Below are 288,358 nucleotides of genomic sequence, written 5' to 3'. Positions count from 1 at the left end.
CTCGTAGTAGGGCCCTATGCATCCAAGGGCCAGATGTACTAATATGCTGGTCGCAAAAAGTGGTTGCAAATTGCTCTGTAAATTTTTGCGACTAGTATCTGATTTTGCAAACCAATACATGTACTATTAGGTTCATTCATAAAAAGGTTTGCAGGAGATTGAAGAATGCTTTTTTTAATGAATATTATTTAGACAGGTCACTATTTGTAATAACCTGTGACTGCCTGCAAGGGACAGCAGAACACCATGCCTGTGTTTGCATTTCTGAACAGCAAACGTTTTTCAAGATGCCCATGTTCCTTAAAGGAACAAGTGTAGCTTTAAAAGAAAAAAGGGCCAAATATATGAAGGTCAGGTTTTGCAACTCGTAAATTGCGAGATTCAGTGACTCGTGATTTGCAAGTCGCAAAACCTTATGTACAACAGTGTCTCAGACACTGTTAGCGATTCCCAACTGGGTTGCAAGGGAACTGCCTCATTAATATCCATAAGCAAAGTCTCAATTTGCCACCCATTTGGGAATGGACGCACTCAGAGGGATGGTGGCCTGCTGGGATCAGCAGACCACCATGTCTGGGACTGCTTTTTAAATAAAGCAGTTTTTTTAAAAATGCAGCCTGTTTTCCTTAAAGGAAAGTGGGATGCATTAAAAAAAAAAGTTTTCTTTTCATTTTTTCAGAGCAGGCAATAGTCCATGGGACCACTGCCTGCTCTGAAAAAATGTTGGAGCCCACATTCACAATTGGGAAAGGGCCCCTTGGGGACTCTTTCCCATTTGCGAATGGGTTACCACCAGTTTGAAATTGGTGGTAACTGCAATTGTTTTGCAACTGCATTCACCGTCACAAAACAATCATACATACCACAGCGACTCGCTAATAAACACCCTTGGCACGTTCCTTCTTAATAGCTACTCGCAAACCCATTTTGCCATTCGGTAAATGGGTTACCAAATTGCAGAATTGGGTTTGTACATTAGAAAATGCGTTTTCTGCGAATCAGGCCATTTGCGACCAAGAAAAAGCTACATACATCTGGTCCTAAATTCCTTCAATTTGTAAAACATCAGGGTGAGCAGGCAGTGGCTGCCATCATGATTCACAATTTCTCAAAGGGTAAGGGATTACGAAGGCACCCTGGCAGGGCTGTAATGCTGCGCTTTTTTAGTGTCGGTCAAGAAAAGATTTGCAGCATGGAGGACAGCTTTCAGTGGAGCTAGGCGGATTGACAATGAGGGCTGTGTGGCACATCAACCTAAATTGTGTATATGTTCGTCTCCTGGCTATCCTATGTATGCCCTACAGTGATCTGAAACCTACGTTGGTCATGTCTGCGCTTAATAAAACAATTCTAAATAAAATAAATATATTTTCTGTTGTTAACTACCCAACTTTAATTTCATTTTGTAGTTTGCATATGGGCGCTGTTTGTGTTTCTGAACCGAAAAGTACTATTTTCACCGTCAATAAACTAGAAATCCCACTTGGCATTCTAGCCCAGTACAGTGCCTTCTAGGTTGTTCCTTATAGTTCAGCCTGGCTCAGTCCACTTGGTTGCCGTACAAGTTAGATGTCCATGCAGTGTGTCTTTAAGGGACATGTTCTTTTATACATATTAGAGACGCAAGGCTTCTAGCCAAGAATCATAAATAATTAATCCCAATTAATGGCATATGGACAAATCCATCTTCTTCTGCTCTGTAATTACTGGAAGCGAGCTCATCAATTTTTAATCAAAGCGTCTGCTCAGTGGGTGAAGTGTTTCTCTCTAAATATAAATTCTCCGTACCTGGTGGTATTTATATCACTCTTTGTACTGCACTTGCGTCCGGTGCCAGAGATAGATCACGATCTTGACCCATCTCCATTTGTGTGGTTTTTCCATCCCTCGCAGCTGACCAACGTTGGCCAGTCCCCTCACCGCCAAGAGCTGCCTGGGCCTGTAGGTGTGTGAGGCCCAGGGAAGGTAGAAAGAACGGAGGTAGCAGGATGTCACTGCCCATCGGAGGTTTTTAGTACTTTTGCAATACCTCTATTTTAGGTTCAGATATTGAAACCTAAAAGCCTCATAGTGTGTAAATCCTGACCCACTCTGATTAGTACCCAGTCCAGATTATGATAGGCAGCTGCACTACAGCTAATGACACCTGAATCCATGTTTCCTGTTTGGCTATTTGCATTGTTGAAAGTACATTGGAATGATTCTGAATGAACGCTCAATGGCCTCTAGCCCAACACTGAATCTTAATCTCTGACATTTGGCAAGAGAATGCCACCAACATAGCCGACACAAGATTAACTCCCATGCACTTTCCCACTGACTGGCACCATACCATACTGAGGCCCCCTCAGAACTTTGCCCCTTGTTACAATTGCAAGCATTGGTGCTAGACAACAGACAACTGCTTGAGTTGAGCCGTTTGTCCTGAAGGCCCTCACCATAGTTCTTAGTGGTCTCATTATGAGTACCCTGGGTGTGTGTGTGTGGGAGGGGGGGAGAAGGTGCGGGGGTTTAATTCAGCACCACCAAAGTCAATAAAACCAGGAAGCCTGTTAAATCCAGTGGTGCTGCCTTAACAGGCCTTCTAGACTGAATCATGAGAATCCTCTGAGTAGTGCAAACTTTAAAGGGTGATCAGTTCTTTCAGGTCTGATACCATCACTAATTTCTTATTCGCCCCACAGTTTCCCCCTGGATAAAAAAGCAGATACATTTTTCGGAGGCAACATGAAAGGCCCACAGTAGCTCCCTGAAACTTCTAATTCCCGATGAGGCCATTAAGATGGTTACCAGGCCTATTGAGATGTAATGTCCTCTTGTAATGATGGCCTTAATGTTTTAGACTAATGTGGTTACATTTCTAAACCTACTTGTGAGCTGGGTTAGTGATGCTGTATTCTTTGACCTGTTTATGAGTAGATATAGAATGTATATATTTCAGACGTGTTCAGGAATTGGGTTCTTTGACCTGATATTTGAGCTGCTCGTACGTTGAGTTAATGATATTATATTGTTTGATGTCATTGTGAGTTGAGCTAGTGATGTTATATGGTTTTTGACCTGCTTGTGAATGGATTTACTAATATTACATATTATTTGACCCACTCATGAGTTGTGCTAGTGATGCTATGTTTTCTTTCATCCAGGTGAGTTGGATTAGTGATATTTTACAGTTTTTTACAGTTTTTTTTACAGTTTATTTTACATTCTTTGACCTGCATACAAGATGGGTTGCTGATGTTATTTTCTTTGACCTTCCCATGAGTTGGATTAGAGATGTTGTAATTTGACCTCCTCATGGGTAGTTTTATGGACGTTATATTTTTTACCTCTTCATATGACTTACATAAGTGATGTTACATTTTTCACCTCCTCGTGAGTTTGGGTAGTGGTGTTACAGTCTAACTTTCTAATGATTTAGGTTAATGATGTTATATTTTTGACTTCTGCATGAGCTGGCTTATTTTTATAGTATCTTTGACCACCTCTTGGGCATGGCTAAGGAAGCTATATTTCCCTTTGCTAAACCTGAATTAGTGGTATTACATTTTGATGCCCTCATGATTTGAATTACTAATGTTATATTGTTGATCTCAAATTTGCGTAAGTGATGTTATTTCCTTTAACTGTCTCATAAACTGGGTTATAGAAGTTTTTTTCTTTGACCTCCTCATGTGGTGGGTTAGTGGTGTAACAATGTGATTTCCTCTTGAAGTGGGTTAAAGATGTGATATTTGTTGACATTGCTCTGAGTTGAGCTAGTGATATTATAACACACTTGACCTCTTTGTGAGCTGGGTTAGTGACATCATATTCTTTGATCTGCGAGTGAGATGAGTTTGTGGTGTTATACCTTTAACCTCCTTGTGAATTGCGTCAGTGCTATATTTTTGATATCCTCCTGATTTGGGTCAGTGATGTGTTTTTTTTATGTTCTCATGAGTTGAGTTAGTGATATTGTATTCCTTGATGCCTTTGTGATTTGTGTTATTGATGTTAAATATTCTTAAAACTGTTAGTGAGTTGGATTAGTGACATTCTAGATTCTATGACCTGCTTGTGAATTGGGTTAGTGACATCATAATTATAGATCTAGCCCTAACTTGGGATAGTGATGTTATACTCATTGACCTCTTCCTGAGTTAGGGATGTTATATTCATTTAACTGTTCCTGATTTGGGTTACAGGTGTCATATTATTTTTACTGTTCCTGATTTGGGTTTGTGATGTTATACTCATCGAACTGTTCCTGAGTTGGGTTGGTGATGTTATAGTCATTGAACTGTTCCTGAGTTGAGTTAGGGATGTTATCTTCATTGAACTGTTTCTGGTTTGGGTTAGGGATGTTATATTCTTTGAGCTGTTCCTGGGTTGGGTTGGTGATGTTATACTCATTGAACTGTTCCTGAGTTGGGTTAGGAATGTTAGATTATTTGAACTGTTCCTGGGTGGGTTTGGTGAAGTTATATTCATTTATCTATTCATTGAACTGTTCCTGCATTGGGTTGGTGCTGAAATATTGATTGAACTGTGCCTGATTAGGGTTAGATTTGGGTTGGTGATGTTATATTCTTCTAAGTGTTCCTGAGTTGGGTTGGTAATGTTATATTCATTGAACTGTTCCTGAGTTGGGTTGGTGATGTTATACTCATAGGACTGTTCCTGATTTGGATTGGTGGTGTCATATGCATTGAACTGTTCCTGATTTGGGTTAGGGGTATTATATTCTTTGAGCTGTTCCTGAGTTGGGTTGGTGATGTTATATTCATTGAACTGTTCCTGCATTGGGTCTGTGATATTATATTCATTGGACTGTTCCTGATTTGGGTTACGCATATTATGTTCATTAAACTGTTCCTGTGTTGAGATGGTGATATTATATACATTGAAGTGTTCCTGGTTTTGTTTGGTTATGTTATACTAATTGAATTGCCCCAGAGTTGAGTTTGTGATGTTATATTGTTTGAATTGTTCCTGCATTGGGTTGGATATGATATATTAATTGAACTGTTCGTGTTGGGTTGGTGATATTATATTCATTGAACTGTTCCTGATTTGGATTGGTGATGTAATATCATTTGAAATGTTCCTGAGTTGGGTTGGCGATCTTGTATTCATTGAACTGTTCCTGTGTTGGGTTGGTGATGTTAAATTCTTTGAATTGTTAATGAGTTGGGTTGGTGATGTTATATTCATTGAACTGTTCTTGAGTTGGGTTGGTGATGTTATATTCTTTAAAGTGTTCCTGTGTTGGGTTGGTGATGTTATATTCATTTAAGTATTAATTGAAGTGTTCCTGCATTGGGTTGGTGATGGAATATTCATTGAACTTTTCCTGATTAGGGTTAGATATGTCAAATTCTTTGAACTGTTCCTGAGTTGGGTTAGTGATGTTATAATCACTGAACTGTTCCTGATTTGAGTTGGTGATACTATATTCTTTGAACCGTTCCTGAGTTGGGATAATAATGTTATACTCATTGAATGTTCCTGCATTGGATTGGTGATGTTATATTCTTTGACCTGTTCCCGATTTGGGTTAGTTAATTATGTAGTCTTTTACCTGCTTTTGAACTCGGTTACTGATAGCATGATTATAAATCTGCCTCTGCGTTGGGCCTGTGTCCTCATTCATTTTCACATCCTTGTGAGCTGGGTTAGCAATATCATATTGCTGGGATTCCAAATGAGTTGTAATTGTGATGCTTTCTCCCAGCCCAGTTATCCTCTTAGAAGCTGCTAAGGCTGTCGCCTGACAATCTTCTCCAGCCCTGGTGGTTTGTGAGAATATCTCATTCTCCAACAGGACTGCTCAACTATGTGCAGGCCAGTTTTAGTTAAGCAATACGATTTATACACAAGAATCCTATCAAATGTTGACTTTCAAAATCGATGGCCCTTTACCAGAAAAGGAAAACTTGTGAATCCTTTTCCCCGCCCTCTCTACAGTCACTTTGCTTCCTTCTGTCTCCCTTTCTGCTTCATTAATGAAGAACTAATAGAAGTACTTGGCATGCAGGTGTCCTGCGTCCGAGTTCTGTTTGCTTAACTGACACACACATTTATCTTGGGAAAATCAATGTCACCTTGAATTTCAGATTCTGAACTGACTTACCGGCTTTCCTGTTTGCGTGTGATTATTTTAGCTAATTTATAGACAGTCATTACATGACTTCGCGTCTTTCTCCGGCACCTTCGCACTTTCTTTTCCTTTATCCTCAATATCCTTGGGTCGTTTTCTTTCCTCTTTTCTCCCTCGTGCTTAGCTTTCTCTGTATTTTTTTCCTACCTCAGTTCCAGCAGCCCTTGCCCCTCTGCGCACACCGCGAGCTGCACTCGGCCGCCTCCCGTTTTTCTGCATCACGTTTGCCCTTTCAGTAATGTTCCCTCGGGAGCCCTTCAAGAAGGGCCGGTCCCACACACGGGAACCAGCGAGTCAGGCCTGAGTGGGACCATGGGGACTGCAAACGTGTGCCAAGGGGGTAACCGTCGTTGTCGGAGCGGGAAGTGACTGAAAGCCAAGATTTCCACAGCCCTCAGTCCCCCGGCAGTGCTGCTGTCAGTAGCTCCTTTTTTTCTGAGCATTCGAGGAAGGAAGAGCAGGATGGTGAGGGTAGCCCACGAAGCAGAGGAAATAGAAGGCGTTAGCAGGACATCAAGAAGTAAGTCTTTATTTGTTATGCTGGGTTTAGGACATTTGAGTAAGGGTATTAAGACATGTTCATTAAGTTGCATCTCATACCCACGTGTTGCGCCTTGGTCTGCAGCAGCGTAGCTCGCGCGTGACCTCGTGTCAGCTTCATAAGATCAGGACTCGTGACTGAGAAGAGCATCATGGGATTGCTCTTTTTTTTGTCTGCTGACGGTGCGCGTGCCGCAACTCTTACAACTGTGTGGCCTCTCCAAGGCTCAGTGGTGTGCTGACTGACCTATGTGCAGTGGTGGCAGGCAGCTTTAGGAGGGAGGGGCGCGGGTGGGAAACACACACACACTCATTCTTTCACACACGGACGCACATCCATTTACAACACTCATAACATTCAAACATGCACGCACACGCACCAAACATTCATTTTAAAAGATCTCACACACACACACTCATTCTTTCACACACACGCGCATCCATTAACAACACATAACATTCAAACATGCACGCAAGCACCAAACATTCATTTTAAAAGATCACACACACACTCATTCTTTCACACACACAGGCACGCACACACATCCATTAACAACACTCATAACATTCAAACATGCACGCACGCACCAAACATTCATTTTAAAAGATCACACACACACGCTTACCTTCAGCCTCGGAGGTCCCAGGAGGGTTGGGACTGCTGCCTTAAGGTCAGCCAATGAGGGAAGGCAACAGTTCCAGCCTCCTCACACATTGGGATGGGGTCAGTGAGACTCACTCTTGTTCAGCCTGACAGTCACTCTTCATGAGGGGCAAAAGGTGGGGGGCGTGGCCCCTCCACCCTAAAGGACGGGCTGCGCCTGCCTATGTGAATGGGTACTGCAATTATGCAATCCTGCGACTGTGATGGTTTCCGCCTAAATATGGATTTGCTGCACTTGACACATAATCTATCACCTGCTCAACAACTCGCAGATTTCCAAATAAATAATTGTTGTTTCTACCCCAGGGACTTTGTAAAGATTAACTTTAATTTGCTGGTTGTTGTATCCAAGTGCTAAACTGGCAATAATGAGGTGAAATTGTTGTTGAATCTGACTTAATGTGTGAAAAAAGTAGCAAACGTAAGTCTGAGTTGCACAATTTGGCTTTTCTTGCTGCATAATTTAGTAACCCTGCCAATTTATTTGGTCTTCCATTATCTACCATTTCTGTGGCCCCTGCATACATGAAAATTAAATCCTCCGCTTTGTTACAGTAAGAGTTATTGGTCTACCTTGCAGGAAGGACCACTCATTGCGACCCTGGACAGGACTACACTGGAAGCGAAAATGAGCCCAGGCAAAAATGTTTAAACTAGATCCACGATGCATGAGGTTGTAACTTGAAAAGGGCCATGGGGTCGTGTTTTGGTCATGGTAGCCCATCCTTCTCTGAAAGCAGCCACATAGCCTGGACCCTCTGAGAAAATGCCAGAGAGGCAGAATGGCCAGTTCAGCCCTTCCTCTGAAAAAGACTGAAATCACCCTTTACTGCAAAATTGGGCAGAGTTGAGAAAAATATCAATTTTAATCCTTTGTTTCTCATCCAGTGAAGCTCAACCTGTATTTCAGTGTAGAAGTTATTCTGAAAAGATTCAGGAGTGGGAGTGCCACCTACATTCTTGATCACCAGGTTTGGCGATATGATGTTTCCAGCAGTGCTGAGAGCTCTTTTAAAAACGTCCTTGCCCCACCAATCAATCCATGAGCATAGGCCCATTGTACAGTCCGTGTCGTGTTTTTTTTATAATAAAATAAAGACACGTGCACAAGCTGTGAGTAGAGGTTATAGAGTTGAGGTATAACCATGGGTCCCAAGTAAAATATTTTGAGGGTCCCGAGGTTCCTGCCACAAACCTCATGACCACTGAAACATAAGGTTGCTTGCTGTCAGTGTTTGTGACCCTCAGAGGTGAAGACGCGGGTGTTTGGGGGCTCAAATATCCAATGGTCTAAATAGGGTCTTTAAAGAGAGTCCTATAGAGAAAGGGGTACCCATCTATGGGGTGCCCCACCCTCAGTGCATGGAATGCATTGGAAAGTGTCACATTCCTAGTGGAAATTTACATTTTCCCTGGGGCTGGGGGGTGGGGTTGGGGTTGGGGGCAACTTTTGGGCTTGAGATTTCAAGTAAAAGGTGTGCTGGATGTGTCATTTAATCACAAATGTGTTTCAACCTTTCTGTGAAGCTTCAGGTGTGGCTAATACACTGAGGTGAGTTGATGGGCACAGTCCATGGATCTCAATTAAGCACAGCCAGGGGCAGCATGTTCTATGTCTGGTTTGCCCTTTGGTGTTCCTGGCACTGTCCTGGTTACCGCTAGTGACAGGATTATTAAAGGGTGGAACGGGAACAACAAGTATTGGCAAAGGTAATAGGTCTGAATGATTGCCAGCTTTTTGGCTTTGTCAATGGTTGTTTGTCATAGTATTTGCAAAACGTTATTGTTGGGGAAGCTGCTGAGCCCACTTCACAATAAAAAAAATATTGACTAAAGGAAAAACATTTTTTTTTGTTTTAAAAACACATATTGCAACAATATTCCCTAGGACTGAATGGATCTACTTTATATTTGAATGTGCTTCTTTGGGAATGGGCAGAAGGCTGTCACTCATAGTGCAGTTAACGAATAGCCAAAGAGGGCTGACCCTTTGCCCCATGTTGTATGATGTAGTGACTGGAATAAAAACACAAATGACACAATAAAAAAACAATGGGTGGAGATGGCTGCCTAAATACCCCTATAAGTAAGTACGTTATACATAAACTTTATTAAAACTTAAAGGTTTTGGCTAATGCCAGACCTAAAATGTGAACAGGACTCATTGGTCTTGCTTGCCTCCTGTAATTTTCACTTCTTGCTTTCCACTAACCTTTAGCGGGAAACACAAGGCTGATGAGGGGGCAAGGATGGGGTAGGGGTGCATACTATGATGTCATTAGTGGTCAAAGGGTATACAATGTTACTTTTGATATTCCTAGATTTTAGTGCAGCAACATATATGGCAAAATACATAATGTGCCATAGAAAGGGTGCATTCTGTGAAATTCTACACATCACCCACCTTTGATTACACAAATGTATTTTCTGACAATGAGATGCTTGAGCCAGAAGATGAGCTCCCTGCACTCCTTTCCTCACCCCACAGTCTGGTGTGTGAATCAACCTGGTAGGAAGTGATGGAAAGAAATCATCATTTGTCATACCAAGGCTGTTTTGTGAGGGTCGTCATAGGATTGATGCACAGTGGTCTCTGGCATGGGTTGGTCTAAACTATTGCAAGAGATTTACTGACAAGCACATTTCTTTGATATAAACCTTGAGTGCTGGTACAGGCTCGTGTCTTTACGTGGGGCCAGAATGAAGTCAGCCACATTTCAGTACCTCTTCCAGTAGCTCTTTAGGGCAGTGACAGTTATTGAAGTTTCAAGCATATGCCTGTGAAAGACCGTGAGCCAGGGGTAGTGTCAGTAGAATTTCAAGCTAATGCCAGGGTAGGGTGGCAGAGCATGGCTAGGGTGGCTCACATGCAAGACTGAGGTATTTAAAAGGACTATACAAGTGTTTTACATTGACTTGTACAATTGTGGATCACGAAGTGCTCTGCTTTGCTTCAGGTTCGTCAACCCCCCCTTTCAGAGTGTATGGTTCAAAAGTGTGTTAGTAGTAGTTTGCCAGTTAATGTTGTTGCTGGATAAGGTGCATGTGTTTTGGAGATGTTCTCTAATATGCTAATATGCTATTGTACTCTCAGCAACACTCAGGCCCTTCCTTGACCTTAATGGTCCAGGTAAGTTGGATGGTGGAAGAACACATGGTTTTAGGGAAGGCCTGGTACTCCTATAATGTGACCGGGAAGCAGCTCGTACATACACAATGGACAAAGAACAGTAGAACAGAACAAGTCACAAAGTAACACTACCTTTGTACAAGTGATCCTCAGACAACACTTCCAATATACAGAGTTACTGTAAATACAATCATTTCATCTAGTACATCATTTCTACATGTATTTAAATGAGTGGGAAGGTGCCCACAAAGCTGTGATATACACTCTGTTACCGGGGATTAGCAGGCCCTCCCCACTAGTAATGGCCCAACTATAGGCAGAGGGGGAATTCATGCTAGGCTTTCGTTAGACCATCTTCGGAGCTGGAACCAGTAAGTTATGTGGGTAAAATTATGTTAAGCTCATCGTACTTATAATGTACCAGATGCTAAGTGCGCTTTGAAACGATGGCAGGGATGATACAATGTTAGTGATATTTCAGATGTGCCTGACTTGTCAGTTTTAAAATGTGAAAGATGGGACCTAATATGGAACACAATCAGTGTATACAGTTTTCCAACCAAAGGACCTACCTGCATTTCTTGTTAGAAGTGGTGGCTTACATGTAAAGTGATTTTTTTTATAAGCAGTATATACTTTGTTTTGATCTCACCCTCTGACAGCAAAGACATGCACGTATAGCTTAAAGAAGACGACTTTGACCACAGATGATCCTTTTGCAGAAGAATCCAATGCCCAACCTCACAGCACTTACCCTACACAGTCCTGCATATGGTCCAGAGCATAAGACCTAAAAATATGACAGGATGAAACAGGCTTTGGTTTGTGATGGAAATCTCAGAATAATGTGGATGGGCACTCCAGACAACCAACTGTGCTAAACGCCCAATAACAGCTTGCTTGAAACGAAATATTTGTATTTATTTTCTACAACACAACTGCACGCACGTGACATAACAAAGATGCTCTGTACATTGTATAAGGTGCAAGCATCAATAGCATCTGTGTACCCAAACAGACAACATCCTGTGGAGGTTGATGGAGAGTGTGGTTCTAGGACAGCAATAGAGTTATGAGGCCAGAGTATGTTACTAATATAGGGTCTGGGTCACAGCAAAGTCAGTGAGTTGAAGTTTAGGCAAATAACCTCAGAAAAATGTGTCTTCCAGAGTTTTCTGAAGGCGAGGAGAGTGGGCTGTACTCCTAGATAGCCCGGGAGAGAGGTCCATAGGTTAGTGGCAATCCTTGAGATCAGTGCTTAATTTGTAAGTAAAAACATGCTGGTGCCCAAAGCCCTCCTCTTAAATCGCAGCTGCTGCAATTATATGTGCGAACACGGAAAACTGAGGCAGCGTAGTCCTGAAGACATCTCGGGCCTCTTTAATCCATTACAGCCATTCCCTGCCCCTTCAGCTCACTCTTGCAGCTTCTGCTTTCTCCATTTGTCACGATTTTCCGATTTTCTCTTCCTCTGTCATTTCCACATGTCTTTTGCCTGTAGTAAATGTTTAAGACAGAAAAATAAGTACCGGCCATCAAAAATAGGTGCCACCGGCTCAAATTAAGCACTGCTTGAGAAAGACTGTTTCATGGCTTGAAATGTTCTGGACTTCTGTGTTTTGAGTAGAAGAGAGTCTTTGCTTCTCAGCATGAGTAAACCTCCAGAATGGGTTAGTAGGGTTGACATTCCAAGTGGATAGCTTTGTGGGCTCAGCAGCAGATTTTGAATGTAATCCTCACTTCAAAGAGGAGCCAGTACAGACAGGACAAGGACACGTTTGGATGTGGAGTGCAGTATGGCAAGCAGTGGGCCTACGGACATTTGGGAGATGCAAGTATGAGCAGAGGTTTTCAATTTTAAGAGTGGTAGGAGGTTTCTGATTCTATTCTTGACATCTCGGAAGAAATTCACTGACTTGGTGAGTCTTAACGTGGGGTGATAGCAGTAAGGAGCTGTCCAAGGTAAAGCTTAGTGAGTTTACTGCTGGAGATGGAGTTGTGAGGAAGTCATCAAGTTTATGTTCATTCAGTAGGATTGAGTCAAATCTGTTGTGATACTTAGGGCCTGATCCAGATCTCGGCGGACAGGTTACTCTATCGCAATGGTGATGTCTATCCAGCCACCGAAATCTAAATCCCATTGTTTTCTATGGTACTTAGACTCAGTGGCGGGATCGCCGTACCGTTGCGACGGAGTAAGCCCTCTGCCAAGATCTAAATCAGGCCCTTAGTAATGATGAGTAAGAACTCTGTTTTCTGGGATTAGGCATAAGGAGATTGTTTGACATCCAGCACTGAATTGTCTCGAAGCAGGAGCGCAGATAGATGATATCATCTATGCATGGAGTCCTCGTTCTCTCAATGAAAAGCACATTTTAACATATCTTAACATTTCATTCTGGGAGTGTAGAAAGTTCTTGTAATGATACCACACATGCTGTAGAAAATAGGATAAGTGTAAAAGCAGACATAGCAGGCTTCGATTGTTCCTTAAAACCCAGAATGAACCACAAACTGCTTTTTAGGTAGTAGTCATTGCATTATCTTATAGCTTGGTGCTCAAATTTGACTTTACGCTGAGTGACCTCAGATCTTGGGTTTGTTGGCTTGTAGGACAAGTGAATTTAAGTACATTGTGGGGTTGTGTAGAGGCTCATGAGATAAATATTGCTTTTAAATGGACTCGGCTACCAGTAACAGTAGGCCTCTCAATTAGTGAGCCAGTAATACACCGGCCAGACAATGGGGGTCATTCTGGGGCCAGGGTCGGCGGGAGCACCGCCAACAGGCTGGCGGTGCCCCGCAGGGCATTCTGACCGCGGCGGTTTGGCCGCGGTCAGAAGAGGAAAACCGGCGGTCTCCCGCCGGTTTTCCGCTGCCCAATTGAATCCTCCATGGCGGCGCAGCCCGCTGCGCCGCCATGAGGATTCTGACACCCCATACCGCCATCCTGTTCCTGGCGGTTCTCCCGCCAGGAACAGGATGGCGGTATGGGGTGTCGTGGGGCCCCTGGGGGCCCCTGCAGTGCCCATGCCAATGGCATGGGCACTGCAGGGGCCCCCGTAAGAGGGCCCCAAAAAGAATTTCAGTGTCTGCTTTGCAGACACTGAAATTCGCGACGGGTGCGACTGCACCCGTCACACCTTCCCACTCCGCCGGCTCCATTCGGAGCCGGCTTCATCGTGGGAAGGGTGTTTTCCACTGGGCTGGCGGACGGCCTTTTGGCGGTCGCCCGCCAGCCCAGTGGAAAACCCAGAATAACCGCAGCGGTCTTGTGACCGCGGTGCGGTATTCTGGAGGGGGGAACTCTGGCGGGCGGCCTCCGCCGCCCGCCAGGGTTAGAATCACCCCCAATGTCTTTTCTTTCAGCAGTAAACAGACTTTCATATATTTAGAAATAAAACACCTCTTACCTGTGGCATCACTGTAAGACTTTGATGCAGTGTGGCAGGTGAGTGTGTGACTAGCCTAGGTAACTAGCTTGTCGATCCTTCCCCTTGCCCTTCTGTTTCAGTTTTGGGTCTGCCTTGAGATTTCGTATCTGCGCGACCTTTTGCAATCAATTCTTTAAAATATGCACAGAATAGGCTTTGGCTCCCACCAAAGGAGTATTTCTCTCTGACCTCATGCATTTGATTGTTTAGTAGATCATTGCCCATTTCTATAGATTGCTTGCGTTGCAATGCATGAGGGACTATTTCCCACCTCAGAAGCACTCGTAATTGTCAGACATTACATTCCTTATTTCATATATGGAAAATACACAGAAAGTAATCATTTTGTATATTGCTTTTTCTCTACAGCAGACGTTTTACCTATCGGACTTGCTTGTTAAACCTATTTTTAGTTTGATCTGCAGATGGTGGAAGACATTCCTGCTAAAATTCACAGTGTGGTTTTAGAGAGAGGGAGCAGGCACAGTGGCATTGGCTGGACTGAGTGTGGCAGTAGACATGTTTGTGTATTTTTCTGGATGTGAAACATTACGAATGCTGAATTAACAAATATACATCTGATACGCATGTTAGAATAGTGATGTTCTCTGTAGGCTGCATTTCAATACACTCCATTCGACCAACAGCACCTCATTGATCTCTTGATTACAATACAGTGCCTTGGAAATGCCTATAAGACCTATGCTGCCATAGTCAATGAAAACACCTGGGCCTAGAGGATGCTGTTCTCTGTCAGTGCAAGACACAAATTATGGAAAACTATTGCCTTCTAAAAAATGTAGTAGGACTTCAAATTCTGGAGGATTATTAAAACTTGGTTGTTTTGTCCTATCTCTTGCTTGCTGCATTAGACCAGCCACCAGTGGGCGCACATCCCGAGGTGCCATTCTAAAAGTTTCTGTAATGCACCAGAGAGGTTCCATGCCTTCGAACCTACTAAATACTCGTTTCTGAGACTCTAAGCGACAACTTCTCGCAGGAAACATTCAAGCACATTTTATCCCTCTTGCTTAACTTTGATCACTTCCTATTCAGAAATCATGGGGACATAACTTATCACTTGCACACACAAGCTCTGGCTTGCCTTTCAAGTGGATGAGATAACTAGTGCTACTAGCCAATATAAGTATCAGCTGTGCCACATACAAATGCCAATAATCACATGGGTAAGGTTCAGGTTGGTGCGTCACCTACAGGGAAATAGCATAGCCAACATATTCTAAAAACAATATATAGTTTTCAAACTGTAATCAAAGATAAAGACTGTGTTTGCACATAATTTTACAAATTATGTATTTACTGAACAAAAAAAAACAATATAGTAAAAGATATAGCACTTTCAGAATATCCTCGTAGAAAATAATAAAGTATAAACAGACGAGAAAAAAGAATTAAACTGATTTTGAAATTGTAATCTACATAAGACAGATAACCGTTCCAAGATGGCTGCCAGGTTTATTTTCATTTAGAAGGGGAGCCTTCGTGATTTTTGTATTCCATCTATGTCAATGCAGGCTTTTAAGTGTAGTGTATCTGCTGTATGTGGAGACCCTCACATTGAGGTGGGTCTCTAGTAGAGTTCAGCTTTGTGTAACGATTAGGTCACTGAGTATGGAAATACCGAATATGTGTGCACTGACCAAGGAATAGGGTAGGGTCGACCTACAGCAAAGCCCCAGGAGCAATTAAACGAGTAGTGAAGCTGCGAATAGGAGCGAGACTAACAGAAGAGTCCTAGGGAGCAATGGTGAGAGGGACGACTGTTTTTTTCTAGAGCTGTGAAAATATTGTCTTCTCCAAATGTATAATACATAATGGATGCTGAGCTATACATACTAGATAGACAAAGTGCAAACATAGATTTTTGAAGCCATGAAAGCAAGTTTACAGCTACACAAAAAAGGGGGTAAAATATCACACCCTCTCAATACTTGGTGTCAAAAAAGCACATCATTTCCAAATAACAGCAACTGTACAATTTCCTTAATCTGGGCCCTTTAAGCATCAATATACAGAAAGTGCTAGTCTATTGGCCAGGCTGCTGGGCACGTCAGCTTTTTAATAATTGCCATTATTGCTTGCAGGCTGAATTTAAATGTTAATATTGTTCTCTCTGTGGCGCTACAATATGGCTATGTGGGAGCAGACCTTCAAATGTTCTTCATCTTTCCAATGATTGAAATTGTTCTTCTGTCTGTAAAGAATTTCCTAAACAGCAGATCATAGTTTAAAAAATTGGTATTTTTTTGTTAGCAATGTTTGGCTGTACTGGGCTAAATGCTTTATCAACTCTTCCTACTCCAGTAATGGTTAGAGAGTTATTCCTTTTACGGGCATGAGTAAATCTGCTTCCATGGTTGGAATAGGCAGGGAAAATCTCTAAATTTGAAGGAGGCTTTTCCCTTACGAGAACAAAAAACACTAGCAAGCTTATTAGGTCTGCAAATTTCATAGGATTATGTCAGTCTGTTTCAGGTCTCTATGAGACTCGTGGCCTGATTTAGAGTTTGGCAGAAAGGGTACTTTGTTGCAAAAGAGTACCCTGAGCACCAGACCCTCTGTCAGACTAGTGGAACCTGACAGGGTAGAGATCATCTGCGGAAGAACATTCCACTGCCCACCGTTTCTAGGGTGGACAGTCTGCTGTCTTTTTTTCCCTGTCCATCACCATCAAGAAAAATGTGACTGTGAAGGACAGAAAAAAATATAATGGCCCACCATCTCAGCTTTGGAAGTTTGTTTCTGAAAAACAAAAAACATGAGAACGTTCGGTGGATGGACATCAAAAACGAAAGAGGCCACCTACCAAAGTTTTGTACATTGAAAGGAACTGCTGTGATGCAGTTGATTTCAGTGTATAAAGTTGAGTGCTGGGGCAGAAGTCATCTCTAAATTTTCTGGATGATAGTCTGTCAGGGAGGCGGAGGTAATATCCTTCTATACCCTGATGGACTATACTCCTTCTGCCAAATTTTAAATCAGGCCCTAAGTTCCTAGGGCTTTATTTACTAGAAAGTAGCATATCAGCATTGATGTGCTAGTTTTCTAGCACCAGACCCAGACCCAATGGTAGATCTGTGTTTATGATACAGCGCTCCATGGTGTACAAGTCCACAGATGCGCTAGAAATTCTAATGTATCTGTTGGCGCAAAAGTGGCGCAGTGCTGGAGTAGTGTCGGTAATCTGATGCTATTCCAGCAATGCAGGGAGGGTCAAATGTTATAAAAGCCCAGTGTCACTTTAATGCCTGCTCTGAGCAGGCATTAAAAAAGTACGCTGTCAAGGCACAGAATGGCACAGTTAAATGTAGTAAATTTCACTGTGCCAGTTCTGCGTTGCTTTTAACATTGGAACGCCCACCCTGCATACATTATACCTGGCGCAGGCAGGTCCCATTGTGATTGTTTGTAAATGTGGTGCAGTGTAGGGGACTGCTTACGCAGCTGCAGCGTTACAAAAAAGTGAAGCTACGCTTGTAAATAAGCCCCCTAGTCTTTGTGCATCTCTGTTTCTAATCTCTGTTTCTAATCTCTGTCAGTCAGTCTGTCTTTCTGAGCTCTGTGAACCTCTGTTTCTGATTCATCTAAGCATGATCAGACCTTTGTTTGTTTCTGTGAGACTTTTTTCTGGTGTCTCCAACTCTTTTTTAATTGATCTTTAAATCTCTGTTCAGGATCAATGTGAGTGTCTGGTCTCCCTGAATATCTATAACTGCTCTTTCTGGGTCTATTCTCCCTGCTCTGCTTATAATTGCCTGTAATTGTTTATAATTGCTGTTAGTCTCTTTCAAATCTCTTCGAGTCTGTTTCTTTTGTTTTTGAGAATTGTTTTTAAGAGTCTTTTCCAGATTTTCTTGAGATTTTGGTCCATATTTATGAAAAAGTGGTGCATCAGAGCTGATGCACCACTTTTCCAATGCCACCCTACAGGCACCTAATGACACCATGATTACGCCATATTTATAATATGGCACACACGCTAATGTAGCAAAGTGCAAGGAGACCCATAGGTTTTCATGGGTGCGTCATTTTAGGCCAGCTATGAGCAGGTGTTACAAATGACACAAAAAATGGAACAATGAAATCTGTTAAATTTAACTGCACCATTTTTGCAGGCCTCCTAACACTGGAACGCCCCTCTTGCATACATTATGCCTGGCGCAGGCATAATGTGGCACAAGGGGTTACAAAGTGGCGCAGTGCATGCATTGAGCCACTTTGTAAATATGGTGCAGGTAAATGGCCACCTTAGCGCCGCTTTAGCGTCAACAAAATGACTTGGGGCCTCTTGAAATCTCTTGTTCTTATCTCATTCAGTTTCTTTTCTTTCTGTCATTATTTGTTCTCATCTTTGTAGCTCTCTGCTTCTGTGCTTTGTGAGTATTTAATCTCTCAGCAACTGTTTCTGATTTAAGTTAGTCTGTTCCATTTCCTGTGGCTCTCTGTTTCTGTCTTTGTTGTTTTTGTTGTTGTTTTGATTAGTTTCCTATACCTCAAGTCTCTCTTTTGCTCTCCTTTGATCGTTATGCACCTCTTTCTTATCAATCAGAGTCTCTGAATATGTCCTTCCTCTCTCTCTCTCTCAGTTAGATTTTCTGTTCTCTACATGTATATGTTTTGGGCATCTGTGAGTCTCTACTCTGTGTGATTGTGTTTGTGGTCTCTTTGAACTTCTGCTACTGATGTATGTGAGTCTTTCTGGTTGAAAAGAACGAGGTGCAGGATTCAGAGGTGCATATAAGTCTCAGTATGTCACTGCTGCTGACCTCTGTGAGTCTTTGCTTCTGTTCTATTTAGTTCTTGATATCCTAAAATCTTTCCCCTCCGAGAGTCTCAGATCCTCTTAACTACTATTCTTTGTTTCTGATCACCGTCTATGCTGCTGTTGTCTGTGAATGTGATTAGAATCAAATCAAATCAAATCATTAACATTTATAAAGCGCGCTACTCACCCGTGCAGGTCTCAAGGCGCTAGGGGTAAGGGGTTACTGCTGCTCGAAGAGCCAGGTCTTTAGTAGTCTCCGGAATGCGGAGTGGTCCTGGGTGGCCCTGAGAATGGTGGGGACGGTGTTCCAAGTCTTGGCCGCCAGGTAGGAGAAGGACCTCCCACCCGCCGTGGAGCGGCGGATGCGAGGGACGGCGGCGAGAGCGAGGCTGGTGGAGCGGAGAAGACGGGTGGGAGCGTAGAAGCTGAGGCGACGGTTGAGGTATTCTGGTCCCTTGTTGTGGAGGGCTTTGTGTGCGTGGGTGAGGAGACGGAAGGTGATCCTTTGGCTGACGGGAAGCCAGTGCAGGTGTCTCAGGTGTGCGGAGATGTGGCTGTTGCGGGGTATGTTGAGGATGAGGCGGGCGGAGGCGTTTTGAATTCGTTGCAGACGTTTCTGGAGTTTAGCGGTGGTTCCTGCGTATAGGGTGTTGCCGTAGTCCAGGTGGCTCGTGACGAGGGCGTGGGTCACGGTCTTTCTGGTGTCGGCGGGGATCCAACAGAAGATCTTTCAGAGCATGCGGAGGGTGAGGAAGCAGGAGGATGATACAGCGTTGACTTGTTTGGTCATGGTGAGAAGTGAGTCCAAGATGAAGCCGAGGTTGCGTGCGTGGTCTGAGGGGGTCGGTGCGGTGCCAAGGGCCGTGGGCCACCAGGAGTCATCCCAGGCGGTCAGGGTGTTACCGAGGATGAGGACTTCCGTTTTGTCTGAGTTCAGTTTCAGACGGCTGAGTTTCATCCAATCTGTGACGTCTTTCATTCCATCTTGCAGGTTGGTCTTGGCGCTGGTGGGGTCCTCGGTGAGGGAAAGTATCAGTTGAGTGTCGTCGGAGGTGATGATGATGCTGTGTTTGCGTACGATGTCGGCTCATGTAGACATTGAAGAGTGTCGGGCTGAGCGAGGAGCCTTGTGGGACGCCGCAAATGATCTCGGTGGGGTCTGAGCGAAAAGCTGGGAGGTAGACTCTTTGGGAGCGATTGGAGAGGAAGGAGGCGATCCAGTCCAGGCCCTGGCCCTGGATCCCGGTGGAGCGGAGGCGGGTTATTAGGGTGCGGTGACAGACGGTGTCAAAGGCAGCCGAGAGGTCGAGGAGGATGAGGGCGACTATTTCTCCGTTGTCCATCAGGGTTCTGATGTCGTCTGTGACTGAGATGAGGGCGGTTTCTGTGCTGTGGTTGGTTCGGAATCCGGACTGAGAGGGATCGAGAAGGTTGTTGTCTTCAAGGAAGTTGGTAAGCTGCTTGGTGACGGTCTTCTCTATGACTTTGGCAGGGAAGGGGAGGAGCGAGATGGGGCGGAAGTTCTTCAGGTCGCTTGGGTCAGCCGTAGGTTTCTTCAGTAGGGCGTTGACTTCAGCGTGTTTCCAGCTCTCGGGGAAGGTAGCAGCCGAAAACGAGGTGTTGATGATGGTCTGGAGGTGCGGGGCGATGATGTCGTCGGCTTTATTGAAGATGAAGTGTGGGCAGGGGTCCGAGTGGGCACCGGATTAGATGAGTGTACAATCACTGCGAATTTTGCTTTTGATCTCTGTGTCTTCGTTTGTTGTGGTCTCCGTGTATGACTTATACTAGTACGCTCTTAGTCAGTGTTTTCTTTCTGTGAATACCTCTTTCCAGTACCTGCGTCCGCACTTCTATAATTTTGCGGGGTCTGTGCTCTCTTTGACTCCATTTCTGACCTCTTGTGGCACATCTCTATGAGTTTTTCTTCATTTTTGATAATAAATAAATGCTCTATCACGAATATTGTACCTAACTGCACTGTATTTCATTATGGTGTCTTTTTATTTCTCGGTTTTATATTTCTTATTGTATAGTTATTAAAATCCATTAAAATGTGTTAAAATAAAACCTGAATTGACAATAAAACAGCACAGCAAAAGCAGATAACCTGAAGTATGCACTTTTCTAATTTTTGCATGTTCGTTCATTGCAAAGTCCACTGAGTTTGCATTATTCTTCCTATTGAAGAACTGTACAAACCTTTTTCCAGAGTCTTTCGGTACTGGTGAGTCACAAACAGCTGCCTGAAGCAGCTGTCAACCCCTTGAAGTTCAAATCTTGCTGTATAAATTCGCTCTCTGGATCTGTACGATGTCTTGCTGTTATTCCATCAGCCACATTTTGCCATCTCTTTATTTCACTTTTCTGGTCTGTGCCCTTAGCCTAGACAATTGATATCACCAATGTGTAACCTTGAGATTAACTTTTAGCTCAGATTATGCCAACAAGGCAACTTTTCCACGGTTGGGTGCGCCATGCATTTTACATCAAAAAACTAAAACTAGGTATTAATGTTATTATTAACGTCTGTTTCTTTCCTTTCCCTGTATAAAACGTAAAAGGAAAACTATATGTTATTGTCATAGTCTTTTTCTTTACATTTCCTGTCTAAAACATAAAATGAAAACTAATTATTATTGTTTCCATGTACTTTTCACTCTCCATCTCTCTCATCTTCAGAAGCCAGTGAGCCGCAGCGTCAAGTGATGACGAATAATGTCGCCCACGGTCCCACCAGATGGAACAATGGCCTGCTGGAAGTCACTAATTCCAGATCACGAGCGGGGTCCAGGGAACGACCACGACACAGGCAAAGTTTTTATTTTCTGAGTGCTCAGACCCTTAAGCCACACATTAACTGGCTCTCCAACATATATTTCACAGATTATTGCGCAGAGTAAATGTTGCCATGACCGTGGGAAGTGAAATGGTATTGTGTCCTACATAAAGTGAGCGACTTTACGTCATCCCTGATGATTAGACACCTGCTTCGAATTGTCTTTCAATAGCATCGGCTGTGGTCACAAGCAGGCATTGGCGATATTTTAATTACACCAGTGCAATCAGAGTAATTTCGTTATTTTTGATTATTCTTGTGACACAAGATTATCATAATTTACGTTTAATTCTGTGTAATTTGGGGCAAAAATGCCTAATGCGGGAGCACAGAAACTGAGGGCTGCTGTTCATATTCTGTGGCATTTAGAGCAATTTTCTTAGCCTAAAATACATCCTCGGGTCTATTTTGGATGCTAGGATGCATTTGTGCTACAAAAATAATGCTAGATGCTTGGTTAAGGTGCTTGCATAATTCCATGTAAATTTGCTGTAATTTTACATAATTATGCTGCAGCAAATTACTCGAGTTATGCACATCTCTAATCACAACCAATGTTTAGCCCTGTCTCAGACACATCAGGCTATCCCCTGGTTTTGCAACAGGGTCGGATTGCCAAGGCTGGCAGTCGGCCATTGACTGAAGCCCAAAGACTGATGCCAGCTGTGGCCGTTTTTTCCCACCTTCTAACCCTATGTGGGCGTATCTAGGCCTGTTAGTTCTGCTCTGAGGGACAGACTGGGTGACCAAAAGCAGCTCTGGCAACAAATGCTCAAACAAGCCTTGCTCCCTTCATCTTTTCGCAGTCTACCTTTCAATCCATCTATTCTCTAGCTCGTTCTCACCTCCCTATCTTTTCTCTCTCTACCTTCCCCCACTACTTGCGCTCTCTATTCAGAGGGTACTGCTGCAGTGAACCTTGAGGAGCTCGGGAACGTGACAAAGGCACCAGGAGCGGTCCATGGTTTTCAAAACTGGCCTCCAAGAGCTCCAGCCCACCAGGGAAATGCCCGGTGGAATAAAAGGCTTGTCTGGCCCTGGATGCTGTGGTGTAACCTCAAAGGCTGCAGAGGCCCCAAACACACACTGCTGGGCTCACCTATGGGTGTGCAAAGGGGGTTTGTTTTTGTCACACTCAGGGCAAAGTTGTATTTCAATTTGGGTAAAAGAAACATTTCCTGGATGTGTTGAGCATTGTCTCTACTTAATTATGGAGGCCCTTTCTCAGAGGCATAATGAATCTTGAGGGGCCCCTCTGCAAAATAAATGGAGGATGCCCCTGCGGACTCAGTCAGAAGCTATCAGGCAGGGTACTGTGCTGAGGGGGCCCCCTAAAGCTCGGGGGCTGTAGGGTATAATGTTACGCCTCTGTGCTCCCTGTTCTACTTCTTCTGCTTCTTACAGGAGACATAGGGCCTCATTTACGAGGAAATGTCGGAGCGCTGCGCCAAATTTGGCATTGCCGAGCTCTGACATTTCCAAAACACAGGGATGCGCCGTATTTACAACAATATAGAGCATCCCTGTGTTTCCTCCTGCGAGGGCACTAAATTAGCTGCCTAGCGCCAACGCAGCCACCCTTGCGCCATGGTGCAAGGATGGCTGCGTTGCGGGTAGATTGTTTTTGTGCAGTAAGGGACACCTCCTGCACAAATACAATCTTTAATGGTCATTTGTGCAGCACACATAAAAAGAGCAAAAAACGAGTAGAAATAAACGTATTTCTCTTAGTTGTGCCATGCTAACGTCACCCTTGGCGTGGCATTAGTTTTGGCCCTACCTCAGGTTTGCGATATGTTGTGCATCTGGGGCAGGTTCAAAAGCAATAGGTGTTGCGGTGGAAAGCCCACAGCAACACCCATTGCATGCCCGTCTGCCGCAGAAAACTGCGTCGGAGGAGCCTATATTTAGAGGATGGCATTAAGCCACGAAAAGTGGCTCATCGCCACCTGATAAATATGGCAGTGAGCAAAGCGCATCCGGTGGTGCTAGGGACTCGTAAATGAGCCCCATAGGTTTGCTGTGGAAAGTTGTCCTGAAAGGGGAAGCTCTGTAACTGACCACAAAGTGGTCCTGGAACTTCCTGTGTGCAATGCAGCGACTGGCAATGAAGATTTCACATAGTACAGCGCTAGTTGTTTATAAAACTCAGCGTGCAGGTGCTGCTGACCTACAGGAGCCCCTTCTGCATTTACAGAAGGGCTGCTGCCAGGTCAGAGCTAGTCAGGTATGAAGTGCACTGGGATTGCAGACCTCACTAGTAAGTTAAAACAGAACAATAGAAGTCATGGGGGGTGGCACAGGGGCCCAGCAACCATCATATAGCTTAACTTTCACGTATGCTAAGTCGTACACACTTTCCTCTCTTCCCCCTTTTCATCATATAATAAAACGGATGAGAAATCAGAGAACTCCCTGAGTTCAATGGTTCACCATTCGCCTTTGGGCATGAAAGCATGTATTCAAGGCCTGCAGTGTACTCCAGTTTCATACAGTGCTAATGCACACTGCAAACCGAAATGCCCTTTAGCGCCTAAATAATAAGCATTATGATTATCCAACACAAAGGAGCTAACTCAAACATCTTTGAAAGGATGAAATGCTGAATAGACCCGCCAAAGTAAAAAATCGTGGCATGCTGTTTCCATACAAACCTATGCCACAGACATTTAAATTACTGAGTTGCTTTACCAATTAGTGGAATGACTTTCGCTACCTGTGCCAAGTCACTTCCTCGTTTTCTACTGGGTTAGTCTTACAGTCTGAAGTGGCATTTGTCTGCATTGATGCAGTGTGGGTTAGTGCTGCCTGCACCCTGCCCCTTGCTTCAGATCATGTAATGGGGCTGAAGAAGATCCAGAAGGGAATATTGCCAAGGCCACTCGTGGTCACTTTCAGGGGCCCCAAGTGACTCCCGTCTTGGGAAGCATCCTGCTGTAGACAGACGTGTAGGAGGGCAGCTGACTGAGGACAGCATCTGATTGCTCGGATTTCGACCCAAGGGAGAAGAGAGAGGGCGATGCCCTGCGGCACAGCTGCACTTGCGGCTGAGCAGACGATATTCTCCTCCCATTAGGCCAAGCTTCGTACAGGGCCTCAAACCGGAAATGACTACAGTAGCATGACGTGAGGCAAGGTAAACCTGGAGGCCATGTAGGGTCCTCGAGTAAACAGCAACATGGAAGTGGAGGGGTGCCTATCTTCTTGATATGTAAGCACGTCATGAGTGTTCACTGAAATCCAGAACGAGATTGAGTTTATACTTGTGAGCTATAAAGGTATTCCAGGATATTCTGATATGTTGCTTCCCGGCGAGTAACTAGTTTTATTTTCTCAACTCCCAAAATTAGCCCTCTGAAACTAAAAAGTGTAGTGCTTCGCTAAGATTTTGATCCTAAAATGGTCACAACCCGCTTATGAGGGCCACTGATGTTTCAGGTGCCCAGGTCTGTTTCTGGTCCCAGTCAGACCCTGTGTTGGATTAACGTTTTATGCAGCAGTGAATCAGTATCTGACATCAAATGTATGTATGGATGGATGTGGTATTTCTATGGCATGAACGTAGCCAAAAGGCAGCGGAGCACGGTACTTTGTCATAAACAAACATAAAATCAAAGCATGACAGGAGAGGTACCTGCTTTGTGACTGTTAATGCGCTGCAATGCAGTGTTCTTTAAAAAGGTGTGCTTCAACATTTTCCCCCAGTTGATCAGTATTGGGTCGGTCCTGATGGCTGTGGGACGTTGTTCCAGATGACGGGGGTATAGATGGAAAAAGCCTACTGCCATGCTTTGTTTTTCTTTCTTAAACTTCTTTGTCTCCAGTCTGATGGTGTGCTGCCGGTGTGCTTTGAGGCACCAGGGATGGTAAACTTGTCTGCAAGGTAAGTGAGACTGCTGGTCACGAAGACACATCAGAGCACTTTCCACAAGATGGGGAATTTACTCAAGCACTCATAGACACATTATGGGAAACACTGAACAATAGAAAGGCACTCAGATAATACTGCAACACTGCAGTCTATACAAATAAATGTAAATGTCTGCACAGGGTGGGGTGGGTGAGGAGCTGATTCCAAATTGAAATTTGAAAACCAGGAGCCTCTGGCATTTCTGAGGGTAGGGGCAGATAAGGCCCATGCCCCAGTTGTATCGTTCCAGTGGCCTTGTGCCCCCCCCCCCCACCACAGCTGTTGATTGCCTACCTGTAACAGGCTGTGACTCAGAAAGAAACAGACACTCCCCCCACCACACACACGTTAATATGTGCACAGGGCTGGCTTTAGGGCAGTGCGACTGGTGTGGCCACACAGGGTGCTGTCCTGGAGGGGGGGCACAGACCAAACAGCGGGTGTGGTGGGAGGCGCTGTTTTTAGCAATAACTTACGATTTGAGTACAGCTTTTAGGCAGCAACAAAAACGTCAAGTTGACTCTTTGAATTAATGTTCCTGCTTGACAGAGAGGTTGAGTTTTGTCCAATTGCAGTTTTGACTCACCATAAAGTAGCACAGAGGGTTAATATGCTTGCTGTATTTTTGTGGATAGCTGAGTGGATTAGTAAAGCCAGCCTTTACCGGCACTTTAAAATCAATAAAATGGATGTGAGACAGGTGCTATGGAGAGATGAAGGGCACTTCTGCTGGCTGGTAGCGAGGGGAACTGCGGAGGAGGTCATGGGGGGATAGGGGCACCAAAAAAGATTGTCACAAGGGCGCCACCAGTGATGAAGCCAGCCCTGAAGCATCTTTCACTACATAGGAGCTATTTATTGTTTGAAGCAATACTCACCCTCATGATTATCTGCTGTAGGTAGCCCCATCGGTTTTATCTGTGGCCCCTTGTGTGCACACTCTAAAAATCACTTCTTGAAACACCACTGCCACTAGTAAGGTACTAGTGGAACTGAAAGCTCATGGATGGAAGCACTAGCAACAGGTCACACAGGTTTGTTGAACATGTTTAGAGGCTTCAGAAAGAAATGATGGGTTATAGGGCTGGAAAAGAAGTAACTCCTACAGAAAGGATGGATGTTTTACTCCTGGACATATGAAGCAGAAGCCATTCTCCTGATTGCCCTTTAGTCTCATTGCATAGGAAATAATGTATGGATTGGGACTCCCCATGGCACCCCCATCCACCAGATACCGTAATGGATTTTTTAAAATCATATCTAACTGTGGTCCTTAACATTTTGATAACTGTGGACCCCAATGAATCACATCTAGAGGCCAGGGATTCCCAAGACATTTATGTGATTTGTACCTCAACAATAATTTAAATAAAATACTCAAATAAGTACACATTATATGAACATAGCACATCTACTTTCCTCTGCAACTGCCTCTTTTAATATGACACCGCTATCAGATCCAGGTCATATTCACAAATACATGCATAATCATTTGAAATCAAAGTTCTCAGCAGAAGTGGTGGGACAGCTGTAGCAAGTGAATGGAGATTGGCCATGGACAGAGGGCAGCAATTGAGCTTGGTATGGACCAAGCTAGAGATGATGCAGGGTCCTCGGTGCTTAATTTGGGCAGGTGGTCTCCAGTGGGGACCAGCACTGATTTTTCTGCCTCAGACATTTAGCAATATCAAAGCAGAAAGAAGGAAGATGAAGACGTAAAAATCGTCACAAAAGTTAAAAGCAGGAACCTGAAAGAGTGAAATAAAGGGGTTGGGAGTGTCTGGTAGTGGATTACTGAGACTCGAACTTGGTATTCAGTATGGTATTCAGTGCGCTGACATTTAATTGCACTGGCCACTGACTTCTGACCAGGGCTTTTGTCACTGAACGCCCATTCATTTAGAAAGTACGTATTGAGGGTCCTTGTATCAAAACAAAAGTTGACAAAGACAGGGATTGCATAAAAGCTAGAAGACTAAGGGGCTCATTCCTACTTTGGCGGGCGGCGGTCGCTGCCCGCCAATCGGGAACCGCCACTTGGCCGCTCCGCAGTCAAAAGACCGCGGAGACCATTCTGGCTTTCCCGCTGGGCCGGCGGGCGCCCACCAAAGGAGCGCCCGCTGGCCCAGTGGGAAAGGCCCTGCAACGAGGAAGCCGGCTCCGAATGGAGCCGGCGGAGTTGCAGGGGTGCGACTGGTGCAGTGGCACCCGTCGCGATTTTCACTGTCTGCTAAGCAGACAGTGAAAATCTTTGTGGGGCCCTGTTAGAGGGCCCCTGCACTGCCCATGCCACTGGCATGGGCAGTGCAGGGGCCCCCAGGGGCCCCACGGGAAGGGGGTCGGAATCCCCAATGGCGGCGCTGCAAGCAGCGCCGCCATGGAGGATTCCCTGGGCCAGGGGAAAACCGGTGGGAAACCGCCGGTTCCCCTTTTCTGACCGCGGCTTTATCGCCGCGGTCAGAATGGCCCTGGAAGCACCGCCAGCCTGTTGGCGGTGCTTCTGTGGTCCCCGGCCCTGGCGGTATGAAACCGCCAGGGTCGGAATGACCCCCTAAATCCTCATTGTGCCAATGTACATACTGGCTACTGGGAAATAGTACTCTGCTTATTGAATATTTCAGCTCTGCTGAAAAGTGCAGGCTTTTCCCCTTTCCAATCCAAGAAGTGCAGGTTTTTAGAGCCTGGAGGTGCCAGCCCATGTGAAGAAGTGGGCAGTTTACAGAGTTTAGATGCTTAGATCACTGAGCAGTTAGAACACTGGGGGGCATATTTATGCTCTGCTTGTGCCGTTTTGGCTTAATTTATTTTGACACTAAAATGGCGCAAACCTAACGCCATATTTATACTTTGATGCTAGACCCATCTAGCATCAAAATATTGGGCTTAGCACCATTTCTAGGAGACGCCAAACCACCTTGCTTCAATGAGAGGCAAGGTAGGCCTTCCCATCCTAGAAATGGCTCTAACTCCCTACCGCCTTATCTATACTCCAGTGCAGAGATCACGCGCAAGGAGAAGGCAGGCCCAGATAATGACGCTAAGCCTGCTTAGCGCCATTATCTAACGCCTGAGTCAGCCCAGGCGTTAGTGTGGCTGTGGACCCATTTCCATGGTCAAACACCATGGAATTGGCCCACAGATGCCCAGCCGAGCCCCAGGAACACCCCCACCCACACCAGAGGGACATCACTGGATGGGGGACCCCATCCCAGTTAAGAAGAGGTTAGTATTTGTTATAATTATTAGGTGTGCCATTGGGGGCCCCTGGTTTGGGGCCCCCTGTCTGATACTGGGTCTAATGGCTTTACCCAGGGGACACTGGTCCCCTGTGCTGGCCACTGGGGTGATGGGCATGACTCCTGTCTACAATTAGACATGAGTTATGTTTGTGGCTGCTTGTGCGTCAGAAAATTACGCTAGGCTGGTTAGCGGCATATATTTTGCCGCTAACCAGCCTAGCGTCATTTCTGACCCACTATAATTTTTCTAAGCATATCATTTCAGATTTTAAGGCACTTATTAAATTCATTCACGTTGTAATACAGTAGACTTCAAATAACTATTACATATCCTTGATTAAACTATTATCCTCATAGGAGGAGCCATCTTTATAAAATTACTTAGCTCAAAATGCTTATAATTATTGATAGAAAATAATGGTTAGAGGCCTAAGTAGGTACCATAGACCCCAGGGGTCCATGGTCCACATAGTAAGAAGCACCTGTATAAATCACTCAGTGACACAGAGTTAATAAAATGTATAGGAAACATACAAAGCATTCTTCATCTTTGATAAGCCAATAAAGACATGACTGAATTAAGAAGAATAAATACATTGAATTTTAACTCTCCCCACACTTTAATCTCTAACTGAATTTTTATTGCTTGTAAGAGAGCTAGTTAACCCTCAATGGCCCATCATATGTCATATGCAAGTCTGTTTCCAAATCCCTTACAAGCTCTTTAAGTAGACTTTCAATGGCTGTTGAATCAAAGACTACAATGTTATGCCTGAGCACCAGCTTCACATCTAGTTAAACCTACCTTTCCCAGTGAACAGGAGGACAATGTTCGTGTGAATGCCTGGTAACCTGTGCCTGGTGCGGGCTTTCAGGCATACTTCTAGGAATGTTTGTGAATACAAAAGGAATTGGAAAAGTAGGCTGAGGAAGAAGCATCCATGTACACCTGCACTTTTTCATATTTTCATGGCCCTGTGTTTTAATCATCTCCCATGTCTCAGTCATTAATGCCTCAGGGCCATGATCATTTTGGGTCTGACAGGAAGCTGCCGGGGCCTGGCCCTGTGGCCAACCACTGTTGTACGAGGCCAAAGGCCATGAACAGTGCGGGTTGGGTTGTTATAGGGGTTGGCTGCAGGGCCTGACTGTAGGCCAGGCTCTGCAGCCAACCCCGGCTGTTCGCGGTGGTGGTTGAATATATGTATAGTAATGAAAATTACTTTAGGTAAAAAAATGTAGAAATTCACTGAAGAAAAACAAAAGATTATTTGCAGATAGAGAAAGAAGGTAAATTGAAATGCTTTAATTATATGCAGGACCACTGGAATTATGTGGCAGAGAGGACCAAATTATGCAGCAGGGTTGACCAATTTATGTGGCAAGAAAAGTCCAGTTATGCATTTACACTGCCAATAGCTCTAACTCAAGAAAATGCAAGACCTATTACATTGCAAATACATGTTTTTTGCTTGTGTGTACATGGCACCAGTGTTTCCATGTTTATGGTTTCGTTGCCCATAAAACCTTGAATAACTTGAACAAGACTTTGAACCAGACACTATATGAAATAGTTATTCAATGTAAAGGTAATAGGGCTGATTTGATGTATTTTTGCTAACTTAAATTTATGTAAAATCTAGCCTCATAGTCATGCTCTCTGTATATTCTTACATACATTTTGTGAGACCACGTTGTGAAAGTCCACATGAATCAAGGCAAATGTTCTGGTCACATCTGCTTAGAGGCTGAGATGTGTTAGGGGTAGTATCATTCACAGGAAGTTTATTGTTGCCATCTTTCCATGACCACCAACTATACCTGTGACCAGAATGATAGTTTGGTACTGAAGAACATGAACACGTTCCTAGCTTTACTGACTGGGCTTGGAGACATTATCAACACCTCATGAGAAGGTCAGTGTGTTGTCCTGGGTTTGGAGCAAAATTAGATTGGCTTCTTTTGGGCAGCTCTCAGCCACATAATAGCAAATGTAATTGAGGCATTCAACACTTTTTTGGTCTCTCCTGAGACAGCATATTTGCTAGTGCATGTTGTCTTGCTTAAAAAAATATTGTTTACTACAATGGGCTGGAGGTCACTTACTGCTTACCATTCGTTGGTTTCATTGTCACTCTCATTTGCTGCCTCATAATTGGCCAGCACGTGCCAGCTTCACTTCCTCTTGTTTTGTGTGGAGAATGGACCACATACTGATTGGCTTCAGCTTGATTAGTGCCCTAACCCTGCTCGTGTTGTGATTGAGGTACTATTTTAATATTTTCTACTCCTGTCTTTTTTGCCCTTGTTGCTATTTCACTCCCCCTGTTGTCAGTTTTGCTTTTGCATCCTCCAGCCTCCCAATATCCATGTAGCTTCTTCTCCACCACCCCCTCCCACTCTCTGAGTTGCCTCTTTCCTCCCACCCCCAACCCTCACCTTGTCTGTGTTACCCACTACAAGAAAGAAATGTTATGACGTGCCAAGTGCTGGCCGTGTCATAATGCTTTTTGCACCCCCCACCATGCACAGTTTTCTGCTAAATAATTTTACAGCAAATGTTACATTGGTATTATTAATAATGCTATCAATAATGTCATGAGTGATGTATTATGTGGAGTAATTAGCAGTGCATGGTGAGGGTGCGTGTTATAGTTACCTTAGGGCATGATTCATAGCTACTTGAGATAAATCTAACTATAAAGGATGAATTTCTATGGTTTGGTAGGTTTCAAATGTGAGCCTAACAATAACGCCCCTATAACCTTTGTTTTTTAAAGTGAATTTCTATGTTTTCTTAATTTGATTTCCTAACTATAACTTTCCTGTAACCTTTGTTATTTTCAGTGAATTTCTATGTTTTTTTAATGTAAAGTATTTTCATTACTATACATTAATCCAACCACCACCGCAAATGTCCATGGTTGGCTGTATAGCCTGGCCTGTGGCCAACCCCTATAACAACCCAACCCTGCACTGTGCACGGCCTTTTGCCTTGTGCAGCAAGGAATGGCCACAAGGCCTGGTCTGTGCCCTGCGGCAAACCCTGTAACCACCCAACCCTGCCTGGCCCCCCTCCCCAGGCCAGTCTCAGCCCCAGAGACCTCATCCCCCAGGGCCCAGCCTAAATATTTTTTTTTGGGGTGGGGGGAGCCTCATGGCCCCCCAGACTAATCTCGGCCCCGGGCATCCCATCCACTGGGGTCCTGCCCTAGCATTTAATTTGTTTTGGGGAAGTGGGTCTGTGCGACCCCCCTCCCCAGGCTGATCTTTGGCCCATTCCCTGGGGCTTGGCAATGTGACCTGGGTGCTCCTCACGACTCCCGTAGACTGATCTCAGCCCTGGGGATCCCATGCCCCTGGGTCCAGTCTAAGCATTTAATTTTTTTGGGGGGAAGGCGGCCCCCCCTCCCAAGGCCGATCATGAACCCATTCCCTGGGGCGCCACCATGTGATCTGGGTGGTCCCCAGCGCACCCAGTGACAATGTTGCAGACTGGGGTCCCAGCCGGCTCCCCACCTCCTGTGGGAGCCAGCATTGCCGATACAGAGAGGGAGCTGCTTTAGCAATGTTTCCTCTGTTTCCCTGCCTACATCTCTGCAGAAAGGGAGACAGAGAAAACCTCCACTCGCTGTCAAACATCTCTCACTTCATCCGAACGGAGTGTTTGCTGTGACTTGGTGGAAGCTGTCAAAGCTCCCACCAAGTCACAGCAAACAGCTGTGTCCCAGGAGTGGGCACCCCGGGACATAGAAGGAGCCGGCTCTGGGGGGTGGTGGTCTCTTGGTTTTCTAAAAACATTTTGGCAGATCTGCGCATCCGCTGCTACTTCCACCAACATTTTTTTAAAAAAAATGCTTTTTTGCCTTAACATGGCTGCCAACACTTGCTTGCTGAAGTGTTGGCAGCCAATCAGGTCTCAGCACAAGATCGGGAGGGTTCACAGAGCCTTTGCTTCCCTATATATACAAATTTGGATTTTCTTTAATTTCTCAAAAACTACTGAACACAGTCACACAAAATACCAAAAAGGTAGCTTTCTGGACCAAGAACTACCTTCTGCCAAATTTGGTGTAATTCCATCTAGTGGTTCATGTCCCTATCCCTATTCAAAATCCCTATGGAAAAATAAATGGGGAAATAGCATTTTGGGACCTCCCCTTTTTCTCGTCCCCCCCCCCACGACAGATTACCCAAAAACTTTTCAGACAGCAGCTGACGTGACTATCAAATTTTGTTGGACAATTTAGAGAAGATTCATCAAGCAGAAGATATAGGCAAGTAAAAAACTAGGTCCTAACTATAACTACCTACTGGCGACAGCCTTTAAGATATATATATATATATATATATATATATATATATATATATATATATATATATAAATATATAGATATAGATAGATAGATAGATAGATAGATAGATAGATAGATAGATAGATAGTGGCGAGAGCCAGTAGGCAGTTATAGTTAGGACAATTTTTTTCCACAGAGTGTTTTTTGTTCTGACAATAACTGTGGCGCCGCTTGACAAAAAAGCATTTTTTTTAAAAGGTCGGGAAAATCCACAGATCCAGATCTGAGGACTTTACCGACATTAAAAATAAAAAAAGTGGTCTCCCGTCCTTTTTTAAATTAGCCCTGGGTAGGCCAGGTCCTGTGGGCACTGGGGGCTTTAGAAAGGAGGGGGCTGCATGGAGCCTCCTCCTAGGGCTTCTATACCCCCCGGAGACCACCACCTCCCCGGGGAGATCTCAATGTAAAATATGAGGCAGCCCCCCGCACCCAGGGAACGCCACCTCTCGGGGACAAAAATAATCATTTAATGTGGGGGAGGCCCTATGGCCTCCTCCAAAGCCCCAGGGATGGCCACCTGCCTGGGGCACATGTTCAATTGTATGTGGGGGTTACACTGCACCTGCACAGCCCCGTGGACTACCACCTTCCCAGGGCAAACTTGCAATTGTGTGCCAGGGACTGTACAGCCCCCCGCAGCCCCAGGGACCACCACCTCCCCTGGACCACAATAAAAGAAAAAAGGGGGTCCATTGTGGACCCCCGAGCCCTGGGGACCACCACCTCCCCGGGGCTATTTTACAAGGGAGGGGGGACCCCCCTCGAGGAGACATGCTGCTATTGAAAGCGGCTCCCTGCCTGTGGGAGCAATGCCGGCTCCCGCCGGACACAGGGAGCTGTCAGGGACTGTGGGGGCGTTGAGGCTCCCCCCACAGTCCTGTCACTCTCTCTCTCTCTTCCATCCAATAATAGGAGGGAAGAGAGAGAGAGTGAGTTTAGTATTGCAATGGTCATGCCATGCAATGACTTCAAAGCGTCACTCTAGAATGACATAATTACATTTTGAGGCACAGCAGAACAGGGTAACATCTGGCCGAATGATGAAGCTCTTGGACTGTCAGTAGGCTGAAGGTTCAAATCATTTTATCTCATGGCAGTGTGTCTGTTTATTTTCCAGTGTTTTGACTATCAAACATTCCTTGTGATGTAACATTGGAGTATTTTTCCAATCAGAATCTTTGGGTTCAATGTCATAGCTAAGTCTGGACACCACATTTTGTCACTTTTGGCCTAGTGGTTAAGGTCTCAAACCTGTACACTGAAGGTTGAAGGTTGAAGATTCAACTGCATGTGTGTCTGTGGTCATTTCCCTGGGTCTCTGTGGCCAAAATCGGCTGGGGGAGGGTGCCACGCAGACCTGTGGCAAACTTCTGCTGCGCATGGTACAATTTATAGTTACCTTAGGGCATGAGTTATAGTTACTTGAAATAACTCTAACTATAACTGCTGAATTTCTAATGTTTGTACGAGTAAATTGAGAACCTAACTATACGTCCCTGTAACTGTTGGTTGGTCGCCAGTAGGTAGTGATATTTGGGACCTAGGTTCCATAGGAAGTACATTTTTTGACTTGTCTATATCTTTGCGACTGTTTTACGAATCATCATGACATTTTCCTCAAAAAAGTGTTGTATTGGGTCTTGTTGTGCATGGAACGTTTCAGGGTGATCAGTCAAGTAGGGACCAAGAAAATGGGGGGAACAAAAAAAGTGCATGTCCCATGTTAATTCTCATAGGGACTTTGAACAAGACTACAGCCCAAACCGCTAGATGGAATTACACCAAATTTGGCAGGCAGGTGGTAGCTCTTGGTCCAGGAAGCACACTTTGTGTTATTTGATGTAAATCCAAAGATTTTAAAGTAAAAAGAAATTTGTATATCCAGGCGGAGCCTAAGCACAGATCTCATGGTGAGAACTGATTGGCTGTCAGCACTTCAGCCGGGACGTGCTGGCAGCCATCTTGGGACCAATATACATAATAGTACCCCATTGAAATGCATTGTAGTGAAATGGCAGGTTTTGAGGGTCACAAAAGGAGAGCTTATAAAGGGTGATAACAGTTTTTTAGTTACAATATAAATCAATTGTTGATGGTACCATACTAATGTTAGGAATCGTGGTGATTTTACTCTGCTGGGATTTCATGAACCATGTTTGAGAGAAAACTGTTTTCTCATGATTTCCCCATAGAGGTTATAGAAGGTGCTCCAGAAGCTAAAATGAGAGCATGATTTCTATAAATTCACATTATCTTTATCAGCCATATCGGAAGGAAGTCAGCCATTCTCAGTACAATGTGAATGTGCAACAAGCACAGCCTGTCACTTGATTCTCGTGTTCTACTGCAGCCTCCCAGAGTGTTCTAAAGAACGCTAACAGTCTTACTTATGACAAAAGTGTGGAACACCTGAATCCATATTGATTGAATCAAACTGGTTAAACTTAAAACCTTTAATTTAGAAAAGAACAACATTAGGGGCTTCATTTTGTCTTATAAATTATGGTTAGTTCTGTAGAAAAAAAGATTAGGACATGTTTTAAGTGAGTTCTCAAATATCTTCCTCTTCTAGGTAATTAAAATATTCTGACATGTAGACTGAAACATGCACTTTCAAAACCAGCAGCAGACTGCCAGTTAACTCCCTGGTGATCACCAGCTTTGCTACAATGTTCTAATGAGCAACTATATTGCCAACATTCTGAATCTATGCCAAAAGTGTGACACGTCTGAACGCCATCTTGATGGAATCGAAGTCAAAGGCTGCAGGCATTATTTACTGAGGATACTGCAGTAAATGAGAAATAGGGAGCTTCAAAACAAATGAGTCTCCCGAGACATCCACCAGAGACACAAAGAGCCCAAATGTAGCACGAATACCACCCAAATGTAATGCAAGTATAGCCCAATGACAGAAGTGTGCAATACACTTAGAGACATATTTACAAGTCCCTAGCACCTCCTTGCGCCACCCTAGCATCATTTTTCTTTACACTAAGGTGGTGTCAAAGAGTCCTTTTCCCTGTGCCAGATTTACAAAGTGGCGCAATGCAAGCATTTCAGCACTTTGTAACCCCTTTCTCCACATTATGCCTGCAACAGGCATAATGTATGCAAGGGAGCCGTTCCCCCATTAGGAGGCCCAGAAAAATGGCGCAGTGAAATTACAAGATTTCACGGTGCCATTTTCTCATCATTTTTAATGCCTGCTTAACGCAGGCATTCAAGTGAGACTCCCATTCTTTCCAATAGGCCTCCCCATGCACCATTTGTACACTAGTCTAGCAAAGCTCGGGGAGGCCTATTGAAAAGAGTCTAGCGTCAGTTTAATTCCTGCCCTGGGCAGGTGTTAAATAATGACGCTAGAATGGGGCAGTGAAATCTTGTAGATTTCACTGCGCCATTTTTTTGGGCCTTCCTTCGGGGGAACGCCTCCCTTGCATACATTATACCTGCTGCAGGTATAATGTGGAGCAAGGGTTTACAAATTGGTGCAATGGTGACATTGAGCCACTTTGTAAATACAGCACACGGTGGGGAACTGTTTTGTGCCGCCGTAGCATAAAATAATGACGCTACGGCACCAGAAGGGGCTTGTAAATGAGCCCCTTAATTTCTTTGCAGTTTTATATAGCGCACACTTCACCCAAAGGTATTGGAGTGCTTAAGTGATTTGTCCAGAGTCACAAAATTTCGAGCTGACGCTGAAACACGAACCTGATTTCCCAGTTGCAAGTTCTGCCGCTCTGGGCATAACGCCACATCCTCTCCCCTAAGTGAAACATATACTCAAGTGATCAACTGGATAAATAATCAGAAAGATAGCAAATAATTTGAAAGTTCTTTATCATTATTTGAGAAGTCAGACAATGGCAGTGATAAGTGCGACAGGTGCTGGTGCACTCTACGCACTGCAACATTGCTGCCGGCTCAATTATGAGCCGGTTTCCATGTTGTGGGCTGTTTCCTGCTAGGCCAGTGGGCGGAAAATGTGTTTTCATTTGCTGACCCAGTGGGAAACTCTTAAGATGGTCCGTGGGAAGGGAACCGCACTGGTGGTAGCCCGACCACAGGAGTTTGGCGGGCAGCCTTTTCAGTGGGGGCACGGGCATTACAGTGGACCAGACAATGCAGAAAAGTGGGGATAAGGGCCTGCACATGGAAAATGGAGGACAGTGGGCAAGGAGGCAGAAAGCTGACCATGGAGGGAAGGCTGCATGGGCACTTGAAGCCCAACATACCATGGAAGGCAACAGTGGGACTATAACAGCATGCACACTGACAACAGAGTTAAGGTGGGAGGTGTCAGGGGCAGCAAGCTGACCATACAGGGCAAGTGAGAGGGGCTGTGACAGCACAGAAGACCATGCATGGCAAGCGGGGGCGGGGTGGTTAGTGGCAGCACACCACCCATTGTGGGCAAGAGGATGGGGGCAGGTGCATGCACAAGGGACCATGGAGTACAGAAGGAAGGAGCAGGGTCTGGACACAGACAGGAGAGGGCAAGGGAAGAGATTTCACAACAGGCCACGCAGGGCAGGCAGAAGGGGCAGCTGCAGCACAACAGAACATGAATGGCAGAAGGGAGTGACAGCAAAATGGACCATGGAGGACAGGAGGGGCGGGCTAGGGGCATGGCACTTGGACAGGCAGGGTGGAGGTGGCAAGACAGGCAGCAGCCATTTGACCATGCTAGGCAGGTGGGAGGAGCATTTGCAGCTCACAAGAACACTCAGAGTAGGTAGGAGGGGCAGTGGCAGGCCCATGGAACATGGTGGGCAAAAAGGAGAGAGCAGGGGCATGCACACAGACATTGGAGGGCAGGAGGAAGGAGGGTAGGGGCAGCAAGCTAAGCAGAAAGGCTAAATGAGAGGGCAATGATGGGGCATAGAATTGGGCAACGGAGGGCAGGTGGAGTGGACAGTGATATCAAGTTAAATGGAAGGCAGTGACAGCACATCAGGCCATACAGAGCTGAAGGGAGGGGGCTGGTGCCCGGACTCAGACAACAGAAGGTAGGGAGGAGGTGGATGAGGCAGCAGGCGGGAAGGGCAGTGGCAGAACAATTGCCATAAAGGGTTGTAATGAGGGAGCATGAGCATGGACATGGACAATGGATGGCAAGGAGGAGGGGGGAGGAGCAGTAAGCTCGGGTGGGGACAGCACAATGCCAGGACAGGCCCTACATCCAACCCCCTGCACCATTCATTGCAGTGAGCATCTTACTTAACGTTAAAAACCCTACAAACTTACTGAAAAAAACAAAGTTCACAGGGATCTTATAGTTAGGAAATAAAATTAAAATAATCTTACAAATTCACTAAAAAACTAAAGGTTACAGGGACATTATAGTAAGGTTCAGATTTGACATGCAGAAAGCTATAGAAATATAGCTATTATAGTTAGCTCACCATACAGTACTAATTTCCCTAGATATTACATCACTCTTGGCATCTTCTATGATATCATTAATAATATTATTTTAACATTTGCAAGAAAATTATTGATTAGAAAACTGTGCATGGCAAGAGGTCGAGTTATAGTTACCTATAACCACCCAACCCTGCACCAGGCATCTCCTTTGCCTGAGCGTGGCAGAGGTTTGCTGCAGGGCCTAGCCTGCGACCAGTCCCTGTAGCCAAACCCCCTATAACCACCCAACCCCATGCTGTGCACAGCCTTTGGCCTTGCACAACTGGGGTTGGCCGCAGGCCCTGAAGCCAACCCCCTATATTCAACCAACCCTGTGTCATACGCAGCCTTTGGCCATATGTGGCAGGGGTTGGCTGAAGGGATTGGCTTGCAGCCAGCCCTGTGGCCAACCCCATATAGCCACCCAACCCCATGTCATGCATGCCCTTTGCCCATGTGTACTGGGGTTTGGCCTCAGGGCCTGGCCTGTGGCCAGCTCCTGTGGCAAACTCCCTATAACCAACCAACCCCATGCATGGCCTTTGCCCATGCACAGATGGGGTTGGCTGCAAGGCTTGACCTGTGGCCAGGCCTGGAGGCCAACCCCCTATAACATCCAACCCCGTGTCACGGACAGCCTTCAGCTTTCAGCCTGTGGCCAGTCCCTGTAGCCAAATCCCATATAACCATTCAGCTCTGTGCTGCATACAGTCAAAAGGCTGTTTGCAGCCAAGGTTGGCTGCAGGATGTCGCCTGCAGCCTGTCTCTGTGGCCAACCCCCCATAACCACTCAACCCTGCGCCATGCATGGCCTTTGGCCATGTGCAGTGGGGGTTGGTCGCAAGGCCTAGCCTGCGGCCTGTCCCTGCTGCCAACCCCCAATAACCACTCAACCCTGTGTTGTGCATGTGGGGGTTGGCCACAGGGCCTAGCCTGCAGCCAGTCTCTGCAGTAAACCCCCTATAACTCGGGTTGGCCATAAGGTTGGCCAGTCCCTGCGGCCAGCCTCCTATATCAACCCAACCCCATGCCGCATATGGCTGAAGACCGTGTGTGGCTGGGGTTGGCGGAAGGGCCTGGCCTGTGGCCAGTCCCTGCGTCCAACCCCCTATAACTGGGGTTGGCCACAGGGTTGGCTGTGGTTACCTGCAGGAACTTGCCTGTGGCCAGGCCCTGCTGCCAAGCCCCTATAACCACCCAACCCTGCGCCGCACACAGCCTTCGCCATGCGCGGTGGATGTTGGCCACAGGGCCTGGCTTGCACACAGTCCCTGTGGCCACCCCCCTATAATCATCTAAACCCACGTTGCGCATGTGTGAGAGGTTGCTTGAGCCTCTGAGCACATCTATGGGCGATTTCATTAGTGTCTGAATGAGTCTGTGAATGTGTTTTTAAAAAAAAATGTTCACTGATATTCATGAGTTTGTCGCTACGTTACACCGGAGGCGCACTGACATTGTCAACAAATTTGCAAATATCACACGTGGGAAAATAATGTTTTTGAGATATTATGCACATCAATGGTTCCTCAAAGGCCCCTAAATTCCATCCATAGGGACAGAGTACCTCTACTGTGACCCCTAATAGCACTTTTGATTTGTATTTTCAGCCCCGGGGACCATGTCCTGTTATCTAAAATAATGGCTGCATCTTTCTGCTTAGGTTGGGGCTAGCCATTCACAGCATTCCTCTTGACACACGCATTCATGAATTTGTCGTGATAATCGTGAATTCGTCATGAAAGATCCACGACCCTAGATATACAAATTTATTTTCTCTTCAATATCTCAAAAACTACTAAACGAATTTACATCAAATAACAAAAAGCTAAATCTGCTGAACAAAATCTAGCTTTCTGCCAAATTTGGTGTAATTCCGTCCAGCGGTTCAGGCTATAGTCGTGTTCAAAACTCCTATGTAAATTACCATGGTAAACACACTTTTTTGACCCCCCCCCTTTTTTCTCAGCATCCGCTTGATGGATCACCCCATAACTTTCTAAGTGCAATAAGAAACTCCAGTACACTTCTTTAAAATAATTTCCAAAAGATTCATCAAAGGACACCAAAGATGTTGGGAAGTCATAAAATGCCTATGCTTTTCCTATGGAAACATGGTCCTAACTATAACTAACTGCTGTCTACCGCTAGTAGGCAATATGTATATATATATATATATATATATCTGCACCTAAAAAAAAATATATATATATATATATATATATATATACATGTACATGTATACACACATATATATCATGGATATGTGTGTGTGTGTGTGTGTGTACACACAGGTAGTGTGCTTGGTAATGTTTCAGTGAGAATGTAATTAAACTCTCATATCCTGAAAGTGCCTTCTGCAGTCTCCATTCTTAAAAACGGGTGATGTACATCTTCTTCGAATCTGGATGCACAAGATAAGGTACGCCACACATCCAGTAATGGCACTTTCATGGCTTTGCCAATAACCTGGTTCAACCCAGAAGGGGGCTGACGAGGGTAATTTGAACACATTCATTCCACCTTGAACTGGCTCCAGGAACAATAAAGCTTACAGCATTGAGAAATTCCATTTTAAACCTTAAGTTACTGTCCTGAGAGATGGAATTGTTTCTGGCTCTTGAACATATTGGTGCAGCAAAATCAAATATTTTGTATTCTATTTGTAGAACCTCATAACTGCCTCCATTTATCGATTATTATAAACAAGGCTCCCAGTTTTCCGTTTTTACTACATTTTACAGATAATTACAGGCAGAATACAATGTGTTTACTGTCTGTATTTATTTGTTAAAGCAGAAAAATACTGAAAATTGTGCTTTTTGTGAAAGACTGTCCATGCTGCTTTTCGTGAATTCCAGGCAAAAGCTCAGCAGATAGATAGGACGTTACAAAACGGGGTCAGAATTCCTTAGATACAGGCCTATGTTAATGTATATGAGTATAGTAGTATTAGTATATAGTAGTATAAAACTATCATGCACCTGGGTGTAGTGTTTTGTTGAATGTGGCTGCTTAATTTGCTGAAGCGCGACAGGCTTCCACGTATGAGTGCATGTCTAAGAGTTGAATAAATGGGGAAATATTCAATTTTTACGACTCCATTTATTCTCAAAACACTAAATAAGTATGGATAAATACCAATAAGATGGCCCAAAAAGTCTTTATGTATAAATACAGTCTGAAATGTTAAAAACATAAGTACCATAAAATCTGGAATCCTAATTATACACTTAATTTTTGCACTTAAACACAAAATAGGGGCATCTTCATTCTTTAGGCTTTCCTGTGAGCCAGTACTACTACCTAGAGAGTTTATACTTCTTACCATTTAAGATCATGATAATAATATTGTTCACAATTGTTTATCTATTAAAATGTCTGTCACAGCGTATGTGATATTTGCAACAGTTGTAAGCGGAAGCTGTCCAAGTTAACGGTGTCTCTGATCATTTAACCAAGATTTTTTAGGTCGAGTATTCTAGATAGTGAAGGTTCTGTTGTTTAGAGGCATGTTTTGCTTACCATGAACATAAAGGGGCTTGGAGCAACCCACTCCTTACCATTGGTTGGCCTTTCTTGTCACTTTCATTTGCCTGCTTCTTAATCATGTCCCAGCCTCTCAACCTTGTGTTTGTACCTCCCATGTAGCTTGCATCCTTACCATGTGTGTGTTTGCCTGGTGTCTATGCTCGATGTTAAGGAACTACTTTTTTGTTTTTGTGTAAAGCACTCTCAGAGAGTTTGATTATTTTCGAGTAGTCTCCCTCATTAGCTTCTCTCCCACCTTGTGCTGCTACCTGTCCCCAGGTGCGTATCCCCGGCCCCTCCCTGTTGCACTTGCCACTGAGCTTCTCTGTGGTGCACCCCCCTGCTCTCTGTGGGTTGCTTCCCTGGCCCTCTTCCCTTCTATGTTGCTTTTGCTTCTCCCATCCTCCCCTTAATGGCAAAGCCAGAAGGTCGCAAAGGCGACACCTGTTGTCTTTGCCAATACTTGTTGGATATATGCTATCACCTGTAGCCCAGTGCTTTAAATGGGAAGGGACTCATGGGCACTGAGTACCTGTACTTGTTTACTGTGAAAGGGAGAGTATCTGCACTTCTTAACGCAGGTTCAATGCTTTTAATCGGAGAGTGCCTGCACCTCTCAGTGTTGGTTCAAACCTTTAAACCATAGAGTACTGACGCTTCTCCATGGCACACAGGTACTCTGGAGTGGTGAGTACGTACACGTCCATCATTCAGTTTCACACATTGGTAAGATCCAACCTTTGCTGGGCCTGCTAATGTCCAAAAGCTTCTCTTGTGATGTGTGACCACGTACGCCAGCGTGTACATCTGTATGTTAGCAGGAGAGGGGTTCATAACAACCCTAGTGATGCCCATTGTTACCTTTAGCCCAGGTTGTTGGCATTTTCCCAGTTTCATTTGCTGTCTCTGGTTAGATATGGATGTTTCAGTCTATCAGTGGTCGGCCCCAATCGTGTAGTCTTTGTACTGTAATTGCAAATAATATTTATAAAGCGCTTACTACCCCTGATAGGGCGTTCAAGCTCTTTGCGACAAGTAGCACGCTTTTTCGGAGCCCACGGTTAGAGTTAAGAAGCTAGTGGACTGGTAAAGAGTGTTTTTTACTACTTGTGGTTTAGTTGGGGTGTTAAGTGAGTGCCTATGGAGAAATCTCATGCACTTACTGTAATTGTTTTGAAAGGGATGGATTAATTTAAATGGATTAGTAAAGGGAAGGTGGGAATTGTTATTAAGAGTGGTGGGCAGGAACACCTGCTATTTAGATGCATTGGGTAGAGTTTGGAAAGTAGTCTATAGCAGTCGGAGAGGGCTTGGGTGAGTCGGAGTGGAGTTATGGGCGGTGGTTAAACTGGAATGTATGATCTGTTTTACTCCTCATCACTTCTCCCAACAGTAATTATAAACATATAGAGGCATACCCACACATCTTAATATACAGCAATGTGTATACACACCCACATCAACACTTTATAATTAGGCAATTGTATGATGGAGAGGCTTGAATTGTTATTGTTCGAGAATGTAAGAGACCTGGAGTTGGAAGCCTTTTCACCACACTCTCCAGGTCATTGGGAGGGGGCATTTTACACACTCTGCGGCATGCCTTTGTGAAGGGGGCTCGAGGAATCAAGGAGTCACACAACAAAGGGGCTGCAGAGTACACAGGGGCTTCTGGCACCACATGCCCCAGCAAGAAAGAGGGCAGCTATTATGCCCTGTTATGTTGGTTGATGGTGTAAGCGAAATGCATGACGGGACCGAACATGATCCTCTAAAAATCCTGGCACAATTACGATCTCACTGATATCCTGACTTTGCCAAAACTTTGAGGGGAGCCGGACTCGCTGTGTCCCGGTTCAACAGCCGACACGATAGAAGATAAAGTACATCTCTTTGGAACAATTTGGCGCCAGCAGAGGGCAGAGTCGACACAGATATCAGCAGAATCCCTGTAAGGCGATCTTATATGAAAGTACCAGGAGCATGCCATGTATATGCCGTTCACAGGGGTCACAGCTATCCTGAACACAGTTGTACCAAGACTTTGTAGGGCGCCAAGTAAAATAGTTGACTTTTATTGTATTATGTTATCCTCTTTCTGTTCAACACGGCCCAGATGTTCTTTTGGTAAAGGTTGATGCTCGAATGATGAAAATTAATGTAAACAGCAGCGACGAATCAACTTACACACAGATAAGTTTTTTTTGCACAGAAATTTGACCTTCATGCAGCGCCACAAGAGGGTGTAACTCGAGTAGAAATCCTAGGCTCGCTTTTGCCTCATAGCACGAGGCTAAGGATCAGACTTATGACCCTGTCACTCAACCCAGCGGAGCACCCAAAGTTGCTGCGCTGCTGTGCGTGAAATGAAGAAATCAGAAAAGCTCCATATTTACAGACATATGCACTCTCATCTGCCTAGCGCTGGCGCACAACCAGGATGCTGAGAGCCACACACAATCAATCAATCAATGAATTTGTAAAGCGCACTACTCACCTGACAGGGTCTCAAGGTGCTGAGTGAGGGGGGTGGGGGTGCTCTGCTACTGCTTGAGCAGCCAAGTCTTGGAAAGTCTCCTGAAGGTAAGAAGGTCCACACCTTTGCACCATACGGCAGAGGTGTCTGCATGAGTGTAGTCTAGGTTTTGTACTGGAAGGGTATCCTTACAGTACAAAATACTTGCATAGACAAACTTTAAAACTTTTTCTACTTTGTATGTGTGCTGTATAGTGTAGCACACAGGCAAAGTCATAAATTAAAGAAGAAATAAAAGTATTTCTGCTTTTAACGCCTTCTTCAAAGTGGTGTAATTTTTGGTGCAAAACCCTGTCTACTATTGTTCATACAGCCACGTAACTCCCCTCTGATGCAGAGTAATGTAAAGCAGTGTTGCCCTGCTTTGCGTTACTTTAAAAAAAAAAAAAAAACAGATGATGGACAGAATACTGAACAATGCCAAACATTCACACCCAGTCACAGATCTGGGCCTAAATCCCTCGTTTTTTTGGGGAACGATTTCAGAGTATCACCCCTGATCAACCAGACTAGCTTCATTCTGGTGGCATAGCAAGCATGGGGCCCACGTCTGGGCATATCTTTCCCACTTAGGATGACAAATGCAAAACCAACAGATGATGAACGAAATGCTAAACAATGTTAAACATTCACCCCCAGTCATAGATCTGGGCCTAAATCCATTGTTTTTTTGCTCGCCATACCAATCCAGTTTGGACCCAGCCATATGCAAATCAGCCTTGAACCTGCTCCCCATGGGAACAGTCCAGCCTGAACTGTCAGCCCAGATCCTCCCTGGACGGGAAACAAGCATCCTGGGACTGGTTTCAGGGCATCACCCTTCATCAGCCAGGCTAGCTTGATTCCCGTGACATAGCGAGCACGGGACCCATGTCTGGGCATACCCTTACCACTTAGAACGACAAATGCAAAAAGACAGATGATGGACAGAGTGCTAAACAGTCTCAAACATTCACCCTAGTCACAGTTCTGTCCCTTAATCGACTGTTTTTCTACTTGCCACCCCATTCCAGTTTGGACCCAGCCGTAGGCAAATCAGTCTTGACCCTGCTCCCCAAGGGAACAGTCCAGCCCAAACTGCCAGGCCAGGTCGTCCCTCGACTAGAAATAATCATCTTGGGACCGGTTTTGGGGTATCATCCCTCATCAGCCAGGCTAGCTTGAATTTGGTGGCATAGTGAGTATGGGACCCACATCTGGGCAAACCCTTCCCACTTAGGGCAACAAATGCAAAAGGAACAGATGATGGATGGAATGCTGAACAATATCAAACATTCACCCCCAATCACAGATCTAGGCCTTAATCCATCTTTTTTTTGCTCCTCACACCATTCTAGTTTAGACCCAGGCATATGCGAAACAATCTTGACCGTGCTTCCCATGGGAATAGTCCACCAGAAAGTACCAGGGCAGGTCCTCCATGGACCAGAAACAAATATCCTGGGATCACACCTCATCAGCCATGCTAGCTTGAATCCGGTGTCATAGCGAACACAGGAGCCAAGTCTGGACATACCCTTCCCACTTAGGGCGACAAATGCAAAAAGAACAGAAGATGGGCATAATGCTGAACGATGTCAAACATTGACCTGGGCTGGCAGTTGGAGCTGGACTGTTCCCATGGGCAGCAGGGTCAGGACTGACTTTTATATGGCTGGGTCCAAACTGGGGTGGCATGGTGGGCAAAAAAACAATGGATTGGGATGTGGCCAGAGCGATTGCCAGAGGCAGACATTAATTAAAGCATCACTTCCATCACCTTTTTTATTTTTGCATTTGCATTACTTTTAGGCAATTTTCTAGCACAAAACAAGTATTGCACTGACAAGTAAATCCAACAAAAATGTCTTTCACAGGTTTGCATCACTTTTGTAATGCAAATTGAGCCCAAAAAGTTATTAAATCTGACTCTGAGGGGCATATTTATGAACCCCTTGTGCCACTGTTGTGACACTTTTTGTTACACACCGGATACCCAGTCCTTGCAACCATATCTATGAGGCCACACAAAGCCACTTGGTGTGGCTCTGAATGGCCTCATGGATATGGAGTAATGCAAGGCAGCGCAAATCACTGCGTTGCCTTACTCTGCGTAAGGGAGGCATTCTATGGGCATTGTGGTGGGATTTCCCATGTAACATCCATGGATTTTGACGCATCCCCAGATTTACCAACCCTGGTAAACCTGAGGATGCACCAAAACCTTATGCCTCCCCAGGTGCAGCGCAACAAGGAGAAATATGATTACTTCTCCTTGTTTTTCCCTCTTTCTATGTCTGCTGCATAGTGCAGCAGACATAGAAAGAGGAAAAAACCTCCCAAGATACTTTTTGTGCAGGAAGGTGTCCCTTCATGCACAAAAACAAACCTGCATGCGATGCAGACACCCTTGCACCATGGTGCAAGGGTGCCTGCATTGGCGCTAGGCTGGCAATTGTGCTCCAGTGCAGGTGGAAAGGACAGGAATAAGCTGTATTTCTTGAAGACCGTGCATTGCTGCCCTTTCCAAGTGATGCAGTGCAGTGCAGTGCAGTAAGGTGACTTGCTGCACTGTGCCACTTTTTCATAAATCTAGTCCTTTGTGTCAAGCAGAACAGCCAGAATTAGCGCAAGCGCTATTGGTGATGGCTTCCGCTGCTATGCTGGCTAAAACTAGTACTACACAAATTTCTGTCCTTCACGTACTGCAGCACTCTTTGTATGAAGGACAGCAAATGCTGGTCCATCATTCTCCCATTGTCCTCTTCCCTCTCTACCGCCCCTTCGACTTTCCTTTGTATCTCTTTCGCCCCCATGCACATTTCTCATTCATTCTACTCTCTTGTTTCCACCTGCTTTTCATTTCTTCAATACTCCTCGCCCTACTGCACTTCCCAGCTAACCCCTGGTCTTCCCAGATGAACATATTATGTGATACCCCCTGAGTACTCCTTACCGAGGCCTGAAATTATAAATAGCCACAGTCCACATAGTTGCCAAACTACGCCCAAGTCATAACAGTCATTTTGCTGTAATCCTGGCACTTTAGCGACTAGCACTTTGGATTCTGGTACTGGTAGTTTTACTTCTTCTATTTTAACTATCCACTAACAAATCTTTGTTCAGAGGATGCTTCTGGCTAAAAAATGACTGAAAATGCTGGGCAGAACAACAAGTCAGGAGTCAATTGGCATCTTTAATGTTTCCACCATAAACACAGATAGGCCCTCATTGGCCCTGGCGGTCGGTGTTAAAGTGGGGGTAACACTGCCAACAGGCCAGCGGTAAAAAAAAATGGAATTACGACCACGGCGGAAACCGCCAACATAGACAGCCACTTTAACACTCCGAACGCCAGGGCGGTAGCAACAAACACCGCGGCAGTCACCGCCAACAGACAGACGGAAGACAATGTACCTCCCACCCTATTATTAGAGGCCAATCTGCCAGCGTTTCTGGGGCGGTACCAATGACATCAAAAGCATGGCGGAAACAGTACACTGAAGGGGAACCACTCACCTTCCGACACTCCACGAAGAACCAGGATGCCATGGAGCCCGAACTGCAGGTCCTCCCCATGTTGGTGTATACTAATACACCAAGAAATAGAAAGAAGGTGGCAGCGACGACGACGGTGAGTTCTGCACCTAGCACCCAGGGGAGGTGGGGAGGTAAAAGAGAGTTACACCCCCACCCTCACCCACAACACCATACACACCAACACATCGAACAACATGACAGATACAAACCGTCACCCCCTGGAAGAACGCAAGGACAAAAGGAAATGAGTTTAATCAGTGATATTTTGGAACATTCAGATATAGCAATCAAATAAAAATAAATCAGTATATACAAATATTTACATTATGTACAGAAGGCCGTACACTGTCTCTTGTAAATGTCCGTGGTCCCAAAAATCATGGGCGAAGCCCACACATGACACCTGCCTCAAAACGGGGAGAACATTGCAGGGGCATCAGGTCGAAAAAACACAGGCACCTCAGGGAGAAGGGGAGGGGGGCACTTCAGCCCGAAGATGGCACTACGCCACTGCTCCTCGATGGGGCTCCATGCCCACTGCTTGGTCCTGGGGAGTGCAAACCCACAGTCTCTCTAGTGGGTGGTTTGCCCACTGCTTGGTCCTGGGGAGTGGAAAGCCACAGTCTCTCTAGTGGGTGGTTTGCCCACTGCCTGGTCCTGGGGAGTACAAAGCCACAGTCTCTCTAGTGGTTGGTGAGCCCACTGCTTGGTCCTGGGGAGTGCAAAGCCGCAGTCTCTCAAGTGGATGTTTTCTTCAACTGGTTCTGGAGGGGGCTTTGTGCCCAGTGCGCTTGATCCTGCCAAGGAGGGGGTGAGTGGATGCCTTTGTCCACTGGTTCTGGAGGGGGCTTTGTACCCAGTGTGCTTCATCCTGCCAAGGAGGGGGTGAGTGGATGCCTTCTTCCACTGGTTCTGGAGGGGGCATTGTGCCCAGTGTGCTTCATCCTGCCAAGGATTGGGGGAGTGGATGCCTTCTTCCACTGGTTCTGGAGGGGGCTTTGTGCCCAGTGTGCTTCATCCTGCCAAGGAGGGGGTGAGTGGATGCCTTCTTCCACTGGTTCTGGAGGGGGCATTGTGCCCAATGTGCTTCATCCTGCCAAGGACTGGGGGAATGGATGCATCTCTCTGCTGGTTCTGGAGGGGGCTTTCTGCCCAGTGTGCTTCATCCTGCCAAGGACTGGGGAGTGGATGCATCTCTCCGCTGGTTCTGGAGGGGGCATTGTGCCCAGTGATGCTGCACCTGGGGTATGGCAGTTCACATTCCCTCACCTGGGTGTCTGAGCTAAGAGATGTGCAGGGAACAGGTAGCATGATACTCCATGGAGGCAGAGCCACACTCCATCCTGCGGCAACTTAACCTGCAAATTGCTGGTAGTGCCAGTGCTGGTGCCTCATGTGGTGTGTGCAGGGTCCAGGATGTCACCTGCAGCCTTGGACGGCTGCCCACTGGGGATGCTGCTGATGTCCGATGTAGTGGCACCGGCTGGGCACGTGGCGGTGCAGATGGCGGTGCAGGTGGTGGTGGCTGTGGCGGTGGCTGCGGCGGAGATGCTGCTGGTGCTGCCCGTGGTGCAGGTGTCTGTAGTAGTGGAGGGAGACACCAGACCATCTCTGGCAGCCTCGGACGGCTGATCACTGTGGAGGATGCTGGTGACTGACGTTGTGGCAGGGGCGGTGCAGGGGGTGGTACAGATGGCGGGGCAGGTGACGTGCTGGTGGCAGTGCAGGTGGCGGTCGGTGTGGTGGTGCTGACCGTGGTACAGGTTGCTGGCCTGTCTGGTGAAATGGTGGTCACCAGCCCCTCACCAGGAGGCTTCGTGCCCTGAGGTGACTTGCCCTTGCTTTTGTGTCCCTTCCCCACCTTGGTAGTCACTCCTGGGACCTTGGCACTGTCCTCTTTGTTTTTGAATGAGGCCTTTCTGGGTGGGTGGTGCGACTTTTCCCTGCTGCATGCCAGCCCCTTCTTAACCTAGGCAGGTGGCGGAATCAGGTGGTCCTTACCATTTGTAGGTGGCACACTGGCAGCCCTGACGGGTGCCCCCTTTGATCCTCCCGGACTTGCAGGGACCACAGCGGATACCGATTTGGTGGCTGAGGTGCTGGCCTGGGATCTAGACATCCTGGCCCTAGGGGAAGGATGGGGGGGGGGAGGTGTAGGGAAGAGGTCAACGTTAGTTAGGAAAAGTTTTTTTGACACACTGGGACAGGAAGATGGAGGGGGTGTGGGAGTGAAGGAAGAGGTAGTGGTTGTAGGAGGTGTATGTCTGCTGAGTTTGGGTGAAGGTGCATGGGCTGTTGAGTGGGTGTGTGCCTGCGTTTGTGTACTTTGGGAGGAGGGCTCACAGACACACTGGGAGAGGACACAGGGGACGTGTGAATGGTTGTGGGGTGGTGATTGCTCGTGAGGGGTGTGTTGTGATGGGCGTGCTGGTGATGGAGGCGGTGGCTGATGATGTAGTGCATGCAGGTGTGAGTGGAGACGTTACTTGGAAGGAGGTGGAGGAAGAGGAGGAGGGGGACACAGTGGAGGCAGTGGATGTTGGTATGTGTGTATGGGGATGGTGCTTGTGTGAGTGCCTGTGTGATATGTGGTGCTTATGTTTTCCTGAGCCACTTTTGTGTGTTGATGTGTGTGCATGCTGGTCTGAAGGTGTTCTTGGGATTGGCTGAGGTAGAGGGGATTGGGTTGAGGTAGTGGAAGTTGGAGGGGGGAGGCTGGAGACAGGGACATTGGCTGCTATCAGTGCTGAGGCCAGAGCCTGAAATGCTCTCTGTTGGGCAGCCACGCCAGAATGAATGCCCTCCAGGTATGCATTTGTTTGTTGCAAATGCCTCTTCTCGACACCCTGGATGGCATTCAGAATGGTTGACTGCTCAACAGTGAGGAATCTCAGGAGGTCAATAGCCTCCTCACTGAGGGCAGCAGGGCTGACTGGGGCAGGGCCTGAGGTGCCTGGGGCGAAGGAGATGCCCATCCTCCTGGGTGAGCGGGCACAGGAAACACACTGAGGGGCTGCTGGAATGGCGGTGCTGGTGGGGGGGTGGCGGCTGTACCTGTTGTTGGGGTGGGCACAGAGGTGTCTGCCACTGCCAGGGAACTTCCATCAGAGGAGGAGTCGCTGTTACTGGTCTCCCCTCCTGTCCCCGTCGTGGAGCTCCCCTCGCCCTCCGTCCCACTGGTGGCTTCACCCTCCGTGGATTCACCCTCATGGGCCATGTGGGATGCAGCTCCCTCCATCGCCGGTACCTCTGCACCTCCGCCAGATGATGCTAATGCACACTAGGACAGGGTGACAAAACAAGAAGGGGGGATAGACAGAGGACACACATGGTCAATGCCAGCAACACCACTACCACTGGCGTACACAACACAGACTGAGCTGCCCTAAGCACTAGGCCATGCCCAACCACTCACTAAGTTAGTCACCAGCCCATGGGGTACAATGCCTAACGCCAGCACCTGCACACCTGACACCCACAGGAGCCTGCACACAAGTAGTTGGCCACTTGTACCATTGGGGTATGGTGCTTCGGAGCCTGCAAACAAGGGACCTACCCTGGCATGATCGCCCTGGCCTAGGGGCACCCACAGCCCACATCCCCCAGTCATCTAGTTCCTAAACCGCGCAAAGTCAGCTTTCTGAAACTGAACTCACCCCCTTGTGGCTGTGTGATGCCCACAAGCACCCATCCAACTCCGGATAGGCCACTGCCAGGATGAGGAACATCAGGGGGGTCATGGTGTGACGGGCACCCCTTCCACATTGGGAGGCCAGCCCCCGCTGGGCCTCCGCCGTCTTCTTGGTCCAGCGGCGCAGGTCCTCCCATCTCTCGCGGCAGTGGGTGCTCCGCCTGTGATAGACCCCCAGGGTCCACACCTCCTTGGCGATGGCACGCCAAATCCCCTTCTTCTGGTGGGCGCTGACCTAGAGGGTTAAGACAGCAGGAAATGTCATTACTCACCCTTCCGGACCATCATACTCATTGCCCACCAGTTTCCACCCATGCCCTGACGCACATACAGTGACCACCTCTCATGCAGCAGTCAGGCCAGGACGCCTTAGCACCCCCCAACATGTGGCTTACATCCACACCACTCCAAACAGGCATTGCCCATGCATCATGCTCACAGTGTACTCACCTGTTTGTCTGGAGGACCGTAGAGTAGCGTGTACTGGGGGAGGACCCCATCCACCAGTTTCTCCAACTCCTCCGCAGTGAAGGCAGGGGCCCTTTCCCCAGACACATGAGCCATTGTCTCTTCCAGACTCAGGTCACAGCAGCACTTGCAGTGTAGGTCCTCTCCTGTTGATGGTCAGGTATCAAGTGAGTGAATGGGTAGAAAATGGCGGTGACGACCGTAGCGGTGCGTACCGTCACCGCTGGCGTACATCGCCATGGGCTCCTGGAACCCATAGAGCCCAATGATAACCAATGCGGAGTTGTGCGGCGATCTTCGACCGCCTACCGCAACGCTGCACAGCGCCAGTGCAGTTACCTCATTTCCCCTTGTCCCTCCTCACAGGTCAGGCAGCCGCCATTTCAGGGGGGCACATGGCATGGCACCTAACTGCGTCACAGCACATATTGGCACATATACTGACTCTCGATTTCACACACTGCTTCTGTAACATTAATTCAAACACAGTTGTGCTATCTATGTGGTAAATGACCTTCTGCTCACCGTTCTCCTCCATAGGCTACAACCGCTGAGGCAGATGATGAGATGGCGGCATCCTCCGGTGTACAGACCCCTGGTGGACCTGTCGACAATGGAGGACAGACACATTATAATCACATACATACTTGATCGTGCCACAATCCAAGAACTGTGTGCCCAATTGGAGCCAGACCTGATGTCAGCTATCTGCCAACCCACAGGTATCCCCCCTCTAGTGCAGGTCCTGTCAGTGCTCCATTTTCTGCCAAGTGGCTCCTTTCAAACTACAGTGGCCATGGCATCAGGAATGTCTCAGCCAATGTTCTCAAACGTGTTGAGCAGGGTGTTGTCTGCCCTGCTGAAACATATGCGCAGCTACATCGTGTTCCACCAGGTGGAGGATTTGGCCACAGTGAAAGCTGACTTCTATGCCCTGGGACATATCCCCAACATCATTGGTGCCATTGATGGTACACCTGTGGCATTTGTCCCCCCGCAGAAATGAACAGGTGTACAGGAATGGAAAATGAATGTGCAAATGGTGTGTTTGGCGGACCAGTACATCTCCCATGTGAATGGCAAGTATCCTGGCTCCGTGCATGACACCTATATCTTGCTACATAGGAGCATCCCTAATGTGATGGGCCAACTCCAGATGCACTGGGTGTGGCTAATGGGTGAGCCCAAGGTCCCCACACAGTATGAGTAGGTGTCTGGGTATGGGGTTGTCTTTAAGCGTTAGGGTTAGTGTGTGTCTTACAATTGTCCCTCGATATTTGCAGGTGACTCTGGTTACCCTAACCTGTCATGGCTACTGACCCCAGTGAGGAATGCCAGGACAAGGGCAGAGGAATGTTACAATGAGGCACATGAGTGAACTAGAAAGATTATTAAGAGGACATTCGGCCTCCTGAAAGCCAGTTTCCGGTGCCTCCATCTGACAGGTGGCTACCTATACCACTCACCCAAGAAGGTGTGTCAGATCATCGTGGCATGCTGTATGTTGCACAACCTGGCATTGAGACGCCAGGTGCCTTTTCTGCTGGAGGATGAGCCTGGTGATAGTCTTATGGCAGTGGTGGAGCCTGTGGACATTGAGGAAGAGGAGGCAGAGGGAGAAGATGTTGACAACAGAACAAACATTATCCTGCAGTACTTCCAGTGACACACAGGTAAGAGGCTGTAACTCCTCTTCACATTTCAGTATACTTTAGGACATTGTTCATGGGAGCCCTTACCCTCTGTCTATGGACACTGACTGTTCCCTTTGGGTTTCCTTTTTTCAGATCTGTGTACCCCATTCTGGCTTCTGCAATGTGTACTGCTGCCCAACAGCTCTCATACATTGGTATGAGTAAATGAACATATACCTTGCAATACTTTGCTAATGTTGTAGTAATACATTTGTGAATCGTCGGACTGACTCCAGATTGGTATTTGTTTCAAGGGTGTTTATTTAGGTGCTAATAAGTATAGGTGTATGTGCAAGGGACTGGGATGATGGTGGAGGAAGGTCCATGGTAGAGTCCAGTCTCTTTGTATCACAGGTGCATTGCCCAAGGGGGCATAGGAAGGGGAGCAATGGCAGTTCAAGGTGGACAGGGTAACAGAGTGGGACAGAAGGGTGACAATCAGGAGGGTCCTTTTTCCTGGCGGGGGTCTTGGCAATGTTCTCTGTCATCTGCCTGGATTGCAGGGACCGTTTGTGGTGTGGTTCTTCTTCTGCTGGGGGTGAGGTGCTGGTGGCCTGTTGGTCCTGTGGCGAGGCCTCCTGTCCACTAGCGCTGGCGGAGGTGGATGGCTGCCCATCGGTTTGGCTAGTGTCAGGGGCCCTTTGTTGTGCCACTGCCTCCTTCATGGTCTTGCCCATATCAGCCAGCACCCCTGCTATGGTGACCAGGATGGTGTAGATTTTTGTGAGGTCATCCCTGATCCCATGTACTGTCCCTCCTGCAGCCGCTGGCTCTCCTGAAACTTGGCCAGTACCGTGCCCTTTGTCTCCTGGGAATGGTGGTATGCTCCCATGATGTTTGAAAGTGCCTCGTGGAGGGTCGGTTCCTTGGGCCTGTCCTCCCCCTGTCATACAGCAGTCCTCCCAGATTCCCTGTTGTCCTGTGCTTCTGTCCTCTGAACCGTGTGCCCACTGCCACTGACCCCAGGTCCCTGATCGTCCTGGGTTAGTGGGGTTGCCTGGGGTCCCTGTAGTGGTGGACAGACTGCTCATTGACGTGTCCTGGGGACAGTGGTATGGGCCCGCTGGGTGGGTGTTGTCGTGGTGTTTCCTGAGGGGGTAGGCTCTGTGGTAGTTTGGGACTGTGGCAGGGTAACCGACTGTCTAGAAGTCCCAGATGGGCCAGGCTGGTCATCGTGATCCAGGGGTGCAGAGCTGCTTTCATCACTGTGGGCCTCTTCTGGGGAGGGGCTGAATCTAGCTGGCACCTCCTGTCCGGTGACGTTGGGTAGGGGTCATGTTGGGATGCAAATGCATTGTTATTGTATCTGTGTGTGCCATCTTGTGCAATGGGTGTGCTTTCCCTGTCACCTTGGCCTTGTGTGATTGCTGATTGTGTGGTCTGGGTGAGTCTCTCTACTGGGCATGCTGTGGTGATGGGTGTCCATGCAGGGCTGTGATGGGTGTCCATGCATTGTTGTTGCATGCAGGGCTTGGTATTGGGATGTGTGGGTTGTGAGGGTGGGTGGATATGAGGTGGTGGAGTGATGGGGGTAAGGTAGGGGTTTGGAGTTTGTGATAGCATGCAGGTAGGGTGGGGTATATAGTAGTAAATATATGACTTACCAGAGTCCAGTCCTCCTGCTACTCCTGCCAGGCCCTTAGGGTGCATGCTCACTAAGACTTGCTCCTCCCATGTTGTTAGTTGTGGCGAAGGAGGTGGGGGTCCAATGCCAGTGCTCTGTACTGCTATCTGGTGTCTTGATACCACTGAACGCACCTTCCCCCGTAGGTCGTTCCATCTCTTCCTGATGTCATCCCTGGTTCTTGAATGCTGTCCCACGGCGTTCACCCTGTCCACGACTCTCCGCCATAGCTCCATCTTCCTTGGAATGGACGTCTGCTGCACCTGTGATCCGAATAGCTGTGTCTCTACCCGGATGATTTCCTCCACCATGACCCTTAGCTCCTCCTCAGAAAACCTGGCGTGTCTTTGAGGTGCCATGATGTGGGGTGAGTGATATGTGTGAGGTAATGTGTAGGGTGATGAGTTGGAATGTATAATGTGATGTGCGTGGATGGTGTATGAGTGATGGTGTTCTGTGCCTCTGAGTGATTGTGTGCTCTTTGCTTGTCTCTCTGTGCTTGGTCTCTTTTTTTGGGTTGTAAGGGGTTGTGGGTAGTGTGGGTGTGTGTTTTATAGTAATGTGGATGTGTGGGTGTGGTGTGTGTATGTGTGTCAGGTGTGTGTATTTTGAATTGTCCAATGTGGTGTAGTTTTGTAAGTGTGTGTGTATTTTGAGTGCGGCGGTGTGTACCGCCAATGGTTTACCGCGGTTGAAAGACCGCCACATTGATTTGTGGGTCATGATACTGTGGGTGTATTCCTGTTGGCGTGACGGTGTGGATTTTGCTATTGCCAGTTTATCACTGACCTTTGGTGTGGCAGACTTGTGTGGGTGTCTGTATAGTGGCGGTATTCTCTGTGTGGGTCATAATACCCGTGGCAGATTACCGCTGCGGTCACAGTATGTTGGCGGCCGTCAGCACGTCGGTAGGCGGCATTTACCACCAGGGTTATAATGAGGGCCATAGTATTGTCAGTTCAAACTCTTTAGTAGTTAGATATTTACACACACAGTAAGAGAGCCTGCTTTTGTGTTTCCAACATTGCATTCAATTAAAGGGTAGCAGGGAACAAGTGGAAATTACAGCAGTCACTCCCATTTTTAATATAAGCTAATTTAAGATAACATGGAAATCTGACATATTTTAATATATCTTCTCTAATTACATAGTCCATAACTGTGAGGACTGGTGAATTAACTCACATATAAAACTCTTAGATCCTGATTACAAATTGGGTGTAAAATTTCAATCCATGCGCAAACAAGAGTTTACCCACAGCGTGGAATTCTGAGTTCTGTGCTAATGATCACACTTCTGTTTTTTTCTCGTCAGACTGCTTTCTAGGTCAAATCACCAACATTTTTTCATGGAAAACCCCCCAAAAAAGGCAAAACGTGGAATCCGATTTGTTAATTGCCAACACCCCATGTTACGCCTCATTTTCAAATTGAAAGCTCCGAATATGGGGTATTTACCACTTCTGGTAAATACTTTACCTTGGGGTATGGAACTTACAAGTTGTGATAAATGTCTTAACCCTAACCCACTCATTGATAATCCAGGCCCTAGTCACCTTAGTTGATCTCTAGGCCGTCCCAGGGATGGATTGCCACTTCATAGTCTTTCAATACTTTTCTCGAATCTCCAATATTACCCTGTCATTGGTGGATTCTGGGTATAAGCAGCCGTTCCTTCTCTGTACATGTCGAACTTTGCTCCCTTGCATTTCTGGCATGGAGCAGGCAGTCTCTGTAGTGAGACCTTTGTTCTCGTTCCAGCGACCAGAGCATCACTTACATCACCTTCATTTCAAGCTTCCCTTTATTCAATCTGCCACGGGTGGAATCCTACATCCGCGATTACTACCTACACCTATGTTTCCCAAACTGGAGTTGGGGGATGTTACATCATTTGCACCCCTTCCCCCGGTCTTGCCTATGGTTGAGGGGTTGTTAGAAGTGGGGTTTCTGGTTGGCTATGGTATGCACCTAAGCCAGGCAGAACCCACCACTCTCGTCAGGACAAGACAAGTACACTACCTAAAATAGCCTGTGAAAACCCTTTGGTAGCTTGGCACAGAGCAGGCAGACTTAACGTAGAGGGAAATTTGTAAAGTATTTGGGCAACACACATATAGAAATCACACTGGATACACCACAAAAAGGCTCCACATAAATGTAAAAACATAGATAATATGAATAGGTTTAAAATAAGACTAACATTTAAAAAATCCAATCAATAGAAGTCGCAATATTCCAGCCTTCATACAGTTAAGCAACGTGTTTAACAACAATCAGTGGAGCTTGTTTTATGAGGTATACCGTAGTTCTCTCGAACAATTATGAAATCTAATAGTGCTCCAAGAGTATGCATCACACTGAAATCCTGGGAGGATGTGCTTGCTTCCTTTATATCAGTTATGATAACATAAACAGCTGCGTTCTTCCTCGTAGAGCAATGGGCTGTTAGCGGGTTCTTTCAGGATCACAAAGTACGGTGAGGGGCAGCGCCGGATCGAGTGCGGGGACCACCTGGGTCCAGTTGAGCAGGAGAAGAATCTTAGGCAGGTTACCCCTGTACCCGCAGTACCTTGGGATTTACTTTGTAGCGCTGGGTAGAGGACCACACTTCTTCAAGGCACGGTGGGGGTTACGGGGCAATCTGCTGTTGACCCCGAAGAGATTATGCAGGAGGGGCCCAACGTGTAAAGGCTGTCATGTTATTCAGGTGGACAAAGCCGGAGTCTCCTTCAGTGCAAGAGGTGAGTGCACAGCTCCTCCGAATGCTTGCAGCTGCAGTTGGACTGCTTGTGGTCACCATCTGTTTCTCCCTGAGAGCTCCTCACGAGGATTAGATACCTGCCTCCAGCACAGGGGTAGGAAGGCCAGCTCTCAGGGTGATAGCAGTGCAAGAAGGGGGTGGGCTGCAGTGAGTGTCATGCTGCAGCACCAGCTGATGATGGGGAATGCTTCAGTACCGCAGAGGTTGCTGCTGGGTGAAAGGTGCGGGCAGCTCAGTTCAGGGAATTCATCGATTAAGAGACCCAGTACTTATACTGACAAGTGCCTTTGATGGGAGTGACTACAAAAGAGTCGTTGTGTCGCTGACTACAAAAGAGTTCTTATGATGCCCCACCTTTCAGGTCAGCCTTGGCTCCAGACTGCCAGTGGGAGATTATCAGCCCCTTTGTGTGAACTCAAGTCACTATCCTTTGAAATGTAAGTATGAGCCCTTCCCAACATCTTCCCCAGGATGACCCATCAGTATGCAGATGAATGCAGATGTAGCTGAGAAACCTGTGTTGTGGGTGTCTGAACGGAATGCACAAGTGTAGCTGTCACCTAGCTCAAGCCACATGTGTACTGGAGATAGGTTGTAGGCACCCAGGGCAGAGAGTGCAGAGAAATGCCCACTTTCTAAAAGTGGTATTTCTAAAATAGTAATAATAAATCTGACTTTACCAGTAAACTAAACATGATGCAGCTACTCCTCTCAGATCACGCTTTCTGTTTCTGCTGCCAAGCTACCCAGTGTTACATATCTATCTACATAGCTGTTCAGCTGGTTAAAAGTTAGTGGTGTGTTGCAGAGTGGCATAGATGAGAATGCCTTAGAAGAAAATGGAGCAGAGTGGCATAGAGTGAAGTGGTGTAGAGAGATGTAGAGCAGAGTGGCACACAATAGAGTAGGATAGAGTAGAGTGGATGGTGTGGAGTGGCATAAAGTGGTTAAGAGTAGAATGGAGCGGTGTAAAGTAGAGTGAAGTGGCATTGAGTAGAGAGGCCTAAAAGAGTGTAGTGAAGAGGTGTTGAGCATAGGTGGGTAGAGTGGAGTTCAGTGGTGTAGAGGGGAGTGGCTTAGAGTGGCTTACTGAGGAGTGGTGTGCTGTGTACTGGAGTGACATGGCGTGGATTGGTATAGAGTGGAAGGGTTTATAGTGGAGTAGCATAAAATAATACAGTTGTGGGTATAAGTCACTTAAGCAAGCAACTGAACCTAAAATCATTGCAAATATATGAGAAATTAAGGGGATGAATGGCTGAAAGGCAATGAAAATAGGATAGTGTGGAATTTATACATAATAACAGCTTAATCAAACCCACGTACAATATAATTTTATTTTAGTTGTACGAGTAGGCCAAAATATACAAGCGAAGATAAGCAATATCCATTTGAATTTTTTTTTAAATTGAGAAATCAGCACAAGAACTGGAAGCAAAGGGAGTGGCCTGAAATGAATACCTCAATCGCAGTTAGATCAGCGGACAGACACTAGTTAAGCTGAGTCAATCTGTGCATGGTCCGTGCTCCACAAAAAGAAAATGAAGTGACACGTGGCACACGCTGACGAATTACGAGACGACAAAGAATAGTAGCAATGAAGCCAATAAATGGTAAGCAAATGGGTGGGATCCAAGCCTTTTATTGTATACAATACCCTTCCCAAGTGAGGGCGCATGCTGCGCATGCACTGTTGCAGGTTAGAAGTATAAAAAAGAGGATAGGGCAGTAGGCGACTGCCCCTCTCAGAGACATTTTTAGGCATGGCAAAGTGGGCAATTGCTCAGGGCCCCCAGACTTCAAAGGGCTCCAAGGGAAAATTAAACTTTATCTCTTTCTAGCTCACCTCTCTCTTTTTCTTTACCTGAACCTGTTGCCTACTCTCTGCCTATCTCTATCTCTGTCCTACTTTTCCCATTATCAGCTTAAGAATTTTGGGGTCCGCAGAAATAACTATTTCAACTGTCTTTGGATGACCCCAGTTTCTGAACGTCTGTTTGGCATTGTACAGGCTACAGTTATCATAACATTGGGTAATACAAGTGAAAGTTGTTACGGACAGGGGCCCCCAATATATGTCTTGCCCAGGGCCTCAAAAGCCCTTAAGACGATGCTAGCCCAGCTACCGCATGGCACACCAAATGCTATGGCCAGGGAAGAGCTGATTGCTCATAGCTCGCAGCTGCCCTTACATCCTATTCACGGGGGACAAGTGGGTGAGCTCGCCCACTTCTCTGTGGCCACATGGGAAACAGAGCACAAGTGCACATGTTAGTTCTCCCTCTAAGCTGCCTCTTTCCTCCATGCCTTGCAACCTCGTGTATGCCACCAACACTTTTTTGTATTCGGAACTAGGGAACACTGAGTTAACAAGTGAAAACAAATGGGTTGATGTTTTCCATTTCAAATGCTAACACAAAAAACTAATATTTTCACACACAAAATTATGCAGTCACCATTTCAATTTTATATCACATCATCTACTTGGTCACACTAACACACTTGTACATGCTCATCCTCATGCTTGTTCAGTCTCTTTTTAATATGTTTTTTGTACCTTCCACAGGTGTTGGCGGTGGTGGGAGTGAAGGTTAAGGGGCATATATATACTTTTTTTGCGCCGGATTTGCGTAATTGTTTTTTACGCAAATCCGGCGCAAACTTAACTCCATATTTATATTTTGATGCTAGACATGTCTAGCGCCAAAATATTGGAGTTAAAGTCATTTTTTGCCTGCGGAAAACTACCTTGCGTAAATGAGATGCAAGGTAGGCATTCCCGGAAAAAAAATCACTCTAATGCCCTAGTGCCTTATTTATCCTCCCGTGCAAAAATCACGCGCTGGGGGGGGGGGAGGAGGGGTCCAAAAATGATGCAAAGCTTGCTTTGCACCATTTTTTAACACCTGGGACAGGGCAGGCGTTAGGGGACCTGTGGGTCTATTTCCATGGTGGAACACCATGGAATAAGCCCACAGGTGCCCTCCCCAGGCCCAGGGACACCCCCACCCACACTAGAGGGACAGCGGAGGATGGGGGACCCCATCCCAGGTAACTATAGGTAAGTACAGGTAAGTATTATATATTTTTTTTTTAAGTGCCATTGGGGGCCCTGAAATGGGCACCCCTACATGGCCCTGGGTGCAATGGCCATACCCAGGGGACCCTTGTCCCCTGTGCTGGCCGCTGGGGTGATGGGCATGACTCCTGTCTTTTTCAAGACAGAAGACATGTGGTATGGACGGTTTTGCATTAGAAAATGACTCTAGGCAAGTAAGAGTCATTTTTCTTTTACTCTAACCTGTCTAATGTCATTTTTTGGTGTAAAACCCCCTTCTTCCATACAGCCAGCCCCACCCGACTAACATCATTTTTTATTTTTACACTAGCCTACTCTTTGCACCGTCTTGCACCATTCCATAAATATGGTGCCCGGCTGGTGAACAGAAATGGTGCAAGCCGGTGCTAACATTTTTGGTGCAAAACCGTGTAGTGCAGTTTTGCACCAAAAAGTATAAATCAGGGCCTTAGTGAATAGTACAGGGCGGTAGTGCTTAATCTGAGTGTTTGCTTTTTGGGGCCACTGGCGCTATTTTATGGGGAGATGGAGAGAGAAAAATAAATGAAGCAGAAAGACGGAGGAAGAGAGAGTCATAAAAGAGGAAGGAAGGAACCAGCAGGAGTGAGATAAATAGGCAAGGAGTGCATTGGATCAAGGAGGCATGGGGTAAATTCAAGAACACGCAGCCTTTCGTTGCACTGTCCGTGGGCTGCTGAGCAGAGCCTCAGGCACAGGCACACAATATTTTACAAATTAAGCACTGCAGGGTAAGATCTAAGTTTAAGCTAATGTAGTTTTTTTTGCTGCAGTAACTATTACACTTCTATCAACATTAATTACATTTTGCGTTTTTTTTTATAGATAACTTAAATGGCTATTCCTTCCCCCTTGATAACAAGACCATAGGGCTACCTGGTGTTACAAAAAGGAATCAGGGAATTGTAAATGTATTAAAAAAACACAATGCGCCCTAAGGGTTTACTTGATGGTGAAATGATAATATTTTGACGGAGAACCTCTCTATGCCACAGTTAATGTTAAGAACTTTCTTTTTAAAAGCTATTTCAAAATGGCCTGATGTGTCAGTTCTCAAGAGTACAATACAAAAAGTGGTGAAAAGGTGCTTAGGAAAAAAGAATAAAAAACGTAATCATATAGAGGAGTAGAAGTTGCATGAAAACATATTCTTTCAAATGTTACTAACAAATTAATTAAGCTTTGCGATTTTACCATAAAGCGAATTGGTTGTGTGTTCCGCAGGACAGAATATATTGTTGTAAGCCACCAGCGCCGCCAATTTGTTATCATCCAGACTAGATGGTTTCAGACCAAGAAGGCATCTCTGCTGGTGCCAGAGGCAAAGGTCAGCAGCTGTAACCGGCAGTAATAGTTCTGGTCACTGGGATGTTTCATTTAATTGCTCACCCTATGGAAATTTGCCTGCATGGTTTGTGCCAGATCAGTTCTGGTACAGATTGTTTTAGCATTCATTCTGAGATTGTGTAACGGTGATATTGGGGATAATTGCTATTTCCTAATCTGAGGTCTGAAAAGTGGAATACAGTGGTAATAGTGCACCTTCTAAGTATAGCACTCTATGGTGTCTCAGGTTTCCAGTGTGGTAGTAGCACATACAAGTTTGCACAGTCCTTGGAATGAGGGGCTTAGTTGACTCTAGTGGTCTTTGAACTTTTTTACCTCCTTCTGAGGCCGTATTAAGCACAAGATGCACTTTCCCAGTTTGCACGATGGTGCACCTCTCAAAAGGTACGCCATGCGCAAACAGGGAAGGTACATGCTATTATGCTGTGAACACATTCTTGTCACAAGGGCAGCTCATTCAAGTGAAATATGGAGATCCTGTTTATTAGCTGCTCCGTGTTTCACAGAGCAGGCGGCAACCGGCCTGCACTTTTAAATGGAGCAGGAGTCCTCCTTGCAGGCAGGTGCAGAGAGTGGCTGTATCCACTTGCAGGGGGATGTCTGGGGGTCCATGCGTTCCCTTTTCACACTCAGGAGGGCTGCCAACAGGGGTCTCACTTGCAGTGAGCCACCTTTTTGGATGCCCTTTAAGTGCACCTCATGACAGCTTCTTTGCCCTTGCACCAATGTCTTTAATAGGGGTGGGTGTAGAGGCGAAGATATTCCCTCATTTGCGTGGGCCCATGCCCCAGGCAGAAGAGGGAATACCCTCTTGAGATAGAGTTAGTGCTGCATATGATCCAGTGCTATCAGTATTAAAGAAAGGGGCGCACAAGCGTCTGCAGCACCTTCTGTAATACCAAGGTGCCCTGTGGGTGCACAAACTAGGAGTACACACTTGTGCTCCCATGGCACTTTCTGTTATAGGTACTCTGATGCGGGCTCTGAAATTATCTGAATAACTTTGTGAAAGGAGTCATACGGAAGGATGGCATACCAAGAACATTCCTCCCTACTCCGAGTGCAAAGGCTTTTAGATTGACTTACTTCAGTGATATTAGCACTCCGTGTACCATCTCCCCTGTAAGCTTGTTGTTCCCTCCATACCTTACCCAATACACCTCTCTGTCTGTCTCAATCTTTCTTTCTCTGTCTCCTCAGCAGTTCCTACCCTTTGGTTCTATCGGCTGGTCTGCTACTCTCTTTATTTTGATCAGCTTCCTTTGTCTTCTCACCAACATGTTAGTCTTAGAAAATTCTTACATTTTGAAGGTAGCCAGTCCTTCCTCTGTGCTCTCTGTCCCTTTTTCGAGTTTTTCTTTGTTGTTAAGTTTTTCCTTTACAAATACGTCCAACTAAGACGTTCAGAAACAGAGAAGAACAGGGAATTCCTTTGGTGCTCTGATGCAGGCCAGGTAGCCTGAAGTTAACAGTAAATAGCCTTAGCACTAAACCTATCAGCCCAGGAACTTAGAGTCATCCTTCCTCATACTTTATATTGAGTTCATTCCAGACTGTGAGTCACGCACTAATTCCTCCTCACTTATCTGCACTTCCCCTCGTTTGTGTTTGAGATCGAGGCGGTATCCTATGTGGTGTAAACGGAGCCAAAGCGCCCTATAGATGGAAAAGTCTTTAGGTAGCTGAATCAGACCACTAGAGCACACATCCATCAGGACATCTTACCATCCATTAACCAGGGACGTGCAGACATGGACTCCAGTGAAATAATTCTAGTGACCTACATGGTATAGTGGTTTAAAGCGAGGCTCAACTAATTTTAACAGCTCCCAGTTTTTGTGAACTTACACTTGTATTGGTTAAGAGATGATTTTCTCACGATTTCAAAGTCTGGATAATTGGAAAAATGGAGAAACAGTGCACGTTTCCTGGTTTTAAAATTGACAGTTTAACTCCTAATTCACAACTCATCCGCTAGCCAATAAAGTTACAGACACAGCCGTAGTGTGTGCAGGCTGGGTGCATCTTTCTCTGTGTTTTGTTCTTGTAGAGAGGTATTAAGAGAATTTCCATCAGGATCAAGCACAGGCCCGGTTCTAGCAGGCGGGCAGGGTGGGCCAGGCCCACCCAAGCATGACCCCTAGCCCTCCTAGTGAAGGCATCAAAGTCAATAAAAAAATGCACATACATGCTACATAAAAAGTTCCTCCATGTTGGTGGCGGAACATTATTTTTCTACCTCCTATTACTCTTTATCACTGGCGGAAAGAAGCTAATCTTAAAAGAACGACACCTTTCCTGAACCCTGCAGCAGCTGCCATATTAGACTGCGCTGCGAAACAGAGATTGACATTTAAGTTCTAAGCGGGTAAGAGAATGTTGCGGGAGTGCCTGGCCATTTGTTCACGTTTCTGCAAAGGCCCAACCATGATATACTTCGTGTAAAATAGTTGGTTTCATTATTAACATGGCCCTTCTGTTTTCCTTTCTTTAATTTTCAGGTGGGTCATTGGGGAAGTGTGTTCTCCTTATATTTACTGTATTAAGTATGAAAGGGAAGCTACATGACCTTAGATCATTTCTTAGTGGGGCATAAAAATTCATTTTTTAGCCTAATAACAGACCTTGCGATTGATACAAAATTAAGGAGATAATGAGAATGGAAGTAGATGGTTGCTGATAAGTGGTGGGGGCCCAAAGTGAGTTGTGGGATTAGGCACATGGGAGAGCAATGCTAGGAAAGTTGATAATTAGGGCTGGAAGGAGGTGAATTGCAGAGTCCCTGGTCAGGTGGAACTAGTAATGGAGAGAATTCCTCTCCAAAGACCAGCACAGAGGACACCAGAGCAGTGATTCTCACCTGGTACTGCCAACTCAGAAATCTTCTCTTGACATTACAAGGGGTAAATCACTTTTTAGTTTTACATTTACTAAAAGTCTTTGAAAATAGAGCATCTTACCGGAGACAGGCCAAAAGAAAGCTCGGTTTACTTTGGGCTCAATGGTTCCAGAGGAGCTTGCGCTCCGCCAGACATGTCTGGCTCAAGCCTTCAGTGGCCTACCCACCTCCACTGAGCTCCTGCTCGATGGAGCCCTCGCCCTTCAGAAGCAGACGTCTAGTAGCCTCAGACAAACCTCTTCGCTGGAATTGCCCAAAGAGATAAGTGGCCAATCCACTCCACTACCACATACAGAAGTTAAGAGCCAGCCTTTATCTCATCTAGTCAAAAATTCCCGAGTTTCAAAGCAGTCCAGCAAAAGGGCTGGCATTAGTGTGTATCTGCTCTCTCCAGGCATTCACGTAGGAGCTGCCACAGTCCATGTCTAAGGTGGTCAATCAGAAACTTAGGGTAAAGAGGAGGAATGTGCATAAGTATTGTTTTAAATAGATGGAAAGGGGAAAACTTTAGCAAAAAGGATAAGCATGTTGACATCTGTACCTGCATATCTGCCCCTCTCCTTCACTGGACTGTACTGCCTCAACTAACGATCTTAACCTGGAATCAGTGCTCTGCACTGATTCCATTTGTTTCTTTTTGTCCTCTTTGAAAATATATGTGAGGGTTAGGTAATTAATTCTGTCCCAGCCAAACGGATTGGCATGGCACACAGAGGAGGCAACGGAGTAGTCAGGTATTTAAACTACCCTTTAACCTTAAATGCAATGAATACACACATAATGTATCCTTTGTATTATGGTGCAAACATGTTTTGACGTAGATATGATGTGATCTAGGGTTTGTAGACACCTCCAGAAGCCACAAATTGGGCATGCAGCAGCTCCAGTGGTTAATCTGTAAATAAAAACGTGCCGGTGCTGAGAGCTCTCCTGTGAAACATGGGACTGCTGCAATTAAATGTGCGACTACAGACTACTGAGGCATCCTAATCCTAAAACCACTTCGGACCTCTTTAATCCATTTACAGCCACTCCCTGCCCCTTCAGCTCACTCTTGCAGTTTTCTGCTTTCTCTCTGTTACGCTTTCAGTCTTTTTCTTCCTACGTATTTCCCATTACTGTCTTTTGCTCGCAGGAAATGCCTGATGCACAAAAATAAGTGCCACCCACCCAAAAATAAGTGCTGGTGCCCCTCACCAGCAACCAACGGCTCAAATTAAGCACTGAGCGGCCCACCCGAATGTACCCACCCATTCAAATTAAATTTCCTAGAGCCGGGCCTCATGAAGCATCTGGTTTATCTAAAATGGAGGTTTCGACTATCTGTGGGAGAGACACAGACTGCTGGGAGCTGTGCCTAGAAAACAAAGGGTACATTCACAATCTGCAGGCCTCGGACAAAATATAACCTTAAAATAACACTAGTTCACGCGCCAATACCTACCTTTAGCTGTTTATTGGGGATCTATGTTGGAAAATGGGTTATTGGTAAGGGCAGGTAAGTACCTACACTTAGCAATAGGCCACTGACCTCCACTTAGATCCAGTTAGGTCTCAATAAATTACACCCAGCTCAACCCTTGTGAGACAATTGTGTAAATCATTAAAAAAACACAAAACAGTAAATAAGTAAAACACAAAATACAATAAAAATCCAACACCAATTTATAAAAATAGATTATATTTGCATCTTTAAAATTTGATAAGGGGAACAGAAGACATGATTTTTTAAAGAATTAATGCTTTTTAGCACTTAGAAACGAATAGCGCCAATATGGTCATCTGGTCGCACCTCGACCGTGGCAAAGGCAAAGTTTGAGGCCAACCACGATGGAGCCCTCCTCGGCTGAAGCTCGGGGGAGGCCTCGGTCAAAAGTTTACCTTGGGACTTAGTCGTTTTTCTGGAGATTTTCTTTAGCGAGACCAAGTTGCCAGTCCAATCCGACCTCCTGGAACTCTTTGGATGCATATGCGTCCCGGGAGCCCTCAGTGGAGATTTTTACCTTCAGACGTAGTCATTTTTTCGAGATGAAAATCCTTCGACCGAGGCAAACCTGAATCTTGATCCGATGTCCCTGGAGCCCACTTCGGATTCACTGCCTGGGAGGTCCCGGTCAACTTTCTACATTCGGTCCTAGTCACGGACGAACCTGCAAGTAAAGCCGGGTTGCGGTTTAGGCAAGCCGGCTAAAGTTGCCGCGGCGGGTCTGTCCCTTCATGGAGCTTTTTTCCAAAGTTCTCCAAATTTCTAGATCTTCTTCTCACCCCAAGGTTCCTGGGGCTCTGAGATGCTCCTTGAGGGGTGCAGACTACAACTCCCAGAATGCACCTGGTGCAAACTCCAAAACGACTACTGGACAGTGGTCAGCTGGTCAGTTTCTTCAGGAGTTGGTGCAGGGCACTCTGGTTAGCAATTTCTCACCTGTAGCAAACAGGGAGTTCCTCCTTGAACCAATTGAAGCCAAGCAAAGTCCTTCTCGTGGTGAAGCCCAAGTGTGCAGCTGGTGCAGTCCTCTCGAGTGCAGTGTCTAGATGCAGGTCAGGGGACCAGCAGGGCAGTCCTTCTTCTTCTGTAGTTCTTCCTTGTTGGAATCTGGTAGGGATCTGAGGTGTGGGTGCAGCTCTGCCATATGTATCCTTGCTCCTGGGTGAAAAACAGGGGGTCCTGGTTCTCCAGTCAGGTGCAGGGTCCTTCCCCCTGTGATGACCACTTCCTGGGAAGTGTGGCAAAAATCAATCCCAGGGAGCAACATTCCTCAAAAATCCATTGTGGCTGAAACTGATTTTTGGAGGTTACATCTAGCTGAGCCCACCCACTGGTGTGTCTAAAAATTTCAAACACACCCTTCTCCTGCCCTCTCCTAGTCTAATCAGGGGGGCACCTAATTGTCTGGGTGTGCAGGATGTGAGGGAGGTGCTGGGTTGCTCCAAATGTCCTTCCCTGCCTTTGCAGACCAGTTTGGCAGCCCTCCCCTTCCTACTTCTCCATCGGCTGAGGGAAGATCTCCTCCACAGGCACATTCCTTTGTGTTGTTCAGCCCAGGCTACTTCACACCTCATCAAGGCAGCCTGGCCAGGCTACCAGAGGCTGGCCAATCAGAGCAGAGCACTACAGGGCTGAAGTTGGCAACAGCAGCAGAAAGTGAAAAAATTGGGTAAAATGTTAGGGGGCATCTGCAATCAGCCCTGTTTTCTCACAATCTATTTCTGCATTCACCCACAAAGCAGCTTTATATTTTTTGCTATCTTGTACACCTTATTCAGTTAATTAACATGCACCCCTCTCCCAATCCCCTGTTGAAACTATTCTTCAGTTTTTAATCATATATGTCAGTTCTTTTATGAAATAATAATCACAGTCATGGTTTTGTCGTTTAGGATAAATGGTGCATACCTAAAAGTCAGCAAGGACAATGTGTTAAAAAAATAGTAAACAACCCAGTGTGAAAGAGAGAAAAATACCTCTATCATGTTGAGGATCTCTTGCTCCAGCCTCTGAAATAACTCTATGTTCATCCTTTCGAAACTGGGGTCGATATGAGCAGTCTGGCATTTCTCAATTTTCTAGTTGCAAGATGCCTCAAGAAAACGTTTTGATTGTTTTGTGTTTGTTTTCTATTTCAGTGACACAACATATTTTTGTCATTATGCTTCATTAGCATTAAATATCTAATTGTCAACAATTCTTGGCTGCCACTATTTATTCAAAGAATAATGAAGAGGTGAAATAAAATGTATATCTGCCATTGGATCATAGTTAAAAAATTAGTAATATTATTTCGTACTCATCGTGTCCATTTTGCACTTCATGGAAAAAGTGTTTCTGTGATGCCAGGTACATATTTATTACTTCATCTAATCGCTTGTTCTTTAATCTTGGGTTTAGCCTGGGGAGAGAAGAGCCGGACTATAGTAATCCTACCACTGTGAGCTGATCGTAGACATGCCTCAATCGTAAAACGTATTTATACTTGTTCCTCGTGAGCGGACAGTCTCCTCCTAATACATCTCCTTTTTAGGTTGAGCATGGCAGCCCGCAAGTGCTGCTTTTCTGACGTGTTAGTATGTATCTGGGCTTTTAACCACGTCCATCACTATCACTCCTTTATGCTCCTCTTTCAAAAATCCTTTGTTTTGGTTGGTACCTGCTTTACGTTTGTCCCTCCTTAGGGCGGTTTTGTGACCCCTCCTTGGTCACCGATCCTGTAAAATGGCTAATTGCACATTTGACGATAACTTTGACTGCGAGAGAACTTCCTTTTAGTTTTGTCTCTATCCTTTGCGCTCACTGCTGCGCTTTGAATCGGCTGGCTTACGTCAACTGTTTTACTTTTTATTTTCAGTTTGTGTGGCAAGAAAGTTCCAGTTAGATATTTACAAAGCTAATAGCTCTAACTCGAGATAACGCGAGACCAATTGCACTGCAAATGCTTGTTTTACACCTGGAACTGTCCCCTGCTGCACAAAGGCACATTGTTCTTAAATACCCCGGAACCTCCCCTGAATCTTTGAGGCTCATTTTTCTTCCATATCATGCATACCTGCAATGCTTGCACTCCTTGCATCCTGCAGATTATCACTACCCCTCTAAGGGTCATCCTTCCTGGATACTCCCTGCTCTCCCTCTACATCTCTAAGGGTCATTGTTTTTGCATACCCCCGTGCATCCTCCTGCATCTACATACTGCCAGGACTTCTCCTGCCTTTCTGCTTGACAATGTTACTCACACCCCAATCCCTCTGTTTTTAAGGTTCATTTTACCTTCACACACACACTCAGGACTCTCCCTCCTTCTTGAAGACTCATTGTACACACTGCATCCACATAAGGGTTTCAGCTGCTCTGCTGATTCACATTAAACCTGAAAGTTCACAACTCGTCCCACTACAACCACACAACACATAATTCACAGCCTTCCTGGACATTCAGGTCCAAAGCTGCGATGCTTAGGAACAGTATGCCACAAAATGGATGAAAAATGCGTACCTATTATTTTCTTAGTCTGTTTGGAGTTGTATACTCCAGGGCTTTTCAGGGCCTCTCTTAGGCGCAGAGCACTTCTGATGCTAAAGCTTATATTTGGATACGGCCCAAGGGCTCTTGTCCGCCTTTTCTCATTGTACCTCCTTATCAAGCTGTCTTTTATCTGCTTCTTGTGGCCTGTTGTACATGTGCACCCATCAAGGTTCTCATCTGCCCCTCAAATGCTCATTGCACACATAAAGTCCTGCTTCCCTCCTCCTCCTCCTCCTTAGGGCTCTTCTCTTTTCTTTCAAGCTTTTCTTTACCTCTTGAATCCTATTTGTACTCCCATGGTGGGGTTGATCCTTATTTGCATGTAGAGTTAGGCGTGGAGTGTGTGTGGCTACATGAAAGTGCCTTATTTGCCTGCAGAGTGTGTGTGGAATCCCTCCAATTGTCAATATCTTCATTAACCTTTTGTTTTCTTTTGCTAGTGTGAGAGGCCTACAGTTTCAAGTTTACATCAAAGGCATGCAGATTGAGCTCTGTGTTGATAGCCCTGACGAACGAGTTACTTACCTTCGGTAACGACTTTTCTGGTGGATACATTAGCTACCTGTGGATTCCTCACCTCATGAATACTCCCATGGCGCCAGCATTCGACGGAAATCTTCTTACTAGTCTCTGCACGTCGACGAGGACGTCACTGTCTCGCACGCGACGCCGTCTGACGTCATACAGGCAATAAGAGGTCCTCGACGACGTGCAGACGTCAGTACCAATCATTTTTTACGTGCATGAGAACAACCAGGCAATGCAATGAAAGAGCAAGGCAACATCCATTATATTGTAAAATACACCACATTGTATGAATAACTGTAAATCTTTTTATGTACATATATATATATATATATATATAAAACTCTCTCTTTTAAAATATATACACACACCAAGTATATACATAAAGATATATACACATATACACATATATATATACAAATATATTATATATATACATCTATTGCACCCTCAAGGACCAAGAGGAGCGCACTCAAGGATTACTTGGCAAGACCATAAAGGCAACGGGGAGGCGGGTGGGACCGTGAGGAATCCACAGGTAGCTAATGTATCCACCAGAAAAGTCGTTACCGAAGGTAAGTAACTCGTTCTTCTGATGGATACAACTACCTGTGGATTCCTCACCTCATGAATAGAGTCCCAAAGCAGTACCACGCCCGGCGGTGGGTGCCTAAATGGTCAAACCAAGAAATCCTGCAGCACTGACCGTGCAAAATGGCCGTCCCTTCTAACCTCAGAATCTAAACAGTAATGTTTTGCAAAAGTGTGAAGGGACGACCAAGTTGCGGCCTTGCAGATGTCGACCACAGGAACACCTCTGGCTAAGGCCGAAGTGGCCGACTTAGCTCTGGTGGAATGAGCTCTAATGCCCTCAGGAGGATCCTTCTTTGCCAAAGAGTAACATATTTTAATGCAAAGAACAACCCACCTGGATAGTGTTCTCTTGTGGACTGCCTTTCCTCTCCTCTTGCCCACGTATCCAATAAACAGCTGATCCTCCAGCCTGAAATCCCTTGTTCTATCGATAAAGAAGCTCAACGCTCTCTTTGGGTCCAGACGGTGCAGTCTTTCTTCCTCTTTGGAAGGATGAGGCGGAGGATAGAACGTGGACAAAGTAATTGCCTGAGCCAAATGGAAGGGTGAAACAACCTTCGGGAGGAAAGCAGCCTTGGTCCTCAACACCACCTTATCCCCATAAAAAGTTGTATAAGGGGGTTTTACTGATAAGGCCTGCAACTCACTCACTCTCCTTGCTGATGTTATAGCTATCAGGAAGACTGTTTTTAAAACCAAATACCTCAAGGGGCAAGAATGCATAGGTTCAAAAGGGGACCCCATAAGGAAAGTCAGGACTAAGGACAAATCCCATTGCGGCATAACGAATGGCTTTGGAGGATATTGATTTAGAAGACCTTTCAAGAATCTGATAACAATAGGGGATTTAAATAAAGATGGTTGGTCTGGAAGACATATGAAGGCTGACAAGGCCGATAAATAACCTTTAATGGTAGCCACTGCACAACCTTTTTGCGCCAGAGATAGAGCAAAAGACAAAATGTCCGATAGATGAGCATGTAAGGGATCAATCTGCCTCTCTCCACACCACGCAACAAATTTAGACCACCTATTAGCGTAGATAGATTTAGTGGAGTGTCGCCTGGCCGCTAATATAACATCCACTACCTCAGGCGGGAGAGAGAAGGAACTCAGGTTGCCCCGTTCAATCTCCAGGCATGTAGGTGCAGACTCTGGAGGTTGGGGTGTAGAACCTGCCCCTGCGACTGTGAGAGGAGGTCTGCCCTGAAAGGGAGACGGAGCGGCGGGCACGTTGAGAGTTGGAGAAGGTCGGAGTACCACACCCTCCTTGGCCAATCCGGAGCTATTAAGATTACTAGAGCCCGGTCTTGGCGAATCTTCCTCAATACTCGAGGAATCAAGGGTATGGGAGGAAACGCGTAAAGCAACTGGCCGCACCAGGTCATTTGAAACGCGTCCCCCAACGCTTCCTGCATCGGATACTGAAGGCTGCAGAACAACGGACAATGCGCGTTCTCTCGAGTGGCGAACAGATCTACCCGAGGAAAGATTAAACGGACTTGATCTGGATGGAGACGCCACTCGTGGTCTGCCGAGAAGTGGCGACTGAGACTGTCCGCACGCACGTTCAAAACTCCGGCCAGATGGTTTGCTATCAAGCAAATCCGATGGTCCTTTGCCCAGGACCATAGTCGAAGAGCTTCTCTGCAGAGAAGGTACGACCCCACTCCTCCCTGCTTGTTTATGTACCACATCGTGGTAGTATTGTCCGTTAGGACCTGTACCGACTGACCACGAAGGGAAGGGAGGAAGGCCTTGAGAGCCAGACGTACAGCCCGTAACTCTAACAGATTGATGTGAAAAATCTGTTCCTCTGGAGACCAAAGACCTTTGATCTCCAGATCCCCCAGATGAGCTCCCCACCCTAGAGTGGAAGCATCCGTTATGACTGTTGTCACTGGTGGCGACTGCTGGAACGGCTTTCCTTGTGAAAGATTGTTGCTTGCAATCCACCACTTCAAATCCACAGCAGCATCTCTGGAGATCTTGACAGTACCCTCTAGATCCCCTCTGTGTTGAGACCACTGCCTTCGGAGGCACCACTGAAGAGCCCTCATGTGCCAGCGAGCATGCGTGACCAACAGAATGCAGGAGGCAAAAAGACCGAGCAGACGAAGGACCTTGAGGACTGGAACTACCGCTCCATTTCGAAACATTGGAACCAAATCCTGAATATCTTGAATCCGCTGAGGCGGAGGAAAGGCCCGACCCAATGTTGTATCCAGTACTGCCCCTATGAACAGGAGGCGCTGAGAGGGCTCTAGGTGAGATTTGGGCTCGTTCACCGAAAAGCCCAGGTCGAACAACAACTGGGTTGTTGACTGCAGATGACGCAACACAAGCTCCGGGGACTTGGCTTTGATTAACCAATCGTCCAAGTAAGGGAATACTGCTATCCCCTTCCTTCTGAGCTCTGCCGCAACCACCGACATCACCTTCGTGAAGACTCGAGGTGCTGAAGTAAGACCAAACGGAAGGACCGCAAACTGGTAGTGTTGCGATCCCACCACAAACCGGAGATACTTCCTGTGTGACTTGAGTATCGGGATATGAAAGTAAGCATCCTGCAAGTCGACAGACACCATCCAGTCTTCCATGTTCAACGCCAAAAGCACCTGTGCTAGGGTCAGCATCTTGAACTTTTCCTGCTTGAGGAACCAATTCAAGATCCTCAGGTCCAGAATTGGTCTCAAACGACCATCCTTCTTGGGAATCAGGAAATACCTTGAGTAAACTCCTTGACCCCTTTCCTGCTCCGGGACCAACTCCACCGCGCCCTTTAAAAGGAGGACTTCTACCTCCTGTTCTAGCAACAGGAGGTGTTCTTGTGAACAATACGAAGGACGGGGCGGGATGAGGGGCGGAAACTCTCGAAAGGGAAGGGTGTAGCCTTTTCCCACAACACTGAGAACCCAAGTGTCCGACGTAACAGTCTCCCATTTGGTGAGAAAATGCTGTAATCTTCCCCCTACAGGAGAGGAGTGAGTGGGAAATGGTGGAAGCCTAAGGCTGCTTCCCCTGCTGCACCCCGCCAGAGGATGAGGAAGAGGCAGAGTGCTGCTGAGAAGCTCCCCTGGTGCGGACCCTACCCCTCCCCCTAAAAGATCTATAGGGATGGGAAGAGGCAGGTTGCTGATATCTTCCCCGAAAGGAAGAGGAGGAAGAGCCACGCCCAAATCCACGAAACCTCCTGAAGAATCTGGAAGAGGCCGTGGAAGAAGGAGCTTGGAGTCCCAGCGACTTAGCCGTGGCCCTGCTCTCCTTAAACGGGAGATCCAACAATGTGGACTGTACATCTGCCGAAAAGCCCGAGTTACGGAGCCAGGCCTGTCTCCTTTCCACCACAGTTGTGCCCATTGCTCTGGCTACCGAGTCGGTGGTATCCAGTCCCGTCTGGATAATTTGGGTCGCAGCAGCCTGAGCATCAGAGACAAGATCCAAAAGACCCTGGGGAAGCTCTGTAAACGAAGAGGAGATGTCATCCATCAGAGCATGAATATACCTCCCCAGGATACAGGTTGCATTGGTGGCTTTTAAAGCCAGACTGCAGGACGAAAAAATCTTCTTCGACTGCGCCTCCAGCTTTTTTGAATCTCTGTCCCCCGGCACCGTCGGAAAAGAACCAGGCGCTGACTTGGACGAACAGGAGGCCTGCACAACCAAGCTCTCCGGCGTAGGGTGCCTAGATAGGAAACCAGGATCAGTTGGAGCCGTCCGATACCTCCTGGCCACGGCTCTGTGAACTGCTGGGGAAGATGCCGGCTTCTTCCACACCTCTAAAACCGGATCCAGCAGAGCGTCATTAAAAGGTAATAGAGGCTCCGCCGCGGCTGAGGCCGGATGCAACACCTCTGTCAAAAGGTTTTGTTTCGCCTCCACCACCGGCAAAGGCAGGTCCAAAAAACTAGCTGCCTTCCGTACCACTGTATGAAAGGAAGCAGCTTCCTCGGTATATTCCCCCGGGGACGAAAGGTCCCACTCAGGGGAAGTGTCCAGCCCACTGGCCGACTCCAGTCCACGCAGCCCATCACCCGAGTCCTCTAGCTCTCCTTCCTCTAGGGCTCGTTGGTACTCCTGCTCCTCTAGTACCCGGAGAGCACGCCTCCTTGAATGCAGTCGTTGCTCAATCCGCGGAGTCGACAATACCTCCGCCGAAGTCGGAGATCGGCGCCGATCTTCCGAAGCCACCGACGCCGCATCCGGCGCCACAGGTAACTTCGGCGCCGACTGAAGAGCAGATGAAACGGATGGACCCACCGGAGTCACAGGCCGAAATCTCGACGTCGACGGGATGGAAATCCCTGGGGCCAATCCCTCCGAAGCCATCGGAGCGGCCACCGGCGCCGACACTGGCGCCGAGCCCACGTTCCCAAACGGGAGAAAGGGCATAAAGGGTGCCGGCCGAAGAGGCGCAGGATCACCCAAAGAAAAGGCCAAAGGCCCAGCCGGAGCACCCCCTGGAGCCATCTGTTGGAAGATGGCATACATCGCATTCAAGAATGCGGAACTATCGGCTCCAGGGGTGGGAAAAGCCGGATACTGGGGTGCCTGACTCGGAGGCGACCCCGACGCCGGCCTCGGCGTCTGCGCCGGAGAAAACACTTGAGGCTCCAATACCTCAATCACCGACGCCTGTCCAGGCGAAGTTGGAGACGCCGGAGAGAGCAACGGCGTCGAAGGATGCGGCGTCACCGTGGGGCTGACCTCCCATGTCCTCCGGCGCCGATCCGGAGACCTGGAACGAGCCTCCCTTGAATGACGCCGAGATTCTCTACGGCGCCGGGAGTCTCGATGACGCCGATGTCTTGGAGAAGACTTTTTCTTGTGATGCTTCTCCTTTGACTTGGCCATAAACAGCTTCGCCTCGCGTTCTTTAAGGGCCTTCGGATTCATGTGCTGACACGAATCACAAGTCGAGACGTCGTGGTCGGAGCTCAAACACCAAAGGCAATCGGAATGAGGATCCGTCACCGACATCTTGCCTCCACACTCACGACAAGGCTTAAATCCAGACTTTCTCTGCGACATTATTTCCACAGAGAAAGAGTACGCAGCAAGATATACACTGTAACCGCAAGAGTAACAGTTGCTCCCTCGAAGATAACCGTTTCGAATGCACGGAAAAAAGGGAACTGACGTCTGCACGTCGTCGAGGACCTCTTATTGCCTGTATGACGTCAGACGGCGTCGCGTGCGAGACAGTGACGTCCTCGTCGACGTGCAGAGACTAGTAAGAAGATTTCCGTTGAATGCTGGCGCCATGGGAGTATTCATGAGGTGAGGAATCCACAGGTAGTTGTATCCATCAGAAAATCTCCTTACAAGATCTCACGACCACCCTCACCAAAGAGCTGGTTGGACTTCGAACTAGCTTTGTAAAAAAACAAAAGGGTGGTTTGGCGTTCCAATTTAGATTTTTCTATGATTAGGTCCACTGTATTTTGTCTCCATAAACTGAAACAAAAACTTCCCTATTTTGAAGAAGTTTGTCACAAAATACTTGTGGCCTTTCTCATTAGTGCCAAATTGGATTATGCTGACTGGATCCAGGTTATGAGCCTCCAAATTGAAGCTGGCATGTCTCACGTTTAAATGTCAAAAGGGCCCGTTGTCTCTAGTGAAGTTAGGAGGCAGAGGTGGTCATTACAACCCTGGCGGACGGTGTTAAAGCGGCGGTAAAACCGCCAACAGGCCGGCGGTAAAAAAATTGCAATTACGACCGTGGCGGAAACCGCCAACAAAGACAGCCACTTTAACACTCCGACCGCCACGGCGGTACAAACAAACAGCACGGCGGTCACCGCCAACAGACAGGCGGGAGACAATGTACCGCCCACACTATTATGACAGGCCAATCCGCCACCTTTTCGGGGGCGGATTCACCGCGGATAAAAACACGCCGGAAACAGGAATTTCGAAGGGAAAACGCTCACCTCTACACACCCCACGAGGAACGAGGACACCATGGACCCGGAACTCCAAATTCTCCCTGCGATAGTCTTCCTGCTCCTCTACCAGAAGCACGAACGCCGGTGGTGAAGACCATGGTGAGTACTGCACCTACGACACAGGGGAGGCAAAAAACAGGGACACACACACGCAACACCCCCACCCTCACCCTCTCCAACACACACAAATGCATATCAATACATCACAGTTACACCCCCCAAATCCCCTGGAAGAATGGAAAGATAATAGAAAATTAGTGTAACCATTGTAATATATTAAAAACAAGTAGGCAGAAATATATATATACACTATGTACAAAATAAATACCAAGCATAGTAGTCCAGGTAGTGCACTAAGATAGTCCGTGGAACACTGGGACCACACGGTATGGGCGAGGCCCACACAAGATCCCCGACCAAGACGGAGAGAACACTGCAGGGGCATCAGATACCAAGAAAACAGGCACCTCAGAGGGAGGGAAAGGGGGGCACCTCAGCCGCTTGAGTGCACAACGCCAAATCCACGAGGGGGCCACATGCCCACTGTTCCATCCTGGGGAGTGCAAAGCCACAGTCTGACAAGTCTCTACAGTGGGTGGTCTGCCCACTGTTCAATCCTGGGGAGTGCAAAGCCACAGTCTCTCAAGTCTCTACAGTGGGTGGTCTGCCCACTGTTCAATCCTGGGGAGTGCAAAGCCACAGTCTCTCAAGTCTCTACAGTGGGTGGTCTGCCCACTGTTCAATCCTGGGGAGTGCAAAGCCACAGTCTATCAAGTCTCTACAGTGGGTGGTCTGCCCACTGTTCAATTCTGGGGAGTGCAAAACCACAGTCTCTCAAGTCTCTACAGTGGGTGGTCTGCCCACTGTTCAATCCTGGGGAGTGCAAAGCCACAGTCTCACAAGTGGATGACAGTCTCCACTGGTTCTGGGCGGGGGGGCATGGTGCCCAGAGTGCTTCATCCTGTTAAGGACAGAGGTAGTGGATGACAGTCTCCATTGGTTCTGGAGGGGGCATGGTGCCCGGAGTGCTTCATCCTGTTAAGGACAGAGGTAGTGGATGACAGTCTCCACTGGTACTGGAGGGGGCATGGTGCCCAGAGTGCATCATTCACCCCGTGACGGACTCCGTTGCGGCAGTGCCCCTGCTGCTCATGGGCTAGCGGTGCTTGAGATGGTAGTGCCCTGTTCAGTGGTGCTTGAGATGGCGGTGCCCTGTTCAGCGGTGCTTGAGATGGCGGTGCCCTGTTGAGCGGTGCTTGAGATGGCGGTGCCCTGTTCAGCAGTGCTTCAGATGGCGGTGCCCTGTTCAGCAGTGCTTCAGATGGCGGTCCCCATTGCAGGGTCTCAGCTGCTGGCGGTCCTTCATGGCCCAGCGGGGCTGGCTGTCCTTCATGGCCCAACGGGCCTTTTGCTGGCGGTCCTTCATGGCCCAGCGGGCCTTTTGCTGGCGGTCCTTCATGGCCCAGCGGGCCTTTTGCTGGCGGTCCTTCATGGCCCAGCTGGGCTTGTGCTGGCGGTGGCCTCCTGGGCAGCTGGGTTGGTGCTGGCGGTGGCCTCCTGGGCAGCTGGGCTGGTGCTGTTGGTGGCCTCCTGAGCAGCTGGGCTTGTGCTGGCGGTGGCCTCCTGGGCAGCTGGGCTGGTGCTGGCGGTGGCCTCCTGGGCAGCTGGGCTGGTGCTGGCGGTGGTCTCCTGGGCAGCTGGGCTGGTGCTGGCGGTGGCCTCCTGGGCAGCGGGGATGATGGCGGTCTTCTCCGCCATGCAGCTCTTCCCAGACTTGCCGGGTTTCTTGTGGCCCTTCCCCACCTTGGAAGGTGTCACAGCTGACTCCACACTCTCAACGGGACCCATGGGAGTGGCTTTGGTGGCTGGAGTCTTCCCCCTCTCCCGCCGGGCACTGGCCAACTTCTGATGCTTCACAGGTGGGGGACTGTCTGTGCTGTGGCTCCGTGCCACACTGGCTGCCCTGGTGGCCGGTGCACTTCACATTCCGGTGACTACAGGCACCACTGGTCCCGGAGATGTTGTGGCTGAGGTGCTAGTTCGGGACCTATGAGACGGTCGGGGTGGGGGAGGTGTGGGAAAGAGGTCAAGGTTGGACAGGAAAAGTTTTTTGGACACACTGGGACGGGTAGCTGGAGGGAGTTTGGGAGTGGAGGAAGAGGTGGTGGTTGTAGGAGGTGTACGTTTGGTGACTTTGGGTGAAGGTGCATGCGCTGGAGGCTGTTGTGAGGTGGATGACTGTTGGGTGGGTGTGTGCCTGCGTTTGTGTATCTTGGGAGGGGGCGTCACAGACACACTGGGAGAGGACACAGGGGACGTGTGAATGGTAGTGGGGGTGGTGACTGCACGTGAGCGGGGTGTGGTGGTGGGTGTGCTGGAGAGGGACGTAGTGGCTGTAGAGGTAGTGCATGCAGGTGTGAGTGTAGATGAGACTGGGAGGGAGGAGGGAGACGAGGAGGAGGGGGACACAGTGGAGGCAGTGGATGTTGTTGTGTCTGCATGTGTGTGATGCTTGCGTGAGTGCCTGTGGGATGTGTGGTGCTTATGTTTGCCTGAGCTTCCCTTGGGTGTTGACGTGTGTGCATGTTGGTCTGTAGGTGTGCTTGGGATAGGCTGAGGTACAGGAGATTGGGTCGGGGTTGAGGAAGTTGGAGGGGGGAGGGGGGAGGCTAGAAACGGGGACAATGGCTGCCATCAGTGCTGAGGCCAGAGTCTGAAAAGCTCGGTGAAGGGCCGCCTGACCAGAATGAATGCCCTCCAGGAATGCATTGGTTTGTTGCAACTGCCTCTCTACACCCTGTATGGCATACAAAATGGTAGACTGCCCAACAGTGAGGGACCTGAGGAGGTCAATGGCCTCCTCACTGAGGGCAGCAGGGGTGACTGTGGCAGGGCCTGAGGTGCCTGGGGCGAAGGTGATGCCCACCCTCCTGGGTGAGCGGGCACGGGGCAAAGGCTGAGGGGCTGCTGGGAGGGCGGTACTGGTAGGGGGGTGGTGGCTGTACCTGTAGATGCGGGGGGCACAGATGTTGCCGCCACCACAAGGGAGCTCCCATCAGAGGATGAGTCCGTCTCGCTGGTGTCAGCTCCTGTCCCCACCGTGGAGCTCCCCTCGCCCTCCGTCCCACTGGTGAAGTCTGACTCCGTAGTGTCGCCCTCCAGGGCCATGTGGGATGCAGCTCCCTCATGCTCTGGTGCCACTGCTCCTCCGCCTGATGATGCTAATGCACACAAGAACAGGGAGACCACAAAAACGGGGGGGGCAAGACAGAAGAAAGACATGTTGAGTGCATGCATTACCACTACCGTTGGCGGACACGACAGACACAGAAGCCCCCTGCACTACGCCGCGCTCTTGGGCTCCACTGTTCAATTTCTGGGAAATGGCCTACAAGGCTATGGACGACATCTGCACACATAGATGACACAGGGGCATGACCAGCTGTACTTGGCTCTACAGAGGTGGGCTGGGGTGCCACATGGCCTGACATACGGAGGGACCTTGCCTACGAAACTCGCCCTGGCCGAGGGAAACCCACAGCCCTCCTCCCCCACCCAGACCCCACCACTGCACGCAAAGTCAGCAGAATGAGAGTGTACTCACCCCCTTGTGGCTGCTGTGATGCCCTCAAGCGCCCATTCAACTCCGGGTAGGCCACCGCCAGGATCCTGAACATCAGGGGGGTCATGGTGTGACGGGCACCCCTCCCACGTTGGGAGGCCATCCCCAACTGAGCCTCCGCCGTCTTCTTGCTCCAGCGGCGAATGTCCTCCCATCTTTTCCAGCAGTGGGTGCTCTGCCTGTGGTAGACCCCCAGGGTCTGGACGTCCTTGGCGATGGCACGCCAAATATCTTTCTTCTGGTGGGCGCTGACCTACATGAAATGTACAGGGGAAAAAGAGAAGTTATTACCAACTGCACCATCGAAGTGATTGGCCCCCATCCCTACCCTTGCCATGTGGCACATGCATTCACCGTCTTTCATGCACGCAGCACTCTCCCCCCTTCCTTCTTACATCCAGCCCTCTCCACACAGGCATAGCCCATACAACATGCTCCCTGTGTACTTACCTGTTTGTCTGGAGGACCGTAGAGTAGCATTTACTGTGGGAGGACCCCATCCACGAGTTTCTCCAACTCCTCCGATGTGAAGGCAGGAGCCCTTTCCCCAGACACTCGAGCCATTGTCTCTTCCAGACCGAGGTCACAGCAGCACTTGCAGTGTAGGTCCTCTCCTGTCGAAGATCAGGTATTGAGTGATTGAACAGATAGAAAATAGCGGTCACGTCCGCGGCGGTGCGTACCGTCACCGCCGGCGTACATCGCCATTGGCTCCTGGGACCCATAGGGTCCAATGTTAACCAATGCAGCATTGCTCCGCGGTCTTCAACCGCCTACCGCGACGGTGTACAACGCCAGCGCAGTTACCTCACATCCCATTGTCCCACTTTACAGGTCAGGCAGCTGCCATTTCAGGGGCCCACATGGCTTCATTTCCAACTGCTTCACTCATACCTAGGCCTAGACTCAACAGACATACAGGCCACCTTTTGTGTATGATAGGTGTTCTGTGTAAACTTTGGGTACGTACCTCTGAGTTGTTTGACTCTGTGCTCGATGTTGTCCTTCATAGGCACCGTCCGCTGGGACACGTGAGGAGATGGCGGCATCCTCCGGTGTACCGACCGTTGGTGGACCTGTCGACAATGGAGGAGCGACATTTGATTATCACATACAGGCTTGACCGTGCCACAATCCAGGAACTGTGTACCCAGCTGGAGCCAGACCTGATGTCAGCAATCCGCCATCCCACAGGAATCCCTCCTCAAGTGCAGGTGCTGTCAGTCCTCCATTTCCTTGCAAGTGGTTCCTTTCAGACAACAGTGGCCATGGCATCAGGGATGTCCCAGCCTATGTTTTCCAACGTATTGTCCAGAGTGTTGTCTGCCCTTCTGAAACACATGCGGAGCTACATCGCTTTCCCTCAGGTGGAGGATTTGCCTACAGTGAAAGGGGATTTCTATGCCCTGGGACACATCCCCAACATCATAGGTGCCATTGATAGGACACATGTGGCTTTGGTACCCCCCACAGGAGTGAACAGGTGTACAGAAACCGGAAGAGTTATCATTCGATGAATGTACAGATGGTATGTTTGGCAGACCAGTACATCTCCCATGTGAATGCCAAGTTCCCTGGCTCAGTGCATGACGCCTCCATCCTGCGGAATAGCAGCATCCCTTCTGTGATGGGTCAACTCCAGAGGCACCGTGTGTGGCTATTAGGTGAGCACCTGGATGCAAGTCAGTGGGAATGGTTGTGTGGGTCTGGGGATATCCCTCCAGGTTAGTGCGTGTCTAACAGTTGTCCCTCGCCATTTGCAGGTGACTCTGGTTACCCCAACCTATCATGGCTACTGACCCCAGTGAGGAATCCCAGGACAAGGGCAGAGGAACGCTACAATGAGGCCCATGGGCGAACTAGGAGGGTGATCTAGCGGACCTTCGGCCTCCTGAAGGCCAGGTTCAGGTGCCTCCATATGACAGGTGGATCCCTATTCTACTCACCAAAGAAGGTGTGCCAGATCATCGTGGCCTGCTGTATGCTTCATAACTTGGCTTTGCGACGACAGGTGCCTTTTCTGCAGGAGGATGGTCCAGATGGCGGTGTTGTTGCAGCTATGGAGCCTGTGGACAGTGAAGACGAGGAAGCAGGGGAAGAAGACATACACAACAGGGACTCAGTGATTCAGCAATATTTCCAGTGAGACACAGGTAAGAATACAAACCTGCCTACTACATGTACTTTAACACTACTACCTCTCTACTGTGTTTTGTTTTCACCCAGTGTATGGTCACTGAGTTGTCACTTTCCCTTACGATTTCACAGATCTGGGTCCCACTGTGTGACATCTGCTTAGATTCCTCATGGACTAGAGCTGTGTGACATAGGTATGTTGACATTAAACTTGAAAGAGCATTTTATCACTGTAATTGCTAAAACACTATTTCAAAATCACAGACAGACTCCAGATTGTTTTGTGCTTTAAGTGTGTTTATTTAAGTGCTCAGTATTGGAGGGGGTAGTGAAATGGTGAGGGGTGATGGCGGAGGAATGTCCATGCCAGAGTCCAGTCTATTAGTCTCACAGGTGCATTGCCCATATGGGCATAGGAAGTGGAGCTGGGGCATTTTCAGTATGGACAGGGTGACAAAGTGGGACGTTAGGATGACAATCAGGGTGATCTCATTTCTTGGCGGGGTCTTGGCATCGTGCTCTGTCTTTGTCCTGGATCTCAGGGACCATTTGCGGGGTGGTTCTCCCTCTGCAGGGGGTGGGGTGCTGGTGTGGTGGTCCTGTGGTGGGGCGTCCTGTCCACTAGCGCCGGCAGAGGTGGTGGGCAGTTCATCGTCCATGCTAGTGTCAGGGGCCCCTTGTAGTGCCACAGTGTCCCTCCTGGTGTTCACAAGTTCCTTCAGCACCCCTACGATGGTGCTCAGGGTGGAGCTGATGGTTCTGAGTTCCTCCCTGAAGCCCAGATACTGTTCCTCCTGCAGGCGCTGGGTCTCCTGAAACTTGGCCAGTACCGTTGCCATTGTCTCCTGGGAGTGGTGGTAGACTCCCATGATGGAGGAGAGGGCCTCGTGGAGAGTGGGTTCCCTTGGCCTGTCCGCCCCCTGTCGCACAGCAGCCCTCCCAGTTCCCCTGTGTTCCTGGGCCCCCGTCCCCTGGACCGTGTGCCCACTACCACTGCCCCCAGGTCCCTGTTGTTGTTGGGGTGGTGGGTTATCCTGGGTTCCCTGTAGTGGTGGACACACTGCTGATTGACATGTCCTGGGGACGGAGTATGGGCCCGCTGGGTGGGTGCTGTGCTGGTGTTTTCAGAGGGTGGAAGGTCTGTAGCAGCCTGTGACTGGGTGATGGGAACCGACTGTCCCGAGGTCCCCGATGGGCCGGGCTGGTCATCTAGATCCAGTTGGACAGAGGTGCTGTCATCAATGTGGGCCTCTTCTGTTAGTGGTGTGGACATGGGTGGACCCTCCTGTCCGGTGACGTTAGGTAGGGGTCCTGCAGGGGTATAAAAGGATGGTTATTACATCTGTGTGTGTCATGGTGTGCAATGGGTGGGTGAGCGTGTACCCCAGTGCTTGCATTCCTGTGTGAGACCTTGTGTGAGGATGGTTTAGGGGGTTGTATGGGTATGTGCAGTGGGCATGGTTTAGTGATGGGTGTCCATGCTTTGTTGTTGCATGGAGGGCTTGGTGTTGAGATGGGTGGTTTGTGATGTTGGGACATATGTGAGGAGTTGGGGTGCTGGGGGTGAGGGTGAGGGTGGGGGTATGTGATAGCATGCAGGTAGGGTGGGGGTTGTAATAGTTAAGATTTGACTTACCAGAGTCCATTCCTCCACCTACTCCTGCGAGGCCCTCAGGATGCAGAATCTCCAAGACCTGCTCCTCCCATGTTGATAGTTGTGGGGGAGGAGGTGGGGGTCCGCCGCCAGTCCGCTGAACCGCCAGGTGGTGTCTTGTGACCACGGAACGCACCTTCCCCCGTAGGTCGTTCCACCGCTTCCTGATGTCCTCCCGATTTCTTGGGTGCTGTCCCACTGCGTTGACCCCGCCCACTATTCTTCGCCATAGCTCCATCTTCCTTGCAATGGAGGTGTGCTGCACCTGTGCTCCGAATAGCTGTGGCTCTACCCGGACGATTTCCTCCACCATGACCCTGAGCTCCTCCTCCGAGAACCTGGGGTGTCTTTGCCGTGCCATGGGGTGGTGTAGGTGATGTGTGGGGTGGAGTGTGTGGTGATAAGTGTGCTGATATGTAGTGGTGTGTTGTGTGAGGTGCGTGGAAGTTCTGTGGGTGATGGTGTTGTGTGCCTGTGGATGCTGTTGTTCTTGCTGGTGCTCTCTCTCTGGCCTTCTTTTGGAATTTTTTGTCATGGGGGTTTGTGGGTGTGTGTTTTATATTGTATTGGGTGTGTGGGAGTGGTGTGTGTATGTGTATCAGGTGTATGTATTTTGAATTGTCCAATGTGGTAGTGTTTTGTAAATGTGTGTGTATTTTGAGCGCGGCGGTGTGTACCGCCAATGGAATACCGCGGTTGAAAGACCGCTGCGTGGATTCGTGTGTCGTGATAGTGTGGGCATATTTGTGTTGGCGTGACGGTGGAGGTTTTGTTTTCGCCAGTTTATCACTGACCTTTGGTGTGGCGGACTTGTGTGGGTGTCTGAATTTTGGCGGATTCCGAAATGTGGGTCATAATAGCTGTGGCGGAATTCCGTGGCCGCGGCGGTGTGTTGGCGGTCTTCTGCACGGCGGTAAACGGCTTTTACCGCCAATGTTGTAATGACCGCCAGAATTCCTTGTTACTACCTATAACATTCTTTGTGGTCCATCAACTGAATGCTTCTAATATTCCTCAAATGCAGCTGCGTAGTAAAGAAGTTCTGAGGTTCTCTGTTCTGGGACCGCAAATAAAAGTTCTTTACGAGCTGAAATTAAATACAAAACTAACTTATTAGGCTTAGAAGAACCATAAAAACCTTCCTATTCAATCGGTGGCCTATGACTTGTATAGATTACATTGTTCACTAAGGTACCTTACATTCCCTAGGAATCGGTTTTAGGGTTTGGCGCTCCTAGAGACTTTATCATTTTTTAGAGTGTTCTTGATAAAAGAAAGAAATAAGATGCTGTTCCTAAACCAGGGCTCTACCCTGCATTGCATTTGCCCTCGGAGCTGCTTCTTTTGAGGGCTGCGTCCTGCTTCACCATCATCTGCTTGCATATCAAAGATGCAAAAGTGATGACAGAGGAGGAGGAGCTTGGGAACCGTCACACAGAAAAACTTTCCACCTGCCCAGAGCTGGTCACTGCAGCAGAGCATCTGACGCCAGCTGGGGAGGACCACGACTTCCACTTCATGCACAGTAGGTCTTTACGTCTTCATTTACTTTGGAAAGCAGATACCACGTACATGCAGGTCTTGGGTATCCTAGGTCTTAGCACTGACCCATTCCCTCTGACCTTCTCTGTCCAGATACCTCTGATGCCAATGGCTTCCCTTCAGACATCTGGGAGGTCCAGGTGCCAATGGATGTCACTGAGCACACTTTATGCTTAGAAGGTTAAAGAGTACTGTCCGGGGGGTGGGGGGTGGTAATAATTCATGTTAATCATTCAGCTTCTGCTCTTCTTCTGTAGCTTCACCTCTCCTCGATAGTTCCTACCTCACCAACTCTAGATTTTTCTTAATTATTGTCTCTTTTTTCACTTTTATGGTGTGACTTTGTGGTGCCTGTTACCTACAAGTGAAAGGCTTCAAAATAATCTATGTTCCCTGCTTCCACACATCTCTTTCTCCTAACACGTATTCTTTATTGCCTCAATCACTGAGACTCACTCTATATTGGTCTCTCAAACCAGTCACCAGTTCAGAATGCCTTCATCTAGAAATCAGGGTTCTCTGTGGTCCTACCGACACTACCTATGTCTTGTCTTATCTTGGCCAGCATCACTGCCCCTCGGTCTCTCGTGCTTTTCAGTGTAGTGTTTTCTTTATTTTTTTAAGAGGGCCTTCTCTTTTGCGCACCTTTACTTTTCATTCTTTTACTTTTCCTTACTTGTACGTCGCCATGGCGACGGCCTGGAATCGTTGTTCTGCTATTTTCTCCGGCTCTGATGCTCCTTGTGTTTTGTGTGCACTTTCCTGTTTGCACTCTTTTATTTCCAGTTCACCTCCACTTCACCTGAATTGTGGAACTCCGTGCCTTTAGCTATCTGTCTGCCACCTTAAATGGCTCTTCACAATGCAGATTGAAGATACATTAGTCATAATAGCATCTTCACCTTAAATCATCTGTGAAGTCCTCGCGCATATGTGTGCCGCCGTTTTTTGTTTGTAGATATAGCTACTGGCTCAAAGCGATACGTAAACAAAATACTTGACGGAATCCACATGCTGTTCTGAGTGGACGCGCTCTGTGGGCTCCACATTTCTTCTGCACATCTTACCCAACATTTGTGGTATCGGCTGCCAGCATAATGCAGGCACTTCCCTGACCCCGCCGCTTCATGGGCTCTGCCTGCTTTACGTGACTGCCTGCTGCCTGAATGTCTGTCTGCTTGGCCGTCTCTGTGATCCGTTGTGTTTCACATCCAGCCTCCTCACTGTGTCTTTGCTTGTTGCGCTGCCGGAGTTACCTTCTGGGAGCTAGAGTCTGGTCGTGTTGTTTTTCTGCATCTTTGTGTGTTTGTGTGGGACTGTTCCACTTCCTGAGTGCCATGCTGTCTACACTCATGTTTGTGTCTCCAAGAAGGGTGTGTTTGTGTAGACAGGATGTGGTGGTTATGGAGTTCCTTTCAGAGCCAGGCACTGGAATACTACTAAGGCACTGTGAGTGGCAGAACATTGCCCTACCCGGTCCCAGTGCGATGTCCATCCCTGCGCCTGTTGTGGTTTGCTCTGTTTTCTCCGGCAGCCGCTATGGAACCATCAACAGGGCTTGTGATGGACGACGGTAATCCCCAGGAAGAGTTGGTATTTATTTTTCATTCTGTCTTCGGTGGTCTGTGGCTCAGTGTTGTGTTTTTTGTGAAGGGATGTGCCTGTGTGATGATCTCAGTGTTATTAATGTGCACCAGATCCTGCATAGTTCTCCATCCGTGTGCATGTTTCTTGCACTGTGTACTCTGTGTGTATCTGGCACAAGCCGTGGTGGGTTTTTGCCTCTGTCTTTATTTTTTGTATATACTTCTGTTTGAGTCCAGTATTTGGAGGAATATATTTCTTTCATGGTACAACATATTTATTTGACTGTTCCTCTGGGTTTGTTTTAATGCCTGAGTATATACCTAGAGAGGTGCTGTGCATAATAATCTGTGGGGGGAGAGGGGTGAGGGGGGATCTCTAGGTACATCTGTTTGTACCATTACTGTATTTGATGTTTTTTCACCTGCTCTCGATGCATGCCTGCTATAATGTTAGCTTTTATGCTTGAGTGTCCGTGAACCTGTGCGTGAGATGTGTGTGTTCATGTCTTATATTAGTTCATGTTTTTATTTTGTATGTACATCTATTCATATTTGCGTTGGTATATGTCGGTGCAATATTAATACGATATCTGCATACGTGTGTCCTCTGATTGCGTGTCTCTAATAGTGAATCTGTTTACCAGTGTTTGCTTGCTTGTTTACGATCTTGATTATGTGGGTCTGGCTGGCATGTTCAAGGAGGGAGTGCATCTTCCTGCGTACGTAATTAATTGTCTTAATGGCTGTGTGTCGGTGGGTGTCTTGTTATCAGTGGATGCTTACCCGCAGAGGCGTTTTAAATCATGTGCTTAATGGCCGACTGCCCAGGCCCTCCTCCACCCATGGGACCTGAGGCAGAGTAAACGTTCTTTCTGTTAGAGCCCTGTCTTTTCTGTTACTTTCTCTAAGTCCCTACCTCTGACCCTGTCTCTCTCTACCCAGTGGCATCTTAAAGATTTCCAGTGTCCCAGACAAGGCATAGTCCAACAAAGTTTAACTTATGTAATGTTTTATTGTTGAAATCGTGTGGGTCTAAGTTAGAAGGAACGTGGTGATAACATTTAAAAAAAAATCCTGAGCAGGGTCCCCCAAAGTATGTCTTGCCTGGGGACCCCAAAATCTTTTAGATGACACTGCCTACACGCTCAGTGGCTGCATGCCTCTATTTAAACATGCATCCCGGGATGCACGTGTGTTCAGTGTTAGATTCTCTGTGGAGGTGTCACTCCGAGTATATCTGTGTGCGCAAATTCATTCATTACTTCTATACCAGTGCGTCATTAAGTCTCACTCCGAGAGTTTTGAATTAAATTTGCACTTACCTGTGTGCAGGAACCTCTGTGCAGACCTGTGATTGTTTTGATGCGTGTCTGTATGCTCCTGTATATTTACACACATTTATTCATACAAGTTCCTTCTGTGTATGCATCTCCCTCTACCCAGGTCTGCGTGTGCACTTACTTATGCCTGTCTGTGCTACTGTGCACCATACTCTATAGGAAAGTATCTCGATGTGTATATTTGGCTGTGCATGTTAATTTGTGTGCACCTCTGTGTGATGATAAGTAGGTGTCTATGACTAATGTTGATGTGTCTAGGTACGTGACTGTTTCTTTAAGTCTGTGGGTTTATGCTTGTATGTTTGTGTTTCCTTGTGTCATACTCTAGGGTTTTTTAGGATGGGTACATATTTTAGTGGCTGCAATCGTATGTGCCTGTAAGTGATAATCTGCATGTGTATGTTTTCTGTGTGTGTGCAGATCTATTCGAGTTTTTACTATGAGTGTTTTAACTTGTGTATCTTTTCGCTATATTCTACCAGAGTCTTGACTTCAGTGTATTTGTGGTTGTGCATACATGCTTCAGTGCACGATAGTCTTGGGCTGTGTTTACCTTGTGTACCTGTATCTGTTGGGGCAGTTATGCCTTCTCGCTTACCTTCATTTGTTTCTGTTCTGCTGTTCTTCCGTCAGTAAATGTGACATTCTGCGGGTCCACTGGGGGTACTCGGGAGCTGGATCGGAATGCACCTCCAAACATAGTATATGCAGGAGCGTCGCCTCCCTCCCACTCCCCCCCCCCACCCGCCAGCAGCAGCTACAAAACTTTTACAGTAAAGACATAATAAACCATGTTTATTATGTTTTTATTGTAAAAGGGGTGGGGCCATGGGGCGTGACAGGGACCTGGGGGGAGTGCACTCCCCCGCAGTGCGCATGTATGTTTGGCCGGCCGTCTCGGGCCGGTCAAACATACATGCGCACTAGGCTCGCTCCAACCTGGCACTGTGTTGCTGGGTTGGAGCGAGCAGGCAGACTTTCACTCTGCCTTGGAGCGCCCTGGATGGGCTCTCCGTCCAATCCTAACACTGCTTTCATGCTGCCTGCAGCATGAAAGCAGCATTAGGATTTGTCTCAGGGCAGGCTGGGAGTGTGTGTCTGCAGTGGAGGACCAGAGTGGATTGGAGAGGCGCTGCGCGGCGAGGCACGGTGAGAAATGTACGTTTTTTCATTATTATATATATATTTTTTTGTTGTCATTTCCTCACCCACCCTGCCACATGCTGCGCCGCCTGCCCCTTTTCCCTCCTGCGTGCTGCGACTGAGTATATGGCCACTACCACAACATTACTGACTGCTTTTGCAGCTGATTACAAAGTGCTAGTCGTAAGCCTTTGTACCTTGCAGAGGAGAAATACTTGTTCATTAACACACTAGGGCTCCTTCACTTCTCCCTGCATGCATGTGGTGTTTTGCGTGGCTTAATTATTTTGTGCACTGGTATTATGGTTATATTTTGTAAGCTTGTGTGCCCATATGCTCTGTTGGTGTGTCCTGTGAAGACATAAGTACTGGAGCAACAAATAAAGGCTTCACACCATGTTGCCTTTCTGGAATGGGTGTTGAGTCACCAAAATGCCAAGGGTAGTAAAAGTAGCATAACATCGACTTAAACCCCCAATGACATCACAAGAAGTGACATCATAAGACTAGTGACCCTGATGATTTCACATTAAGAGCTGGAAGGGAATAAAAAGTCCTTGTGTTTTCAATCACATAAGTACTAGAGTTCTACCAACATGTTATGCAAGGCATGTAGCCATTATGTGCCTCAGGCACAGCCACGAAAAGTCATGGACAATTTGAAAATTACTTTCAGTCGATTGTAATATTGGGTGAAGTAAAGATGAGCATAAATGTGATTTGAAGACAGTGCTTTAACTGAAGAAGCAAAAGAAACCCAATCAAACCCCCACAAAAAAAGAAAAAAATGAATAATAAGAATAATAAGAATATTACACTACATGATAAGTTAATGGAATTAATATTTTCAACTATTTCTTGGAGCTGGCTATGTCAAGTTCTACATTTTCAGAGCACGTTCAAGCAACCTTGTGGTTTGGAACCTGTAAAGCAAGGTGAAAGCCCTTTTCTGCCAACTGTGGACAGGCATGCCCAGAGAGGTCCTGCTGCTCCAGGGTGGTTGTTACTCTCCACCAAAAGTCTCACCTTTACAGTAATGAGCCTGGAAGTTGGACAGATGCAAGCTAATTTTCTGTGCCCTAACACAGGCATGAGCTACCAGTTTAGGTACCATTTGAGGAATCAGGGCAGCATGCAAAGATGATGAGGCTATGCCATCCTTCTGGACTTTGCTGACATTTCCTAGCACTGCCACGTCTTGGTGATGTGGCGAAGAGAGGGAACAATCATGATTCTTGCCCTCTTCTTGTCACGTTTTCTAGAGCTAAGAGACTAATCTAGTGCTCTATCTTTAGCTCCTGTTTACAGGTCTATAGATTTTGCTGAAAGGCTGTGTTTGTATGTGGTATCTGTGTGTGGTAAACCTAGACAAACCGCAGCAAAGCAATACACAGGGTGGAAGAAAAACAAAGTCGATGAGTGATAGGAGAGGTAGCGGGGCTGTGGGCTATTAATACATTCTGATGTGGTGTTCTTTAAAAAGGTGAGCATTCAACTCTTTCCTAAACTGGAGCAGTGGTGGGGTGGTCCTGATTGATCTAGGGATGCTGCTCCAGATCCTGGGTGCATTGATGGAAAATGCCTGCTGTCTTGTTTTTTTCTTCTTTTTTAAAATTCTTAGTCTGAGGCTGAATGTATTTTTGCTGTGGGTGTGCTGAGAGCCACAAGAGATGGTGAGCCTGTCTGCAAGATGACCGGGGGTGCTAGTCATGATGGTTAAGTGTGGGAAATGATGGGATCATTTGTGACACTTACTCAAGTAGATATAAGCCTCGGCATACTAATCTACTCTGATATTTCTGTTGTAGGATCCTCTAAAGCATGTTTGACATCTTAGCATCCTGCAGAGAATTTTTCCATTTCTAACATTCCCACTGGAACTCGGCGACTTGGTCTGTTCTGAATTTCCTAAAAAATACCTTTAATAATTTACAAAATATTCATAATGCACATCTCCACCAAACTGTGTCAAGTTCACTGGTTGCCCTGGCTTCCTATAAAAAACCCTAATTCAAATCCACCTGTTTTTTTTTAATGGAGACGGTTGCATGTCCAAAGCAAAATGGCTGCTGGGCTGTAACTGCTACTGCTCACCTGCTTAACGACAAACTGCAGATGCATGCAGGAAATATTCGCATTTTTTGTGCAAGGGAACCATCTCTTGACATTGCAGAGGACATTTTGGTGTCTTATGTGCCTATGTATGGCATCTGGGTTGTGAGTTTTGTGGATTTGTCTCAGACGCTACCAGTTTCCTCACAAAGGCAGTCCAATGTGCAGAGTTTGAAATGCCCACTGTGACTTCCTCATTTCCAGGCCCTCCTCCTGAAAAGGGATTTTCCCTTTATTTCATGAAAGACCTTTATACACAATACATTACAGCAGTTTGATGAACATCAGTGTACGGTTACCAGAGACACCAAGTTCCTACTATTACCTATTATTGACTTTAAAATTCATAACTGATTGGTAAAAAGCGCTTGGTGCTCAAGTAATATTATGGTGTATAGAGATTCTACTTCATCTCACATTATATGAGAAAACTTTAAGACATAAGCCTGGTTTAATTGATCACTCATCTATTTTTGAATACGCATCTCTCTCACAACGGATTAAAGAGGACTTCTGTTCCCTTTTGTAGTCGTATGTACTGTGGAAATTGTAGAACTTGGTATTAATTCCCTGCTTCCTTTATCTTTCTTTTGATACCCACTGTTTCACATAAATATGGAAGCAAAACCTTCATCTGCAAACTCAAACAAAGGTAAACAAACAGCTTCTCCACCTCTTACTAGTCTAATGTGGTAGATGCACACGAACTCTCTATATCGAAAAATTTGAAAGAAATTCAAGCTACACACACTAATACTGACTCTATTTGTTTGGATATCTAAGATATTCAAAGAGATATTGCTTCATTCTCAATGAAGGTATGAGACAATAATATTAAAATATGTGACAATACCAGGGCTATTGCTGCCTTTACTCTGTTATTCCAACAAATCTCGCCAATACATAGAACTCTAGTGGACCTAGAAAACAGAACCCAACAATACAATTTACGTATATTCAATGTTATATAAATGATTTATGCTGTTTGTGATTTTTCCCAGTCAGCTTTTAAAATAAAATGTACAAATTAATGAATTCCTCTATTTGGAACAATAAACCTGCACATATTATTTTTTAAAAGTTGCAAACACCTAACAAATGGGGTGCATTGGTTTACCTGATTTAAAAAAAATATCATATGTCTTTCCTTATTGCACAAAGCTCTCTATGGTTTCAACCTACGCTTTCTACAAATGAGCCCCGTTACCTTTTAGTATGCTCTATTGACACCCTTTCCTGTACCTGTTTTTTTAACCATGTTTAAGTCAAAATTTAGTAGCGTCTCCTGTTCTTAATGCTACTAAAATTACCCCATTGTCTCTCAATGATAAAATCACTATTAATATTACATCTTTTAAAAAGGTTTCCTATTGGTGTGATCCTCAATTAAAACTTAATATATATATATATATGTTTGGACCTCATGGATAGAGGCTGGTATTTTCTACATCAGTGATAAGTGTCAAGGAGATATGATTTAATATCTAAATTCCACTTCCCCAGATTTGATTCCAATGAATAGAAAATGATTGGTAACTCCATTCTTAATCACTATGTTAATACAATACCATCAGCTAAAATATCTGATATGGAACTTTACATAAACATTTTACAACCCTGAAGTCCTATAGCTTCAAAAATATATCAAAACCTTAGGGCCTGATTTAGGACTCGGTGGACGGGTTACTCCATCACAGCGGTGATGAATATCCCGTCCTCTAAAATCTAAATCCCATTATATCCTATGGCATTTAGATTTTAACAGACAGGCAATCTGTCACCATTGTGACAGAGTCACTTGTCCGCTGAGTTCTAAATCAAACCCTTAGTCTTACATCTGCCCCCTTTACTATTGTAGCAAACATATGGAATACAGAAGTGGATAATCAGTCATCTACAGACCAATGGAAATCTATTTGGATGTGTAATTTGGCCAGTTTTCTTTCAGCATCTCTCATACATACTAACCTATTTTTTATGTAACTGTTTCTGGACTCCCGTGAAATTGTTTAAGGCAAAATTGACTGATGCATCTAATTGTTGGCACTTTAAACCTCTACTAAGTTCTCTCAAACACCTACTATATTATTATGCTATAGTCTATTTATGCATGATAATATTCTAATAAGCTTATGTAAGTTACCCTTTGGTTATCTCTTTGCTATTTTTCTCACATGTATTTCCTTACAGATCCGGTATTATTTTCTGTATTGTATTTATGTTTCAATACTTAAAATATTTTAAACAGTAAATCTGCCTGTTTTAGGCGAATCTTAGATTGAGAAGGAAACTTTCAAAATGTAGGCCTTGGATAAATCTGCGCTATTCCTATAAATGTTCTCAAGTTTCAATATTACAAATGGAGAGGCCCTGCGTAAGATGTCTGACCCATCAGTCCCCAAATACACATCCCAGAGGCCACCTGTGCCATCCCATCGTGTCCTTTGCTAATGATTATTAACAGGAGAGACGCCAACTGGAGAGTCTTAACTGACTCTCCTAAAATTCATATTGCTTTGGCTATCTGATTTCTTCTCCCTTCCTCGTTTTTGGACGTCCTAAGAATGACATGCCCACCAACTGATTGGCCGGATCCCTGGGCTTGCCCCTGGGTCACCTTTTAGTTTTCATTGACTCCCCTGAGTGCTCCTCTGAAATACAAGAGACCTAGCCTTCCAGCACTAGTTTCTTATATTTGGTTTGAGGTCCAGAGATGCTCTTGAGTAGCTTCGAAAAGAGCCTGGTTAGGTACAGGACTTTGGAATTTTCTGCATTACCCCAAGGCTGAGACAAAATTTAGGGCCTCGTTTACAAGAATCTGAAACATCGCCATCGATGCATCAGATTTTTTGCCCTTCCCGCAAGTCCTCTAACGACGCCATGGATGCGCTGTATTTACAATACAGAGCTCCATGGTGCACATTTTCATAGATGCGCCAGAAATTCTGATGCATCTGTTGGTGCTAAATTCATGCATTGCTTGAGTAGCATCGTTAAACTGATGCAACTCCAGCAATGTAAGGATTCTCCTATGGGAAAAAGCCCTGCATCAATTTTATGCCTGCTCTGAGCAGGCAGTAAAGTTTTAATGCAGTAAAGTCTAAAATATAAATTTCACTGCGTCAGTTCTGAATGGCTTTTCCCATGGGAGCGCCTACCCTGCAAACATTATACTGACACAGATATAATCTGACGCAGGGCTTTACAAACTGACGCAGTGGGCCCGAGCCCTCAGTTTATAAATTTAGAGCAGTGTAGTGCACTGCTAGCGCCACCACTGTGTAAAACTAAAATGACGCAGCAGTGGCGCAAAGGCCTTGTAAATAAGGCACTTAGGGGGTATTACGACCCCAGCGGTCGATGGAATAGTAGCAATAGTACCACCAACATGCTGGCGGTACATACCGCCATATTATGACATTGGCAATTTGGCAAAAGCCAAACCTCCAATGTCCCACACCGACCGCCACGGGGGAAACGACTGCCAGGCTGGAGATTTCAGTCTCCAGCCCAGCGGCCATCACCAGGCCACCCACAGCATTATGATCCCGCCCACCGCCATGGTTTCCGTGGCTTCTGTACCGCCACGAAAACCATGGCGGTAGGCACTATCAGTACCAGGGAATTCCTTCCCTGGCACTGATAGGGGCCTCCTCCACCCCCTCCCCCTCCCTAGAGTTCTCCCCCACCATCCCCCTCACGAACCCCCTGAATTACACACACTTACATGCACTTACATGCACACTCATACACACATGCATACCCACATTCACTCATGCATGCATGCATTCATACACACACAGCAACACTCACTAACATACATTCTAGCACACACGCAATTACACGACACAACATTCACATACACCCACACCCATTCATGCACACACGCATAACACACTCCTCACACCCGCATGCACGCATACAAACGCAGTCACACACCCCCTCCACACACACACAACACCCCCCACTCCCTTCCCCTGTCGGAGCACCCGACTTACCTGCTTGCAGGGGGTCCTCCGGCAGGAGACGAAGCACAGCGCTGCTGCCAGCAGCAGTGTCCGCCAGCGGAACACCGCCATGCTGTATCATGGCCGCCCGCCGCCATGACTGTAGCCAGAATTCCGCCAGCCTTCTGGCAGAATTCCGGCTATGGTCATAATATGGCGAACAGTAGGTAGCTACGGTGATGGTCTTTTGGAGGCCGTCGCCGTGGCGGCATTTGCAGCCTAGGTCATAATGAGGACCTTAGTGTACTGGGAAAGCCCTACTCCTGCGCCCTGCTAGGAAGATTGTAGCTACAATTCCCTGGATCACTGCTTAACCCTGAAGGACGAGAGCAAAGCCTAGCGCTCTGGATCTGTTTGGAACAGGGTACACAAATTACCAGGCACACATTCAACCAGTAAATCATATAATTCTACTCTACAGTCCATCCATTTAGTTCATAGCAATATTTCCACTTTTATTAGTCCATATGCCCAAATGGCAATCACTGCATCCACAGATGTTTCATACAGAGTCAGATGAAGTGTAACATAGTTCGGTAAATACATTTCAAGTAGACTTCACATATAGGATCTCCAGTATAACTTTACAAGTCCAGTGTCACCTTTGAATATTTTTCAAATCCAGCCAGCCAACACGTGTTTCGTCAGGGATATTGTCTCTATGACTTCATCAGGGCTGTAATAATGTATGACACTCAAGTTAGTCAAATTAATTCAATACAATTGTTAACACTACTGTGATTGACCATGCAGTGTCAAATGGGTGATCATCATAGAAACTAGATCGAACTACTTTGTATTAGTATGACAAGACTACTCCACATATTGTGCATAAAGTGACCCTGTGCCGAAATTTAAAAGAGATTAAATATAATCATGCAAGTCCTATTAGTCCCAAACTAAGTGCTAGCCAAATTAACAAGCGCTGTGTCTCATGTATGGGCTCACACCCCTGTGTCTAACACCAGAAGTGTCAGTATCACTAACCTTATTGATGTATTTGTCCCTTCAAATGTAATTTCACTACTTGAAGTTGGTATACTGATTTCAATGCAACGTATCCACAGGCAAAATAATGTATTCTAGTTTTCTTGTCCAGATGCGAAAACAACATCATGAAGTACAGCCATTAAAAATGCCATTGTTAACTTTGTGTTGCATAATGCAGTACCTATCCCCATTCATTCTGTATTATAGAAATTCAAATCAAATTATATACAGCGTCACTAAATTCATACAATCAGACTGACAGTGTGTTCACTCAATTGAATTATATTGTGGTTCTCCCACTAAGGATTTTATCATCTTAAAACGTGACTTGTGCATTAAAACAGCGCGCTACTTCCTTTAGCAAATTCAGAGTCGTTCAGCAGACAACTCATCCCCAAATCTACACAGTAACGGTTTGCCAACACTCCGCTAGTCACAGCTCTTAACTACCTGTACAAGAACACCCACAATGATTCAGCAGCCTGAGATTCGATTATGTGTAACTCAGGATTACTTCTTACCTTCGAAATCTGTTCTCTGCTACTTTTAGAGATTCAAAGTTGGTTGATGCGAGTACGCTCATCACTCGAGCATGACCCGCATCGGAGATTAAATAATCGCAACCTCGCGTCGGACACGAGTACGCAAACTCGTGTGTATACGTCCTATCTCTCTTTCCATTCCAGTGCCTGGAAACAGAGAGAGGACTTTGAACCCCTACCTTCTCTCTCCACATTACCAATGCAGAACTAACAGACTTATAGAACTTGATTATAACATTATATTCAACAGCCTCTCTCTCCCTGATTATCCCAATAGTAGTACTATTACAAAGCAGTGTCAAAACAATACAGTGTACAGTTGTACCCTATTCTTACCATTCCTAGACTACACTATAGCGACTTAAAATCATTCTCATTTAAAGACAATGACAAAATAATCGTAAATTAGGCAATTGCCTGTTCCCAATTACATCAAATATGATAACCCTAGATCTATTTAGTGTACACTAGACCAAGTTATAATATAAAAAACATAAAATTCAAAAACTCCATATAGAAATGGTCCCAATTACCATGATCAGTCCTATAACTCAAAACTTCTCTTTCAAGTTCCTAGAAAATATTCCAGCTCATGATCTGTATTGAGACTCAATTCCACCGCCTGTAATCTCATGATCCAGAGCGATTCTCTGCGTCGAAGTCGAAGTTCCCTATTACCACTCCTGGGGTCCACTGATATGTGTTCCAAACCAAAAAATTGGAATGTAACCTGAGTACTCTGATTTTTGCATACCAGAACGTGTTGTACTAAAGGGCATCTCTCATCACCCTGTTTCACCGCCCTTAAGTGTTCTCCAATTCTTGTTTTCAATGAACGTATGATACTCCCATACATACATCCGCATTTGCATTTTATAATGTAAATAACATACTTAGTATCACAGGTCATGTATGAGCTAAGTCAATGAACCTTTCCGTCATTATCTGTGAACTCTGTCAAGCCATGACATGCCCATTTACAGACCACACAACGGCCACATTTTTAAAAGCCTAATTGTTTTCGCGAAAGCCAATTCTCTTTATCTGGAAATTTAGGATAGGTCCGACAAAGTAAATTCTTCAAGGATCTCCCTCTTCTGTATGTAAGTGCCGGACGTGATGATATAAACTTGTTTAGTACATCATCCTGTTGCAAGATACTCCAATGCCGTTGCATGACTCTCTGCAAAATGGATGCACTCTCATTAAAGTCTGTAATCAGTCTTATCTTGTTGGTGTCTTTATCCAAAGGTTTCCAACGAGGTAATAAAGTCTCTATTCAATTGACTTTATCAATCCTTTATCGTGCAGTCTTGATCATGGTACGGCTATAACCATTTCATGTGCACATTCTTCAAAGTCTTCAGCTCTTCTACAATAGCGTCTTGCCCTTACTAATTCACCAAAGGGTATTGCACATATCTGATATTTACGATGTGCACTGGAAGCATGTAGAATTGCATTGCATGAAGTTGGTTTTCTATATAGTCTACTATGGATGTGACCTTCATGTACAAATAATTCAACATCTAAAGATTCATTATTCTGTTTACTGAACTGATATGTGAATTTGATATATACATCATTACTATTCAGATATTGACAAAATTCTATCAATTGTACTGAATTTCCTGTCCAGATCATAAAACAATTGTCAATGTACCTCCCCCAATACAAGATTTTGGGGGTCATTTTGACCTCGGCGGTCTGACCGCCGTGCGAAGACCACCAGTGGTGGCGGTTTGCCGCTCGGCCTATTATGACCGTTGGCAGCTCTCCGTCCTTTTACGGACGGAGAGCCGCCAACAGCCATACTGGTGGGAGGAGGGGAAGTGGAGGTTGCTCCACCTCCACCGCCACGGCAACAGAACACCGCCTAGCGAATCAAGTCCTGTGATTCGCCATGGCGGTGTTCTGTTGGCGGTGTGGTGTCGGCGGAGCTGCCCCCATGGCTCCCGTCCCCTCCGGGAGGATTGTCGGACCAGGTGAGTCGATCGTCCGTGAGGGGAGGGGGGTGGGCGTCTGTTGTGTGTTGTGTGGGTGCATGGGGGTGTGCGTGTGTATGTAGAGGGGGTGTGTGAGTGCGTGTATGCTTGTGGGGGTGTTGTGTGTATGGGAATGAGTGCATGTATGTCTGTGGGTATGTCTGTATGGATGTGTGCGTGTATGTTTGAATGTGGGTGTGTGTGTCTGACTGTGTGTGTGGATGTAGGCATGCATGTCGGCGTGTGTGCGTGTAAGTGTGTAGGTGGTGCCTGCATGCGTCTCGTGTGGGTATGGGTGATGTGATGTTGGGGGTCGGGGTGGGGAGGGGGGCCCTGCCACATTTGGGGGTGGCAGGGTGGTGGGGGGGATAGGGGAGGGAGTCGAGATGGGGGTGGGGGGTGGGGGAGACCCCTATCAGTGCCAGGGAAGGAATTCCCTGGCACTGATAGTGCTTACCGCCATGGATTTCATGGCGGTTCAAACCGCTGGAAATCCACGGCGGTAAGCCGGGTCAAAATACCGCCGGCGGTCTAGTGACGGCCGCCGGGCTGGAGACCCATGTCTCCAGCCCAGCTGTCATCTCCGCCCTGGCAGGCAGAACGGAGAACCGGCGGATGGTCATAATTCCACAAAGTAAGACCGCCAGCCTGTTGGCGGTCTTACCGCCGGTTCTCCGCCTTCCGCCAGGGTCATAATGACCCCCATAGTCTTGCCACTCTCTGGCCCCGGTCCCCAAACCCAACTCTCCTCGAACCATCCCATGAAGAGATTGGCATAAGAAGGGGAGAATTTGGCTCCCATCACCACTCCTTGTTTTTGTCTATACCACTTGTTATTGAAAAGAAATACATTATGTTTTAAGATTAGATCCACCAACATCAATATAATTTCTGTATGTTTAAGAAGGCTAGCTGATCTCCTGCTAAGCAAATGTCTCAAAGCGTTGAGACCTCTCTTGTTTTGAATACTTGTATACAAGGCTACCACATCTATAGTGACTAACATCATGTCTGCTTCCCATTGTATGTCTCCTAAGATACCTAAAATGTGTTTAGTGTCTCTAATATATGGTGGTAAATTCACAACAAATGGTTGTAGAAACACATCAACAAACTCTGAGATCCTCTCTGTTGGTCCACCTATTCCTGAAATAATAGGTCTCCTTTTGGAACAGGGCTTGAGCCCCCGGGAGTTCAGTAGCTTGAAGTCAGCGATCCACCTCTAAGCTCAAGACATCTGAGTCACCTGCTTGGACCATTGAAAGATTGCGGATGGTGGTAAGCTAATTCTGGCTTTGTGGGAGCATTTATACCCATTTCTAGTCCAAGTCGGACCCTGGCCTTTTAAGGTGAGTATATGTTGTGGGGGTGGCTGGTCAACGTCATCCCGGAACCACATGCCCACTACATTGCGGTCTGCAGTATAAGGTGGCGTTAGGACCCTGACCGTAAATCCCAGGATGCCCGGTTCCCAGTGGGTAACAATGTGACAACTGGGCACCCCAGATTCCCTTGACTTTTTTGTTCAGGTTCACAAATACCTCTGCTCAAACCCACTGAGTTGTTGAGAAGCTGTACGCACAACTAGAAGAGATTAGGACAAAGGGTGGAATATACTAACACACTTTATGCATCTGTGCCACTCTTAATCATTGAGAAAAATTATGTATTGCGAATTTACGAGACCTGACGCTTTCCAGAGAGTGCTGAGAACTTACGATCTCTCACTCATTGACAGCGTTCTTCGATTTGTTGCACTTAGGATTCCGCTTTGAACACAGACAGTATGTATCGGCATGCAGTCTCATACACAGCTGTGCGTACTGCTTGCAATAAAACATTAATGACTCATCTTGAACATGTAAAGCCAGGATGCTATCCTGCAAAGTCTCCCGTTCCCTTCCCCTATGCCCACCTGTACTGCTTCCCCGCGTTTGCCAGTATAGTGTCCTAATATTCTGCAAAAAGGTTATCTGAAATGTTTTATGTCATGGATAGGTGCATGATATCTTTGTGCATGACATAAAACATGGATAGGTGCATGATATCTTTGTGAATGACATAAAACATTTCAGGTACCCTTTTTGCTGAATTTTTGGACGCTATACTGGCAAACGCGAAAGCTAACTACGTGAAGGCTAACTACGCGAAGGCCAATCTCAGGGAATTTTGCAAAACTACAGCTATGCAACATAAAACTTACACTCACGCACCCCGGGCTCTGAGAAAATGCCTCACAGAAACGTTCTAACAGTTTATCTATGTAAGTATGTTTACGGGTAACTATTTCTATGCCCGTGTGACATCATGTCTCAGTGGCCCACTTCTGCCTGTGAGCAAACCTGCTTTGGGCTACAAGTATCTTTGTCTATGCCTACGCATGTTTGTATATGTATTGGCCAATAAAACAAGCATTTGCAATGCAATGGGTCTCACATTTCTCCAAGTTAGAGCTATTAGCAGTTGTAAACTCCCAACCGGACTTTTCTTGCCTCAGTAAGTGGAAAAAAAGAGCGCGATCGCGCTGCTAAACAAGTGAGATCACGCTGGGAAAAAAGAGAAAAAGTAGTCCACAAACCAGATGGAAAACAGCGAGCCTCGTATGTTTTCAGTACTTGGTCGCTGCGCTCGAGGAGGGCTAACCACCGGAAAAGGCATGACATATGCATGCCTTCCACTAATAAAAGCAAGCAGATTTTAAAAGGCAAGCCCACAAACCAATTAAAGACACGGACGTGACATGGGCGGGGCTCCGGGCCCTTTTCTAACTACTACAGCGTCTCTCAAGCAATACGCATGCACAAGCGCATGATACGCAGGTACGACCCTAAAAAAGTGCTTCAACAACAGCTTTAAAGTGCTGAAACAAGGTGCCTACCCAACACACTGCGGGAGAAAGCACATTTGATCGAAAAAAGAACCGATAACAGCAAAAATTGAAAGACAACTCTATGGGGATCCCTCTCTGAACACAGACAGCATGTAGCATCATGCAGTCCCATGCATAGCTGTGCGTGATGCGCTGTGGCTTTATCTTTCTGTGCATCTGTTTATAACATTCCTGCCATTCTTCTACACAGTATTCTGCGTTGTTAACTGTTTGATGATTTGTAACTGGGAGAGCTGTCTGCCGGATCCTGTAATTACATGCAGAGAAAGTTAGATCCTAAGGAAAGGCAGACTTTTTGCAGACCAGTGGTGCCAGGAGTAGTCTTTGAGTGGGTCCGTGAAATGAATAATTAAACATTATGTCTTATTAAAAATAATTACATGAATTTTAAGGAAATCTTACATCACTTTTAATCATTATCAATGTACAATGTGTATATATATATAAATATATATATATATATATATATATATATATATATATATATATATATATATATATATATATATATATATTTGTTTATGTGGGAATTCTGTTTTTAATTAAATTTAAACTTCAGAAAAATTACTGTAAATGAATTTTAATATTTTTCTGTTAAATAAAGTTTTAATCCATAATTAATCCAATAGTGTGGTATCACGTTATCTGTTTACGTTTGAAGTAAATATAGAAAATCAATTCACATGAATATTTAATATTTTTTCCGAATTAAATATTTCTATATTCTTTACTGTGCGGAGATCTCTGCCCTGACTGCGGAGTCTCCCTTTGGTAAAATCTAGGTAAAATTTAATAAAATGTATTTAACTCAAAAATAAATAGTAAAATGTTTTATGATAAATATTAATGTAGACAACAGATATACATGACTTTTTCTGCAGCTGCACAATCCTACGAACTTTCAAACGCTGAGGAGGCAACCTCTGGCTTGTCTACATTAATCCATTATAAGGAGGAAAGTACCATTTTCTTTCACTGGGAGACAAGGCAAGCAAAAGAAGTGAATTAAGAAAGATATGTCTTGCGGTTTACTAAAAAGATGGCTTTTCCTGATCTTTGTAGTGTGTTTTAGCATGCATTACAGGGTTGCACCCTGATATTTTTTCTAGGCAACACTTTTCTCTTTAAATATGTCAATAAAGTGAAGCTGCTTCATGTATCCCCGTAACAGGCCCGAATATTGAACATGCTGTCGCACATAGATGATGTCACCACTTTCCAGTTTCCTGAAACTTGTCTTCAGCTTTGTGACAGGATTCCAGGGTGTTGGAGAACTGGAAGCATTCCCTGTTTTTTCAGGACGGTATCAGCAATCCCGCAGGCCTACAAGGGGCGATGAAACGGAAACACAGCCAGAATTTATGACACAGAGGGCTCCTTCAAGAATGGAGGGAGGGAATCAGGCATGGGGAGGCAGCTTAATGTGCTTGACTCGCCCAGAAAAGCCACGCTGGGATTGTAATATTCAAGAATAATTATTTCCTGGAAAGCAGCCTCATCGACCAGGGCCGCTGAGGTGTCTGGGAGTGATTCCACCTCCTCCCTGAGGTGTTGCTCAAGGGAGGAACCAACCCACTCTCTGGAGCAGCAAAACTCCTGTGGCTCATCGGCTGTCACACTTGTCTATGGGGAGCAGAAACCTGAACTGTGAAACTCTAGTCTCCTAGCCTGGTGGCTTTGTTTTTTGGAAAGCTCAGAAACAGTTTCTTGATGGTTGGTTGCGTTGCATCAAGACTACCATTCCAGCGTGACCACAGTGTGTCAAAGTAAATGCAGATTTCCGGTGTCCCTGACATTATTGACCTACTGCACACCACACTGTTCGCTGGTTTTGATTAAAGAGTGAGGCGAGAGGTCTATAGGTTTAAACCAGGTGACGAGGGCAGAATATAGGGTGGACAGTTTGTGTTCCACAGCTTTGAGATGCATAGTAGCAAGTCAGGCCCAAGAAAAGTGGTCAAAGAAGTTGGTTATTTCAGTCCCTTCCAGATTGATTTTCAGATTTTGCCTCATTCTGAACAGCACTTCCAAGGTCTTCCTGGGATATTATTTCCTCCCTGGAGTTCAGTGTCATCAAACATTACCCAGTGGTTGCAGAACAGGCCTTCTTTGTTGTCGCACCATTAATCTGATCAACTTCGACTCCATCCCTCAAATGATCACCTCTGAAGACCAGATCAGTCCAAGTCTTGAAATACTACCGAGCGCCTTGACCTTGCTATGATGGATTCATGACTGCAGCTCACAAAATATAAAATGTTTTTTGACTGCCAGTAAAAAATGTGTTAGCTGGACTGAGGCTCTATACCTGCAGTTGCAAATAGGAGATAAGTTGAGTGTCCTACACTAACCCAACTTTTCACTTTTTGATACCGTGTGCCAGAAGGCATGCTATTGAGAACTATCCATGAGATGTTTCCCCTCAAATGCAGGGAAACAAAAATAGATGGTATGTAAAGGCCTGTGCTGCTATCCATTCTGATAACTTGTGATACTGAAGCCTACAGATCTGGCATTACCTTGCTTACAACTATGCATCATCTGCATTTGAGTGGAACCATGTTGGACCGGGATGTTTTGTCTGCTCATTCACAAAAAAGGTATTTCAAACTGCTTCCAGCAGCACCATCTATCTTTATGGGCCTTGCCCATGTCCTCCCCTTGTCATGGCCCTCGCTTGAATCCCATGATCCGGGAGGCAAATCAAGTTGTTTCTCTTAAATTTAAACATGTCGGATACTTTCATGACTTCACCAGAACGTATTCCCACCTCCCCTCCTAGGTGCCTATATTCACTTTATTGCCCCTCCACACAGGGACTAGAGAGCCAACATTGAACTATTACTTTGTTTTTACTTCCTCAGTGTCCTTGCTGGGATGTGGCTTCCACATCTGGAGGCAGTATCTAGATGATGCCTCACCTGTAATTCCACACTGCATGTCTTGGCTTTATGGAACCTTGGGTCATCACCTATGATCGCCGTAGTAGCCTATCTTTTTGGAGATGATTAGTGACTCCCATTACATTATGCACATCCAGCTGTCATTTCCTGGTTCTTGGTCCACTCCTGTGCATACAAGATTTTGCACAAGGATTGGAATGATGAATTTTGTGATAATTATCACACTCTCGCAGTTTTTCCTTGATAATTTCCAACAGATCAAACCTTCTGCAATTTATCAAGGGAAAAGCCAAGTAAAAAGAAAAAAACATCCAGAGTTTGTCATGTTAAATATCGATTCTGAATGTCATGCATCTTTTGAAGTTGAAAGCTCTGAGAGGGAGGTAATGTGTGGTAAACTCCTCACCCTGGGGTAATGGTATTTACCACATGTGGTAAACACCCCACTGTATTTTCGCCAAACTTGTGATGATGACTTCAGTTTGCGGTCTAGATGCATGGCTTTTATGTTGTATTAGGTTATGTCCATGTTTAATTTTAAGCAAGTGCCCAAAGTCCTCTTCTCGTTTGGTAAACTGTCTACAGTGTTGTTCGTCAGATGAATTATGATGATTAACACATACATTAAGCTCCTCTTCCAGTCCTATACCTCACTTTGAAGAAACTGAACAGGTTTGGGCCCATTTTTATGGTTTGGTTTGCATCACGTTAGCGTCATTTTCTTTTATGCTAAAACTTAACTCCATGTTTATAACTCCATATAAACATATTTATATGTTTATAGACCTATCTACCATCAAAATAGTGGAGTTGGCGTCATGTTGTGAATGCAGCAAACCACCTTGCGCTAATTAGATGCACGGTAGGCGTTCCCGTCCACAATATGATGATAACCCCCCTACCGCCTTATTTATACTCCGGCGCAGAAACAACATGCACGGAGTCGGCGGACCCAAATAATGGTGCTAAGCCTGCTTAGAGCCATTATTTAACGCCTGGGTCAGACCAGGCGTTAGGATACCTGTGGACCCATTTCCATGGCCCATCACCATGGAATTGGCGCACAGATGCCCACCCCAAGCCTCAGCAACACCCCCACCCACACCAGAGGGACACCACAGGATGGGGTCCCCCATCCTGGGTAAATATATGTAAGTATTTTATTTTTTTATTTTTTATGTGCCATTGGGGGCGCCCTACATGGGACCTCCTGCCTGGCACTGGGTCTTATGGCCTTGCCCAGGGGACACTGGTCCCCTGTGCCAGCCATTGGGGTGGTGGGTGTGACTCCTGTCTTTATTAAGACAGGAGTCATTTTTGGGTGCTAGTGCGACAGAAAATGATGCTATGCTGGTTAGCGGCATATTTATTGCCGCTAACTAGCCTAGCGTCATTTCTGACCCCCTAGTGCCTTTTACCCTACAGCCCCCACTCGGCTAGCGTCTTTTCTTTAGACACTAGCCTATCCTTAGTGCTGGTGTGTCCCATTTCATAGATATGCTGCATGGCTGCTGCTATGGAAAGCACTAAGGATTTTTCCGCAAAACTGCGTTAGCGCAGTTTTGTGGCAAAAAACATAAATATGCACCTTGGTCTTTAGTTCACCCTTTGGAGAACTTACTGGTGACCAGGGTCTAATCTAAGGCTTTGGAGGGAGTGACCCTGCACCTCCAGATAGTTGACTACTGTTTAACTCTGTTTACTTTTTGTGAAGTGCAGCACAGTATTTGAAAGCACCAAGGAGCTTCTTGAGGAAGGAGTACCAGTGTGTGGGTTCGAAGAAAGGGCTTTGAGGTTTCTTCTGAGTACTAAGTAATTTGCCTCGGTAAAGGTGTCAATGCAAAGTACATTTCTCCCATGGGAGCTTTGAAACCTTAACGTGTAACACTACCTTAATGAGGACCTGTGTATAATGGCTTTGAGAAGTCTAGATTAGCAAACATTCTTGGATCCATTTCTGTGTACACCGGCTTCACAAAATCATTATGACATGTTCCGCCTAATCTTACTTTGGAAAATACCTATTGACTTGAATTTTATGGATCATTAGATTTCAGATTTTCGATTGATTCTGCGACCTCATTAAGTTAAGCATATGTGTCAGCACTTGCACACTTGCGAGCACACCACTATCCATGTTCCTTTCGCAAATAAATGCAAAATTAGCGTTTTCCTTCCTCATGAATGTTTTCGTACCAATAATAGATCTAAACATCAATGCTTAGACATTGAAGAGCCAGTAGAACAATGGATAGATATATAAAAAGTTAATAGCTGAACCCATGGACACATGGAGGCCTGATACATAGTAGATATGTGGAGAAGTTAAATAATAAACATACAGGTGCATAAACCCTCAGTTCATTTGTTTACATTTTTTGTAACATAATATAAAGACAAGTTCCAGCTTCTTCATAGCATTGATGAATCATGTAACAGCAGATCAGTACATATGGCCTAGCTGCCAGGAGGACAGTAAGTACCACTTATGGTGGAGTCTGTGATGGACCACAGCCTTTGGTCTTCTTGTGTGGTCCATTGCCGGATGCTGCAGCTGCGGGGTGGGAGTGGTCGCAGTGTCGCTCAAATGGTCATCAAAGGAACTTCTTGAAGTGAAGTTAATGAAACTACGCTAGGATATTAATTCCATAATATATTATGCACAAAACTGCCACAAATCCCTGGTGTGAATGGCTTTGGCTGATGAAGGCTTAACGGAGTGGAGCAAGGATCAACAAAATGGCAAGTGGGTGTCAACATCTGCTGAGTGTTAATGGACACGAAATAACCATTGCTGGGGGTAGCAACAGATGCCCCTGTTTTTGCCTGTGAGGCCCACTTTGAGGTACTATTAGCAATAGAAAGAAACCGGTGCTTTTTGAGAGCAATGACTTTTTGCTGTAAGCTCCCCCTACCTTATTTTCTCCTGTGCTTTGGGCCAACAAATAAAAGCCTTGAGAGAAATAAGGGAGGAACAAGGGGTACGAACTCCTGCATCAGACTCCTAAACATGCAGGGGTCAAGACCGATCCCCTTTGCTTTGTTGGTCTCCTCTCCACCAAGATAGAAGCATTTGAAGTTAAGTAGGTGAGAATGAGCTATATCACCAAATGAGATGATACCACTGCATATGAAGATATGTTGCACAGTTTTTTGTTTTATATAGTGCAATCCTAGCCAATGGCATTAGAGTGCTTTACATGAGCATTCGTTTTTATTACCCATTTTTTAGCAGAGAAAAATTAAGTGATTTTATCCAGAAACACAGGCTGTTGAGCCGAAGCTGGGACTTGACCCTTGTTCCCTAGTTTCAAAGTCAGCAACTCTTACTGATAGGTCACCTGCAGTTGGTGCGACACCAGGCATGCAAGTGTAGGCATTTGAGCCTATACCTGAGCAAAAATCTATTCTTGCATATTCAAAGCTGAGCCTGTGCATATGAGGCAAATATGCCTATCAAAATATATGTGCACATTTAGACATACCTGAACAGATGAGGCTGCACTGGGTATGCAAGTCCATTCCTGATACTACACCTGAGAATAAGAGGCTTCAGTGGGCATGTGGGACTATATTTGTTTAATCAGGGCACACATACACTTACAGGGCTTTATTTCAAATTTGATGGATGGGATACTCTGTCACAAACGTCGGCAATGTCCTGTAAACTATATTACATTGAATTATAGCCTGTGGCACTTGTAATGCAGCGATTTGATGGAGTATTCTATCCGCCAAACTCTAAATAAGTCCCATAGTTATATTAGGCTGCAATTTGATGTATAGTGGCTGTAGTAATCTTACACTTGTCCTACGAGTCAAAGGTCTCCAGCTCGGGTAGTACCAGTGAGGTTAAAAGTCACATGATCTTGCTCATTTTAATTTCATGATGGGTGAACATTGTGTGAGATCACTGCTACTGCTTCTGTTAGCTTGGTGACTTGAGGTCAGTGTATGGAGCTTCATTTGGCTATTCCATGCCACTTTTGAAATACTATGTCATGGTATGTAAGTTACGTTATATTATACATATTACAGTGCCATGCTCTATTATTTGCCTTTATACAGGCCACGCTCTGCCATCATCATGACCTGATAGCACCATGAGCTGTACGGGTGACTGTCCGTACTGTTTCATTGTAGCAGCGCACCAGAATCTGAACATTCCTGTAATATTTTTAGAGTGCCCTTGTCTACTGAAGTACGGTGTGATGCACAAAGGATCTACGCGTAGCTGGGACACAGCTGTAATCATTTAGCTGTGGCAGTATGGTGATGACGTGTAATGTGGCTGGATAGCTTTCCAGTTTGCTTCTGCGGCTCGTAGGTCACTAATATGCGCGTTTATAGCATGGGATTGGCATGGTAATCTCCAAGCTATGAGAGAATTGCCACTTGCATGCACGGATGGTTTATTTTTGTTGCTCTGCCTAACATTTATCTTGGGTGTTAAGTCTTGAAGGTAAGTGCACCTGTAAACTCTGAACTATAAATAAAATAGTTTTTGCTGCAATTAGCATCTTCTGTGGCGGATGAAAACCTCGCAGCTAAACGCAGCACGTCGCTCATCACGCAGACTGCGCATCAGCCACAGCCATTATTCACGAGGCCCCGCCACCAGCAAGCTCTGGAGTAGCATAAAGGGTTTCCATCTTAATTACCGATTATCCTGAACACAATCCCGCTTTAAAAGAGTTTGTCTTGGTAGATAAAAGAGAATATGCATAATTGATCTATCAGTAATTGGAACCGTGGGACTGAATCTCCACTGAAATGGCTTTCGTGCGCATCTGTTGAACATGAATGCTGTTCATTTCCTAAAATTTAAAATGGCTGCAAATTATGTCTGCAAACAATAAAAAGATGCTTATCTTGTGAGGGTGCTTTTAGCATGTGTTTTAGATGTGTGCAATGCAGAGCATGCCACGTGTTGCTTTTATGTTGAAATATACAATTTTTTTTTGCTTTGTGAGTCCGAAGCACATCTCTCGTTAGTGTGTTTTTCTAAGGTATTGTAAAATATGTTGAACATGTTGATAGATAATTCAAGGGTAGAACATTTCCCACATATCCCACTATGGTGTGTTCTTACATGTGTTGGCCAAGTGTCACTTATGGGGGGGCTTTGTTGCATTTTTTTTTAGATGTATGACATTTTAAACAGAATGCAAGCATGCTCGTGTGAATGTGGTATTTGTATCGTGTGAACCTAGACAAAGGAGCTCTGACCCGGGGCAAAGGCAAGGGTATAGTCAGCAGGTAATTTGAGAGGTAACTGGTTTGTGGACTGTTACTGGATCATGGTTTAGTGTTCGATAAAGAGGTGCATCTTCAACTTTATCCTGAATTGGAGGAGTGTTGGGGTGGTCCTGATGGATACTGGGATATTGTTCCAGATCCTGGATGCATAGATATAAAAGGGCTATTGCATTGCTTTTTTCTTTTTTTAGACTTCTTTGCCTCCAGGCTGGTGGTGTCCTGGATGTGAGTGTGCCAAGCGCCACATAGAAACGGGTGCTGATGGTGAAGGCTTTGCAAATGGTGGAAATGGTTTAGATGATGGAGTGGGCTGGCAGGGGAGTCAGTGTATTTCCACAAGGACAGTGGCGATCGTTTTTCTTCAGACCCTAGGTGAGACATGCTTATTAGTGCTGATTAGTGTAGGATTCCCTCAAGTGGAGCCGGTGTGAACTATGGGGGGCCATCCAGATTCCATTTCATTTCCACCATCCAGATATTAGACAACAAGGTCTTGAACAGCAGTCCCATCCTGAAGTTTCTTTTTGGAGCAATGATTTCATTTTTTCAGTAAAGGCAGCTCGTCCTGGAATGCCTTTGGCTTCTTGGCTTTGTGTTCCTTTTGGGTGAAGTTTGTGCCCAGACTTGTCATTTGACTTGTCATTGGTGCAAGTTGGTGTTTAAAGGCATTAAGTCTCATTTCATTGAGCCAGGTTTGCACTATTTCTTGCTTGTTGTTGTTGACAAACACAAAGGATTCTGTCTTGGTTGGGTTGAGCTTCAGGTAGGGTGTTGGAAATGGAGGTCTGGATGAGATGAAGACAGTTTTTGAGCCATTGGATGTCTGGAGTGGAGGAGACTTTCAAGTAAAGTTGTGTACTAAAAGCATATTGATGAATGTCAATGCTTTTATCAATGAGTAGAGCGTCAAGGGCTCCATGTAGACACTAAAGATGACAGAGGACATGCATTATTGGCTGTATCAAAGGTGCTCCAGATGTCCTTATGTTATGCATTTTCTACATTTTGCAAGATGTATCACTCTTTGAGCAGGTGTCCTATGAGGGAGTACTTTGTGCATGTGTTGTGAGTGTTTTTTTGCATGTGCTGTGACTTACATCACAAGTACAACACTTTATTCTTGCATGGGTTGTGAGCTAATACACATTTGCATCTGGCATGTGTTGCATAATATGTGACAGGTAGAATAAGTGTATGTGTTGGCAGGTGTATTTCATCAATGTACTTTAGGATTCACTGGAGGAATCCCATATGTCCCAGGAGTGTGTGTTTCATGAAAGTGTGAGGAGATGTATGGTATTACACATCCACATACTGCTGCCTGTGTTGCACACATGTTATGCATATCATGGGTAGAACAATAGTTACTTATAAGTGGGCCCTGTCTTGTGATACTTTACATGCCAAACATGTGTCTCTCATGCATATGCATCTTGTATGTGTTTAGAATTTTCTTGTGGATATAACGTAAGTTAGATGTACTCATTGCATATTATTGTCCCCGAACTGGGGTGTGTCCATGTAAATTGTGCCAACACCAGGACACATAGCTATATCTCTCAGTTTTCACTCGTTAACAAGGCAAGCCAGTTCTGACTTTTAGACCCATTTATTAGCAACAGTTTAATTAAGTATTATTTTTCTTAAGGATCCATTCTTGTGAATGCTGGATGGCAATCTTTTCTACTCTTAGAGTGTATCTGGAAAAGAAGTAACAATTGTATTTAAGAAGCAGCTTTTATTATTGCCATATCAAGTGTACTAAGTTTGATCTCATAACCTACAAGCCAGGCTCCTAATTCCAGCACATCGTGTCACAGGAACATAAAGATCTGACTCTCTGGACAGTTTGAGCCATTTTCTAACTTATGCTTTTATGCCTGAAACGGGATTGGTGGGGCCATTGAGATCCCAGGGCACATTCTGCTGTTCTGAGCGCTTTTTTTAGAGTTCCTCACAAGATTCTGTGCCTTTGAAGATGCTGAACTTTGCCAAATGGGCACCATCATTGTTACTCCCACTCAGCAAAGTATTCTGTTTTCTAGAAAAAAAAATCCTGTCACGCAGGGATGTTTCTGCCGGCGCTGGGGGGCCTTTGTGCGTTTTCCTTATGTGTGGTATGGCACTCTCAGTGATGGTCGCGTAGGATGGGGCGAGAGGCGCAGTGACCTAGCGCCCAGTGATAGACAGGCACCCGACAGAGGTATAGTCCAGCGGAGCCAGCCAAGGCCCTGCTAGAGTAGACCCAGGACTTCCCTCAGCTCTATATATAGCCGGGAATCCACAGGTTTGGATGTGCAGCAGCACCGCCTATTCAAGGCTCCCACACCACCACATTCTAAATGACCCCTCCATATGTTTTCAACCGACTTGGACGTTTGTATGTAGGTAAGTGTCAAAATACAGTGGGGTTTATACAATGCTCTCTGCAACCATGATCTGTTTACACAAACATTCAGTAGGGAACAGAGCTTATTAAAAGTAATGCATTTGTACTGGCAGACCGTGGGGCGACAGTCACTAACTCTACCTCGCTTGACCCCCTACTCGGGTACAAACCCCTCTTTCACCCAGTTAATTTATGGGCTCACAGGATAATTCATTTTCAAGTTTAACACTAATGACATGACTTGTATCTCAGCTGGACTAGGCGTCCCACCTGGGTGTATTTGTTGTATGTATAGCTGAATATACTTTGTTTTATGAAGAATAGGTGTAAGTCAGAGTTTGACAAAGCGTTCCCATTACTTGTTGATGCCACACACTTGAATATAACACAGAATCTGAACCCAAAGGTTCGTACTCCTGCAGTCAGATAAATTGTATTACCTGAACCTAGTCAAGGGCACGATAACCCAGGCCAGTATGTGCACTGCTTACATTTGTGGTGGTAGTAATCCCAAACCATTGTTTCTTCTTCAGGGTTGCCAATGATTGGCCAGAGGTTGCCAAAATGAGAAACAGAAGAAGCGGCACGTTGGAGACCTCCAGATCACTGTATTCCAGTATCTCACGCAGCACCGAGCTCTCGTTGGATGAAAGTGTAAGTCACAATGGTTGTAAAACTCCATTAAAGGTGACTGGTGCCCCCACTCAATGGGATGCAGGCATTCTTCAGGGATGGTTTACTTTTAATCTTATTTCAGGTCAGACGTAAGTAATCGATATAACAAATTACATTTCTCTTGGTACTTAATGGAAGTTATTACTTAACATAAAAAATTCAAGTGCAATTAGCACTTAATGGCAAGCATAACTCCAGATATCATATCAAATCTCAAAGCAATACACTCCCTATCCTTCAGCCTCAAGGCCCCTAGAATTGAAAACTACTTTAGAGGGAGCCTGTCACATCCAGTCTTTGGGGGGGCATGCAATGCCTTTGGCAGGATCCGCACACAGCCTATGAAAAGATGCACATTCTGAATGTGGCATGAGTCCCAAGTATCCTGGAGCGGAGTCAGACCCACCTTGTGGGGAGAGTAACAAACCATCTCAAGGACTATACTCAAGTCTGTGAGGGGACCACCCTCAGACTGACATCAGCTCTCTGGAAGGAGCCCCAACTAGGCTCTAAAATCGATAGACAATACTTATTCACTCATATTACACATCATCACCTGCATCCAGTGCTTAGTTAAAAAAACTACATCAAGGGGCTATCAGATCTATTTTGGGGATCCCAGTGTATGCACATTTACAGGGCTACAACTGCGGCAGTTGAGGCTTTTTACCACTCATGGCTAGGTCTCTGACTTATCTTAGTTCTGAAAACTTTGTAACAAGTACATTGTTTCAGCCCTTGACTCTCTGGGTAGTGAGGCGAGCAGTCCAAAGCTTCCAAGGGAGGTAGTTTGAGAGGAGAGACTCAGAACTCAACATTCGCACAGTAAGACTCAACAATGTCTGTAAGAATTTGAGCTGATAGTTGACTGTGTGGTGTGAGTCCTTGTCAAGCAGCAACAACAATACTTGTCAGAGAAGGCACAAGCCAATCCTAAATTGACTTGTGCTAAAACTCAACCTGTGCTATGTGGCACATACCAGTGAGGTTCAATTTAAAGGCAATCTGTAATGTATTTGTGCAACACTTCAAACAGTGATAACGTGATAAAGTAAAATTACCACACAGAAAGGATCCTACACCAAGTTAGACAAGCTGTACTTTCTTTAATAATTAAAACAAGACCAAAATGACAAAAATCCAATTAGTAGAACAGGAGATATGCACTCTTAAAGGTTTTAGTAAAAATTGAGTCAAAAAGCACAAAGTGCCAACTGTGGATATCTGGTTGTGCTGGATCAGGACAAAGTCACAAGTTCAGGCCAAACGCGATGGAGCGCAGGTGGGCTACAGGGACTCAGCTAGCAAAGCACCTTAAATCCTGGTTTGCGGAGTGCTTTGAGGATCCACATCAAAGATGTGTTGCACAGCCAACGTGATGCGTTGGTTCCAAAATGTGGTGAAGCTGTGATGCGAGGGCCTATGTCATCGTCAAGGATCCCGTTGACAGATCGCACAGCCAAAGCGATATGTCAGTTCTAAGATGTGGCAAGGCTGCGATGTAAGGGCCTGTGCCATTGTCTAGGGTCCCATCAACAGGGCGTAAAATGCGAAGTCCGGTCGAGGATGTAGAGTGCAGTCGGGTCGATGCGTTGGTTACGAAAAGTTGCAAGGCTGGGATGTGGAGTCCGGTATGTAATTATCAAGGCTGCTATTGATGAGGGATACAAGAAACAGCGGTGAGGGTGTGTCGTGCAGTTGGGGGGATGCAGTGGTTCCAAAGAGCTGTGTTACGATGCAGGTCTTTGTTATGGGTTCAATCCAAGCAGAAGCTGTGATGCCTGGGTTCTCCTTGGGTTTGTGCTGCACAGCAGAGGTAAAGTGATGGTTCAGCTTGATCCACAGAGGTTGTTAAGCACCGCATACCTACTTCCAGAAGTCTAGGACTGAGGTGGCACCTCTTTGCAGGGTAGAGCCACAGATAACAGAGTTCAGGAGCAGATGCAAGGTTATTGGAAGCCTGTTGTGTCCCTGAGGCTTCAGATCAGTAGGCCAGCAAATAAGAACTTGGAGTCACTTTAGTTTCTGGGTTCAAGAGATGTAGGCACAGTATTTCTTACCTAGGCAAGAGGGCAGCAGGTCGGCACAGTAGGGCAGTATTTCCTTCAAAGTAGCAGTCCAGCACAGTAGCAGTCCTTGCAGCAGCACAACAGTCCTTTTTACTGGCAGAGTATCCACAGGTCCAAAAGTGTACTGAAGTGGTGGTGTCTGCCTTCCTAGCCCTGTCTCCAGACTAACTAGAGGGTGTATGCAGCCCTTTGTGTGGCTACTGGATATAGCCTATTCAAGTGTTAGTGGGGCTGGTCCCGGATTCTCCCTCCCATCCTGCCAGGGATGACCCATCCAGTCATACCTAAGCTCCCCATTGTGTGCTGCTGTTTAGGACCAATGGGCAAAATGCAACTGTCACTCAAACCCAGTCACGTGACCCTGAGACAGGCTGCAGGCACCAAATGGCTAAGGCAAGAAAATGCCATCTTTCTAAAAGTCGTATTTCAGAATTGTAATTTAAAATCCGACTTCACCATGAGTTAGGTAGGATTTTACATTATGTTTCAAGAGGCACCAAACGTGAAAGGGTCACCTGTTACCACTTGGAAATTGCACTTATAAAATGTAATAATAAGGTAATGAGGTATTTCCATTGTTATCCTATAGGAGAGGTAGGCCTTGCAGTAGTGACAAAAAATTATTCACCACCAGGACATGTACAACTTAAAAGTACATGTCAAACTTTTTAAGTACACTCCATCCTGCCCTTGGGTTATCCAGGGCCTACTTTAGTGGTGACTTATGTGTTATCCAGCTAGTTCCATCTTGCAGGTTACTGCTCTGGTCTTCCCCTCTGCACAGACCTCATACTGCAGTGGCAAGGCAGACCAGCTGCTCTCCACTGGCAAGTGGTTGGAGACTTTCAGATGATGTCTTCTGACCTCTGAGGGATGGGCTGTCATCAGTACCAACATGGATCTCAAAATTCACTGCCACTCTGTGGAGTGTCTTCTTTTGGGACAGTGGGAAATCCTGGAACCATTTGAGAAAGTTTGCAACTCTCTTATAATCCTCTTCTCAACAGTGAGTGTTGATTCCACTGCCAATGTTCGGGAATCAGTTTGATGCAGTTTAGTTTGTGTATCTCTCCTATTCAGGATAGAGACAGTCTTTGCCTTTAGGTGGTGGTGCAGCAGCAGGGACACAGAGGAGTGCCTCAACAGAGAGAATAAAAACAAGAGCACAGTGAGAAGGGCAGTCCTCACACTAGTCTTTTGGAGTAGCACCCCTAGGAAAATCCAAATGCAGCCCCTGACAGAATATTTCACCCTGCACTACAATAGAGAACTCTGTATTCACCTCCCTGCAGTATCCATCTATTCTAATGTGAGTGCTCAGGAAGGAACAATCAGGCAGGCCAATGCTGAGGCACATCTACATTTCTACTGGGAGCTCTCTCTCCCTCCATACTTCCAGTATCTAGTGCTTCACAAAAACTTCAGAAATGCCATTAATACACTTTGCATGTCCCGCAGGCAGTTAACCAGCCTCCATTTTCTGCAATTGTGGCTCGCCCTTATGTGCTTCAGGTCTACTCCTTCCTTATTTTCTGGCCCATTTTTATTATTCCAATAGTGAATAATAATCTATAATATACTTTTGGTATAATTAAGAAAATCCTTCCCTTTGGGTTCAGCACCAGCCAGTTACACTGTGTGATGGCTGCTGCATGCGCATGAAGGTGCCTGCACCAGCAGTTAGAGATATGTTCAAGGCTGATGAAATCCTTGCCCTGGGATCCCTTAGTGCCTCCCCATCTGTGACTGCTGAAGCATCACAGCTAAAGGTAACCATGGGTGCTTTAGGCGGAAGCCCTGCAGTGCCCAGCTTCACATCAATTAGCCAGTCCCAAACTTGTAACAGAACTGGGAAAATTAGGATGAAAGAGAAGAAACTAAAGCCAGGTACATGTGACTACGAAGGTTCGAGGGTTCAGTCTCATGCTCAAGGACCCGTTGAAGAGGGAAAGAACCACATGGAGCCCTAATGGGATCTGTACAGGCAGTAAGGTAAGTAAACAATCTGCTCTCATGTATCGTGTTCATGCATGTGGGTGACAGTGTGTGTGTGTGGGGGGGGAGAGAGCATGTGTCTGTGCCAATGAAAGTTTGAGTGATGGAGTGGGTGCAATGAGTGACAGTGAGTAGGGGTGAGTCAGAGTGAGTTAGAATGAGTAAGACTGAGTACAAGTGAGAATGAATGAGAGAGTAAAAGTTAGTGCAAGTGGGTGAGAATGAATAAGAATGAGTGCAGGTGACTGAAAGTATGAATGAATGAGCATGAGCAAGAGTGAGTGCAAGCAAGAATGAGAATGAATGATTGAGAGCAATGAGCAAAAGCAACGAGTGAGAGTGATTGAGACTAAATTCGTGACTGAGAGAGCGAGTGCACATGGAATTGAGCCTGAATGAGTGAGTAAGAGTGAATATGAGTAAGTAGGAGAGAGACTGAGTGAAAGTGAGTGCAAGTGAGTAACACAGTGACTGAAAATGAATGAGTAAGAATGAGTGTGCAGGGATATAAGTGAGAATGAATGTGGGTGAGAATAAGCAAGAGTGAATGACAGTAACTGAGTGAAAATGAGTGAGACAGAGTGAGTGAGAATAAGTGAGACTGAATGAGTCAGAGTCAGGGAAAATAAAGTTAGACTGAGTGAGAATGGATGAGTGACAGTGCTTTCAAGTAAGTGAGAGTAAAAGTGAGTGAATGTATAAATGAGAGTAAATTAATGTGAATAAATGAAGTTGATTTAGAATAAGTGAGTGAGATTAAGAATGACTGAACGTGAGTGTCAATGCAAGTGAGGTTAGTGAGTAAAAGTGAGGGTGAATGAGTGATAGAAGAGTAATAGTGAGAGGGGTAATGTAAGTGAGCAAGAGTGGGTGAGTATGAGGGGAAGGATGTAAGTGAGAATGAGTGAGTGAGAATGCGGTGTTGTACTTGTGAGTCTGCAATTGTCCCTGGCATACTGAAAGTAATTTTTAACTTACAGAGACATCCATTGCAAAATGCAGGTGCTGGCATAGTGAAGGTTATTCTTGGAATAACAGCACATATGAAAATATACTGGCACTGACATGCTGGAGAAAATACTTGGTATTGGCTCATTAGAGATAAGCTTGATTCTGGAATACTACAGGAGGTACAATTAGGTGCTGGCCTATTAGCAGTAATACTTGGCATGCTCAGCAAAATGCTGGCACTGAGACACTGAATTACTGGCATAACAGGCACCTGTGGCAAAATACTGCCACTGGAATACTTGAAGTAATTATTGTCATATTGAACACAGAAAAATGCTGGCACTGACATTGTATGTACTTTTTGGAGTAAGGTGAACCCATGGCATAAGGGGGGCACCCAGCTCCAAATGCTGTCCTTGGCATAATAGAGCTAACGCTTGACATATTGGTATGCCCATTGTATGTTTGATAAAAATGAGGTCAACTCTTTGAGTTTGTCAGGTTTCATGAGTTTGGCACAATATAAAACAATCTGAATACTTAATTTGCTGCTCTTTCAAAGCTGATAGCTTTTTTAAACTCTCTTTATTGGCATTTATCAGCATGGTACACACAGTGCATAAATAGTGAGTAAATAACACTCGACCAGCAAGCCAGACAAACTGTCACCAACTGGAAACATTCCCTTAACTCCTCCCCCAATTTCCCTTCCCACCACTCCCCTGACAGACGGCATCAAAACAAGTATTCATGTATTGTACCCAGCTGTCCTACAACTCCACCTTCTACCACTGCTGACTCAGAAATTTGGTGTTCAGACAATTTACTCAGGGAGCTGTCATCCATGGTGACCCGGGCGGACAGCCTGGCCACCATGCCCAAACCGTCTTCACCCAGGGGTCCTCAAATGGACTCCCACTGAAGGGGTATCCCCCCTCAGTCACTGTCCACTGCTGTCCTCCAGGGGGGCCAGACCCTCTCAAACTTGTGGGGAAATCCCCTAGATCTATATGCCTGCTCCTCTTCCTGCATACACCAACTAAGATTCGATTCCCATTCTCGCAGCATTGGTAAGACTGGGCTTTCCCAGCACCTGGCTATGACCCTCATCGCCACAGCCAGGGCTACATTACAAAAGAGCAGAGCATAATTCTCCAAAGTCTTCTCCCCAAAATACCCAACACAAGCAGTTGTGGCATAAGATGTATGCATGTCTTCACCACCTTGGTTAGTCTCGACCCTCTTGCTCCCAGTACCTTTGTACTGTGGGCATTCCCATAGTGTATGGCGCAGCGTACCTCTTGGGCCACACCCTATCTGTAGAGGCCATAGTTGCATCGCCCCACTCTGTGCAGGCGGTCCCTCATGAAGTACTCTCTGTGGAATAGCTTTAGCTGGACCAGGCAAAAACCTGCCTTAATCGCCACTTTGCATTGGTAGCAGCAGGCCCCTCCCTAGGCCTCGTCCTACATTACTCCCACGTCTCTTTCCCAGGGATCCCAAAAGGGACTGGGGAGTTCAAGTCAGTGAGGCTATGAGCCAAGAGAGTGGTATACACCAAGGAGATGGTAGGCACGGACCGAAGGACCCTGTATTCTAGGGAGGATTCTTCTGGCAGGTCATCCGACAGTGAACCATAATTTTTAACAATATGCTGCATCTGCAAGTATCTGAGATACTGACCTCCCGACTTCTCATATTCAGCCTCTAGTTCTGGAAATATAATCAACCTGTCATCCCTCCCCACATCTCCCAATTCTGAGATACCCAACACGTCCCACTTCTTGTAACCTTCACTTTTCCTGAGCCCTTTCAGTGTCTCAGCCTCCCACAGTAGAGTCACCAGCCCTTGTAGTACATGAGCTTCTCAGCCTCCGTCATATGTTAAGCCCCAGTGCTATCAGCGGCGGGAGCCTCTGCGACACCTCCCCGACACAGGTATCGCAGGTACCCCACTCGTTCCATCATCCTCCTACCTTGCAGAAGAGGGGGGTCATTCTGAATGGAGAAGACCCAGTCATTCACCACTACCAGGTGGGCCACCCAGAAATACAGCCTGAGAGTCAGAAAGGCAATGCCCCCATCACAGGCCTTCTAGTTAAAGTTGTTAGGGCTGTGGGGGGATCCCCCTCAAAGGTGATAACTTTTGACCAAATTTAAGTGAAAGATTGTCTTAAAATGCACCATTTGACTCAATGTCTTTTGAATATTTGTCAGGGGGAGAACTGATGCTGTTGTCACAAAATGTAAGAGTAGCTGAATACCAGTGCCTTCTACTGTTGACACCACCTCATCCCTTTTCCTCCACCCTACAGTTTCTGTCTCTTTATCTCACTCTTGCAGGTTGTTTTTCTTCTTTCTTCATTACTTTCACCTGTATTCAGTTTTCTTATTTCCTTTTCTTAGTCTCTTATCTGACATTCCCTTCTTCTCTGGGTCAAAGTCTGATGATGAAAAATAAGTCAGTGCCCACCACTTGCAACTTGCACAAATAAAGACTGCCTGGATCTTCGAAAAGTTTTTCGTAGGATCATAGAGTCTTCTTCTTACCAACACACTGATTCGGTTCTGACTCAGGTCTGTTGGAATTCAAGTTCATGACTACCTGGTAGTCTCTTCAGAAACTTTTGAAATAAGTTGACTTGCTCAGCTTGCTACCCACTGGAAAGAAGTCTACTAAATTAAATCCGGCCTCACAATTTTCTGCTATTGAGAGAGCAGCAAAGCCTCAAACTGTTTCCAAATCTTATCTGATTGAATATTCTTTGCAGAATGAGCAGAATCTCTTTCATGCAAGTGATGTGGAAAAGGGGGGTGAACAGAGAAGGACCAATCTCTCTGCGGGGGTGGGGGGGAAGAGGTGAGGGTAATTAATGTAAAATTAAAAAAATTCAAAAAACGTACCTCCACCACCGCGCAACGCTCCTCTGTTCCTCGTCGACTGCAGGCACAGGCTCCCAGCCTGCCCTGTGGCCAATCCTGATGCTTCTCAATGCAGCGTCAGGATTGGCTGGGAGTGCCCAGCCAGGGCACTCCCAGGCAGACTGGGAGCCTGTGCAGGCTCTCTCCAGCCCAGCAAAGGTTTTGCTAGGCTGGAGAGAGCCTACAGCGCATATGTGTTTGGCCGGCACGAGACGGCCGGTCAACCACACATGCGCTCTGAGGGGGAGTGCTGGGAGAGTGCTGAGCGCTCCCCCAGCACTCCCCCTCAGAGCATGTCACCCCCTTGGCCCCGCCCTTTTATAAGGAAACGATAACAAACTCTGTTTGTTATCGTTTCCTTGTTAAGGGGTTTGGAGCTGTCGCTGCTGCGGGAGGTGGAAGAAGCCACCCCTGAGCAAAAGGAGCTGGTTATGTGATTTGACTCAGTGCCTTGAAATGTAGCTAGTGACCTTACCTTTCAGACAAAATGGCACTGGAGCATAAAGGGAGGAATGAACAATATAAAAGCCATTGACGTTGTATGTGACACATTGAGCAACCAATAGAGTCTGCATTCTGCACAACACCCAGATACATCAAGCTGACATAGTTGAGTCTATGTCCAGCAAGGGCAGTCCCAAATTTAGCCCTGCACAAAGAGAGTGAATTGAGCTGGGGCCTCCAAAATACTTTAAGTAGGGATAAACCAAACCAATGACTCTTCACAGATTCATGGACCCAGGCAAAGTTTAGTGTTTACAATAATGTGTAACTTCTTCAAACCCTTTACAGTCTGCGGAAATCACTTAGGGGGTCATTCCTAGATTGGCGGCCGGCGGTCGCCGCCCGCCAAGCGGGAACCGCCAGAAGACCGTACCGCGGTCAAAAGACCGCGGCGGTCATTCTGAGTTTCCCGATGGGCTGGCGGGTGACTGCCAGAAAGCCGCCCGCCCAGCGGGAAACCCCCTTTCACGAGGATGCCGGCTCCGAATGGAGCCGGCGGAGTGGAAGGGGGCGACGGGTGCAGTGGCACCCGTCGCGATTTTCAGTGTCTGCATAGCAGACACTGAAAATCTTAATGGGGCCCTGTTAGGGGGCCCCACGACACCCGTTCCCGCCATCCTGTTCCTGGCGGTGAAAACCGCCAGGAACAGGATGGCGGTAAGGGGGTCGGAATCCCCATGGCGGCGCTGCAAGCAGCGCCGGTGTGGAGGATTCCCTGGGGCAGCAGGAAACCGGCGGGACACCGCCGGTTTCCCGTTTCTGACCGCGGCTTTACCGCCGCGGTCAGAATGCCCCCGGAAGCACCGCCAGCCTGTTGGCGGTGCTTCCTCCGTCACCTACCCTGGCGATCATAGACCGCCAGGGTAGGAATGACCGCCTTAGTCTGGCTTTCAGGATAACACGTCCTGAATGTTCTTGCTACCTAGGACAGGCATCGTTTTATTTATCCAAATGAAGGTTGAGTCACAATAAGTGGCTACCCACGCAAACATAGACTGCCAACATTCAGTGCCAAAATTTACCTCCTAATTTCCATCTAGACAGAGAAAGGTATTTTTGCGGCACCATACATTTAAATGTTGGTCACACAAGATGGATGAGATTAGCTGTAGCCTTCACATAGACCTTAAGTAGGCTTGAGGACACTGGCGACTTTCAGCACCCCTACACGTTAGAGGTGTGTGGTACTATTGACAGCCTCTGCACCTGGTCAGCAATAAAGGAAATGAACGAGGCAAGAAGCCAGAAGTCTGATGACAGCTTAGCTAGTTTGCATAGCCATGTGCACTACAAACCTGGAGGACTAGAGGGCTGGCACTGCTGACATCGGAGGCTAATCACGAGTCATCATTCACTGACATGAGCACAGGCTTTGCATTTCTGTAAGGTCACCATCTTGCCTGGAACTCATCCAGGGCCGTAATTGAGTCAACGTTGTTGCTTTGTTGGACTGGACAATAGATACAGGTATCTTGGTAGTCACCAGCAAGAGTAAAATCCCGGTGATCTGAAGATGGCTTCCTGCTCAAATTAAGTGGGGACTACATTAGATGAATCATGAAAACTGTTTGAATGTTCCACTTTGACATGGATATCATTTGTTGCTGTATCCTTACCGGGGGGAGCTTTAGTGAATCTAAATTTCAACACAAACAAAGAGGACAGTTCCACGTATTTGGCAATGGCCTCAGTGACCCTTTGGGAGGGGGGCAGTTGCGGGCTTGGGGGAGAGTAGATAGGAGGGTTGGTGGAGGGCAGAGAGCGTCTAGGTGGCTCTTGGCATGAGGCCCGCCCCCTCTTCAAACAATGACATGTCTTTAGAAGTTGGCTTATGTGCTGTACGCATTGTGCTTGCTGTTCATGTATGCAAGGAGTATTTTGTACATGATGTTGTCTTCCTGTTTTAAAATTCCACATGGCAGTGAAAGCTCCTGCATCCCAATAAGGCACCTTTGTTAATGTTGGTGAGGTACACTGATTGTATACATCCAACACCAGGGCTGGGAACCTGAAACCTTACTTTCTTATGTTCCTTTTCTAAACACTGCTCTGGACGCCAACCTCTTGCTGGTTATTCATCTCATTCCAGCTTCTGAGCTGCTCCGACCCTCCTATAGTTTAGGAAGTAATTGAAAACACGTCTCTTCAAAGAATACTGCACTCAACACTAGAATCTACCTGTCTAAAGTTTTCCAGATAAGTTCACAAAATGTAAATACTTATACATACATAAGTACCTCTGAGGCAGGTGGAGGGTCATGTTTACCCAACATTCGGGCACCCGGGACTCAGTAGCGAGGCAAGGATACCATGGTCCCTGGAGCAAGCAAGGAACATGGCACCTTCCACTGCTGTTTGGGGATAAATACAGCAAATATGAGGGTTCAATGGTTCCCTCAAGGCTCTGGGCCCAGGTAGCAAGGCATCTGCTGCACCAGTGGTAGCTACGCCCCTGCAGGACTGAAGAAGAAAATGAGTACACAAATATGGAAATATACACAGGATCAGGCACTAAAAGGTGGATGCGTCACTTATTTTCCTGATTTGTAGACTTTGTTGGCGAAATAATAAGCCAGTTGATAGGACAACAGTTGTGAAGGCCTAACCGATGGGAGAAGGGCCCATGAAACCAAAATATTTAATACCGCTAAAAGCTATCAGGTCGCAGGCGACCAGACAGTGCAACTGTCTGGTTTGTGAATACATCTTGGAGAGTTTCAGAAAGTTGATCTGGGAATGCATTCTGCCAGTCGCTTGTCATTGGCTTTGTGGTTTGTAACACGTTTTCCTGCTTCCGATTTGGTGGCTGAGTGGTCTCAAGGTTCACTTCTTCCCTCCCATGCAAAGCCCTATTTACAAAATCCTTTGGAGAGCACCCTTTCTGTAAACAGGCTTATAAATCTTGTTTCTTAACTTGTCACATTTGCTGTGCATTCAAAGACAGAGCACAAATGTCAAGCTGTGTCTTCCAGAGAGCCTGTATTCACTTTGCTTTGGGCGAACTTCAAGCGAGAGCTTTAAGAGAAAAGAGGAATGCATTTTTAGGGTCGAGAACGCAATCGCTCTGGCCTGTTGTAATCTGTCTGTGGGCTTTTAACCACGCCCACTACTGCTAGTCATTCTTTGTTGTGCTTGTCTTAAATGCTTCATTTTTATTGGTGCATTTTGTGAAATGTCCCTCCTTTGTGTGCTGAGTTTCCTCCTAGGCGATTTCACTAAGTGAACATTTTTGTTGGCCATCACACTACGTCAGTGGTTCCCAAACATTTTCAACCTGTGGCTCCCTTGACCTATTGGTCATTGGCTGTGACTCCCCATTATGTTAGGTTTTTTTGGGCTGGGTGGGGGGGATATAAGCCCAGCCCAGGGAGTACTTCCATTTTTCTCCCTGAAAATAATCGTACCTATGGCAGGCAGGCAGGATGAACAAGAGTGTCTGGAGACTGGCGAGTGAGCAGAAGGCTTAAAAAGGCAAGGCAATATGAGATAAACAGGAACAGAGGCAAAAGGAAAAAAATCTTGGCACTAAGGAGACAACGACTCAGTGTGCACGCACTGAAAGCCTGGTCGCAAGGAATAATATTATCACCACCCTCCTCCCACTCACGGAACAGCCTTGCTACACCCGCAGTGGATGGAGGAGACACAGTGGACTTCTTCTGGGAGACAGAAAGTAGGGTGTCCTTACTTGTGAAAGCAAAGCATTGAGAGCTCTGGAGGATGGACTTACGGGTAGGCAAACCACGTCTATCTATGATTTACTGATTCAACAGTATATTCCTTTGCGTTTTCATTTTCATGAATTACCCGCAATAGGGAGGTATAGCACTGTGAACAAAAGATACCACAGCTCTACAGAGAGTTGATGATTTTGTGTGTTATCGTCTAATATTTAAGTGCAAAATAAGCATTTATTTGCTGCTTTATATGATAATGTGGAAGGCATTTTAACCAAACATACTAAGATTTAATTACTTACATTTGTTTTTATGTATGAGTATTTTTATTAACTTGCTGGTTTTTTTACTTTAATGCTTTGGTACCTACCAGCATTCTGTGTCAAAAAGAGGTAGTGTTTGCTAGCTGAAAAAATTACCACCAAGATTAATGACAATGTCACCTGTAATTATGACATGCAACCTTTGCCCTGCTATGTCATCAGTGGAAATGAAAGCATATGTTGCTGAGTAAAATTACTCGGCCTGAAATCCTGGCCCACGCTGCAGGACACAGTGGGTGTAACATGCTTTTTCTGGCACGAGTTAAAGGTGCACAGACCTTTCATGAACTTGCGTAGTCATTGCTCAAACGCCTGCCCAGGATCACACCAAACCCAGGAGCTTGACTGTGAATTAATGTTAATCTCTGCCCTCACATGCAGCTTTCCCACCGTGCAATACTCCAGACCTGCAATACTGGTCACAGTAAAAGCAGGGGTGTACCTTGGTCAGTAAGACTGGAGGGATGTTAGCTTCAGAATGCCCAACAATCATGCTCCCATATAATCTCAAAGCTATGCAAACCTGGCAGGGGCACAAAGTCAACTACAGAGCCAGGAATGTAACCTGTGGGTCCCTTCAGTTGTTGTGAAACAGTGTCAGCACCTTGCTCGCAGTGATGAACTACAGTACATCCAAGCTACTCCATACCGGCAGCCACACAAAAAGGCCACTTTTTAAACTGGAAGAAATGTGCAGAAAGAAAAGCACATGCTGCAGAGAGCGGGCGGCATGTGGAGATGGGATATTAACTGTATGGGGGTGACTGGCTTCCAAGGTAACCTTCAGTGCAGCGCTGTCACAGCTACCATTGCGTCCTGATGCCCGCAGCCACCTTGAATCAGAGAGTGCCTTTCCATGTCAATCGAAAAAAGTGGAAAGACAAACAAACGATCAAGACAGCAAATCTTTGTTGTAGTTCCCCTCTCTGGGCAGGGTGTTAAGTTGTTAAATGGATGCTCGCCTCCTTGTCCTCTTCCAAAATGTTTTTATATATCAGCACAATGGACTAATCGTCTATTTTCATTGGTTTGGGGATTTGTAATGCTCATCTCTCTTAATTCATATACACCTAGCATGGTTCCCAAACTGTGCATGGCGCCCCTGGCTAGTTTTGATGGCGCACCAGGAAGCTGCAGCACACAGATTGGGAACCACTGCACCACGTCATGCTTTCTCCTGTTACAGCGTGTGATGGCCCTCCCTCCGGTTTCGGTTTTCAACAGCTAATCCCACATGACATGGCTGTGTTTTAGTGATGAATTTTGCATTTTGCCTGGTTTGCTTTGTTCCTGAAAAACTCAAGGTGAAATTCTGCATTTGGCAACACAACTTCAACATTACCACATTACTTAGAATTCTAAATTCCGTAACTCTGAATAGCTTAGAATTAGGGCCTATGATGCTTGTTTGAGTCTGCGAATCTTTAGTAAGGAACTTAAGGGGCTATTCACACTTGAGTAAATCTACACATTTAACAATGCTCTTACACTTTGTAGTGAATGTACTGCTTTTGGTTTAATCACCACTTACAAATATAGATTTCCATGTCCCAACCCCATGAGTTTAGGAAGTGCAGCCTTATTTATGAGTGTAAAGTGACTACTTGTAACTTTTCACCCAAAGATGGAGATCTCTGCAATCGCAGCAGAGATCGCCATATGCTAAAATATGCTAAAAAGTTTTAAAAAAAAGGAGCAGATGAGAGGTGTCAACTGGGGGCTTTTTAAATATGAACTTATGGTTACTGTGGTGTCATTGTTACTAACAAGAAATCAACATAGCATGGGCAAGAATTGCAACGTCAGACCACACCCTACAGAATGCATGTCCAATGCAAGCAGAATTAGAGGGTACTTTTCCTCAAACCAGTCACCCAAGCCCTCGTAAGCAGCAAGCTGGACTACGGTAATGCCCTCTACGCAGGAACCATGGGCAAACTCCAGAAGAGGCTGCAACGCATCCAGAACGCCTCTGCACGCGTCATACTGGACATCCCCCGCCACTGCCACATCACATACCACCTGAAAAACCTGCATTGGCTCCCAGTCAACAAGAGAATCACCAGAATACCTCAACGGACGACTCTCCATCTACACCCCGACCCGGCATCTCTGCTCCGACCTCACCCTCGCAACCGTCCCACGCGTCTGCAGAACTACAACTGGCGGTAGATCATTCTGTCAACTTGCTGCCAAAACGTGGAACACTCTTCCCACCCACCTGCCACAGACCAAAGACCTCCTTACCTTCAGGAAACTTCTCAAGACCTGGCTGTTAGAGCAGTAGCAGCACCTCCCCTACCCACCCACCTTCTGGAGTATGGCCAGGGAATTAATAAGTATGGCATCTCTATTGTAAGCAAGTTTGTGTGTGCTTTCTTGAGAGCCTGAGGCACATGCATTTCAGTCCAGGACTTCATTCTCTTGTGCTGTACGCAGTAGCATAGCAATGGTGCCTAGGACCCTGATACTTGCAGGTAAAGGCCCCCCTCATCCACTGGCTGAACAGTAAAATACGTAACGTAGACACATGGGGTCCATAGCACACTGGTGCCTCGGTGCCATTGTATCTGCTGCACCATTGGTAACTATGGGCCTCATTACGACTTTGGTGGATGGAAAAGCCCGTCCGCCGAAGTTCTGACGGGTAGGTTGCCACCATTGTGGTAGCCTCTCCGCCTGGGCCATTACGAGTTTCCGCCAGCTTGCCCAGTGGGAAACGGCCTACAGCATTGTCTCCAGCTCGTAGTAGAGCTGGTGGCAATGCTGTAGTGAGTATGGTGCACCAGCACCCGTGGCAATGTTCATTGTCTGCATAGCAGACAGTGAACGTTGCGTCTGGGCTGGCCAGGGGGCCCCTACACTGCCCATGCCAAGAGCATAGGCAGTGCAGGAGCCCCCCGGGGTCCCCTTCAACCCCTCTCCATCAGCTGTTTCATGGCGGTACTACCGCCATGAAACCGCTGGCAGAGAAGGGGGTCGTAATCCCCAGGGTAGCGCTGCTTGCAGCGCTGCCCTGGCTGATTAAGACCACCAGCACTGCCAGGCCGATATTATGTCATATTCTAGCGGTGCTGAAGGTCCGAATGGGGCGATCGTAATATGGCGTTCAGACCGCCACGTTGGCGGTGGTCCGACCGCCACTGCGATCCTGGCAGTCATTAGACCACCAGGGTCATAATGAGGCCCTATGTCTCTGGCTTTCCGTTCTATACCTGTGACGAATAATGTACATTGTTCAACAAGTGCCTAGAAGTGATGCAGCTCTCAGCATACACTTTATAGGTGCAGGTTATTTGTTTAAACACATACATACCCCACACACTAAGGATAAATATGGTTGCACAGAGAACCTTCATTAACAGTGACAAGTAAATCTGTGCAACTCAGAAGGCAGCAAAAATGTGAATAAGAGAGTCTGGCATCCTTAAAAAATGAACTTGTGAAGGGTGGTGTTAAATCACTTGTTCTTTTATTTCATGTCTATACTTATAATACATTTGCCACAAAACATTTTTTAAATATATGTTGTTGAAGAATGGACCAGCCTATTCTCAATGTACACTGAGCATCTACTGCATGCACCTTGTAGTGTGGCTGGCAATGGTGGAAAAACTGTTACGGTACAGGAGGCCATCACCACAAGGGGAATCAGTAATGGGGCCATTTACAGTTGTTGGCACTTTTCTAAAATGCATCTCCTGGCTTCTCTTTCCCTCTATTTCTTCCCACAAATATTCTTATTTTCTGAAAACCGTAGTTTGGATTTCCTTCAATTGTGATTGCCTAACACCGGGCAGGGGTTCTCTGGGCACCTACTAGATTTGTACCACTCTGATGCCATTGGTGAGAGAAAGAGCAAGTGAGCACTCGGTCCAATAGGGGACTCCTCAACCCCATCAGTCTACTGTGGACATGACCCTGGGGAAAATTCTGAACATATTATCTGGGGGAGGGCACCAGAGCACTGTACACATTACCCAGGGAGGACCCCAAAGTATTCTGCACAGTGCCAAGCAGAGGACCCCAGAGCACTGTACACATTACCCAGGGGAGACCAGGACCCCAAAGTACTGGGCACATTACCTGGTGGAAGACCCTAGGCCCCGAGTTGTAGTGTTTCACATTCATATATTTCATGTGATGTCAAACATGAAATGGCCTACACTATCACAAGGTGGCATCCAAAGAAAATCAGAGGTCAACTACGGAAAATTTCACGCCATACATGCAAGGATCAGGATTCTCTTTATAAGTTGTCCTCAAAGTTGACCAAATCTGGTCTCTCAAGCTGGGAATAAAACCGAGAGACCAGCTATGTTTAGGAAGCTTTAAACTCAAGAACTTTTTATTGACAGTTTCTTTATGATGAGTAGTACCTTTTGTGTTTCTCAACTATATATTCATATATTTTTGTAGGATTCAGTCAAATTTATTCAAGAAAACTTCAAGAAGAGGGAATGTGTCTTTTTCATCAAGGACCCCAGATCAACGTAAGTCTTTCTGTGTCCTGTGTGCCTTTTCTGCATTCTGTTGCCAGTAGCACTCTTCTGCTGCCCAAATGGAATTATATATTTTATGAATACCACACGTGACTTCCCTCCTCCCCCTACCCTGCACCAAAACCTGCTGACGTCCAGCCAGTGCTTAAAACGTAACCAAACAAGCATCGAATATGAGCTGTTCTCCACCAATGTTTGTGTTCCTATTTTCGAATCTTGGATGAATGAAGTAGTTAGTAATGTCAACATCTCATCTATGGTTGTCTCGGCAAACTCCAAGTTAGGTTTCATCCTACATTGGTTCCTTTGCCTGGACCCTCTTATACATGCCCTAATCCTGCTGTGCTACAGATCGCTGTCCTAAAAAAATTAATACTGAACAATATTTTCCACCCCGTGGGGTGGGGAGTACTTATCTCTAGCACTGATGTTTTGATGCTGTGCTGGCTGGGCTTCCCAAGTGCCCCCTACTCTTCAACAGAGTTTGGCTTCATGTGGGGTTGAGCATTGCTACATTAGCCGCCTGGTATGATCTTGCTAGCAGAATGCTAAGCTTACTTTTATATTGTCTTCTGCATATTTATCTTAAAGTGTTCGTGTAATAAATCCTCTGCAAAAACAGATGTACTTTATTCTGTTACTGTGAGACGGGTTTCCTCTTATTACTGCTCCTCAGCATCAACGCGCTCTTTCTGTCATTAAGGCCCTCATTATGAACTGGGCAGGAAAACCCGCCGAGTTCAGCGCTGGCAGTCAACAAAAGACCCCCCGCCGGCCACATAAATATCATTTAGCTTGGCCGGCGGGCGAAACAGTGTTTCCGCCAGCTGGCCCAGCTGAATGCAGGTTCTAAAGATTGATGCCAGCTCCAAATGGCAGCACCCGTCGTGCATTTCACTGCCCATAAATCGGCCAGGGAAAGGCTGGTGGAACCTGACCTATTACCCTGTCGAATATGTAACTCCGCCACCGCCAGGCTGCCTAGTGGTGGAAGCCTGGTGGTGGCAGAGTTACAAAAGTGGCGGTTCTGCCACGTATATTATATGGCGGTCTGGACCGCCATGCCGGTGACGGTAATTACCGCCACCGCCGGCATGGCGGCCCAGACCACCATGTCCATAATGAGGGCCTATGTCTGTGATCAATACATGGTGTATTTTCAAATTTATGCAGATAACAAACAGATTCATATGGGTCTGGTGGACAATCCCAAAAAGATGATTAACATTTCTTAGTGTCTCTGTCACACCCACAACTGGATGATAAAAACTGTCTCTGATCAAATGAATCCAAACCAGTAATTTCAATGTTGGGTAAGGAGTGACACCTTCCCCCTGGTTTCCTCTCATGCATTTATTTTTTTTAACCTACCAACGTAGGACTTCCTTTGGCAGCCTTATGGGAAATGCAAAACCTATGAATCATTTTGACTTTTAGTCACCTTCACTTCCAAACCAACCCTTTTGTCAAGTGTGTCTCTTGGGATGAGAATGTCACTTGCATGTTCTGCCATCATGTTACCCTGCCCTGAGTGCTCAACTGCATGTATTTTGTATCCTGGTTTTTGATTTTGGCCTGCACCCTCACACTAATTTAGTATGTGCATAGAGGTCTAGTCTTAGACCTGTCCTTTGATGTGAATGAGGTCCTAGACTTGTCCTGGAATTAAAAACGTGTAGCAAGCATGCCCTTATTTCACTGTCACTGGACTGCCATCCCTGGTTTGGGTTCCTTTTATACTGCAGTGGTGGCAGCATACTGTTTTTTTGTGAATCCATAGTTGTGACCAGGCCTTTTCTGTCTGTCTCACTGCAGTGGAGGCCTGCTGGCCCACTAATATAAAGTTCTGGTTTTATGCACTTACCTAGCTCCTAGTACAAGCATCTCATGTGTATATTATGTGTCCTATATATATGGTGTGCATGTTACATGAATTGTGTGTATGACTGAACCAGAGTGATGAAGGCCTGTGGATCCTTTTTGGATGTTCACAGCCTGGCCTTGTGCACAAAATAGAGGTGAGGTCAAAGTGTATTGTTTACATTAGTGAAGCTGAAGGTTGGAGACCAAGACTCTGGAGCAGGAGAGAGGAGATAAAGCTCCTTTAGCATTGTTTAGTAAGGGTGGGTGAAGAATTCCGCTCCAGCGGCAGAGTTCGTGGAGGTTTTCCCCACTCTGCGCTCTGCGACGAGTGCAGAGTTTCTAAAAACTCTGCAAAGTAACGTGGAGTGGAGTTTTTTTCTCTCACTCTCGCTCACCAACGTTAAGTTGTCGAACGCAAGAGAGAGAAATCACTAAGTTGGCGAGTGTGAGTGAGATTTCTGAACTTGAGCGGTCGTGGTGGGCCTCGATTGCTCGCAATGAGAAAGCTGCCACTCGCATTTAGGAAGCTGCCGCTTGAGTAGAAAATCTACTTGAGCGACAGAAAAAGTTAGCACCCTATTGTGCTCCGCATGATGCCGTTCGTGCTGATTCTACAGCACAGGAGGATCTCCTGCACTGAAAATCAGTGCTAACAGGGCAACTTACCCAAACTTCACTGCTTGCGGAACTCCACGTAGAGCGACAGAGTCTTTTCGGGCACTTCGCAGAGTTCCGCGTAGCAGAATTCAGTGAACTCCGCTCAGGCCTATTTAGCTGATGGAGGGTGATCTAGACAGTGGGGTGTGGCGAGAGGAGACAAGGCTCCTTTATGAATTCACTACGGCACTTTGCTGAGAGAAGTTGTTTCCTGTAGCACTGCCATTTATTAGATGGTGGGGGTGAAGGGTCAGACTGCAGTCCCTGTGTTCAAAGTGAAAGGGACCCCTTCGGTGAGGTCAGTCTTTTGCCTTTCCCTTGGTCACTCCTCAGTGGGGGTAGATAGCCATGAGCATCAAGCTCACAGCTGTTTGTGCATCTCTTGTGGGGGCTCCATGGTGGAATCTACTATGCTGTGGGAAGATCACTCTTTTCTTTTAGGTAGTCCAGAGCATCTTCTGCCCTCGCAATAAATTGCACAAATACACCACCTTGCCTTGAAGCAATAAATATTAAAGGCTGGTGAGTTAATACCATTTTCATTATTAATAAAGATGTTTTAACAATAAACTAAATGCTATCATTCCTGTAAGATCACTTTCAAAGATACATGATTGGTTCATTGACAAAATATCAGAAATAAAAATATTGTGTGATCAGAATATCATGTCAAAAACATTTAGGATTAAAATATCAAGAAGGTAAGTGCAAATAGGTAAGTGTAGATTTACTATTCTTAACTTCACTTTTACGTACTGTGAATATATATATATTCAAGGTACATATATGTGGAAAGGAACTTATCTTCACAATATTTTGGTCCTCGATATTCTTGACCCAAAATTTTGTCCCACAACATTTTTGTTTCCAGTATTCTCTCTAAACACCCCACGATCAATAATTTTCATCATAAATTCCAGCTGCATACTGCATCTCTGACTGTGCCACTTTAAGAAGATGTTTGCATTCTTGTTAGTGCAGACCTGATCATGCATTTCATAAACAGAGACATGATTGTGCATGCCTTCATTCATTCATCATTTTTCCATTCTCTACCCTCTGCTGCAACTGCCCCCACTATACATCCCTACCTCTCCAGTGCTCTGGTGGCCACCGCTTTATACGTCCAACATATCTTGTATTTTCGTTTTATCTCCCCACCCAGCTTCGCTCCAAAGCCTCTGGTTGTACAAACTTGCCTCATGCATAACCTATGCAGTCTCAAAGAATAAGCCAACTTCTTTTTTCTCTTTCTCAACCTTATACACCTTGCTTACAGAAACCTTTACATGTATATTTTCGAAGACCTATTGTTCTAATATATTCAAATATACATATAGGGCTTGATTATGAGAGTAGCGGTCTTACGACCGCCACAATAACGGTGGGTGCCAGGACGTCCGCGGATGGGGCAATCCAACCGCCACATAACAACCCAAGAAGTCCGTCCGCCAGGTAACTGCCAGCTCTGCCAGGATCTTGGATTCCGGTGGTCTGGTGGTGGTGGAGATCCTAATCCGTCAGGGCAGCGCTGCAAGCAGCACTGCCCTGTGGATTATGACCTCATTGTTCGCCAGCCTTTTCATGGCGGTAGCACCGCCATGAAAAGGCTGGTGGAGAACAGGTGCAGGGGCCAGAAGGTGTCCCCCTTACCTAGCACCCTCGCAATGTTCACTGTCTGCCTTGCAGACAGTGAACATTGCAAAGGTTTTGGTGCACCCTACTGGCTACAGCATTGCAGCTGGCTCGATTACGAGCGGAGACAATGCTGTAGCCTGTTTCCTGCTAGGCCAGTGGGTGGAAACCTAGGTTTCCGCCAGCCGACCTAGCAGGAAACCCTTAATAACTCCAGCGGGGAGGTCGCTGCGTAGACGGTGGGCAACCTGTCAGGAGATTGGCAGATAGAGTTTTCTATCCAGCAAACTCAAAATGACCCCCCTGGTGTGACTTTTCAGTGGATTGCTTTCTTCTCTTTCTCATATCCCTACTTCTTATATGATGTCTTTAATGTCTTACTCTTTCTTGATCCTGCCTCTGGAGCATTGCTTCTCTACTGTAATTTGATTGGATGATTTGTGTCCTTCCACTGCTTACATTGAGGGAAATACTTTTTTCCTGTCTCTTAGCACTATATGGGAATGCATGTTTTCTTTCTCTTTCCTCCCCGTCTGGATGCTGCTTCCCCCTTCACAACCTGTGCTCTCCATGTTGCTTTCCCACCCCACACCACTCCTCCCAATTCTTCTCTGTTTTTTTAAATAACTCATCCCTCCGTTGCTCCCACACCTCTCAATGTATGCCCACACTGGTGTTGCTTCCCCAGCCCCCCCGTGTTTCCTCACCTCCTTTTTTATGTATTTAATTTTACAAAAAATGTTTTGGAGGGCTCAGCAGCTGCAATCTGCTGCCAGCTGCTCCTTTCTAAGGCTCTCAATGTATGTTTTTGAACACATTTATTAATTTAATGTTTTTAAATGTACTGCTTCAAGGGCGTCTATGTTCTGGGAGCAGGATATTTAAAAAAAACACGAAATGACCACTTCATCTTCATTGATGAATGCACATGTATACATCATTTCGCCAGGACAGCCGTAGCATTATAACATGTTAACTGCATGTTTGATGATGCATACGCTTATACTTTTTTGGGGGTTATTTAATTCAGTGGGCGCACTGATATAAATTAGCAGTAGAGGTTAAGGTTCTTCTTTCCCCTTTGTGGAGGTGCCACCAATTGTGCGCAGATGAGCGCTCTACTCATGCACCGTAATACACGGCAGCCCATCTACTACAGAGGTACTACTTTTAGTATTAGTCTCCTGACGTTGGGCCTCTGCTGCCCCAAAGGCCTCAGAGGACCACCCACCGGGACACTAATGACACCTTAATCCAGTGGTCTTCAAAGTTTTTAATGCTGGCCACTGCTCCCAGTGGAAAAAAAATCATAAGGGCCCCCTCCAAATTTTTCACAATTATTCTATTAAATTGACAATGTTTAAATATGTCTAGACTTATTTAAACATTGCAATCAAGGTTTGTTACTGTTTCAAAATACAATCAAATACATGATGCCAAACATACTATTCTGGCCAGGCAGCCCTTACTAACGTGTAACAGTAGCCATAGGGTTATTATTGGGGGTGGGAGTTTTTGAAGAGTATTTGGAGTCGCTTCCCTTTTGACACATACTCCCAACTTGGATTTAAATGCCAAATGCCCCCCCGTTTGAAGAACCCTGTCCTAATCTTTTCTATATAATGTGAATTTGTTGTTTTGGGTCTCTTCTTTTGCATATTTGCAATCCTATTATCATTCATCTCCTTCTGCCTGGGGGTCTTGGTCTAGAAATGGACATCGAAATTCCAGATGATGATTAACCAATGGCCAATTGGTACCAAAAACTGCTACGATGCCTGACCTGAAATACAAGAACATTCAAAGTGGAACTGACCAGGTGTAAATGCAATAGCATGAGCAGTGATAATGCTCAATACATAGAGGAGTGCCATATGTTTATACAAACGTCCCTTTTCTCTCCCACAGTGTTTTCTGGAATCAGATTGAATGTTTCAGTGTGCCGGGAAATTGCCTACTTCTTCGTAGCAATACGAAACCTATAAGAAATGATCTACCACTGTGCACTGATTTGTTGTTTAGATTCAAGTGTCCTCTGTTATGACCACCCATGTTGATTGACCAAAATACCATTTGATAGCAGAAGTACATCTTGACCCCTTTAACCTCTATTAACATCACAGTGTTGATCTCTTGTCCCTCCTGAAACCTGCAGCTGGCTCACATCTGCCGCTTAGGGACCCGGAGAAGGACAGTGAATGAAAATGACAGAAATATAATATAGCTTTTTAGGTGTCAATCACTAGGTGGCACCGCTGGGCCGCTGAGCCTCAGCTGTGCCCAGCACTCTTAGACCCAACACAAGGCTATTTACTACAAATAATGTGTTTGTGTACAGCATTGACTATCATTATTTCTCCGATTACTGGTGAATTATTCTGTTTGCTTAATCATATTCCTCATGACCTGTCTTGCAAACAATGTGTATCTCTCCATGTTATCTTGTAGGGAAAGTCTATGCAAGTGTGGTTACACCAAAAACCAGCACATTGAGGGCACCCAGACCAATGGCACCGATAAATGGAACTATAAGAAGCACACCAAAGAGCTGCCCACTGATGCCTTTGGGGATCTCCAGTTTGAGAGCTTCGAGCGGAGGGGGAAGGTAAAGCGATGACAGTGATGCACCATAACAAGCGTCATTTTTGTGCTAAGGATAGACAATAATATTTGTGACATGGACATACTTAGAAGCTCAAATCTGGAAAGCTGCTGTCGGTTGTATGACAGAATCACAAATGCCTTAACAAAGCTGCCTCAACGACGCGTCTTTACCATGCATGCCTGTACAATGAATTTCGTTGTAAAAGCATGTTTGGTAAAGGAACATGTGTGGTAAATTGTCCCCCTCCCTGCCCCCTTACACGTGATACCATACTATGCAATCCACCCCGCTCCAGCCCTTAAAACTGCCCACCCTGTCCTAACAACTAGCCGATCCCCCACTCTGAACCCTAAAACCTACCCCACCTTGTCCTAAAAACTAAACCGACTCCACGCCCCTGCCCTGAACCCTAAAACCTACACCACCCTGTCCTAAAAACTACCCTGACCCCTGCGATGAACCCTAAAACCTACCCTGCCCTGTCCTAAAAACTACACTGACCCCTGCCCTGAACCATAAAACCTACCTCACCCTGTCCTAAAAACTACCCCAACCCCCACCCTGAACCCTAAAACCTACCCCGCACTGTCCTAAAAACTACCCTGACCCCCACCCCCACCCTGAGCTCTAAAAGTAACCCTGCCCTGTCCTAAAAACGACCCTATTCCCCCTGCCCTGTACCCTAAAACCTACCCACCCTGTCCTAAAAACTACCCCGAGCCCCCACCCTGCCCTGAACCCTAAAACCTATCCAGCCTTGTTCTAAAAACTACCCGACACCCCACCCCAGCCCTGAACCCTAAAACTAACCCTGCCCTGTCCTAAAAACTACCCGACCCCCGCCACTGCCTTGACCCCTAAAACCTACTGCACCCTGTCCTAAAATCTGCCCTGACCCCCCCCGGCCCTGAACCCTAAAACCTACCCCACCCTGTCCTAAAAACTACCCTGATCCCCCGCCCTGAACCCTAAAACCTACCCCACCCTGTCTTAAAAACTACCCTGACCCCCCGCCTCTGCCCTGAACCCTAATACCTACCCTGCTCTGTCCTAAAAACTATCCTGAACCCCGGACTGCACACTAAACCCTAAAACCTACCCCACCCTGTCCTAAAAACTACCCTGACCCAGCCCTGCCCTAAAAACTACCTCAACCTCCCCACCAAACCCGGCCTCAGCCCCACTTACCTCTTTGCCCTCTGCTCCGTCCTGTCCGCCCGGACAGCTAGACCACTCTCTTTGCCTTCACCACGCATATGCTTAGTAAAGGCATGCGTGCTAAACACATTTGCGTGGTAATGGCAGCGTGGTAAATGCATTGCGTTGCATTGACCGTGTTGTAAGTGATGTTTCCCCTGCTGACTCTTAAAGAGACTGCGTTACCTTGAGAAATCTCTGCAGTCGTGGTATGGCTAAGCCTCTGCATGTCCCCAGCTTACTTCTCTGTCCTGGTGACATAAGGACTACACAACAAACTTACCTCTTGTGAAGTATGCTGGTGCTCTCCCTTGTGCCAAAGGCAGAGTGGCATGATGCATGGTGTCAGAATCTCAGAGTGCGCAGAAAATGCCCCACAACATCCACTATAGTGATCTGTTACCCCCACCTTCAACTGCCTCTTCTTCTCATCTGATAATTTGCCGTTTATTCGCCCTGTTCTAGAATGTGCCTCCTTCAATTGTTAAAATAGTTGAATGTTTGCAACAGAAATCTGTGTGTAAGGTGCATTTTGTACGAGCCAACTCACCTTTTCTTTCGTGAATACCAGAGGCATTGAGATAGATAATAGTAACATCCATGATTACCTCACTTGAGTGGCCCATTGGTAGAAAGCTGTTCAAATGTTATCACTACAATTGGGCCAATTTTTTTTTTTTTTTAAAGATAAATGTTAAGAGTTATTATGATTCACTTCCCAGTGTTTTTGCTCACCCAGTGTGCTCCGCAAATTGGGAGGAAGGACGTAATGCAAAGTACGAGCAGTCAGAACATCATGTTTGTTCAGGTTCCTCATTGTGCACAACCTGGATGTAGTGATGGAGCCATTTCTACTCCTTAGTGCAGTCTACGTGGCTGTGCTTCACAGCTGAAAAAGTCTTGGTTGTCTAGTAGGCCACTTAAATTTCGATGATGCGAATAGAGAGAGCGAAATCAGAGTCAGCCTTAGATGTATGACCATTAAGAAAGGAAAAGGAAGAACATGTGCAGAATTAGAAATGGGTAGCGAATGCAGGGCTGAATATGGAAGATCCGTAGAGTAGAATGGCATGAAGGGCAAAAGGATATTTCCATCATAGGCAGAGCAGAAAATTAGCATCTTCATTTTTTGAAGAACTTTAGGAGGTCTTGTTTGAATCTGTGCTGTTGTTGGAGGAAATTCTGAAACGTAGATTGTTTAACATGGAGGGATCTTCCGACACATTTTCTTTATCTGATTAGTGTTTAGATCAGAGGTCTTCAAACTGGGGGGCGGGCCCCCCTTGGGGGGCCCCAAGTGATCCCAGGGGGGGCGCCAAACTCTGGCCAAAAGAAATATTACACAGATAACATGCCTTTGTTTTAAGCAGAAGCATGTGTAGGAGGCTGGACTGGCTTGTAGTGAGTACCAAGGGGTACTTGCACCTTGCACCAGGCCCAGTTATCCCTTATTAGTGTATAGGGTGTCTAGCAGCTTAGGCTGATAGATAATGGTAGCTTAGCAGAGCAGCTTAGGCTGAACTAGGAGACGTGTGAAGCTACTACAGTACCACTTAGTGTCATATGCACAATATCATAAGAAAACACAATACACAGTTATACTAAAAATAAAGGTACTTTATTTTTATGACAATATGCCAAAGTATCTTAGAGTGTACCCTCAGTGAGAGGATAGGAAATATACACAAGATATATATACACAATAGCAAAAATATGCAGTATAGTCTTAGAAAACAGTGCAAACAATGTATAGTTACAATAGGATGCAATGGGGAAACATAGGGATAGGGGCAACACAAACCATATACTCCAAAAGTGGAATGCGAACCACGAATGGACCCCAAACCTATGTGACCTTGTAGAGGGTCGCTGGGACTATTAGAAAATAGTGAGAGTTAGAAAAATAACCCTCCCCAAGACCCTGAAAAGTGAGTGCAAAGTGCACTAAAGTTCCCCTAAGGACAAAGAAGTCGTGTTAGAGGAATAATGCAGGAAAGACACAAACCAACAATGCAACAACTGTGGATTTCCAATCTAGGGTACCTGTGGAACAAGGGGACCAAGTCCAAAAGTCACAAGCAAGTCGGAGATGGGCAAATGCCCAGGAAATGCCAGCTGCGGGTGCAAAGAAGCTTCTACTGGACAGAAGAAGCTGAGGTTTCTGCAGGAACGAAAAGGGCTAGAGACTTCCCCTTTGGTGGACGGATCCCTCTCGCCGTGGAGAGTCGTGCAGAAGTGTTTTCCCGCCGAAAGAACGCCAACAAGCCTTGCTAGCTGCAAATCATGCGGTTAGCGTTTTTGGATGCTGCTGAGGCCCAGGAGGGACCAGGAGGTCGCAAATTGGACCAGCAGAGAGAGGGGACGTCGAGCAAGACAAGGAGCCCTCTCTGAAGCAGGTAGCACCCGGAGAAGTGCCAGAAACAGGCACTACGAGGATGCGTGAAACAGTGCTCACCCGAAGTCGCACAAAGGAGTCCCACGTCGCCGGAGACCAACTTAGAAAGTCGTGCAATGCAGGTTAGAGTGCCGTGGACCCAGGCTTGGCTGTGCACAAAGGATTTCCGCCGGAAGTGCACAGGGGCCGGAGTAGCTGTAAAAGTCGCGGTTCCCAGCAATGCAGCCCAGCGAGGTGAGGCAAGGACTTACCTCCACCAAACTTGGACTGAAGAGTCACTGGACTGTGGGGGTCACTTGGACAGAGTCGCTGGATTCGAGGGACCTCGCTCGTCGTGCTGAGAGGAGACCCAAGGGACCGGTAATGCAGCTTTTTGGTGCCTGCGGTTGCAGGGGGAAGATTCCGTCGACCCACGGGAGATTTCTTCGGAGCTTCTGGTGCAGAGAGGAGGCAGACTACCCCCACAGCATGCACAAGCAGGAAAACAGTCGAGAAGACGGCAGGATCAGCATTACAGAGTTGCAGTAGTCGTCTTTGCTACTATGTTGCAGGTTTGCAGGCTTCCAGCGCGGTCAGCAGTCGATTCCTTGGCAGAAGGTGAAGAGAGAGATGCAGAGGAACTCGGATGAGCTCTTGCATTCGTTATCTAAAGTTTCCCCAGAGACAGAGACCCTAAATAGCCAGAAAAGAGGGTTTGGCTACCTAGGAGAGAGGATAGGCTACTAACACCTGAAGGAGCCTATCAGAAGGAGTCTCTGACGTCACCTGGTGGCACTGGCCACTCAGAGCAGTCCAGTGTGCCAGCAGCACCTCTGTTTCCAAGATGGCAGAGGTCTGGAGCACACTGGAGGAGCTCTGGACACCTCCCAGGGGAGGTGCAGGTCAGGGGAGTGGTCACTCCCCTTTCCTTTGTCCAGTTTCGCGCCAGAGCAGGGCTAAGGGGTCCCCTGAACCGGTGTAGACTGGCTTATGCAGAATTGGGCACATCTGTGCCCAACAAAGCATTTCCAGAGGCTGGGGGAGGCTACTCCTCCCCTGCCTTCACACCATTTTCCAAAGGGAGAGGGTGTCACACCCTCTCTCAGAGGAAGTTCTTTGTTCTGCCATCCTGGGCCAGGCCTGGCTGGACCCCAGGAGGGCAGATGCCTGTCTGAGGGGTTGGCAGCAGCAGCAGCTGCAGTGAAACCCCAGGAAGGGCAGTTTGGCAGTACCAGGGTCTGTGCTACAGACCACTGGGATCATGGGATTGTGCCAACTATGCCAGGATGGTATAGAGGGGGCAATTCCATGATCATAGACATGTTACATGGCCATATTCGGAGTTACCATTGTGATGCTACATATAGGTAGTGACCTATATGTAGTGCACGCGTGTAATGGTGTCCCCGCACTCACAAAGTTCAGGGAATTGGCTCTGAACAATGTGGGGGCACCTTGGCTAGTGCCAGGGTGCCCTCACACTAAGTAACTTTGCACCTAACCTTTACCAGGTAAAGGTTAGACATATAGGTGACTTATAAGTTACTTAAGTGCAGTGTAAAATGGCTGTGAAATAACGTGGACGTTATTTCACTCAGGCTGCAGTGGCAGGCCTGTGTAAGAATTGTCAGAGCTCCTTATGGGTGGCAAGAGAAATGCTGCAGCCCATAGGGATCTCCTGGAACCCCAATACCCTGGGTACCTCAGTACCATATACTAGGGAATTATAAGGGTGTTCCAGTAAGCCAATGTAAATTGGTAAAAATGGTCACTAGCCTGTTAGTGACAATTTGGAAAGAAATGAGAGAGCATAACCACTGAGGTTCTGATTAGCAGAGCCTCAGTGAGACAGTTAGTCACTACACAGGTAACACATTCAGGCACACTTATGAGCACTGGGGCCCTGGGTTACCAGGGTCCCAGTGACACATACAACTAAAACAACATATATACAGTGAAAAATGGGGGTAACATGCCAGGCAAGATGGTACTTTCCTACACAACCCCCCCCCAAACGAAGGACAATAAGACTAGCCATGACCTGATGAGTCTTCATTGTCTAAGTGGAAATATCTGGAGAGTCCATCTGCATTGGAGTGGCTACTCCCAGGTCTATGTTCCACTGTATAGTCCATTCCCTGTAGGGATATGGACCACCTCAACAATTTAGGATTTTCACCTTTCATTTGTTTTAGCCAAAGTAGAGGTTTGTGGTCTGTCTGAACAATGAAGTGAGTGCCAAACAGGTATGGCCTCAACTTCTTCAGTGCCCAGACCACAGCAAAGGCCTCCCTCTCAATGGCAGACCAACGCTTTTCTCTAGGGGTCAACCTCCTACTAATAAAAGCAACAGGTTGATCCTGGCCCTCAGAATTAAGTTGTGATAGGACTGCCCCTACTCCTAATTCAGATGCATCAGTTTGGACATAGAATTTTTTAGAGTAACAAGGGCTTTTCAGGACAGGTGCAGAGCACATGGCCTGCTTCAGCTCCTCAAAAGCTTTCTGACAGTTTGCTGTCCATAATACCTTTTTAGGCATTTTCTTGGATGTGAGGTCATTAAGAGGGGCTGCAATGGAGCCATAGTTCTTAATGAACCTCCTGTAATACCCAGTGAGGCCTAGGAAGGCTCTCACCTGAGTCTGAGTGGTAGGGGGAACCCAATCAATAATTGTTTGGATTTTCCCCTGAAGTGGTGCAATCTGTTCCCCACCAACAAGGTGTCCCAGATAAACCACCTTACCCTGCCCTATCTGGCACTTTGAAGCCTTGATAGTGAGGCCTGCCTTTTGCAGGGCCTCCAAAACTTTCCATAGGTGGAACAGGTGATCATCCCAGCTGGAGCTAAGGACAGCTATATCGTCCAAATATGCTGCACTGAAAGCTTCCAGCCCTTGCAGGACTGTGTTCACCAACCTCTGAAAAGTGGCAGGTGCATTTTTCAAACCAAAAGGCATTACAGTAAACTGGTAATGTCCTCCAATGGTAGAAAAAGCAGTCTTAGGTTTAGCATCTTCTGACAATTTGATCTGCCAATACCCTGCAGTCAAATCAAAAGTGCTTAGATACTTGGCAGATGCCAGTGTATCTATGAGCTCATCTGCCCTGGGTATAGGGTGAGCATCAGTTTTGGTTACCAAGTTGAGACCTCTATAGTCTACACAAAACCGCATTTCCTTCTTTCCATCTTTGGAATGGGGTCTTGGTACCAGTACCACAGGAGAAGCCCATGGACTGTCAGAGTGCTCAACCACTCCTAGTTCTAACATTTTCTGGACCTCTTGCTTTATGCAGTCCCTGACATGGTCAGGCTGCCTATAGATCTTACTTTTGACAGGCAAGCTGTCTCCAGTATCTATAGTGTGCTCACACCAAGAAGTGGTACCTGGCACAGTAGAGAAGAGTTCAGAGAATTGATCTAGGAGATTTATGCAATTGTCTTTCTGCTCAGCAGTAAGACAATCAGCCAAAACTACACCTTCCACCAGAGCATCTTGTTCTGTGGAAGAGAAGAGATCAGGTAGAGGATCACTGTCTTCTTCCTGTCCCTCATCAGTTGCCATGAGCAGGGTGAGATCAGCCCTGTCATAGTAGGGTTTCAGGCGGTTGACATGGAGCACCCTAAGGGGACTCCTGGCAGTGCCTAAGTCAACTAAATAGGTGACTTCTCCCTTCTTTTCAACAATTGTGTGGGGTCCACTCCATTTATCTTGGAGTGCTCTTGGGGCCACAGGCTCCAAGACCCACACTTTCTGCCCTGGTTGGTACTGAACCAAAACAGCCTTCTGATCATGCCATTGCTTCTGGAGCTCTTGGCTGGCCTGAAGGTTTTTACTGGCCTTTTTCATGTACTCAGCCATCCTTGATCTGAGGCCAAGTACATAATCCACAATATCCTGTTTAGGAGCTTTTAAAGGTTGTTCCCAACCCTCCTTTACAAGTGTGAGTGGACCCCTAACAGGGTGTCCAAAAAGAAGTTCAAAGGGGCTGAAGCCCACTCCTTTCTGGGGTACCTCCCTGTAGGCAAAAAGGAGGCATGGTAGAAGGATATCCCATCTCCTGCGGAGTTTTTCAGGGAGACCCATAATCATGCCTTTGAGAGTTTTATTAAATCTCTCCACCAGTCCATTTGTTTGTGGATGATAGGGTGTTGTGAACTTGTACGTTACACCACACTCCTTCCACATGGCCTTTAAGTATGCAGACATGAAATTGCTTCCCCTGTCGGATACTACTTCCTTTGGGAAGCCCTCCCTGGAAAATATTCCCAGGAGGGCTTTTGCCACTGCAGGTGCTGTAGTGGTCCTTAAAGGAATAGCTTCAGGATATCTTGTGGCATGGTCCACTACCACCAAGATAAATCTATTGCCTGAAGCAGTAGGAGGGTCAAGGGGGCCAAATATGTCAACCCCTACCCTTTCAAAGGGAACCCCAACCACAGGCAGTGGAATAAGGGGTGCCTTTGGGGTGCCACCTGTCTTGCCACTGGCTTGACAGGTTTCACAGGACTTACAAAATTCCTTTGTGTCCTCAGACATCCTAGGCCAATGAAACAATGGAACCAGTCTGTCCCAAGTTTTCATTTGACCCAGGTGCCCAGCTAGGGGAATGTCATGTGCCAGGGTTAGGAGGAACTTTCTGTACTCCTGAGGAATCACTAATCTCCTGGCAGCTCCAGGTTTAGGATCCCTATGCTCAGTGTACAAGAGGTTGTCCTCCCAGTAAACTCTGTGAGAGTCACTGACATCCCCATTAGCCTGTTTGACAGCTTGCTGTCTGCGACCCTCTAATGTGGGACAGGTTTGCTGTGCCACACTCAGCTCCTCTCTGGCAGGCCCCCCTTCAGCCAAAAGCTCAGCAGTGTCTGCTTCCAGCTCCTCTGGTGTAGGTTCTGCACAGGGAGGGAATTCTTCTTCCTCAGAAGTCGAATCCACTGTAGAGGGAGGGATAGTAGGAAGTGGTTTGCTTCTACTAGCCCTAGCTTTAGGGAGCACTTGGTCCATTGTTCCAGGATCCAAGCTTCCCTGTCCTTTTTGCTTTTTGGCCTGAGCCCTTGTCAAAGCAAAAATATGCCCTGGGATGCCCAGCATTGCTGCATGGGCCTCCAACTCCACATCTGACCAAGCTGATGTCTCCAAATCATTCCCTAATAGACAGTCTACAGGTAAATCTGAAGCTACCACAACTTTCTTTGGACCAGTAACCCCCCCCCCCAGTTGAGATTTACAACAGCCATGGGGTGGCTAAGTGTGTTGTTGTGAGCATCGGTTACTTGGTACTGGTGACCAAGTAGGTGTTGTTCAGGGTGGACCAGTTTCTCTATGACCATAGTCACACTGGCACCAGTGTCCCTGTAGGCCTGAACCTCAACACCATTTATTAGGGGTAGCTGCTTGTACTTATCCATATTAAGGGGACAAGCAACTAAGGTGGCTAAATCAATAGCCCCCTCAGAGACTAACACAGCCTCTGTGGCCTCCCTAACAAGGCCAACCCCAACTAAGTTACCAATAGTGAGCCCAGCTACTCCCTTGGATTGGCTATTAGTAGGTTTGCTCCCACCACCACTGCTGTTAGTAGGGACACTAGGTGTAGCAGTAGGGGTTGTAGTGGTAGGAGGCTTGGTGCCTTTCTTTGGACAACTGGGATCTGTTGTCCAATGGCCTTTTATTTTACATAAATAGCACCATGGTTTCTTTTCCTTGTTCTGATTAAAAGAGGATTTGGGCCCACCACCCCCACCAGAGTGTTTTTGTGGGCCTGATGAAGACTCATTTTTAGATTTGCCCCCACCCTTGTCAGAAGACTTACCATCCTTCTTTTTGTTGCCATCTTTGTCACCCCCTGTATGAACTTTTCTGTTCACCCTTGTTCTGACCCATTTGTCTGCCTTCTTTCCCAATTCTTGGGGAGAGGTCAGATCAGAGTCCACCAAGTACTGGTGCAACAAATCAGACACACAATTATTAAGAATATGCTCTCTCAGGATCAAGTTATACAGGCTGTCATAATCAGTAACTTTACTGCCATGTAACCACCCCTCCAAGGCCTTCACTGAATGGTCAATGAAATCAACCCAGTCTTGTGAAGACTCCTTTTTGGTCTCTCTGAACTTTATCCTGTATTGTTCAGTGGTTAAGCCATAACCATCCAGGAGTGCATTCTTAAGAACTTGGAAATTATTAGCATAATTTTCTTTCACAGTAAGGAGCCTATCCCTACCTTTTCCACTAAATGATAGCCATAGGATAGCAGCCCACTGCCTTTGAGGGACACCCTGTACAACACAGGCCCTCTCAAGTGCAGCAAACCACTTGTTAATGTCATCCCCCTCCTTGTAAGGGGGAACTATCTTGTGCAGATTCCTGGAATCATGCTCTTTTACAGGATGACTATGGGGAATACTGCTGCTGCCACCATGGGTTTCTAAACCCAGTTTCTGTCTCTCCTTCTCTACTTCTAAAGTCTGTCTATCCAAATCCAGCTGTTTCTTCTTGAGCTTCAGTCTGGTTTGTTCCACTCTCAATCTATTGAGCTCCCTTTCTAACAAGCTGTCATCAGGGTGGGTGGGAGGGACATGCCTTGAAACAGAAGTATGGTGAGAATGGACAGAAGGAGACCTGTCCCTTACAGAAGCCACCCTAACAGCTTGGCTAACAGAAACATCACTACCAGTATGGTGAGAATAAATGCTTTTGCTATGATGTGAGACAACACTATTTATATGGTGTGGCTCATCATCATTACCAACTATGCTAGACTGTCTAGTAATGGGCAGGCTAGGAAGTTTCTTTCCTGAATCTTTTCCTGGGGGAGTCCCTGGATCAGATTGAGAACCATTAGCTACTTTTTCAACAGATGGGGCACTTATGGCCTTATCCTGTACTCTAAGCATGTTAATTAACAGTTCTAAGGAAGGATTCTTCCCTACACTCAAACCTCTCTCTATGCAGAGACTCCTTGCTCCTTTCCAGCTAAGGTGATCATATGCAAGTTTGGACAGATCAACATTTTGGCCTGTGCCAGACATTTTTAGAGAGAGTTAAAGTGATAGTAAAAGATAAAAAGTTTGTCAGAGCTTTTAGAAAGACAGAGAAAAAAAACTTTTAAAACTTTTTAGAACTTTTTAGAAAGTTAGAAGTACTTTTCAGCACTTAGAAAAGAGTGAAAAGAGGAAATACAAAACTTTTTGGCTATGTGTATATACACTGACCTTGTTTTGTATATTTTTCTCTTATGAAAAGTACAATGACAAGAGTGGTAAGTAGTCTCAAAGCACTTATCCCACCGCTGCCACCAATGTAGGAGGCTGGACTGGCTTGTAGTGAGTACCAAGGGGTACTTGCACCTTGCACCAGGCCCAGTTATCCCTTATTAGTGTATAGGGTGTCTAGCAGCTTAGGCTGATAGATAATGGTAGCTTAGCAGAGCAGCTTAGGCTGAACTAGGAGACGTGTGAAGCTACTACAGTACCACTTAGTGTCATATGCACAATATCATAAGAAAACACAATACACAGTTATACTAAAAATAAAGGTACTTTATTTTTATGACAATATGCCAAAGTATCTTAGAGTGTACTCTCAGTGAGAGGATAGGAAATATACACAAGATATATATACACAATAGCAAAAATATGCAGTATAGTCTTAGAAAACAGTGCAAACAATGTATAGTTACAATAGGATGCAATGGGGAAACATAGGGATAGGGGCAACACAAACCATATACTCCAAAAGTGGAATGCGAACCACGAATGGACCCCAAACCTATGTGACCTTGTAGAGGGTCGCTGGGACTATTAGAAAATAGTGAGAGTTAGAAAAATAACCCTCCCCAAGACCCTGAAAAGTGAGTGCAAAGTGCACTAAAGTTCCCCTAAGGACAAAGAAGTCGTGTTAGAGGAATAATGCAGGAAAGACACAAACCAACAATGCAACAACTGTGGATTTCCAATCTAGGGTACCTGTGGAACAAGGGGACCAAGTCCAAAAGTCACAAGCAAGTCGGAGATGGGCAAATGCCCAGGAAATGCCAGCTGCGGGTGCAAAGAAGCTTCTACTGGACAGAAGAAGCTGAGGTTTCTGCAGGAACGAAAAGGGCTAGAGACTTCCCCTTTGGTGGACGGATCCCTCTCGCCGTGGAGAGTCGTGCAGAAGTGTTTTCCCGCCGAAAGAACGCCAACAAGCCTTGCTAGCTGCAAATCGTGCGGTTAGCGTTTTTGGATGCTGCTGAGGCCCAGGAGGGACCAGGAGGTCGCAAATTGGACCAGCAGAGAGAGGGGACGTCGAGCAAGACAAGGAGCCCTCTCTGAAGCAGGTAGCACCCGGAGAAGTGCCAGAAACAGGCACTACGAGGATGCGTGAAACGGTGCTCACCCGAAGTCGCACAAAGGAGTCCCACGTCGTCGGAGACCAACTTAGAAAGTCGTGCAATGCAGGTTAGAGTGCCGTGGACCCAGGCTTGGCTGTGCACAAAGGATTTCCGCCGGAAGTGCACAGGGGCCGGAGTAGCTGTAAAAGTCGCGGTTCCCAGCAATGCAGCCCAGCGAGGTGAGGCAAGGACTTACCTCCACCAAACTTGGACTGAAGAGTCACTGGACTGTGGGGGTCACTTGGACAGAGTCGCTGGATTCGAGGGACCTCGCTCGTCGTGCTGAGAGGAGACCCAAGGGACCGGTAATGCAGCTTTTTGGTGCCTGCGGTTGCAGGGGGAAGATTCCGTCGACCCACGGGAGATTTCTTCGGAGCTTCTGGTGCAGAGAGGAGGCAGACTACCCCCACAGCATGCACAAGCAGGAAAACAGTCGAGAAGGCGGCAGGATCAGCGTTACAGAGTTGCAGTAGTCGTCTTTGCTACTATGTTGCAGGTTTGCAGGCTTCCAGCGCGGTCAGCAGTCGATTCCTTGGCAGAAGGTGAAGAGAGAGATGCAGAGGAACTCGGATGAGCTCTTGCATTCGTTATCTAAGGTTTCCCCAGAGACAGAGACCCTAAATAGCCAGAAAAGAGGGTTTGGCTACCTAGGAGAGAGGATAGGCTACTAACACCTGAAGGAGCCTATCAGAAGGAGTCTCTGACGTCACCTGGTGGCACTGGCCACTCAGAGCAGTCCAGTGTGCCAGCAGCACCTCTGTTTCCAAGATGGCAGAGGTCTGGAGCACACTGGAGGAGCTCTGGACACCCCCCAGGGGAGGTGCAGGTCAGGGGAGTGGTCACTCCCCTTTCCTTTGTCCAGTTTCGCGCCAGAGCAGGGCTAAGGGGTCCCCTGAACCGGTGTAGACTGGCTTATGCAGAATTGGGCACATCTGTGCCCAACAAAGCATTTCCAGAGGCTGGGGGAGGCTACTCCTCCCCTGCCTTCACACCATTTTCCAAAGGGAGAGGGTGTCACACCCTCTCTCAGAGGAAGTTCTTTGTTCTGCCATCCTGGGCCAGGCATGGCTGGACCCCAGGAGGGCAGATGCCTGTCTGAGGGGTTGGCAGCAGCAGCAGCTGCAGTGAAACCCCAGGAAGGGCAGTTTGGCAGTACCAGGGTCTGTGCTACAGACCACTGGGATCATGGGATTGTGCCAACTATGCCAGGATGGTATAGAGGGGGCAATTCCATGATCATAGACATGTTACATGGCCATATTCGGAGTTACCATTGTGAAGCTACATATAGGTAGTGACCTATATGTAGTACACGCGTGTAATGGTGTCCCCGCACTCACAAAGTTCAGAGAATTGGCTCTGAACAATGTGGGGGCACCTTGGCTAGTGCCAGGGTGCCCTCACACTAAGTAACTTTGCACCTAACCTTTACCAGGTAAAGGTTAGACATATAGGTGACTTATAAGTTACTTAAGTGCAGTGTAAAATGGCTGTGAAATAACATGGACGTTATTTCACTCAGGCTGCAGTGGCAGGCCTGTGTAAGAATTGTCAGAGCTCCCTATGGGTGGCAAGAGAAATGCTGCAGCCCATAGGGATCTCCTGGAACCCCAATACCCTGGGTACCTCAGTACCATATACTAGGGAATTGTAAGGGTGTTCCAGTAAGCCAATGTAAATTGGTAAAAATGGTCACTAGCCTGTTAGTGACAATTTGGAAAGAAATGAGAGAGCATAACCACTGAGGTTCTGATTAGCAGAGCCTCAGTGAGACAGTTAGTCACTACACAGGTAACACATTCAGGCACACTTATGAGCACTGGGGCCCTGGGTTACCAGGGTCCCAGTGACACATACAACTAAAACAACATATATACAGTGAAAAATGGGGGTAACATGCCAGGCAAGATGGTACTTTCCTACAGCATGTTATTGCAGTTTTAGAAAGGTATCAGTACTTAACTGCAATGTTTAAATAGGTTTAGACCTATTTAAACATTGCCATCTTTCTAAAATAATTGTGAAAAATTCTGAGGGGGGGCCCAAGGATTTTTATTTTTCAACTGGGGGGGCGCTGCATTAAAAAGTTTGAAGACCACTGGTTTAGATTCAAGGTGAACAATATCAGGTGTTGGGTTGTATGAGAACTATCCTGGAGAGCAAGGAGGGTGGTGCATTCTACATTATTATTTACAGTGTTTTGAACTATCTCTTTTATTAGGAGCCTGTGGAAAGTGTACAGGATGACACTGATGTGGGCAAGGCAGCTCAGACTAAGAATTAGCCAAGTGTCATGATCTTGAATTCTCCCGGACTGAGAAAGAGTTTCCTTAGTGAGTCCAGTGCAAGAAACATTGCAGTAGTTAAACCAGGAGGAACCTATGGTGAGAATTAGGACAACCTTTGGAGAGACTGAAAGGAGAGACTCCTCTGGAGCTGGTAAAATACAAACAAAAGGTTTCTGTTGAGTAATGTACCCAGGATTTAGTTAATCTGCGCCAACATAGGAGATCCATTTGAAGCTGACCGGGGGAGTGAGAGGTTAGGGAGGGGTCCAGTGAGGGGAATCTATGTCTTGTAGCTGCTAAGGCAGGGTTAGCTGTGATAATACTTCCATGGAGAACTTTCAAGTGTGAGACACGTGCTCCACAGATTCTTTTTAATGCAAGTGATCGCTAACACCGCAGGCCTGTGGAATGTCCGGCAATATGGCCTTGTAGATTTGAAGAGGTGTGCCTTTGTGGTACTCCACAGATGTTAGTGGAAGCTACAGAGTGGAAACAACCACGGTTGTATGAAAGGTGCAATTGTCAAGGATATGGACTTTATCCACCTCCCAAATTTCGTTGAAAGTTTACAGGCACTTGGATTGTACATTGTGTCGGATTTGATTGTACATTGTGTCGAATTGTATTAGTAGCTGCAAAGAGTTAAGTATTATTAGCTTGATCACAGAGTTGATCATAGACCGAAAAGAGCTCTTCTCTAATAGTCATCAATTTATTTTCTGTTCTAAAACATGGATGAAATCCATACTAAAGGATGCTAAGCAGGTTATTGATCAGGTAGAAACCAAAGTTTGCAGTGCCTTTGGGATGCATGTGAAACGTGTAGTTGAGAATCAGGATTTAGGTTCGTGTTTTCCAAGAATGGTGTGCTATTGCATATTTTAAATTTTTGGGAAGTTCTCCAGCAGATGAGACATTGTTGAGGTCCATTATAGTGGGGTAGGGCACAATGAGAAAGCTGAAATAACCTTTGTAGCACTTTCAACTAGAAGGGGGTGTTTTTCGAAAGATAATCTTAGTGGTATGTGCTTGAATTAAGGTAAACACATGTCAGAGCATGTGTTGAGCCTTTTTTTTTCTAGGGCCGTGATGAAGGATGGGACTTCTGGCACAATGTTTGCCTTGATGGAGCCCTTTTTGCTTGAGAAGAATGACACACGATTGTTGCAAGGTTTTGTGAAGGGAGTTTATGGATGAATCTGGAGAGCTGAGATATGTGGGCCTGGTTGCCCAGCTCAGAGGGGCAAATCATGACGTGGATCTAGGAAGCAGCACGATAGCTGGTGAAACAGAGAAGCTCTTTGTATCTCGGCTGACATGCTGTTCCTGTTAAACGCATAGTAAAATGCAAAATTATTGTTTCCCTGAGTGCCACCCTGCATTCTGAAATTACTTTGTACACATCACTATGATTTTTTATATATCACTTTCTCCCTTGGTCAGTAAGAGGGCAAATGAACACACTCAGTACAGGGCAATGGTCACTTACTTAATTGACAGTGTACCTCTACTATTCCCAGATGTTGAAAAAATTGTGTGCCAGGTACCATTTATTTCATTGTGTATAAGATCTGATTTATTGAGAGGTTATTGTCTGTTTGGATTTATTAATACATAGTCGCAAATTCTCTCTTTATTTCTTTTCTTAGTTTCTTTGACTAGTTATTAGTAATCTATAATCTCTCCCTCCTAAAGTGACTACCACAATCCATGTCATTACAAACACTTTTCCCCCGACCTGGGCATTTGTATCACCACTTAGTGCATTCAGCATATCGTAATCTTGGTTTGAGTCCATTTACCTGATTACACTAACACGCCTCGTAGCAATTTGCAGGTGAAAGGTCCTGGGCTGGAAACAGTGTCTGTAATGGCATGAAATGAGGTGGTAACACTGCATCCTGCGGAGTGAAGGCGGTTATTGTTTCTTTTTCATAAAGTTGTATCACTAAATGTTTTTTGTAACTAGTAGTCCATAATCTTGTCCCAAGGTTGAAGTTGTAATAGTGGTACTACTGTGAGGTTGTAGCCCCCGAGTGCTGAGTGTCACCACTGAAATTAGTAATTCAATTGATATGATACAGGCCTGCCAACTTCATCAAAAACCTCACAGTGTGAGGACGGGGCTGGGCCTTGGAGGAGGCGTGGCCCCGTGCCTAGAAGCACCTAAAAGGCATTTTGCCCTAACACCGGCCCCAAACCACCTCATCAAAAAAAGAAAATCTTCCTGAGACTGCTGCAGATGTCCTGGGGTGTTTTCACACCCATTAATGGACATCTGCAGTTAAAAGCCTCAGAAAACCAGCTGAAAACCTCTGTTTCCTGTGGTTTTCAGCTCGTTTTCCCTGCCACTGTAAGATATTGGCTCCTCACCGGGAGATCGTGTGAGGGGAGCCAAAGTCGTGTGTCACAAGGTAGCACAGTGTGAGTTGGCAGGTCTGATGATAGTTTATTTTGTTAATTTGTGTTTTCCCTGCCTTTTGCTTGCAGAATGAATCAAGCACACACTTCTAGACTAATTTCCATCCATCAATTTACCCACGTGTAGTTATTTTTTTGTAAAGTAACTTTATTCGTTTTTCTGCTTTAAAACAAACAACAATCCCATGAAGCTTTAGGAAGAGGAGAGCCAGGTATTATTAGAGCATATAAACAACCAAACCACTTGTACCAGTCCGCTATTCCACTAGACCATAATATTCCCACCATTTCCCCCAGATTTTGGTATGCTTTCGAGGACAACCTCTCACCTCGTGGACAAACTCTTCCAGTTTTGCACACCGGTGCATGGCTGCCGGCACTCGGATTTTGCAGGAGGTTCGGGAGAGCTCTTTCTGCATGCAATGTCCCTTTTGGCGATCAAGGTGCCTAGGCCCACCAACATGCGGTCACCTCAGGGTCCCCCCAGTCATCTAACAGCCCCAGGACAGGAACACATTTTGAGGGCGTGAGTTGCACTGCTAGGACGCAAGAGAGTGTTGTGAAGATGGCCGACCAATATTGCACAATTCTGGGGCCGGACCATACCAGATGGAAAAACTCACACCTGGGTTCACGGGATCTTAAGCAAACAGAGGAGGGGTGTTTCTGTGCTTTCCACAGTCTCAGTGGAGACATGTATACAGTGTGGAGATATTTTAGTTGCATGACCCTGAGTCGGGATGATATGGCCAGCGTAGGTAGACTGTGCCATTGTGGCATCCCTCCAATAATCTTTGTCAAGGGTGCCTACCCAACCCTCCCATTTCTCCTTCAGAGGCAGGGTGAGGTGAGGCTCATTAAGGATTAGGAACTTATAGACTCAGGATACCCCCCCCCCTTCCCAGTGGACCCATAAGGAGTTTTGCTTCCACCGGGTTTAACTCTGGTACATCTTGTAGGTCGCCATCATGGGACAGCAGGGCATGGTGTAATAGCAGATATCAGAAGAACTGGGATTTATGAATCTGGAATTCGGTCTTTAAATCTGCATAACTCTTCATAGCAGATCCATGCCCAACATCCTCCAATGTAGAGATGCCTTCGGGGTCCCAGCCTTCAAAACCTTCCAACCCTGCCACCTGAGCAAGGGCGTGCCCTCTCCACAGAAGGGTCTCTTGTGTGAGCCTACGCTCCCACCCTGTCCAGTGATGGGCCCTCTCTAGGCGAGAAGCACTGAGTTGCACATATCCACGAATGCATTGGGAATGGCCTCTCAGTATATTATTCCTACAATGCAGTCATAACCAATATATGTGGTTTCCAGCCAGAAAGCAGGGTCTGATCAGTTCCCAGTTAGCCAGCCATTTAGAAGGAGCAGTTATGAGGTGCAGTGGTGCCTGCCCAGATCCACTACCCCAGGCCTCCCATCTCACGTGGACTGCACACATTTATGGAATGTAATACAAGTGTTTTCTTTTTGCCTACAAGAATGCTCGCAATTTAACTTCTGTTGTGAGGAACCAGGATTGCAATATCAGTATTTGAAGATATGAAACATGTACAGGAAGCGTGGAAGGATCAGCATATTGAAAAAGCTGCTCTTCCCATGATATTAGGAGGGAGTTTCTTCCAGTGTGTCCAGTCTTTGAACAACTGGGTCTTCTGAGGTTTCAAGTTAAGGTTCCATGTGAGATTTGGAATAAGAGATACATGGATACCCAAGTATTGGAAGATGAGTTTGCAGATTGGAAGTTTATCCTGGCAGTCAATTGTTCCCAAATCTCCAGATAGGGGCACTAAAGGGATTTAGCCCTGTTTATCTGGTATCCTGCCCATATGAGTGTATGATTTGACATAGTCGAGGCCCTGATTCTGCAGACTGTGAGAGAAATAAGAGAATGTCTACATAGAGACCAATACGGTGTTCCCTGTCATCTCCCCAGTGGAACCTCTGAACCTGAGTGTTGCAGCGAACCTAGGCTACCAGTGGCTCTATCACCAAGGCGAACAGCAGGAGAGAGAGAGTGGTGCCACATTGAATTGGGAAAAGCCTGGACAGTGCTTCGTTGACCCTGACCTGTGCTCTCGGGTATGTGTACTGTACTCGAACATAAGTAATAGGGACCAAATCCAAAGTGTTCAAGCAAGCCCATGAAGAAGTCCAAATTGAGAGAATGAAATGCTTTCTCAAAGTCAATAAGCATACATGCAGTGGGGCTCCATAGCTGGTGGTGATGAGTCAGAGCCACCTGCACCCTCTGTATACAATTTCTCATGCTGCGGTGTGTGATGAATCCGCACTTGTCAAGGTATATAACCTTTCTCAAGACTGTGAGGAGCCCATTTGCTAATCTTTTAGCATACAATTTCAGTTTGGCATCTCTCAGAGGGTTTCCCTTCTTTGTGAAGCAGAACAAACATAGCGAGGTCAAAGTATGGCACAAACCTCCGTTCCGGATGGTGTCCTCGAAAATGGAGAGCAGTGGGCCCACCATATATTTCAAAAGTTTTTGAGAGAGTGTTACTCAGATTTGGGTCCTCCAGGGCCTCCCCTAATTCCTCAAGCTTACTTGGTGATCTAAATATCATCTATCAGAAGGAGAGATGGTCGCTAGAACGAGGTCGGCTATGAGGAGTCGGGTGAATTCCCTCACAGGCCTAGGATGCTATGTGTATAAAGACTGGAAATAATCCACAAACACCAAGGCAATGGTTGTGGCTTCTGTGGCAACCGCGCTGTCAGGTTCAATCAGCCTAGGGACCACCCAGGACACTGAGTCATGGATAGCCACCCAGTACAGCAATTTTCTAGGTTTATCTCCCCATTTCTAGACATATTTGGTAGAGGCCATCCAACATTTTGTAGTTTTGTCCATGCACAACTGCTGGAGCCTTGCCTTATAAATACCTAGTTGCCAGCCCTTGGAACACTCAATGTACAGGTTCTCTCTCCTCTCAAGAAGGAGGACCTGGGCCTCCATTTTGGCACTTGCTTGCATCCTCTCATGCACTGAAGTCCTGAATAATGCCCTCTCCACTCCTCTCATATAGGCCTTAACTGCTGTCCACAGTACGCCCGTAGAAATACACTGAACCCCAATTTGATTCAAAGCAGTAGTGCATTTCTCGTGCGAGGAATCAGTAGCAACCCCTGTCTACCAAGTGCCATTCGTTAAGTCTCCAAATCAGGCATGTTCCAGCCCTCGAAGATTCCAGGCAGAGCAGCACCAGAGAGTGATCTGAGATGCCCCATGGGAGGATGGGAGCCCCTATTGTAAGAAGTATATTAGTAGCAGGGAGGAAAAACAAGTCTATGCTAGACCAAAATTTATGAGTTGTGGAAGTGTGTGTATACTCAATAGTGGAAGGGTTCCACACACCTATGCATCTCAGAGCCCCAGACTCAAGACACACCCCACCAATCTGGTCCCCCTGCCATTCAATGCTCTTCTGGGCCTCGAGAGGTCTGAGGAACCATCACTAGTTTAAAGTCTCCCCCTATCAGTGTAGTTCTAGGCTGAAGCTCTAGGAGACAGGACTTAAGGGGTTCCAAGGTAGAACCAGGGGCCACTGGGGGTACGTGTACAGTAACAAGGTCATATGCTTGGCCTCCCAAGACCCCTTCGACTGCCACATATCAACCCTCAGGGTCCTTGACCAACCGGGAATTTAAGAAGGGGAAGGGATTGTGGAGGATAATTGCTACTCTCCAGAACCCTGAGTGTGACCAACATGGGTTACTTTGTCTTAGCCACCTGGGGCCAGGCACGGGCATTTAGATCCCAAGAAGTGTGTTTCTTGTCGAAGTAAAACCGTAGGGCTGTGGCATCTAGTGAACCCAAGCACCGCCCCTCTCCTAATACGGTTGTTCATCCCATTGATGTTCCATGTCAGTGCCTTAAACTCATACATGATACGGTATGTCATGTATGGATGCCAGCTTGAGGGAATAGCCCCGGATCTGGATATTTGATCCATTTCGATTCAGGGCAACCACTGGCTGAATTGATGGACTGTGGAATGTAAAAATACTTGCATGGCGATAACAAATGCCGCCAATTGGACCAAACATCAAAGACCCTCATTTCTCCCTAATTGCCCCCCACCCTGTACTTCCACCCCAGAAGCATCTGTTACCCCAGAAGAAGAAGAAAACAAGGGGAAGGAAAGATCACAAATAGGGTCCACCTGCCCACAAATGGTCTCAACATTGAAAGATGGCACCGGGTTGCAGCCCGCTTCTGCCCGGCACCCAACAGTAATCTATTACATAAGGATTTGGTAATGCTAGCTAAATTGGTCGGGCACAAATTATAGAAATAATGAAAAATCAAAAAAGAGGGGGTTCTTACAGGCAAGCTGGTCCCCTCGGGGGCAGTGGCTTTGACTGCGGTCTGGGAGTAGCAGCGGGGGAAGAGAAAAGAAAGAAGCACAGCATCCATAAGGCATTGTTTACACTTCCGTGGTGGGGTACCAGCCTCAGCAACTGAGCCCAAGGAGTCTGAGGCCGTCCTCATTAGGTCCCGCCATCTGGATTATCCTTGACTGGGATCAGGTTCGCAGCGAGCCAGGCTTCCAACTAATTACTACTCCCTGCAGCCTGGCTGGAGATCCCCCAAGTGGCTGCCATTCAGTGAGCCATTCCCAAGCAGCCTCTGGAGTGTTAAAAAAGAAAGGTTTTGAGTTGTGCAGCACCTTTAATTTTGCCGAGAAGCAACAGCATATATTGAAGCCTTTTTGCTTTAAATCGTAAAAGGGGTTGTGTTGTGACTGCACACCTTTATTTTGGTCCCGAAAGATCATTATTTTGACAAAGTCATAGTTTAGTGTATCCCAGTTGTGGGAGGCACAGAGTATGCCATCCGGTGGATGCGCTGCTGGTGATCTATCAGTACAAACTATTATAATGCAAAGTGGAATTGAAAAAGGGTGGCACCCAAGTGATAAGCCACTGTTCTGAAATTGTCTCGGGGTTGCTACCTTCCACTGCTTCTGGAAAGGCTATAAATTATAAATTGCAGCACCAAAAGTGATTCTCTGTATCCTCCAGACAGTCCTCCAGGGTCCGGGAATGCAGTCAGCAGGCATGTCACCTTGGCCTCAAGCCCTTGTACAGTGTCCTCCAGGTTCGAGATGTGCCCCAGAGACCCGGTCTACCACATTGCATCGGTCTTAACGGAGCAAAGCAGTGTCCACCCCCACCCCCACCTCACCAATCTTGTTCTCCAGTGACTCTCTGGATGCCTGAATGGCATGCAGGATTACATTGTCATCCACAGAGGTGGGATGCCGCTGAGAGGGGCCTCCACCCCTACGTTTTTCGGTGCTTCATGTGGTGGTGCCCTGACTTTGACTGTGTTGGTTTGGGCGTGTGAGGTGAGGGGGTTCGTCATCATCTCAGATCATGCAGGGGGGCCCAAATCTTGCAGAATCGGTCAGTCTTCCTTTTGTCAAGAGAAGGCAAATGCTGGGCCAGGTGGTGAAACAGACCCCAAAACAGGCAACTCCAGTGAGGGGGCCCCTCTGTCCCAGCCGTCCAACCAGAAAGAAGGGGTAAGGAGGGTTCCAGCAAGGCCCTGCAACCAATGAGGTGAGGGTTCAGGCCCGCTCTGGCCCCCCCACCGCTGCATTCCAGTGCAGCCCCCGATAATACAGAGGAGGGGACACCACTCATCAGTCCCTCCTCACCTCTTGGAAACCAGTCATCACAGTGGTGACCCACGTCAAGCCACCTGTCAGATTGCCCTCTCGCTGAGCTCAGCACTTCCCATGAGCCGCACCACCACTCCCAGCTGCTCAAAGGTCTGTGTCTTCCCGAGTGTGAGGAACGTCGGGCCCAATGTCGGCTGCACATGGCCTCAGTACAGCTAAATCCAGGATACCACTGAGCTGCAGGACCTCCACTGGGATAATCGGTGCTCTGAAGGAAGCTGCAGGGAGCCCTAGATGCCACCCGAGGTGGTGCCATTTTGCAAGCAACTTGCGCTCTCAGCCGCTGGGCCACCCTAAGTAGTGGAGCCTCCTCGTTAGTCCATCAGCTGTGCACCTCGAGGTGCCTCATACTTCCCACACCGCACACTGATGCCAATGGGGTAGTTAGGTCAGGGCCAGCAACAGGATGCAGGTTGATTTAGGCACCAGGCTCGAGAGCCTAAGCATGGATGTCCCCCTTCTTGGTCTCCCAGGCCACACCCCCACCCAGGTATCGTTATTAATCTGTGTCAGACAACTATGGAGGTGCTTGGCTCATACATGATACTTGGCTTTTAATCAGCAGATGGTTAGACACTATTAGGATTTAAGCATTTAACTCCTGAAGGGTTTTGGAACCATTAAAAACCGTTGATTACATTGTAGCAGGGTTAGGATTACAATGTAGGATTAAGGGGAACAATTAAAGTCTTTGCTAGAAAAACAGACGTTTGAGGTGAGCAGATTGAGTGTCCCTGGTGTTGTGTGGTGCTCTATACAGGAGCTGCTCTCCACCTAAACCTGGGAACTAACATGAGTTCCTTGATGCCTTTTCTGCATAATTTAAGCGGCATTCTATGCCTGAAAGGGTATTGCTTTGGTTTACACTGGGTGTCCCTTGTTTCTGGACAAAGTGAAACCTCTCTGAAGATCTGTAATTATAGCGAAACCTGTGTCAGGGGTTGCTTTTATTCATTCTAGGTTGGCTTGGATGGTATTTTACCAATCCAAAGCTGTAGGACTCTGCCTAGACTGGTAAAAGGCGTTTGCCATTTTGAGGCTCAGCAAGAATGGCACTAACTAGTCTTATATTTAAAGACTTTGCCTTAAGAATGGCAAAAGTCTTTGTCACTTTTTAGGTCGGTGTGGATGGCACTGTGCTAATCCTATGCTTAAAAATTGCTAGAAAAACAGACTTTTGAGGTGAGCAGATTCTGAGTGCCACTGGTGTCACTGGTATAAATATTAATTAACAATAAAGAAATAATTAGCAACTAATTAAATTTATTAAAATGTAATTAACTTCCCACCTATTTCACCCACACATCTAACAACCCACTACTACATTATAATTTACTAATTAAATACAAAAACCTTAATTACACTTTTATAATTGGACTGCAAACAATATGTTAAAAAAGTAGAAACAGTTCTACTAACAATACTAGCAGTTAAAATTAATAAAGTAACTAATAGTACACTAATAAAAAAGCATTATTTATTACAACTGTATTAAACTAAACAATATCAAGTACAGCAATAGTCTTTAAAAAGACATTGTATACTAAAAAGCTATATTCTTTAAGTGTATATTCTGTTCCATGATATTTTGGTAGTCGCAATATTTTTGTCACAATATTCATGTCACACAATATATTGAATCTGTTTATGTTGGTCACTGGTGAAGAAACCTGTATCAAATGCTGCTTTATCATTTAATTTGCCTATTTGAACCTTAAGGTGCCCCAAAGTCAGTGAGACAGGTATAACATCTCAGAACTTGATTCACTTCAGAGCTCCCATTCAACCAACACATCTCAGCAGTCGTCTACTAACCTCCAGCTCCTAATGCTGAGGAGGAACCTACCACTGATAGTCCAGCCTCACACATTTTTTGTTTTTTTCTCACTTCAGTGACCCGACAAAGCCCTATTTTGGACTGAGTAATTCCGCACATTCAGTATTAGAAAGAGTCCGTTGATGAGGCGATTCATCACATGTGGGTACGGGCTTAAATCCTGTTTTATACCCTAACAAAATAGGGGAATTACTCTACTTCTGCATACCCACGGAGGTCCTTAAACACTGCGTTTTCAGAATAATACTGGATTGCCAATTATTTTTCAGTTATTTACCATTACAACCCCTATATTCTGTTCCTCATTCATCAAAATGTTACTGTACTTTGGCTGACTGGGTTAGATTGAGTGATGGCTAAAGATGGCAGAGTGAACTTCAGGATCTGTTAAAAGCTGTGGTAGGAGGATTATCCGTAAGTGATTGGAACAGAACCTGGACATTAGTGTGAGAGGTGACAATGCAGATTATAAACAGTAGGCGCATCCATTCATGGACCGTCGTTGCCAGTGGCAAAAGGTAATAGAGAACATGTACTGAAGGTAACACAGGCACAGGTGTGTCAGTATCTGGACACTGCTAGTGACATTATGTGTCAGTGGAGGGACTGTCTATTTAATGCAGATGTATCAGTGCCATGTTAGATTAACCATCTCATGTTCCATTTTTTGTATTCCTTCTGCAGTACATTCGCTTGTCACGTGACACCACTCCTGACGTTCTGTATGAGCTGATGACCCATTATTGGCAGCTGAAGACTCCCAACCTCATAATTTCAGTGACTGGCGGAGCAAGGAACTTTTCCCTGAAACCACGCATGCGCAAAATATTTAGCCGACTAATTTACATTGCACAATCAAAAGGTGTTAGGGAGTTTATTCTTTTCTTTGTGTGTTTGTCTATCTATGTGTGTACAGACGTTGCAGTTTGTTAACGTGTGTGTGAACACGTTTGCAGCTTGTTAGCGTGTGTGTATATGTGTGTGCACACGTGTGGACCCTTCAAGCTTGTTAACATGTTTGTGTGTGTTGTGTGCATGCGTGTGTGCATGTGTGTGTGTACAGTGATGTACAGTGTTGCCTGCTTGTTAATGTTGACCTAAGGTAAAATAACTTAATTATGTTTTTAAGGGTAGCGATGGTTCATTGGTAAGGACATGTATGTGATCTGGTGACTGGAAGTTAGGAATAGTAACCCCACCCAAATCAGGTACCCCTAGCAATCCCCTTCCTTGTGTAGCAGAGACAAAGCTATTCTCTCCACAGGTCTAATTCACTCCTTTGTTCACATTACTCATGCAATACCCAGTGAGGGCTGGTCAGAAAGAAAACTATACTGTAGTGAACGATTACCATTTTCTGATCTTTGTCCTTGAAAAATTATTTTTGGGAACCCTTTATTACAGCCATCCCACAAATATATATCCATGAAAACACGTGTCGTCGGTTGAGGTATATCACAACTGTCTATCCTCCCTGACACCTCCTTTCCCATCCGCAGGAGCCTGGATCTTCACTGGGGGCACACACCATGGACTCATGAAATACATTGGCGAAGTGGTGAGAGACAACACCATCAGCCGGAGATCCGAAGAGAAGATAGTTGCCATTGGTATTGCAGCCTGGGGCATGATTGCCAACAGGGACAGCCTGATCCGCAGCCCAAATACAGAGGTACGTCCCATTGCTACCACGGAGGACCCTTCTTCTCCAGCAGTCAGCTTTCCTACTGGTTTCAATATCGGCACCACGGATCATGAAAATCATCACACCCAATGTAAACCAAATTGCACAAAATGTTTTTAAAGTTTGACCTGACTGCAAATTATAAGCTTTCTACTGTTGGCTCTCCCCTTGTTACCTTTCAAATCAGTGTCCTTTTCCTCGTGTTTCCTAGGGCACCTACGTAGCTCACTATGTTATGGATGACCAGAAGAGAGACCCGCTATATTGTCTGGACAATAATCACACACATCAAATTCTGGTGGATAACGGAACCAATGGCTATGCTACTGTGGAAGCAGATGTGCGAGCGCAGCTGGAAAAATATATATCAGAGCTTATTGTTCCAGGTTGGTATGGATGCAGGTTTCTGCCGCTTTCCTTCGGTGCAATTTGAATAACTATCTTGAGAGTCAATATGGAGAAAATACCTAACATTACAAAATCTAATACATTCTAAATACTATTTCTGGCAAAATATTTCTCTTGTGCTATTTTAAAGAGACATATATTTTGATGTTTTGGGCCTGTTTTCGTTGAATAATAATGGGACTGATTTATATATTGGTGGTAAGCATACTCCATCGCAAGGGTTACAGAGTATCCTTACTGACAATATAATGGTCACACTACCGAATTTAGATGTGGGCAGACCATACTTTGTCAACGTCGGCCGTCAGAGAAATGGTTATATGTCCTCCTGCCCAATTTAGATGGGCAGATATATAGTTGTTTTTACTGCCTTTCACTGCCAGGAAAACCCTGGCAGTAAAGAGCAGTAAAAAACTAAAAATGCTTCCTTCGCCATGGGAGATGACTGCCACAGCTAGGGGAATATTTTTTTCAATGTTTAAAAACAAAACCCCACTTTGGGCTTTTGTTTTTTAAAATGAAAATAGTTTCGGAACTGTACTGAGCGGCTTTGTAATGTTTGATAGAGCTGTATAGCAAAGTTCCAATACATTGGCAGGAAGTAACTTGACAGTGATTTCTATCAATGGGTGAAATGTCCTGCAGGCTGATGGACACTTCAAAATTTCGAAAACGGCTAGTCCATCAGAGCGAAGGAGTAATTTACTCCATCTCACTGACAGAGTACAATCAGTAAGCCAAATAATAAATGAGGTACAGTTACTAGAGTGCAACCACCTCTGCCCAGATCCAATGCACTGTTTCACCACTGGAAAAATTACAGGAAAGATTCTCACTCTGTTAATGACATCACACAATACACCTCTGTACCGCTGAAGGACTCTCTAACTACAGTCTTGTAAATTATATCAGCATGCACAATGCCTCAATTCTCATGAGAACATTGATTGATTCGGATTCTTTGAAAGCAAGCAGAGAAATGCTAACTATGTATACGTTTATGTGATATTTGGTTCTTTTGAGATAAGAGATGGTGGTACATGTTGTATAAAATATAGACCTATAATGCATGTCTGTCTAAATACATGTGCTTGGAACATAAATTTAAATGATACCATGTGAGAGCTTATTTTAAAATTATAATTAGGGCTCCAGGTTTCATGGTGTTTATTTTTTTAACATTTCTATCTGTAGTTATCCATATTTGTTTTTGGACATATTATTGGTATTTAGAATATTGAGAATGAATGGAGTCGTAAAATAGTATATTTCCACACTTTTTACCTCTTAGACTTGCACCCGTATGTGGATGCCTGTTGCAGTTTAGCAAATTACAAGTCACATATAACAAAACACTAGTACCACAGGTGCATATTAGCCTTCCACTACAAATATATGTTAATATGTGCCTGTATTTAACTCCAAAGCTGTTTATATGCTTAGCATTGGCCTGGAATTCATGACAGACAGCATGGAGAGTTTCTAACAAAAAGCACAGTTTTCAGTATTTTTCCGCTTATAAAAATAAATGCAGACATGAGACATATTGACTTCTGTCTGTGTTTACATGTAAAAATCAGTAAAAATGGAAAACTGGGAGCCTTAATTATAACTGAAGCTTTCAATAGCTTGGTAGATGGTGGTCATTTGTCTTAGGATAGCCCTCTTGTGCATGGTCTTTTTCTTGTACAGGAAGCTCCTTTGATATCTCCTGGTGCATTTGCTTAGAAAGTTATGTTGATGGATATCGATCTGACATTAGTTATTCATCTCTGTGATTTGTTGTATCACATATACAAAGTGTTCTTGTGGTAGGTATGTTTTCTAGTATTGTGGTATTAGATGCTCTTGTGTAAGTTGTTCTAACGGAAAGGAAATAATGTTAGTAAAATTTGCTTGACCACTGATAATTGATGTGCACCTATATTGATAGATCTTTTGGAAAACAATAATCCTCTGGTGTAGAATGTTCTTCTGTTAGAAGTGGCTTTGCCAGTATGAATGTGTGAGGATTTGGGTAGACTATATGATATGACTGTGGGCCTGTATCTTGAAGTACATTGACAAGTACTATCTTGGGTCCAGTCAGGCTCATTTACCTAACATTTAAGCTCAACCTTTGGTAGCTTCAGCTGTGAGCAGTAAGGCTTGGCAAAGGAACTATGTGTAAAGCATTTAACAGCACCGAGCAACAAAATAAGAAAGTCACAACACATGAAAGAATTTGAATGAATTTGTAAAAATAAATTATATTTTTATGAATAATTAGAGTCCTTGATATTATCACTTTTAAAAGCATTAGTCAACAAAAACTTTGGAAACTTTTGAAAAGTCTGAAACAGTTAGTTCAACTACTCTGGCCCAGACTAGGCAACCAATTCTGGTAGGACAGAGTGGACACTTTGAAAAATTATCTGGCCACAAGCGCGTTTTTAAGGTAAGATCCAAAATGTGCAGGATGACTGCCATAGACATCAATGGAGTGGTCCTGACGCTGAGAGATACAGGCAAAAGATGCTCAAAGTATGCTCCAGTTGTGTTGCAGTTGTGAGCACGTCTTTGTGATTGCTCCTCAGTCTACAAGTGAAGAGAGGCAAATTTTTCCGCAGCGATCGGGGTCCTTAAAAGTCCTCTACGTTGCAGTAGTAGACCAGCTAATGCTGGGCTACTGGTCAGTCTGCACCGTGGTTAGGGTGAAATCTTTAGGCTGGGGCTAGTGTCGCTTGGGGTCTCTTGAGTACAACGAATACGGACATGGATAGCACTTCTGGGTCAGGCAAACAAAGGTGCAACATTTGGCTACCTGAGATTTGTTCTCTTGGGTGCTTGGCGACTGGTAGCAGCAAAACGTCTGCTGTAGCTACCAACTTGTAGGTTTGTGCTTCTTCAGCTCTTGTGTCCCTGGAGCTAGTTACAGGAGGTCATCTGACTGATCCTTGGAGTCACTGCTGTAGGTTTGTGCTGAAAACCAACTTTTCCCCGAGCCAGAAGCTGCAGGCAAAGTTCTACTTTTACTAGCCCAAAGTGCAGCAGGTGCTGTCCCTTTGACGGTGCAGCCTCTCTTTGTGTGAGTTCAAGGGAAGCAGGGCAGTCCTTCTTTGGTCCTGTCTCTGATTTCTGTGTGATCTGAGGGTCAGGGTGTCATATTTATCCCAGGAAAGTGCCCTAAACGGACCCCATCTTCACTAGCCAATGAGCTACTGGGTCCCTTTCTACATAGTGATAAAGTTCCTGTGATGTGTGGAGTCTGGCTATCCCAGAGTGCCACATTCTTGCCCCTTTCAAGATGGCATGACCCTTCCTTGGTAGTCAGGAGCTTGGTAGCCCACCCTAGAGGTGTGACTACCACAGCGCTACATACACGTGGTAAAACCGGTTTGGGGCGAGATTTCCCTCCTTGGCCCTATTTCCACTTTGTCTGCAGGAACAACAGGCATCCTGCTCTGGGGTGTTGCGCTACTTCCCTCACAAAGGCGGCTCCCATTTTGAAGCTCACCTTTTGGGCTAACATCCTGAGTGGCCATCCCGGGTGAGGACACCTCACTCTGCAGCAACTGCCTTTGTTCCTGTGAGTTGTTCACACGTCTCCCGAGGTAGTCAGAAAGCTGTCTGTGTGCCAGGGCCTTTGTGAGACTTCTGGGCTAACTGGAATACAGAGTGGCAACTTTCTAAATGTTGCTAAACTTTAATTGTGAAATTAAATTTGGCCTGGGCATCAGGCCAGGTTTATTGCCACTATTAATTTGATACCTTACATGACCAAGTTAGGTAGTCCCAGTCAGGAGTTAGGTGGATTGAGATGCCAACCGATAACCCTGTGTTAGCCAGTGGGGCTACTAACCTATCCACAGCAAAACAACAACTTGGAAGTGTTGCTGTTAAGATATATTAAAAAATATAGACCTTACTTAAAGATCCCTGCCATATGACTCTTTAGGCCTTCTTTACGGGATATATATCTATATTGTTAAGGGATAAGGTGGCTTTGTCTTTGGTGTGAACAGAAAAGTCCAACTGGCAGTATAAACACTGTTCTTCTAGTTTGCAGTGGCAGGCTGAGAGCTATTTTGTACACACAGGGTGGCAAAACCGCGCTGCAGTCCCTAGTGGACAATCTGCCTTACATGCCCTGGGTACCATGTAATAGGGACTTATAAGTCAGTCCTTGCCAATTGGGTGTATCCAAATCGACATGCAATTGGCATAGGGTCAGAACACTGGCACTGAGGTCTGGTTAGCAGTGCACTCACAGTAAAAAACCAGCAGCATCAGTCTAAAAATGTGGGGGGGGGAACATGCAAAAATAGGCATTTCCTTGCAGAATGCTTTTCGAATACAAAATTTAGAATATTCTTTGATGCATTCCTCTTACTGAAGATGTTCTGGTATCTGATAATTCTGTCACATTAAATATTTCTTTGTTTTATAACGTGCCTTTTTATGTGATATTCTTGTGGTACAGAGTGTTCCTCTGGTATAAGATGTTACTGTGTTATAGGATGTTAACGTAGTACATATGCTATGGATGCTGCATTGTGCTTACTATATGGATTCAAGTGGGTCTACTAGGCATAGGTGGATTAGTCTGGATGAATTCCAAATCACCCAAATTGTTCGGTTATTTGAAGCTCTTGGAAACCACTGAATATTTTTTAAGTATGGCTGGAGATTAAAGTGGTGGGTGTCCAATTTGATTCATTTTTCTACCATGCAGAAAAGAATATGCCACATTATGGCAGTGCTGCACTTTTAAAGTCTTGCACAGGGCAGCAAACCCTCACATGTTCTCCAACTTATTGTTTGGACACTATGGGGGAGCCCTGGCCCTCAAAGGTGGGAGACAGCCATTACAATGCAGTCATAACCATGCGTGGCTGTGTCCACGAAAACGTTTACTAAGCTTATGCCTTTACCACGTATGCCTTTACAACGAATTTCGTTCAAAATGCATGAATGTTAAAGGCCTATGCGTGGTAAAAGTTTCAAAGTTTTAAAGTTAAGTACAGGTATTATATGTTTTACACACACACACACACATATATATATAATAAAAAAAAAAAAAAAAAAATATATATATATATATATATATATATATATATATATATGTATATATATATTTATATATATATATATATAGATATATATATATTAGAGAAAGGTCGTTTTGAGGGTGGGTAAGGGTAAATGGGTTCTTTGGCAGTAAGGGTTTTTAGGGTTTAGGGTGGGTATGGGTTTTTGAGTGATAAGAGCATTTTAAGTTTTCAGGGTGGGTATGGATTTTTTAGTGGTAAGGGCATTTTTAGGGTTTAGGGTGGATATGTGAATCGGGGTGGCAAAGATATTTTTAGGCTTTAGGGTGGGTATGGGTTTTTGGGTGCTAAGGGATTTTTAGGTTTGGGATTGGTATGGTCTTTTGCATGGTAAGGGAATTTTAGGGTTTAGGGTGGGAATTGGTTTTTGTGTGGTAAGGGCATTTTTAGAGTTAAGGTTGGGTATAGGTTTTTGGGTGTCAAAGGTATTTTTAGCGTTTAGGGTGGGTATGGGTTTTTGGGTGGTTTTGAGGGTGGGTAAGGGTATATGGGTTCTTTGGCAGTAAGGGTTTTTAGGGTTTAGGGTGGGTATGGGTTTTTGAGTGATAAGAGCATTTTAAATTTTCAGGGTGGGTATGGATTTTTTAGTGGTAAGGGCATTTTTAGGGTTTAGGGTGGATATGTGAATCGGGGTGGCAAAGATATTTTTAGGCTTTAGGGTGGGTATGGGTTTTTGGGTGCTAAGGGATTTTTAGGTTTGGGGTTGGTATGGTCTTTTGCATGGTAAGGGAATTTTAGGGTTTAGGGTGGGAATTGGTTTTTGTGTGGTAAGGGCATTTTTTGAGTTAAGGTTGGGTATAGGTTTTTGGGTGTCAAAGGTATGTTTAGCGTTTAGGGTGGGTATGGGTTTTTGGGTGGTAAGGGCATTTTTAAGTTTTAGGGTTGCCATGGTCCCGTCGGAGCCCCGGGGACCCTCTCCTCCTTGGGGCTTTACACAAATATTATGCGGGGGCTGTGTGTCCCCCTGCAGTCCTGGGGACCACCACATCCCTGAGGCTTTAAACACATAACATGCGGGGGCTGCACGCCCCCCGCAGCCATGGGGACCACCACCCTGGGGCTGTACACAAATAGTATATGGTGGGCCGCGTGGCCGCCCGAAGCCCCGGTGACCACCACCACCCGTGGTTATGCACGTTGAAGGGGGACCCTCCCTTGTGGCGCCACAGATGGCCCTGGGGACCGTCAACCCCAGGGCAAGCTACTGCTCACCCCCGGGACATAGCTGTTTGCTGTGCTTGGCTGAAGTTTTGACAGCTGCAGCCAAGTCACAGCAAACACTCTGCTCGCAGTGAGGGACAGCTGTCAAACAGTTATCCCTCACTGAGAGCAGAGGTTTCCTCTGTCTCCCTGCCCACAGAGATGCAGGAAGGGAGACAGAGAAAACTGCTTTCAGAGAGAGAGAGCTGCTTTAACAGCTCCCTCTGTGTGACAGCAATTCTGGCTCCTGCAGGTGGCAGGAAGCCAGCAGAGACAGTGGGAGCCTTCAGGCTCCCCCATGGTCAACAACATTGTTACTGGGTGCCCTGGGGCGGCAACCAGGTCACATGGCCAGACCCCGTCCGTGGGATGGGGTCCCCGGGGCCAAAATCGGCTCTGGGGAGGGGGGCCATGGGGTACTCCCCCCCCCAAAAATTAATTACATCGCTCAAGGGAGGGGGGCTATGTGGTCCCCACACTCCCCCAAAAATATTTACGCCACGTCGCGGCTGATGGTGTCCCCGGGGCCAATATAAGCCTAGGCAGGGTGTCCACAGGGTCCCCCTACCCCCAAAAAATAAAAAATTAGGCCAGGACTTGGGGGATGGGGTCCCAGAGGACGATATCGGCCTGGGGAGGGGGGGGGCATGCAGGGATGGGTGGTTATACTGATTGGTTGCACGGACTGGTTGCAGGCCAGACCCTGCGGCCAACCCCCCGCTGAGCATGGCTGAAGGCCGTGTGCAGCACAGGTCAGGGTGTTTATGGGCACTGCACCGTGTGCAGCAGTGGTTGGATTAACCTATAGTAATTAAAATTACTATATGTTAAAAAAACATAGAAATTCAATGTAAAAAACAACGATTACAAGGACGTTATAGTTAGGAAATATAATTAAAAAAACATAGAAATGCACTTAAAAAAACCAAAGGTTTCCGGGACGTTATAGTTAGGCTCAGATTTCAAACGCACAAAACCATAGAAATTCACCAGCTATAGCCACATACTGCAAATTACCCCACAAATTATGGCACTCATGACATCTTTGATAACATCATTGATAATATCCATGTAATATATGCAGTAAAGTTTTTGGCAAAAATATTGTGCATGGTGGGGGGCGTGAGTTATAGCTACCTTAGGGCACGAGTTACAGTTACTTGAGATAACTTTAACTATAACTCGCCCCCCCACCATTCACAGTTTTTTCTTCAATAATTTGACTGCTAATGTTTCACTTATATTTTTAATGACATAGAAGTTGTCATGACTGCTGTAATATTTGGAGTAATTAGCAGTGCATTGTAAGGGTGCAAGTTAAAGCTACCTTAGGGTGCAAGTTATAGTAAAATAACTCTCATTATAACTGCTTTTATGGTTTCATACAAGTAAATTCAGAACCTAACTATAACGTCCCTGTAACCTATGGATTTTTCAGTGAATTTTTGATGTTTTGTTAATTCTATTTCCTAACTATAATGTCCCTGTAACCTTTGTTTTTTTCAGTGAATTTCTAATTTTTTTTTTTAATGTAAAGCAATTTTCAATACTATACGTTAATCTAACCTTCGGTTGTGTGCAGCGCGGTTGACCACAGGTCCTGCAGCCAACCCCTATAACAACCCAACCCCTTGCTGTGCATGGCCTTCGGCTGTGCGCAGCTGGGGTTGACCCTGCAGCCAACCCCTATATCACCCAACCCTGCGCTGTGCTTGGCCTTTGGCCGTGTGCAGCGGGGGTTAGCCACAGGACCTGGCATGCAGCCAGTCCCTGCATCCAACCCTAATAACAACCCAACCCTGCATTGCTCCTCCTCCCCTGGCCGATCTTGGCCCCAGGGACCCCAGCCTAAATATATTTTTTTGTTTGGAGAGGGGGACCGCGCAGCCCCTCAGGCAAATATTGGCTCCAGGAATCCCATCCCCAGGGCCTAGACTAAATATTTAATTTTTGTGGGGGGGGGGGAGTGGGACCATGTGGTCCCATTCCCCAGGCTGACCTTGGCCCTGGGGACCCCATCGCCCGGAGCCCACCCTAAACATTTAATATTTTTTAGGGAGTGTGGGCCGTTTCCCCCCCAGCACTCATTTTTCACAATGCCCTGGGGAGGTGGTGCCCGGGGCTGCAGGGGTACAGGAGAGGCTCCAGCATTAAATATTAAATTCCGCCAGGACCTCGCACACCTGGGGGCTTGATAGAAAACAAGGGCAGGAGTCCTCGCTTGTTTTTTAACACTTTTTGCCCAGATTTGTGACCTCGTTGCTAATTTGCTGCAAACATTTCTACAAAAAAGAAATGCTTTTTTGCCCCGGGGTTGGGGGGGGGGGAGGTCCCTCTAGGACCCCACCACCAGAGATAAGGGGTCAGGATGTCCGTACCTTGACCCCTTTTCTTTATTTTTAAAAATAACATGGCTGCTACCACTTCCTTGTTGAAGTCTTAGCATCACAAATCCTTTGCGCCCCTATGTATACCATTTTGGATTTTCTTTCATTTCTCTAAAACTACTGAACGGATTTACACCAAATAACAAAAAGGGTGCTTTCTAGACCAAAAGCTACCTTTCTGCCAAATTTGGTGTAATTCCGTCCAGTGGTTCGGACGCTATTGCTATGGGAATTAACATTGGAAATGCTCCTTTTTTTAGCACTCTTTTTTCTCAGCCCCCACTTGATGGATCACCCCGAAACTTTCCAGACAGCAGCTGACGTAACTGTCAAGTTTTTTGGTAAAATTTTGTGATGATTTATCAACCGGCGCCAAAGATATAGGCATGTAAAAAACTGCTTTTTCCATAGAAAATATGTCCTAACTATAACTACCTAGTGGCAATCACCACTAGGTAATCTATCTATATATCTATCTGTCTGTCTATATATCTATCCATCTATTCTATATATATATATATATATATATATATATATATATATACACACTCATATATGTGGGGATTATACTTACTAATTACATTTTTGCCACACTTATGCCTTTACCAACTATGCCTTTACAATGAAAGATTAGTGGTCATGCTGTGTGGTGTATCCATTTGGATCAATGTTGTGTTCTGACTCTCACCACTCGCACCTGTGACCCCATACAAAGAAATATGCAGGCCAGAGGTAGAAGGGCAGAAAGGGGAATGGGATAAGTAGGAAAACAGAGACAAAGTAATACACCGCTATTCTGCATCACTTCTGTTGGTTAAGGAGATCTGTGGGATGTAGTGAATCATTAAAAGACTTAGGGCCTGATTTAGATCTTGGCAGATGGAATACTCAGTCACAAACATGGCAGATGTCCGCGGTATTACAATCCCCATAGAACATAATCAGATCGTAATACAGCAGGCGGGATATCCATTAGGATGGTGACGGAGTATTCTCCTCTGCCAAGCTCTAAATCAGGCCCAAAGAGATACCTTAAGTAACTTGTCATTAGGTTCTTATTTTACCTGCAGTTGTTGAGTACCTCAGCTATATAAGCACATTAACATTTTTCTCGATGTTTTTAATAATGACCTCAAACTTTGTCACTATACCATCTCTTGTGGAAACTGAGTTTCAGTTTCTACTGGACTTCCATAATACTGCAAAACAACAAACACTTCTAACACCCTGGTGTTCGCCACTCCCAGCAGTTTGTATGTGTGTACTACAACTTTAATAACTTATGCATGACAGTCATATATGCGTATGCAGTGTCGTCCAATTTAAGAATCCTTCCTGTTTTGTCAGATAATTCTTAATATAATGTGACAACCCCAGTAATATAGAGTTCAGATAAATTTCCAAGACAATAGTTCAGTGTTAGATTTCATCAGCAACACCACCTTCAGAATACTTTGCTGTATTCCCAATGCCCATCATAACAATCCTTAGGCAGCCAAAGGTTTTCACAAGGAAAATCCAATATCCCTGTAGCAAGGTCCTGGCTACAGCAACACTGTATCATGGTAGCCTAGCAAAGGACACTGTGCACCACAAGGAATTTATACCCAGTAATCCATGATGGTCGTTGTCTCGCCAGAATACACAAGAGTCAGTGGCGAGCTGGGAATCATATTTCACTTACAACATGCTTGCGAGCAGCATGTTCTCTGTGTACACACAGCCTCAGTCTACACAGCACTGGCATTCTGTGATGACCACCAGCCTTTCCATTGCTGAATTACACTTAGTACGATCAGCTTTGGGGTAACACTTATCTGAGCTCAGCCACACCAAGCAGTAATCAGTATGTTCAACCTCACTTTCTGATAGATATCTACGTATAAAGTAGCATTTTTCAACACCCCAAATCGGCTTAATAGCATACAGCTTAATCCAAATTAAATATGTCTGCATGCCAGGCAAGATTGACCCAAAATTTGCAGAAACTGGAAAAATGTAAAGGTATTTCATAAATTAGGGCATGCTGGCAGAATATTGCAGTGAGCAATCTAGAACTTAGTGGCATAGCAATCTAGTACTAAGTGGGCATACAGAGAGAGATTACAGCAACATTATAATGTATAACTACGCTATTCAACAGCCAAGGTGTTGGGGGCGTGGCCATCAAGATCAACCGAAAGCACTAATGGGAGGCTTCCGGCCCGTGAAAGGGATCCTTCAACATCCTGCCACTCTGAGGCAGCAGTGAGACCTGAAGTGAGCACCGCTGCACGATGATACAGATAAGGCACTTCTGGATCACTCTCTGGCCGCCATAAGTATCCTGGTGGCCAGTGTCTGACTGGCGTCCCCGCATGGTGCCTGCTGCACTTTGCGGCCTACACTTCCAGTGAGCAGGGGACACTGCCCAAGAGCCGAGTGATGCGGTCACTAAGGCCAGGAAAGCTGGCGGCGAGGGCGGAGATTGGGAGAACCACCCCTGGCACTTGAGGGCTGCTGTCGGTGGTAGGGGCGACAGCATGGAGCGGACGTGACCATGTCACTACAGGTGGCACGCCAGTCCTAGATCTACCCATGCCAGATAAGAGTTTCTGCAGCTGGAGGCCCGTGGAACAAGGCGTGGATGGTGACGGCATCAGGCAAACAGAGCGTCATAGTCTGCAGTTTTTGGCACTGGGTAGAGAAGCTGTTAATTGACCTGGTGGGGGTAATTGCCCCTGCGAGAGTCCACTGCCACATCTGCCCCACCTCCCCCCGGATCGGTGGCATCAACAGTGTACTTAGGGTTTTCCTGAGACTGAAAAGGTGTACCCGCAGAGATAGCTCTACTACTGTCCCCAGAGCTTGGTAGTTTGAGGTGGAGACAGGGACTAGGAGGTGGGCTTGAAGTTAGTGAAAGGGGGCCCCCCATGAGACCTGAGGCTTGCAGGAGCTGTGGAACAAGAAGGCTCCCTGCCTCTAGTGATAGTGCAGATTTAGGCTGGCGTGTGTGCGGGGGGTATGGACACTGTTGGCAGTTCTCACAGGCACGCCTGAGGTTGTCTGATAGAATATAGATGACAAAAATATTGTGTGAACGGAATATCGTGTCAAAAATATCGAGGACCTAAATATCGAGAAGGTAAGTGCAAATAGGTAAGTATATATTATATATTTCCTATTGTTAACTCCACATCTATGTACCTTGAAGATATACATCACCAAGGTACATATATGTGGAGTTAAGTATAGTAACACTTTACTTATCCATAGAAACTTACCTTCACAGTATTTTTGTCCTCGATATTCTTGACATAATATTTTGTTCACTTGATATTTTTAACTCAAGATTTTGTCTAAACACCATGTTTGAGCACAGCTGGGTGGAGAGGAGAATGCTCAGAGAGACCCACTGACTTTTGGGCCTTATCAATCGTTGTGTGTTGCGCTGGTGATCACTCTGTGGCTTGAAAAAGAGCAAGGAAAGAGTGCTTGGCTGCACCCATCCGAAAAAAAAGACTCAATATGGCCCCCTCAAGGTTGTGCCTTGAAAAGGCTCTCAGGATCGGGATCTATTGCCTCAGCAACATCTCAGATGTAACTGGATCCGAAACAATACTTGATCTGCGATGATTTCTTCACAACATCTGCAGCATTTGATCGCGGCTCTCCTAAGGATCACCAAACAATAATGGAATCACACATGTTGATGATGGAAACTGATGAACAGGTAGGCGGTAAGCATCGGTGACCCGACATGCCCTTCCCTGCTTCAGACCAATGTTGCTGTTTACAATGTTGCCGTGCTGCAACATGCACATTCTTCCATGTCCGTTTTGAGCACAGCGCTAGTCAGTCCTTGTCTCCCTGACCAAAACACCCGATAACATTCTTGTAAAAAGTCCTATGCAGGCCACCCGACGTGAGGTCAGCTTAACCCTGGTTCTGTCCTTTTGTGTCTACAGGGTGGCTGCTGGCTCCATGTGAGATCTAAGGCCCGAGGCTAGATGTACGAAATTTTGGGTTTACTACTCGCAAACCCGGATGCAGAATGGTGTCCCTGACAATTTGCGACCCCCTTGCGATTCGCAGCACTCACAGGGATGGTGGCCTGTTGGAGACAGCAGACCACCATGTCTGTGACTGCTTTTTAAATAAAGCAGTTTTTTTTTCTGTATTGCAGACCGTTTTACTTAAAGGAAAACGAGTTGCAATACAAACGAAAAAATGAAACGCTTTTGTTTCATTTTTTCAGGGCCATTCACAAAGGGGAAGGGGTCCCATAGGGACCCCTTCCCTTTTGCGAATGGGTTACCACCAGTGTGACACTGGTGGTAACTGCAAATTGCTTTGCGACCGCGTTCGCGGTCACAAAGCAATTGTACATCGCGATGCGAATAGCAAATAGGAAGGGGAACACCCCTTCCTATTTGCAAGTCGCATTCCCATTTTGCGAGTCGGTAACCAGGTTACCGACTCGCAAAATGGTAATGAGCATCACGATGTGCTTTTTGCATGGCGCAAACAGCGAAATTCGCTGTTTGCACCATGCAAAAAGCTTGCTACATCTGGCCCCCGATTCAGAATTGGCACTCTCGGTCCCTCACAAGACCCTGTTGAACCCAATGATTGCTGGAGTTGGGATGCATTAGCTGCTGGCTGTCTTTATTGATTTTTTTCTTTGTTTCTTTGTTTGTGGCACAATGACACCCCCTCTCTGCCATGAACTGATACCATGCTGCTCTGCACCAAGCATTCTCCACTTCGACGGTCATGAGCACAGTGCTCGTTGGTCACTTGTTCCGAACCGAGCCCCTGCAGCACGGTACTTGTGGGCTTTGTTGAGCCTGCCCTGCACTGACCCTCTCTTGTACATTCTGTGAAACCTGGGTCCTTCTGTTTCTGACCCTGGATGGTTGTTAGCTCCCTACGAACTGAGCCTTTGTTTCTGGAATGGCAGAACCTGTCCTTCACCATTGGGCTCCGTTCCCCTTGTTGTTGGGTCTCAGCTGAATCACAGCACCAATTTCTCTCCTGGAGGAACATGAAGAACAACCCCTTATACATGGCTATAGATGTTTTTCTTTCGACCTGGGCATGCTTGCCTCCCCGCCTTGTTCATTTTGGAATATACTTGGTTGGCGAATTTTGTGGCTGATATGCTGTAGTTTGCTTTCTCTCATTTGCCTTTATTTTATCAGGGATCCAGATGACTCTGCTCCTCAAGCACCTTGCTTTTCCATACACTTTTAGTCCGATGAACGTCATTTGATTTTGTGCTCACCCAGGATTCAAACTTTCAGGTCACCTGGCCATCATTTTGCCACCATTTTATGGTTGTGGTCACATCATTTTAGCCCTCCCATTTCCTGTTCCTCAATATACGCTAACCCTATGCCACCCAAGATGGCTACCAACTCAGTTCTCTGAACCCTCTCCCATCCACATTCATAGGTAGTGACATAGGACTATTAGCTACAACATGTGAATCATAATTGAAATTGGTCCATCAGTTACAACATGTGAATCGATATCTAAAATTGGTCTTCTCATCCTTCCGATGAAGCAGCCCTCACCGCTTTTACCAAAAGGGCAGCAATCTTGGAAAGGAACCCCCTCCATTAAGAGCACACACCTTCTTTTCTTTATTTTCACTCACTTGCTCCTCCCTACTTAGTGTACTCAACATGGAACCGTATCATAGCAATAGGCTGTACTCTCAACTGTCCCACACAAGATATAACTTTTTAAAAATTAACTATCCTCCAAATTTAATGAAATATACCATAAAAAATCACAAACAAAATCTCAAACCCAACAAAGAAACACTTATAATAGACTCCTACTTCTGCTTCAACAAGGGATCTCTACTTAATTGTCTTATCTTCTTCACCAGTCGACGTGCTCAGTGGAGAAAAGTGCTAACTTCCTTATCCAATCATCTAATCAAGATTTGGAACTTTTTGACAAGCTCTTCTCCTTTATCAAGAATAAGATGGACATTGATACGCCCCCCCTTATCACAACTCCCCACTGACTCCCTTCCAATAGATAACCACACTCCATCAACTCCCTCCACCACCTCATCCCACTACTCTCCTTTGGCTGTCACCCACTCACCACATACATGTACCAATTATACCAATACAGACCAAAATTCACCTTCCTCACTCAAGAGTGTTGACCCTGCCCTAGGACAGCTTCAGTCCATCAACTCTCCTTCCCAACCTACAAGTGAACTGTATATCAACACTACTCTGTTGTAATAACATCTGCACCACTCCTAATCAGTTATCCACTATTAAGATACCGATAGACAATACTACAAGCTACCAACAACCCATCTCCTTAGATTTGATGACTTCCCAATGTAACAATGCTCTCACCAGTCATGAGCCCAATAGGTGTCTCTACATATTTAGTCTCCATGATCACCTTCCATCTAACCTCCATGCTCTATATCAAAGTACGAACTCAGACCAAAATCCCATCACCATTCCCCTGGACTCACACAATTCTCCTATCCACTGCCCCAAAATGAGAACACCTCCCCTATTTCCCCCCATATCCTTTACAAATCCCCTCCCAATCAACTCAATAGTACCCTCAGTCTCAATAGTACCTCCCATCTCTATTCTATGCTTGATGCTATAAATTCAGATCTACTACTGGTAGGGGCTGACATCCTTAATCTATTGCATATCACCTCTAATCTAGAACATAATTGGTCAATTGAAATGACTCACCACAGGAACTGTAACACCCACATCCCTAAACGCCCTCCTGCTGCTATCCCTGCCAAGACTTGGGCTCCTCTACCCAGATAGAGATGCAAACCGATTCTAGACCATTCCTTCCGAGCCAATAGGTTGGTTAGAAATCTATCGAACAACAATATCATCTCCCTGCTCACCTCCTACAACCCCGCTCCGATTGACCATGTTATGTCCACAGAAAAAATTCTGACAATTATCACCCACCCACTCAGGCAACCCCATCCTAGATCCAGATCCATTAATAAAACAAACCTCAAACAAGTCCCCATCTTAAAGTCATCTACTCATGTTACCAAAACATACCTGTAATGCTCACTACTCAACTGTCGGTCAGCAATGAAACACGCTGCTGACATAGCTAACCTTATACTCAACCTTGACTTAGATCTCCTAATACTCACCGAAACATGGCTAAATGAATCCTCATCCCCTATACTAGACATCCTAGTTCCATCCCGCTATGACATCATCCAACTGGACCATGCAGGCTGCTCTGGGGGTGGCATAGCCTGTATCTATCAAATCAACCTCTCAGTAAAACAAACCTATACTCTGCCAATGTCCTCTTGCAAATATCTGAGGATCAACATTTCAACCGAAGACAACTCAACTTGCACACTGCAGACGATCTACCACCCTCCTGGAGATAACCACACATTCATCAAGTAAATCATGGAGATCGTCTCTACCAACAACAGACAACACATCAACCAGATTTTTCTTGGCAATTTCAGCATTCACTGGAATGACTTGAACGACCCACTAGTGAATTGCTTCAAGTCCTTCCTCCACGACCTCAACTTCACTCAAGCCTGCAACAGCCCAACTCATAATAAAGGGGTCATAGCAAAGGAGAACCCTATCCAAATTGACTCTATCCTACCATGTAACTAGACCGACCACCATTGCATCACATTCTTCATAGCTGAATGGGCAGCTATCTCCAAAGGTCAACCAGTGAAAGCCAAACATTGGGTTAGAGACACCCTCAATATCACCCCAGGCAGCTGTCTGTATCAGTGACAACATCCTGTTCCTCCCACCAACATGTCTGACACCGAAGACCTCATGGATCACTACAAACTCCATGTCCAACATCATGGATGCCAGTGACCACAAACAATTAAAGAGAGTCCTAACCAAAAGATCAAATTAATGGTTCAACTGTAGCCTTAACGAGGAATGCCACTCTCTAGACTTGTGGAAAGAGCATTGACACTTCTGTGGCAAAGATGGAGCACTTATAATAGGTGTGTTAGAAGTTCCAAAGCAGCATTTTTCTGACAACAGATAGACATAGCCATGAATCAAACCAAGAAACTGTTTGTAATTTTCAAAAACCAAACGGATAGGAAACACAATTCCCCTCCTTCAGACAATATAACTCTAGCAAATTGCACAACATTTGCATTCTTCTTTATTGCGTACACCAAATTTATTGACACTGATCTCCATAACGCTGTGAAACACTTACCAATCGAAGCCCCACCCCTATTTATTAGAAAGAATGCCCTGGAAGCCATCCCCTTAAACCTAAAAACAATGCCTCATGGTCCATCTTTAAGACCTTTGATGAAAGTGACATCTCAAAACTATTGACATCCCTAAAATACTCTACCCACTTCAACAACCCCCTTCTCTCCAAACTCCTCAACTAGACCAAACACCTCCTGCCCCCTTATGGATCAGGATTATCAATGCCTCTCTTACTCAAGGCTCCATACCTGACTGCCTAGAAAGTGGCCAGGTTACCCCTATTTCGAAAATACCTAACTCCAGTCAGTCTAATCCTAACACCTACTGCCCAGTCTCCAACGTCCCAACTTTGTAGTAACATTTGGCAATTCTAACATGACCAATGCCAATCTAGTTTCAGTCCGGGTCATAGTAGTGAAAGTGCTCTGGTCCACATTGTTGATGACACTCTATGTTTACTCAATCAGTCTTAATCTTGTTTACTAATCCTACTTGATCTATCAGCTGTGTTTGACACGGTCAAAGATGAGATATTATGAACCTATTGGAATGCAGGATGACTCTCTACGGTACCATGTTAAAATGGTTCCCCTCATTCCTACAAAACAGATCTCAAAGAGTCTTGATTAACCACGCACTATCTGACTAGACCCAAATCACGATTGGTGTCCCCCAAGGCTCAACTCTCTCCCATACCCTGTCCCACCTATATATGGAACCTCTGACCAAAATCTTCAAACTCTCGAAAATGTCCTACCATATGTATGCTGATGATTTGCAACTTTACATGAATATTGCCCCACCAGCATCCTCAATAACTCTTTGACAAAAACACAACATTGGCTGACTTGTACCCACATCAAACTTAACACACTCAAAACTAAATTAATCTTAATCTCGCCACCCAATACCACCTCTAACATCAAAGAATTGCTCTTTACATTTTACAGCCTTCAACTGTAGCCCACACATCATCAAATCAGCAAAATCCCTAGGAATAATCTTGGACAATAACTTCTCCTAGGAGAACCACATCAGCACCTCCACCAGAGGGGACAATCATCAACTTCTTGCACTAAGGAAACTAAAAGCTTTCCTTTCCACTGCAGATCTCAAGACAGTAGTTCAAGCACTTGTGATCTCCAAGCTAGACTATGGTAGTGCTACCCTCGTGGGCCTATGGCAAATAAAACTAGCACCTTTGAGTGCTACCTTGAATGGGGTTGCTGGGCTCATCACAGGCTCAAAACGAGGGATCATATCACCCCTGTCCTCCAAACCCTGAACGCGCTGCCTTATGAGGCAAAGATTCGTCTCAAAATTGCTTGCATGACACATAAAGCTCTTCACCACAGTACTCCATCCTACCTGGCTCAGAAACCGGCCTTTATCTGTTGGGAATAGGTGGTCTCGAAGCAGAAGCTCCCTACTGCTGAATCTCCAAAAATTCACCCAAAAAACTACAAGGTAGCCTTCTTTGGAATTACCCTAAAAAATTGGAACTTTCTTCCTTCTGAAACCAGGACCAACCTTTCAATAACTCTCTTTAAAAAAGAAGTAAAACTGGTATTATTGAATAGAATCCTTCCCCACTGATACTGTACCTTTCTTAACCTTACCACCAAGAGTCTAATTGCTCCTGGTAACATTATGTTTGTTATTTCCCATTTTTTACATTATGGCCCTCATTATGACATTGGCGGTGAGTGTTAGAGTGGTGGAAATACCGTCAAAAGGCTGGCGGTAAATACTGCCAAATTATGACCATGGCGGTGATACCTCCCATAAACAGCCAATGTACCACACTAACCGCCAGGGCAGTAACACCACTGACCACGGCAGTAGCCATCAACAGCCAGGCGGAAGCCAAGGTACTGCCCACCATATTATGACATAGCAAACTGCCAGAATTTCCGGGGCCGTACCAACACCATCAAAAGCCTGGCGGAAACACTTCACAGAAGACGAAAGACTCATCTTCAGGGACACAGGGGATACCGCTGCCGCCATGGAACTAGAACTTCAGGTCTTCCCCGTGCTCTACTACGCCTTGGCCCACCTAGAACACCAACACCGACGAAGACGACGACGGTGAGTACAGCCACCTAGCACACAAGGGAGGGAGGGAGGAAAAGAAGAATGACACACACACGCACAACACACACCATACACAGAACTAGCTGCAAAGTAAAATGAATGTCACAGGACCCACGTTAAATTAAAACAAGGACCACAATGAGAATGAACGAACACTGTAATTTGATGCCAACAGCCACCATATTGTCTATTCGAAAGCAAATGCAGGTGTCAATGTCCAGAATGGGCCAATGGCCAGTCCAAAGTACAAAAGGGCCACATGGCCACAGGGCACAGTCCAAGGCCCAGCTTGACTCCTGACACAATCCTGAATCCACTGTGCAGGGGCATCATGTTGGAAATGGGCAGGCACCTCAGGGGGGAGGTGGGGTTGGGGGGCACCTCAGCTGAATTGGGGAATATGTCTACTGGTTCTGGAGGGGGTTACCTGCCCAAGTGTCTCTGGTGGGGAGTGTAAGGCCACAGTCTCTGAAGTGGGGAACATGCCCACTGGTTCTGGAGGCTGCTCCTTGCCCAATTGTCTCTGGTGGGGAGTGTAAGCCCACCGTCTCTGAAGTGGGGAACATGCCGTCTGGTTCTGGAGGGGGCTCCTTGCCTAATAGTCTCTGGTGGGGAGTGTAAGACCACAGTCTCTGAAGTGGGGAACATACCCATTGGTTCTGGAAGGGGCTCCTTGCCCAACAGTTTCTGGAGGGTGGCCTACATGCCTTCTGCTGGAGGTGAGGGCTGCTGTGCTTCTGCTGGAGGTGAGGGCTGCTGTGCTTCTGCTGGAGGTGAGAAATGCTGTCCTCTGCTGGAGGTGAGGGCTGCTGTGCCACTGCTGGAGGTGAAGGCTGCTGTGTCTCTGCTGGAGGTAAGGGCTCCTGTGCCTCTGCTGGAGGTGAGGGCTGCTGTGCCTCTGCTGGAGGTGAGGGCTCCTTGCTCTCTGCTGGTGGAGGGGGCCTCTTGCCTTTCTTTGGTGGCGGAGTGGGAACCTTCCCTTTCTTTGGTGGAGGAGTGGGAACCTTCCCTTTCTTTGGTGGTGGAGTAGGAACCTTCCCTTTCTTTGGTGGTGGAGGGGGATCCATGAGTCCCCTCTTGTGACAGGTCCCCTTGGCCTTTGACTTGTCACTTGTGTCCTTGCCTCCAGGACTAGGAGGTGCCTCCACTGTCCCCGTCTCCTGTCCCTTGGTTTTCACCACCCTAGTCCTCCCTTCCTGAGGGGGAGGTGTGCTCTCAGTAGGAGTGGCAGCCGTCACACTCTGGGCCCCTTTGTGCCAGCACCTGATGATTTGATGGGAGCAGTGGCAGAATGTTTGGCCGAGGTGCTGTGCTGGGTCGTTGGGACACTGCTCTTACAGGCAGGATGGGGGGTGGAGAGGGAGGGAAGAGGTCAAGATGTGCAAGGAAAAGCTTCTTAGAGATGTTGGGGTGGGATGGGGGAGGAGGGATGGGAGTGTAGGTTGAGGGAGTGGTTGTCGGAGGTGTACGTCTGCTGGACTTGGGTGCAGGTGCATGGACAGTGTGCATTTGTGAAGTGGATGGCTGTTGGGAGTCTGAGTGCGTGCTTTTGTGTCTCTTAGGAGGGGGGGCAGACAGGGTGGGAGAGGACAAAGGGGACGCGTGGATGAATGTTGTGGAAGTGTCTGCAAGGTAGGTGTGTGTGCTGCTTAATGTGGTGATGGTGGTGGTGGTTGTTGATGCAGTGCATGCAGATTTGAGTGTGGATGTGACTGTAAGGGAGGATGAGGAGGAGGAGGGAGGAAGACAGTGGAGGCAGTGGATGTTGTTGTGTGTGCAGCTGTCTGTTGTTTGTGTGAGTGCTTGTGGCCTGAAGTGTGCTGCCGTTGTTTGACTGTGCTACTCTTGTGTGATGTTTTGTGTGCATGCTTGTCTGTATGTGTGCATAGGATGCGTTGGGGTTGAGGAGACTGGGGCTGGGAAGTGGTAGTTGGACGGGGGACAGTAGGAACATGGACACTGGCTGCCAGCAGAGAGGAGGCCAGAGCCTGAAATGATCTTTGTAGGGCTGCCAACCTACCATGGATGCCCTCCAGGTAGGCATTGCATTGCTGCATCTGGGATGACAGCTCCTGGATGGCATTCACTATGGTTGACTGCCCTACAGAGATGGATCTCAGGAGGCCAATAGCCTCCTCACTGAGGGCAGCAGGGCTCAAAGGGGCAGGGCTGGAGGTGCCTGGGGCAAAGGAGATGTCCACCCTCCTGGGTGAGCAGGCACGGGCAACTCGGTGGGGGGCTACTTGGAGGGCGGTGCTGGTACGGGGGTGGTGGCTGTACCTGTAGATGGGGTGGTTCCAGAGGTGTCCGCCACCACCAGGGAGCTTCCATTGGAGGAGGAATCAGAGTCAGTGTTGTCATCTCCTGTCTCTGCCGTGGTGCTCCCCTCTCCCTCTGTCCCACTGGTCCCCTCGGCGTCAATGGACTCTGCCTCCTGGGTCCTGTGGGATGCAGCTCCCTCAGTCACCGGTGACCCTGCTCCTCCACCAGATGATGCTAATGCACACATGGGCAGGATGACAGAAGATGGGGGGGGAGAGAGAAAGGGAGCATTGGGTTAATTACAGCACCAGCACCACAGATGGCATACACATTACCATCACACACAGGGATCAGGATTGAGCACTATGCATCACAGTGGCGTTCCATTGGCTAGGTACCACAGCAAGATGAGAGCCAACCACCTCCAACTGCACCCCTCCTGGGACCCACTAAGCCCTGTCTAACATGGAATGCCACCTAGCTAGGTCAAAAGATTTAGCTATACACCCATTTACCTTGAGCTGGACCACGCAGCAATGTCTGAACTGGCATTAAGGGGTACCCACTAACTGAAACCCACCAACAAGATCCCATGCCAGCCAACAAAAATGGTTGTCACGCTCACTGTACTCACCACTTGCGGTTGCTGTGCTGCACTCAAGCACCCATCCATCCCTGGGTAGGCCACTGCCAGTCTGTGGGTCCTCAGGGGGGTCAGGTACCGACGGGCACCCTGCCCTCATTGGGAGGCCATCCCCAGCTGGGCCTCCGTGGTCTTCTGGGCCCAGCATCTCAGGTCCTCCCACCTTTTCCTGCAGTGGGTGCTCCGCCTGCTATAGACCCCAGGGTCCGCACCTCCTTGGCGATGGCACGCCACAATCCCTTCTTCTGATGGGCGCTGACCTGCAGAGGTAATACAGGGAGGAGGACACCATTAACCTTACAATCCAGCCTTGTCCCTCAATTCTTGCAGGTGACAAGTACCATGTTTATCTCCATTGACACACACATCACCCGGAGCCCTGCATGTACACTATCACCAGACATACCCCCACCCAAATAACACACTGCCAGCACACACAACTCCATGCAACCTTGTTGCATGGATTGTCCACATGGTGCACTCACCTGTTGGTCTGGAGGCCCATAGAGCTGTCCATTCAGGGATAGGACCCCATCCTCCGAAGTGAAAGCAGGGGCCCTTTCCCCTGTCACACGGGCCTTGGCAGGATTCAGATACAGGTCACAGCAGCACACACAGTGTAGGTGTTGTCCTGTGGAAAGTCAGGAATCAAGTGAGGTTACAGACAGAATATGGCTATCACATCCGAGGCGGTGTACACCGTCACCGCCGCCGGTGATCCCCATTGGACACTGCACTCCATAGAGCCCCATTTTAGCCAATGAGGACTAGCAGGGCGGTGCAAGACCACCTTCCGCCATGACACCCAGCGGAGTTGCATCACTTCCACCTGTCCACACTTACAGGACAGGCGGTCGCCATTATATGGTGGTGGACAATAATCAGAAATCGGAAACTGTGTCATTGCTGTAAATTATACATACATTGCCATTCACATTGTCCGATTACATACATGCTCAGTTACACTGAGGTGGTCGTTCCATTGTTCAGTTTGTGACACCCTTCTCACTCTTGTGTCCTTTAGATACCTACCACTGCGGAGGAATAGGAGGAGGAGACAAGACCCCGTGTACAGACCCCTTGTAGACTACACTGGAGGACAGGCACATAATACTGACCTATAGACTGGACAGTGCTACAATCACAGAACTGGGTACTCAATTGGAGCCAGATCTGATATCAGCTATCCATCATCGCACTGGGATCCCCCCTCTTGTGCAAGTTCTATCAGTGCTCCATTTCCTGGCAACTGGTTCTTTCCAAGTGACAGTGGGCTTGGCAGCAGGAATGTCACAGCCATGTTCTCAAAAGTGCTGGAAAGGGTTTTGTCTACCTTGCTCAAACACATGTGCAGCTACGTAGCTTTCCCCCAAGTGGAAGATTTGGCCACTGTGAAGGCTGGATTCTATGCAATGGGACATATTCCTAATATTATTGGGGCGATTGACGAAACACTTATTGCATTTGTTCCCCCCCAGCACAATGAACAGGTGTTCAGGAATCGGAAGAGTTTCCACTCACTCAATGTGCAAATGGTGTGCCTGGCGGACCAGTACATCTCCCACCTCACTGCCAAGTATCCTGGGTTAGTACATGACGCTTTCGTCCTGAGTAATAGCAGCATCCCAAATGTGATGGCACAACTACAGAAGCACAGGGTGTGGCTGATAGGTGAGCCTGACTCCCCACCCAATGTATGTCAGTGTATGCCTTCAGGAGTCATCCCCCGTACCATTGTGTAAGGATAATGTTTGTCCCTCAATTCTTGCAGGTGACTCTGGCTACCCAAAGCTGTCGTGGCTCCTGACCCCTGTGAGGAATGGCAGGACACGGGCTGAGAATCGGTATAATGATGTACAAGGGCGAACCAGGCCGATAATAGAACATACCTTCGGCCTGCTGAAGGCCAGGTTCAGATGCCTCCATCTGACTGGTGGATCCCTGTGCTACCCCCCTGAGAAGGTCTGCCATATAGTTGTAGTATGCTGCATGTTGCACAACCTGGCTCTCAGACGACATGTGCCTTATCTGCAGGAGGAGGAGATTGGAAATGCACTGGTGGCAGCACTGGACCCTGAGGACAGTGAGGATGGGAAGGCTGAGAATGTGGACAGCAGAACATCAGTAATAAGGAAGTACTACCAATGACAGACAGGTAAGACAGTGGAACTGACCATTCCTCTAATTATTTATGTTTTCAGTGTGGCTGTAGCAGGATGGCAGTCACTTCCTTTGCATGTCAACTGACTGTCACCTATGCCTTCTCATTTTGCAGATGTTGGTGTTATTACAACTGTGTACTGATGTGATGACTACAGACAGCTACAGGTCATTATTTGTATGCTATCACAAAGTTCCGGTCAATTGCACAAGATGTAACTGTTAACATAATTGCACATTTTCATCAAATAAAGCACTATCACTCAAGTTGTGTTCAAGGGTGTTTATTGTAGTGAAATTTATAGAAGGAATAGTGCAATGGAATGGGGTGATGGTAGAGGTAAGTCCAGGGTATTGGTCCAGCCTGTCTGTCTCACAGGTGCAGTGTCCAAGGGACCATCGGAAGGGGAGCAATGGCAGTTCAAAGTGGACAAGGTGACAGAGTGGAACACAAGGGGGACATTCAGGTGGGTCTAGTTTCCTGGCGGTGGTCTTGGCAACTGTCTCTGGCATCTGTCTGGGTCTGCGGGTGGTTCACCTTTTTCAAGGGGAGGGGTGCTGGTGGCCTGTGGGTCCTGTTGCAGTGCCTCCTGTCCACTAGCTGCAGCTGATGTGGTGGGCTGTTCAGTTAATTGGCTAGTGGAAGGGACCAGCTGTGTGTTGTATATCCACCCATGATGTTGGCCATATCAACCAGCACCCCTGCTATGGAGACCATGGTGGTATTGAGGGCCTGCAACTCTTTCCTGATCTCCTGATGGTGTAACTCCTGCAGCCACTGGTTCTCCTGCATGATGTTAAGAATCTGGCCCATCTTGTCCTGGGATTGTTGGTAAGCCCCCAGGACATTAGTGGGTGCCTCCTGGCCAGTCGGTTCCCTGGGCCTGTACTCCCCCTGGCGCACAGCTGTCCTCCGAGTGTCCCTGCTCCCTATGCCTGTGTCCCCTGAATGGTGTGCTCACTGCCACTGACCCCAGGACCCTGATTGTCTTGGCTGTGAGAAGTGGATTGGAGTCCCTGTACAGGTGGGCACACTGCTGATTAACATGTCCTGGGGACAGAGGTGTGGGGATGTTGGGTGGGTGCTGTGGTGTTGGATACCGAGGGGGAGGCTCTGTGGTGGACTGGGAGTGGGCTGGGGTGGACAACTGAACAGTGGTCCCTGATGGGCCAGGAAGTTCATCCAGATCCAGAAGTCCAGAGTTACTGTCATCACTGGGGGCATCTTCTGTTGGGGGCACCTCCTCGCCACTGAGATTGGCTGGGGCACCTGTGGGGATGTAAGTGATGTATTATGCTTCATGTCCGTGACATATTCTACATCCCTAGCTTCCCCTATATCGTTGCTGTTGCCCTGCCCCCTTTGTTTGTGTATGGTGATGTATTGAGGGATTGTTAGTTCTCCATGCTGTGCATGCATTGGTGGTGGGTGCACATGCAGTGCTGGGAGTGCTGTACATGCATTGGTATGGCATGCAGGGCTTGGCATTGGGGTTAGTCAAATGTGCAGGTGCACTGTGTGGGATGGAGTGGAGTGATGGGAGTCAGGGTGAGATGGCATGCAGGTATGGGGGGGTGATAGGTAAGAAATATTGACTCACCAGTGTCCAGTCCTCCGGAAACTCCAGTGTGTCCCTCAGGATGCAGTATTGCCAAGACTTACTCCTCCCATGCTGTCAGCTGTGGGGGAGTAGGCGGGGGTCCACCGCCAGTCCTATGGATAGCGAGCTGGTGCCTTGCTGCCATGGAACCTACCTTCCCCTGTAGGTCGTTCCACCTCTTCCTGATGTCGTCCATTGTTCTTGGATGCTGTCCCATGGCGTTCACCCTGTTCACGATTGTCCGCCATAGCTCCATCTTCCTTGCAATGGAGATTTGCTGTACCTGTGCTCCAAAGAGCTGTGGCTTTACCCTGAGTATTTCCTCCACCATGACCCGCAACTCCTCATCTGTGAAACTGGGGTGCCTTTGTGGGGACATGGGTGTTGTATGGTGTGTGTTGTGCAGTGGGTGTTGAGTAATGTGGTGGGGTGCGTGACAGATGACTGGGAGTTAGTGGTGTGTGTAGTTGTTACTGTGATTTGCCTGGCTAACTCTTGGCTATTTTTCATATTTGTAAAGAGTTGTGGGTAATGTGGGTGTGTGTTTTGATAGTGCTGTGTGTGGGTTGGTGTGGTGGGTATATCAGTGTCAGGTGTGTGATTTTAGTTTTGGCCAATGTTGTGTTGTTATACATTTGGGTGGCCATTCTGACCGCACCTGTGTGTACTGCCAATGGTATACCACTGTTGAATGTCTGCCGTGGTGATTCTTGTGTCATAATGTGGAGGGCGTTGTTTTGTTGGTGTGACGGTATGGGTGGTAGTAATGACACTTTACCACTTACCTTTGGACTGGCGGATATGTGTTTAGTTTATTGTGTGTGTATGTCATAATATGGCGAACGGATGTTCGCCTCCACAATGGTATGCTGGCTGCCGTCACCACGGCGGTAAGCGGAATTTACTGCCAATGCTATAATAAGGGCCTATATTCTTATGACCATTACCAATTGGGATCATCAAGGATCTTTTTTTCATAACCTTCTATATGTATACTGCTGTACAATGCCAAGTTGCCCAAACTGGGCTCGTTCGTGCTATCAGAGCTGCTAATCTATGTGTTCCTGTTTTTATATTCTTTGTTATTTTGCTCTGATACTAGAAATGGTCTTGTCCGAGCTATATAAAACTCAAAAATAAAAATAAAAAGATCAGTACACAGCCTCTGGTACTAGAGGTCTCCTGCCGGCTGAGAGCAGGAGAAGACTGCATGATCCACAGGACCCCATGGGAGCACAGATCCTGGCAGTAATTGAAGCCTCTTGTTCTAATATGCAAGCAAATATTGAATAGATCTCCCTGCATCTAAACTTGCTAAGGGTGGACTTACACAAGGTTGTTGAGAGGTCCTTGGTGATGGAACAGCAAATTAATAAGATGCAAGGGGAGATGACTGCCCTTAAGAGTTGCCACTATCACGGCACAGACTCAGAAGCTGGAAATGGGTGCCGAAGTTGTGGAAGGTCATTCCTGGAGATGTAATTTTTGCCCTCTTGGATTCCCAGAGGGTGTGGAAGGCACTGAGTCGAAACTCTTTCTGGACCGATGGCTTAGGTCGATGCTGCCGGAGACTGACTTGTCACCTGTCTTTGTGGTGGAGCACGCTCACAGGACTCTGGCGCCACCTCTGCCGCCAGCTGGGCCGCCGTTGACAATAATTGCAAAGATCCTTAGCAACAGGGATAGGGATGCTGTGCTTCAAGCGGTCTGGAGGCTGGGGGAGCCCACCTTTGTAGATCAAGTTATTCAGATTTTCCCTGATTATACACAATGAGGGCAACAGCAGCAACAAACATTTGGGGGAGTGAAACAGAAACTGAAGGCCATGGGAATGAAATACATGTTACAAAACCCCGCAAAACTGAAGGCAGTGCATAAGAGACAATCTCATTTTTTCACGAAGCCAGAGGAGGTGAGTGATTGGCTGCAGATTCAGGAGAATGGATGTCTCCCAGCTCTGGGGGAGCCTGTGCTTGGTCCCTGCGAACATGTTGGACTGGATCGGCGGGGAGGCAACAGGGCAGACAAGGAACTGGTTGGCCTCGGAAACTTGTGAAGTGGTGAGACAAGATGGTATGTTTGATGTGGAACTCCAGTGGCAGGAGAGGGAAGAGGCCAGGGCCCTGGTTGAAATGGTCACATTTGTGACCTCGGATGAGCAGACCCCAAGATAGTAGGCTGATAATTGATGGAGACACTGAATTGGGGATTTGTCATGGTCCTAGGGGACGCTGTGAAAGCTGCGAAGGCTGAACGGATGAGGCATCAATAGACAATGTGGCGCTGTGGCCCGAGGAGTTCAAAGTGACTCTTAAATAGATATGTATACATTGCCTAATTGGGTGGATGTGCTTTTTGTTGATGTACCGGGTGATGCTTGGAGCGGCAAACTGTGGTAGGGCAATGGCTGTTCCCTTGCATCACCCCTCTTGTAGTGGTCAGAGTGTGTCTCAGGCCGATTACTCGTAGTTTTTCCTGAGATATAGCTCACCCGACAATACTCTTTAGATTAGGACTGTAGGATTCCACCACACGCTATAGGGGTTAATCTCATTTAGTTGATAAGCTAAGGGGGGAGTCTGGAATGGGTGGGGAAACACAGTTCTGATTAGTGAGTGTTTACCTGGGGAGGGGGAGGGGCTGGAGCTGTGTAGTAGATTTTGGTTTATGCAGCATATTGTAGTTCTACACTCTCACAGTGGGAGTGCAAGGGTGATGCAGTTGCTGTGGTTGAAGAGAGCAGGGGAGGAACCTATTTGGTTCAGCGGGAACTGGGAGGATCAACTGACATAGGGGGTCATTCCGACCCCGGCGGGCGGCGGGCGCCACCTGCCAGAAGACCGCACCGCGGTCAAATGACCGCGGCGGTCATTCTGACTTTCCTGCTGGGCGGGCGGGCGACCGCCAAAAGGCCACCCGCCCACCCAGCGGGAAAGCCCCAGCAACGATGAAGCCGGCTCCGAATGGAGCTGGCGGAGTTGCTGGTGTGTGACGGGTGCAGCGGCACCCGTCGCAATTTTCAGTGTCTGCTAGGCAGACACTGAAAATCATTATGGGGCCCTGTTAGGGGGCCCCTTCACTGCCCATGCCTGTGGCATGGGCAGTGCAGGGGCCCCCAGGGGCCCCACGACACCCGTTCCCGCCATCCTGTTCCTGGCGGTTTTTACCGCCAGGACCAGGATGGTGGGAAGGGGGTCGGAATCCCCATGGCGGTGCTGCGAGCAGCGCCACCACGGAGGATTCCCTGGGCCAGGGGAAAACCGGCGGGAAACCGCCGGTTCCCCTTTTCTGACCGCGGCTTTACTGCCGCGGTCAGAATGGCCCAGGAAGCACCGCCAGCCTGTTGGCGGTGCTTCCGCGGTCGACCGCCAGGGGTCAGAATGACCCCCATAATGTTAGGAACTCTGCGTATACTCACCTGGAATGTAAAGGGACTGAATACCTTTGTCCAGCGATATAGAGTAAATGCTGATCTGCGAAGGTTAGGGGTACATATTGCAGTGATTCAATCAACACATCTGATGGAGGGGAATCACAGAAATTGCAAAAGAAATGGAGGGACCAGATGTACTTCCTTACCTAGTCAAGCTATGCGGGGGGTCTCCATCCGAATGGTGTGTAATGTCCCATTCCAACATTGCAGCTGATTGGCAGATATGGACAGGAGATATGTTTTTGTGTATGGTGTGTTGGACAGGGTGGAAGAGTGCTTCCTTAATGTATATGCACCGAATGTGGATGATGGGGAGTTCTTCGGTACGCTGTGGTGGAAGTTGCTAATGTATGTGCTGATGCCCATCATTTGAGCGGGGGACTTTAATTGTGTATTTGACGGTCTATTAATAAACATTCCCCTAGACTTGGGACTAAGCCTAACATGACTGCTAAGCTGCGGGAAAAAATAGGCTGAATGAACTGCAAAGACATATGGAAGGATCGCCATCTGAATGTTGGGAGTTTTCCTGTTCTAGCCCTGGCAGTGGCATGTACAGCAGATTTGATAGGTTCCTAGTGTCAGACAACAGCGTTCTCAGTATTCAGGGGTCTCGGTATTTAGTGAGATTTCCGTTGGACCGCATTCCCTTATTGTTGGAGTTTGAATTAGGGGGTCAACACCCTAGTATTGCTTTGTGGGACTTCTGGCTGGAGGAACTAGGGGATTCCTTTTACAAAGACGACAGGACAGTCCTACAGCAGTACTTTGAAGACAATTGGAACTCATGGCACTGAGAGGGGTGGCATGGAGGGCACTGAAGGTGGTGGTGAGGGGGGAGAGCCTCTCTTAGGTCTGTGATACTAGATGGAGCCTGTAACAGGACCCGGTGGAAGGTGAGGAGGTGTTGACCTCAATACAGCGACAGGTGGGGGTCACTCCTAACGGCACAATGTAGGGTAGCAAAATTGTGGGATAGACTGGACTACTATGTGAGGCAAGAGTATAGACAGTGGCTTCATAGGGAACAAGACAAGTTGGGGCATTTATTGGCATGGCTGCTTAAATGAGATAGAACCCTGGTGAGTCTGTCCATGGTCTATGCGGATGGTACGTCCGTAGTGGGCCAACATGAAATAAATAAATTGTTGCATGACCACCTGAGGGGGGTGTACGGGCCGCTTAATGGGGATGGAGTTAATGGGGTGTTGGCCTTCCTAAATAGTTGTGCACCAGCTTAAAGAACCCCAGAGGGAGGAATTAGACGGGGAGCTTGGGAAGGAAGAAATACAAACAGCCCTGTATGACATGGCACCAAGGTAAGTGCCAGGTCAGGATGGTCTCCTGGTGGAGTATTATCAAGCTCACTCCAATATACTGATCCCCAAGCTGCTGGAGACTTTCTTGGAGGCCAAGCACCAAGGCACACTACCACTTCCTATTTGTGAGACCCTTATCATGAGGCGCCCAAAGCCAGACAAGGACCTGAGAGATCCAGGGTCCTACAGGCCGTTGCCCATGCTGAATGTAAATAATAAAATACTTGTGAAAGTGCTTGAGATGAGATTGAGGCACATGGTGTTGAACATAGTGGGTGATGACCAATGTGGCTTTATGCTGGGATGGGGTATCCATATGAATCGCCGTGGCAGGTCTCATGTGATGAACTTGGTTCAAGGGTCAGACACTGAAGCGGCACTGGTGGTGCTAGATATTGAGAAGGCTTTTGACACCCTGGGATGGGTGTACCTGTTGGAGGTGTTGAGATATATGGGATTGGGGACGGGTTTCTTATCCTGGGTGCAATTGCTGTACACAGCGCCAATTGCAAGGGAATGTACTGGGAGCGTAGGATTAGACTTTCTTTCTATAGAGAGGGGTGCGAGATAGGGCTGCCCCCATCCCCTCTCTTTTTTGCACTGCCACAGATCCACTGGCGTTATGCCTGAGACAGGATCTTAGGGATTGGGGAGTGCAGGTCAGGGACACAATCCATATCTTGTTAATGTACGCCGACATTACATTAATATGCCTGAGTCGGCCGGAGGCCTTGCTGCTGGTGCTAATAGGAATAATGGAGGATTTTGGGTGGGTCCCCAAAGTGTGTTTCAGGTAGCGCATGACCCGAGACTGCAATATGACCTTAATATGGGCTGGGTTGTGGCTAAAACGAGCACTTCCATATGGTTCTGGAACACTCTGACGGTGTCAGTAATGGGCAAGGGTTGCTTTGAGTAAAATGGTGTTGCTGTCCCAATGTCTCTATGCGATGTAGAACTCCTTCTGTCACCTGCTGAACTCCCTGTTCAAAGAATTTAATAGCCTCCTAGTGTCATTGGTGTAGACAGGTAAGAGTTGCAGAGTCAGGTTGGAGGTCCTAAAATTGGACCGCATGGGTGGCGGGTTGGGACTTCCGGGCCTTCATTTGTATTACATGGCCGGGCTCCTGCAATATGCTGCATTATGGTGTGTGGACAGTAACAACTGGAAAAAGCGGCTCCTGGCTGGCCTGGTGGAGGATCGTGACCTCCCCCAAGCTATTGATGTGCGGCCTCAGGGTGTCAGAGGACAGACCATATATAGTGTGACAAGTAGTGAAGGTCTAGGAACAAGAGGTAACACGAGTTTTGGGTAGATCCCCGTATGCTAGGCTTCTCCCTCTCTGATGGCTACCACCTTTTCTGCACATACAGTCACTGATGGATATGTCCAAATGGACAGAGGGTGGTTGACGGACAGTAAGGTACCTGGCACCTTTGTGAAGAGGGAGGAGGTTGGACCTTTGTTTGGGGTGAATCTTGAACAATTTCTACAATACGCCAAACTTTCCAGTACAGCCCGGACAGCCTGGGTGGTGTTTTTGGTGGAACCAGAGGAATTCCGCATTCTGAGTGTCAAATTCAACCTGAGCTCTAGTAGGGGTCTCTTCTCCCTATTGTACATGGCTCTGAAAGAAGACAGACACATAGATATTGTGTCTGTTCGTAATAGCTGGACTGCGGATGTGGATGACCCGCTCACAGATGGAGAATGGAAGCATGCGTGTGCCCAAGTGAAAGACAACGCTAGCAATGCACGTTTTATTTAATTTCACGCTGTTGTATTATTTGTATTGGTCTTATCTAATGCCACAGTGTTTCCACAGATATACCCGGACCATCTGGAAGGGTGCACCGGATGCAGTGAGACCCCTGAAAATGTTTTTCTTGTGACATGAGGGTGCCCCAGACTTTAGGGATGCTAGGGTGGGGTAGTGAAGGCACTACGGTGTGGGAGGTCACCGGTGCTTCGCTATAGCTGGCGACTCGCCTTTGCCTCCTTGGCCTCCTGTCACTCCCCAAAGTGGGGAGGAAGATGGGGCATAGATCTGCTCTACTGGGTTGGTCAGGTAACGCAGTGCGATTCATTGGATTAGTCCTGCACGAATTGTTGGTGGACACACAGGAGTGGGCTGTAGCAGGGGAACGTAGGCTGAAAAGCGTATGGACGGATGAGAACGCAACGTGACTCAGAGAGATGGTGGTACGACTGGAGAGTGCGGAATGGGATGATGATGATCCCTAACAGGTATCCCCTACTGTGGAGACGGACTCTGCTTAGAAGTGTGTGAACAACTGGTTGCTGTGTGCAGTCGCAGGGAAGCTGCACCCACAACCCCCACCCCCAGGTAGGAATTGGAATAGATTATGTCAGCCAGACGTGAAGCCTGGAATGGGTCCCTGTAACTTGTATTCGTTAGGAATGTAAATGGGAGAATGGTAACTGTCGGTGCTGCCTGGGCTGGGCTACTCACGGACACTGTGTACCGCCTCTGTGTATAGAGGTCAATGCTGCAATGCTGCCCTGTTAATTTGTTTTATTCTCTTTGTCTTTTATGTAAAATGGTAATGAAGACAATTAAAAAACAGTCAAGATGGTACAACACCGGTAATACACATAGTAAACATTGGCACTTATAGTGAGCAGAAGAGGATTTACAGAGTCACGTGATCTTTTGTTACGTAAAAAAAAGGCAAAGGATACACTACGCAGAAAACACTTACCAAGTACAGGCCAGTGAACAAACATATTTTACAGCGAAATGAATTGGCTTTTATGTCATGACCAAATGTTAAATGTACGAACAGTGTTTGAACAAATTTCAAAGGCCAAGTGAAGACTGTGAGAATTAAGAAAATTGGGAATTTATCAAATCTATTGAACATTAACAGTGTACACCCCTATATGTCGATTTTGGTTACAGATAGTCTTAGTATCATCAAGTTGTGTTTTGTAACAGCAGAACACAATTATGATGCATTTCCAAAAAAAGAATGCCGATGGTAAAAAATTTAAAAATGTTTTCAGTAACGTGGCAATAAATCCCAATTGGAAGCAAGGTCTTCATCAAAATAAGAATAAATAGACAAACTGTACATGAAAAGGGGCACTCATATGTTTCGAATTATTATGATTTTTTTTAAAAACAATTTTGCTTATTGGCATTTCAAGTAATACATATCTGTTTGTTCACAATGCCATAGCTTAATACTCGGAGTTCTTATTTACATTGCCTTACAGTCTGTAGGTATCCATTACATACATTATTAAACCACAATCACAGGATGACCTATATTGCATTCACTCTATAGCATACAAAATTGTAGTGGCAAAGTCTATGGTTTCTCTGGTTCTCCATGGCATATTTGCAAGACAGGGAGTTGGTACCCACCTTGTATAGCTTCGCAAGCCTGTATGGCTGTCTTCCCTTACTGTATAAGCCAATACCGAAATAGGAGTAAACAGAACAACATAACCAGTTAGCCTAGTAACTTGCCCATACTTCTTGAAATCGTTCATATGGTGTGCGGCTGCCTATATGACCCCTGAGCTCTGGGGGCCAGGAGGTGGCGGGGAGGTCAGTGACAGGAAGAGGGCGCCCGCTCACGGCGTAGGCCAGTGGTGGCCAGGTGGTTGTTAGCTCCCGTCCATCCCTGGTTGACATGGGGTCCCGCCCAAGTCATCATCCGTGGCGACACCCAGTTTCTCCAATGTGTCTACCACCTCCGCCCACATGGGGGTGATTGGTCAGTGCCTCAGTCCCCTCATCTCCTCCCTCTGCAGAGCCCTCTCCTCTGCCCTCGCCCAATGAGCAACGTCTGCCATCCATGTGGCCAGCCTAGGCCCATACTTATTTTTCCAGGCCATCGCCACTCTCCTGCGTGCCAGTACTAATGCCAAGTCCGCAAACCTATTCCCCACTTTTTTAATTAAAGGCTTATCAAAAAGGCCCAATAAACATACTGCTGGCCCATCGTCGAGTTGTCTATGTAAAACGTTATTGAGACGGGCAACCACCTTACCCCAGTAGTGTCTTAACGCTGGACAGTCCCACGTCATATGGTGAACGGGTGCGTCAGACAACCAACATCGGGGGCATGCTCCTGTCATCCCACAGTATATCCGGTTAATTCTGCGTCGAGTGAGGTAGGTCCTGTGAACATGGTTATACTGTATATACTTCAGTCGTGTATTACGTGAAATCTAGTGTGCTGAGGCTAAAATTTTAGTCCATTCGGCGTCTGTCATGGTTTTGCCTATATCCGTGTCCCATTTGAGTCGCAGTCCGTCTAGTGGTCTTTCAATTATCCCATTTAATGTCTTATAGATCCATGTGACCAGTTGGGAGCCCCAGCCGCAACCAACATAGTCTGGAGGGCCGCCTCCGTGGGTGGTTCCTCACCACCATCTCCCCACAGTTCTTTCAGAGCTTGTGCGACAGCCTCATAAGTTAGGAATTGGCCAGCAGGCAAACCCGTTTGGTCTGCCAGGTCCCCAAAAGGGATCATCATCCCCCCTAATAGCAGTCGCCCACTGTAGTGATCCCTCCTGTGTCCAATATTTTAATTGTCTAGTGGTGAAAGAGGTACCGGTTGCACCATGTGGGAGTCCAACAAGGGGCAGCGCAGGTGCGTAGGGATTAATCGTGCCTGTTCTTCTAAGGGCTCTATGCCACGCAGCTAGGGCTGTGGATACCAATATGTTCGATCTGGGTGGTACTTATTTCCCCCTGAGCAGTCATACTGTGAATTCCTCCCCTTGCCCAGCTTCGCCGTCCAGTGTTGTCTCTGAATGTCTAACCCATTTAGCCATCGCGCCGGCCACTGTAATTGAGCCACCAGATAGTGTCGCTCAAAGTCAGAGGCTCCAAGTCCCCCCTTCTCAGGCGGCAGACGGAGAGTCCCTAGCACCACCCGATGACGTCCTCTGTCCCATATCAGTAATGTGTATAGTGTCCGGAACCATGACGCTGGTATGCTCAGCGGCAAGTTGGTGAAAAAGAAAAGGTGTCTAGGGAGCATCACCATCTTGGAAAGTGTGACCTTGGCCATGACTGGTAGCTTTAAGGAGCGCCAGAAAGCCACCTCTGTTTTCAGAGCCCGGTATGCCTCCCCAGGTTGCCCTCATGAAGGTCCCTTCTATTTTGATAAATCTGAATTCCCAGATATCAAAACGATTGTGGAGCTCTCTGTACATCCACCGGGCACGAGAGGGGATGCGCCATTCCGTTGAGCATCGGGAATACATGCATCTTCCATCTGTTGAGCCATAAGCCCGAGTGTTTACTGAAATCTTCCAGTGTCTGGAGCACCTGTGGGAGCACGACATTCCCATTTCGTACATAAATAAGGAGGTTGTCAACATAAAGAGAGATGATGTGTGAGACCCCTCCTCTGAGAACACCCCATTCCCATCCCCTGTTCCTGAAACTCTCCACCAGCGTCTATATGGCCAAGGCAAGCAGAAGGGGTGAGAGCGGTTAGCCCTGTCTCGTCCCCCTGTAGACATCGTAACTGGCAGATATTGTGCGCCCAGTTTTGACCCTGGCTGTAGGGTGGGTGTAGAGCAAGTTAACCCATCTCCCCCACTCCGGACCCAGGCCCATGCGCCATGTCACGGCCTCCAGGAAGTCCCATTGTACCGTGTCAAAGGCCTTTTCCAGATCTACGGACACTATCATAGCTGTGGGGTCAGGTAGTTGTCCCTCATCATAGAGTAGCATATAGAGCCGCTGCAAATTATTTGATGTGTTCCGCGCAGGGATGAACCTGTTTTGGTCCTCATGAATGAGGTCCCTCATATGTGGGAGTAACCGGTTCGCTAGCACTTTGCTAAGTATCTTGAAGTCGGTGTTTAGCATTGAGAGTGGGCGGTAATCAGCAACCGTGGCCCGTATTGTTTCCCCTTGGGTAGGGGTATCACCAACGCCTCCCTAGTGGAGAGAGGTAATTCGCCCCTCCCATAGGCCTCTGTGTACATCTCCACCAGTCGCGGTTTCGATGCTCCCATTAACCTTTGGTAGAATTCAGGTCGGAGACCATCAGTCCGGGACTTTTCCCCTTCTCCAGGTCCCTGATAGCACTCTGCACCTCTTGCACCTCTAGCGGTGCCCCCAATTGTTCACTTTCCAACACCAGTAGCGTTCTCAGGCGCAGCCCCTCCAGATAGGTATGCAGCGCATCCCTCTCTGCCTGCAGCGGTTTGCTGTATAGGGTCATGTAGTAAGATCTAAACTCATCATTAATGTGCGTCGGTGCATACAGTATAGTCCTGTCCCGAGCTGTCAGGTGAGTAATTGGCATGCCCCTGCTTTCCGGTTTAATCAGCCAGGCCAGTAGCCTCACTGCCCTCCCTTCCTCTTCGTGGATCCTGTTTGTGTGTGTTTTATAGTCGTGGCAGCGAAGGCACTCCAACGCCTCATTATGTGCTTCCCGTGTTTCCAAGAGCTGTCGAGGAGCCTCTGGGTCGGCACCTACTTCAGATTCCCACCTTCGTAGGGCTGCTCCTATACGAAGGACTTCAACCGTCAGTTCCCTTCTGATTCCCACTGTTTGACCCAGGCAATGGCCCTAGACCACCACCTTCAGAGCCTCCCATTTCACCCTCTGACTTAAGGCCGTCGCCTTGTTTAGTGTAAAGTATTCCGTCAGTCTGGTCGTTAGGGCATAGCGGAAGACCTCGTCTTCCAGGGCTCTGGGATACAGGCGCCACATCGGAATCGGTGGTAATTTCTCAGCTGTCTGCATCGTTACTAGCAACGGACTGTGATAAGACACTGTGCTTCCCAGGTACTCTGAGTGTGTGAAAGTACTGATGATGCTAGCCGTACAGAACATATGATCAATCCTAGTATGTATTTAATGAATGTGGTAGTAGTGTGAGAATTCCCTGCGATGTGGGTGCTGTGGGGTCTTCCAATTCCCACCCAGATCTCCACCTCGTCAAGCCCTTTGCCACTCGGATTGCCGCCACCCCCTGCACAGATGGAGTAGAGCGATCCATGTCTGGGTCGGAGACACCATTGAAGTCCCCCCGAGAGATAGGGGCCACCCGGGTATCTGCCCAGCCGGGCAGACAACGTGCAAAGGAAGGGGACCTGATCTTGGTTGGGAGCATGTATGCTCCCCAGCACTATTAGTCGTCCGTACAGGCAGCCTTCTACTAATACATACTGGCCCTCCTTGTCTGTGTCTACCGAGACAGGCTCAAATGGCACTCCCGCCCTCACCCAGGCCAGTGCTTCCTATGCGTATGCGGAGTATGTGATGGCAAACAGTTTCCCCCGCCAGCGTTTATGGAGGCGATCAGCTTCCACACTAGTGAGGTGTGACTCCTGCAACATAGCGATATGTACTCTTCTACTCGTCATGTATGTTAGGATGCTATGGCACTTTGACACATTGCCCATCCCCGAATGTTCCAAGACATCAATTTAAGAGTAGTTGCAGCATGCATCAGGGATTTAGTGTGCCTCCCAACAAAGGATCCCCAAAACCTCCCAACATCCCCCCAGGCCCCACACACCAATCATTGCTTTGGGTATCAATAACAATAACAGGACTATTCCATCCCAACTCGCCATCCCCAGGGCAGTGCGGCAATGGCCCATTTTCCTTGACTTGCTTGCACTTGCGTTGGCCAGAGCTCTGTCTCGCCGAAGCCGATCCCCGGAGCGGCGTCTCTTTCTCTGACTTCTAGTTATGGGGGGTTCAAGCGAGTTCTGGTCATCCCTTCCGGTTCTGTACTTTTCAAGCCAGGACCTCCTCTGGGCTCAGGGAGAAATGGGTGTGACTGTCCCATATTATCTTCAGTTTTTAGGGAAATAACAGAGCGTACCAAATTCCTTCAGTCCTTAGAACCTTCTTCACTTCAGTATAGGACACTCTTATAATGCAGCAGCTTGGCCACAACAGGTCTAGGGGGTCTCCCCGGCGCGGGGGGCTTAGCTGGGACCCAATGTGCCCTCTCCAGGGTGAAGAACGGTGTGAGTTGTTGGTTGCCCATAAGCTCTTTCATCCAGGGTTCCAGGTAGGCCACCATATCACTACCCTGCACTCCTTCTGGTAGTCCTACGATGCGGACATTATTGCGCCGACTGCGGCTCTCCGCATCTTCAGCCCTGTTTTCCAGTCTCTGCACTCTGTCTGTGAGGTGGGCGAGTTGGGCTTGTTGCGCCCGATGTGATGTGCCCATTTCATTCAGTTCTTCTTCTGCATTGTCCACTCTTTCCGCCAGCTTCCGGTGGTCAGTTCTCAGAAGGCCCAACTCGGTTGACACCTTCCCTATTTCTTGCTGGAGGGTGTTCTTAGAGTCCTCAATCGCCTCCAAAATCTTTTGTAAGGTGTCTTGAATTTGGGGCGGCTGGGGTGACTTCTGCGGTGTCATTGTCTTAGCCCTTTACTCAATGTCTGGGCTAGCCGCTCGTGATTCCTGAAGTTTAAGGTGTTGCTTCCCCATTAGGATCGCTCGGTTGCAGTAGTTGGGCTCTGATCTATGTATTCCCGTTCGGGGGGAAGGGGGTCTCTTGCCACCAATATTGGCCCCATTTCCACCACCAGGGGTTCCCGGTGTCTCAACGGATCCCCCACAGCGCAAGGCCGCCGGGGCTCTGAGCCGCCCTCCTGGGCAACCCCACAGCAGGTGCTAGGTGCTATTACCAGGCTCCCAGAGTCTCAGCAACTGGCGAGCCCCACTTACCAGGTTGTCGTCGCCTCTTCCGGGCTCCAGTGTCCATCATGGGGGTTCTGTTCACTGATATGCCCACTCTCACCTTGGCTATCATCCGCTTTGAGGCTGCGGTCCTCGTACAGTAGGATCACGGCAGGTTGGCCCCACAATGCCCTGTATTCATCGCCGCATGTGTGAGGGGTCTCGAGGGCACCGGCGCCAGAGCAGCAGTCTAAATGGCAGTGCGCGGCAACGCTCCACTGTGGAGTATCAGTGGACTCAGACCCTGTAATGCGTGCCACTAACACACTTGTTTACTAAGGTTCCAGTCAATAAGCACGGGTGCCAGCCCCCAGGATCGCCACACACGGGGCACCCTGTCCAAATGCGGTCCGGACTCCTAGCAGCACCCCCCCCCCCCCCCGGCGCTCTCCCCTGATCTAGGCCCGTTGGAGGAGCTCGCCGTCTAGCGCCCTTCTTGTCTGTGGAGCCACTCCTGGGGCGCCTCCAGCCGCGCCCCCACTCCCGGCCTGTCTCACCTCCTGTACGTTAAGGGTACTCCACTCCCGCACAGGGCCCCATCAGCCCAGCTGCTCCATGAGGTGGGGCGGGGGGAGGCGAAAGGTCCGTCGTTCCGCGGGCCCTTCCCGCTGTCCTCTGCGCCCATCCATCGCCAACTGCAACACCGGAAGGGCCCAGAGCTCCGGAGCTGTCCGCTCCCTTCAGAACTCCGGGCACCAACGTGCCATTACCTTCAGCAGAATCGCCGGCGATGTTCGTGCCCTTCTAGGGCTGTCTCGCGCCCACCCTTTTGTGCGGCCGCTCCGTCGAGGCCTGCGCGTCTATGTTGCAGCTGTCCGCCCCATCAGAGGACCGTCACCCTCCGTCCTCGGGCAACTCCATTCTCAGGGTTGCTCCCAGTGTGTCGCTGAACCGGGGGCAGCACCGGGATCTACAAGATAGATTGTGGGCTGGTCCAGAGCTAGTCCATTATGCTGCCGCCATCTTCTGCAGTTAGCGCCGCGCCCCTATTATTATGATCTTTTTAATGCCGATACTGTGGACGTAGTAAATAATGCGTATTTGATCTTGCTGTACAAGTTGTTTGCCCTCCTCACCCCTCTCTATATCTTTTCCAATCTTTTTTACCTTGACCTTTTACTTTCACCTCCTTTCACGCTCATCTATCCCACGTGTATCTCTCCTCTCTTCTCTCTACTACTTCACAACCTAAAATACCCTGTGAAAGACATATTACCTGATGAGCACACATTTGACAATGAGTTGACGATGCTTTAAGGCCTTCTGACGTTATATGTGTGAAGTTGTCAAAGGTGTTGTTGAGATTGATATCACATATTGCTGAATGAATATCCAGGGGGTGTCTCTGTATTGAGTAAATATGTTCATCAATATGTTTGTCTTGTTCTTAAACAGAATGCTGCTTTAAGACCCTGGGGTTTTCAAGCAGCACCATGGGGCTTCTGAAACCTTAAATCATTGACAAGGATATTAGTTATATCAGTGAAGTTTGGAGTGTTGTGATCACACTTAAATATTTTCTTATTTGACTCCATGTGACCACACGTTTACACAATGCATCTGCTAGTTGGGGAAACAGAGGGTTTTCACCTTTTCTTTCCCCAAGAATAAGCATTAGGATTTAGGTAAAAATACTGAGGAGTTGTGATGAAGTGATATGTTATTTGAACATTTTGTAACCAGAAAATTGTAAGAAGGCGTATACCCTTTGTGATCTGACACGACTGTCTGACGTCCTACACTGTAAATTGTTTATGACCTATGATTGTGAGCAGCCAGAAGATGGCTCATGATTTCTACACTTACGTTACTGCCTGTCCTGCTCCTCTGTCATACATCCCTCTGCTATACTGTAGCCTGTTCTCTCCACCCCTAGACTACTGACTACCATCTGCTAGTAAGGCACCCTGGCTCATCATAGTTTAGCAAGTCTGTGTCCTGTAGACGTGTTAAAATGTTTACTGTCTGCTAGAGCAGTGGTTCTTATCCTGTGATCCAGGACCCCTGGGCGTCTGTGACAGCTTATAACCAAATAATATGAACACATTATTAAAGTGTATATAAATGAAGCAAAATGTAAAATTGAAAATGTTTAAACTTTAGGTCAACATGAAGGAATTTGAAACGGGAAGCTACAAACTGAGTGTGCATCCTCAAATTCATTCGAGCAAGTGCATCAAACTATAGTATGGGCTATGATTTGCCATGGGTAGTGTCAATTGAACTTAGAAAAGCTCCAACCTCCCCATTAAAATTAAAATTTTGATTTTTTTTATATCTGTGGATTAAATAAAATATGTCATCATGTGTGTATTTGTTTGATGAAAGCGTATTTCTGTATTTTTTGTGTGTATTGCTTTATGGTTCAAATCTTGGAAAATGCTTAGGTCGGGGTCCTCTGCTCCAGTAATGACACAGTGGGAGGTCCCTGAATTCCAACAATGGCTCAGTGGGGGTCCCAGTCCCAATCCATTAATTATTAACTGGGGGTCCACAGAAGTCAGACGGTTAAGAACCATTGTGCTAGAGTACCCACATAGTAGCAGACAATGGTCCTTTTATTGTTTCCTACACATGGTGCCTTGTTGAAATTTGTGGTTTATTCTTCAAATTCATGGCATCGCTGTGATGCCCATCCATGAGAGCTTTGGCATTAGGATGCCTATTCTTGGCATATAGCTGGCTTCCATCGCACATTAGTTCCCTATCTAGGCATCAAGTTAACTCTGGCACAATGGTTATTATTGCCGGTATAGTGTAGACACCCATTGCACAGTGGTCGCTGTAGAAGTATTGGGGTCATTCTTGCCAAGTAATTGAGCATAAATTGGACAATGGTGGCCAGTCCTGACATATTGTGTGACATCCATGGAACCCTCCTTTGCTACAAAGCTGACCCCTGGCTTATGGTGTAATCACATATTGCTGGCATTTATAGTGTCATAATGGTGCCCACCCTAATGTAATGTCGGCCCTTGCTTAGTGGTTGACCTTCCTGGCATATAGAGGGCAGCCACGCTATGACAATATTAATGCATGAACATAAAAGTTTGAATACATTAACCTTCAAGCAGGCACAGAGAGGAACCAATAATAAATATAATAATATGTACACTACTGTACAAAGTTAATTAACTATCTGTCCAAACTCTAGGACACATATGCTTTCTCTAGAACCCAGGTTTTTGAGAAAGGGCTTGGCAATGCGAAACCTACTGCATGTGTAAATGCGAGTTTAGTTTATTGTTTGCTCACTTATATTGGCGGCTCTTAATGAACAGAAGTGGTGGGGCAGGCGCACACTCTCTTCTGCAAAAGCGCACACATAGACTTTTCGACCCTCATTCACATCCATGCATTCGGAAGCACGCACACATACACCCACCATTCGCAAGCACATACACGCCACACACCGATTCACAGCACACGTGCACATACGCATGCATTCATACATTCACACATGCATCCAACATTCAACAAGGACTTCGCCCCTTGGCAGCGACACCAGTGGTGAAAGGGAGAAGCAGAAACTCTAGGTGGTCCCTGGAAGCTTTGCGGAAAGAAGGAACTGCTTGAAGGTCCTCGCATTGGCTGACTTTGGCATGGGTCTGCCAGTAAGAAAAGGATCTTCCCTACCCCTTCACAGAGTGGGTTGAGGTCACTGATAATTTCTGACCTCACTCCACTCCGTGACGAGGCATCATGATAGACAGTCAGCCCAGGGTGGTTCAGTCCTTAAACCAGACGCGCTAAGATTTGAGTCTATCAGTGACGCTCCCCCGCATGTGTCAAATTACTTTGCCAGGCTGGTGAGATCACGCCCTGGCTACTGTGAAATCTTAAGCCTGGCAAACTTGCCTCAGGCTGACAGGAGACTGCACATTTTGCACATGTAAAACTCCTGGCTGCCTGACCATGACATGGTGAGTGTCTGTCAGGCTGACGATGGCGTATCCCAATGGACACTTATCATGCTTTGCAAAAAGCCGGGGTGGGGTGGGGGAGTCGGGGCGCGTGGCAGGGGTATGGGGTGGGTCGGACACCTCCACCTTTAATGACTGTGCACAGATGCTTATTTGTTGAATTTATTGAGCCAAACTGCTTAACAAATTTAGACGAACATTACAAATATTGAATTAGCCCTAAGCTGGTCATTCAAAACTGTTGGCGATAGCCTGTGTGGTCTGTGACATTTTATGCTTAGACTGAAAAACCTTTCAAGTTACACATGTGATAGAATAAGATTACATATTTACAATTATACTACTTATGTAAATTGAAAGCCTGAAGCAAATGAGGTAATTTACATTTTTCACTCATTTAGTGAATTTAGTAGCTCCCTCCTCCCAGCACGGGATATTTTCAATGAAGGTAAGAAGCGCCCAAACCTAAATCACTGGTGAAAATATTGCCTTCGATTTGTCCAGAGGCAGAATATCAGTACCTTGATAATGTCCCTGAAATGAAGTACCAGCAAGTTGAGCCCACAATATTGTATTATGTGTCCTCGGCCCACGTCACCTCCCTGGAAAGGAGAACATGTATCTGACATGTAGGTAGTTTTTTTTGTTTTCCCTTGTCAAGAGAAGGAGGACACAATGCTCACTGCCTTATTCTTAAAAAAGTTATACATTTGTACCCACACGTGCTTGGTCGTGCTTTGGTTCAGGTGTCTGACATTTTGAACTCACAAAGGTTTCCAGTGGCATGCCTGGAAGTCTGTTACGATCAGTCGTTTCCAGGCGAATTGCTGGTAAACTTTTGTGAATTCCTGTGTGGTTGCATAGGGAGCATTTCTGCAGATGCAGCTATATGTTGTATACAAGTGTGTGTGTGGGTAATGTCTTCCCATGTGTGCAAATGCATTTTTCCTCCGTGGGTAAAATATTTTCCCCTCTTTGGGAACCTGTTCCCTCACAAACCACACAACATTGGTAATGTTCATGTTCGCTTCCCACTCTTGAAAGTGATTTACTTCTGCCTTTGTCTGGAGTGTTCATCCTGCTGCATGGTGGAAAAGGGTTGGAGAAATCCTTGTGTATACCCACAAAGGTGTAATTTGTGGGTGTACATCAATTCGCTCGATGTTCCGGTCCCGGTACAGCTGATCCCCAACCTTGGGAATAGATTTAGAGGCACATGTACAAAGGTAATCATTTGTGATTACCAAGCTGCAAATTTTTGCAATTCGCTATTTGATAATCTCAAACACCAATGTACAACTGTGTCTTTGACACATTTTGTGATTCCCAGTGGGTTGCAAATAGACCTACCTCATGAATATTAATGAGGTAGGTCTCAGTTTTCGACCCATTGGGTATTGCTAAAATTACAGGAATGGTGGCCTGCTGGGGCCAGCAGACCACCATGTATGTGATTGCTTTTAAATAAAGCAAGTGTTTTTTTTAAATTCAGCCCGTTTTCCTTAAGGGAAAATGGGGTATATTTCAAACAAAATATGAAAATTTTTCTTTTCATTTTTAAGAGCAGGCAGTAGCTACTTGAAGTAGGTGGTAAAATGTGAATGGTTTGTGACCTCTTTTCGGTCGCAAAACATTCACACATACCACTGCGATTCGGTATTAGAAAGGGACACCCTGAACACGCCACTTTTTAATAACGTTCGCAAACCCAATTTGCGATTTGGGAATAAGCTGGCGAATCGTAATTAGAGGTTTGTACATTTAAGAAAGCCTTAGGGAGCACTGACAGCTAATGCATCAAGTATTACATTTTGCCAACAGATATCCTCTCCTATGTAAGGCCCTCATTGCACGGGACAGAATTTCACGCAATTTTGAATGTCTCTGTGCCGGCCTGGATTTATGGGGCCTTCAGTTTTCGGACCTGGTAATTCTGGGCCAGGAGACTCCAAACCCTGATACATGCTGCAGTGGTTGGTACAGCAGGCGATAGCAAACATTCTCCCTTGAACAAGCTCAAACCTGCCCTGAATGACAACCATCCCCAGCCCTACCGCCTTAACTGCAGCAACCCTATCGCTGACTTTTTCTACCAGCTCTAAGTAAGCAGAAAATGTTACTGATTTTCTCCCTGAAATTATAAAAAAAACTGCACAGAAAAGGGTGCTGTATTACTGGCTCAGCGTAGTTATTCCCCATTCCAGGGGGAAAATTGTGATTGACGGAATATGTGGGAATACCAGGTGGAATCGGGGATTCCAGTCCCCTGTATACCTGCACCAGATCCGGCCCTTACTTCATGAGGTCCTAAGTGGAAAGTAGGGGATCTTTATGAGTTCTCAACAATGCCTCTGTATTTTACTTTTTAAGAAACCGAAAATGTTCGATATTCAGTTTGGTTTCTTTCAATCACTTTCCTGCTTTTCTCTCCTAAAGTTCACACCTTCTGCAGGCACTTACTTTGACTTTTGAGAAATTACCTGCTGCTGATCTTATAATGTACAAGTTGGGGAAAAGTGCTAACATTCACCGGACACACCAGCACTTCGCATTTCTGTGATTCACTTCATGTACTGTTTACGAACAAGTAGGCACTTACTAAGCAAATCCAAAATAGAAGGAATACTTGTGGACGAACAGATTGCAATTTTATATCTGAAACACGAAGATGTGTTTGAAGAAATGTCACACGTGCAATGGCATAGTCTAGACATCGTAGGCCCTAATGCAAGCAAGGAAACTGGGCTCCCTGTTTACTCCTACCCAGTAGGTTTTCAAATACAGATATAACTGGGGTGCCTGGGGTCAGACATGTCCTAGGCCCTGGTGTTACTATATCTGCTGCAATAATGACTACCCCATAGCTTATGGGTCTTCAAGTTCCTCTTTCTCAATCCACCTTTCTTTACTTCTCTCCTCCCTATCGCTATCCTCTCCTTCCTGTTCTTCCTAGCCCTTTCTTCATCTCTATAGTCTTTTCCTTCTCAGTCTCTCACTCTTTGTTATCTGCTTCCTCCCTGACATCATTCAGTGCTCTCTCTTCCTCTTTTCTTCCTCCTTTCTCTTGTCTTTATCTAATTTCTCTTTCTCCCTCTTGCTTATCCCATTCTCCCGTTCTGTGTCATTATGCCTCCTCCTCTCCTTCCTATCATTCACCCTGTCCTTTACTTTCCTCCCTTTTCTCTCGCTTGCACATTTCATCCTTTTACTCCCTCCCCCCATTCCTCCTTTTACCCTCCTTGAGGTAGATGTAACCACGGAGCTAAACCTCAGACAGGTTATGTGTTGGAGTATCTCTGAGTGGGCGGCCTGTAAAATAACTGCTACAAGTGCAAGGCAGGCGGCCCCTCCCACCTCTGGACCCTGGTGCCTCTTCACCGGCTACACCACCCTCAGCAAGAGGTCCATTTGGAACTGTTGTGAGATTTGCATAACTTCACACGCACCATACAAATATATTCAACAAGCAGAAACTCAACCCTATAGCCATCACTTCCAATTACCCAAACCTCCAACTTGCACATTAAATGTTGAGCTGGTGGTTTGGGATTAGTGATTCCTTGGGACAGTGACTTATTTAGTGGGCTGTTGAGGGCTCTGCAGAGCAGGAGCTTAGCCATTTGTCGGCAGGGCTCTTACTCAGACAAACCTGCATTTCCCATTCAGTGTGGGAGACCTTAAAGGTTTCCGCTAGTCGAGACATCTTCCTTCTGATGGCCTGTCCACCATAGGGCTGCCAGGTCAAAAAAGCAGAAGCATCAGCTTCCAACTGTTCCTACCATGGTGATCTTGGGCATTGAAAGAGAAAAATGTCCACAACACATGGAGTGAACTCCCTGCATACTGGGGACAGTTTCTTGCTCTTCAGAAGCAAACCTTCACTTGGGTGGTTGCTACTGAAAAGCAAAGCAAAAAAAGGTATCCACTTCTGCATTTACCACTGCGGTGGATGCACCTTCGGCACCGAATTCTGTTAGGTAGGTGGGATCTCTAGATAGGGTGTGTAGTCCTCCATTGGGGATGGAATTGAGGACCACCACGAACCAAGCAGACTTAGCGGCGCCCTCAAGTCTCTGAATGTGTGTTCTGAATGTGCTTATTGGCTAGGGATTTTGTGGTGGAAGGTCGATGGTGATATGGGTGTGCGGCATGGAAGGGAGGTGGTTTGCAACCACAGAAGAGGAAGCTTTACAACACATTCAGTGGTCGAAGCCACAAAAAACCCTGTAGTAGACCAGCTAAAATAATTTTTCATTTTTCATTTTGAATCATTGAAATAATGTTTGCATGGGAGTTGATTCACCAAAATTCCAAGGGTAGTGGAAGTGACATCACATACCCTTTGACCTTAATGACATTAGAGGAAGAGATATCATATGACCCTTGACCCAGATTCTTTTTGATAAACAATTCTATTGGGTTTTAATACATATATGAACAAAACAAACAGTAACACATTACAGTGAGCTCCACACAGTATGCATATGTGGGTTTTTGAAAATTAATTAATCGGCCCCCCTTCGGTCTGTCTATCTGTCCCAGTCCATAATAGTTGGTCCACTTGCCCTAAATCTTAGTGTGTTTATGTGGGCATCCTCAAGCCTTGCAAATAGGTTCTTCAAGTTTGGCACACCAGCCAATGCCTATGCACCACTCGAAGAGAGTTGGTGGATATACATTTCTGGGCAGTATCTCATTTGCCCACTATTTTTGCCATCCCAATCAGGGAGCGTTCACTGCTGCAGTCCCCTACTTCATCGAGTACTCCCAGTACTGCTTGTTTTGGTGTGACTGTGATAGGGCTTCCCAGTATCTGGGCAAAGGTATCCATGACATGACAACAGTAGGCAGCGATTGGTGGTCATTGCCAGACCACATGATAAAAGTCTCCATAGGGGCAAGGGCAGTGGAGGCACCCCAGGTGAGGTGAATGCCCCGCGCACCAGAGCCACTGAGGGGTAAGGTATGTGGTGTTCATATAGTTAAGCTATATAAGCCCAAGTCTTGAGGAGATTGTGATCTACCGGGGCGCTGGTGTGCCTGAATCTAGTTCGTTTCCTCCAGCATCCTGATCTAGTGTTCCCATTTCTGTTTCAGGGCAATCAAGGGTGTTTCTCACTAGAGAGCAATAAATATATGCACCCCATCTCAGTTTACCTATCATGAGTTTTGCTTCTAGTGTACTATGTCTGGGGAGGTCCCTTATTTGTGGTTTATGTGTGTATGGCGTGTCGCAGTTGGAGGTATTCATTTGTGGAATTGTGCTTTGGACAGGGATAATTATATTTCTAGCTTAAGGAATGAGTGGACCATATTCCCCAACCAGACATCTTCTAAAACTGTGATGCTGATCCTGTCCCTCTTGGTAAAGCCTTGAATTTGTGCCGTATGCTTAAATCATTGGCACCACCACAGCAAAGTTTTCTGTGTCAGGGGTTCCTGATTTCTTTGCCCCTCTCCGCCAGCACTGCAAGACCACTTTAGTAACATCATTAAGATTTTGTAGGGGGATTGTGATATAAGATCCCCATCAGGTGGTCTAGACTCTATAGGCTGATTGACCCATCCACCCATCAGCCAGTCGGTAAAGACCAGCAGGTGTACCACTTTATAGTGGAAATGGAGCTCTGCCATACCAATCCCTCTGTCATAAGTTGACTTCCTAAGTTTGTCATGGGTGATACGTGGCAAATGGCTGGAACATAAGAAGGACCTGATCATAGATGCCGGTTTCTTAAATGAGCTGTGTGGAATGGGGTGGGGAAAGTTTTGGAATACGTAGAGCTAGCGGGGGAGAATCATCATTTTAAATAGGGCAACTTTTCTTAATAATTGCAAAGGGAGTGATTCCCATTGTTGCATGTCTGCTTCCACGTGTTTTGTTAGAGAGGTAGGATTAGGGTCCCATGTCTCACCTGGGTCTCTGGAAATGTGCATACCCAGGTCTTTGAAAGCTGTGTCCTGTATAGGTATGGAGGTGGGCCAGGAGGGATTCTTGGTCCCTCCTTGGAGTGGAACAAGCAGCAATTTATTGAGGTTGACCTGTAGTCCCAAGACCATTGCATAGAGCTTAAGAATTTGAATGCATCTTGGGCCTCAGGTCTGGGGCTGTGAGAGGAATAGCAGGATGATGTCTGCATAGAGGGAGACTTGGTCTTCTATGCAGTCTGCCTATTGCCATTCCCACACCCAGGCATTGAGGCATATTACCCAGGCCAGTGGTTGTATTGCAAGGGCAAAGAGGAATGGTGATAGTGGGTATCCCTGCTGGCTTTCCGTACAGATGGGGAAGGAGTCCGATAGTGCTCCAGTGACCACCATTTGTGCTTTTGGTCTGGAGTATAGCAGTCCTATGTACCTATGGATCCTGGGGCCCAGTCCCATTATCATCAAGACCTCAAATAAGAAGGGCCAATCTACTGTGTCAAAGGTTTTTCGAAAGTCGAGAAAGAGTAGGATTAGTGGATCATTGAGCTCCCTCATGTGGGCCATGGCCTCATGGATCCAGATGATATACTGGTATGTGCTGCGTCCCAGCATGAATCCGCATTGGTGAGAGTGAATACGTTTGTGTAAGACTGGTTGGAGTCTGTTGGCCATGTGGTTGGTGAGGATTGTGACTTTGGAATTGATCAGGGAGATGGGCCTATAGGATGCACTATGGTTGACTGGTATGTCTGGGTTAGGAATGACCACGTTGGTGGCCATATCCATTTTGGGGGGGATAGTGGCCTCTGTCTACTGCTTCTGTATAGAGGTTGAGCAGGTGAGCAGTGAGTAGTGTGGCATATTTGCGGTAGTATTTCATTGGTAACCCGTCAGGTCCCAATGTCTTATCTAAATGTAATCCTTGTATCGCTTCCCTGATCTCCCCTTCCATGACTGGGATATTTAGGGCTAGTTGGTCCACAAGGGAAAGTGTGTCAAGAGGTAGATCTTCTTTGTTCTCATGCTGGGTGCGCTTTGCATGTGTACACAAGTTCAAAGTGTAGCAAAGACTGCAGTTATGTCGGCGGATTTCCACACTGGGAGGTTGTGGTTGTCTAGTATTTCTAGGACATGTGGGAAGTTGTGTGTCTGGTGGCCAACCATTACAATAGTTTTCCTGATTTGACACTGGGTTCTTAGGCTTTTTGTGTGCAGACTCTCCAACACAGGTGCGCCTCTTTCAGAGCTGTTTGATGGAGAGATGTTTTTGCCAGGGTCATTTGCCGGCCCAAAGCCTCTGAAGGGTGTCAGGAATATTGTTGTTCAAGATCTGTCTTGTGGATGTAGCCCTTGGCAATACCCAGGAGGGTGGCCTTACAGGCCGTTCATTCAAAGGCTACGTGGAGAGTCCACAGTACAGCGGTTTCAGGCAAAGAAGTACTCTAGTTCCGCAGCGAGAAGTTTTCCCCATTTCTCCCTGTCACTTACTTTCACTCGCACACACATGCATACACCTGCTCGCACATTCCTACAACTCCTCTCACTTCCTCTCTCACATGCAGTCACGCACACAGCAACATTTAAAGTCATTTGTACTTAACACAGCTGCCATCAAAGACTTCCAGCTAAGTGAACTCCACTTATTTTATTACATTAATATTGAATAATAGGATATTATTCACTATTAGTATAATGAAAAGCAGGCAAAAAACAAGGAATGCTGAGCTGCCCCTTTGTTCTTGGCATTAATGTTGCCACATCTAATGCCAGGGGTCGAAAGGGCAGTTCTAGGGGTCACAAATAAGCAAGGCAGGGATCTCAGCTACACCCCATGGCTACCCCAAATGGCGTCCATGAATTTTTGGATTCATCCTTCAAGTCCGTTTGTATAAATCAAGGTATTTCTTGATCAGTTAGCCAGGTCTGTCGAAATCACTCGAATCTGCCCAACTAGATTCAATTGGTCCAGTAAATGAAGCAAATATATTGGGCTTTGGCTAACTCCATGTTAATTTATTAATCTTTTTAGGCATTCCAATTTTTAGCTCGTGAAACAGCTGTGAACTGTTTATATTGTTTCTCGCAACATTTTTAGTATTTCTTGTCAGCCTAAAGCCTTGAGCCTAGACAAGCTGAGGCACAGTGAGCAAAGGCACATTCCAATCTTGTGCATGTGTTTCCTCTCCGTAAGGTAATAGCTGAGTTCAGGTGCTGTGAAAGCTCAAAAATAGCACATTACCAGGAAGATTAAGACCCTGGTTGGCGGCCACTAATTGACTGTATTGAGAGGTTCGTGTCTCCTTGGGTTTGATCTCTTTCCCGAAAGTGCCCCTCCTGGTGTGGTGGATGCAAAGATGAATGTCGAGTTCGATGTCATATATTTCTTTTGTCCACTCTCCATTCTTTTTTCTTTTTTTCAGAGGTAAATTTGCACAAAGTTGCTTTGCTTCTTAAAAAGAAAAAAAAACTGTCTGTAATATGCAGAGTTTTTTATCCCTGTGCAGGGATATAGCTTGGTCAGTAAGATGGGAACGGGGGGTGGGGTAAGCTTCACATTTTCCAACAATCACGCTGGCATATATGTTATATATGTTGAAATCCGACATACATCTCACCATACTGGACTGAAAGCCCCTGCACCCAACAATTTATAAAAAATACACTTATTAGGGGGTGTAAGATCCCAAACACCCCCTCCCCAGAGCTACGCCTCTGTCCCTGGTTCTCATGGTGCACAGTTGCACACCCATGTAAAGGAACATTCATCTGGAGGACTGTCCTAAACAGAGCAGATGTGACAGTACTTAAAAGGTGGTATCCCCATTGAAGATTGGTCCTGGCTGCTCCACCAGCAGTCAATCAGCAGTTCATCAGTCTCCAGTGAGGTTGGAGAACTGCAAATTTGCTAGTGTGGAAGAACAGTTGATTTATGGTAGTTCTGCCCCTCTGCAAAACTTTAAATGACCTCCAGCCCCAAGTCTTTACTCTTACTTCAGTCTCTACCGGCGTGATAGGATTCCATACACTAGACTTAGGAGTGTGGGGCCAGATTTACAATGTTATTTTGTGATTGCAAATCCTGTGATTTATAAAATCACAGGGTTTGTAACCGCAGTATGTCTTCTTGGTATGTATTAAACCTATTTTGTGACTCGGAAAAGCATTACTGATTTGAAAAATGGACTTAGCAGTCCATTGAGAATAACAGTTTGGAAGGGGTGTGAAAGAAGTCTACCCTCTTAATTCCAATTCGTTAGGGAATCAGTGGTTACAAAGGCACTCGCAGCCCCCGCAGTGTGAGGGGCCCTGAACTCCAGGGGGCCCTCTCAGCACAGCACCTGGCCTAAGTGAGTCTGGAGGGGGGACATCCCTCCATGTTCTTTGTGCAGGGGACCCCTCCAGTTTCGTTATGCCACTGTATGGTATGTGTTAATAGTTTGAGATCGCAACAGTGGTTGCAACTTATTGATCACTTACCAACCACTCAAAGAGGGTAGTAACTGATTTGCAAAGTGAAAGGCAGTGGTCTAGGGGGCGCACTGCCTGCTCTCGTTATTGCTTTCCCAAACAAGAAACTTTATTTAAAAAGCAGCACCAGTGTGTAAGGAACATTTAAGGGATACGTTTAAGAATGCAAACAGGGGTGGTGGTCTGCTTTTCCTTGCAGGCCACCATCCCTCTGTTGTAGCCAAACAAAAAAGAATTACAAGGATCAATCTGCATAATTAATATTAATTATGCAGGTCATTTTGTGACGCTGTCCAAATGGATATTTTGCAGTGCAACTTATTAGTTCATAGGTTACTATCCACAAATAAATTATAATTTAATTACAAAATTAACGATTGGTCGCAAAAAGTCTGTGTGCAATTTGTGACTGCATTTTGCGGCCAGTCTTTTGGTACATCTGTCCGTAAGTCTCCAGACTTTAGATCCAACATATTAGTGACTAGATCACATCTCCTCTCACATGGCATGACTGTTCCCGATTCCTGGTGTTGAAATTATCTTTTATCTGATGGTGTTTGGTAAATCGCTGTTTGACTTCACACATTTCCCTTTTCATTTTCCTAGAATCCAATTACGGTGGCAAGATTCCAATCGTGTGCTTTGCTCAAGGAGGCGGAAAAGAGACGCTCAAGGTCAGTAAGATTCTCCTCCCAGTTGTAAGTTAATCACTCGTGCTTTGAAGATTCTTTAAAATACCCAACACTTCACAACAAAGAGTCATCAACAAAACAAAGTTTAGGAAGCTAGGTGCTGTCCCCTGCCCACATCCCTCCTGTGAGCAAGTTCTGTGTGGGAAGGAACTTCCACCTGCATGCTCATGGTCTACCAGGGGAGCAGCCATCAATGGTGCAGCAGGTATAGTGGTGCCCAGCCCAAAGGCCTGAGGGGCTCACCTACCCCTGATTACTACTATATTGTTCTACCCACTCGGCATTCAGGGTGACAATTTGCCTTACATGCCTTTGGGCTCACAGAACCCTTGCTTTTCCACTGTGCTGCATATTTTCTGTTAGTTCAAGAGAATGCAACGTTATTTGTTGCTCTATCTTTGCAAGGCATGCTCGCTCTGCTCTCATCATTGAGAATACTGTCCTCAAGTACTGTTCTGCCTGTTGTATTCCAGAAGAGGAGCCTGGTCACCATTTTGCTTTGTTCTGACCTCTGTTCCCTACACTGAGAACATCCACCATCTTAGAATGGTTAGAGCTTCAATTATTGTGCTCACTGCTTCCTAACCTCCATTTCACCAGCAGCCAAAGGTGCCATCTGCCCTTTGGTTTCTGCATATCTCTTGGATCCGCAACCCACTGACACCTGTTCTTCAGTAAATCCTGACAACTTCCTTCTTTGCTCAAACAATCCCAAAGGATCCATAGTCAGTTTGCTAGCCAGTTTCTTAAAGATCCCCACTGGTAGGCCGTTTGTTCTGCTTGTAACAACTCCATGTGGTTGGACAAGAGTGTGGGCTATGGCAAGACCAATGAAAACAGCCTGTGCAGGGGTTATAAGACCCTAGATCTGAGGTGTATAAGTATTAAAAGTAGTTTGTGAAAGCCTGAGTAATGCCAGGATTGCTCCAAGCAAGGCTGCAATCAGCAGCAATCAATTCCCCCACCCACATAGTAGCTTAGTCCCTCTTCCACAGCCACAATGGGAAATGTAAATCATTTATATAACAGGCTACTTGTAACACACAGCACACTACAGCACATTACATTGGTCTGAATAATTAATACTGACTTGGCATGGAGGCTGGTGGAGAAGTTGTGATTCGAGTTTCAGTTTCAGCACAAGTGGATTTGAAAGTCAGTATTTAGGCCTTAGGGCTATTATGACACTATATTATCCGGAGCGGACCGAGAAACAGTGAATTGTGACAAAAAACACAATATGAATGAAATATATGATATAAACTAAGTATGATGTGTTGAGCAGTGTCTAATTATATGAACAGCTGCCCTTCCCTTGCAATAACACATGGAAGGCGGCTATCAGCAAATTATCTTTATAATGCTGGCCTATGAACCCCGTAATGCTGAAACACTAAATGGGGGAACATTTTCTAAACATTTGTTGGAGTTCTAGTTATTTTAATGGTCTTATTGTGTGTTTTTTTTAACGGTGTTTAAATAAGTATGCGTGGATGGAATGAATGGAAGTGATGTAAGGAAGTTTGCATATGGCCCTTTTGCAGATTGGTGGGGGTTGTTGGGAAGCTTCTAGTACTAACGTATGCTCTCTCAGTATCTACTAGAAATGAAATAAATTCATGATTCCACTGTGAGCATTTACAGCGGGATTTGCATAGAAATCGGCACATGTTTTTTTTAAAGAAATGAAACCGCCGCATTGTAAAAATATAAACGCCCCATTCTGGCCTATAAATCCTAGTTGAAATTTAAAAACATGCTTAGCCACTTGTAAAGAGCCTTAAGGAAACAGTTCTCAATGAAGACGATTCTTACAAATTGTGGGCGATGGTGACTACTGGCTGCATGTGAAAGTGAGAGTCAACGTGAATTTTGGGGAAAAGGTGCAGGTCGGCTAATTTTACCTGTTGATAAGCTGTCCCTCAGGGTCGACGTTTGTATAATTATGAATTAGTATCTGATCAGATCTTCATTGCTAAAATTAGAAAAACCAAATGTAATTGTGATTATTACATCATTGCAAAAGAATCTGGGGCCTGGACCCAATGGAGCCCTCAACCTGATGGTTGAAAAAAAACCCATACAAATGGGCAACTATAAACAGATGATATAAATGACCCAACTGCTGGTCGCTTAATTTCTTTTTCAGGCCCAGCTTCTAAACCACTTTCAAACGTGCTTGTGTGTATGGAAGAAGCGGTTGAGTCATCTTGGAGCAAGTACGTTTTTGCCCTTTGTTTACACAGGTGATCTCCTCCATATTGAGTGTGGCACAGACGTAGGCAATAGCAGGTACATTGCATGCATATTTTATTAAACCCTGTACTGTGCTCGATGGGGAGATCATAAAAACTTATGATTGAGCTATTGGCCTAAGGTTGTCTTGCACAAGAACAGCACATCTGGTGATAGAAATAGAATCTTCAACTAATCTATCACTAATGCCTTTCCACCCAAGACTTTGCAAAAGCCCTTGAAAGTGCTGTTATTCAGTGATAAATTAGCTGTGATGGCTTACACTGCTGTTGGGCTTCAATGGCAATTGGATGTGATACTGATTTCTAAAAGGTTAACTTATGGTTGACAGCCGAAAATGGCAGTGCAGATTTTAATAGATCTGTCATCCACATTTGATACTGTCAACTATCGAATACTACTTAGCAGATTGAAGGGAATTGGGGTTGAATGTATCTTCTTGGGTAGAATCATATTTGGCTGACAGAAATCAGGCAATTGCACTTTCTCCCTACGGATCAGATTTTAGAAAGATAACTCATGGGGCTCCACAGGGCTCTGCCTTAAGCCCCATTCTCTCTAATGTCTACTTGTAACCACTACTGAGACTAATCAAGTCATAGGAAATTGCATTTGACAACTATGCGGATGATACCCAAATTATTCTACCACTTGACACTAATAGCTTGTTTCAAGTAGATGGGCTGCACACCTACCTGCTACAGATGACAAAGTGGCTCAAGCAGAACTGTCTGAAATGTAATGGGAGTAAGACAGAGTTCCTCTGCTGCGCACCTGCAAAAGTGTCATTCTATCTTCTAAGCACTGTATGGCCCTGGAGCACCTCTGAGAGGATTGATACTGCCCAAAGTGTTCGAAATTTGGGATTCTTATGGAGAAAAATCTCTCAATGGAAACCCACATTAACAGAACAGCGGCAACATGCTATGGCCTGCTGAGAAACCTACGAAAAATGACTGCCTTACTCCCTCAACCAGCAAAGAAGCTGGTGATACAATGTGCGGTGCTAGGCAGAATAGATTACTCCAACACACTTCTGTTGGGTGTCCCTGACTATCTTCTTAAAAGACTTGACAGTGTACAAAGTATGGTAGCGAAGCTGGCACTTATATCCAGGTATGATTCAGCTTCAACTGCGTTAAGAGAACTGCACTGGTGGTTACCAGTGAAAGAAAGAATGTTTTTTAAAGCAATGTACTTAGTCCTTACAGCTTTAGATGGGACAGGTCCAACTCTTCTGAAGAGGTTTTGTCACTATAGGCCACAGAGGCAACTACGGTCAGCATCTGCAAATTTGGTATGCCTACCAAACTTTAAGAAGGTGAGGTCTGGTGGCAGGTCTTTCCAGGTGAAGGCTGCTCAACTGTGGAATACATTTCCTCACTTCCTTATGAAGGATCGAAATCTGTAGTTTCAGGAGGAACTTAAAAACCTGGCTCTTCCCTAAGTCGCAGGAGAACCAGGGGTAAATAGGTAACCAGGGTTTTTACTCAGCTCCATGTTATTACAGGCAGTTTGTTAGCACCATGATACCTGTGAGGTGAACGATGCGCTTTATAAATGTGTTAATAATAATACAAATTATTATCATAAAGACATTGAAGACTCAAGTAATGGTATTCCAGAAAGCATAACCAATCTTTTCATTGGTGTATCGGCTAGACCAAACTTGAGACTGTTTCACACTATAAATATCTTGATGTAGTCATTCATTGTAGTTTAAACTGGAACAGCAACTTGTAAGTGATATCTAAGAATGTGATGGCAGCTATGAACATCCTCCAGTGTTTTCATAACATCTTTGGTGGGTTTTCCATTAAGTTTAATCTTCAAGCATATTTGCAAAATGTGATTCCAAGGCTAATTACAGAATTCCACCTTTTATTTTAGTGTTTGATTTAGATTTTAAATTTTTGGAGGGAAAACCAAAATGCTGAAAAAGGTCCCATGGCTTCCATCACACTAAGTAATTGAGGGTGCAAGATTGGAACTGGTTTGTATAATCTGGAATCTATGACTGAGCCATGGGCGTCAAGCTTTTAGGTAAATTAATTAATGAGAAGAAATCATCAATAGCTGGGGTGGCAGTAAGGGCCATCATTGAGAGTTTCCGTTGCCAGGTTAACCAGAGTGTGGTGACCATTTTGGTAATGCTCGGTTTGTCTGCAGCATTTGACACGGTCTCACCTGAATGGATGATTCAACGTCTGCAGCAAGTCGGTGTCCATGAGACCACCCTAAAGCTCCTCCACTCTTTTCTCACAAACAGGGTACAAATTGTCACCTGTAAGGGTTTCAAGAAAGAAGCCTTCCCTGTGGGGTGACTCAAGGCCCTCTTTCGGGTTCCAGGTGCAATCGTATGCAGCTGACACCCATATCACTGTGTTTATCTCTATTGACCTGACATCTGTGGTTGAGAAGTTTGATCACTGTATGTCCAGCAGAAGTAGATGGATGAAAGACAACGCCTTAAAATTTAATGCAAGCAAAGCTGAGGTATTGGTGTTTGGCACCCCAAATCCATCTGGTCCAACGTCTGGTGGCCAGAGGAGTGTGGACCTCTCCCCACTCCGGTCACGTCAGTCAAAAACCTAGGTGTCTTCTTCGGTAATGCGTTCAATTTTGATACTCAGGTTAGCCGCACCACTAGCACCTACTTCTACATCCTTAGGACCCTGAGAAAGATCTTTCCCTATATTCCTTTGGAACTGCACCAATCAGTCATCATCACACTTGTCACCTTGTAACTGGACTTTTGCAACTCATTGTACCTCAACATTAATGCTTCTTGCCTTAATAAACTTCAAGTAGCGCAAAATGCGGGCGCTCAACTTATTCCTAATACTGCTAGGCACTTCTTGGTCAGAGACGGTATTCATTCCCTTCACTGGCTCACCATCAGAAGGAGGATTATCTTCAAGGCTCACTGCTTGATTATCTCAGCCGTGCATAAGAAAGACCTTAGCCAACATAATTCACTCTTCTATTGGTACACTCTCAGAAGGCTTTAAAGATCCTCCTTCCATAAGATGGTGATGGTTCCCAGATTTCAGAGGGCCTCCCGGGGATGCCACTCCATCTCGCTTGCCACTGCCAAACTGTGGAATACCTTGCCTGCTCACGTTTCTGAAGCTGACTCGCTTGTCGTTTTTAAAAAACATTGTAAAAACATGGCTTTTTCCTCTGAGATCTCTTAGTCATCTCTTGGGTGATTTTAGACAGACTGTCTTCTTTAGCGATTTGACACGCTTGGGTATAGTGCACTCTAAAAAACCTTTTTATTTCATTTAATTGCAATTCAACCTGGAGGAAGAGGATGTTAACTGGGTTAGAACAGAAGTATGACTTAAGCCCATTTACTCATTGAATAAGCTCCCCAGAGCTTACAGGGGCAGTTGACGAATTTACGTGTAAAGCTATAACTCAAACAAGCTTGTCTGTAAGTGATGTCAATTATGTATCAGCTAAAAATAGATTAAGAGAGACAAATAAGGTTATCAGGAAGCTACTACAGCTATTGTTAAAGGTCAGGCATGTGCTCTTACCCAGGTTGCGTCGTGACAATCATTCGAGTGCAATCCCAGAAGCCATGGGTGCATTATAGAGACGAGGGGCCAGATGTAGCAAGGCTTTTGCGCCTCACAAACAGCTAAAATCGCTGTTTGCGAGGCGCAAAAGCCACATTGCGATGCCCAGTCCCATTTTGCGAGTCGGTAACCTGGTTACCGACTTGCAAAATGGGAATGCGAGTCGCAAATAGGAAGGGGTGTTCCCCTTCCTATTTGCGAGTCGCATCGCGATGCAGAATTGCTTTGTGACCACGAACGCGGTCGCAAAGCAATTCGCAGTTACCACCAGTGTCACACTGGTGGTAACCCATTCACAAAAGGGAAGGGGTCCCCATGGGACCCCTTCCCTTTTGTGTTGTGAATGGCCCTGAAAACGTTTTTTCAGAGCAGGGAGTGGTCCTATGGACCACTCCCTGCTCTGAAAAAATGAAACTGACACATTTCATTTTTTCGTTTGTAATGCATCTCGTTTTCCTTTAAAGAAAACGGGCTGCATTACAAAAAAACTGCTTTATTTAAACACAGTCACAGACATGGTGGTCTGCTGTCTCCAGCAGGCCACCATCCCTGTGATTGCTGCGACTCGCAAGGGGGTAGCAAATTGCGACTCACCTCATTAATATTAATAAGGTGGGCCTTTGCAAACCCCTTGTGACTTGCAGATGGTGTCTGGGACACCATCCTGCATCTGCTTTGCGACTTGTAATTTGCGAGTCGCAAAGCCGGAATTTCCTACATCTGGCCCGAGATGAGTTATACCTTATGGTTTTAATCTGTCCTAAGTTTATGGAAGTTGGTCAGAAATATTTGGAGTTACTGCTTTAAATGTTTCTGTTGATGCCGAGACTTTGTATTTGCTGTTTGATATTTTGTCCCTTGAGGTACCTATTGCTTACAGCATATTCTCGTGTATTAGTTTATATAATATTCTAATGGTTTCTAATGTTGCTCAAGGAATGGACTGAGGGCTAGATGCATCAAAGAATTTTGCATTTGTGAACGGTGCGAATCGCAAAATTCGGCCATTTGCGAATTCAAAATCGCCTTTCTGATTGTAAGAAAGGCATTCGCAGTGCAATTTTAAGGAATCGTTAAAATAGCGATTCCTTAAAATTGCGACCCCATTTAGAGAATCGCAATTTGCGATTCTCTAAATGCGACATCGCAAATAAGGATTCCTTATTTGCGACCTCATTTAGAGAATCGCAAATTGCGATTCTCTAAATAGGAAATCGCAAATAAGGAATCCTTATTTGCGATTTCTAAACCACATGTAACAAGCAATTCCTTAATGCGAATTGGGCATTAAGGAATCTCCATTACCACCAAGTTGAACTTTGTGGTAACCATGTGCAAATTTTAAAAATGCATAAAACATGCATTTTTAAAATTGACATGTAACGCACACATGCCCCTTTGGCATGTGTGCACCTTACATGTCCTTAAAAAACTTCTTGGAGTGCAGCAGAGGGGGCCTTAGGCCCCCAGCACCCTGGGGTTTGCATTTCCCAAATTTGCGAATTCCAGTTAGGAATTTGCAATTTGGGAAATGCTAAATATTCGCAAATATGGGCCTACAGGCCCATAGGTGCGAATGGGGCCGGTATTGCAATTTGCGATTCGGTAATAGCATTTGTGATTTTTAAGAAATCGCTATTACAGAGTCACAAATATGATACATTGCATTTTGCGAATCAGAAATAGCGATTTCTTAAAAATCGCTATTTCCGAATCGCAAAGGCCTTTTTTGTTACATCTGGCCCTGAATGTGTTGTTAACTTTCAGCAGGGATTGTGAATACCATCTTCATTTTCTATTTGATCTCTTCTTGTATTTGATTTTATTATTTTGTGAATATTTTTAAGTACAGCCAAAGATGAAAATTAACTGTCAGTTTTTAGATTTCATGAAGTGTCTTGATTATTTCTGTTTGTGTTTACTGATGTGAGGTTTTATGTATAATCTTGAATTTGTAAATACAATATTTAGTTATTTTGCTCTGCTAACTCTTTCTTCCTTTTTCGTCACTTTCGATTATGTTTAGTTCCGAAGAGTTGAGTCATTCTGTTTGTAGTTCTGGCAATCAGGAGCTCTTGGAATATAAGGAAATCGTGGCGGTTAATGTGAGGGATGTTTGCAGTCCTTCTGTATACGCTATGCTTGTTGTGTATGTACATGTGCTCACCATTGAGCCTGCAATGATTTTTCCTTATACATAAATAAGGCTCATAGTTTTCCGTTTTATATTGATTTTGTGTCTTTATTTATTCTTTAAATATGGAAAACTGGAAAATAGGTATTTTTTGAGTGGACTTTGATACTGTCAGTCCTGACTGTTAGGCCAATCACTGTGCAGCCTAACAAGGAGTGGGGTCTAAAAAGGGGCACGTTTTTCTAATTAATATGTAAACAGTCGAAGATGTCCACATTTTGCACATTTGTACTAAAATGTCATATAAATGTACTGCATATGAGTGATCCATTATATATGGCTTCTTATACCAGTAAAACCTTTCTGGCATCCAAAAGAATGTGTATATTTATCTGTTAAAAATTAGGAAATATACGAGTTTCAGGTTTTTGGTTCACAAAACGCATTAGAAATGTGGATAATACAGATAAAAAGATAATATAATAAATTTACAATCACAGATGGAAATGTATAAAAACTAACAGCTTATAATCTGGAGCGCTGTATATAAATGTACACGTCTCATTCCCTTTCTCTTTTCTACCCAGGCCATCAACATTGCTATTAAAAGTAAAATCCCCTGTGTGGTGGTGGAAGGGTCTGGACAGACTGCTGATGTCATTGCCAGCCTGATGGATATGGAGGGCATGTCTCTTGGCTCCTCCAACATCAAGGAAAAGCTGGTGCGCTATTTGCCCCGCACGGTTTCACGGTTAACAGAGGACGAGACAGAGACCTGGATCAGATGGGTATGAGTTTATGTGTCACTCGTCTTCAGTTAGGCACCATCTAGTCAGGGTTGCAGATATTTAATTGGTGGGCTTCTGGTGGCAAACATAGGGCTAACGCACATTATTTACAGAACACATCATTACGCATAGGTCACGTGCAGTTGCGGCTTGCACTTAACGGGCAGGGCGGAGCAGGGTGGCATGCACGCGCACAGGGGGGAGGAGGGTGGAAGAGGAGACAAATTAAATTAAAAAAAAATAATTAAAAAAAACCACTTACCTCCTACGTCGCACGGCGCTCCATCCGCTTTGCTCTGACTCCTCATGGCTGCAGGCACAGGAGCCCAGCCTGGCCTGCGGCCAATCCTGACGCTGCTCAAAGCAACGTCAGGATTGGCTGGGAGTGCGAGCCAGGGCGCTCCCAGGCAGACTGGGAGCCTGTGCAGGCTCTCTCCAGCCCAGCAACAATGTTGCTGGGCTGGAGAGAGCCCTGTGCGCATGTGTGTTTGGCCGGCCCGAGTCTGTCGGCCAAACACACATGTGCTCTGAGGGGGAGTGCTGTGCACTCCAACCCTTTTCCTAAAACCTGATCATAAACACTGTTTATGATCGTGTTTCGAGAAAGGGTTTGCAGCTGCCACTGGTGGCAGGGGGAGGCGACACTCCTCCGCCCCTATGGAGGAGCCGCCCCTGGTCACGTGACAGGGGCATCACCCTCTGGTAGAATGTGCTGAGACACAATGTTCAAGGCCGGACTGGTCGTACCAGGCGGCCTTTTCCCGACGAAGCTGGCAAAGTGGCGGGCTTCTTTTTTACTGGGGGCTGTTTTGGAGCAGTGCACCAGTTTCAAAAGCATCCACTGCATAGTCCCTTGTGTATCCAGACGGTTTCAGGCAACAATAAAAGTGTCAAGATAACTCTTGTGATTAATGTACCTGCAGGGGAGAGATCAGAGTTTTGTCTGGTGACAGTTTTGATTCATCTAAGGTAGTGCAGAGGGTTAATATACCTGCTGCAAAGAACGTGAACCATGCAGATCAAAGAACAGTATTTTATGGGCATAGCCCAGTGGGTTACTGCTTTTGTCTCAAAGAATCGTTTTATACTAGGCAGTTCATAAGTTACAATCGTAATCTAGCACAGTGAGCTATGAACTGCCATCAAAGAGCTGCATGCAACCTTCACAGTACAGGTTAGAAAGTTATGTTTTTCCCAGTCTTTCATTATCCTAATGTTGCAAAAAATGGTTTGTTTGGGTAGAAATACATTCTTATTAGTAAAGTCAACCAGAACTACTGTGTTATCTGAATACTGCGTTTGTGCTTCTCCAGACCAAGCACCCTTACAAAATGCCTACAGGCATGGATGATATGTGGATCCTATACCCTGTAGTCCTTTTTGTCTTATGTAACATTATCTATACACTGATTTCGTATGATTCATTGTCTCTGTATATGTGGGTGATGTAACGTGTTCTGACACCCTACACTGATTTAAGAAGTGCTATAAAACAAATGAACTACAAGTAAGAGAGGAACTATGGAGAGATGAGGGGCTGTTGGAGGGTTATAGAGCGAAGGAACTATTAATGATCCCCAACATAGTCTGCTACATTGAGGTTCTCGGATGCTGGCATATACATTTCTCACCCTTCAGTTACTAATACTGAGGGTCCTGTTAACCCCAGGCGTGCAGAATTAACCAGGACCCTTGATGAAACTGTGAGAATCCTCGAAGGAATGTGGAAAGAGTAATTCCAGGTCTAATTCCCCTGGTAATTCCTCATTCTTGCAGGTCTCTGTTGCGTTTAGTAGCCAAAATCTCTGGAGAAACGTGAGAGGTCTACGGTGTTCTTGTGGACCTCAGCAGACCCCACCGGCAATCAAGGGTCTCTCACAGTTAGGGCCATAATGTGGTAAATGTTAAACCCTGATTCTAGGGTGAACACAATTATACTATGGTTTTGTGGCATTGCACGAGCATTGGCATATTTTGTAGGAAAGCTTTTAGTTCAGTTAATTGGTATAATTTCAATTCTGTAAACACTTTCACACACACAAAAGACAGGTATGTAGCTACTAATGATGAAAGAAAAGGGCGTGTGATGTACTTTTCACTCACATGACTAGTGTGTGCTCTGGAGTTCTCTCTGTATTTTTTTTACCCGAATTCACTAGTCACCAAACAGTCCTTACTCACTGTTTGCTATCAATGAGTTCTACCCTAAATAAATTAATCTGTTCCAGAATCCACAGAAGACGTATTTTGGCTTGTTATGGTGCTATGATGTGGAGTCTGTTTTGATTTATGGATTATTCATTACGGTATAACCATGGTTGCAGGTCTGACTGTCCATTATACCGTACATCTGGACCCATGATCATGGTTTAATTCCTACACTGAAGAGATCATGCTAAACTGCTCCTGTCAGTCTCAGTTCTTCTAGAGATGAAATATGAACTTAGACACAATACCCAAGAGATGTCGTTCTAGAAACTGACCTAAAATGTTAAATGTTGGCTCCAGATCTAGGGACAGGTTTGCTTATATAGGCTCTTGAACCACATGTAGGGCCAGATTTATAAGGCCCTATTGCCACCGGAGCGTCACTTTAGTGACGCTCCCGTAGCGCTATGCACTGCATCGTATTTACAAGACGGCGTTAAGCCACTTTTTGTGGCTTTATGTCACCTGATAAATACGGCCCCTTCACACGCAGCACTTTGTGTGGAAGGGGTGTGCAATGAGTGTTGTCAGCAACACCCATTGCATTTTCCGCTGCCTCAGGTATGAGTTTTCATAAACCTGAGGCAGCGCCAAAATCTAACGCCACCCCAGCGGTGGTGTTAGCATGGCGCAACGAGGAGAAATACTTTCATCTCTCCTCGTTTTTTGATCTTTCCTTGTGTGCTGCATTCTGCTGCACACATAGAAAGAGCTAATCGCCATTGAAGATTGTTTTGTGCAGGAAGGTGTCCCTTCTTGCACAAAAACAATCTCCCCCACAGGTGGCTGCGTTGGCGCTGGGCAGCAAATTTAGCTCCAGCGCAGGGAGGAACACAGAGGTGCGCCTTATTATATTAAATACGGCGCATCACTGCGTTTTGAAAATGACAGAGCGTGGTGCTGCCAATTGTGGCGCAGCAGCACGCTCTGTCATTTTTTTTTTTACATCTGGGCCGTAGTATCAGTCAATCAATCATAGCATTTGTAAAGCGCACTACTCACCCGTGAGGGTCTCAAGGTGCATCCAGCACTGGGTACATTGCTCCACATGTGCCCCCCCAAATAGGACAAAACACTCCAGATGTAACCTCAAGAAATAGCCACAATGCTCCAGATATGTCTTCCAGAACTAGTTAAAGAACTTTAGGAAAGGCCTGTCCAACTCGACACAGCATTTTCATGCGGAGCTTCCACTACTTAGGTCTAGATATCAAACCTTAGTTAAGCCTGACTTCACATTTGCACTGAGTTCGACGGCTTAATTGACTAAAACATCCATGTTTATGTTTCACCCACATGGTCAAATTACCTTTGGGCCTATTAAGCCTGTCATTCTACTTGATTGATGAAATAGATTTGAATTGAGTAACAATAAATATCTGTTATATAGTGCAAAGAAGCCTCGCAAGGTTATCTATGGTTACAGATGGTATAGGTCATGTTGTGATGCTCTTTTTTTTGCTTTCCCATAACACCTTGGCTTCACTTGGTCTCCTGCTTCGTTTCCGCACTGGTTAGCCATTTTGAGGTCTTCTGATATTGCAGTCCCAAGACTTCTGTTTGTTGAGCTCCAAACCCTCTCACCCATCTTTTGATGTTCCCCCTGACCGTTCGACCCTAAGTGTGAGACAGTAATCATGGTTGGCTTGATACTGTGATGCGGCCTTCAAGCTCACACTTATGGCTTCCTGAAGACGCTTCTCGATTTTTAATTCATCCCATGGCAGAAGGCAGACTTTAGTGGAAGAGTGCCTGTTGCTGTTAGTGAGTACTTAGAGGCCGTGGCACCAGATGGACCACCATTACCAGCATCTTATTGATTTTTGTGTGAAGTGCTCGTGCATCGACTGCCTGGCACCGACCGCTGAGGTCAGCCTATATGCACATATTTTTCCGTTCAGAAATTGCTAGTTACAATGATTGCAAATACAAAATGATTGCACATCGGAAAAAATGACATAATTTGCATCCCGTTAGTCATATCATTCATTCCCTTTAGGACTGTCTGCTCACCTGCCTTCCTGTGTCAAGGATAAAACCCTTCTTTTGACAAAAAGCGTTTGTCAAGCCTCAATCTAGTGCAAGTCAAACACAAAGTAGAATATTCTATAAGTATGGCACCGTTAGACCTGGTTTGGCCTCAAGTGGTTAGCAAAGGCATTGCATATATTTTCCTACCTAATTTGAATATGGCAGTAGGTCTTGCAAAGTAACACAAAATATGTTCCCTCTGACTCCTCAGGTGCTCTTGTGATTGGTGGAAGGATGCAAACCCTTTCACGTGCAGTCCTGGGTGGGTGCATGATGGAGAAGGTGCTATTAGTGATAGGTATGACTCCTCTCCTTGTGGGATTTAATAGTCTCCGGGGATTAGCACAGAGATACTGTAGTGTCTTTAATAGCATGTGCACTAGGTCCCTTGCGGTCCTGGGCTAGGGTCCTTACGGTCCTGGGTGGACTCTAGACAGGAATTACATAATGGGATCGGAGCTGTGAAGCTGTGGTTGTAAAAGTTCTGAGCAATGCGAGCAGAGAGCACAATGGTATTTTGAAGAACAAAAGACGTCTGTTTCAGAACTCCGCGTGTGGCATGTTCGTTTACATGCTCCCCGGCTGGGGAAGACCCTACAAATGGCAACGAGGATGGGCTACGTGCTTCGAAGAAACCAAGTTGCTCTCCGTCATGCGTGGCTTGTGCGCCCCTAAATCGATGCAACGTGGTATGCGCTTGGCGCATGTGGAGTCAAGGCCCTGTTCCAGCCCAAACGCAGCCATCAAAGAAGTGGAAGGCCCTGCAGAAGAGCACAGTCAAAAAGCCAATCAAAACCGATTGGGAAGGCTGAAAGAAAAAATATTGCACCATGCTACAGCACAGAGCCATCATCAATACAAAGCCAACGCTAAAGGCAGTACCAACCAGGTACGAAAACAGAAACTCACTTACCGGCACAAGCGAGTGAAGTGCTATGACCTTGGAAATCGGGCATGAAGACAAGGCCCAAGCAACGGGGTGTTGCGTGGAGAGATTACCAGTCCTGCTTAGCAAAAACAATGTTGCCTGAAAATCTCATGTTCTAAATGGAGGCAAAAGGAAGCGCAATAAATGACTCAGCTATATGTTTGAGACTGCAAAGAAACAGAACATTGGTGCTAGATGGACTGCATGGATCAAAACGCCCGATGACTTCATAGGAGCAGTAGGAGAAGGAAATAATAGAAAAATCATTAAATATTTTAAAAAACCTTGCTGGTGATGGAGTGAAAGAAGTGCTAAAGAAAGTTTCACAAGCTGATGCAACATCATGCCAAAAGATTAAAGAAGCATTGGATGCCAAATTCAATCCGATGCTGAATGTTGGCTGTGAAAAGTGCATCTTCAACCAAGCACGACAACAAGCTGGTGAAACTAAGGATGAATTTGTTCAGAGACTTGATGCACTTCTCAAACTCTGTAAGTTCTGTGACTTTAATGATGAGGAAGCCATGCACCTCTGAGTCATTGATGGCTGTCTTACAGATTCCTTCAGAAGACGCATGTTGCGAGAGCCACTCAGTTTGGAGAAAATGCTAATGACTGCAAGGGCAGAATAACTAGCAGATCAGCAAGTTGCTGATATGGAATCAGGAGCAGTGCGTAATGAATCTGTGTTGATCATGAAAAGCAAGCTAAAGCACATAACAGATTCATACAAGTAGATGTTTCTGAATAAGAAAAAGTTATGCTTTCGATGTGGGTTTCCGTTTCCCCAAGAAGGTAAATGTCCAGCTACAGGACAGACGTGCAAAGGCTTCAGGAAAGGAAACCATCTTTAAAACAGTCTGCGAGGAGAAAGAGAAACTAAGGCCCAGATTTAAAAGGGCCTAGCACCTCCTTGCGCCACATTAGCGTAATTTTTGTTGATGCTAATGTGGCCCAACGAGGCCAAAATCACAGCTCCAGATTTACAAAGTGGCACAGTGCATGCATTGAGCCACTTTTTAGCCCCTTGCGCCACATTATGCCTGCACCAGGTATTAAGTATGCAAGGGGGGACATTCCCCCATTAGGGCGGCTGAAGAAATGGTGCAAAGAAATCTAAAAGATTTATTTGTGTCATTTTTTGCTGTATTTTTAATGCCTGCTCATAGCATAGGCGTTACAAGGGGGCACACCATTATTATTATTTATAATTAGTCTGTATGTACTGTTCAGGGTTAGTGCCAAAATGTTGGCGCTAACCCTGAACAGTACATCAATAGCCTCATAAATTCTTAGGTTATTGTCCCACCCACGCCATCGCGCGCCATATTTTAAACACCGGGCACCAATGGTGGCATTAGTGGGGTGCTAAGGGGCGCAAGAAAAGTGGTGCTGCAAAGGGTGAAGCGCCTGCGCCTGCTTCTAGATGCATCACAGTGAGAAGAAAAAATGACCGCCAGAAGTTTCCAGAAGCATTCTCGCCATGTCTTCAATGCTAAAAAGCAACAGCATTTACAACAAGTAGAAACTAAGCACAGTGTATCATTGAGAAGTTTATCCTATAAAAGCTCTTGAACGTCATTAGAAATTACATGCACAGTTAGGGTTAGCTGCTTCCAAAGAAGATCCAGTGTTAAAAGAAAGACACAAAATGAAGCAACAAAATTAATTTGGGCATTGTCCTAAAATCACACTAAAAGTGAACGGTTCCCCTATAACTTTCATTATAGAGAGTGGTGTGTCGATTAACATGCCAGTTGAAAAGTTCAACAACTTGTCTCCTATGCCATGTCTTACTCTGTCAAACACGAAGGTATACACGTGGGCTGCTTCACACCCATCACAGAGTCAAGGGTCATTTACAGCAACTTTTCAATGCAAGACGTAAGCGCAAGTGCCAAACCCATGTCTTCCAAGGAACTTCATCCAGTGCAAGCTTGCTTAGCTTTTGCACTGCTGCTGACATGGGACTGATATCTCACAACTACAACATCCATGCTAGGCCTGAAATTATTAGTCAGTTCCCAATGTTGTTTCATGCCTGAGGCAGACTCAAAAATATGAAAGTGCAACTTCAAATTCGCCCTTTTGCCCTACGGCATTGCAGAGTCACTTTTCACTTACAAGCAGCTGTTGATAAAGAACTAGAAACACTGTTGAAACATAACATCATAGAACGCTCCACTGGTCCTATGCCATGGGATTTGCCCATAGTCACAGTGCCACCCGAAGACACCCTCAGCCCAGATCCACACCGATCCAAACACTACCCTCAGGGGGACCCTCGTCTACAGATCCCCCGGACCCTGACCGCAGTTCAGCGACTCCATCCCTGACGTCATCAGCACGCACACCCTCACATCCACAGACTACATACTCCTTGGGGACCTGTCACGGTCTGCAAGTCTTTTACCACCGTTGGTTGAAGAACTTGAAGGAACACCCGCTCTTCTACTGGTTCTGGACTGTCCAAGATAGAGGGTGACCCTTTCTAGTAGCCACGGTGCTGCTGATTGGAAAAGACGCCAAGGCATACCGTACCCTCCAGAAGGAGTCCCAGAGGAAAAACCCAAATATTTAGGAAAAACACCTCTATCACAGGAACTCCTGAAAAAGAGGAAAAGGATACAATGAAAACAAGGAAGAAATAGAATAAATCTTGCAGGAAAAAACAGGAACGCGGAAAACATGGAAAAAACAGGAGCGAGGATCACCACCAGAGCGGAAGTGTTTGCAACGCAAGGAAGAAAAGAACTGAAGTGCTTATAAACAGGAAGTGAAACAACAGGAAGAAAGTGCGACACCATCATGGATTGGGAAAGACCATATAGAAAAGAATAGGAAAAAAGACCTAGTAGAAAAGGAAAAGGAAAAAGGCATGCTGTGAAGAAGAACACCAAGGAGGAAGACAACATGGACACCAAGAAAAAAGAAGAAACAAAGATGGAAGAAGAAAGAAGAGGAAAAAACCGAAGGAGGTAAGTATAGAGAAATTCAGGAAGGCTGGCAGGGGCTGCGGCACGACCCAGAGCATGAAATGTGCCTTCTGGGCCACACCGCAGAAATATGGAGACAGAGAAATGGGCTGCGACGGTGCCGGTGTCCCGAAACTTGGACCACCGGCCCGACTGGGGTCCGAGAAAGAGATGCTGCGGTAGTGCGCGGCGTCACAGGACCTGAACTTCCACCTCGAGAACACCAACGACAACAACTCCACCACCATGCTCGACAAACTCGACAACCTCAGACTCAAGCAGCTCGTCACGACACCCACCCACTCCGCAAGACACACGCTCAACCCCATCTTCTTTGCCAGCAAACACGTCTCCTTCAGCCACACCACAAAACTCCACAGGACTGACCACCGCTGCATTCCCTTTACCTTCGAGAAACCCACAACAGATTCCCCACCGCAGCTTGATCAAGGTCACAGAAGACCAGCTGATCACCACCCTCTCCCAGAACCCACCAATCGATCCCACTGACACAGCCGCCCGCAACCTCAGGCAATGGATCGACCACTGTACCAACACTCTGGCCCCGGTCAAGAAACTGTCAAACAGACGCACAGACAGAAGGGCCATTTGATTCACTGCCGACCTCCAAGAATCCAAGCAAACATGCCGAATACTCGAGAAGAAGTGGTGCCAAGAACAGACACTGGACAACCACACAGCCTTCAAGAGCACCATCCCAGACACCACCAACTCATCCAAACCGCTATAAGAACCTCCATCAAAGAACGCATCGACAACAACACACACAGCTGTAAGGAGCGCATCAACATTGTGAAGGAACTTTCCAACCCAGTTCCAACGCCAATGACATCCAGCCAGCGCGAGACCTCTGCGACTCCCTAGCCACCTTCTTCTACTGCAAAATTGCAGACATCCAAGACAGCTTCAATACCCAGACCCCCCTGTCAACCACCAACACCACAGACTCAGCGCCCCCCCATCCACACCAACCTCCTGCTCTCCTGGACTCACGTCAGCGACGACGACACCATCAAAATCATGACCACCAACCACTCCGGCTCACGATCTGACCCCTGCCCTCACCACATCTTCGACAAAGTGAGCTCCGTCATCGCACCCCAACTCCGGAAGATCATCAACAGCTCCTTTGAGACTGCCACCTTCCTGGAGAGCTCGAAACATGCCAAGATCAACGCCCTCCTCAAGAAAGCCAAGGCGGACCCAAAGGACCTCAAGAACGTCTGGCCCATCTCCCTGCTCCCCTTCCTGGCAAAAGTCATTCAGAAGATTGTCAACAGACAACTGACCCGCTTCCGCGAGGAGAACAACACTCTGGACTCATCCCAATCCATATTCCACAGCAACCACAGCACCGAAACCGCCCTAATCGCCGTCACCGACGACATCAGGACCCTACTTGACAACGACGAAACCATGGCACGCATCCTCCTGGACCTCTCAGCCGCCTTCAACACAGTCTGCCACCACACCCTACGCACACGCCTCAAGGACGCAGGGACCAGTGGCAGAGCCCTAGACTGGATCACCTCCTTCCTCACTGGCAGAACCCAGAGAGTCCGCCTCCCTCCATTCCACTCTGAAGCCACCAAGATGATCTGTGGCATACCCCAAGGGTCATCCCTCAGCCCGACCCTCTTTAAAGTTTACACGTCACCGCTCGCAAACATCATCTAATCACAAGACCTCAACATCGTCTCATATGCTGACGACATTCAGCTGATCCGCTCCCTCACCAAGGACTCCGCCACTGCCAAAACCAACCTCCAAAAAAAGGAATGAAGGCCATCACCGAATGGATGAAGAACAGCTGCCTGAAACTGAACTCTGACAAGACTGAGGTCCTCATCCTCTGCTCCACCCCCTATGCCTGGGGCGACTCCTCGTGGCCTGCCACACTGGGACCCGCACCGACACCCACCGACCACGCACGCAACCTGGGGTTCATCCTGACTCCTTGCTATCAATGACCCAGCAAGTCAATGCCGTCTCTTCCTCCTGCTTCAACACCCTCTGCATGCTTCGGAAGATCTACAGATGGATCCCCACCGAAACCAGAAAGATGGTCACCCAAGCCCTCGTAAGCAGCAGACTGGACTTGGGCAACGCCCTCTATGCAGGAACCACGGCCAAGCTCCTGAAAAGACTGCAACGCTTTCAGAACGCCTCCACACGCCTCATCCTGGACATCCCGCCCCACAGCCACATCACAGCCCAACTGAGAGACCTGCACTGGCTCCCCGTCAACAAGAGAATCACATTCAAGCTCCTCACCCATGCTCACAAAGTACTGCACAACACCGGACCAGAATACCTCAACAGACGACTCACCTTCTACACCCCGACCCGCCAGCTTCACTCCGCTGACCTTGCCCTCGCCACCATTGCTCGCATCCATAGAATGATCGCCGGTGGCAGATCGTTCTCCAACTTCGCCGCCAAGACATGGAACATCCTTCCTATCCACCTGCGACAGACACAGGACATGCTAACCTTCAGAAGACACCTCTAGACCTGGCTTTTCGAGCAGTAGCAGCACTCACCCACCCCCTCAGCGCCTTGAGACCTTCACCGGTGAGTAGTGCGCTTTACAAATGCTATGATTGATTGATTTCCAACAAAGCAGAGTGGAGGTGCGTAGCGCATTTGTGGTGACATGCGCCAGGCCAACAAAGCAGTCAACAGAAAAAGGCAACCTGGTCCCCACATAGCGGACTTGATCATGCAGCTGAACGATGCAAAAGTCTTCTCTCATCTTGACCTGAACAAAGGATATCATCAACTTGAGCTGGAAGAGAACTGTAGGTTCATTACTACTTTTTTGACTCATGTTGGTTTGTTCAGATACAGAAGAGTTTGGAGTATCTTTGACTGCGGAGATATTTCAGGTTCTTATTCAACAAATTATTCAAGCTATTTTAAATGCTTTAAATTACAGTGATGACACAATGGTATTTGGGGCAGCTCAAAGGGAGCGTGACAAGGCCTTTATGCAAGTGTATCACCCTGAATGCAGCAAAGTGCGCGTTACACAAAACCAAACTTAAATTCTTTGGGCCCATATTCTCTGATGGGGGGATGACTCCTGACCCTGATAAAGTGCAAGCACTGTCATCTGCCTGCTTCCCACAAAATGTAACCATGCTACGATCCTTCTTAGCATGGCCAGTTACTGCTCAAGGTGCATTCATGACTTTGCTGCAGTGAGTGCTTGTTAGAAATGGGGTCTGAAGTTGGCAGTGGTTTGCACCCTGTCCAAGTAGGAACCCTCACTCTAGTCATGGTAAGGGAGCGACACAACTCAGATAACCCCTGCTCACCCCCCTTGGCAGTTTGGCACGAGCAGTCAGGCTTATCTCAGAAGCAATGTGTAATGTATATGTACACACACACACACACACACAGTAACACAGTGAAAACACAACAAAAGTACTCCACACAGGTTTAGAACAATAGCCAAAATAAATCCAAGTAAAACAAGACCAAAATGACAAACATTCAACATACGGAAGTAACAATACATAATTTCAAAGATTAAATCTTAGTATAGCGCTTAGAAACAGAATAGCTCCAACTGGGGATATCACGGCATATTGGCGGAGTTACTTCCAACAGTCGGTTATATGTTGAAACAACGAGTGCTTCAACCACCCATGCCTCAACAACGAGGTCGGAACAATCCACTCCTAAAACCTAAACCCTGACCCCCCCTCCTCCGCCCCTAAACCCTAATCACCCGAGCCCCCACCCCACCCCCAAAAACTAAAAATACCCCGAGTCCCTACCCCCTCCCCTAAAACCTAAAGCACCCCAACCCACCCCTAAAATCTAAACCCTGACCCCCTCTCCCCTACCCTTAAACCCTAACCCCCCAAATCCCCACCCCACCCCCAAAAACTAAAAATACCCAGAGTCCCCACCCCCTACCCTAACACCTAAAGCACCCCAACCCTCCCCTAAAACCTAAACCATGACCCCCGCCCCTAAACCCTAATCACCCCGAGCCCCCCATCCCATCCCCCAAAAAACAGCCCCAGTCCCAGCCCAACTTACCGGGCATTGGTTCCTTACTGCTAGGGAGGGGAGGCGTCAGTTCCATATGATTGCAGGGGAGGTGATGAGGCTTCAGTGGGGAGGAGTCGGTTCTTTATGACAAGGTGGGGTCGATGAATCTAGCAGGTCAAGATGAGAGACTTCAACTTTTCAGTGTTGCGTACACATCACAGGGCCACAGGTGCTGTGGCAGAGCCAGAGTCAGGTGTCACATATGTCAGTGACACAGCACTCGTGACTCATGCTGTGGCAGGACTTCAGGGGCACTGTAGTGGCATCGGGCCTGTGTTGCAGGTTGCGGTTGTTGCACTCAGCGGGGACCATGGCTCCAGTGCAGGCAGCTGCAAGGAGTCAGAAAGCTCACTTCCAATGGCCCAGGAAGTGGATTTGGCACCACTTGGCAAGTCAGGACTCTCAGCAAGAGAGCCCAGGTGCTGGCAGGTAAAGTCTTTGATGGCCCTGAGACTTCTTAACAAGAAGCAAGCTCAGTTCAAGCCCTTGGAGATCCTTGGAAAGCAGGATGGAGAAAGCAAAGTCTAATCCTTTCACTCCTAGGACAGAAGCAGCTAGCAGCAGGCGAGCACAAAAAAGCAACAAACAGAGTGGCAGTCCCTCTTAAGGCATCCAGCTTTTCTTCCTGGCAAAATGTCCTCAGTCCAGAAGCGTCCTATGTGGTGTCAGATGTCCAGTACTCATACGCATTGCTGTCTTAGTAGGCAAACCAAACTGCCGCAATGGACATCAAACTGATTGTGAATGCCAATAAAGTTAGTGTCATGGACACTTCTCAAAAGTGCAAGATGAAAACATATGCCGATCAGTGCGGACGTGTCCAGAAACAGTCTTTGAGAAAGGGGACATGGTACTGGTCAAACAGAAGCGAAAGTACAAAACAGACACTCCATTTGCTGTCAATCGTTTGAGGCTTGTGACATGCAAAGAACACATGGTGACAGCGCATTGTCCCGGGAAATCCATCACAAGGGACTCATCACACTTTAAACCCCTACCTCAATGTTTGTCAGCGCCTGAAATCACATGCAAGGCGCTCCCACCTCAACGTCCAGAGCCTGTGTCGTTGAAATATAATGATGATGCATTTTAGCAACCTCATGCCTCCCGATCTGGCAGACCAGTATGATGCTAATGTTATTTGTACTTTTTATTTAAAAAGGGGGAGATGTGTAGTCTTTGATATCATGCATGGTAGGGCCCTGGCGGTCCTGGGTGGACTCTAGACAGGAATTATGTAATGGGATGGGAGGTATTAAAATGCGGTTATAAAAGTTATGATGCAATGTGAGTGGAGCGCAATAGTATGTTGAAGAATTAGGACGTCTGTTACAGAGCTCCGTCTGTGGTGTGTTCGTTTACATGCTACCGGGTTGGGGAGGATGCTACAGATACAAACTTTTTCACCCCTGGGACTAGATAGTCCATGGGACTAAAGTTGTTCACTCTCAGGATGGACGCAAGTGTTTTACATACTCGACTTTAAGCAGTAGAGCTAGTAGTAGGAGAGGTGTGAATTATAGAACATACTTTAAATCAGATGCCACAAATGCACAATAGGAGCCAGCAGTCCGCCTTCAGGCGTGCTTTGCATCAAAAGTAGTGCAGGGTAAAAGCTCAAATTGGAATGTGACGTGGACATCCAATATCAACACATACAGTGTTAAAATATAAGGTACAGAAACATACAGATATATGATGGAAAATGTGTTATTTAATTAATAAAAACTGTGAGACCACTGCGATAAGGCGAAATAAACAAAAATAACTTGAACTGTTTAAATTTGGGGGAGAGCGTTTAACATAAAACTCAATGGAGTTTTATTAAAGTTGACCCGAAATTGAAAAGAAGTTGGCAAATGACTGATGGTCTCGTTTAGAGGTCAACAGATGTCACACATATGCCCAAACAAATGGCAGATCCCTTTCCGCTAACCCAGTGGTTTTCCCACCAGTTTACAGTCAATTGAGGGAACCGCGAAGTTTTCTACCGGTGGAGCCTCACCTGGCTCTGCAAGTTAAAATCTGTCTGGGGGCTCGTTTGCTACTGGGCCGCCAGATAACAGTGTGGCAGCCTACTCAAGGCAGGGCGAGCTTCACTGGATTTTCCTGCCTGGAACTGCAATGCATGGAGTTATCATGGAGGGAAAACAAAAAAATGCACTGAACTGTAGGGTGAAATCTCCCTGTGCATTAGAGCCACTGCATTTTTGTGTTTATGAAGTAAACTCCTGCTTTTAGTTTGTTTGGGTAAAACCTAAAGTTTTCTGACGGGGCCCAAAAGGATGGTATCACTAGTCTGCCTTCAGTCCATCCGCCACAGCAGCAGATGCGCAGTACCCATGTGAGGGTCTTTAGCTATAGTGGGCAGTCCACCATCATGAGAGTGCGGGTCACAACCTCTACTAACCTTTCTGCCTGGTGGGCCATCTGCCAAATCTTTCTTCAGTAAACTGCAAGTGTAAGAGAAGCTGGGTTGCAGGAGGCCATATGTGACATTACATGGGATGCCATGCCTAGTTTGAAAATGTACTAAAAAACTAGAGCCCTTAGGCCATTATTCTAAGTTTGCTGGATCGGGTGCCAAATCACTAGAGCGGAGGAGGCCCTTAATCACCAGGCAATGTTCATTAAACATAGTGCACCCAACAACTAAAATTTAAAATGTTTCCCTTAAAAAGATCCTGCTGACTCAGCGAGAGCACTTATGGCGAAAATATAATACAATATTGGCTGTTATGTCATGGCTCTGCCAACAATTGTTTCTGATAAACAAAAATACATATCTCTATGAAGCATTGTCAGCTTTGGTCACCAGATGACCAGACTCCTTTCTCCAAATTGGTATATGACCAGAAAATAATACAGCATAGATCTTTCCTGTATCTTCGTGCCACAGAATTGCTTTTTGGCACTGAGAAGCTTCTCTGCTTATTCCATAATGCTACAGTCTCCGCTGTTATGGTCTTTTCTGTGGCTGCTGTTCAGCATGGCTAAATGCTAGTGGCGTAAAGAAGAGTGTTGTGGAGTGGAGTGTTGTAAGGTGGAGTTCTGTGGAGTAAAGAGGATTGTTATGGAGTGATGTAGAGAGTAGTGGAGAGGAGTGGAGTGGCATAGAGTGAAGTGGAGTGTCATGGAGTGATATGGAGTGGTAATGAGTATTGAGTGTTGTGGAGCGAGTAGAGTGCCATAGAGTGGAAGGATGTAGTGTGGAGTAGAATGTCAGAGTGGAGTGGCATAGAGTGCTGTACAGTGGAGTGGAATAAAGGGGAGTAGAGTGGAGTGTTGTAGAGTGGAATAGAGTGCAGTAGAGTGTTCTGGAGTAGCATAGAGCGTTGTGGAGTGGCTTATGGCCGAGTGGAATGGCATAGAGAGTGTTGCAAGGAGTGGAATAGAGTGTTGTAGAGTAGAGTAGCTAGATTGTTGTAGAGCACAGTAGGGTGGCGTACAGTGGAGTGGCATGAAGTAGTGTAGTACAGTGGTATGGCATAAAGTGGAGTGTTGTAGAGTGGAGTGGCGTAGGGTGGAGTAGACTGGAGTGGCATAGTTTGGCTTGGAGTGTCATGGAGTGATGTGGAGGGGAACAGTGGATTGGAGTAGAGTGGAGTATTGTGTTGTTGAGTAGAGTGGAGCAAAGTGGCATGAATTAGCATAGAGGGAGTTGCATAGAGCATTCTAGAGTGGAGTAGTGTTTTAGAGTGGCATAGAGTGGAGTAGAGTGTTGTAGAGTGGAGAGGCTTAGAGTGAAGTAGAGTGCCAGAGTAAAGCAGAGTTTAATGGAGCAGGGCATCATAGAGTGGAATCTCATGGAGTGTAGTGCTGTAGAGGGTAGTGTCATGGAGTGAAGGGTCGCAGAATGGAGTAGAATGACTTAGAGTGGTGTAGAGTAGGGCAGAATGGAATAGAGTGAATTAGAGCACAGTGGTGCAGAGTGCATTGGTGTAGAATGCAGTGATGAGTAGAGTGGTGTAGATTGCAGTAGTGTAGAGTGGAGTGGTTTAGAGTAGAGTGCAGGGACAGAGCATAGATTGCAGTGTTGTATAGTGACGCAGAGCAGAGTAGCACAGAGTCCAGTGGAATAGAGTGCAGTAGGCATAGAGTAGAGTGTTTGAGATTAAAGTGAAGCTGCATAGAGTGGAGTGATGCAGTGTAGAGTGGAGCAGTGTAGGGTAGAGTGGAGTGGCATACTGTAGTGGCATAGAGTGCACTGGCATAGAGTGGAGAGGTACAGGGTAGAGTGCATTTGAATAGAGTGCAGTGGTATAGAATGCAGTGTTGCAGAGTAGAGTGACATAGAGTGGAGCAGCCTATGCTGGAGTGGTGTAGAGGGCAGTGGGGAAGAGTGCATTGGTGAAAGAGTGCAATGGTGCTTAATAGAGTGGGGCAGAGTGCATTGGCATACAGTAGAGTGGCACACAGTAGATTAGAGTGGTAAAGAATGCATTGATGTAGACTGCAGTAGAGTGAAGTGGTGCAGAGTATAGTGGTGAAGAGTAGGGTGGCATTTAGTTCAGTGGCTGAGAGGGCAGTGTTGCAGAGTGCAGTGGTGTGGAGTAGAGTGGCATAGAGTGGCACTCTGATGTAGAGTAGAGTGGTGCAGAGTAAAGTGGCATAGAGAGCAGTGGTGTAGTGTACAGTGGTGCAGAGCAGAATAAAATGACACAGGGTTCAGTGATACAGAGCTCAGTGGCATAGAGTGCAATGGCATAGAGTAGAGTATTGCACAGTAGAGTATAGTGGCATATAGTGCAGTGGTATAGAGTAGATTGGCATAGCAGTAGCATAGAGTGGTGCAGGGTAGATTGCAGTGGCGTAGATTGGAATGGTGTAGAGTTGAATGGTGCATAGTGGAACAGAGTGACGTAGAGTGCAGTGGCATAGAGTAGAGTTATGCAGTGAAGTGGCGTAGAGCACAGTGGCATAGAGTACATAGGTGCAGAGTAAAATAGACTGGTGTAGAGTGCAGTGGTATAGAGTAGATTGGCATACAGTGCAGTAGCATAGAGTGGAGTGGCGCAGGGTAGATTGCAGTGGCGTAGATTGGAATGGTGTAGAGTGGAATGGTGCACAGTGGAACAGAGTGACGTAGAGTGCAGTGGCATAGAGTAGAGAGCCGTAGAGTGCTGTGGTGCAGCATAGACTAGAGTGGCTTAAGTGGATGGCACAGAGTGCAGTGGCATAAAGTGGAGTGATCCAGAGTACAGTGGCATAGAGTGAAGTAACGTACAGTGCATTGTCATACAGTGCAGTAGAATGGTGTACAGTAGAGCCCAGTGGCATAGACTGCAGTGGTGCAAAGTAGATTTGTGTAGAGTTCAGTGGCAGAGAGGGCATTGTTGCAGAGTAGAAGTGACTTAGAGTGGAGTGATTCAGATTAGAGAGATGCACAGTAGAGTGATTCAAAGTAGAATGATGCAGTGGTGTAAAGTGCAGAGAGCAGAGTGGCAGAGAGTAGAGTGGCAGAGAGTGCAGTGTTGCACAGTAGACTGCTGTAGAGTGCAGCGGTGTACAGTAGACTGTCGTAGAGCCTAGTGGTGTATAGTAGCCTGTAGTAGAGTGCAATGGTGTATACTAGAGTGGCATAGAGTGCAGTGGAGTAGAGTGGCGAAGAATTATGCAGAGTTGAGTGATGCAGGGTAGAGTGACATTGAGTGCATTGGCATAGAGTGCAGTGATGTGGACTGCAGTGTTGCAGAATATACTGGCATAGAGTGCAGTGTTGTAAAGTAAGGTGGCGTTGAGAGCATTGGCATAGAGTACAGTGGCATAGACTAGAGTTGTGCAGAGTGAAGTGGCGTAGAGAGCAGTGGCAAAAAGTACATAGGTGCAGAGTAAAATAGACTGGTGTAGAGTGCAGTGGCATAGAGTAGAGTGTTGCACAATAGACTATTGTGGCATACAGTGCAGTGGCATAGAATAGGATGGCATAGAGTGCAGTAGCATAGAATGGAGTGGCGCAGGGTAGATTGCAGTGGCGTGGATTGGAGTGGCGTAGAGTGGAATGGTACAGAGTCGAACAGAGTGATGTAGACAGCAGTGGCATAGAGTAGAGAGTCGCAGAGTGCTGTGGTGCAGGGAAGATTAGAGTGGCTTAAGTGGATGGCACAAAGTGCAGTTGGGTAAAGTGGAGTGATCCAGAGTACAGTGGCATAGAGTGTAGTAGCATACAGTGCAGTAGAGTGGAGCAGAGTAGAGCACAGTGGCATAGACTGCAGTGGTGCAAAGTAGATTGGTGTAGAGGTCAGTGGCAAAGAGTGCATTGTTGCAGAATAGACGTGGCGTAGAGTAGAGTGATGCAGATTAGAGAGATGCAGAATAGAGTGATTCAGAGTGTCGTAGAGCCTAGTGGTGTATAGTGGACTGTAGTAGAGTGCAATGGTGTATAGTAGAGTGGGATAGAGTGCAGTGGAGTACAGTAAAGTGGCATAGAATGATGCAGAGTAGAGTGATGCAGAATAGAGTAATACAGAGTAAAGTGCATTGGAACAGAGTGCAGTGGTGTAGAGTGCAGTGTTGAAGAGTAGACTGGCATAGAGTGCAGGGCTGTAAAGTAAGAGGTCGCTGAGAGCACTGGCGTAGAGTACAGTGGCATAGACTAGAGTTGTGCAGAGTGAAGTGTCGTAGAGAGCAGTGACATAGAGTACATAGGTGCAGAGTAAAATAGACTGGTGTTTTGTGCAGTGGCGTAGAGTATAATGGTGTAGAGTACAGTAGCATAGAGTGTTACAGAGTAGAGTATAGTGGTATAGTGTACAGTGGCGTAGAGTGCATTGGTTTTGAGTAAAGTAGGTTAGAATGCATTGGCATAGAGTGTAGTGGTTAGAGTAGACTTCAGTGGCATAGAGTAGAGTGGCACAGATTGGAGTGGTGCAGCGCAGATTTCAGTGACATTCAGTGCAATGGCATAGAGTAGAGCGGAGTGGCACTGGGTGTAGTGGCATAGAGTAGATTGTTTCAGAGTAGAGTGAAGTGGCACAGAGTGCAGTGGTGCAAGGTACAGTGCAGTGGTAAAGGGTAGAGTACAGTGGCACTGGGTAGAGTGCAGAGGCATAGAGTGCAGTGACATTGTGTGCAGTGGTGCAGAGTAGTTTAGAGAGTGTAGAGAGGATTGGCATATAGTACACTTGTAGAGAGAAGTTGTACAGAGTAGCAAGGATTGGTGTAGAATACAATGGTGCAGAGAAGAGTAGAGAGGTGTAGAGTGAAGTGGCGGAAACTGCAGTGGTGCAGAGTAGAGTGAAGTGGCATGCAGTGGTGCAGAGTAGAATGGAGTGGAGTAAAGTGGAGTATGCCTCGTGTGGTAGCCCACTGCCATTACAGACAACACATTTTCATTTGAAATGACCATTACATTTGCACAGACACACAGTTTTACTGATAAGAGTATTCAGCGTACAGATGATAACGTGTGGAAATATCATCACCTAGTGTATTGATTTGTTTTGATTGTATTAAATATTTGTTTCCACCACACTTCAAAGCCTTCATCCAGCACATCCTCAGTAACCAGCACGATTGTCGTGTAAATCCTCTCACTTTGAAGTCAGAGAAAGAAAAGTAATTACAAAGCTCTCTGGAAGACAGAGCCTGACATTTGACCTCTTTGAATGCACAGGCAATTGTGACAAAATAAGAACAACATTTAAAGGCCTGTTTTAAATAAATCAAGCACTGGTAGAAGGATACAGTAAATACATTTTGGGCCATGGAAGAGACAAACTCACACCGGACAGCCTAAAACTAGTAAACTCAACAAATAGAAGCAAGCAAATATGAGTTACAAAACACATAGTCAATGGTAAGCAATGGGCAGAATGCATTCCCTTGGAAGCTTTCAGATTGTCCCCAAGATGTTGTTAGCAAACCAGACAGCTGTTGCTTTGACCTAAAAATTGTGGGAGCCAGCGCTCCCCCAGGAGAAGAAGAAAGCACATACTCACAGAAAAGAGGAAAGAAAGCACCTGGAGAGGACAGAAACAAAAGCCAAGCAGGGCCTGCCCTCTCAAGTGAGCAAAATCTTTAATTAAAAATGCCCAAGATATTACTGTTATCTGTTCACTGACAGTGAAAACATCACTTTATTTCAATAGGTATACGCTGCAGACACATAGGGATGTTGACGGTGGTACAACAACCTTTCAACTATACTTGGTGGATATGTCTTGTTAATGACTATAATCAAGAATCACTAAGAGGATATAGTGAATTACAGGTTTGAATTAGCCAGAGGGGTTGGCTTGAGGACACCAAGGTTTTCTGATCTGTTATTCCTGAACTGGTGAATCTTTTATTTCCGCAGGTAAAGGAGATCATGGAACATCTACACCTACTGACAGTGATCAAAATTGACGAAGCCGGAGATGAGATCGTGAGCACGGCCATTTCATATGCATTGTACAAAGGTAAACCCATGGATCAGTAAGTAAAGCGATGCTAAAAGGGTGATAATAGGGGAATCAGCAAAGCCCCAAATTTACAAAACGACTTTGTGATCCCAAATTCTGAGATTAGCATAATCAGCGGCTTTGTAGCTGCAAAAGTGTGCACAGAGATACATAAAAGTTACTCTGCGAGCCAACTTGCAAGGTATCCTTTGTAACCCTTTCGAATCTCAGTTAGAAAGGGAGCGTGAAAGAGGCCCCCTCCTATTTGCGATTCTGAATGCTATGTATCAGTGGTTTGTTACCACAAATGTGGTTGCAACTCATAATTTAGCACAGTGACCATAGGTGAGGAGGTAACTGATTAGCAAAGGGAAAGCTGTTTCCAAGGGAAGGAACAGCTTCCGCTTATTTGGAAGGGGGTCCACAGTCAAATGCTTTCTCCGATGCATTTCATTCCAAATATGTTTTTAGAGTAGCCCTTGTTTCTTTAAAGAACATGGGGTGCTTTTAAAAAACATGTTCATTTGGAATGAATGCAAACTAAGGGCTGCAGGTCAGTTGTCCCTTGTGGGCCTCCATTCCTGTATTCACTGGGTGGTGGAGGTCTTGGAACGCCTCCTTCCTATTATAGATAAGGCAGGAGGTCTTATGATATTCTACAAATTTATATTTCAGATGCCATCATATAATGGCTCAGGAGTGGGTGAACTTCTATGAGAAGATGTGCAATTGCTTCATGCTGGATGGGGCTGGCACAGTGGTTGTGGCGGAGGGCACAAAGTCTAATTTGGTATTTACCCTAGAAGAGGTAACTATGGGCATTAAGGGTCTGACTAGGAATAAGGCACCAGGGCCTGATGGTTTTGCTCTTGACCTGCTTGCTTCTTATGTTGAGGTCTGGGCACCCCTATTGGCCTTGGTAATGAATGCATCTGTTACAATGGCCCCCCTTCTCCGTGGTTTTTATCCACTATAGGGCCTGTGTTTAAGAAACGGGATGAGAGCAGACCTGAATGTTACAGGCCCATTTCCCTTATTGATTCCGTGGTTAAAGTTCTGGGGAAAGTGATTTTGGATCGGATGCACTCTTGGGTGGTAGATAATAACATTGTTTCTGGATGTCAATAAGGATTTCAGCAGGGCAAGTCCACAATAGATCAGTGCCTTATCCTCTTCCTTGTAACAAGCAAATACACTATTTCCCAGTCCGACTATGTATTTCGCTTTCATGGACCTAATTTCGGCTTTTGACCGGGTAAACAGGTCTAAACTCTGGGAAATCTTGTTAGTCATAGGGGGTGATCCTAACATTGTGTATCTTTTGCGTAACCTTTAATTTGATGCACATGCTGCAGTAAGGTATTCAGCTGACCTGACATGCACAGAGAGTTTTAAAACAAGTCCTGGTGTCAGGTAGGGGTGCATCCTTGCCCCTTTTTATTTTGTCTATATTTGAATGGGCTAGAGAAGGTATTAGTAGAGACCAAATCTGATTGACCCTTAATCGGCTATCGTCCTTTACAGAGTCCTATTATACGCAGACAATGGGGGCTTGATGGCAAGAACTGCAAATGGACTGCAGAAGTTAGTAAACGCTTTTGATAACTTCATAAAGGAATTAGCTCTCTCAATAAACCTGACAAAGGTGTGTATTATGGAGGTGGGCCCAAAACCTTTAAAGCATAAGAATTTTTTGTTAAATGGTTCCCCGTTAGCAAAATTTGAGAGCTTTCCTTAGCTAGAGGTCCAGTTTGATTCTAAATTAAGCTGGAAACTTCTGACTGAAGGGGAAAAAATGGAATTTAGGAAGTCCACCAGGTCTCTCTTCAGATTTGCGGCTAGTCGTCCCTTATAGCACTAATGAAAGTTTATGAAGCTAAGTGCAAAGCAAAGATTTTGTATGGGGGACAGATATGGGGTTACTTACCTGTTAAGGATTTACAGGTGGAAAAGAATACATTCTTAAAACGTCTCTTATGTGTACCCCAATGCGCAGCCACAGTTGTGATCCATGAGGAAATTGGGGCAAAGTATTTGAGTGACACAATAGCTTTACGTCCACTGTTGCTGTGGATCAGGATTTGGTGTAAGGAGCAGCTTGGGTAAAATCGCTTAATTGTCCAAGATTGTTTACGTATGACCCACATGGGGAAAATCCCTTGGTTCAAGTATATGAAGGAGTTCTTTTTGAAGTTGGGAAGAGAAGGGATCTTTTTTAATCAGAAAGGATTAGTAAAAATGACCTAAAATTGGTCAAAGAGTCTTATTGGGATAGGGCCTCACTGCTCTCTGCTCAGAGAAGAGACTGAGCTGAAGAAGTTGACAGTCCGTCTCTATGCCCTGATAACCACCACTTGGGTTATTGTTGGTGAAAAACAACAGGGAAAGATGTTTGCTGACCCGATTCAGGTTAAATTTGCTGCATCTGTACCTTGCATTTCCCAAGGGATGTTATGACCCTGGTCGCCTTGAGCCCTGTAGCTGTGATGGTAAGAGCCCTGTAGCTGTGATGTTATTTCTACCCAAGACACTTTGCACTTTCTGTTGGGTTGCAAGTATTATCAGAAACCAATGATATGTTTTATAGTACCCTTGCTGAAAGGATGGGGATTCAGGCACGCGAGCCCCTCCCTGCTATATTTACAAATGCTGTCTGGGGCATGGGTGACTGCAAATGCGATTACATTTCTGAATGCTGTTTTTCTTATTAGAGACACTCTGGAGTAGGGTCTGTTTTTTTCAATACTTTCATCATTTTTTACTTATCTGGTTTTTATTTCTATACGTTTTGATTGTATATATTTATTGTATTTACATACTTGCTGCTGCTTTTATGGTTTCAAATTTGGCGAATAAAAGAATTTAGAATTTTCATATTTTGAGATGCAACTCATAAGTACATCAGGTGAATCGCAAAAAAAAGATCACATCGCAAATTAGTCTTAGTACAAGGTTAGCACTGTGAGTTATTTTTTGCCTTACACTGTGTGTGAGTTATTAAGAGTAACAAAGTAAAGGTTTGCATGGAAAAACTGCAGCATTTTCACACCAGTCGTAATGTTAATTTGAGCGCAAAGCCAATTTGTTCCCAAATTGGGATTACTGGCCATGTGAACAGAATAACCTGTTTTGTATTTCAAATGTTACCTTAATATTTCAGTTTCATAGCACAGCTAATATATACCAGGTATTATTGTTAATTATGTTCACTGTTTTCTTTAATTCCGTTTTTATATTTTTTTCCTCAAACACGAGCACATACTTTCACGGGAGAGCTGTGACATTTAAAATCCACCACATGCTGACTACAAGATAAAATATTTAAAAAGAACAACCGGGATACAACCGTTCTCTAGTTACAAATGGGTAAAAATAGCAGAACACAAAAGCGTAAACATAATTAATCTATCTGTTGGCGGATTTAAAATCAGAATTTGTCCTCAGCGCACATGGCAGAGAATCCATATTTTTACCACTAGGGTAAAGAAAACATGGGCTGAGATAGAATCCGCCCAGAAGTTAGGCACCTCATGCTTTAGCTGTCCTCTGCTCAGTGGCCATTTAAAGCCACTGGACATATTCAGTTTGATGGACAAGTGGGAAGGGATGCTGACGTGAACAGCTCTTTTAGCGAGCCATACAATTTGAAACAGACTCTAGTCCGAAGAAGGTAGCTAGTGTAAGATTTGCAAAACAGGTCTAAAAGCAGGTTTCTTGATCTCCACATTAGTTTGGGAATATAGTGGACATCTCCTTTAACAGGGTAAAGGTGCAGTGAGGAAGACCAGAAAAACCGAGGGCCTGAAATAGAGCTTGGTGGATGGGATACTTAGTCACAAGCGTGGAGGCTATCCCAGCCACCATGTTATAGGTGCCATTGGGGATTACACATTTGTAATGCGGTGCACGGGGTATCACACTTGTCACTGAGATTCTCATCCACCAAACTCTAAATTAGAGCCTGAGTTTCCAAATGTCCAATCCTTGGGATAAAGTCAGTGGTTGATTGGGAGCTAAAAGTGCTCTGGAAAATATGTTCATACCATCTGAATTGTACCAATCTCCATTACAGTGGCGCGTCTCATCTTCTCCAGGTTTTAAAGGGTAGGTGTTTGGGTTCGAGGGGATTATATGCATGCTTAAAAGAAAAGTGTGGTTGTTCCCTCGAGCAAGTTTGCTGTCCGAGAGAGCTGATGGTTTTTCCATCCATAAAATTAGCCACCTGGCCTGCAGTTTACTGGGGGTTTTCCCTCAATCCCTTTTGGCCAGTTCAACTGGTCGAACTGCAAAGGTCCAGACAGATGTTCTCGATAAAATGTTGAAAGCACCTGAAAGCCAATGTACTGGTGCATGTGGACAAGCAAAGGTACAATCAGATCCCCAGTTGCTCCATATGAAGACTGGAGGTTTATTAAGACCGGATTAAACTCTGTAGCATGCCTAAGGGCTGTGAACTGGTGTAGACTTCAAACCTCCACCCTGAACTGCCTGGGTACATTGAAGTAGGAATAGGGAGCATCAAGCAGCGCTGCTCAGCAATGCTTCATAATATGAAGCAGTATCCCATGGACGGTCACTTCATCAAATTCCACTGAGTTAGCCAATTCCACAACAAGATATGCAACCCTTGCGTTCAGTGCATGGGTGACATCATCAGAAGAGTAGCGGTGTGGGTGTTTAAGGCTCTGGGATATCTGCATTACAGTGGTGCGCCCAAACATTAGGTGGATAGGGGACAGTGCTAACCTTAAAGTCTATGAGGCGTTCTGTCCCCAGAGAGAAGATTGAAAATAACATCTCAAAAATACAATCATTAAGAAAGGCTTGACTCAAAAAGGCAGATTAAGATGAGAATTTAGATAAAAACATGAAGGTTTATTACAAAAATTCTAAAGTACAACACAGAAATAGTAAAACGCAGTTGCAGCAGTAATCTCATTCAGTTACATTCATGTTGTTTGCCATGAAGGCTATCAAATGCAAAATAATGAACAAAAATCAGAAAAATACAAGGGGCCGCTGACCTAGAGGGAAATTTGTAATGACTCTGGCAGGGAAGTCGCCACGTCAGCGGCAGCCACCCTGTCGGGAGTTAGGCGGACAACCTTTTCCATCTGCCAAACTCGAAATGAGGCTCAAAGTCTCAAGTCTGCAGCAAAATAAGTAAGATATTGGACAACATCCTTATGCGGAGGAAAGATTTTCGAAAGTTCTCTGGCTCACCCCCAAATGTAAGTGTTTATGTCCAGTTTTCTTGAATAGACAAAGATTGAAGGTGTAAAGTCATCATGGTAGGTTCATTGCTCCAACAAATGACAATCACTAATTTCAAAATGTCACATATCCCTATCACCTTAGCTCTAAACCACTATATGAATATTGATTTGCTCCTTCTGAACTAATCTCATCCGTAGATGTTAGAACAAAACAGTTACATAAACAGCAGATTGTGAATGAATGCAATACAGTGTGTAAGTTAAAAAACAATGAAAAATGTATCTAAAGGCATCATGTAGCAAACCCTTTGAGAGCAGTGCCATACAGAAAAGCAATCCACATGTCGCTGCACGTAGTGTTACTCAAGGAATATAAACACAGATTGAACATCATGGTACAGCATCCATTTGATGGCGTTGAGGCTTAACTGAGGCCTAATTAGCCTAAGCCAGTAAACCACTTTACCAAATCATAGTGAGTTTGTTTCAATTGCATTAGCTCTATATCAGTATAGAATATGAATCATTATGCAGAGTGTCTACTATTAATATACATTCAGTTTAAATGCACCAAAACTTCTACAACTTCTCTCTTTGATGATTACATTATCATTAATACCCAAACTATTTTCAATACAGTATGAATCGATTTCTGTCTCCTGCGTCTTGATTAATCCAAGATTTTTAACATCTTCTAATGCCATCTCCTTTCTTTTCCACTTGGATCAGCCGACTCCTTCATCTTGCACCCACAATTTAGACCCATTTTAGAAAATATTAACTCATAAGATTTGAACAAAAGAAATAGAACTATTGCACAAATTAGCACAGTGTTTACAGAGGTTAGTTTAATACAAAGTATTTCGCACCCCAAATCATCAAACCATTCACCAACCTTTCTCATGCCTTTTCCAATCTCACCAAACCAGGAACCCATTGATTCCCACAAGCCATACTTCTCAAAAGCTTTGGCTTCATGAGAAATGTTAGTGACACTATCAATGTATGCATTAATAAGCTATGTGAAAAATTGCTAGAAGTATGCTTTTGGCAGGATATTTCCATCTGGGCCTGTTGTCAACTTCTTCCTATCAACTCCACAGCATTCAGCACCAATGAACAGGACAAGGAGAACTGGAATGCCCAACTGAAGCTCCTCCTTGAGTGGAATCAGTTGGATCTGGCCAGTGAGGAGATCTTCACCAATGACAGACGCTGGGAGGTAAGAAGGCCAAAGGCTAAGTGTGAGTGAATGGGCAAAGCGTTTGCAGACTGTCAGAGTGCCAGATGAAAGGTTCCACTTTATCAAACTGCCATCAGGTGTTGTGCACTCTTTGGTCACCCTAGGCATGCCCACTTTCAACAGTAGGGTGGGAAGAAAGAGCAAGAACACATTACAATATCACAGTGGAAGGTTCAGAAAAGATACAGCGAGTTGTGATTGAAAGGCAGCTTGAACTTGTGTACCACACTCAAACCATCTTGGAAGCTTTGGGGAGTTAAATGGAAAAGCAAAATAACTAGAAGTGCAAGAAAATTCCAATTAGAGTCCGGGTCAGGACTAATTTGCAGCGGAGCCTATTTGTGTCTCCATGGATTCAGTGATTTCAGAGAAATCTTTCTGATGCTGATGTTAATTCCTAAATTTAGGTAATGGATCAACATGATTCCCAATGCCCCTTAAAATGCTAAAATTGAAAAGGAGGAGTTGTTTCTTATGTTAGATGCAGTTTGGAAACAAGCATTTGCAATGTAATGGATCTCGTGTGTGTTCAAGTTAGAGCTATTAGCGCTGTAACTTTCTAATTGGAACTTTCTTGCCACACAAACTGAAAATAAAAAGTAAAACAGTTGACATAAGTGAGCCGATTCAAAGCGCCTCCATAGGCGCAAAGGATAGAGACAGAAGGAAAAAGCAGTTCGCTCGCAGTCAAAGTTATTGGCAATCGTGCAATGATCCATGTAACAGGGTCAATGGCCAAGGTGGTAACAAAACCACCCCAAGGAGGGACAAACATAAAGCAGTTACCAATGAAAACAAAGGGTTTTTAAAAGGCAAGCCCATGAACAAGTGATAGTGATGGGCGGGAGGTGGGCGTGGTTAAAAGCCCAGATACATACGAACATGTCGCAAAAGCAGTGCTTGCGCCCTGCTATTCTCGACCTAAGAAGGAATTGTGTCCATTTGGTATAGTCCTGCTTGCATCATGAGCTTCTAGAAATGAATTAATGAATCCCAGGTGGTAGAAATAATTAGCATATTCAGTAACAGCCATAGAGGAGAGTATCCCAACCACAGATTCCCAGATCATTTTATACTATGATCTGATTGTCAAGCAGTCTGAAAGTTAACTTCTCAAATATGGATAGAGGAGATGGTATATAGGGACTATTTTGCTGACTTTTGAACTTGGAACCTGTCTTTGGAACCTGCACACCAGCCGTGGGTATGCCATATTAATGATCAGTTGAAGAAATGTCTGTTTTGTGTTCAGTTTTTATCTATTAACCAAACAACAGTTGTGTTTAGTCCTTTGGATCTAATGTAGAGAAAAAAGCTTCGAATTCGTATTGCAACTCATTCAAGAACTGAGAAGTAAGACCTATACTTATGTGTCAGTGGCTATTATTTTTTAGCTATATGGAAACACATTAATGAATTATTGATTTCAGTGTACAGACCATTGTGTTATTTAATTAATTAAATCCCAATTATACAAACAATCTGATAAGTGTAGATTGCCAGTTTAATAACAGTCAGCCCAAGTGATATAGAGGGAAATTATCAACTAGTCATCAGCCGTTCTCACACCCCATTCACTCCAAACAACATATTCCCAGAGATACTACTACATAATTTTTTACCTAACTCCTACGCATTAACAATGACAAAATATTTAATTTTTGATTTTTTAAAAAACTGTACCACCATTGTCTCTGCTTATTTAACCATAATTTAATGTAATCTGTCGCACACACACACACACACACACATATATTTATATGCATACATGTAGCATTATATAACATTAATTAGAGAAATTATGTAAATAAATGCACACTCACACATTTATTACAGCAGCGCACAGGTCAAATTCGATGTTAATACCACAGTACAGTTAAAGTGATGTGAGAAAACACTGCTCGAGTTTTCACAGATTGCTTGCCAGGTGTTTTTACAGAAACACAACCCTGCTCATAGACATATGGCAACGAAATTTTATTTCAGTGTAAAAACTTGACTGGTTGTTACATTTGGTTAAATATTTTCAACTGCTCAGTATGAATAAACGGCATGGTCTAAAGTACACATGCAGATTTGCATCGAGTATTATGTTTTTATTTATTGACCATGTTGAGGGAGGGGAGTGAGGTAGTAACACGACTGACCCAAAAATCTTCATAAATAGTATATCACTCTCTGCACATCTGCATATGTACTAGGTATAATGTAATTTTAATATACCCAAATTCAAACTTCATATTCCCTAGTCACACATAGCTCCAATTCTCACATGGATGCTAATCACGTAAACTTTCAGATATTTCACAGAGAGGATTCTGCCTCCTGAAGATGGGCTCTGCTGCCGCGTTGAGCACACCACATATCCAAAGATTAAATGTAGCGCCGTGCTCAAGTATTGCTTCGTGACAAGCCACTAAGTGGAGGCTCAGCCATGAGGAAAATAATTTAATATACATTTTATCTCCAGGTGCACGAAAATAAGTTTAAAATTGCATCTCTGAGACATCCATTTGTGAAAACCATTAACTGCAAGTATTAGAAGTACCTGAGCCATAACGGCATTGCACGGAGAGAACCTAAATCAGGAGAAAAAGATGTAATTATGAGACACGATGGATGAAGAGAGCCCTAGCAGTGGGAGGGAAAGCGAAAGTGAGCATCAAAGGCTGAGTTTGGTTCACCCCCACAGTATCTGCTGCCAGCTTCAGCTGCCCTGAGGGAAAATTTAATTTATGGTTTCACAGTCTTGTCAACTTCCTCTGCACTCCAGCTTTCTGTGCTAGAATTAGACTTTTCTTCTAGTTTGAACTTCCATAATTTATTTGCTAAGAGATCAGACTGCCTGACAAGTAACAGCGTTTTTTTAAGAATGATCGCACCCTCATTGCTATGCTTATAGTGTAGGGGAGGAGTAGAGGTTTAAGGGCCAGATCTGGCGAGTCTGGGCCTAGGGAAGGAGGCTAAAACCAAGATCCCGGATCAACATCCTGCTCGTCTGGGAAAATACCTCAATCTCCCTGTGCCTAAAAAAAAACGTATAATGGAATCAGATGCTCATGTAAATGACTGTAATGCCCTTGGCTAAGTTCGTACTTAAAAACTGCGTGGGTAAGGTCCCATTCTTGAATGGAGTTAGTTTACTGACCTGACGAGTTCCTTCCTTTGTTGCAAACCCCAGAGACAAGGTTTCTTCAAGAGCCATTCTGTCAGAGTTCTGGCTAATCCCAAGAGGGCACACATTTCAGTCCTAGTGGTAAAGGTGTTGTTAGAAACTGGATTTCTGGTTGGCGGATGTCTGCACCCTGTCAAAGCAGAAATCACAATCCTAGTCAGGGTGAGTCAGATACACGATAATACAATATAATACACTGTTCCAAAACTGGTGAAAGGGAAAGGGAAGAAGTCCTGATAATCAGGAGCACAAGTCCTCACACACCACATTTGGTGTCATGCTTCATCATCGGACAGCTCCTCGTCAGGCCGGCACTGCAATGCCTGACGGGCACCCCCCGAAGGGGGGCTCTTTGCCGGAGATCTTTTAGTTAATGATGAAGCCGCGGAACCGAGTGTGGGTCCGAGAAAGAGGAAGGAAAAAGACAAGGGAAGGATAAAATTGGCTCAAAACCCTCACTAAATAATTTATTGTTTGCTGTTGGGAATTGGTCAAGATTAAAAAAGTAACAAGGGAGTGAAACAAGAGGTAATGCTCAGACACTCGTACAAAAATCAGGATAAAGGAAGACGGTAATTATCCGAAATCCCTCAGTATATGGTCAATATGCGGTCGACATGTTTCGCGTCTCTCATGGTCCAACAGGATCCCTTGACGCTTCTTCAGGACCTATTTATTCATTGGACTTCTCCAATTGAAAACAAAGGAAAAATCATCAGCTCCTGCAATCTAACGCTCACAGTCAAGACGTCATTAGTCACTTACTAGAGATAAACCGGACTGGCTTTCCTTTCCTATCAATCACCCTAGATACAGGGAAAAAGATGACCGTCTTCCTTTATCCTGATTTTTGTACGAGTGTCTGAGCATTACCTGACGAGGAGCTGTCTGATGATGAAGCATGACACCAAATGTGGTGTGTGAGGACTTGTGCTCCTGATTATCAGGACTTCTTCCCTTTCCCTTTCACCAGTTTTGGAACAGTGTATTATATTATATTATCAGGTTGACTGGAGGGTGTACACTGGACCATAAAATCCTCCGATCCCTTCTCTTTATTTGAAATGAGTCAGATACACACCATAAATTAACCTGTGCTCACCCTCTGGCAGCTCCGCACAGAGCAGTGGGGCTTAATTTAAGAGGCAATGTGTAAAGAAATGTGCAACACCTCAAACAGTAAAACAGAGAAAATACTGCACAAAAACACCACACCTGGTTAGAAAAATAGAGCTTTATTTCATGAGTAAAATAAAACTAAAACAACAAAAATCCAATAAGTAGAAGTAGAAATTAATTTTTACAGATTACACTTAGTTGTAGTGCTTAAAAGCATAATGCACCAATTGGGGCTATTTGGTCTCACTAGACGGGGTGAAATCTAAAAGTTCAGACTGACCTCAATGGAACGCAGATCGGATACAGGGACCAGCCTTGTTTTGCTGAAACAGTACTTTGGTTTGGAGATATGTCAACGTCGAGAACAAGACAGGAGGAGCAAGGGAGATGTTGCATTGGCGTATTTCCCAAAGATGTAGGAGATGCATCTGCTCTGAGCCTCTTAAAATCAGAGATGCATTGAGAATGGTGGCGATGCGTCACGCAATCTGCAATGTAATGCTCCCGATCCTTGCAGCAGCGGTGATGTGCTGGTGTTGAAGGAGATACAATGCCCTTGATTATTGCAGCAGCATTGATGAATTGACGTTGATGGAGATGCGCTGGTTCCGGTCGGAGCAATGCATCGATGCGCATGTTCTGGTAGTTGCATCGCTTCATACCCACTACCAAGGGCCTAGAAGTGGGTTGGCTCCTTTTGGCAGGGAAAGATTTTCCAGGTGTTGGGGGTGATGATGAGTCAAGGTCTTTCGTATCCCTGAGACTTCAGAAGAACAGGAGGCAAGCCAGCAAGCCCTTGGAGTCAGTCTGGGTTAAAGTGAGATGGGTCCAGTCCTTCTTCAGCAGGGCAGAGGGCAGCACACAGAAGGGCAGCACAGCAGAAAAGTAGTTCTTCCAGAGCAGCAGTCCAGAGTGGCAGTCCTTGTAGCAGCACAGCAGTCTTTTTCCCTACCAGAGTTCTTCACAGGTCCTGTAGTGTACTATTTTGGTAATTTGGCAAGAGGGTTCAAAAACCAAGTCGACATGGCAGTGTAAACTGCACATATAGGCTCTGTAATGTCATGCCTGAGACCTGTTTAAGAGCTACTTGAGTGGGTGGCACAAATAGTGCGGCAGACCAAACTGGTAGAAGTTGATTTACAGACCCTGGGCATATGCAGTGCATTTTACAGAGTCCTAAGGCCAACCAAAACAAATTAAGCAAAAAGTGGAAGGAAAAAGACAAAGTGTTTGGTGGTGACCCTTCCGAGAGGGCCATTTCCAAAAGTTGTCATGGATATTCATACTTCAGGAAGCAAAGTGGAATAAGAGGACACACTCTAATTAATTGCAAACACTGATTGTTTTAACGCTTGCTTGAAAAATAGTGATTTATGCTAAATCATCACATGTGCTTTCATTTACCAATTCATATTTTCTTGTACAGTTTCACAAGATTTAAGAACTTCATAGACTTTGCTGTGGAGCTCTCTGTGGAGTTTCCTTCCATAGGACACCATATGATATTTGTCTCCAAATGAAACAAGATTCCCACCCTCAATAGGCAGCGAGCCCGTAGCACACTGAACACAGTGGCGTCCAAGACTATTACAACAGTTCACGAGGCCAGTTATCAGATAGGGCCCTCATTGCTGACTTTAAAGTTCCAGCAGTATGTCTTTGCTTCTGTCTGGCCTCCCATGATCTTCCGCTCTAATACTTTTAGTTATCCCCTATTGCCACATAAAGTGGCAGGTACTGTTTCAGCATAGACAGGGCTCATATAGCCTTGTCGTCCAATCTCAGTTTAAGAAACCAACTCTCATCTTGCATGTCAGCCATATGAAAACTTGGTGGTAAAGTGAATCAACTGCATTTCCTCAGGTTCCACTTGTATTAATGGTCTCAGTTGTCGAGTAATATGCTGGACATCTCAAAAACTATTGTTCACTAAATGACCAAAACATTTCTGAGAATCCTTCTCCATCCTCTTCAATGAAAATCGTCAATCAAGAGCTCTAGTCCACTTCTATTTAATTCCCTTTTCTTTAAATGACTACTTCCTACCGGTTAGCTCTTATCCCTCTTTAGCTCACTAAACAAGTCAGCTTGTGTAGACAATGACATTCTCTGGTGCTGTTCCAAAAACTGCTCTACAATGCAAGTCTGTGTTGGACATCCAAAATTCTCTTTCTCAGCTTCTGATTCCAATCTACTTGATCTCGCTAACTTCCACCATTGCACAGACTACTCTTTTCAATTGCTGAAAGAGTTTGTAACCCAGTGAAAAGCTGTATGGGGTCAAAGACACCCACACCTAGGGAAGGACTTAGCTACTTATCTTATTGGGGGTGGGCACACAATGATGAAAAAGGTCCTTAATTCCCTGAAACCCTAGACATTCCAGAACCAATGCAGACTTCTTGTTGGCAATAGCTTCCTCCTTTACTAAAGGCCTATTACCAACACGGACCGAATAATAAACTATGCTGAATCCTGGAAAATGGTGAATAGGCTGCTGCACTCCGTGCACTTCCAGATAAGTCATGATTGGCTGGAGGTCTTTGTAAAATACCGAAGCTGGAAGGTAGATCAAGTGGGTGTCTTGCAGACTGTGATTTCTTTGGTCCCAAGTGAATCGTCGATATTTTCAGGACTTAGCTGTATTGGAATTTAGAAATATGCATCCTTCAGGTCCAGCATTGCCAAGCAGCCCAGCGGAAGCCACTTGTGTCTTACCAGAGAGATCAGTCTATCTAGAAGTGTTTGCAAACACCTTGCATATTTAATGACCGTACATTCACCTCTGTTATCCCACCATAATGTTTCTGCCTTGTCATTGGGGCACTGGACTGCAATATGCCAGCTGTATAATATCAATTCTTTCAAATAACACTCTTGTCTTCTGGTCTACCATGTAACTTTGTTCGTCGGAAAAAATAGCACGTTCTCGTTTTGAATGAAACTCTTCCACTCATTTTATCCTGCCCCAAAGAGAACCTAAATCAATACTCACGCGCAGGACTGTTTCTACGAGGAAAGCACCCAGTGGATTGTCTGACACCAACATTAATTGTGCAGCAGCAGTTTGCCCATGCACATTAAAAAATACCAACACAAAACCCGCTCCTCGTGTTGTTTTATGTCCTGTCCAAGGAGGTGAAAGCATCAGCATAGCTAATTACTCAAGCCTTCCACAAAATGGAGATCCTTTGGCTCTGGACAGTTTTCTTGGATAGCCTCTCTAACAATGTTGATTTGTTTTTACGAATGCCCATATACTTTTGTGCCCAGTGAGTGTGTATGTATGTGCTCGAAGAGTGTGCAGCATAATCTTTCTCGGAAGAGCAGAATACAGTATGCAGACGAAACAATTCAACGTTACCTGGTACTTTGTAAAGGCATGCATGTGAGCTAACCACATCTAATAATCTATCCCAGCATACCTTTATTTTGTGATTGATATCCTTTCCCGGGTCGTGACCCACCATAAAATGAGGCCTACAAGTTTACATCTCGGATTTTGCAAGTCTTGGCACCTATAGTTTGATTTGAACATTTGTAATAAGCACACTTAATGTACAGAATATTAAGACCCTAAGCTACCGCTTTTGGCTCAAGAGTGGTGAAGCCTCTGTGGGTTAAGCATGTCTTTTGCTGAGTCCTTATTTATAACTCAGATTGTATTCCTCTTCCTGGTTATACTCAAACATGCCCTGTGCATCAATCAGATTAATTTATATCCCAGTAGTCTTTCCAATGTATTTCAGTACAACGCTTAACACCATCATTATGGTCTAAACAATGAGAGAATGTATGAGGATTGTTTTATTTGCCTGATTTTATGGCTTAGTGCAGTGAAATTGTTGTGTGACATTGAGGGCAAGCCGCCTTTCTGGCTTGAAAGAAGCAACTTCTGTTGTGTTCATCCTTAGGGGTACACTTTGTTTTACTTATCTCCTTGACAGCTTTCTTAGTACCCTTTTTGGATGTACTCCTGCCTCTTCAGATAAATCCTGACTGGATAGCATATGTTTTTAAAAAAACGAAACTGGACGGTAATTCAAGATCTTCCATGTAAACTGTGACTTTGGTCCCATCTCAATCAAAGATATTTTTATGGCTTTGGTATATTGGAATCTAGAAATATGCATCCTTCGGGTCCAGCATATGGACCTTTTTCTTTCAGGGGACTTACTCAGATGCTGTCAAAATGCAGAAAATGCGGTCCCATTTATCTAATTAACATCACTCTCATTGCTTTCTATCTGTGTTTTTCAGCGTGATCCACAATAAATGTCCTAATTTTGTCAGTGAAGGAGTTTAGATACCTAGGGCTCTGAGTACTTCCTGTTTTTCCAAGCTTTTGCCCTTGCACATTCATTGTAACCTTTTTTAGTATTTTCTATTGGTTAAATTATGTTCGTCCTCAAAAATATTGTTTCCCAAGTTATGTACGACTACAAATAATACATCCTTCTTCTCTCATGTAAAACAACATTCATCATGGCAACTAAAATCTTGTTAATCTCATGAGATCCTGAAAAGCATGGAACAGAATGCGATGGTGTCCAAAGTCACCAATAAGCCCTGTGGGATGTTAGAAGAAAAGCCAGCCCTCATTGAATCTTGGTTGATGAGGAGAGTAAGTTTACTGTATCCTGCCATAACGCACCCAGAGTTACAGCCAGCTTGTGCAGGAATCACATGGGACCATGATTACTGCATGCATCTACAAACCAACTTACACAAATGAGCGCCGTTTCATGTACACAAGCAGGATTTTAATATAGCCCTCGAACCCGCCGTAGCGGGCTCTACCGGCTATTAAAGGCCCGCTCCCCGCGTTAAATGCCCGAGCCGAAGGCTCGTGAGGCTCCGTGAGGCTTTGTTCACAGCTGCTGCTGTGAACAAAGCGAACATTGGAATGTTGGCGCTGCGGGCTTTCACCGGCCAGTAAAAGCCCGCAGCACTCCATTGTTTTCAATGGAGCCCCCAGCATTCCAATGTTCTAATCAGAGTTCAAAGAAAAGTCATGAACAGACACAGGACTCACACCTAGGTGCCCGAGTCCTAGCATGAAGATTCTCAGATGGCCCAGGATATTACCAAAAACCTTAAAGTAATGCCAATATTACTCCTCCTGTCCACTGCACATAATCACTTTATTGTACTACATTTGACGGTTATATTATTGGTCTTTTTCTAGTTTTCCTGACAAATATTCATAGTGTAGCCACTGATTAACAACTACATATGTTTTGTTTGCAATCATATTTGTATGATGCTAGTCTTGGTTGTGTTGAGTGGTGAGTACCGACCTTCTAGGTCCCCCACTTATGCACAGAACATGAGTTCAACTCAAGGGTTCAGCATCATACACATGTTAAAGGGCAGGGTTAGGGTTGATTATCCTCAGTCTCATGCTACCCCATAGACTCTGTGTGTACTGTTATGACTGGAAAGACAGTAAGATATTGGAAGAAATATAAGTCGTGCAACATGTTGCCAATTCTCAGTAGAAAGTAGGACATTGGCAAAAAACTAATTGCATTTGGCATTGTCAAATTTGAGCCTGCTGGTGAGGTTTGGTAACAGTTAGACTGGGGATGCTTCCAGGAAAAAAGAGACCAGACATTTGAGAAACCAATACCTCCAATGTAGGATCTTTGTAGATAGGCTGGATTCAGAAAAGATCTGCAAATTCTGGCTCAACAGATTAAAAGGGATAAAAGAACAAATGTCAGTCCGGGTGAGAAAGTGGGACTACAGGGAAGTCCAGAGGAGGCAAAAAGAAGCGGTACACAAGAAATGAAAGGAAGAGCCGCAGTGCAAGAATGTGATTGTCAGGAACTGTTGCAGGGTGCTTGCTAGGAATTATGGCAGGGAAGCCAAGCAGGCAGAATACTAGGTACAGAGCTGCCCAAGATCACACAGAGAGTCAGAGGAGAGAGCTGATCCAAAAGGGAAGCTCTATTCCAGGGAATAAGAGATAAGGTTCAGTAAGAAGAGGCATTCAAGAGGCAATGTGGCATCCAGACTAACACCCCAGGACAAACATGCAAGACATATATATCCATAAAAACATTAACAATAAAAGGAATTTGCGGGTAAAGCACTTGAGCTCCACACAGTAAGACTGAAGCTAAGTAAGTTCCTCACCCACAATTGCTGTTAGAGATTCTGATTGGTAATACTCTTATATTGGCTATACATACAAAGACAGGGTCTGTGGCGCTGACCCCTATGGTGATGTTATAAAAAGTAACTGAAAGACAATACTCACAGTGGACAAGAAAAACCACCTAGTTGGTCAGCTGAGCCCACAGACCCCGGCAATCAAACAGGAACACATATGGTGGTAACAGCAAGGGTGTAGCACTAAATACAACCATGTTAGACAAGGAGTTAGCAAGGAGCAGTGCTTAACAGCAAAGAAGGGAAAACAAAGTACACCCTTGACAGAAAGCAAGTAACAAACATATAAGGAAGATAGAAGCAAAACAGCATGAAAACAGCTGACTATGAACTGGAACAAAGAAATTAAAGAAAGGCAAGGACTGGGAAAAGGAAAATACAGAAGGAGAGGCTTGAAGTGAGCACAAAAGTGTTGGTGCAGGAATCAAGGAAGCAAGTCAGAAATAGTTCAAAGAACAAGGAACAGCTGAGGCTCAGGTGTCAAGTGGGACTGCAGGGAGTGCTAGTTCAGGAACAAGGATTTGCTAAGACTCAGAAGACAAGGTAGCACTGTAGGAAGTGCTAGTTCAGGAACAAAGGCTTTGCTACAGCTCAGGAACTGGAACATGGATAGCTACAGTTCAGGAACAAGGAATAACTACATCTCAAGAACAAGGAATTACTATGGCTCAAGAACTCCGGAATTAAGAACAACAAAAGCTCAGGAAACAAGGGCATAATAACTAAGGCTCTGGAACAAGGAATAACTTTGGCTAAGAAACTTCACAAAACAATGGCCAGTCTCACCAGAAAACAGCTACGATGATTAACACTGGGCTTAAGGGAGCTGATACTTAAAAGGGCTCACAGTAATCACATGCATCAGGTGTGAGCAGGCTGGCAGCAGCCAGCCACAGGTGTGCTGAATTCCTCCACTCATCCTTGGCCTGCTGCGGTTGAGAAGAAGCAGGGCGCAGGAGATTATAGATATTGAAGTTCCAAGCATGAGCAGACAGGCTTCCACAGAACCCGGATGGATTGAGAATGGATGGCAATTTCCAAAGAGGGTCCAAATGGCTGGAAGTCAGGATATGCATGTAGGGAAAGGTCCGGAAGCTTACTAGAGCATCGTAAAATCCCAACATTTGTACCCCAGGTGGTGGGCTTGAGAGCGCAGGGAGCAATTCATAACAGTGAGGGATGGGTGAGGTAGAGAGTGAATTTGGCTATGAGAAATGTTCAGTGAGAGGGATGTAGAAAGTTATGAAAGTGAATTCTCGATTATATAAGTGACAGGGTGAGAAAAAAGAGGAGAAAGAAGATCAAGGGAACCAGTTGGCAGACGTTCAGATCACTGGGGAAATGGGTGGGAACAGTACTCTGGGAACAAGGTGGAGTGAGAAGGGGTTTGAGTGGATAAGCCAGTCCAGGGTTCTGACAGACAAGGAAAAAAATGTGAGATTTCAGAAGGGCAATGGGAGAACTGGAGGGAGAATGCGTGAGAAGAGACACATTAAGAAAGTTGAAATTGGGAGAAGTCTATAAAATCTGAGCTCTTGATTACTAACAGCTTTGCAGCTTTCACCACCTTGGTTTTAGCTGTTCTCAAATTCATATGAATACCTGAGATGAAGCACAGTCCCAACACTCATTCCTCGATTCTCTATGATACATATCAAGTCTCTCAACAAGTCATTCATTCTTCAAAGAAAGACCTCAAGAGAACACTGATACTTTTCTTTTTTTGTAGTGGGGTTAAATACTGTCATTTATAATACCAAAGGAGGTCACTGAGCTTTCCTTTGACCTCAGATAACATGAGTCAGTAAATCTAGTCTTGTAAAAGAACTGAAAGAAAGTCTCCATGCACTGAATGGGTTAATGTAAAACAACAACTTAGTTTTAATAATTCTCTTCTTTTCTCCATCCATTTCCAGTCTGCTGACTTGGAGGACGCCATGTTCTTGGCCTTGGTAAAGGACCGTCCAAAATTTGTACGCCTCCTGCTGGAGAACGGCTTGAACCTGAAGAAGTTCCTTAGCTGTGAGGTGCTCACAGAGCTTTTCTCTGAGTACTTCAGCTCCTTAGTCTTTCGGAACCTCCACATCGCCAAGAACTCATACAACGACAATCTGCTTACCTTTGTCTGGAAAATGGTCACCAACTTTCAGAGGAGCAAAAAGGAAGATGGCAGCATGAAGGATGGAATGGAAGTTCAAATAGTAGGACGTTACCTTGTGGGTGAAGCACTTTTAGAAACAAAACTTGCATAAAGTTCTGTTTTTAAAAATGGAGGAGTGAAGTTCCTTCTTAGATGTCAATGTTGTACAATGATGATGGCAATAAAAGCATGTCATTGAATGATGCAGATTGCAATAAATACTGTCAGGGACTGATTAAACCACTGGAAATTTGAGAGATTTTCCACTGAGAGATTTTCCACTCCACTGGGCACTTGCCCCTAAATGCATAGTACAACTGACATGTCTGTCGCATGTCATGGGTGCACTACGTGTGACTAGGACTGCAAACATTTCAGAGGGATCGTCCTCTCAGGAAATCTTCAGAATTTCTTATTTGCCTGTTTATCGTCACGCACTATTAGAGCTATGTGTGTGGGTGTGAGGTGGGTGGGGGCAAGGTGCACATCTTTACATATTCAGGCAGTCTACACTTACATTGACAGAAAACTACAATGAAGTGAATATCAGTAATTGAGGGACACAGGGGCTCATTTACAAGCTCCTTGTGCCACCGTAGCATAATTTTTCCTGATGCTACAGCGACGCAGAACAGTCCGCCACCTTGTGCCATATTTACAAACTGGCACAATGGTACCATTGCGCCAGTTTGTAACCCCTTGTGCCACATTACACCTGTGCCAGGTATAATGTATGCAAAGGAGGCATATCCCCGCAAGGAGGCCCTTTTAGGAATGGTGCAATAAAATCTACAAGATTTCACTGCATTATTCTAGAGTAATTTTTTAACTCCTGCTGAGGGCAGGCGTTAAAGTGACGCTGTGCTTTGTTCTATGGGCCTCCCTGCACTTTGCTGGACTAGCGTCAACATTTTGGATGGTAGTCCAGCAAAGCAACAAAACTGCACCAGAGATTCTGATGCAGCTATGCTAATGAGCGCCATGGTGTGTTGTATTGTAAATACAGCGCCGCCATGGTCTTGTTAAGGGGGAACAGGGAGGCACAATCAAATTGGTGCATCATGATCGATGTACCAGTTTGTAGTAAATGAGGCCCATAGTTCTATAGCAGAAGTTATTAATATGGGGAGCTCATGAGCGGGGCTTGCTGTAGCATTCCTCGCTATGGAGTAGTTTTCAGTATCCCCTCCTATTTAATATAGAGAGCAACACTATTTCAATTCACAATTCCATGCCCTTTCATATACATTTAAATAGACACAAAAGTACCCATCCTCTGAGAAAACAGGTGGGAACTGCAGTCAATGCTAGAGACCTGTCATTTAAGTAAAAATGTTTTTGCCATCCTCTTTAGGAGACATCTCCGATCACAAGACACCCGCTACAAGCCCTCTTCATCTGGGCAGTTCTGCAGAACAAGAGGGAGCTCTCCAAAGTCATTTGGGAGCAGGTATGGTAGTCCAAGAAAGAATGTGTATTAACCCCCTGTCTTTATCCTAGTAATGTGGTTAGATCCTGTTGTTGTCAAACATCGAGATAAGCAATGCTGGCAAAGAGAGAAGAAAGTCAGTACTTTTATTCTCACTGTATGTAGGGCCATTTCCATTAAACTCATTAAGAGACAATCTCCATTAGCTCCTAAAACTAGCATTTTAAAGGTATTGGATGCTAGCATAGATGGACTGGACTACAGAATAATCAGTTTCTTTCATAATACGTTTGTGTGTCTGAAATGCTGACAGGCCTACTGCAGTATGTCACATGTAGGGTTGCCTGCCTGTTATGCGACTGAATGCCTCAGATTTTCATAAACCTTTAGAGGCAATAAACTCCAAAGAGTCTCAGCATTTTCTACATCCTGGTAGACCACTTTTGAATTAAGGCATGTACAGTCAGAACCACATATCCGAAAGTTCAATGAAGGATGTCATTATATTTGGTAATCAGGTATATAAATCCATATATAATGTTTTGTAACAACCCATATATGACAAGCATGCAGGGCAGAGTCACCAATTTTAATAAACTTTGGCAGTGTTGAAGTTACTGATGGATATTTCACTAAAAGGTGAATACAACAAACTCAGTTGGGACAAATGTGGCATTTTTAAATATTTATTATTTTGTGTTATCACAGTCCATGTTCCAAAATATCTTAAGAAACAACGCAATATTTCAAGGACATACTGTCAGAAATGAATACCTAGAACCTGATTCACAAAGGTAAACTTACACTTTTGTTTTAGTTTATGATTGTTTGCTATTCACAAAGGGATTTACGAATAGTATCTTTAGAGTGCGGAGTATCCAGGCTTACAAAGAGAGGACCTATCTCTTTATGTGCGAAACTCTGCAGTCGTAAAGATACTACTTGTAAAGCCATTTGTGAATAGCCAACAATCCTAAACTTACACAAAAGTGTAAGTTTACATTTGTGAATTAGGCCCTCACAGTATTTCTATAACAGTCTAGAGCCTTCAGAAGTCTTTTCTTACAAATAAAATATTTAATGATCTTCATAAGCTCAAATCAAGCCAATTCTAAAGTGGCCCAAACAGCATCTCCGAAATCCACGGAGACGCTATTGTAGCATGTTTTTGAGAGTATCAGCAGAATATTCTGCGAACCACATGAACAAAACTACAAACCAATATGTTTGTTGAACTGATCAACCCCGAGCACTGAAAGTACATTTTGTGTGCAGCCTGTGGAGACCGATGGCCATTCTTCTAAGCAGAGATCACTGAATCCAAACCTCAGTAACCCAAGCATGGTGATTATGGCGGAAGTGCACAATTGCAATCAATTTGACTCTTTCTCCACTTTAAAGCTCAGTCACTGGAATAATTGGAGTCAGAACTCCCCTCTACAAACCTCACAAGCACTGAAGGGGGCTAGTGACAGCGATTGTATAATGATGCAGGACCCACCCTTAATCGACCTTTCAGTTACTTGTTCAGATGCATTTATAAATAAGCAGGTTGCCTGCGAGGAGCCAATAAAAATCAGTCATCGATCGAAGACCCACACCGTGCAAGGTGAGGAAGGGTGTTCGAAATCCCTAAAATAAATTTTGACCCAGCAAACTGCCTGCAGAAGTAGCTCACCAGTGGAGATACAATCCCCTTTTAACACTAGGAGTCCAAGGAACTCAGATAAGCAGGATAACGTAATGGACAATGCTTTGGTCCGCCCAGAGGTAACCAATGTTCCAAGGGACCCACCATTGGAAGTCAAGTACAAGGAGGAATTACCAGCATAGCAGGAGTCAGTGGCCTTGTGGCAGGCCCTTTTATCGACCATGGATGCAATGTCTGCGGCTATTCATTATCAAGCCGATAAACAAGAAACTCAGGTAGATCTACTCCATATCTTGGCAGTGCATATAGGGAGTATCAATAAGAAGCTCCAAGCTTTGAATGACTTGATAAGAAGGGCCCAAAACCATTCTTATACTCAGCAAGTGTCATGTCAACGTGCCTCCATAGGTGATAACTCAAACAAAGCTACAGAAATTTTAAACAACATCTTGACTGAAAAAAGGGCCCAGGCCCTCAGAACTCAGGACAGGCTTTGTAGCCAGGAAGAAATGGTGTATGAAAATTCATCAGACAAAGAAAGTAATAACTCAGAGTCTAATAATTTCCCCCTGGAGGAGAAGTCCTTCCGCACCCAAGGAACAAGTCCCGCCAGCGGGGGGTCCGTAGGAGAAGTTTCCAATGAGCCCGCAGTGAACGAGGCCTCACTTACCACACTTACTAAAAGGGAAAAGAAACAACAAAGAAAAGCATGGAAGAAGGTTAAGGTGGGCCAGCAAAATAGCATATGGATGCCATTTGCTAAAACCTTTGGCATGATAAGGGAGAAAAGGTGGAAAGCAGCACAAACGCTGCACAGCAAATGGAAACACAGCAAGATGGCCAGGATAACTCTAAGTTAGCAGCTTCTGCATGTAAAAGTCAAATAAAACAGCAAAACCAGTCACTCAAGGAAAAAAGTCCAACAACTATTGGCTGTTGGGAACGAAGCACTGTACAGTGGGAGGGTGCGGAAAGCAAACTCCTGGAGGAGGGACCTAACAAATGCCGGAGTACAGACCAAGGGACTCAATGGGAGAATGCTGGGTCGGAAGCCAGTAAATTCTGGGAAAACAACCAAAAGCCTGCAGTAACTCAACAATGCCCAAAATCACAATATCACCATGAGGAAAACAACATGCTGACCATTGGCAAGGACTAACACCAAAGGTTAGACAAGCATTTAATATTGCCAGCAGTAATAAGACCGCCAGGATGCCAGATATTCCAAGTGGATTCGGGTGATCACAAACTTCTTCTAATCCCTTACTATAATTCGGAGGGGCCTTTTGACATTTTAAATAGAGGAACAATCATCAAACTTATAAAAGAAATTCAGTCCCTATAACTACGGCAGAGATTCGATCAGTGAAGTTTATCCCCCATCCGAATAACAGGGATAAGGAGACTACATAAACTTGCTGGACTTCTACAGACATTGTTGCACAAATCCTCGAACAGTAAGCCACCTTTAGTTTGTGGGCCATTGTGTTACAAAGACTTGAACCTCTTCAATACCACAGCCCCTTGCTCCCAGGAAAAGAGAAGGGTGGCTCAGTGTTAAAAGGAGCTGTTGGAGTTGAAATCACCCTAAGTAGTCGAGAAAATGTAACTACAGTAAAGACCCAAAATACGCTTCATTAGGGCATGAGCCAACAAGTATATATTGGCAGGCCTCTGATCCGCAAACAGACAGAGCGTCAATCTTCAAACAATCATAGTAGCAAGTGGACCTGATGGAAAAACTAGAAGGCAGATGGCAGCAGACGAGAGTAATTATATATGCTAGTGGAATTCACATGGTCTGAAACATTTGACAACAGATGTGGAGGCGTTGAAGTTCCTTCAGCAGTTTGACATTATTATGTTGCAGGAAACCTGGTGTGTGGAACCAATAAAAATCTCAGGCTATGTCAGAACGTCCGTCCTTGCAATAAAGTCTCACAAATTTGGAAATTCTAAAGGTGGCCTTACAACGTTTTGCTTAACCAAAGTCATTTGGGTTTTCAAACATATCGACCTTGGAATTGACTGGCTGCTGCCAATTAAGTTAGAACCTCAGGCTCGATCTGGTGCGAACACAATATTGCTGTTAATTAATGTATACATCCACCCAAACAAGGATCAAAACAGGGAAAACATGGAAATACTGTTAAGTATTCTAAAAATGTTGCAGAGGCATTACAAGGAGACCATTTTCATTGTGTCTGGTGACTTCAACAGTGACTTGAGTAAAGGCTCCACAAAACGGGGTCTAAAATACCACGGAACGCATCTGAATAATAGGTTTGAAAATCTAGGCTTCAGTCGCATGATTAACCAATCAGGGGCAGATCCCTTTATGCCTGTAACTTTCTCTAGTGGAACAAAAAATCAACAATAGATTTCACATTATTAAGTGAAGCAGCACTGCCATTAGTCTTTGATTACAAAATTCATGTACACCCTGAGAGCGATCACTTTCCACAAAGGAATAACGATACAATCTGAATGGAAACGGTTACCGTCTGCAAATATTATAATTGCAAGCCCTAAAGACTTATAATACAAAAAAGTTAAAATGGCAGGGGCCTGGAACTGAGAAAGTAATGGAAGAAGTATACTCCTGTGCAGGGTAAATCAAAGAGCTTAAGAAAGAATTTGTAAAGCAGGAAAAGGCAGAATGGAGCTCAGGAGAAAGAGTGAAGGCATGGAAGCAACTATGCGACTCATTATTGAATACATTTTCCATAAAAAAACATCTCTCAATTACAGCATTTGAGGCAAACAATAAAGTTAAGGGTGGTATTGAAGGGAACCCATGGTACAACAGAACGTTGCACAAACAAAAAAAACAAGTCTCAAGAAAAATAAAATAAGTAGCAAAAGATGAACAACAGGTTATGAACCATGATAAATCAAGACTCCTTAAACTGAGATTACAATACAAGAAAGACTGCTTTGTGGAAAAACGGCGGTATTATGAAGACCTGTGGTCCAAGCTACTGATGTACAATAAGCAGAATAATAATAAAAAGTTTTGGCAATTGGTGAATGGGTTAGTCCAGGGGAACAAATTGACATTCAAATGCAGGCATAGATGCTGCTTCTTGGGAAGCCTATATATTAGCAATGTATTTATCCCCAGACCAAAAGATGAAGGGTGAGGACTCTTTAGCTGTAAATCACAGTACATCAAGTTTGGCCAATTTTACGCATTAGAGTGAAGCTGAAAACAGACGCCTCCCTGTCAGAGCTTGATCAAGACTATGTTCTCATGAATATTGAACAGCTGATAGGCATTATAAAAAAGTTAAAATTGGAAGGAGACGCTGGACAGAGTGGAATTCCAAATGCCCTTTTTAGAGGAGACATAACATATTGGGCTTACTAATAGCCGCTTCTTTTTAACGATTGTCACAGTATAAAGCGGCTACCAAATGCATGGAAAGGTAATATCTTCCATCCAATTTATAAGACAGGTGATCCTGCTTTTCCATTAAAATACAGGCTAATAGCCTTGATTGATGTTGAAGCAAAGCTTTATGCATCTTGTCAGTTGCAACAGCTATCGGTATGGATACATGAGAAACAGCTAATACCACAAAGTCAAACAGGCTTTAGGTAGGCATGGGGACTTCAACCAATTTGGCAGCACTGGTTCTGCTTGGTACAAAAGCCAGACTGAAGAAAGTCGATTATATGCGTGTTTTATTGATCTTAAGTCGACCTTTGATCATGTTCCAAAAACCTGCCTTTGGGAAAAAGTGAGAGGTTAGGCTCTCCCCAGCAGCCTATTGAGCGCAATGATGGAATTATACTCGGGCACATGGGCACAAGTCAAAATTGGAGAAGCAAGGATGCGTCCTAGCCCCTACACTGTTTAACTTATATCTTGCAGACTTGGCCAATGCTCTTGATCCTGTAAATACTGTAGTCACCGGCCTGTTCTGGCCCTAGATGCAATAGCATGGTTACAATACGCAGATGACATAGTATTACTCAATCAAACTCCGATTGGTTTAAAGCGCAGCAATGATGTATTCACTGGTTATACAGTCAAACAAGGTCTGGAATTGAATTCCAACAAAACGAAAGTAGTCCGATTGGTGGACTCATAATTTATAACATTCGCATGGTTTATTAACGGTACTTAGGTGGAGGTTGTTCTTTCATACAAATACTTGGGCTTCATAGTGGATCAACATCTGACCTTTAGACCCCAGCTTGGTGCTGCCCATGCAAAGGCACAGTCTTTGATCTATGGATTCACGATACTAAAACAAAAACTGAGTTGCCCTTCATATTATCATCTGCTCTCTGGTATGCCGGCATGGCTAATGCCAACAACCACATATGGGGCCGAGATAATGCTGGGCAAGGAAACATTCTCTTTTAACCGAATACAAATGAAGGCCTACAAAACAGTGTTCCAGATTCCAAACTCAGTATCACCAGCTCAGGTACGCTTAGAATTTGGACTGAGAAACTGTAAATATTAGAGCAAAAGTGCGTATATAAAATTTTGTTGAAGACTACAAGCAGCAGAGCTTGGTACCATCAGAAATCTATGATGGATAGAAATTGAGGCACAACAGCACTGTAGAATCAAAGGGTCATGAGGTCATTACCTAAATAATACTATAAAGAAACTAGGTTTTTGAGACGTAAGGAGCATGAGCTTGGGCAAAGCAGAGTTTTACCAGATGACAAATGGTGCCACTCAGACTCAGTCACACCTGGACCGTATTACCATCATACAAAACATTACAGGTTCAGGAATATCTGTCAGTGTCCTTTACCCAAGCTCTGAAACATCTATTTATGCTAATGCATTTTGGTATGATGGAAACCAAAGACATGATTCCTTCTTGGAAACAGCAGTTCCAGACTCAATCTTGTCACCTCTGTGGGTATAAACAGGAGTCACTTGTTCATGTTTTCTGGGTGTGTCCAGTGCTGGTAGGACAAAGGAAAATGTATCTGAAACATATGTTTAGGACTCTGGGATTAGGCCAGCTGTAATTAGTTGGTTAAGTGGCACCTCAATTCATTTTGCTTGTCGGGGGACTAAATTCATGGTGGAGTCCTTCAAAGAAATGTTGAAATGATTGAATTCGTTTTTACCCTGCCACTCTGATACTGAACGCACTTTATATTTAGCATGTAGGGTGACTAAATCCATGGTGCAGTCCTTTAAAGGAATGTTGAAATGATGGATTTAGTTTTCACCGTGCCACTCTAAAATCAAACGCACTTTATATTTAGCATACTAGGTTGCACAAATACTATCTATTCATGGTCACTAGTGGGTGCGTGGTTTAAAATCCTGCTGTTAGTTTAGCATTTTACAGAGGTGTTTTGGTGCCTTGAAAGTCAGGTGGGGGCAGCATTTTTATATAGTCTTAATCAAACGGTAAAATCAATCAAATACAAATAACCGGGGACTGTATTTATTGTGATTGTGTGATTTTAATGGCCAATTAGAGAGCACGTGTGAGTGCTCATCTGGTGCTATTTTGTGAAGAGTTTCTAATTTGGCGTTGGTTTTAATTAACTATGCTGATAAAATGTACTTACTTACTCTAAGCAGAGATCTTGGCAATATGGGAAGAGTTTGCAAAAAGTGGCAATCCCTTGCTTTGTCTATTCTACCTCTCTGCTGCTAGTGGAGGAATCATCTTTCATCTTCATGCTTGAACTAATTGAGGCAAACATGATTAAACTCTCAGACTTACCTATAGAGCGCTGTGCTGTATATTTTCAGATACTAGCTTTGCGAAATTAAGGAAATCATCAAAAAATGCCTCATCTCAGAAAAAAGTCTTGCCTGACTAATGCAATCAGTCATCACCTCCTTACTAAAAACGCATAATGGACGACCCCAGGTACCTAGCGAGTCACAAAAAAAGTTTTAAACGTCTCTATAAAAGTAACATTTTCAAACAGGAGTGTTCTAGGTACTTGTGGAAATGAGTGTCATAATATGACCTGCTCTATGACTGCAAAATACGTTTTTGGCCTACAAGAGAATCAAAAAAGGCAGCTACAAATATCAGATAAGTTGACCTGTTCATTCTCAAAAATGAAGACTATCAGTCAGCCACATTCCTTTAGGACTTATCTTCAGCATACAAAATATTCGTTCACAATATCCCCCTGAAAAAAACAGAAAGGATACCATCAATAGTGAACATTATGTGAGTCTGGATCCACCAGTTCTGCTACCCAGTTGACTACTTTCCCAAAGAGTGAGATATTTGAAGGGGCTTATGTGGCACCTCTAAGGGTAAAATTTATCAAAGCTATGACTGAAGATTTATAAGTGAAACTTGGACAAAGGTCTAAAATTCCAGGTGTAGAAGAGGACATACACAGATCAGTTGTATGCAGTAGATGAAGCAAGGAGCTAAAAATAAAATCACAAATTGTCTTAATTGCCTTCTTTGTTGGCTGAGTCAGAGCTACAATGGCCGTTGTAGCAGGTTGTGAAAAAGTCCAAGAGCTACTTTTCACTTGGTGATCAATCGTGAGTAATATCACAACCAGTACAATCTTCAACTCAGATCTATTCTTCATTCTTTAGATAAACATAGGGCCGGATTTAGAGTTTGGCGGATAGGGTTTCTCTGTCACAAATGTGATGGATATCCAGTCTACCATATTGTGACTCCATTGTATCCTATGGAAATCGTAATATGGCGGACAGGATATCCATCATATTTGTGAAGGATTAAGCCGTCCGCAAAATTCTAAATCATGCCCTTAGTGGTGAAGGAGAACAGTCTCTCCTTTTTGCATAAAGCAATACCATGCCACTGCAGTGAGGACTAAGTACATGAGATAAACTCCATAGTCTTGGCTTAGCTAATTTGCTACAAGTTGGTCTATGTGTACCAACCAAACAACATGATTAACTGAGTGCAAAACTAGGCACCAAGACTGATCTTCAATTGGAAGACATGACCACAGGGATACCATCTTTTCTGCTCAGTGAACAGCATTGATGCTCTCAATGCAGCTTAAACCAATCCACGCTTCACTGGCTCTCAGTTGGTAATGCTGTATTTATACTGCCTGAGGTTTGCTAAGACACATGTTTATGGCACATGTAAAGGAGGAAGCATGGCCTACGAGGCTCATAAAGAGACATTATTCAAAGGAATCATAAAGAGGACCTCACTGCTTGTTCAAGATCAAGTCAGTGAAGATTACGGTGCTCCTCGTGTCACAGTCAGTTGCACAGTTTTTCACATGAGTTTTATGATCAACTGGTAGGCTGTCAATGCGTGGTCTTTTTAACGGGCTTGTGAGCCAAGAAAGTAGTCTTCAATCAGATTGTGGATATACATTTTTTTCTCAGCTTCTCCTTCAGATCTGTCATTCATTGGGGCATTCTTGAAGTTCAAAAAGTGAAGGGGATGCTGAGGCGTGGAGACAGTACTATGCATGGGAAAAGACAAGAAACATGGGATATGCAATGATCAATTCATGTAGGACCTTAAGGGGTAGAAGGTGCATTGTTTTGGGAAGAAACAGGAAGTGTTGCTGCTTTTAGGTTTAGCGTCAGGAAAAAGGTAGGTAGCAAAGGGGTGTCTTCTGGTTTAAAGCAGTGATGAAGCTATAAAAGAGGTTAAACCTTTAGGGGTACCTGTTTGTTGTGCAAGGGGAACATGGCTTCCACAGTGGACAATAAACCCAAGGAGCAAAGGGACGTGTCTTGAGTTGATTTGCTAGTGGATTTATGGGTTCCAAGGAGCAACCTACTGCTAACGGGAAAAAAATTCCTGGATTTAGCAGTAATGTAGAAAAAAGATATACCTCCCTGTATGCTAAGGTGGATTTTTGAAAAAGACACCAAGAGAAGAGAGAAAGATTGTAGAGGACATGAAGGGGTGTAACCAGTGATTTTCCATCTGATGCAAAAGGGACCTACAATATTGAGTCTTTGATGAGTGATGCATGGTGTCTTGAAAACAATGCATTTTTGTATGGGATGTCAATGTAGTGAGTACAGATGCTGTTGTATTAGGTTATGAATAGGGATGTTTAATAGCAACCTTGCAGGATTGTGTTGGACAATCTGAAGACGATTGATCAGAAAATGAGGAATGCCAAGTAGAAGGTAGTTGACATAGTCCAGATGTGAAATGACTAAATATCTCACTACAGTTTTCCATGTAGAAAATAGTAGGAAAAGTAAAATCTTTCTCAAGAGATGCATAATATAGAAACAGATGGCAGCTTTCTTAACCATATGTGCTGAAAAGGGGAGTTTGCTGTAGAAAACAGTGGATAGATTCCTGGCAGTATGGACTGGGTAAAGTGACGAGTTCCATCACCCAACAAAGAGTTCCATCACTTAACAAAGAGAAATCCACAAGGAGTGTTGATTACCACATTCAGGACCTCAGTTTTCTTGCCATTCAGTTTAAGGCAGTTTATATACACCCAGTTTGCAACTGAGATCATACAGTTGTGGAATTGCCATGAGTTGCACTGATTTCTTGAGAGAATGAAATTACTGTGTGTTGTTTGCATAAAAAGTAATACTGAATTAAATGGTCTGACCAGATAGGCTAGAGGGGCAATACTCATGTGAATAAAGTAGTCTTCTGCCGCTTCGTGTTTGAGGGTAACTCTTGTGAGTGGAAAGATAACTGAACTGCCTGGGTTTTGTCACTCAGAAAAGACCAGAGCTGTTTCAGAGCTTACTTGCTGATCAAGATCTATGAGCCTTGTAAGTAAGACTGAATAGGAGACAGTATCAAAAGCCACTGAGAGGTTGATAAGTACCATAGCAATGGAGTCACCTTGGTCGAGGATGCCTCTGATGTTATCTGCAGCAATTAGTAAGGCCATCACAGCTCCTTGAGCTGGTCTGAATTCAGACTGAGACCTGACCAAAAGACTGTGAGTCTCCAGGTTTGCAGATAGCTGGGTATTAGCAGATTTCTCCAGAATGTTAACTCATAGAAGGAGCGGAGAAATCTAGCAAACATGAGATATAAGAGAAGGCTCTGTAGCAGGATTTTTTTGTGATAAGATAACAAATGTTTTTTTCTAGAGCTACGGATAATGGTAGGAATCAAAGGTTCAGTAGGACTCGAGCTAACCTAGTGTGAGACAAGCTGAATAAATTTAGGGGGAAGGATCCAGAGGAAACCTAGAGTTAGTGCTATTAAGCAGCAAAATGATAAGTTCCTCTGATAAATTCAAGAATGTGCCCACGGATGCACCAGATTTGGAAACAACTGGGAGTTCAGTTAGAATCTAGGGCCAGATGTAGGAAACACTTTGCGAGTCGCAAACGGCAAAATCTGCCGTTTGCGACTCGCAAATGCGTGTTTCCTATGCAGAAATGCATTTTGCGAGTCGTTACCGACTCGCAAAATGCATTTCCGAATCGCAAATAGGAAGGGGTGTTCCCTTCCTATTTGCGAGTCGCAGTGGTATGCAACTCCGTACGCGGTCGCAAATGGAGTCGCAGTTACCATCCACTTCAAGTGGATGGTAACCCACTCGCAAATTGGAAGGGGTCCCCATGGGACCCCTTCCAGTTTGAGACTGGACCCCAAAACATTTTTTCAGGGCAGGGAGTGGTCCAAGGGACCACTCCCTGCCCTGAAAAAACCGAAACAAAAGGTTTCGGATTTTTTTGAAATGCAGCTCGTTTTCCCTTAGGGAAAACGGGCTACATTTTAAAAATAAAAACTGCTTTATTTAAAAGCAGGTCGCTAACATGGAGGTCTGCTGACGTCAGCAGGCCTCCATGTTAGCGAGTGCCTATACTCGCAATGGGGCCGCAATTTGCGACCCACCTCATGAATATTCATGAGGTGGGTCATTGCGACCCCATTGCGAGTTGCAGTCGGTGTCTGAGACACCGTACTGCATAGCAATTTGCGACTTGCAAATTGCGAGTCGCAGGGACTCGCAATTTGCAAGTCGCAAATTTCTTTTTTGCTACATCTGGCCCCTAGTTCTGTGCTTTGATTTGTTACAAATGTGGGCAATAGAGTCCAAGGCAGAGCAAATCCACAAGTTGAAGATTGAGACACAGGGTCCTATATCAGTATTAGAGTTATAATTGATCGGATTCAGTGCAGATTCACATTTTTCTTGTGCGACTTCAGCCCACAGTCAGGACTTAACTAGTATAGAAGAAGCATCCTTTGAGGCAAAGAGGGCACTATAATAAGGAATGGTATTGCAGTATGATCTGACCAGATTAGAGGACGCGGGGCTTGACTGTGATTAAGCCACAGTTGACAAATATATAGGATCTAGGATGTGCTTCGTCCTATTGGTACTGTGTTGGACTAATTGTGTGAGGCCAAGCGCTTTCAAAGATTCACGTAGGTTGGCCTTGCCAGAGCCTGTGAGGTCTTCCAAATTGCAGCTCAAATGCCTAACACAATGAACGCTGAAGCTTTAAGAATTTAAGGTTCAAGAAATTGAAGAGTTAAATGTATGAAATTGGAGCGAAATCCTATAAGTAAGTACCCAATGGAGAGAAGTAGAAGGGTTGAGTTTGAGGGAGAAGTTGACCTCTTCAGAATGTGAGGTATCGGAGTTCAGAATACTGCTGGCGCTAGATCTAAGATGCATGATCTAATTTGTTAGGGTACTCACAGCAAATAGTAACACAGTTATTAGGATTTGTGTTCACAGTATCAGGTGCTAAAGAATTTCAGAGCAAAGTCTCAGTGATACAGCGTATGTCTGGTATAAGTTTATTGAAAAAATTGAGTATTTTAATTTTATTTTTTGATAAACACCTTACATTGATAAGGAAGGCAGAGAATGAGGGTATCAAGCTCGAGGACGGTGTAGTAGGAAGTTCATGCCCCAGGTCAATGGAAGGGGTAGCCCTGGAGAGAAGAGTGAAGGTCAGAAAGCTGCAGATATCACAGGTATTAGCATATTAAAGGCCTAGCACAAAGTGAGAACAGTGAGAGGGTAGCTGATCTGTAATTTTAAGTATATGAAGCATATCCGATGAGTACATGATGAGCCCAGTGAGGGCTAGAATCAGAGGAGCAGGGTTCTGGATGCTGGACACGGTCCAGGCACCGATGTGTACAGACAGGCTTGCCTTTGGTGCACCTTTGGCATGCTCGCTGCACACTGATGTGCTGCCCTTCTTGCTTTGTAGGCGGCCATATGAAGGAACGTGGGGAGATGAAATAAAAGTGATAACTGCAGCTCACCAACTTCAGACTCATGGGAGGGTCCCTTTCCAGTGAGCGATACTGGCAAATTAAGCTGAATTAAATCAAATATGTGAAATGAGAAATCATACAACGAGTTGTACCAAAAAGTGCTCCTCCAAGATAACATCCGTTATCAAGGCCAGACTGGCTGTACTGGGCATCGGGCATTTCCCTGGGAGGCTGGAAGAATAGAGGGCCACTTTTGTCACTGGGGAGCCAGGTTAGTAGTAGTGCAGCAGTTTTGAAAGCACTGCAGAGTTCCTTCTATGTCCAACAGTTTTGAGGAAACAAAGTGCCAAGATAATTCTGGTGATTAATGTACCTTCTGGACAGAGATTGGGGCTCCGTCTAGGCAGTTTTGGATGACCTAAGGTAACACAGAGGGTTAATATGCCTGCTGCAAAGAGTGTACTATTCAGATCACGGAACAGTATTTTATATGCACAGCTCAGTGGGATACTGCTTTTGTCACAGAGCTCCTTTTGTTACGGTGCACCTCATAATTTACAGTCTTAAAATAGCACAATGAGCTATGATCTGCCATCAAAGAGCTGCTTGCAAACTGTACAGGTTAGAAAGTTATGTGTTCTCCCACTCGATGATTATCCTAATTTTGCTGAAAAGGGTTTGGGTAGAAGAAATAAATTATCTGTAAAGTCAAACCTAACCACCGTGTTATGTTCTGAATCCTGAGTGTATGGTTCACCAAGCAAGCACTCTTAAAAAACATGCCTATCAGTATCAATGACGTGAATCCTACACATTATAGTCACAATTTGTTTTTAACACATATAACTCATTATCTCTGTATGTAGGTGTGATGTAAAGGGCTCTAACACCCTACCCTGGTAAGAGTGGCACTATAAAACAATTGAAATACATGTGAGAGAGGCACTGTTAGAGGGCGATGGTGAGGGAATCAATGAAGAGCCCCAATAAAGAATGTCATATCCTGGTGCACTGTAAGGTCATTATTTATTATGATTTAAAAATGAATACAATTGAATATATATGGAAAAATGTGTTGTAGAATACACAGTTTTTGCCATTTCTTCCCATTATTTTTGGGGATAGGAAAACCCCTAAGCCCATTTGTAGTGGTCAAGCTCGCTCGCTATGCACTCTATGGGGGCTGGGCTGACAACATTTGCCAGGTCTGCTTTGGGTTCCCAGATTGCCCTGTCCATTATGCGATAGCAGTGCCAGGCACCTCCAATGGAGCCTGTGATCACTCCATAAAGAAAGTAAATCCAGGTGTGCAAATAGAGGCAGTTGTTGGCATGTCCAGGTAGGACCAGGTCCGGGATCTAGTGAGTCTAGCATGAATGCGCAGCCCGTCTAGCTTTGTAGTCGGTCATAGGAAGGGGTGTGCCCAAGGTGTGAAAACACATGCTGAATGTAAAAGGGGGGAGAGAAGTAAAACCAATAACTGGCACCTAGCAATCCAGACTCACTGAGAGTCTCCCCTTCCAGTGAAAGACCCTGGCAAATGGCAGTTTTGCCAATTAAATCTAACTGCCAGTATACATGGAAAGTACATTAAGTCTAAATGCCAATCTTCATGGAAACTAAATCCAAGAGTACAACTGGGGACTTGTGTTGGGGTGTCCAGATAGGACCAGGTCTGTGACCTAGGAAAAGGATCCATCTTTGTTTATTAAAATGTTCCATTGTTCTCGCAGTGGACAATTCATTTCTTAGAGTTTACCCTCAGTAATTGTTTATAAATGTCTTCTTAGCTGAATTAAATGAGGCAGGGTAGGTAACCTTATGACTGTTGCTAATTACTAGGGCCAGGAGGCACTTTTAAGTTGCATTGCCATACGTTGCTTAAATTAATGATCATGCAATATATGCAGCCTAGTTAATTCCTTTGTAAGACATAGTTTGTTTCTGCGTGTGGCATTGTCTTTTTCATACTTCTAAGATGTCTCATTTTTCTCACTAGACCAGAGGATGCACTCTAGCTGCTCTGGGAGCTAGCAAGTTGTTGAAGAGCTTGGCCAAAGTCAAGAATGACATCAATGCCGCAGGAGAGTCGGAGGAAATCGCGAATGAATATGAGACAAGAGCAGTTGGTGAGCTGAGGAGCCTCACATTCAGAACAGATTCAAACAATTCGATGCATGGCTGTATTACAGGGAAGTCATCACAATGTAACTGATGTATGGGGAAATGTTGAGATTCTTCAACAAGCTGGTGTCAAAAGTTGGCACTTCTATGGTAATATCAGGCGGATATCCTGACTGAACCATACTCCTACTGGCCTTCCATGGCTCCTGTTCTTTGTGAATTCCCATTTCCCAACTGGTAAGTCATCTCTTCTGGGCCCACGTATTCGTTATTGCCGGACGAATATGGGAAAGGAAGACTATGCATCAAGAGAAAGTAATTTTTACAAATGTTGCAGAAGTTATTGATGTACTTTAGCTGCTTTAGGTTGGTAAGGTCCCCTGCTTTGATGGTGCCGTAGAATGCCCATTTGGAAGACTCTGAAATACTCACAGACAGTTGTAGGAAAACCCTGGGGTATTTGTCATTTTTATCTAAGTTTGCCCAGTACTTTCTTTTGCACTACTTTTGTTGTACAATTAAATGACTTTTTAGAACCGTCTCTTGAGATGTGGTGATTTACATTGATATATTCCTTTAGAAATATCTCACAAGGTGCTCTACTCTCACACCTATGTATTTGCCAAGAAAAATAGGCACTGAGATATCTCATGCACCACCAGAGAGAGGAGTACTCCCCTCCCACGGCGATACAGTTTTTCCTGGTGGCCCACTGACTCTAATTTGCTCACTACATACCCTCTCTCATGCATTTACTATCAGATGACAATTATACTTGTACAGCATTGGCACCTCAGTTGAGAGTCTCCACAAAAAAGTCAATGATAATAAGGGCGGTGTGGGAGGTTGAGGTAATTTTCTATTCAGGGTTGGGGGTGGGTTTTAGGGGGTGGGGAGGCCGTTGTAGTTTTAGGAGCAGGGGTGGGGGGGTTCGGGTATTTTTTGTTTTTCGGGGTGGTGTTATTTTTAGTTTTTAGGGACAGGGGTGGGGGGTCAGGGTAGTTTAGGTTTTAGGGTGGTGGGTAGTCGCAGTAGTTTTAGGGGCGGGCGGGGGATTGGGGTATTTTTTGTTTTTAGGGGTGGGGTTGGGGGTTGAGGTAGTTTTAGGGGCGAGGTAGTTTAGGTTTTAGGGGTGAGGGTTATGGTAGTTTTAGGGGTGGTGTTGGGGGGTCAGGGTATTTTTAGTTTTTAGGGGTGGGTGGGGGTCGGGGTAGTTTTAGGGGCAATGGTGGAGGGCTGGGTAGTTTAGGTTTTAGGGGGTTGTGGTAGTTTTAGGGGCGGGGTGAGGGGTTTGGGTAGTTTAGGTTTAGGGGCGGGAGTGGGGGGGGTTGGGATATTTTTAGTTTTTAGGGGCGGGTGGGGGTAGTTTAGGTTTTAGGTGGTGGGGGGTCGTGGTAGTTTTAGGGGAGGGGTGGGGGTCGGGATATTTTTAGTTTTTAGGGGCGGGTAGTTTTAGGGGTGGGCATTGCTGTGGGGGGCGTCGGGTTTTTAGGGGTGGGAGTTGGGTAATTTTTGGTTTATTTTTGGGGGTTGGGGTTGGTTTTAGGGCTCAGGGTGGGTGGGGGTATCAGGGTAGTTTTTAAGGGTTTTTAAGGGAGGTCGGGGTACTTCTCTTTTTAGGGTGGGGGTGGCATGCGACAACCATGCATGCCGTTTCCACACATCCCTTTATTAGGCATGCCTTTACAACGAAAAATCGTTGTAAAGGCATTCGTGGTAAAGGCATGTGTGGAAACAATGCGGTCGGAGTTCCAACCTCGTTGTCCAGGCATGAATGGTTGCCGCATGCGTGGTTCCATCATACAACCCTTTGAGAGAGATTTGGGGCAACAAACCCCTTCCCAAAATTTTGACATGCTTTGGCCTAAACGGAATAGGAGGAATCAGGGCCCTTTAAAGGCTGATTAGTCCCGCTTAGGTTGTGAGCACTGATTGCTCTTTCTTCCCCGTGCATCAGGTGTATTTGTTCATGACTTTGCAGTATCCTTGCCTTTAAAAAGAAACACATAAAAGTGCATGACTTTTGCTAATATCACCTATTCCAGTTCTTGCCATTTTGGCGCTCTTTTAGTGATTCAACATCATCTCTTCTTGGTGCTTGCTGCCACATGGATTACTGGGCCTTCCCTGACTGCTCTCTTTTAGTGTACACGCACTGAACATCTTGTAGCATTTATGGCGAGGTTGATGCTAAGCACCTCCTTATAATAATTGAAAACATTTATTGTGTGGTTAATAAAAAACATTACAACGTCTTCTATGTTTTAGTCTTTATTACAATTATAATTTGTGTGCCAATTTTTCACATACCCTCAGCCATTACATCATCAGGCTTTGGATACCATAACATAGGTTCTAAACAAAACAGACACCATTCTAACAACACACTCTAAATTGTATAGCTTGCTATCAATGTGGATAAATGCTTCACTGGGTGGTAAACACCATACACAAGCTACAGTAAATTACTGCCAAATCTATATGTCACGAAATAGGCTTAATTCTCAATAAGGCAGATAACCATAGCCAAATCTTGGTGTTGCCATAAAACTAGAAAAGGGGCGCACAACATTTTAGTGCTCTGAGCACCACAAAAGCTTCTGGTGAGCCTGACACAGTTTGTTTGTCTGAGACTCCCCGGATGAGGCATGCAGATGACCTGCTGCTACATTCTTCTTGCAACAAAGCATCCTGCTGTTCCGATAGATTTCCAAAAAAACAGACACTGCCCCGAGGATCAGCCTCAGCAGGCAGGTGCACCACTGCAATCTCAGTGCTATTTTTCAGGAGACAGGATTTGATGGGGAGGGTTAAAAATAATAATAATAAAAATGACATACCTGCCAGACGCTCCTGCTGACAGCCACCTCTGTGACGCTCCTCTCTTCCCGGCACAAAGCACAGGCTCCCAACCCAGGCGCTGCTCTCATCCTTAAGCAAGCATGAGAGGGCTGGTTTGATGCTCGCTCAGGCACAGAGAGCCTGTACCAGTTCTCCAACACAGCCGGTTTGGAGAAATGTAAGTGCGCATGTCAGTTTGGCCGGCCCAAGATGGCTGGCCAAACTGACATGCGCACTTACCAGTGCCCACCACTCCTCCCTGCCATGGTCCGCCCTGCCCTAGACTCCCAGGGCTCAGTCAGACAGTGACAAATATTATTATTTGTCATTGCGTGACTGAGCAGGGGGTGACGCTCCTCCGCTATTACAGAGGAGCCGTCCCTGATTAGGCACATAATTTTTTTTAACAGACGCCCTACTTCTTGAAAAGTCACTGGATTACTTTATCTCTGGTGCAGGTAATGTAGCAGTACACCAACATGTAAAGACTGAAAAGACTGAAAAGAAGGAAGATTTGACTTTAGTAAAGAACACGAATAAAGTGTTAATAAACTTTTTTGGAAGTGGCTTGACTCATTAGATAGTGAGGCGCAGAGGATAGCAGCATAGCCTACTATGATTTCATAGAAGGCTAAGGATTTTAAAAGGTTGATAGGGCTGGGGCAGTGTCATTCACATATCAGACATTTTCATTTTAATTGCAGATAAGTATGCAGTGGATTCACAGATATGCCTTGGACGTGTTTGTGCATGCAACAGTCCTCTTAGTTTTAAAATGCACAGGAAGAGTGACAAACCTCAATTTCTTGATGAGAAAATTCATTGTGCTTTTCTCTTGGCTCAGCATTATATTGCCATTATGCCCTTTAATTATGTACTTCTCTTTTCTTGTCCTGCTTTGTGTCCTAGAACTCTTCACTGAGTGTTACAGCAGCGATGAGGACCTGGCCGAACAGATGCTGGTCTATTCATGCGAAGCCTGGGGTGGGAGCAACTGCCTAGAACTTGCAGTGGAAGCAAAAGATCAACAATTTATTTCACAACCAGGAGTTCAGGTATGAAGGCTAGCAGTGCTCCATTCCTGTGGAAGTAGCACAGACAGGCAGATGGCAATGCCTCTGGAGATCCAACTAGAGATGAATGTGGGAGGTGCTCCAATTCCATCCAATATGCCACATCTAGAAATGTTGGATTTACACGTGCAGGTTTGGTGTAAATTAACACATTGGAAGGTGTGCCTCTGGAAAATCGAGTTAGGAATATTAAAGGCACCAAATATTGTGGGTTATGTGGATTGAAGGACAAAATGTTGAAAGGTAATTAGGTATAGATTTTCTATACTTATCGCCGCATTTATTTACCTTGACAATATGCAAACATATCTTCAAGGTGCATAGATGAGTTAAGAACACTAAGAGGCATATTTCCAAGCCCCTAGTGTCACCGGATCGTCACTTTTTGTGATTCCCCGGTGGCGCTGTGCCCTGCGCCATTTTTACAAGACGGCGTTAAGCCACATTTTGTGGCTTATCACAGCCTTGTAAATATGGGCCCCCATGATGCGGTTTTCTGTGGCAGAGGGGCATGCAATGGGTGTTCCTGTGGGCATGTCCAAATATAGAAAGAAACGTAAATCTGAGGCAGCGTCAAAAACTAATACCACCCCAGGGGTGGTGTTAGCATGACGCAATGAGGAGAAATACATTTATTTCTCCTCGTTTTTTGTTTTTTCTATGTGTGCAGCACACATAGGAGTAGCAAATCACCATTATTGATTGTCTATGTGCAGGAAGGAACACCTTCTGTACTTAATCTATATGCACTTTTTGATATATAGTCCCTCCATTTTATGCCCACAATATCACTGTATCACAATATTCCTAGCCTTGATATTCCATAGTGCAATCCCATTGAAATCATATTGTAATAAGTGAGTGTGTCCAGCACTCTAAAGAAAGGTTTGTTGCCCCTCCACTAAAATTGTTTTTTAGAAAAATGTGGACAGACGATTTAGAGTATATTAGTGCAAATGTATTTACAAAAAAGCTACAGGTTTTCTGTGCAGTTCTGAAAAGAAAGTCATTAAACATTTCCGTACCTCTGGGGTGGATCTGTACTTAAGAACATTATTTCTCTGCTGCAGCAAATTTTATTTGTGTGAATAAGAAAATTGTATTGTGTGATACTTCCTTTTTTCTGCGTTCAGCTTTGTATTCTGAGGACCCCTCAGCTCTCCCAGTACTAAAGGCCCACCACCTGCCAGGGATGTTACCTTGAGCATGTCCCCTCCAGCCCTACATAGATCACCCAGAAGTGTAAGGCACTGACTGAACAAGTATCCGGAGAGCCCCAAATAGCGGACACTTTGCCAATCAGGAGTTCACTTTAAAAAAGTTAGAAACACCCACTACCAATTAAACATCTCTGTAATAAATAGAAACACAGCAAAACAGAGCAGAATTGCAGGTAACATAGAGGGTTAGGGACAATCTGGGGCCAGAAAGGAGTCCATCTAATACCTATCTAGAGAGAGGAGCATCTACAAATACCTTGTGGCATAACTTGAGACTGAAGTGATTCAGTCAGAGATTCATGTAAAAATAAACATAAATACACAATAACTGCCAAGAATCTCATTATTAAGAACAATTAGGGGAAAACCAAAGACAACCAGTGCTAAGGTAATAAAGATATCCTTGTAGCAGAGAATTCCTTTCTTCAAATATAACCTCAACAAACAGAAAGAATGCACACAATAAATCCCCCCAACGTTACTATAAACATAAGCTTTACAAGCACCCTTTGGCGCGCGTAAATCCAGTTAACAAGTAGATTCAAATCCCCACTGTAGACAGCCTGCAGACTGTGTAGCAGCAGCAGAGATGCAACAAAACTGGCCAAAGGGCTGTGTAACTGGAAGAGGCAGATAAACCTCGGAGCAGCTAGAAAATCATGTAATGGATAGCAGAGGCAACCCAGAGGTGACTAGGATGAAAGCGGCTAAGATACACTATGGCCAAATAGGCCTTCAAGTAAAAATCTTAAAAATAACGTTGTAATGTCCGGTTCCCATACACTGATTTCCAAGGATAATTCTA

General features: G+C 45.7%; 1 protein-coding gene across 1 annotated transcript; it reads left to right on the top strand.

Moving 5' to 3' along the window:
* Window positions 1–114,344: 114,344 nt before the first annotated feature.
* Window positions 114,345–267,533, top strand: LOC138285523 (transient receptor potential cation channel subfamily M member 8-like). The gene is made up of 12 exons (XM_069225549.1): window positions 114,345–114,462; window positions 131,344–131,417; window positions 138,030–138,186; window positions 163,073–163,250; window positions 163,888–164,060; window positions 164,284–164,458; window positions 217,542–217,609; window positions 226,192–226,392; window positions 246,920–247,022; window positions 253,324–253,442; window positions 265,851–266,150; window positions 267,429–267,533. Exons 1-12 carry the CDS (start codon window positions 114,373–114,375, stop codon window positions 267,531–267,533), a joined length of 1,743 nt encoding a protein of 580 aa, XP_069081650.1. The 5' UTR covers window positions 114,345–114,372.
* Window positions 267,534–288,358: the final 20,825 nt, after the last annotated feature.

This window comes from Pleurodeles waltl, chromosome 3_1, assembly GCF_031143425.1.
Source record: "Pleurodeles waltl isolate 20211129_DDA chromosome 3_1, aPleWal1.hap1.20221129, whole genome shotgun sequence".
NCBI lineage: Eukaryota > Metazoa > Chordata > Amphibia > Caudata > Salamandridae > Pleurodeles > Pleurodeles waltl.
Note: the sequence above shows the minus strand (reverse complement) of the source record. Positions and strands in the feature narration are given on the sequence as shown.

What these genes read in the sequence shown, in the direction of transcription:
- LOC138285523 (XM_069225549.1), top strand. Translation starts at nt 114,373, where the DNA reads ATGAGAAACAGAAGAAGCGGCACGTTGGAGACCTCCAGATCACTGTAT. An exon ending in CCAATGACAGACGCTGGGAG is followed by an intron (nt 253,443 to 265,850) that starts GTAAGAAGGCCA and finishes ATCCATTTCCAG; the next exon opens with TCTGCTGACTTGGAGGACGC. An exon ending in AAATAGTAGGACGTTACCTT is followed by an intron (nt 266,151 to 267,428) that starts GTGGGTGAAGCA and finishes CATCCTCTTTAG; the next exon opens with GAGACATCTCCGATCACAAG.